General features: G+C 38.5%; 1 protein-coding gene across 3 annotated transcripts; it reads right to left on the reverse strand.

Moving 5' to 3' along the window:
- Positions 1 to 6,884: 6,884 nt before the first annotated feature.
- Positions 6,885 to 152,163, reverse strand: RAPGEF4 (Rap guanine nucleotide exchange factor 4). 3 transcript variants are annotated; one of them, XM_066189926.1, is made up of 32 exons: positions 151,916 to 152,163; positions 140,257 to 140,399; positions 139,091 to 139,179; positions 130,756 to 130,902; positions 84,686 to 84,758; positions 83,557 to 83,621; positions 62,352 to 62,405; positions 61,949 to 62,055; positions 60,213 to 60,334; positions 58,572 to 58,755; positions 53,614 to 53,698; positions 50,075 to 50,135; positions 49,260 to 49,336; positions 48,006 to 48,152; positions 46,579 to 46,694; positions 43,410 to 43,498; positions 41,111 to 41,189; positions 36,515 to 36,665; positions 35,219 to 35,307; positions 34,763 to 34,793; positions 34,445 to 34,523; positions 33,157 to 33,303; positions 31,912 to 32,009; positions 28,795 to 28,920; positions 28,151 to 28,329; positions 21,946 to 22,036; positions 19,659 to 19,709; positions 18,939 to 19,026; positions 18,539 to 18,603; positions 9,724 to 9,778; positions 7,985 to 8,155; positions 6,885 to 7,646 (listed from the first exon to the last, which is right to left on the reverse strand). In XM_066189926.1, exons 1-31 carry the CDS (start codon positions 151,978 to 151,980, stop codon positions 8,028 to 8,030), a joined length of 3,081 nt encoding a protein of 1,026 aa, XP_066046023.1. In that variant the 5' UTR covers positions 151,981 to 152,163; the 3' UTR covers positions 6,885 to 7,646; positions 7,985 to 8,027. The 3 variants fall into 3 exon arrangements, with proteins under 3 accessions (XP_066046023.1, XP_066046022.1, XP_066046024.1); XM_066189925.1 differs by having other exon boundaries at positions 6,885 to 8,155; XM_066189927.1 differs by lacking the exon at positions 62,352 to 62,405 and having other exon boundaries at positions 6,885 to 8,155.
- Positions 152,164 to 224,228: the final 72,065 nt, after the last annotated feature.

Here is a 224,228-nt window from a genome sequence, read left to right on the forward strand (position 1 = left end):
CTAGAGTTAATCTAGCTAGTTTGAGCAATGTTAGCTGTAACTACATGGTGGCATAAGGTTTACGCCATTTGTTCCATCAGATTTGTGATCTGGAAAAGGTGGGAAAATGGCTAACCTGAAAGCCCTCTCTACATTATTTTTGCTTGCTTTCCAGACTGAAATACATGCAGGTATGTCTACACATGCTGCAATCACACACCTCTGCAGTTACACCCCAAAACATAACATAGCAGGATTGGTTTCATGACTGAAAGACAACTTGCATGGTACTGCTAGCCAAAATAAGCTACCTTTTCTCTTTCTAGGTGATAGCAAGTGGGAAATCTAAGGAATTGTCTTTGGATTTGGCTCAGAGGAAATCATGCCATTCCTGGTGTACATGAGGTGGTGAGTGTGCACCCACATACACCAGCCTGATGCTACACGCAGTCCCCTTGCTCACACAGCCAAGACTGTGATTCCTGTTTGCTTCAGCAGCCCAGTCTTTGGTGTCCCGCAGAAAATGGCTTCTTTTTGTCCTTCATGGGCAATGAAGAAAGAGCTTGTACCAACCATCATCCACCTATGAGACCCATATTTGTTGTTGTTTTCTTACCTGTTTTTTTAAAAAAAATTTAAATAAGGATTTTATGAAAGTGCTATATGGTATATTTAACATGAAATTATAAATGTGCTATTAAATATTAATTAATTATAAAATTATTAAGCACAAAATTATTTAACATAGACCAGAATGATTAAATACAGACATGTGGCAGAATATACGTGTGTGCAATGGGTGTGGATCAAATACCTGCTTTGTGCACAATGGTTTTCAGAACTGGCATGTTACAGCTCGTACACTGTCTTTCGATCAGGCATGTGTGCAGCGTAAAAGCACATATAACTTCTAAAAAAAAGTCAATATATTAGTAATGAGATAGCCATGAGATGGCAAAATATTAACAAGAAATCCAATTCTTGATTGTTTTACAAGAATGGTTTTCTTATCTTTTTCTGGCACCACAATTTTTAGCTGATCATTATACTCGGCTGTAATCCACTCACTAGTACTCTGCTCAGCTACCATTTCATTACATACTTTTAATTGTATATTTATAGCTCATATTCCTTCTTATATTAAATTTTCTGGTCCAATGGACTTAATTTGTTGTTCTAATTTTGGCAGATTTTTTCCCTAAAATGTAATACAGCTTAACACTGTTTTCTTTGTTTTAGAGCTGTACTGAATTTTTTGTAGCTGCGCCCATTTGTGTTTTCTAATCCACAGTACTCCAAGCTCCACTGAAGCAACAGTCCCTTCATTTCTTTCTAAATTTTTTCCAAATAGATTTCTCGGTCACAGAGAGTTTGGGGAGAGGCAGGCACGATTCCATCACCTCTGAGGACCACCAAGGGAAGATAACAACACAGAACTTTCAAAAAAATGATTTTAAGCATATAAAATTTTCTTTATTAAAACCAATTATTACCAAACTATTTATGCAATTTACCTTTCTTTTAAAGTAAATGCAGGTACCGGAATCATGAAAATTTTGGCCACCATTGGCAGGGAAGTGGTTTGAATTAAAAACAAAATTTTAACTCCTTTTAATGATGTACCATAGTGTAAGGTAGCTTACATTTTTTGCTACTTGTTTACTCCACTGGACATGAATTAGAAACAAATCTGTCTATTGGAGATCACATCTTTTTTCTCTGTATTTAGAGATTGAATAAGACTAGGAAATGTCCATAATATTAGACTGCCTCAGAAAAGCCATTACTGTAGATAAATCTGTTTAGCTGTATCATCTCAGTCCCTTTTCCTGTGATTCCAAAAAGAGGTAATCAATTCCCCCAAAACACAAGCACACTATTAACAATTTCTAGTTATGACAGGAAGGAAACAAAAATCCCTGCAAAGCTCTTACTAGTTTCTGGCAACAGTGCTAACTGATCAGGAGCACCACAAAGGAGATACATGCCAGACAAGAGGAACAGGAGAAACACTAGGGCAGGAATTACAAATGGAAGGAAATGTTGTATTTCAAACAGATACTAGACAGCAACCTGCCAGTACTGCAGCCCTCAAGGGTCAGTCCTACAGAGAATGAGGACATCTAAAGAAAACCCAAGGCAAAACTGTCTCTCTGTTATCTGAGAACATCCACAATGCTGCCGACAGTAGTCCTGTGCAGAAATAATGTACACCTGTGAAAAAACACAAAGAGTCGGCAAATACAGATAGCAGGTTCACTTGCTGGCTCGGACAGCATCTGAAGAAAGAACTATTTAAAAACACAAGAGGTGGTGTTATAATGAGGAAACCATGGAGAGCAGAAAGCTTATGATTATTGACAGAAGTTGATTAAGAAATGGATTATTGTCTGTTAGGATGTTGGAATATCTACTGTCACCTCTATCCTATGTATCTTTATGTAAATTTTCTTTAATTGAGGTATTCATTTACAGTCATTATTTTCATTGGTAATGTGCTTTATTTGCATTTGAAAGCAAAAAGAGAAAAAAAAATTAAACACAACTGGCTCACCCCTACCATGTGAGAAAGGGTTCGCTTTTTGTCACTCTGACCCAAATGGATTAGGGCCAGGAAATAAAGGTCAAGCTCTTACCAGTACCCCCATGTGTCATGTTTTTATTACATGGAGTTTCCAAGAAAAATATTCCAATTTGCGTCAGTAATTATCCGTTCTTTATGCATTATCGTGTCAGTTTCTGAGTTTATTTTGAATTCAGAAATTACCTTTGAGTGCCAGGCCTATTAAAAAGCAACCCTTTGTGAAATACCCTTCAGCAGTTAGATGTAAGTGATAGATTTTGTAGCTGTACACGCTCCTTTTTCCCTTTAAAGAATCTCCCCTTCTTCAGCAGTCCCCCCATCACTTGAGTCATAAACCACCAAGACCATGGTTGGATTACGCTCCTTTGTGGATTTGCAAGTTGCTGCCTTAGTTAGAAGATGTCTGAGGGCTGTCATTGCTAAAGCAGTGCACAGGGCAGGTGGGGTTGGAGTCAGTCTCTCCATGCTGTTGGACAATGCGAGGTAAAAGCATGTGGTGATGAACCCTGCGTACTCCTTTAACACTGACCACAGTGAGCAGCTTGATGGCAGGTTTTAGCCACCAGCCACGTCAAGAGAGCTCCCTGTCCTGTGGGAATTGGCTTGGGGGTGTGCTGCATCTTTCCAAGAGGCAGAAAGCGGACGGTTCCTTCCAGCCACTGAGGCCAAATGTCATCACCTCACCCCAGGGCTGCCCACCACACAGCAATGGGGAGACATCTGAGGATGCCAGGGGTTCTATGGGCACAGCTGCAGCCCTGGAGGCAGGGCTCCTAAGATAAGCTGCTAAAGAAGTTTCTGGTTTCGCAATTTCAATGATAACTTTTTAATCTGGTCATTATTTTCTTTGATTGCTAATACCTTGACCTCTGGTGACAGCTGCTGCTTATGCCTGCTAAACCTTAATGCAGCCTACAGTAAAGAACATTATGATTATTTGAAAAGGCAGAGTGTAATGCATTTCAGATTAACAGTGAAAGAAAAGCTATTGAAGTTAGAGGTTCACTTTACCATATCACTCTACGCTGCTTTCCTTATTATCAGCACAAAAAATGAAATGAGAATAGCACATCTTTTAATTTCCTTCTACTATTACCTCTTGATTTGCATTCAGAGCTCCCAGAAGAAATACTGCTGAATTCAGAAGTAGTCTATTTAAGCTGCATGGTGTTTAAAAATTGCTGGAAGAGGTTAAGGTGGTCCGTATTATGCAGTTGACCTTACTAAGAAGCTGTGTTAACAATTTAGATTTGTAATTTTGTTAATTTTTTTCCCAAGAAAAATTCATTTTTTTGTACCCCTGAAGGTTAAATCTTTTGATTTCTTTCTAACTTATTTTGTAAGATTTCTAAATTATATTTAGACTTCTTGTACTTGTTGTTTTGCCAGTGTCTCTGAAAGGAAGCATATTTTTGTTTCTGTCTCTCTTTGTACCCGGTCTGAAGAGACTGTGTGCCCTCACACTGTTTTACCTAGGAAGAAAGAACCCAAACCCTCCATCTGCAGAGTCCTGGAAATACATTTGAACTCTTCTATCATATCTTTGTGGCTGACTAGGTTTGAACAAGATGTCCGTGGAAAATACTTTGAATCCTGGCTTTACCAAACAGTTGTAGCTTTCTGGTGTGCAGGATTCAAGCCTCCCTGGATTTAACCTTTGTTTCCTGCCTTTGTCAGCACTGGGCCTGGCCATTAGGAAAAAGAACAAATCCTAACATATCAACAATAGTGAAATGTGCCAGGGTATGGAGAGCTGTACCCTGTGACACTTTAGGCTCTGCCATCCTAAACAGAGTGTTTGTGCTCTCTACTGCTGCCAGAGCAAAAAAAAGGTCAGTGGTGGAACCCTGTAATGCAGAACATTTTCCAAAATGCCCAAGGTGTCACCATCCTGCCTCAGCGGTTCCCAGCATTTATTATGGACACTGCCTCTTGGTCATCTCTCATCTGAAAACAGGACCAGGAGCTCTGGGCCATGAGGCCAAGCAGCAGGGACCAGCCAAATCAGCACTGTGTGGCCTGTGACCCTCAGGCATAATCATAATTCAGAACAGGTTTATATTTGTTCAGCCTGCAGCGTTGCAATGAGGAGGGGGCTGTGCTGCAGCATTTATGCTGTTCATGCCAAGTGGGTGTGATGGAGATGCAAAGCACCTTGGGTCCCACTGGAGGACTGCAGGGGCGGGACAGAGACAGGACAGACAGCTCTGTAGTTTCCTCTGGAAATCCCCCACAAGTAATGGCTGGACACTCTCCTGCAGGGGTAGCTGGCATGGGCCAAACACAGGCCAAGTGCTGCAACTAAAGCAGGATGGACCATGAGCAGAGCTGGGCTGGGGATTGCCCAACTCCCTGAAGCCAGGCCTGCAGACTGGCCTGAGTCAGCAGCAAGGGGGTGTCTTCAGCGAAGCAGGAACAAGTTGTGACTCACAGCTCCAAGCACAGGGTGAAGTCAGGATGGATGTTTTGACATTTCAGTGTTTCTTGAGTTCCTATTCATTCTCCACTCTAGTGCAACAGTCGCTTAGACTTCCTACAGCAAGAGCAATATATTGACAGCTGCCTTCCTGTTGCAAAGTCAACACAGGGAGCAAGGGAAGCCCAGGACAGAGCCTAGAGCCAGAAGGTAGTTTTATTCATCTAATCTCTAGGTATGTAGACCGCGATCAGAACCATAGCAACTATCTGAGCCACTTGAATGAGTTAGATACAGAGATAGCAACACTTGTTATTTATACAGCACCCTTTATTGGAAAATTAAAAAATGTCAGATACCAGTTTCACTGAGTAGGTAAACTGCATTCATTTGTTGATATGGAGGTGCCATAAAACCTCTCTTTGTATCTCTGGGATACAACTACACAATAGAGACTGCTGGCAACAAGTAAGTGTAACAGTTAGAAGTTCTAAAGAAGAAAAGAATAAACCAAGGGGATAAAAACATACTAAAGGGATGAAGAATTGGTTTATACGCAGAGCCAAGCCAAAACTTGGCAGCTTGATAAACCAGCTAACACAGAAAAAAATGAAAGTCCGAACAATAGGAACAAACCTCGAACAAATAAAACCATGAACTCAGAAATTATATCAATTGATTGCAAAGATAAAAGTGCCTGGTGAATTAATTGTGTCCCTGTAGTTTATTCTACTGTATACTTTGCTTCTGGGAAGATTCTGTATCTGAAAAAGCCATATGAAGTATACTCGTAAAACAGCGCAAATGGAAATAAATATTTCTCACTTGAAATAGTAAGACACAAATTCGTCTCTATGTTATTAGCTGGTATTCCTCTGAATCATCTTGAACTTCTAGTCAGACAGCAAAGTTAAAATAAATTACTTCATTATGCTGCAGAATATTTCTTAACTGTGTAATTCTTTCCTTTGCAGAATGCAGGTACCCAGCAGATTGTGGTTCTATGTGTCAGCATTTCCCCAGTGACTCTCTGCCTTTGCAGAATTTATGTTTTGATTAAAATAATGTAATTATTTTTATAGATAAAAAAATCTGTATGTGTATACTGATACCACACAGTTCTGCTCAATGCCAAAAAAAAAAATACTCTGTGTCCAAAGTAAAACGTAGACTATATCAATGAGGTCATCTCTTGAAGCTTAATAATGAGAAAATAGTTGCAACTTCTAATTTCAGGCTTAATCAGTTTTATGACATCCAGCTTCACAGCGCAGAACCAGTGTGAATGCAATAGGAAAGACTTTTGCCATTTGAACATCATCATTCCCTTGGCATGCACTTGGCTGTCATCTGGGCTTGCCCAGCAGCAGTACAGCCACCCCCAAGAGCATTCAGGAGGGGAAAGGGCACATGCCATGCCAGACCACCTCTCCCCTCATGGCTGCAGGCCCTGAGAGACCTCCCAGTGGCCATCAAACCCAGAGGTCTCTCAAGTGCCACGTTAGCCAAGGTCTTGAGTTTGCCAAACTGAGGTAAAATCGTACCCAAGGTAAGATAACTTGTAGTGCTCACATTAGTGACTGAGCAGGACAAATCAGTCAGATAGCTAAAATTAAGGATATATCCCTTCTTTATTTAAACCCTTCCAATTTAAAATGTTTTCTCCTGAGAAACAAATGAGCTAACAAGACCATGGTGTTGCATCACTGCCAGACTGTCATCCCCCGTGGCTGAAACGGATCTGACTGGCTTTAATCTCACCGTCCATCTCCTGGTGCACGAAGGCCAACTGCGGGTTTGAGGCCCAGCAAATGACAAGCCAAGTTTGATATATCAGCCAATTAGCAGCATTGGTATTTATGCAGGAATGAAGCTGAAAGTGCAAATAAGGCCAGCGACTAAACCTTTCCAGCAATTACATTTAATAAGGTACTGCAGGTTATTTACAGAAAAGATAGATCACACAACTTCTACATGTAAATGCTCACAGAGTGTGAAGACAAAGGCTGCACTCTTATAACATGCTAAACAAAATAAATAAACCAGAATTATTTTGGCACAATAACTATTACATAAATAAATATTCTAGAACATAATGAATTGACATTTATTTACAGTCTATTGAAAGTGCAAACAATTGGCTGAAAATTAAGATATTTGTAAATGCGTAAGACCAGAAAATGTGTTAACCAGCCACGATTAATTCTAGCTGAAGTTTAAGATTTTAATGTCCAGGAAAATGTTCTCTTGAAATCCATTTGTGCATATTGTGCTCTTTTTGAACCAGTCCTTCGCTACCTTTAATGCTATTGATTTTGATGACCTTACTTTTTAACTGAATTTTGTAAAAACTTGATTGGTAATTTAAAAAAAAAGAAGTATAATGTAAACACTGATTGATCTATTTATCATTCAAAATATTTTCAGTTCTGTCAGTTTTCTGAAATGGCCACACTGCTTGTAGTAGTAGATAGTATGATTAAGATTAGGAACTTTTCTTAGTATTTGTTGTATTTAAAATGGAAATATTTTCAAGTCTTCTCTGAATGGAACCATACCTTGGATTGCTCTTAAACCTACATTATTTCATCAGATCCTTACATCCATCTTCTGTTGAGGTCAACAGCAGATGAGCAAGATAAACTGGTGATTAGTTTTGGTCCTCACCTGAAGCATAAATCATAAAAAACAGATTCTTAATTAGGGAGAAGAACCCACTACCTACCTTAGAACTGTTCTAAGTTCTTGTGCATTTCCCACTAACTATTCTATTTTATCTTTTGCCCTTTTTTTAATCCATATGAGATATCACTTACTACACTCTAATATGAATTAACAGTTCACAACATGGCCACCCATACACCTACAGTGCATAAATTCTTCCTCAGCCAAAGTTCTCCAGCAGGCTGGTACATTGTGCGTTGCCTAAGACCTTTGAGTATGTTTTTGCTTATTTCTGTAGTGGCAGTGCAGTAGCAGAGAAAGTGAAGTTCTTAACAAGTGACCTTGAGAGGATAAAAGATCATTTCTCATCAATGCTTCAAATGTTTATGCTCGGCGCGGTTCCAGACGGTGAGACATCTGTGATAAAGTTCTCTGGTTGTCAATCACGTTTAACTGCCGCACGTAGCTCCGAACATCCTGATGGTTTTTATTAGTTAGGGCTGCATCAGGATCTGGTGAGAGAGAAATGATGTAGGATTGATACATGTAAATGGACAAATGCCTGAACAAAATGCACAACTGCTTACAAGCTGTCACTGGAAAGACTAGGTCCTGGTGAGTTAAAAAGGAAATATCTAGAAATTTCTCTCTTTTAAACCTTTCCTCTATATCTGACGGTCTTTCTGGTTACTACCCCCACAAATTAACTTTTCTCTTGGACATCCTTGGCTACATTTACTAAAATTGATGGCCCTTGGTTACAGTTTTACACATCACCTTATCAGTCATTAGCTATAAATTATACAGCTAACAAGTACAATTTAATACTGCTCATTTGGTTTTGAACCAGCAACTTTCACAGATTCAAAATTTATTGTGAATTTATGTAATTGATTGAAGACTCTTTTCATGAAATATTCTCATTTCTAGCTCAGTATTAAACATTTGTAACAATGTAGTGCTTGGTGGCTGCCCCATTCAAGCCTCAGAATTTACTACCTGTTTACATTACTTAACATAATCACATTATATCTACTCCAGCAGCACTTATGAAATACTACAGAGTTAAATTCTAAATATCTTCAGCCTCACAGGGAACGGCTTACAGTGTAATGTAATACGTGTTTGGTAACTTAAATTCAACTAAAAAAATTAAACTGAGGCATCTACAATACATTAGACATACACACACACAAAAAGCATGGAATTTAGATTCAGCAGATCTATATACTGACATCTTGTTATATCATGCATAATGGAAATCTGCTTCCAATTCTAAATATGTGGAGGTCTCACCCGTACTTAACACATCAAAATTGAAGACACAAAGCCAGAAAATCCTGGATTGTGGAGGAAAAAAAAAAACTTTCTTAATTTCTACAGTTCTACAAAACCTTCTATAGATCTTCCACAGTTAAGCTTTGATTCATATGGAAAGAAACTATTTTTTAAATAAAATATCATTTTATATTATTTATTCTGTTGTTTGAAAAAGAGGAAGAAGAAGGGTGCTGTGAGTCAAAAGGGATGAAGTGCTGAGGAAATACCCATGTGACTGACACTGACAGTACACCTTGATGGGACGAGATCCACAGAGACGCCTGTTTGACCATACAGCTCTGTCATCTTACATGACCTCAAGCAGGTTCTGGTAATTATACTGACTAACAGGTTTTAAATTCACCACCTTACGCAGTTATGTCATTTATAAAGGTCATGTCTCCAGACTGGTTTCATATTAAAATAGACTTTATCCAAGCAAGTATCTGTGTGCTGCTGCCTGCTAGACTTATTTCAACCACTTCTGAATCCAATGGCTAATTTCAACTGGCTCTAATCTGACAGACAGGTAGAGACCTCACAGATATTTAGCTCTTTCACATGCATGGAAAAGAAATAGAGGAGAAGGCATTTATCAGAGCTTCCTGAAGGATATTTTGCCCTGTGAAACATCACAGGCTCCAAACATGGAAGAATCACTGGAAAGCAGCCTCTTCAGTTCTGGTACACACAGAATTAGTTGTAATTACTGTAGCTACTGACGATAATGCCGATGGTACAGACGTTGTAATACACTTACTGAAAGATTGGCTTCGGCAGAATTTCACTGTCCTGACAGTGTTGGCAATCATGCGCTGGAAGGAAAAGATGGGATGCAATCAGAGAACAAGCACTGTATTTCATCATCATTTAAACGAAGCACCTAACTGTGCCTGAATGTGAAGACACATGCCAATAAAAGCAGTCATATGAATGAAAATATAATTTTTATGCTGATACTTTCATATATAGGGTGTGATTTGCATTTACACAGGCTTTAAATAAGCATGAGTATAATTTACATGCGCTCAGAGAACTCTTTCCCTTGCTTGAATGCTGTAAAAGGCCCTAAGTAAGAATGAAAATCAGCCCTTTCAATGTGCATTGCTTTGATAACAACTTACGATATTAAAGAGTAAAAGGAATACCATGGAGTATATACACGTTAATTTAAAGACCGTCAGCTCCTAACAGCAAGGCCATTTCTAGAATATATTCAGCAATTAAAGAGCTTTCACCTTTTATATAAACTTGAGTTTAAAATGCAATCCTCCTGGAGGATGACAGTGTAAATGAGCACGTGAGGGTGATTCCACTGGCAGAATGCTCAGCTCACAGGCGAGGCCACTGTCAGTACTGTGGCCAGCAGCCAAGTTTCATAAACAGACCTGTTATACAGTGTTACTTTGCACAAGTGTATCTAACTCAACATGAAAAGTGGATTCACTTTTGGTGGACCCTTCTACTGACAATTCAGCAAAAAGAAGCAGAAGTCACTTCAGTCCTTCTTGGCTGTGCTTCCTCTTCAGCGAAAAAGACATCACTTCATTCAATTCAGTTTCAATCAATACACTTGCTGTGATAAATCAGATGTTATTTTATAATAGTTTTTGAGAAAAGGAATTAAGGTAAATCATAAAGCAAAACATTAGTTCTGGACCGTAGATTTTTTAACTGGTTTCTGTGATTAGCACTACAGAATTAATACACCCACAAGTATGGGGCAGATTTAGTTGTTCTACATAACGTCAAATAAACTGAAACTTCAGTAGTTAGCTAGATAGTTTGATTGAATCCCTGCTATAAGGACAACATTTGTTTCAGTTGCTTTCGCTTAGGTTAAGAAAAAGTAGAGGAGAGTAATGCTATTCCCTATCAGACTCTAACATCTGTGTTCCAAAACAGCTACATCTTCTATCACAGCACACTCTCACCAGGCTGCTTCATACATTATGGAAATTTTTTGTGAGATTAACAAGCTAGTTAGTCTATAAGATCTCACAAAATGGAATTACATATCTCTTACTAGTGAACAATAAAGCCTGGGCTATATGCTCCTCTAAATTCATTGTAATCTTAAATGAAATCACAATTATAATCTTAAATGAAAATGTTACAAATGAAATAAGTTTGTGAAATCTGTCATTCCAGAAGTGGGAAGCACCAATGTAAGACATTCCTTACACACACACTGCATAATCTCAGACATTTCCATGTACTGTCAAGCATACAAAAATGGTTTGGTTGGTCGGCGTAAGAAACACTATTGATCATGTACTAAATGTTTGTGGATTACACCTTGTGTATTATCAAATGAAACTAATCTAAAATATGTAAATTCCAAAACACACTTTCCCAAAAGATCCAGGGAATCTGGACATGGATCTGCTTATGTTGTTCCTAAAGTCACATGTATAATTCAAGTAAGAGTAAATTTTATCTTATGGTAATTTTCATACCTCTTTAAGCCATTATTACTATGCAGATTTCCTAAGGCACTTACCTTGCAAACATTCTCACAGGTGCTTAGCATTAAACATGTGAATAAACTCCATTGACTTCAACGGAACCTCTTAAATACTCAAGATAACTGGGCTGAGACGGAACACGCTGCATGTAACAGTGTCGCTTTTTCAGTCTAACCCAATCAAATGTAAATCGAAACAACACAAGCATATAAACATGATTGCTTCACACCTCTATGGCTTCATATCTGGCTCTGTCAAGTGATGCTGCTATTTTGACTTATACCAGTTCAAAAAATACTCATCTACAATAACTTTCAAGAAGAGATCATAAAGTTGAACTGCACCAGGCAACATGATAAAGTTTCAAGACTGTCTAGCTTCAAAGGAAGCTTTGCTAAGGACACTTCATTTTTAGGAAGATAGCTAGTTTTCCTTGATGTGTTTTCTAGATGGATTGTTAAAACACACCCTAATTTTTCATGCCTGTAAGTGTTTAGGTTTGAAGCCTCATCTCATAATACTCTTTGGAGCTATTATTATTTAGCTTCATATGTGAAAACTTAGATTTATCAAAAAAAAATCGTTCTTTGGAATAATTTTACTCTTTTTTCTCTTGTAGGAAATTTGTTCTCAAAAAAAGAACATTCAGAATAAATACCATACTGCAGTACCGTACTGAAAGAAAAATTATGGGTGTGTAGTGAAGGTTTTTAAAAAAGTTTTTGCTATTTTCAAATTTGCCATTATGTCGGCTCTTCTAGGCAAGGAAAATGGAAATGGAAACGGACTTGTCTGACTTCTGGTTAAAGGCTGAACTGCCTGGCTTCCTTCAGTTGGCTGAAAGACTGTGGCCCTAACTTTGTCTGGATTTCAGTTTGCATTTTGTTATCACACAGCTTCAAGAAAACAATGTATATTTTTAGAATTATATCTTCATTTACATATTTCTTCTCTGGGAGGAGAAAGGTGACTGATGGTGGTCTTCACCAACGAGGTCAAAGAGGTGGCAACCTATGTAGCCAATCTTGTGTCTTCTGAAGATTTTGTATAAAAGATGGAGTCAGAAAATTAAACGTAGAACTTTCCTGCTGACCTTCTGGCTGCCTGCCTCATTCTTTCGTGTCCCAATGTGTGACAACGGACTTCATTTTTAGGGATCCCTTTGCCTTTTCCTGAGGATAATGCGATTCAATCTGTGCATTCAGAAGTACTCTGGCAATGATGAAATCCAAACTAATGAGGAAGTGTGTGTTAATGCTGAATAAATGGAGAAACTGTGGCCCAAAGACGGCATCAGAAGCCAGTGGGTAGATTCTGAAGCATTATATTTCTTTGAAGACCTGTTTTTCACATTACTTTTTTTTCCAAGTGCTGTTCTGCTGTCTCAAAATGTCTAAACTCCTAACAGTTCCTCTTTGTAAGGCATGAAGTGAACAGAAAAACAGGTTATGAAACAAAAGTTAAATTTCCCTTCCGGAATCTCACAGATAAGTTAGATTGTTTTCTTTTGATGCAAGAAAACTAGCAACATGTACAGAAAAAAATGTTCAGATGGAAGTTTAATTGCCTGCGCCTTACAGTTTTTCTTCAAATAGAGGATTACCTCTAGTCAATGCCTGCAAAGATTAATCTCTGTTTACTCGCAGTGCTAAGCAAGACCACTATCGAAAAGCCATACAAACCTAAATTTGGATCTTTCTGAAATAGAACCAACTGCATAATATAACAAGTAATGGCTACTACCAGCATGCTGTGTATACACAACAATACCCTTTCAAGTTTTACAGTCTGGAATTGTGGCAGCAGGCCAGCACATTATCTTCTAATCCACTCCAAACCCAGGTTGCTAAATATTATAAATATTCATATATGCCATTGAAAATTACTAAGGGCTTTAGTCACACACTTTTTGCATAATCTTTATGTTCCAAAAATTAAAGAATGCCCCCTTTTTTTGCATATGGATAAGAGTGTGAATTCCCTTTTGTTCATCTCCACAAAACCTGAAAACAAATATGCACAAATTCTCTAATCCTCTTTTCATACCTGAAGGGTGAAGAGGCTTGACAAAAAGAAGCATCAGTGGTCAGCACCATGGCACTATCTTGTGCTGCCATGGCAGGTCAGCACTTTCAGAGCTTTTTCCTGACTTCTGCTCCCTCTACAGGTGTTATTCCTGAGATAATGCTGGGTAATGTCATACAGAGAAGGTGCCACAGAAATTAATCTCTGTTCAGGCTCTCTGATGATTTGAGAAATGGCGCTGATGAAGTTCCCAAATAACTACATCTTCCTTTTGTCTATGAATACAAAATTCTGTACTGGCAGTTAAGAGTGCAATTGTGCAGCTGAGATTTGAAACAAAGGAAATCAGTAAGTGGTCAAGAGTATGAAATACTGCCTGCTCCTAAGGAGAGTCATGCTCAGTACTTTCCTCACTTTCCTCTCTTCTTTCCCTACCAAGACCTAATTCTAGGAAAGCACTTGTAAATTTTTTCTAAATATATCGTTATAAAAACAGTGTCACTTTAATGGTGTACACTGCCATGTGCTGCAGGTTATCCTCTATCTGCTAACTCATACAGAGTTTACAGGAACTATTGCTACTGGTGCTATTTGGGTGCTTGCCTTCACCTGAGAAGAGAATCATTCTAGATCACAAACTAACTGTGTTTGCAGCCTCCTGTCATCTTTGCATTTTCTACGTACTTGCAGCTCTCAAAATGTTCCCCACCTGCCAAACTAAAACTATAGTATTTAAAAAGCTTTACAAGTTTTGCTCCTCTGTAACAAATACATCTTCAGTTATTACACAGATGAGTTTTCTAATGGCACACTTACAGGTGTGCCAACACTTACAGGTACTGCCAACTCACCAGGAGAGGAGAGATGCAGGTGGGTTGGTGTCACGGCATATATGCCAAACTAGAATGTATATCTGAGCAACACCATGGTGGAAACGGCTCGCAACCTCTCCCCATCAGCTTCGTGCAGTGAGGTAAGTAAAAGACCGTCAATACCTCTCTGCAACCATGTTTTGTTTGCCACTGAAGACTACTTGAAGACTTTGTGTACTTATTGACAAATGTATAAAAAGCATTTTCCAGGCTGGATTTTAAGGCTTCATGCAATGGCATGAGTGAAAAGCACAAATACAGTGCAAATACAAAGAATAAGAGCATTGACTATTACTGACATGTTCAGTACTGTTTACCCACATCTTGTGCAAACCAAATGGGTCTGTTTACAAACCTCTCTCTTTACCCATAGCTGTGGCTTTGCCACACGTGGTTACTCTCTTCCCTGGCTAGGTGTCCCTGTCCTCCCACTCCTCCCAGCCTCCTCCAGATAAGGCATCTGTGGGGATCAGGAGACAGTGACGGGGAAGAAAGAGCAGGCAGTCACACAGATAGCAGCAGGTAAAGCTCAGCAATGCTCTGCAGAGTGATGTCCCCTACTACTGCCAATACCACAGTTCAGTCACTCCACCACTGAAAAAATCAATATATAGGAAAGCCTAGCAGGAAAAAAATTGACTGAGTCTTTTTCTTTGTTAGCTTCAGTTGCTAAAAAAGACTAGGCTAATGTGGTTCAACACCATCTGTCTGTTTTTCCCTTCTCTAGATAATTTTGTTCAATTTGAAAAAAGAACCCAGAGTTTTCAAACACAAGAAAGCTCCTACCAATTTTCTGTGAAAACAGATGGCTGTGGACAAGAGAAAGATTGTCTAAGTGCCCTCTTGTCTCCTTCAGGAAAAAGGCTGTAGAGCAAGTTCCTATGTTATGACAAAAGCCTATTCACACAGAATTCCCCAGCCATGAAGAAACAACACATGCCCCAGCCACGAGGAGAGATCTGAGCAGGGCTCAAGCAGACACGAAACACAAATATTTAGGAAATCAGGCCTTGCTGTTTCTGGCACTCAGGGAGCTCCTGGCTCAGACACTGCCTGACAGCTCCTGCATGTTTTAAGATGCACCATTTAATATAAATAATAACAGAAACATCGCAAAACAGAAAAGATTTAAAGGAAGCTGTTTCAGCTGAGGAGATGCCTCAAACTTCTACTTTTGGCTGCCAGTTACAGGAATAAAGTTGTCAGCAGCACATCAGCTGTCGGGATCGGAGCTCTGTGGTGAGAATGCAGACACAATGCCAGAGGCTGTTCTCAGTTTCATCATTGTGCTTACATGAGAGTCGAAGGGACCCACCTCCTCCAATGGCAAGTGGCACCACCAGTGGCAACTACCCAGATATTTTTATTCATAAACTTCAGCAAACATAAAAGGAAACAATCTTCCAAAGAACCAAGACGTTTCAGAAACGTCAGTAAGAGTGGCTCCCAGCAATACTCTAAGGAATCTCCATCTGCTTATGACACAATCATGCAGCAGAACAGACAGAAACAATAAAGGAAGGACACGATTCCTGTGAGAAAATCAGGTTTCTACTTTTCTCCTGAAAGTGGCAGAGTAACATCACAAAAACACCTTGGGTTTATACTTATTTAAAAGAGAGGAGAATTTATCTGAGAGTTATCTGGCTGAGTGGTCTTGTCTTTACAGTTTAATATCTGGCAATTATGTGTGGATACGACAGTTTTAAGTTTAACAAAAGTAGGCGGCAGCGACTGAGGTTTAACAGTAGGCTTTTCTTCTCTGCTTGACCTGATGACACATGCAAAAAGCTAAAAACTGCCAGGTCCACCGTAGTTTTGAATGAATTATGTGGGTGGAATTTGAATACAGGTTGCTCTGAACAGCGATGGGTTGAGAGAGGCAGTAAAAGCACCACAGAAGCATGCAGAAGAGCTAGTGAAGAACAATAAAAATACAAAAGATATATGTGTAGTATGGCCTGGAGAAAAAGCAGAGTGAGCTTTTAGGTGGAGTTCCAACCAAAGAAAGGCTTAGAATACTAAGAAAGGAGAACATTTCCCTTTCTCGTGAGTTGAGGAACATGAGACAGAATACTGATTCCTTAAAAAATATGCAGCATCAAAAATACACTAACTCATCTTCACATTCCTCTCCTAAAGAAAATGATCAAAACTCAGATTACTGATACTACATTCCTGCAGCGTAAAGTATTATTTAAAACTTTTAGGTGCTACTAGTAAACTCCTTTTCTGGGGGTAACATTCTTTTGAAGATAAGACAACGAGCAGACTAGCAGGCAGACCTGCAGCAACCTAGCTATAGATCAGTTCAAGCTGCTGTAAAATTAATTCTTGGCCTTTGGAGTGCCAAAATGTGGTACAGAGTAGTGCAGAACTATTCTTACATGACAAGCCTGTGTTGAATTTCTGTCTGTGTGAGGTGCTTACAGGAGAGCTCCTCCCTCCTGTAATGGCTTTTTCACAAAATCAGGCATAAAGAGCTTGAAGCACAGAGCTCTGAGGCCAGTGGATGTACTGGTTCTTCTGGCTCAGGAGGCCAAGTGAGGTGCAGATGTCGGAGCCAGCCACAGATCCATGGCTTTAGCAATGCAGCTGCCACCCCTTCTCGTTAGGAGGAGTTCCAACCAAGTCTGAGATCCTTTTGTGGTCCCCAAAGTATTTACTACCTATACTGTTATATCTATACCTAATTAGAACAGGCAGTCCAGAAAGAGCCCTTTTCTGCAGGTAGAAGGCTCAAGGCTATTGGAAGGAGATGGCAACACAGTCTGCATAGGCAATTACAGAACATCATTATTGCAAAGTGAGGTCAGGCCCTTACTCAGGCATTAGCACTGCCATTTACTTACAAAATGTCTCATCTTAGTACAGGGATATTTTCACCCGACGACAGAGACTGTCCTGGAGCTACAGATTAAAATCTAAGAGAATTCATTTAAGAGTGACAATCACTTTTCTGTGAAGTTTTTTTTTCTTTTTTTCTTTTTTTTTTTTTCCCTCTGCAGTTATCAGTGCTCAGAGGGTCAGACAAACGCCTCCACAGTGCAGTGGAAAGAACTGGAGTTATGTAACTCCAGTGGAATGGAATGGTTCTGATTATTTACTGTATTACTAAGAACCAGCTCATATAGGTGCCAGAGGAAATATGGCTAACATGGCTACTGAATGGCTGAGAGGAAACAGCCCCAAGTTGTGCCAGAGGAGCTTTACATTGGATGTGAGAAAAAATTTCTTCACTTTAAAGGCGGTCGGGCATTGGAACAGGCTACCCAGGAGAGGGGTGGAATCACCATGCCTGATGTGTTCATAGAGCATGTGGATATGGCACTCAGGGACAAGGTTTACTGGAGAACTCAGTGGTGCTGGGATAACAGCTGGACTCAGGGATCTTGGAGGGCTTTTTCCAATCTTAGTGATTCTGTGATTCTACAATTTATTGCCAGAGCACTAAGTCAGGTTTGCTTTTGCTGTGAAGATGCCATGGCTGGGTTTGGCTAACAAAGGTTCTCAGATATATCATTAACCACATGAATGAGGAACATGGCCTTAGCAACCAAGAAAATGTCTTCTCACTGCTGAGAAACTCAAGTTTCAGTTGAGACTTCTGCAATGGAAAGTTGCCTGCCTGAAGGTTTTGACAAAAGTGTTTGAAATGGTAACAGCTTAGGTGCAGGACTTATATCAAATTTGAGCATACTCTAGCCTTTTATCATTGATTCATTCCCCTTTCCAGTATGAAAGCAATCCAGCCACAGACACCTCTTTTCATCTGTCAAAGGAAAGAAGAAAATAAGATGTTGTGCAAAGTCTTTTCAATGCCTCTTTCATTCTCCAAGGAGCTATGCAGAACTATCCGAGCTTGAGGCAGTTCAGGCCTGTTTGAAGGAACAGCAGTTAAAATCCCAAGTTGGTCCCAAACTGGCTGTTAAAAGTGTCTCCAACAGCTCTGCTTCCGGTCCCTGATGCTCCCTCTCCTAGGAAAACATTTTGGCTGTGCATGGCTCAGTGGGCAGTTTATCCTCCACCTCTGTGAGGTTTTCCAGAAAACCAGAGGCCCCAAGCTCTGTGTACAATGCAGGCTATTTTTGCCAGGTCTTGCTCCTGCCTTTGTTTTCTCCAGCCCTGGATGTCACTGTTGAGAAGTTCACTCTTGAAGGGGTTAATAAGGAGGTCTTTTTAAGTTTTCTTTTATATATGTCATACATACCATTTTTTCGAAGTTTACTAGATTGTCAGTGAATGTCTTGTTTCCCTCATGAGTAAACGTCATGTCTGTATAGAAATAAAAGACACATAAAAGCCCATTTCTGAATCATGGCCATGCAAAACAGCAGAATGTTTTATCTACCCTTACAAAAATCGTAGCAGCTGTAAAAGTGAAACATTTAGGTTTTAATTTGCAGCATTTCTGAAACTAATAAAATTGAGGTATGATATTCAGATGTACAAAAGCAGTTTTTCTTGTCTCTGTGTCGTGCTTTTCATAACAGAAAAAGATCATACCTCACACTGAGATTGATTTTTGCTTTTTCTTGCTGCTACTCTTATCCTTCAAATATCTGACAAATAGCTTTCAAGTTAATAATTCTGGAAACATCCAAGCTTACCTTTTATAAGCAGCGGCATGAAAGGAATTATTGGAGGGTCCAATTTAGCTACAGTTAGTCTGTAGGCCCTATGGTTTCTCGATGGATCCTTAGAAAAAAAGAGAAATCAAATAATTACTAATATGTATTATTATATGTATCAAGACACTATATATGCATTCATTTAGACGTCATGGCATTTATTAAAAACATTCTTTTTTTCCTGTGATTTTAAAAGTGCATCTGCAAATTCAGACACCTTTTATCACTCTCCCAGACTGGTTACATGGTGAGAATGCAGCCACTAAACACAAACATTTTTTCATGCCAAACAGCGAGGTAAGATACGATTACAAAAATATTCTTCATAAAAGAAACCTCACATTTTCCTCCCCCCTTACAGCTGCAGATCCAGTTTTGCATATGTCGTAGCATTAAAATGTATTGCCTGGAAAAATCCAGGTTGAAAAATAGAATTTCCCATATGTACTATTGGAAAACATGTGACAAAGCTTTTCTGAGTTCCCAGATTAACTTTGAGTGGTACATAAGTTCTCTCACAGTAGGTTCCTAAGAGTATAATTTATTAGTCATACATACTTGTTTTAGCAGCTCTAAAATGGGATCATAAACTTCTTAAAGTCAAACAAGGACATATAAAATGTTCTGAATCAAGGAATTCAAATCAGAAACTGAATTATCTCAGATTGTGCATAGAATAAGGGATCTATTGCTATTCACCATTAAGCTTTCAAACTCTGCATAGATCTTCTTGAACTTGCTTGGGAGTTTCTGTTAATAAAAACAAAAATAGCAAACCTTAATTAAATCTGATCAGTGCGGTAATTTTACTGTACATGCTAGTTCCTTCTACAACGCCCTAAGTCAGGAAAGTGCTCTTTTTTTGCCAGATATTTCTAACAATGTGCTAATCTAAAATACAACGTTTCCTAGCAACCAGATTAAAAATAGAGACGGGACCAGCCATGAAACCTGGATCCTGATTTAAACCCCGACTTGAATTTAGTCCTTTGGGATGTTTAGATTCAGATTTTTGTTTGGCTCACATTGCAATCACTGAATTCAGAATGTAAGGGAAAATTCATGTGAATGCTTTCAGGACATTCTTGATTATAGCTTATCTGAAAATATAATTTAAACACAGCTTGTGTAGGGGCAGGGCAGATCAGCTTAATTATTCACACCTATGATGAACTGCCCCTGCAAACATTCATATCCATGCCAGGGCATTTCCAGGAGGTTTTCTTGCTCATGCTGATGCATTTATTGGTAAAATTCTTGACATGCTCAGCAGCAAAGGTCCTCTCTCACTTTCTGGGGTACAAATTAATGAGTATTTTTTCAGTCTACCATACCTACACAAATAAATAATTGTCAGTTGATCGTGCAATGATTGAGATGAGATGGGCTTTACTAAACTCTTTCTTTCCCCCTCACGCATATTATGTTATACAGGTTGAATAACTTTACTGTAAAGACTATAAGGTATGTTATAAATTGGCTTCAGAGATCACTGTAATTTTTCATGTGCGATCAGAATATGTCAGGGGTTTTTTTGTAAGAAATTTCTCTGTGTTTGCTGAATTTTTCAGACTACTACTAGCAGTGGATAACATTAAAAATTAACAGAGACTTTATAGTGTGGAAATGATTTTTTGAAATACCTTTTACATTTAGAGTGTGTACCCTAGCAAGCTATTTACACTGTGCCACAGCAAGGGCCTAATTTTTAATGATGTGTGTCAACAACTGCGTGCCTAGTTTGCATATGCATGCAGATTAGGTATTTGTGAAGTAAGTGGTATAATTGGACATTTGCACCTGCAAATATCTAATTTCTGCATGCAACTAATGTAAATGCATGATAATACAGAAAAAATCAGGTCTTGGTATGGTTGTCTTTAAGTATTTTCTGTATATACCTGGTGAAAAATCAAATTGCGGGTTTCTTGATAAACCAACTGCTCTACAGAACCAGAGTGTGATAACATTTCCTTGATCTCAAGTTAATCCTCCACATGTAAAAATTATCTGTGCCTCCCCCCCCCCCCCCCAGCTCAGAACTGGTGCCTATTTTAGATTGCTGTATATAGTATATTCATTAATTCCTTCTTCTCTAGTCCTGTACTGTCTCAGCTCTCCCAACTCCTCTTAGTAGCTACAAACGAAGGGTCATTATTTTGAGAACCTGACAATCTTTGCCTGTAGCACTGATTGTATATAACACATGTACTTTTGAAAACAGGACTGGTGTACTCCCAGACGTGTTAGTCTGATCTCCTGGTTTAGAGCACATTTTTAAAGGTGTTCAAATTTTGCTCTCAGTTGCATCAATAACCTCAGTCATGCTAATTATTTTAAATTTCTAATCAACAAAATACATGCACATTTGAAGCTGTACTACTTTTGATAACCGGTATGTTCTCAGTGATTACACTGTGCTGGACACTGCACCCTTTTTATACACTCATATACAAAAGAGCAAAACCACAGAAAAGGGTGGAAGCTCTGAGAATGAGGACCAAACTGACAGTAAGCATGGAAATGCATGTCAGAGAGAAAACCAGAACTGGTTAGGACAAACCCACGTTTTAACAGGGCAAGAGAGTACCTGTGGAGATCAGAAAATAATATGCATAAACAGAGGATGAATTTAAGAGAATGATCAGTGGAATGATCTCACTGAAGCACGAGTAAAGTAAAGGCACACAGAGGATGGGCTGATCTAAGAGGTTAGCTGGCTAGCTTGCTCATCCTGTTGGGCACTTCAGCTCAGCAACAGGAGCCGCCGTGGTTACTCGTTAACTCCTGTGAGTATTCAGCACGTCCATGGGCGTAGTATGCTGCCTTACTAGTAAGTACTGTCAGCTTTAGCTAAGGCTTATGGTCAGGAGCTGAATTCGCAGATCTAGCTTTAGCAATAATAAAGGCCTAATTCAGGTTTTTGCTAACTAAAAGCACAAATCCCCATCAAGCTTCCTGGAACAGGATTTTAGCCAAGACTTACCTCCCACGTTAATGAGAGACGGCTCACAGCAACATTACTCAGTCCCATAATAATAGCAAAAAAGGAATTCAGATTTTTGTATTCTTTACAGCTGAAACACAAAGCACCAGGTTTTAAGTTATATATATCAGACAGAGCAGTACTTATGACAACCTTGAGAGCTGAAACCAGGCATTTAGCTTACAAGTGACTGAATTTAGGCAGTTCTGGCAAACATGGCCGCAGACACCTCTTCACCAATGTGTTAGACTCCACCCCACTCTGGAAACTTCTTTCCCTTCCCTCCTAAAATTACTTCCCTTCTTTTACTTCACTGCGTGGCAGCTTCTGCAAGAATGTCTAGTCTTTGAAGCAATTCCCCACCCAGAAACACAGCCCTGAAACTGGGCTCAATTCAGCCCCAAGGGATACCAGAAACAGTGTAAACAACTGTTTATAACCTCATTTGCTGCAGAACTTGCTGACAGCTTCTGAACAGCTAATGAATGCTTGAAGCTCTCCTTAGGCAATCTTCATTGCAGTTTATGGGGCCACTGAGTCTTTTTAAGGGAAGAAGACCAGCAGTCTAGAGATGCCCCATGCCCGTGTCCTCTCCTGCAGTATAAGATTTCTATTACTTAAGAGATTCTGGGACTTCTAATATGTTTCAGGAAAAGAACTGCCATTTGTTACCAGCATCATTAAAGAGGTCCTGGGCAAAAGGAGCTCCAGGTCATACTCCATCTCTAATGCAACGCAGGATTTTGCTATCAGTCAGGAAAAACTGGAACATGTAATTGACTACTATGGAAGATCTGACATGCCATACGAAAGAGTAGATACAATCTGCTGGGCATAGTTGACACAACTGCTCAGCTGGGTCTGCATCCGTGGCTCACTGACTCAACAGGAAGGGAAAAGATAGAACAAAGCCTATCAAAAAACCCTCGCAAAACTGAGTTTCACTGGGTTTTTGCAAATAATCTCTTTTCTCAACTGATGTGCCAATATCCAATTTCAGCACCTCAGTCTCTGTTTCTTCAGCTGTGAGTGGCTTTCCTTAGAGGCTGGTATTAAGTGAGGCTGTTGAAGTTTAACATCTCTGTCAGTGTCATGGACAAAGGATTTGAGTGCACCCTCAGCAGGTCTGCTGATGACACCAAGCTGTGTGAGGCAGTTAACACGCTGGAGAGAAGAGATGCCATCCAGAGAGACTTTGACAGGCTTGAGAGGTGGGAATGTGTGAACCTCATGAAATTCAACAAGGTCCTGCACCTGAGTCAGAGCAACCCCAAGCACCAACATAGGCTGGGTAAAGAATGGATTGAGAGCAGCCCTGGGGAGAAGTACTTGAGGGTGCTGGTGGACAAGAATCTTACATGAGCTGATAATATGTGCTTGCAGCCCCAAAAGCCAACCATGCCCTGGGCTGCATCAAAAGCATCACAGCGAGCAGGTCAAGGGAGGTGACTCCACACCCTGTTCTTGTGAGACCCCAACTGCAGAGCTGTGTGTCCAGCTCTGGGACTCCAACATATGAAGGACGTGGATCTGCTGGAGTGAGTGCAAAGGAGGGCCACAAAGACGATCAGAGAACAGAAGCTCCTCTGAGGTATCCTTAGCTTCAGACAAAATTAGTACAATCATCTCATCCCACTATCTGACTCCATAATTGCCACATCATCCTATTCTCCATCATCCGTCATCCACACCACTGTATTCTTTCTGTACCTCCATTTGACCAGACTTGGATGTATTGAGTGGGTGAGTCCTTTAGATCTTGGTCTCACTTGTGTCTGCATTGTGTGAACACTGAGAATGTGAATAAATGATCTCTCCCATATAGTGGTCTGTTGGGAGATTGCTGCCCATTCAGATCTTCTGGCAGAGCTGCTTGTACAAATTCTCCCAGATCAGATGAGCAACAGTGAGCAAGGCTAGAAAGAATAAACTGAAATGCTAAAGCTACACCAATTTAAATCTACTAGTCCAGGTCAGGGAGTGCCTCATTAGTGGATCTGAGGAGAGATATGAAGAGCAGACAGGATAGGCTGTCAGTGATAACCTCTTCCCTAGGCACAAGTAAATCCATAAAGGGATTTCTGTCCACAGCCCATCACAGGATTAGGAATAAATTATGGCAGGGTAAAATAATTAGTAACACACAGCACACAGTGCTCAAACAAAGTAGGCAGCTTTGTATATAAACAGCTTAATACCTTAAAAGAAACAAAAGTAATTCAACAAGCAGCACATGTTCAGAAGAAGTCTAACTTTATTTTTCTATTTTGCCTATAAAATTAAGAATGTCTTATACTTGCAAAACTCGTAGGTGGCTTTATTGTAGAATTTTTGAAAATCAAGCTTAGAGGAGGTTTTGGAAATAATGCACAAACCTGTGCATTATTGCAACTGTATCTGCAATATTTAATTTGAATCTATCTTCATATTAGAAAGGAAATGTTTTGCTAAATACCCTGTTAAGCAATACAGTTTGACAAAGTCCCAGTTAAAATCTATCTAGATACATGATGTTCTACTTAGATATTCTATAAATTCTACAGGGTCTACAATAAATAGCTCAGGTCCAGAAAAAGGAACCTGTGCCCTGTAAGGCACTAGAAACAGTACTGCATGGCTCTACTGCATATAAACTACATGTAAAATGTCAAAAAGTGGATCCTCTAAAGCACTACAATCCACCCCCTGAGAGCAGAGGTCCCTCTGCCTCACAGAATGGACTGTACCAGAAAAATCTTCCTGTTAGATGAATAGCAAACATGCACGCACACACACACACACTTTGGTCTCCAAAACAAATGTGTACATGGTTAAAATCTCTTGGTACTTACACAAGCATATTCATCTTGACATTTTCTCTATAAACACACACACTTCAGAAATTTCTCACAGGTCCCTTGGGCTTACAACATATGCACATGTATAGAAAGAATGATTTTCAAAAACTGAATGAAAGTGTCTGAGTACAGTGATATACAAGAAGGCTTCTAAATAGCCTGTGGATATATCTGCAAAGAGGAAATACACACAAACTGCATTTGCAGATATACACAAGAGTATGTTCAAGCACATCCCAGAAGGCCTTTCCTATACAATTAATATGGGAAGAACTCACAGTTAGAAATATAGTTCACTTCTTCCCTTTGTTTGAAAGTTTATTCCTACAATAGTTGGAGAAAAGAGATGAACCTGGTAACCCCTACATCCTTTTACAGCAGATGCTAAAGTGACACTGGCTCCTGGAACTGAAAGCACATGTGCACAGCACTTGGAGCCAGCACTTGGCCCTGCGCTTGCCTGCACAGACTGGGAGCACACATCAAGGGTGCATGGGGCGGCAGACACAAAATGATGTGCCTTCTGCAATGATATCTACACCTCAAGCCACAGAACTGAAAAAAGCTTCTCAGTAGCAGTTATCTTTGAAAATGAGTACGTGCAAGGCATCTCGTTACCACCAGTCATGCCTAAGATTAATAGTGCAGCACTGAGCTGTTCTCCCTGAACACTCTTCTAATGAGTCTAGTACTTCTAGGTAGGGTAAAGTTCTCATTAGGTCTCAAGGATCTTCACAGGCAAAACTTCCTCAAAGATATTGCTTCAAGGTCTGGGCTTTTTCTCCTCTCTAACTTCGGTGCACTTTGTGTTTGTTTTAGTGCATGTGTAGCAGCTGTTACCATGGCAGCACTGCACAGAGGGCAGCAGCCTGGCAAAACTTCCCAAGCGCCTTTCCAGAGGCTGGAATTAAACCTGCCTTCTTGGTTTGTACAGAGGAAAATCTTGTGCTTCAGATTTCTCTGCTTTTAGGAGACAAAGAGGACCCAGCAGAGCAGACCGCTTTTAGCTATTTATTTTTAGCATTGTAGTGATACCAGAAACATGGAAGTAAACAAGAGGTTGTCAGGCTGTTGTAAATAGCACAAGATTAAACCCATGACTCCGAGAACTCGCAGGCTGGAGCAGTTTATTAAGGAGATATTTGACTGTAATTTTTAGGATACTTGATTTCAAGTGTTTATGGAAATTACTATTGTGTCTTAATGACAACATTTCAACATTCTCCCATTTCATGCCTGAAATTAGGAAAGACCCCGATGTCTCTGTGGGTGCCACTGCCCTCTCCTGGGCACAACCCGCCAGGCCGGCAGCTGCTTCCCACTCCTGTGCTGTGCAGTGAGATAATGGAATATGTGGTGTATTTTTAGAAACTAAAGAGGTAAATTCTGTCCCCTGTTCTAAATATAAAACTGATCCTGCATGCCCGCCACCAGATTTTTAAAATCTTCAGCTTTGACCAACCGTAATCCAACCGCAGGGCGCAAAGCAGCTCCCAGAAGGAAGCTGGTACTTGCAGAGCAGGGTGTCCTGGAGGAAGGAGCCACACTGATCCCAGGTTTTGATGTGAACACAGACTTCAGCTATGTGCAATTACTAACTGGGAGGAAGGCAGCATGACAGCAGCAAGAGTAATCTCTTCCTTCACACAACTCCATTTAATGATGTAAAAAGTTAAAACCTTGGTTCAACTGCAAGTAACAACATCTCTGTTGGTAGGACTGCCTAAAGGCTTCTAGTTACAATGCCCAGCGCTGTAGACAAACACTACAAACCTCATCAAACTGTTTTTCAGACAGCGATGAATGCAATAAATACACCATGAGCTGGAAAGGGAGGGTGAGTATAACAATGATAAAAATCTGTACCTATGCAGGGCATGCATGTACCCCTGCTCCCTCTGAAGTTAGTCACTGCCCTACTCTTGACTTTAGGGAGTCAAGGCTGACATCTCTGGCATGCAGGTTCCAAACAGTTTAAATTTGGATAGGAGTAAAGGAAGACAGAAAGAATGCCTGCTATCCAACCTCAGACCCAGCAGTTAGCAACAAAAGAGGACACTCGTATTTTGCATTTTAAACCAAAAGTATTTGAAAAAAATCACAGAATCACAGAATCGTTAGGGTTGGAGGGGATCTCTGGAGATCATCCAGTCCTACCCCGCTGCCAAGGCAGGGTCACCTGGACCAGGTGACACAGGAATGTGTCCAGGTGGGTTTTGAGTGTCTCTATGGACAGGGAGACACCGTGAACTCCCTGGGCAGCCTGTTCCAGTGCTCTTCCACACTCAGCACAAATTTATTCCTCATGCTGAGGTGAAAGTCCTTGTGTTTTAGTTTAAGGCCCTTGCTCCTCATCCTGTCACTGGGCACCACTGAAAAGGGTATGGAACTATTCTCTTGGCACCACTCTTCAAGATATTTGAATGTGTATGGATGAGATCTCCTCTCAGTCTACTTTTTTCTAGACTGAACAGGCCCTGCTCTTGCAGGCTCTGCTCCTATGAGATGCTCCGGACCCCATATCACCTCTGTGGACCCCCCACCGGACCCTTTCCAGTAGCTCCTTGTCTCTCTTGTGCTGAGGAGCCCAGAGCTGGGCACAGTATTCCAGATGTGACCTCACCAGGGCTGAATAGAGGGGGAGGAAGACCTCCCTTGACCTGCTGGCCACACTCTTCTCGATACACCCAGGATCCCACTGGCCCCCCAGCTCCCAGGGCCCACTGCCAGCTTATGGTCACCTTGTCATCTACCAACAGTCCTAGTCCTTCTCTGCAGAGATGCTCCTTAGTAGGTCAGCCTCCAGTCTGTGCTGCTACTTGGGTTTGCTCTTCCCCAGGTGCAGGACCCTGCACTTTGTATCATCAGAAAACTTGCTGCAAATCCCAAACAGAATGAAAGTAACATGTGTGTCACCATCTCCATGCTACATCTCTTTACTCTCCCCTCTTGGTTTTCCTACTCGGGGCAATTCTGAGAACTGCTGTCCTGAGCAGCAACAGAAACATTTCTGTTCTCAGGAAAATTAGGCTCAATTTGGTTAATATTTACTAATTCACGTACTAATATTTGCTAATGTATGGAAGGGTAAATGAAAGATTCTCCTAAGGAACTGAAATATAGTTTCTCACAAATGTGATTTGTAAACATGGCCTTAGGAGATCACAGATCAAGGAGCAATGGAGAGCAGCACAGGAAAGAAGAATATATATTAACAAGGTTCTATACAGCCCTATAAGAAAATGGACAGAATTACCAAATACAGAATGTTTTAACCTCTGCTCTCTGTGGCTGTCTGAAAAGAGAAAATAAAAACACATTGACTACACCAAATCCCACTTCCAGCTCCCATATGATTGTATACTTACTGGGCTGCTATCTTAATGTATTTCTTTAACAGTTGAACACGCTTGCTGAGTTGAGAGCAAAGACAAATCTCGGTGACCACCCAGAACTGAATTTCATTGAATCTTCTTAAAAACAAGTCCAGATTTGCCGTGGTCTTTTTAAAATTGTGCCTTCCAAAAGTGTGATAAATCAATTCCAGCTAGGAAAGAGAAAACAGTTTGGAATTTTTTTTTTTTTGAAATTGCATTTCTTGGACAGAGGAAAGAGGCTAAGAATGACCAGGTAAGTATCTAGCCTGAAATGTGCTCTGCAGTTTACATTTATAGCTGCATAGATGACAAGGATTCAGGTTACAAATCCAGAGTACAATAGCTAAGGCATAGTAAAAGCGTAACTATGGATTATATATAAACAGCTTAATACCTTAAAAGAAATAAAAGTAATTCAACAAGCAGCACATGTCCAGAAGAAATCTAGCTTTATTTTTCTATTTTGCCTATAAAATTAAGAATGTCTTATACTTGCAAAACTTGTAGGTGGCTTTATTGTAGAATTTTTGAAAATCAAGCTTAGAGATGGTTTTGGAAATAATGCACAAACCTACACTGTACAATTAAACACTTTCTAATAGGTTCTAACCTGCTGATTAGATAGTTCCTCATACCTCATGCACACAGTTGAAGAGCTCCCAGTCATAAATTGTCATCTGATGTGCTAAGTCTTTGGAACTCATCAGTTCAAATGTTCCTACTGTACCAGTAGATGGTCCTTCTTGTTCTGGCAATGGTGCCTACAAACAGGAAAACATTATAAAAACATTTCAGACATGCTAAATCGTATGACTTTCATTCTGTAATGTTTCTAATTTTTTTGCAGCATGACCACTTTCCTAATAAAGTTTCTGGCAGTAAAACTGAACTTTGCAGTAAAACTGAAATTAGCTTTTAACCACAGACACGTTATTAGGAAATGAGAAGCCCTGTGCAAAATCAGTATCCAGTATGCACAGGATAGTCAGGAAAATCCTGAAAGCCCTTGAGAGACACTGTAAGGAAATAAACCAGACTGTTCTCAGTGTGTTACCTTTAACATTGTTCTAAAACTTGAATCTATAATACACATTGTGCTAACTAAAGCATGTGTGGTTGTTTAGGAGCATAGGTTTCTCAAAAAAACCCTTTTATGTTTCCTTTTTCACATACACAAATAATTAGGCCACCAAGGACAAGCCAAATACTTTTACATATTCCTGATTCTAATGATAAGAATTATTACACCTAGCATGCCTCAGAAATCTCCAGTGATTGCAAGATCTTCTGATCACTAATAAAATAAACCTCATACTTTCTCTTTGACAGTACACAAACTTGATGGACAAATTCTGATTGCAAATTCCTGGGTACCCCAATTAAAATGATGTAAACACACTCTTATGAGAAAGAACCAAGTACAAAGCATTTCTGAAAGGCACTTCCATGCCACCCAATAAATGAGATGCGATCTATGATCTGGCACACAGGTGAAGTATTAAACCGAGATTAAAACATGGCTTGAGATCAAGTCGGATTTGATCCGTCTGTTGCACGCATCAGGGCGAAGCGTTTGAACCAGCCCTGCCAAGATCTGCCAGCCAAGCCGCTTGCACGCTGGAGGGTGGAGCACGGGCAGAGCCGCCCGCGAAGGCGCGGGTCACCGCTCCTGCTCCCAGGAGAGGGCGGCAGAGCTCACACACGGCTCTGCCCGCTCCACCGCCTTTGGTCAACGCGTCATGATGGGGCAGCGCGGAGTCGTCAACAGGCCCCTCTCTCAGTGCAAACTCAGTGGAGTCTGCCAGAGTAACAGAAGATATTTAGATGCTGCGATATGAAAAACGGAGCCTACTAAATGAATCCCTTTTTATAGAAGAGTAACATATTAGCAAGAGAAATATGTCTGACTGGATTAATACATCAAATCACTTTCTCAGGAAGACATAGGGTAGGAGCTTTATTGCTGTATGAATTCTTGCTTTGTACTCTAGGGAAAACTTTCCTTTCAATTACCATCATCATACAAATTAATTAAAAATTACTAAACTAAATCACAAACATTATTGCCTTAAAAGCTTCATCTATAATTTAAAAAAAATAGTAGAAAAGTATTCTCTAAAAAAGTCCAAGGCAGCCATTATCTTACAAAATAATGCAGACTGCTTTGAATTGGGATTTGCACAAACACAAAACTTCTTTAGTTTATGAAAACATATGAAATAAAATTCTAACTTGTGGAAATCTACGGAAAGAGAATTGCCTATAGATTGAAAGACATCTTTTTTCCCCCCATTTGGAAATGAACACAACACAGCTGTTACCATAACAAACACATATTTTCCAAGGCTAGGAAAGAAGCACTTAGATGCAGACTCACAGCATATCTGAAAATTCATCTACCCAGACCAATTTTCACATGGGAATTGCCAAATGTAATGTGGATAAATGTTTATGAACAGGAAGCAGCCAGAAACCGGAATGTGAAAGGATTAAACTGGGAGGCAGGTAAGGTTGTAACATTTTTCAATTTGTTTACACCTCTCTGAAAAAATGCAGCTGATAAGGGGTTGCAAGTTGTTATACAGTGCTGAGGATCATTTTTAAGGTGCTGAATGTACTTCCCTAATTCTTACTAAATTCAGTCTAGGTGATGAAACGTAGCACATTGCAGCCCTGTATCTTAGAGCTCCCCGCATCATTTTCAGTACTTGATGCATGGTAAATAGCACAGGGGAAAGGCACAGAAAGCCATGACAATTTGCTGCCAAAGCCATGTGCACACAGACAATGCAGAGCCATATATAAGTACCCAGCACAGTTGTACTGATGCAACACCCCTGCTTTACAGTAGCATACCCCATGAGGGTATCTACTTGGCAGGATTAATTAACCTTAAGGGAACACCAGAATTTAATAAGCTGAACAAGAGGTATCTCTGCATGGAACTATATATGCTGGATGTGCATTCCCTGGTTACTAAATTGAAAGCAGCAGCAAAGCATAGATTTTACCATATCCATAAAAGAAATCAGGCATACATACTAAGTGGCTTGTTAAAAGCATACAGGAGGCTGAAACAAGGCTAGGAGTAATAGAGTTCATGCTGACATGACTTGGCAATGACATTTGTTTTTAATGAAATAAAAGGAACAAAAAGTACAGTCAAATCAAACTCTATAAAAGCAGACCCCATGGAGATCACTAGAATGACTGTATAAACTGTAAGTACTTATGAGCAATTCTACCTAAGAAAAAAACAGACTTTCTACCAGGAATATTCTCTGTGATTCTTCTTAGAATTATCTCAGATTTTGACACAGTATTTTGTGGGGATGGGAAATAAAAAAAAAAATTAAGAAATTTACTGCTGGAATCAGATCTCCAGAATGCTTTAATTGATTACATCTATCTTAGAAAATATATCTCTATGACTTTGAGGAGATAATTCTGTAATGAAGAATTATTGCATGTCTTGGTGACAATGCTCAGCTCTTCCTAAATGCTCAGTTGTGACAGAGAGACTACTGGGATCAAGTTTTGTTATGTGGATCAGATGGATGCTCTTCTGGTCCACTTTAGGGAATTATGACATTAGCTTGTTTTATTTTCAGGGCTCATCGATTGCAGTGTGACAAGCCCTTTGTTCTGAATGTTCCCACTAATTTTTATCTAAAGTGTGGATAATGCAAAAACGGCCAGGTGTTCAAATAAAGCAAAGGCCTGACATTCCTGAGCACTGCACACACACATACCAAAGAATCGAACTGATCCCTGGGGCAAGCAAACAGCCGGCCATTAACGCTGAGAGTGGTGAACACTGAAACATCGTGAGGTTTGAGCACAACCTTTTCTGTAAAAATGAAAGAAATTATTATTTATTACATAGAGAAAGAATTTACAGCAGGATTGATCCACCAGCTACACAGCTCACCCTCCTGGGAACAAATTTTGCCCAGAAACCCAATGTCCAGGATACAGAATAGAAGACAGCAAGGTCCTCTTTATTAGAGAAATGTGGCAAGTTCAGCCCAAACCAGTCTCCTACAGAACCAAAATCCCAGTCCCAAACTGTACAGACAGGTTAACAAGCCTGTGCTGCTATCACTACAAACTACCTGCAAAAATTAAGCCTATTTAAGGAGTCCATTCATTCATTGCTGAGCTGTAAGCATTTGGAGAGCTGTTCTAAATAGAAATTGCTCTGGAAGGCAATAACTGCTCAAGGAGGTGATAGAAATGCATTACAACATTTCTGAAAGAGCATCACATCACAGGTAAAGAAAAGAAAATGAAGTAACTTACCAAACAGTCTCTTCCAGCATATGTTGGAGGTCAGTTAATCTGACAATAAAGAATTGTTTCAACTGCAAAAAGTAAAACTGCCTGGTGTCAGTTCTCGGGAAGTGAGCCATTTTTGGCAGGCACCACTGTTTGCAAAAATGCCTTCCAACACAGCTCTCATTACCTCTGTGTGTCTCTCCACACAGTCAAAGCACCCGAACAACACCAATTCTCCAGCAGAATTCACCCTCCAGTTACTCCTGCATTTCCACAGCCTAGAGGGGGGCCTGATCCCTGACCCTCTGCAAACACTGGGTCAGTGCATTTGGCACTAAGTTGCTCTGTAGTGGATTGCATGGACAGAGGAGCCAAAATGGTAGTGACCACTGCCAGAATGCTGGCACTGCAGTGTTTTCTGACATTACTGATTCTCAAGTCTGTTGTTAAAAAACTCTTCCAAGTCTGACAGTGAAGGAAAATCAGCACAGCTGTGCTCTGTAACATGCAGACACACAAGCTTCTCCATTGGTCCTGTTTCCCATGTGAGCGGCAGTCTGTGCCTGCAGTAGAGGAAGGACTTGCCTCTCAATTAGGACTTGTGTGAGAGCTGAACATGCACATGGGTATAAAACCTTGACTGAACTAGTCTTTCAATCTCTCCAAAAATTCTGCTTCATCATAACTGAGGAGTGCTTAAGATGATGTAAGTACAGTACCTCCTCCTGAACTCATCTTTACTATGATGAGGCCTTCTCCAGAGCCCAGCTTGTCTGCTACAGCACTGATCACCTCCTTCACAGAAGAAGACACTGGCACACGGATAGTGGTGTAGGTTTGGTCTATGCAGTACACCTTAAACAGAACTAAAGAAAAAAAAATTGCACAGTTCATTCCACCTGTAAAAACCACAGATCTACCACACAAATTGCTTACACTTCAGTAACCACTCCTCACAAATGAAACAAAGCAACAATAAATCACTACATAGTTCCCCATTCCTCAGATGCTCCCTAATTGCTAGTACAGAAATCTCTGATTTCCCAGAGTTTTGGATTTGCAGTGTTCAGTGAGCTGCCTGTCCTACGAATGAGAAAGGTGCAGCCGGATGAAAAGAGTTACTGCCTGTCAGGACACAAGAGGTAGTACTTCCCTGGCAGCAGGAACTGTTTCCCTCTTTATAGGCCTAGAAACACCACTATGGACAACAGAAGCTGCATGACTGGCAGAATGTCTGCTTGTTCACATGTAGCTAGTTTCATCTTTTAACATGGTTCTTGTATTGCCCTGATTTACGCCACCAGCATTCTCAGCTACAAGACCTTGAATTTTGTTACCTTGGTTTTACTGCTGTTCATTAGCAAGAGCTATCCTTAAATATCAAACGTGTTGAAGAAGCAGCTGTTTTAGGTGATGAAGTTCCACAAACAACCTTTAAGAGTACCTTATCAGAAATCTGAAAATTATATTCTGACACACTGCTGTAAATTTTACCTTAATCTCTTCAGAGAATCAAACAACAGCAACAGGGCAAACCAGAGGATTTTGGTTTTGAGGCTGTGGGCCTAAATTCTCGGATTCTACATTCATGGTCCGTGGCACGATTATCTGCTCCACTCCTACCTTGCAAATGAACAGCTGTGCATGTTAGCTCAAACTACATAGGGGAGACAGAGGCTCAAACATGACCTTCAGCTTCCACTCTTTATTGCACTGCCGTTACTAGTGTCTTGGTTCTTCTCTGTTTTGTTCATTCCTTATTTTAAAGGTTTTTACATCTTCCTCTGAGGAAGCAGTGTTTGATAGCAAAAGTAACTAAGGGAAAAGACCAGGAGCACCTCAGATCAACAATGGAGAATAGTGGGCTAGCAAAAGCAAAGAGAGGCTTCAGGCCAGGTTTCAAAATTCTAGATAGGTACTTGCATTTATTTTTAGACCTTTTTTTGAGACAGAAAATTTTATATAGATGTCAGTGGCTCAAGAAAACTTGGCAGAGAAGAAACTCACCTTCATCACTGCCCCTGATAGGCTGGCGTTTCTGTGCTCTATCATCACTTGTGTTGAACAGCTGCAGAAGAACTTTGTGCTGAAAACAAATCATTGAGATTCACATTAATGCAAGAATAAACAACATGTGGTACAGATGAACTACAATACATCTCTTATCAATGGCAGGAAAAAGAGTAGCAATGCAAATTTGACAATGTTAAAAGTTATCTCTCGATGTGGTTTTTTAATATATTGATGATTACTAAAGAGAAGATGCTTATGAAATGGCTGGGCTTAAAATTTTACTTGAGAAAATGGACAAATATATTTTCTTACCTTCTTTTGTGGTGCTTTAGGTTCTTCAGAACTATAAAACGGTAAAGCAGAGAATATATAATTGAATATCATTGGGAAGATTTTGTGTACCAAATCACCTACAGAACATGAGCCACTTGTCAACCTAGCATATCAATATAATGATATTGATATATGAAAAGACTAGATGATATCACAGTTAATCTAGGACCAAGGCAGAAAAAATATTATACAAAGTTCACGGAAGCATGAAATAAGCTTCTGTCAATCTCTCAGTGAGGGTATGGTGTTTGCAAAAGTGATGTGGAAAAGACAGCCATAGAAATTAATTCAAATAAGCCTGCATGCAAACTTTCTATTTCATATAACTGAGTGTCATTCACAAAATGGCTTTTTAATAGATACAACCAATAAATTTTCTTCGTCAATTTACTGAGAAAAAGGGCAGGGGAAGGAAAGAAGCAAAACTATGCTTACATTTGCTTTACAATTTTCTCTAGCTCTGGAAGTTGCTCCTTCAGTGCTGCAATCATTCTAGTATCATCTGATACAGATACATAAAATTCCTGTAAATGATACAGAACAGTCTTTAAATAACTGTAGGGGTAAATGAGCAGTACTCAGGAGAGAGGATTATGAGATGACATCTGATAGCTTAATGATTATAAAGAATGATAATCTGCATAGAGGAACACATGCTGGGCCCAACCCTCTATTACTTCTACTTGTTTATCTCCAGCTGGTTTAAAGCAAGAGTTATACATGCAGAAGGGAAGCCTGATGAGGCTCCTTAGCTCACTCTGTAACCACTGACTGTTTGTGTAAAACCTGCATTTTCACATTGTCAAGGATAAGGACTAAAAAATCCACAAATAATTTAGCATGATACAGTTTTGTATTCATTGCTGTTGTAGTCTTCAGTGCTTCATCTGCTCCTGAGTCACTGACTCTCAGCTACTCCAACCCTCTACAGTATCACCCGTGTTTAAACCCCACTCAAACCTCTTCCTGTTCTATCTACATAAAACCATCCCAAAGCAGGATCTCTGTGCTTGCAGCTAGTGATTGTTCTTTAACTTCTGGATCAATGAAAGACTAGGGCATCTCCAAAGCTTGAAAAGCTTTCCCATGTGGGCTTCTGGGGGGTCTACCATTCTTTAAGCCCCTCTCTATTCCCCTCTGCTAAATCTCAGATTCAGTTTTAAGCTCTTTAGGACAACAACTTTCATTCAGCCAGTAACATATGGGATTCTGTTCCATAAACACAATATATAGTAAGAATGGCAACCACGATCATTTAACATGGCATTGGCAGTGCATTCTTATCTTAGAAATATAAGAATATGGCAGCTACCACAAAGAATTTACAAGGGTTCTGAAGACAAACATCTTAAGTTCCAATAGCTGCAGTACAGCTTTCATTCAAATGGAAAGGACTTTTGGTTCTGTAGAGTGGCAGCCCTCCAGCTCCTTCCTGGCACACCTCAGGCAGGCATGAACAGCCCTCCAGTTCAACTTGTAGAACCCCTGAACCATTCACAAGAAAATACTAGAAAAAGCAAATTCAGCTAATGCTATAATGCAAGCTACCCATGCAGCACTTTGAAAGGGACCCGCAACGCTGTTTTCAGAGGTCCAGAGGCTGGCAATGGTTCAAACACTGTTGTGGTGCCTTCACCGTCTGCAGCCAAACCTGAGCAGTTATAAACTGAAATAAACTTTGCCCTTTGAAATGACCTCTTTCACTCCAGTGATACAATGATTCCTTTATACCTCCAAAAAGGCCATTGCTGCTTCATCTTCTTGCAGTAAATCTCCATATAAAGCGGCCCACTGCAGAACCAGTCGAATGACTCGCCTTTTATTGTTGAGGGCATAATCCATTTTCTCCTGCTCTGTACCCTGAGAAGGCTGGGCATGATAGGTGCCACAGTGTCAAGGAAAACTTTTGGTGATTGAAAATATCCAACAATGTATAAATTCACGAACAACTGACTTCCAAGAAACCACTTTCAGGGTGCTCAAACATAATTTTCCAATATGCACTTCTAAATTCTGACATCCACTAGCATAACAATTTGCAAACTTTTCACGTTCACACCAAAAAGTAAAATGACAGTGAATTTTCTGAAGAGCACAGGGAGGATCACAGTTCCACCACATAGGTGGTTGCTGTAGGGGAACAGAACAGAAATGACACTTGAAGCAACAAAAAGGATTAACCATGGAGACTGAAGAAGGATATTGCGCCTCGTTCCTCTTTGGAAACAGTTGAAGAAAAAGAAAACTGTCACTTTGTGTTTATTAACAATTGCAGTTTTCCATTTGTGAGGACTACCAGAATGAACAACCACTGTTATTTCTTTTGTTTTTACAAGTTATTGTAATTCAAGATGAACCTCAGCCCCATTAAGGGAGGGAGACTTTGACATTTACAGCCTAAACTGACTATAGAAACACAAGGTAAAATAATAAATTCTGTAGTAGCCACATTGTCATAAGGAAATCAGACATTTCCAATGGGTCAAATAAGGTGTATTTAGGACACAATACTTTATGAAAGTTATTTTGTGATGAACAGTAAGAAAAAAGGGGAAACATTTTACTGACCTTTTTAAAGACAAAGTGTCAACATTACAAAAATAGACTAATAGCTAAAAGGCCAAAAGAAACATTTAATGAAAGAAAAAAAAAAAACAAGAAAAAAAGTAAAGGCACATTGGATAATAAATTGAGACAATTTGAGCCTTTAACCTGTGTGAAAATGAAGTATCTCCAGAGGAAACAGGATATGACATTTTGTGTATCTATTTCTCTCTGGAAAAAAGGTTAACAATATATATTTAAACTGTTCCAAATAAACTGACAGCTGAGTGGGAAGTAAGCACAGAATGAGTGCAGTAACATCTTCAACTTTGCTTCCCAGTTATTGGAATCCTGATTCTGGACTGCCGTGAGAAATGCTATTCCAAATGATATAGTAACATGTAACATCAAAATACTGACACTATCCCTCACAGCCATGTCCAGCATCCTTGCATCCTTTCAAGATGCACTTTCAGTTGCTGCACCAAAATACATTAAAATGTTAATTAGAAAATAAAAATATCAATGAGGAATACAAATGATGAAAGATATTTATTCTAAGCTTCTCATTTAGAGAAAAATCTCTACCAATCCTATTAATAAAAGGCAATGGGGAAAAGTACCTGTTAAATCAGACTTCAAAATGATCCTACTGCCCAAAGCCCCTGCAGAGATTTGACATTCTACCAGGGTTACTGGGCTGCTCATTTGACTGACAAACTTTCGGAAATCTGCATTTTCATTTCATTTAGAAAGGTCTAAAATTAGTAGAGAACTGAACATGACAGTATAATTAAGGCAGAAAGTAAGTCAGAAGGTCACAAGAAGTAAATAATTCATTTTAAGTTATGTGCTCCAATGTCTTGGGGAGCAAGTTTAATATTCTACTATGTCATTTTTCTCATGCCATATTTCCTTTCAAACACTATAATTATTTAATGTATTTTTACTTTCTTATTAACTGACTCACCACAGGCATTGGTAATTTTTCTGCATTTTTACTGCTCATTTATACTGATTTCGCTTTTATTAACATTATCACAGGGAAAGTCAATGAAGAGTTCTCACGTTTTTCTGTGATCTTCAGGATGCAGCTTCACTACAGACTGCAATCAGAAATAAACTGTGATGTATACTTGCAACAAGTGTCAGATAACTGCAAAATATTTATGAACACCAATATGGTTGGAGCTCAATACATACATATATTTCTAATTTTCTCTTAGCATGCTATGAAATGGAAGCAATTCTGAAGGGTGTTCTTCCCTGCATAGGAAGACTCAGCTGTATCAGGAGCTGTGTAAGATAATTGCTACAACAGAATGCAAACATTTTTGGTGGCACGACAGTAGAGGAGGTTAGCAAAACACTCGTAGAGAAACATGCTGAAGAACTATCATCTACAGAGAGCAAAAGAGGAGTTTATACTTTTGTAAGTATGTAGAGAGTGGTCCTTTAAAGGTGCACCCCTGCACGCCCCTGCTCACACGCTTGCACTAACCCAAGTGCACTTTTGGAGTTGCTGCTCTATTTCAGGTTTTCTTTCAGGCCTTGTCCTGCCTCCCTCTGACAAGCTGTAGCTCCAAGAATTTGTCCATTTCCATTCTGTGAAGAAGAGGGAAACAGGGGCCTTGGTCCAACACACAGGACTTACATCCTGATCCAGGACAGGGGAGCGTGCCCTTTGCTTCCCTATAAAACACAAGTTTGGGGTTTTTTTTCCATATTTCAGGATCTATATTCTTTAATGACTGAAAAAGACTTGGTGTGCCAAAGGACAGCACAGAAAAAGTGTGGAATCCACAGCAAGCAATAATGCTACTTGGAAAAAATGGTGCACCTGTCCATTCCTTTCAGGATTAAAATAACTTACAAATGACTGCTGTAAAAGAAGTGAAAACCCAAATAATTTATACCCTGTACCATGCTTGAAAGCACTTCAGTGGTCCAACTCTACTCATACTTGTATGCTGCCAGCTAAAATAGTATCCTAAGTGGGTGTAGGAAAATAGACTCGTTTTGATTCAAAATTGGGAGCTGAAGCAAAAAGTCGCTGTCTGAATCACCTTTCTTCTTTTTCTGTTTTAATTTCCTCATTGAGCATAACTAATCTCTCCTTAGTCTCACAGCACCGGCGAACACTTTTGTAGAGTGATTTTGCTCCAAAAAGATGAGCTTTGTTAGGAACCTTTCAACTCTAACAATAAATTTCAATGGTACAATCAACAAAGCACAGTTAGCTTTTCCATATTCAGAATGGACTAAATAAATAATAATTCAGCTCCAGGAAAAGCTAACACTAAAGCAGTAGGATACCAGTTACTTTCACCTCCTCTCTGAAAAGAATTAACATGATGCTTGCCATGACCCACTTAAGACCATGGTCTTAGCATCCTCTCCAGAACAGATTTCATCACAAGTGAGTATTTATCCTTAAGTGTGATTATCCTTAACTTTAATTATCAGAAAAGCTTTTCCCCTATAAAGAATGAGCTACATTTTGCTTTTGGGTCTGATTTTCCCAGTTATTAGATAGAGGTATTCAATTATAATTGAGGATAGAGAACTTGAATCTCAAATGGGCTGACTGAATAATATGAGCTACATGAATCAGGACCAAACCCCCCAAACATTAAAAGTGCTGCCCTTTCTTCCCCTCTCAGTGCTGCCAGCAACAACATTTCATAATATTTTTGATATCCAAAACAATGTGATTTTGGAAAATGTGTTTGTTTCAGGTGTGCGAACAATCTTCAACAGACCAGTTTCATGGGTCCAAAGGTTTTCAAAACAATTACTCTCCTCACTAGTAGTAACACAAATGGATTCTCAAGCTTGCCAGACAAGGACACAATGCTCTATTTTGTGGTTTCAGGAGGTGAGCTTTCCCAGATGTCACTCGCCCCACTGAGCTTGAAGGAAAGCACTTTCACACCATTGCGATTCTAAACAAATAAATAGGGAGCTGAAGTTATTATACCCCTGTCAGAATTCTATAAAACAGAAAACATTATATGTTTATTTAATGTTCCCAGTCACTTGATAGCTTCAAGTCACTGTGCACAAGGAAAACTCTCAATGTCCAACAGATCCCCAAACTAAATAACGTGCCAGTAGTTGACAGATGGACATTTCACAGACTCCTGTGAAACATACAGAGAGTATGAGAATCATCCCCAGCTGTCAATGCTCTCCACTATTAAGATTTCATCTCCTAGTATTCACATCCAATTGAAGTTTCTTGCAGTTTGTTTGCATTAGTACAGATTATTACTATTTTTTCATAACAATTAGGACAGCGCCTAGGAACGACTTACCCATTAGTCTACAAGTCCAGGCAGCCTCTTGCTAGAGGCAGTTTGCAGCTTGCAAGCTATAAAGTGGACCACTGAAATCACCAAGACATAACTATCCCAGTTAAAATGTAGATGCTGTAGCTCAGCAGAACCCTAGGAAGACAGGAAGGATATAGGAAGGGTAACCCAAATGTTTATGTAATTTCACTTATCTGGTGGAGGGACAGTACATTTCTTTCACTTGCAACAGCAATCAGCACAGGAAATACAGAGTTTTCATGGTCTGTACCGTACCTCCTCATGGATGACACACTATCCATTTCAGAGTTGCTGAGCTATGGGCAGCTGCTAGTCAGGCACTGAGAATCTACTCACAAGGCACAGCCTCCATGAACGTGATGCACCTCTTGAGAGAGGGAAGCTTCACTTTCATCATTGATAGGTAATGTGGCTAAACAGACTTAACTTTTCTCTCAAAAAAGGATATTGTGCCATCAAGGCTGGGCAGAGCTGAATATTTGGCATAAAAACACAGTGCATCATAATAAAATCATTTAAAACAGAATCTGTGAAAAAAAAAAAAGAAAGAAAACAGTCAATTAAGCCTCTGCAAGCAGCTTGAGGCTTTCAAGGATAAGTCTTCTTTCACCTGAACTATCTTACTAGCCCTCTGCAGATAATAAAGTGGTCTTTTTGCCCTTTCTTTGTAGGCATTATGTACAAAAAGGGTAATGAACAAATATGAGCTAAAATACTAAGCTTTTAGTCTTGTCTGCATAAATTTATATTGCACTTACATTAACAGGCATTTGCCAGTGTCAAAGAGAGATCCTGCACAGCAAAAAAGTGAAATATTTGGGTATACTTCTCTGGAAGTGTGGAATTCTACTCAAGGAAAATATAGGCCTTTCACACCGGGGCAGTTAAAAAGAGCTGTAACATTTGGCTTTAGGAGTTACAATACTACCAGGCAGCACATTTAGTATATCCTACACAGGAGAAGGCAAATAATTTCATTCTTTGCTGATTTCCTAGCAGTGAGTAGAATGCCTAAAAGAGGTAAATGGACAGTCAAATTTCTGGGTTTATTTTGATTCAAAAGCATCACAGCTGCTACATTTACATTACATTAAAACATTTATGAACCATATGACTGAGATTTTCTCTGGCAAAACCCAGCAAGCTGTATTTTCTGCTAAAATGACCTGTGGTAGAGCTGGTGTAAATCCCAGTTTGCCTTATCTTTGTATCTGTGACAACAAGAAGGAGTTAAAAAGCCTGGCTGCAGAGGCCAGAATGAGTTTGGCAGGCTTTTATTGAATCACTGAGAAACAGTGAACAAAATACCCCAAGGTATAATTTCTACAGTGGAACTTTTGAGATAACAGAAACATCTACAAACATTGCAAGGGATGGCAGAAGAAATATGAAAATAACAGGGCAATGCAATATTGCATCATTGTTTCCACTTGTATAATTCCTCTATGAAAGTATCTCTCAGTTGACAAAACTCACCTCTGGAAGGGCAGCATTTTTTTATTGTAATACCCAGAGCAAACTGGTCTTTAAATACTCTTAAATTAAAGGAATGCATAAATGAAAAATTCAGTTTTCCAGCATTCTGCGATCCTACATCCTAAAAATAACTTTATGAATTGTGGCACATTATATCGTATTGGAATTTAGGTACAATCGTGTCACTAGATGTTTTGGAAAAATGTTTTAAAAAATTTTAAAATAATTTGCTTTTGAAAAACATATAATACATGCATACTGCAGATGGCAAACTTGTGATTATATAGCTGTAAGCCTGAAGAAAAATATTCTGCTTCTAGTGAATTCTAGTAAAGAGGTATCTATGAAAAGGACCCTTTTTTTTCTATCTTTAAAGTAGAGAAAGCATACACTTTAAAAGGATTTCTGTGATTTTTTCAATTATTCCACCATTTATGGACCACTATACAGGCTTCTCCAATACTATGAGGTCAATACAGATTAAATGGATTTAAGAACACTTTTGAATATATACTTAGCAGACATCTATAGTGCAAAAAGAATTTGCAAAAGCAATGTTACATAGTTTAATATATGTCTATGCATTACTTTGTCAGAATTATGAGCATTTTTTGTGTCTGACTCTTTTCAAAAATTAAAATACTTACTAAAATGCACGCCTGCAAGCATCGATATCCCTAGATGTAAATTCTCTGTTCTGTTTACACTAATGAAAAGCAGCCCATTAAGTGCAGATGCAGCAACCTGCATTCTTGGGCCTCTGCCCATGCTGTGTTGAGTTCTCCTTTGAGTAACGATTCTTTTTTCCCTGCCCATGGGAAAGTATCACAAACACAAAATTTAAATTGTGATACTTTAAATGTGATGTGAAGATTTGAGAACATTTATACTAGCACAGTGTAACATCCAGAGGTATCAAGCTATTTCACAGTATTAGAGTAACCTCCAGAAAAAGAAGTACCATTACTAATGGGGCTCTCTGTCCAGGCCTTATGGTTGTACCTAACTGAAGTCATAACTGCTGGCCTGGCACCCTGAAGGATTTTGCTTCAACTACAAATGACCTAAAACTACAAATACAATAGAGTAGGCTTGGAAAAGTGGATTGCTATTAATAATTCTGGATTTCCTTAATTATTCTTGGGGTTGTTTCAGAGCAGTAGACAGTTCTTCTTCTGGGAAAAAATACCACTAGGTGCTTTTCAAAGCATCACATTCCAGTGTTCCCCCAGCAAATCCATCTTATAAAACAGCTTCTGCCATGTTGGTACCTGTTGCTTCATTTAAAGTTGCTTCAAGGCGCATAGTTTCTAGAAAGTGCTCTAAAATTTTCTCTGGGGTTCCTGACATCACAATATACCTGAGGGAAGGAAAGGAGCAGTTAGCATCTCATAGCCAAAAGCGCTAATCAGGAAATAATTGCATGCCAGCAAGAAGATCAGGACTGCTGTGCTGCTGTGTGCCAAACACCTGCTCTGACCAGAATCTCTGTATGCTTAGGACAAAACCACTCCAACCTTTGCTGACTTCCCCCCTGTAAACCTAGGAGCAGTAACTGCTCAGGGATGAGAGACAGCCCCTCTTCACACAAGTACTTCAGTATAACATCACTACAGTTACACCACAATCAGCAGAGCAGCAATGGTCCAAACTCAGAGAAGTACAAGCAGAAATGCTCCTCCACTGAGAAGAAGTATCTCAGTAACAACAGCAACTTGCAGTCATTAAAGGGTCATAACAGGCTCACTATGAGCCTGAAATAAGAACTAGTGTATATCAGTGTCAGAGCAAGGAAACAATTTCCTTCAGCATGACTGACAGAGGTTGGTCTGGGAAGGTGGGGGCAGACAATGAAATAACACACCATATCTTCAAATATGTGCAATGCCTTGCATAGCTGAAGTAAGTGTTTCGAGTCAATAAACTGAGGATTGTACCATTTTCTGGAATTAATTTAGTGAAGTGAGAGAACTAGTGCAACAGCCAGGTTTTTCTGCTTCATGCAAAAACACTGACAAGATTTTAAGTACCAGAAGAATATCATATGATATTGGAAAACTTGTCCTGTCATCTTATTTTTCTCTTTTCTCACGGATCAGATTTTTGTGTATTTCCCTCCATTCTTTCAATCTTTGCATCTTTTTTTCTTTCTTTCTTTTTTTTTTTTTCTTTTTTTTTTTTTTTTTGGGAATTCAACTGATAAAGTATGAAACTTAAAAAAATAAAAGAAAAAAAAAAAAAAAAGAAAGAAAAAAACCCTGAGAAGTGAAGATACTCCGCTCCTGCTGAGAAATAAGTGGTGGAGCTGAGCTCCTGGGAGCTCCTCCTCACTTTGAGCACTGACCGTCACAGTTCTTTTACCTGCCAACCTCTTTGGAAGAACTGTATTGATGTCCCAAGAACACAAACACTTGTTAAGCCAGTGCACATTCTCACAGAGATACTAACCAAGTATCTAAGTGAGTGAAGCAGAGAAATCACAGGTTGCTGTACTCTGAATATGAAAGTGAAAATGAACAGTGAAGTGACTTGCAGGGCTGCTGAATTCATCCTGCATGAGTGTGATCACCCATGAAGAGTTAGATCTTGGGAGTGATAACTTCAGAGCCAGTCCTCCCAAGCGAAACTGGCACTGCTTGAAAGCACAGCTCAGGGAGCTGTGTAGGAGCTCCGTCTCCTCCGTAGAGGAGGCAGTGGAATCTAAACTGTAACCAAAAGGATCTGCTCCCAAAGTGAAGTTTTCCCCAAGGCCAAGATGAGAAAATTAGTTTCTTCCTGAGAAGAGGTGCCTGTTAAGCTTCTCTTTTGGGCAGTCATTTTCAAAAGTACTGAACACTCAACTAACACATCTCATTAACACATTCTGGAAATCAAGAAACATTGATAATTTTGGTTTGGACCCTCAACCATAAATGTAGCCACTTACTCTATTTACTAAGAAAGAAAGCATCATCCTCAAACCCAGTGAACTCACTTGGGAGGCTTTAAACATACAGACACTGCCAACACAGTATTAACAAAGTAATCCAACTCCTGAAAAGCAGAGAGTGAATCTTCAGGGTAACTTTCTCTTTTGAGTAACTTATGTCTATTTGTCATAGTTGTCAGCAAAAGCTCCCTTGCAGGCACATATACAGTACCCAAAACCTAATCAAATGAGTAAAATATTTACATACATGAAATTCTGAGCTTTACCTGAAAATATTCCTGGTATGTAAGACCTAAAATAGAGTCTAACTTAACCCTTTACCATAGGTATCTCTGGCTATTTTTATCAAATTCTGAAAATGATAAATAATACAAGTAATTCTGGTGCAAAGAGTTTGCAAGGAAGGCAGCGTTTCAAAATGTTCAAATGGAACTTTCACTTTTGAAAGCATGAAAAAAGTCTCAGACCCAAGAAAATGGATTTAAATCTATGACCAAGCTGCTCTGCATTGCAGTTGCTGATGCAAATCCACTGGCTACAGTCAAGTTCCCCCTCATTAAGACAAAAAAACCCCCTGTGTAAGAGGACACAGTTACCTAGTACCATAGATTGTTCTTCTAGATGTTTTAATAGATCAAGTGAAAAATGAAATAGAAGTTCCTGAAAAATGTGAAATGTGTATATAAAATGCAAGGAATGGTTTATTCAACCTTCACAAATCCTTATAAATCTTTGGATTGAGTCATGCAGATAAAGTAAGTATATAAAATCCCAGATGAGATAAAAACTGTACCTGAAGTATTGCACAATAGAGAGAAAGTGAGGTTCAGGGTAAAGGATTCAAAACTTGTTAAAATTGTTTGAATGCTTCTGAAGAAAATTGTGTATTCATTTGCAAATGACACATTTGCATAGCCTTTAGAGGTTTTACCAATGTTCAGAATAATAGCCTCACTCTACTCTTAGCACAGTAGTATCCAAACAGAATTGTACTTTTCCCCTTTCAATAAGAAAAGAAAATACACTTAATACTGCTATTACAGTGCTAAACTATTCTGTAAGATAAGCTCTGCAACTTTCATTGCATGAGATGTTTGTTTTGTATATAAATTGTGCATAGCAAACTCTTATTAGCATCTAGAGGTCAAAATACAAAATAAAAATATCTGTATTTAACAATAAAACAATGAATTTTCCTCATGTCTTTTACACAGTAACTCAGATTAACACGGTTTCATCAATCTCCATGCTTAGTCTATTTGGAAGCTATTACTTGAGGTAAGTATTTACACTGAGATCTTCAGGGAATTATTGTGTAAAAACACAGAGCTGGTGTGCTGCTAGAAATGGATATATTATTGAGTATGGGGCATGTCCTGATGACGAAAAAAAGAAAACTTTATAGTCACTGCAGTCTTCCACCAAAAGGGAATATGCTATTGTTTGGATAATAGTACCATTTAAAAAGGTTAGTAATTGTCCGACATTTGCACTACTGAATGAAAACATACTTGTGCTGTGGCTGTGAATTTCCTTGATTAGAAATTCTGTTTCCTGCTGGGATCTTCTCCAACACCAAGACATCTTGGTCGTGTTCTTTGAGTCTTACTGTATTTGCTTCCACATCCTGCAAGACAAGTTACTTTTAATAAATGCGACTGCACCTGATTTGGCTGATAAGTTACTCTACCAAACCGCGTGAGTTTCAAACACAAAAGACTGGTGTTGATTCCTTCCCCCTGTACTTATCCATCTTTATTCTGTTTCCCTCACAGACAGAATCAAGAAGGAAGCACTGGCGCCAAAGCATGAAGCAGAGAATTGTGGGAGAGACTATAGCATGAACTATGTTAAAAATTTCCATTTTATGGAGATGTCAAAACTAAAAGAAGTTTGCTTAAAAAGAGTCTCTCCATAACTTGCCATATGTAATGTAATGTAATCTCTATCCCCACTCATATACAAGCACTATTTTCTACAATCTGACTGTTCCCTAAAAAAAATAATTTAAAATAAAAAGAAAACAGCATTTAGGGATAGCAAGTCTTAGCTCAGTAAACTGTTCGTTTTCTTCTACCAGCTCACTCATAGTAGAAAAAGAAAAAAGTATAATGTGCATTCAAAAAACACAGGTAAAATTAGTAAGACTGTGGACTTGGATCTTCTTGGAAGTATAGACCAAAGTTTGATCGGTTGTAAGTCTCCACAGCCAACCCAACCTTACTGCTGAAGAGATCCTCATTCCCTTTTGTACAGTAACCACAAATAATTTTTCTAGTGGAGTACCCTTTCTGGACTGGTTTTATTGCTGCAATACTGGGCATACATAGGTTCAAATACTGGATGATACTAGTTCTGACTTCCTCTACTATGAATGACCACAAAATAGCCTGAATTTAGAGAACTGCAGTTGCACTTTGGAATACATTTACCCTAAAATGAGTAACTGTAAAATTAGTCTGGGAATATCTTTCTAGAGTTCTCTGACAAAGACATCTGTGTAAAGACATCTGTAACTTATTCCATTTGCCACTTGATTCTGCCTTGAAACCTTGAATTTAATGTATCTGACACTGACCTATGTGGGAAAAGGGATGATCTCTTTTATTTCAATATTTGTATGGAATATCACCAAGAAATCCTGGGCAGCATAAGGAAAAACTGAGCAGGGCAAATGCTAGATTCTGTGATTCTTTGGTCTCACAGAATGTGAGAGACCAAAGATTCCAGTTGGTCGCATTTTCATGTCTGAGCTGGGAACTGAGAGAAGAAAGGTGATGAACGTATTCTCTACCTGACCTTCTAGACTGTCACATCTCTGTGCCACAATCAGGCATACTACAAATGAGGTTATTAATATATTCATAGAAATGACAGCCTCTAGAAAAACTTGCAAGTTCTGATATCACACTGTGAGGGCAGCCTGTCCCACTCTTACCCTAAGGATCCTGTTGAAGTCCTCCTTATCCACTCTCAAGAAGTGGCAGTTGTCTTCCCGCAGAACAATGGATGCTGCTCTGGGAGCATCGTTCACAAGTGCTAACTTGCCAAAATCATCTCCTTCGTGTAGAGTACATACCACACCCTGCACAGAGCAAAACATTTACACGCAGAAACCCATCATTACTCTGGATTCTATTGAAAGTCCTTGTACAAACACTGGACTTCACAATCAAATACCAAAACAAATCTATTTGGCAGGAAATCAACAGCCAAAATAATGACTAGGAAACAATACTTGATAGCTGGTTATTACTATTATGAAAGAGAGGCAAGAACAGAAAAGAATCAGCTTGTTCTCTGAAATTACATTCAGCTTGAAGGATTCTTCTCAGCCTGCTGAAGACAGAAAGTTGTCGACTATTTTGTTTTTTATTTATAGAGGTCTTAAAAAATAAAATCAGGTTTGCAGAAGTAACATAGAACACATCTCCAGATGTTGTACATCAGCAGCGCTCTGTTTCCTCCAAATTGACAACAGAGGATCTGGCCCACCCAGTGATTGTAAAAAACATGACTAAATATGTGTTACTTAGGAGCAGATTTAGCACCAGGGACCCTGTGCTAGATTTTGGTGAAGTGCTTTGTTTACCAATGGAGGATTCTCAGCCACTGAATGTGAAATCAGTAAAGAAGTAGGGTTTTTAAAGACCCAAGGGATCGCTGTGTACCAAGATCCACTTCTTTGCCTTGAAAAATCTCTCTCATAAACAGGAAATTTAATAAAGATGCTTTTTGGTCTGTGGCTTAACTAAAAGGAATAGCTGGCATAAATTTGGAAGAGGTTCATCCAACCCGAGAAGCACCAGTCACAAAGCAGTACTTCTGTCAGACATGCATGAGAACAGTTAGTCATCCAAATGCATGACAGCATGGTGGTAAAGGGATGGGGCAAAACCCACATGAGAGAGATCTGGCAATTCACCAAATTCCAGCAAATTACTTTGTCCTAAAGATACTGATGTAAATCTGATGGATTATATTCAGAAACTGTGTAATATATCCCAAAATTATAGAGCAATCTACTGGAAGTATAATCAGTGAAACCACTGGATCATTTCTTAAAAAAATTACAATCTGTTTGTTTTGTCAGACAAAGCAATTCTGTCCTAAATTAAACTGTATTCCTTTGAAGTTTATTCTTACAATTTCAAGAATAACAACCATATAAAATAGCTTCTGAAAAAAATACCTTGCCATAAATGACTACGTTTACTGATCCCTTTAGGATAATGTACCAAGAAGTACCTTCTTCTCCCTGATTAAATACTACGAGAGAGAAAAGATTTTATGGTTAGAATATAGTTATTCATAATATAAATGGGCCAGATTCTGCACCCAATAAAATTCAAGGTAACTTTACAGTCACGTAAATGTCTACCTTATAAAAGGGCATACTATGATTTTAAAAGCAATTGCCTTCAGAATTTAGAAAAACAATTCTTACCCATATAGTGGTTATTTTCTTACACTGATGTAAAAGTTGCTTTTTTTTTCTATGACAGTTCCAACAGCTACTTTGTCAATACGTCGGGTTATCAATTACTAATTAGCACACAAGTTGGATCCCACTAGTAGCACCATGTTCTAACCTAGTTCTCTAGTGACTGTGAATTTAATATTCATTCGCTAAAACATCTCAGTATAAACATGTCTGAGTAATCTACCATTTTAAATCCTTAATTTTGTGCAAGAAGATTTTTTTAAAATACAGGATTATATTAAAATACATTTTAAATAGAGATTGGTTGAACCAAAAATTCTAGATAAAAACACACCCAAATTGTAGGTGATCCATACACACAACCAAGGATACAGAATTCATTTTGGTATTGTCCCTGCATTTGGCAACAGACTAAGCTAACACTTACTACCTAGGTTTTAAACGTGAAGTGACAATCAAGTTTGAAGAATGCATCCAAGTTTTGCTCTTCCATTTAAACATTAGGAATTTAAATGTTCATAGTACAGGTGAGAAAGAGATCTGACAGGACTCCATTTACTTACAGACTGTTCCTGCTTTGGGATGTGACTCAAAAATGAGGACACCCGCTAATTCCCGTTTTACCTTAAAATAGAGAGAGAAATTATAGTTATTATACGTATCCCATTCCTCCTGGTGATGAGGTCACATAATATAACCCCACTGTACTTTCCTTCCCTGTGCGTCATCGATCAGTCATTGGTCTGCTTCACTTGATCTCCTAATTCCTATTGATTGGCTTTACAGAGCTACATTTCCTGGCTCCAAATGGCTCAGACAAGGGCATCTTTAAGATACGGGTCTTCACTTCTTTCTTTGTGCACACACATGTGAAATGATCATCAACAATTAACAACACAGAAAGTATCAAATGGTAAAAGTTAATCTGTTACAGAAGATAGCTACTGATTGTCAATTACTCCATGGAAGTATTCCTGTTCTCTCCTGAGAAATCCGGTTCAGACTGATGTAAGTCTGTCTGCTTCTGCTGTGTCAAAGCTGTAAGGCACAGCCATCTGGACTTGGTGAGTCCTCTGTCTGCTGACAGCTTCCCAGGCAAAGCATCCAGCTCACTGCCTCTTCCAGGAACTGGAGAACGTGACACTGCCCTTGGTGTCAGCCACCTCCTCGCTGGGTTTGTTTTGCTCTTGGTGTGATTCACTCTGACTGACTGGGCCGTTTTCTCTAGTGAGACACTGCTTACAACTGCTTTTTGCCACTGAAAAAACTGTGTTACTGCCACAAAATAGCAGTAGCGCTGGGAACCCCATATGATCCTGAGCTCTTCTGTGTGCTTTATGTTTCCCTGCATACAACCACAAGTCTACAAGGACTTAAAGGCCAATTTCCAAGCAGCAGGATTCATGTATTCATGAATGTATTCAGCAGGAGAATGTCAGCTGGTGACAAGCCATTTCTTAGAGGTACTACCATGTAACTTAACCATGCCAAATACAGATCAAAAGCTGGCTTCAACACATATTTACTAGTAGTATTTTCACATCACTGTCGTGTTTGTTTAAATTAAAAAAAAATAGGTCACAAAGACTTGTGAAGGAACTCTTAAAATCTGGACACAATCCAGATGAGAATCTGATGGCTGCATCTCTTAAGATAGGTGGAAAAAATTTGGGCACTGATGTACTTAAAGGCACCCACCCAACCTCGGGGCTTAGGCACCAAGTACAAACGTACCACATCAGCCACCTTTCCTAGAACTCTTTCCTGACAATCAGGGAAAAGTACTCCCTTTTTGCAGCCTGGAGAAAAAGAGATTACAAATAGAGGTGGTTGGACAGGTTTTTTTAAGTACAATGAGCAGTGAACACACTCAGAGGCCTGTGATTACTGTAACACTTAGTTCACCAAACTCCTTTATAAATTCTCCTCAAAGGCAATGATACTTTCATAAGGCCAGGAAATAAAACCCCATTAGCACTGTTCTGCACACAGCAGAGAGCATTCCTATCCATTTATGTCCTCAGATGTCTTCTCAGTTGATTCAGTCATTGGCCTTTGCAGTGAATGCACCCACTTGATGAAGCCCAAACTTTGACTTGTTTTTAACACTATATTATATAATTGTTTTTACATTAACTTCACAGGCTTCTCTAGCAGGAATTAGTTCACCATCATGAGACTTGAGCTTTATCCATTTTACTTTCTACTGCTTGTGGCATATCTAGAAAACTTTTTATTAAAATAAATTAAACATTCCATTTCATTTCAAGTTGATTGGTCATTAATCTTCTGGTTCATAGAAGCAATGCTGTCTGTTGTTCCTCTGAAGACTTCCTCTGAGATAGTCATGGTTTCTGTCTTCTGCTTTAGTTCACGATGCACATAATAAGCTGGCATTTCCAGATTCTTACTCAAAACATGGAATCATCTGTGCTTCAAAATGTCAAGTATTTTTTGTAGTTTGTATCACTTGCCATACTTGTTCCATATGGTACTTGCTGTGGTATCTGACCTGAAGTTTGATTTTCTTCTGAGCTCAAAGTATTTTTCAAATACTTTCAAAAAGTTTCAAATTTTTTTGTTCTGGGTTACATCCGCAGTATTGAGAAATCTCTCTGTCCTGGGTAGTTTCTTTTTTTTACTTTTAAAGGGTCATTTCTGGATCTTACAGTAGTCTTTCTTTAATTACTTTTTTCTCTACATTCCACAGATTTTTAAGGCTTTTGGATGTCTGTTCCCATGTTGATGAATACATCTAGTGCAGGTAACTCTGCACGTAGCTTGGTTTGCAAGCTGCAGTTTGTCTGCAGATTGAGCTCTGTGAGGGAGCCCAGAGAGACAAGAGGCCACGGACTCCCAACCCTTTTCACAGCAAATAAGTGGCACCAACCAGGTGAATGGACACTGGGAGACGCAGCAGGAGCACAGGACATGGGAAGAAGAACGAGACTTGCAAACACTTGGACGGTGAGAGGATAAAAGCCCAGGGGTTCCTTTATTGGGGGTCCCTCCTCAGATGCACCAGCTCGAGCTGTTTCTGTGTTACTACACAGGGAAAAAAATTGCTTTAGGGAGCACATCATACAAGGCTCTGCTATGGGAAACCTGGGCCAGAAGCAGTGAGGAAACCTGGTCTGGCTGTGTGAGTGGGGGATGTGCAGGGATCCAGCAGGACCTGCCAGGTCACTGGAGCTGCCCACTGTGAAGGGGCTCCAGCCCTAGTAGTGACAGTATCTGGTGCTAGGAGTGTGACAAATGGCCAAAAAGTGAAGTTTCCTTAACACCAATGAAATTCAGATACCAACTCTGAATGCCTACCTTCTTTGAAAAACACTGTTTAGGTTTTCATATGTTTGCAATGGAGTACTAGGTTTCAGTCATGCAGCTTCATAATTAGCTGCATCTGTCCAAGTTAACTGAGAACGACTGAAAATAACAAGAGATTCTGAAGAAGGTATCATCAAATACGGATCTACTTTCTGACTGGTTGCCTTTTTCTGAAAGCATCTACATCTTATTGCTAACAATTAAAGTGCTATTTAGCTTGTTTCAGTTGTCTACACAGTGTATCAGTGATGGTGAGACATTAAACAGATGCAATCTCCTGTCCATTCCATCCATCCTTGGTTCTCTGTGCTGTTCTTGACCACTTCAGGGAGAATGTGTCTGATGAGCTTTCTTTCACTCAATGACCAAACTCCAATCAGCAAGCACTGCACAGTGCACCTTTTTTCCACAGTGTAATTCCTCCTCCTAACTGGTTCACGCCAAGACTCTTCACAGAAATCAATTCTGCACAATTCAGTAGTTACCAGTACCTTCATTTACACATGGATAGGGACCCAGACAGTGGCACCTGTGCCAAGTGAGGGAGACAGGAGCTGTGCAGAAACACTTGAAGAGAATTACATCTGATATCTAATAGACAACCTACACCTGCACAGTGCTTGGGTGATTCTCACAGACAGAATAAATTCTTTGCGCGGAAAGTATAAATGAAAATGTTACAGGCTCTCCAACTTTAATAAAGTCAGAAGTAAAACCAGAAGTAAAATTTGAGCCTCCCTTTTGGTGATGAGTTATAATTTTAAAAATTACTTACTGTGGTAGAAAGATGAGATAAGGCCTTAATGTGGAGAAGTTCTTCATATATAAATTCTAAGTCATCTACAGTTCTCTGGCCAGGGCTATAGAGAGAAGATAAAAGGGATAACTAGATGCAATAAATGCCCAAAATAAATACTTCACAGAAGGACAGAACAACACAAAATGCTGCTGTACTGCCTAGTGAAGTGTACATCCTCACTAAACAGGGACTGAATGACGTTTCTGGCTGGAAGACTGAAACACACAAAGGATGGAAGCTCTGTGAATGCCACCTGAATGACACTGAGCAGCAGCCATGGCAACCACCTTAGAGAGATCCTGATTAGGCAGCTTTTCTGATTAAATCAAGAGTTCTATATATGTATAAAATGGTCACATAAATCGGAAACGGTACATAAAGATTTGTTCCTTTCAAAACAATTCCTGAGTGTGGGGCATGCACTGTTTTTCATATCTAATTAGTTGTAGCAAACACAGTAGTGGTGGTTTGTAAAGGAGTGTGTGAACTTCTGCTGAACAAGTTTGAGATGAAACAGAGCATCTTGAAGGACAGCTAACCACTGCTCTACAGTTAATGCTCACTGCTGCTGTTTAGCCACAAAGGTAAATAAGAACCACTCGGTAGTTTCAGTTTCTCTCACTGAAAAATACAAGAAGCTGCTGTTACTAAAAAGCACGTATTGATGAAGGAATAATTCTTCTCTAGCACAAGGAGTAGTAAGGAGGCTGGCACTGTGGCTGAAACAATTGCATTTCTGTAACTTACGCAAAATTTTCTGATTGCTAAAGAAGGACACAAATACTGTGGGGACTGCAGTGTGCCAGAGACGCTTTCGAGGATCTAATAAACAGCACACAGGAGGAACTGTGGGAGCTTGTGAGTAACTCTCAACCTTTTTCCCACTCACAAGATTCTCTTCAGTTACAGTATCTAATATAACATTATTTTCTAAAAGAGCAAGTTCTCCTGTGACATAATTTCAGACAGCACACTGGAGTGACATACAGACACACACAGGAAAAAAAATCCTTTAAAGCGTTATTTCAAGCTACTTTTATAGGACTAAGTCCTTCCAAGCAATATGGTTTAGATTTGTGAAAAGGAAATCTCCTTTTCACAAGTAATTAATTCAACAGGCCAAGAACAAAAGAAAAGAGCAACAAAGACACAAGTGAGAGGATAAATTTAAGACGTGAGTAAATGGGATACAGGAAGTCCAGTCTGGGGACAGGAGTTCCAAATGAGAATTACATTTACCATTTACCAGAAATACATCCACCATCACAACAAGCACAGTTCTGAACCCTGCTGTCTGCAATGTGTGGTGTCAAAAAGAATTAACAGCACAGCTCAATCTTTGGACAGCCCTAAAAAAAAACTACAATGAACCTTTCTGATAGAAGTTTTCCTCCTAAAATGTCAGTATTACAGAAGACTAGCACCTAGAGGATCAGGAAAGCCATATGAAGAAATACTATGCTCTATGAGATTTCAACCTAGTCACCTCCTGATTCAACAGTCTGTCTACATCATGTGTGAGGCACAGTACCCAGCTGTGTCACTCTGGAGTTATACTGCATCTTTTTACAAAAGTAGCTGCATGGAGACTTCTTTTGGATGAAAGAAATACTGAAGAAGTCACAGAAAACGTAAGGACAATGGACATCTCTGCTGAGCAAGCTTTATTCTTCTGTCTTTCACTTACCAACGAAATGCATTTATTATTACCCAGATTAAAGACAAATCTGGACTAAAACCAATTTTGGATTAAATTACCCTTTTCTCATACAGAATCAAACAAACTGTTAAGGGAAAACCAGAAATTGGTTTGGTACTGCTATGCCCTCTAGTGACTCAAGATACTGCTTCTGAGTCTGGCTTGAAATTACAAGGCCGACACTCCTAGTGATTTATGCAAGGCAGCTTAATTAAGTACAGCATAAAACTAAGCCAGTACTAGCTAGAAAACAAAAGGGTAAGGATTTTAACAAATAAAAGGGAAGTACAACTTTAATTTTATTACATGCTTGCAAAACCAGCAGGTCTTGGAAAATACAGGTTAACATATTAAGAAATTTCTACATTAAATCAAAACATAAAAGGATGATGCCTTACTATGTCAGATCTCTATCAAGACAAAAGGACACACTCTTCTTTCAGCATGACCATTTGTTTTCTATGTTAGCACACTGGAAGCACTGACAATCTGTAGCAGATATCTGTACCCAGTCTTTACTTCTGCCCCTGCAGATGTCACGTGGAGAGATATTAGGCATCACTGTGTCTTTAAAACCTGCGTGGTGACCCACTGATGTTGATTTGTAGGATCCTGCTGTGTAAAGACCTAGTTTCTGCAGGGGACACATTCTAACAGCAATAGCTGGTTATAGAGCGGATAATAAATGGAATAGGCAGGGAACAAGGGTACACATTAATGGACAGAACTCGGGTGATATTAAGTGATCAATAAAAACTGTTCAGTGCTTGGAGAATTTACCAAGGTCAGAGACACTGAGCTTCTCTGTGACTAGGATGTTGACAATTACATAGTACTTTGCCATTGATAAGCCATGTATGGCCAAGCAGTATCATTGATTATTTTTAATATACGGCTAACCAGAAAACTGGCAGATAAGAAGAACAAGGGAAAAGATCAGAGACCCCATAACATTGTGATTAAGTGTCAAATGCCCTCTACTAAGGAAAAAATGTGCTAAGTGAAGCCACCAAGAACATATAACACAGATTTATTATTTCAGTCACACTGCTAACTTACTTCAGTCTGGGGCATTAAAAAAGAATGTAATCCATAACATCATTGGAGCTAAATACTGTTGTCTGATGAATGTAAGTCTTCCTCTAAAGACTCCTGTTATTATTGTGTTCAGCTTTGTATTACAGCATTCTATTAAATTAGGGTTTACCGTCAGGACATATTTTCACACTGAACGGGGGAAACACTTAAGGAGGAGCTGTATTAATTCTACAGTAATTTTTACAGGGACTTGAGCAAGGTCTGCACCTGTGCTCCAGCCATTATAAGGAGCAGAGAGCTGTGTTTGCTACTTCACAAAAAGCTATTTTCACATGCAGTATATGTGTTTCCAAAGGAAAAAAAAAAATACAATAGCAACAAGAGCCTGCCAAAAATTTCCCTGAGCTCTATTCTGTTTTTTAAACTATAGAACATTCTTTCACAGTTTGACAGTTAAAATGCTGCAGTTAATGTAATAAACAGAGAATTTTTTAAGTTGGCTGTCAAAACAAGTGACACTTTTTGTTAGAGATTTTCAGATTTCGAACAATAGAAAGTACCTTTCAAAGCAACAGCTTCATTATACAATCAAATTCTCAAAGTAATCTTCTCATCAAAGAATATTGTCTTATTTCTTTCAGAGTAATTATCTGGGTTCTGCAACCTCTCTGGAAATGGTTACTGTTATAAAATGCAGCTGTGTTGGTTTGAAAATTGTGGGTCCTGCTCAGGTCAGCTAGAGTCAGCATCTCTTGAAGCCTTGACAATTCCTTTGAACTTTTGGCAGCTTTAACAGTGTCTAGTCAAAACTAGCAGGACTGTGAGGATTCATGGAGATTTTAACAGCAGCTTTTCTGCAGCTCATTTCAGAGAGGATTTTCAACTAACAAAATCATTACGTATGTAAACTGAATATCAGAACAGTATTTAATATGGTCCCTGGCAGTACAAGCTTACTTCAGTGAGCAAAGGGCTGCAACAATAAGCACTTTCAGGGACAGGGAAAGATGTCAGATGAATCTGTCTTGAGAAAACCTCTTTCTCCTCACCATATTCCATGAAAAATCTCCTATTAGCATTCTTTCAGGTGATGCTGTGCAAATGACAACACAGAGAGAAGAGCAGTACTTTCCATAGCATCCTTCCAGCCTTTCAGCTCTCTGTCAGCAGTCCAGATGATAATCAATGTTTATCCTGCTAGTGTAAACTTACACTTAACTGTTCTGGAAGTCGTGACAGAAAGCAAATGTAGTCGGCAGCCAAAACCCATGAAAACTGAAAGAGAAACTGTACTAGAGATGACCTGCTCAGTTGGCCTGAGGCAAAGGAGGGAGTGCAGAGGAGCAGGGTCCCAGCACACACAGCATTGCTCAGTGTCTGACTGCTCTCTGCACAGAGGTGCAAAAGCTCACTTTTGCTCCTCAGTGGAAAAGGCACAGGACACGTCTGGGAGGAAACAAGACCTCAATTCCATGACTCCCTAAGGAGTATAGAATTGCTCTCAGTCTGGCTTGTCCACGTATTTTGTGTTACTGGGAGCGAGTGCTCCTTTGGTTATGTTGACTAGAACTCTAACAAGGAGAAGAAATAGAATGTTTATTTCAAAATTATTGCTGCATGGCCGTGTTTCCTGCTTTTACAAGCACAAGTGTTTGATGGCACTTTTTGAAATTCAATGCTTTTAGCAAGTTTTTGGAAAAGTGCTGTCGAAATGAGCTTATGATCTAAACAAGAATGGAGCTGGGAAAGGATACAGATGGAAACAGAACAGCAAGAAGCACTTGGGTTATGTGACTCAAAAATCTTTTACTCTGAAAAATGTTCTCACAGGGAACAATAGGCAGGGCCCAATCCTGTCCCATAGCAAAGATAAACTTTGCCAATGGCCTCAAAGTAGCAGGATCCAGCCCTGTGTACTTGCCTGTCTTGAATGGCCCCTACAAGTAAATCTTCAGTGAAGGTGAGCTTAAGTTATTCCTTATTCTCAGTGTGCTTAATTAGCAGTAAAATATGTCTGCCGTGACCACTAAACCCTACCTGCTAAATGCTTGCCTTCAACAGCGGGTCAAACAGAGTTTATACTGGTTGCTTTGAAGTCACTATAAAGCTGGCTAAAAAAAGCTCATGATAAATGTAGGTTTTTCTTGTTTCCATGTCACAAGGAAGATCCATAATATTAATTCATTATTCTGCTTACGGTTTCCTGAGAATCATCCTCATATGAGCATCTGGCCCAATCTGAGACAGAAGCAGCATAGTATCCTGCAGCTCCTCATCACACTCCTTCCTCTCTTCCTCAGTTGGCAAAGGGGCATCTTCATGCTCGTCATCCAAAAATCGATAAAATAAATATTTGTCTTGAAAGTGGTGTTCCTGGTCCACTGAAAACAACATAACACATCAAATACTGAATGCTCCTCAACAAAGCAAACCTTGTAGAAATCTGCGTAGTATCGTGTTTATTACAGACAGAGTATTTAAGAAGGGAAAGAAAGCTATAGAAAAACTGTAAGAGCATGAAACTATTTCTCATGTATGTCCAAGTTATGTAGCTTGAAGGGTACACTTGTAAATTGTGTACTACAAATACTTTCCAAAAGGTTTCAATATAAGTCTGTTGGAGGTGTGTATACCTCCATGTGTGTGCACATGTGGCAGTTTTTCTTATTAGTTTTGTTTTCTTATTGTTTCAAACTGTTTCATTTAATCAAACAAACTACACTGGAGAAAAGGGTTACACTATGAATTTCTAAGAGGCATTCTCTAGCACAAACACTTCGCTCTACACATTTAGACAGGCTGAAAAAAGGTAGCAAAAGCAACGAAACTCCTTATGATGTAGCAGAAATGAGTATCATCAAGGTATAATCCCGGAGCAAGTTCATTGACCTGTGTCCTGGTGGAATAACTTAATGGAAGAACTGCCGAGAGAAGACCTCTAAAGTAACGTTACGATATTGCAAAGGACAAACCCTTGGTCTTCCAAGCAAGTCAGAGTGATGCGCTGAGTTAGATACAGTGACGCAGCTTGCAATAGACTGCCCCTGAGAGTTCAAGGGAATGTGTGGCAGGAATTCAAGTTAGAGCCCTTATGGTAAGGGAGAAGTGGAAACAATCTGCCTTCCCAGTATGGAAATTTCTCTCTGGGATATGGGAAGCACAACCGATGATAAATGCAAGCTTACTGTAACACAGCTGCTCTTCTACATTTAATAAAAATGTATGTGCAAAGCTTCAAATATGAAAATCACTGTAGAAACCCACCCTTTTGTGGGCTGAAATATCCTGTTACTAACTAAATCCTGCCAAATGGAAACTGAAATTCAATGTAAAATGCAATCAGAAAGCTAACATAAAATCCCAGATTTCTGCACTGGAGTATCTGGTGTGCTGAATTTGGGAACCCCTCCAAAACCAATGGAAATCATTCCAAAACGATGGAACCGAGCAAACACAGATACTCACATTCACTTCTAAATACTGTAAATCTTTGATGAAGGTTAGCTTTATGTATGGTAATACGTCCCTTGGTTTTGGGCTGAATACTACCCAGTTCTAACAATATAAGAACAAGCCAGTGTAGTCCTAAGTATAATTAGAGTTATCATTATAAATTGTTCATTTATGATGCAATATGCTCTTATTAAGGTAAAAAAGTATACTAGTAGAAAGATTCAAATAATACTGCCTGTGTGTTATACTTATGAATGAACAGGCTGCTCTGTGGCATTTCTTTTGGGCTCATGATCCCTTTCCTTTTCATGAAAAAAAACGACAGAGGTGTTGATGTCACACACTGCCAATATTTTAGTCAAAATACTGATTTTCTTTATCTTACCATGGTTAAGAACACCTTCTTCCAGCAGTACTTGCCACATGCCAACAGCCTGGGTTCGCAAATGGACACAAGGACTTTGTTGCATCATCCAGTCAACTAGTTCGGTCCCCACACAGCATTGCCTGAAGGACAGATAGACAGGAATTTAAAAGGAAGCTAGCCAAGAGAGAAGCTGCACAAAGTGATTGCCAACAGTGATATCTTAAACTCTGTATAGACTTAGTCAAAGCTCCCTGCAGAAAACCCCATGTCACCATCTACATGCATATACTTGAAAGACCAGTGAAGGCATTCAGTTTTGAGAGGATCACCTTAGCCAAACAAGTGTTTTGGAAAATGCAGAGTTCAGAGAATCAACTCGAGCCCGTGACATCTGGTACAAAGCCTGTAGCACCAGTGCGACAACCTCCAACCCAGTTTTCAAAAGAAACCTCTGTATACCATGGGGTACCAAAAGCCTCATGCTTTTCAGAATCTTGCACGAAAAGAGTCATTTAATACAGTAAAAGTTATGCCAATGCAGCCTCCACAGGAAGACTGAGTGCTATGAGGGTGTTCTGCATTTGTAACCAAACTTCTGTCACACTGTATTTGGAGACACTGGTTTTGGTACAGTGCTCCTGAGGCTCTCTCATGCGAGGTCTTGGTCATCTTTCACCTCCTGACTGACCCAGAGGCAGACAACAGCAGGTCTCAAGTTCTGGAGAACACCCAAAGTGGTTAAAAAAGCAAAAAGCCACATGTTCACTTAGTAAAATTCCTTATTGTAACACTCCCTAGCTCAGCAGAACAGCAAGAGTTTTCCCAGTTATGTGTAAGACAAAATGGGGCAGTTGTTTTGACCACCACTGCTCTTCATTTATCATATATTCTCCTTTGTTCTTCTAGAACAATCAGCAAAGTTATATCACAACATATTCTCAAAACAACTCCCAAGTGCCAAACACCTTTGTGTATTAAATACATTTTGGGCTGAAATATGGAAAATCAATGCATTTATTTAAAATGAAGATCAGCAACATATTGATCTACTATTTAGAAAAAGACACACTCAGAGATTTAAAAATAATTTTTACTTAAAAGCACTCTGAATAATGTACTAGGTATTTGATTTAAAGACGCTAAAACAAACTGACTGTTCTTAAGCCAATAGTAGGTAGAATCTGACACCTTGCAGGCTGATTTCTATTCTACAAGTGCCATTGTTATCCCACTTCAGCAAGACTGTGCTGCCACCAGCAGGAAGATAAGAGAGCCTGGCAACACACTGAAAAAAAATTTATAAACAGAGCAGCAAATGTGCATCAGGAATGTTTCTTACCATTCACGTTCTGTGAATTTTCAGAATGCCACAGTGAGCAAGACTGCTGCAGCAATCAGTACAGAAACATAATATATTAATGAACTTTTCTATTATCTCTTACTGATATACAAAGAGAACAGAATCTACATTTTAACTTGGTACTACACAGAATATTCCAGCTAACTATGCTATTAACTTTGGAAGAGTTTTTGTATATGAATGCTCTGTTCACAATCACAGACTCAATTTCCAGTCAAATTACTTCAGAAAGGATTTACCAGGCCCATTAAAGACTGCATAACATCCAGCTCAAATAGCATCACAGAATAATTTCAGACCTCTTGAGACCCGCAAGTATGGTAAGGCATAAATGACAAATCAGAGAATGGCAGGCATAAAAATTCAGAGACCTCTATACAATCAGCTCACACACCTGTAAGTCTTCAGATGGTATTTACGATCTCTTATCATGTGAGGAGCTCTGGACAGAATTGTATTCCGCAAAATCTTTCCAGCTCTAAGGATCTTTTCTGAAGGAACCTTGGCGATCACGGAGAAAAAAAAAGAGACCAAGACACAGATTTTAAACTTTCTGGAATCTCTGTACTGCTTTCTGCAAAATAAAACACAAATGCTCTTTTCCCTGAATTAAAAGTCCACTTGCACAAAGGCTTATTTTTGCAGAGCAATGTAGTATACATTTGGGATTTTAAGTTTCACATACTTCTAACATCTAACAGAAAGCATCACTTCAGCTGATTCCTATCACACTGTTGGAAATAGTTATTTCCATTTGTCTACTGAACTGGCTCTACAGCACACCTATGTTCTATTACCTGTGTAATGGTTTTAGTAGGATGATGTGGGATGTGAGGATCAATAAGAGGTGTCTGAAAAATAAAATGAAATTAAATAATTTTTTAAGATTATCCAGAAAAATAAAATAAAGACTAAAGTAAAAAAACAAACAAAAAAGCTGCAATAACAAAGAATAATGTAGAAGTCCAAGGTCTGCCCAGGAGATACAAATATATCAAAAGCTTCTGAAGACATCCTAAAGGCAAACTTGGTTGTTGAGGCTCAGCAAATTAAAACAGTGACATGACATGTGAAGATGAATAACAAATCTGTGCTAAACTTTGTGAAGTACTAATGAAATAGGCAATGGCCAAACGTCACACCAGATCTGAGCATACACAGGTGCAGTTAGCTCTTCCTCCTGCACAACAGCGTTCCCACACACACCTCTGCTTTGCCATTCACCGCCCCCCTCGCCCCCCCCGAAACTCTCCCCCTTCAGCACCTTTTCCTGTTCAGCTCTTTTCTCCTTTACAACACAGCAGAAGAAACAGGGATGGAGAGAGAGCTCTTCTTCCACTATCTGTGTTTTCTAAATTATCATCAGACTGAGCTGGCAACCCTTTTATAGCCACTCTCTGAAATGCACGGGCATGCAGGCCACTCACAGGGACCCAGGCAAGGACCTTCACAAGGTCCAAGGTGAAGGAAAAAGAAAAGAACAAAGCAAGTGGCTTGGTTCTACAAAGGGAAGAGTGAAAGGGAAGACCATTGGGGCTCTACAGGGGAGAAGGAGAGAAGGGGATGAGAGAAATGGGAAAACAGGCACATAACAAACAGGTGAAAGAGGGAGACAGGGAGCACATGGCACAACACAGACGAAAAAGGAAAGTGGAAGGTTAAAGGACAGTAGAAATGGAGACAAAGGAGAACAAAACCAAACTTCAGCAGACACCTGAGAATGATGGGAAGACCTTTGGCTTTGTTGGTCCTGGTAGTTAACAGCACGGACCAAATTCACTTTGAGTGCGCACTGTCAGGAGACACGGCACAAGGGCTGACTTTGGCTGGCGCTCAGGGCGTGCTGACAGCAGATCAGCCTGAGCAGAGCCCTCCCACAAGGGCAAGACTCTGCAGCTTGGCCCACAGCAGCCACGGCCCCCTCACACCCCTAGGGCAAAGCCAAGACAGCCAGGGCAGGAGTATGGTGAAACATGAACCATGTACTTCTGGGTTGCCAGGTACTGGTTTCCTTTAACTGGGCATCTGCCCATTAGCTCCCACGGGATTTTAATGACATGACAAAGTCCTTGGAGTTATCAAATAGTGCTAAGAGCTCAGAATGCAACAGGAAACTATGGGTCAGCTGGGAAGGGGAAAATGAGGGAAGCATATGACAGAAATCAATAATCTTAACATAGAGGCCTGTATAAAGAAACCAATACAAAGTTTTTTGTTTCTATTTATACCTTACCAGAAGTCTCTGTAAAGGCATATCAATAAAATTAAAATAGGGTTCCTGATTTTTCTCATTTAATAAGTCAACAATTTTTCATAAACTCATTTACGTTCCAAACATTTCTGTCCAGCCAGAAGAGCAGTAGCACATCCTTCTTGGTTTCTGGAACTGTGTGGAATCTGCTCTAGATAGTCTATATTTGCAGTTAACATATGCAAAGAATAGCAAAAATCTTTTCAAATATGTCTCCAATGAAAACGAAACCAATGAATAACCATCTCAAAAAGGTACAATATACTCAATCTAGCTTCCAGATTTTAATTCTAGTTAGGAATATACTTAGAGGAGAGATAAAATGTGTAAGACAAAAAATATAGGAGATTTTCAGAGCAGTAGACAGGTGAAAACAAATGCACATTTTTGTTCTTAGGAGTTTCAATTAAGTTTTAACAAAAATGCATAAACTAACAGATGAAAAATTGAACATCGATGAAGATTTTTCAATAAATCTCCCAACGTAATCAAAACAGAATATAAGACAGCATTTGGAAGAAATCTGATTCAACCCAAAAGTACAGAAAAAAACCAAGCTGAAAGCTAAGACACAGCACAAGAATCTGCAGAAAGCAGCAGGAAGGCTTGTTCACCTACATCCTGACCAATACAGAAAGATCAGCTGCAAAGATAGAACGTAACTTAGGTGAAGGTGATCGTGAAATGATCCAGTGTCAGAACTTTACAGAAGGAAGAAAGAGCATCAAAGCAGACACAATGGACTAGGAAGAAAAGTTTCCATAAAAACAGAATACTGATAGCTATATTCCTGGAGTAGGTCATGGGGGAACAAATGTGAGGTAAAAGGAGTTAATGGGAACTGGCAGCTACTTAAAGAAACAGTATTAATCATACATATAATATACACTAGAATTTAACTAGAAGGTGAAGTAAAGACTCAGCTAAAGAAAGAGCTCTTCACTGACACACAAGAAGGAAATACACAGAAAGGAGAAAGTAGGGGGCCTAGAGAAAGCAAATAAAAATTGAATAACAAAGGACAGAATTAGAAAAGCAAAGGTATTAAATGAGACAGACCTGCCAAGAAATGTCAAGAAGTAAGAAAATATTCCACAAGTACATTAGTAGTAAAACAAAGAAAACAAACAAACAGTGCTGAGCTGCTGTTTAACAGAGGGAAATCTATTTACAGATGATCCAAGAAGGCTTTTGATTTGACTTTTGATTTGTTTTTGACTTTTGATTTCTTTTTAATCAATGTTCATTAGAAAGATCAGTGGCAGAGAGATGGTCAATGTCCTAAGCAGTAGAGTGACAGGAGTAAAATCTCAACCTTGAAAAAAACCCAAAACCATAAACTAGCTGTTTTCAGATTGGCTTTGTAGAATTTGCAGGAAATGCAGGAAACTTGAAGAGGTTGGAGAAACTTAAAGGGGGCTGCATCCATCTCAGAACCATCAACAGCCACTCTTGGGGTCTAAGGAAGGCAGCTGAAGACAGAAATATGGAAAAGGAGAAGTTGAAAAAATACAGATGTCAGCTTAACATCTTCCTAGAAAAAGTCCATTTGTAAGCACCTGGAAAAGAACAGGGAGATGAGTCATATGTGACGTATATTAACCAAGAACAGGTCGTGCCACACTGATCTAATTTCTTTTCACGATCAAGTAGCAACACTGATAGATTAGACAAGAAACCGTAGATTTTCAGCCCTTTAGTAAGGCTTTAGCACTTTCTCATCAGATATTCTCTTCTGCAAAAGGCAGATTAAATTCTTACAAAATAGGTGCAAAGTCAGTTGGAAAAGTGCATTTTGAAAGCAATTACCAGTGAAGCAAAGTCAAACTGGCAGTCATACCAGTGATCTGTTCTAAAAGCAGCGTTCAAGAATATATCACATCTGATAATATTAAATATGAACATGGGATGAAGCAGAATACACCTTTATTGATTCTGTAGGAGACTTCAGGATGGCAGGCATTGCACATACATTGCAGAATAAATTGACAATATGAAACAGCTGTACCACTGGTCTAAAAAATGATGCTTTTATGCAACACAGAGCGATGATGACTTTTCTGAAGCAGGCAGAATCAGCTAAATAAAGACAGGGTAGGGAACAAGTGTCTCAGTGCAGTACCACAGAAAAGGAAAAAAGGTTTAGAATGTTTTAAATATTAAACACAACTGAATAACCAATGCCATACTTGTGTGAAAGCAACAAATACTGTGCTGGAAGGTAGTAATAAATTAGATACATAATGATGTGCTTCTTTAGTCAGCCCAGGTAAGACCTAATGTAAAACACTGTGTCTCATTTGCCCACTTTACTCCAAAAGCATCTAAACCAACTAGACAGAATTTAGAGGAAAGCAACAAGAATAATCAGAAAGCACAGCATAAATAATCAAAGTTGTTGAGCTAAGGGAAAGGCAAATCTTAGCAGAGGTGTGATAAAAAGTCTTCAGATTTAAAAGGCCTTTGAAAAGGAGAAAGAAGTGGCCTAGTCCATCACGCAGAGATCTGGAAATAATTTAAATTGCTGGAAGAAAGATTCAGTTTAGGCATTGCTGAAGCTTTCCTTGCAGTGTGGACAGTGAATACTGGCAGATTACCAGAGAGGTCTGGTTCCTCCATCTTTGGGAGGATACACAAGGAATCTGTCAGGAGTGATACTGCTACAGTGTGCATGGGGCTTGGGGACGGACTCAGTGCTTTTTCAGCCTCACTACATGGTGCTGCGCTATTTTCAGGACACCTTTACAAGCCTAAAACCAGTTCGGCCACAGGGCGGTGCTTTAAGAGGCAATCAGTAGCAGAGCTCCTAGGGCATCGAGCCCCAGACAGTCACTCCTCCTGAGGGACAATGCCATCATCATCTAAAAGACATGCCCAGCGAAGAGGCCCCAAAGTTACAGCCTTTCAAAGCTGCTATAGTGAGCTCTGGCTGCACTAAAGATTAACTGAAATGCAATAAATGGAAACACAGGGCTTGGACTGAGTTCGCTATAGAAAGGCAAGACATATTCCAAAGGCAGAGAAATGTAACATCCGTTAGTTAATAGGAGATATACGGTTCCAGCAACAACTTTCCAGAAAAAAAAAACCCCAAACATTCTGTAAGGGACAGTCACAGCTTGACTAAAGGCCAAGAATTGTTTTGTGAATCTTTACAATCCTGGATCTTCCATTAAGATTTGCTTAGAAAGCACTTTAAAAAAAGAGAAGTAGCTCTCCCTGTAAAACAGCAGAGAGTGAGGAGAGTGTTTAATTGACTTCTTAACATATCCTGGGATCTTTGGAGAATTAATGAGACTAAAGCACATACATGTGGCACTGATGTCCTTGATCCCATTTTTTCAGGACTTCTGAATAAGGGAAAAGTTATCAGGCAAAGAACTCAGATATCAAGTCAATTACAATAGTTTACAAACTATTATTCATCTCCTGGCCACAGGACTGACCAGCGTATCTGCCCTTAGCTTTCCTTCAGTGTGAGATAAAGCAACACAGCAATGCCACACACTCAGTTCGCTATGACCTGCTGATCTTCCCTGTAGGGCAAGAGGTTATATGGGCCTGGAGGGTGGAGAAGGGACAGGTGCTGGTGTTGGTAGGGAAAAGCAGAAAACTATTATGAGAAACTGTGGTAAAAAGGCTTTTAGCATTAACGCTGACCAACTCCCTATCTGTACATTTATGAATTCACATTTGAGCCATTCAAACAAACCCTTCACAAAGCCAATCACAAAACTCCCTATTTAAACTGGGGTGAAGCAGAGAAAGTAATAATTTTAGCCTCCATTCCTTTCAAGATTCAAATATTTATGCATGAGAGCAATACCACAGATTTAAATAGGACTATTCATGTGTATAATTTTATGCACACATTTAATCTGTGGAGAAATAGGCCTTAGATTTCAAACTACAGGGCAAGGCCTGTCTTTATGTTGGTGTTTCTTACATCACTGAGCAATATGCAGACAAATAAATAATAAAATGAACAACAACAATAGTGACCTACCATGAGATCTGTATTTGTCAACTTATTTGAATCTGCTAAATAAAATCCAAGAACATCTCTTAGAAAAATGGATTTTTCTATTCCCCTTGTTAAATAGCTGTAAAGGGATGTTTCTGAGCCTTTACACATGAACGAATGCTTTAGATCTACAGCAATTTGGATCTCTAAAATCAGTGATGACGGGGACTTAATTTACTACTCTCAAATGCAAACGTAGGATATGTGTATTGAAAAGAACTAAGATGAAATAAAGTGGAAGTCAATGAATCACTCTTTTTTTCACTTGACCTCAGTGTAGCTCATCTCTGAACAAAGAACAAGTTTAGGTATTGATTGGAGTTAACCACAGCATGTTACCAGGGTGATCAGATAAACCTGTGCACTACTGTTGATCCCTTTCAACTGATTTTCCACTGGGGAACTGAAAAGAACTGCAAGTGACATCTGTTTTCCTGCAGGCTGGCAGGGGGAGCCAGAACAAACAAAGGACAAAAGCCACACACGTTGAAAGGTGTCAGCAGCAACAGCCACATCACTAAGAGGTCTGTTTGTTTCACATCCTCAGTATTTACCACTATTGGTGATTTATGGTCTAATCCAAATCCCACTGAAATAACTAGGAAGTCCCTAATTGACTCGATGAATTTTGAGCCAGGCCCATGGCATCTGATTCTTCTACATGTATTTCATGGAGCAGAGCATCTGTAGCTCTTACTGGTTCCAAATCACCCCCGATGCCTTCTGATGAGTGACATTTTGACTGCCATTTTTGAATGTCTTTATGTACATCTCCCAGAAGACTTCTAGTGCCCTATTGTGGTACACATGGGAAGAAATAAAACATACAAATAAACCCCATTCCCACAATAATGGCAAAATCATAGCCAGTCAGTAGGATACAGCTGACAACTAGCCAGAGTCCCCACTGCCCTCCCACACAACACCTCCCACTTTTACTCTCATCATTCCTTCTCAAGCTTTTAGTAATGTCATCTATTTTGTGTTGCTTCAGACCAAATGCAGAGATTAGAGTTCCAAAGATGGTATAGAGATGACTCTTTTTCCAATACAGGCCATTATTTCCAGCACTACAGAATAACTATGTAACAGGGATAAAGCTGAGCATACAGCTTTTGGAGTGCATTTTCAGCTGGAAAGCAGTCTTGGATAGAGTATCTTGAAGTTAACTCCATTGGTCCTACTTCCAGCTACAGTGAAAGACTGTCTATGCAGACTGCACCAACCTCTGCTAGGATACTACAGGGGAAACAATACACTTTTATTGAATGCAGATTGCTGAATATGACAGAAACAGCTGACCAAAGATCTCATCCATAAAAAGGTCATTTGGAACACATTTTTGTCAACATCTGAAGGAAAATGTAATCAATATTGTAGGAATTCCCCTGAGATTAGCCCAGCTGGCCAGAGCATGGTGCTAATAACATCAAGGTTGCAGGCCAATCTCCATATGGGCCATTCACTTAGGAGCTGGACTTTATGATCCTTGTGGGTGCCTTCCTACACCGAGTACTCTGTGCTCTGTGACTATATTAACCTACACTGGATCTCTGGAGTAGCCCTATGTAGAATATGCTGATGCAGTGACCAGTGCTTGTCATCAGGAAACAATCTATGACCTCTAACCCCCAAAGGTGCACGGTCCATAAGAAACCTTGGCACACACTCCCTGCCGTGGGGACTTTCGATGGTTGGGACATGGTACCAGGACTGAGCTCTGGGTCTCACCCAGACAGTCACATTTAATCACAGAGCTCATCACAGAATATTCTGAGTTGGACAGAACCCTCAAGGATCATCAAATCCAACTCTTAGATGAATGGCCCATACGGAGAGATTCACCACACCACTTCAGAAGACAAAAAAAGTGGAAATAGAAATGAATCATCACTCCCATCATGCTGTCAACAATTCATTCTCCTCTTCACTCTCCCCACAAATATATGCAGCAGCTGGGAGAACCTGCCTGTGCTCCACAGGACAGCACTGGCAGCCAAAAAGCAAAGTACCTGCTCACATCTCCTAACTGGAAAAGTCCAAAACTGACAATGACTGACCTTGACTGACCTCATACCAGGCCTGTAGGGGACTTGGCGACTGACAAAGGACAAATTACCCAAGAAGATAATTTGTCTTAAAAGGACCAGTCTAGACAGTCTCAAATTGTACTACCAAAGGATATTCAAGCCACCCATGCTCACAGAAGACAACTATTCTAGTTTCTTAACAAACATCTGTAGACAGCAAAATGGGGAGAATGGCAAGGTATGAATGGATGAACACATAGCCAGAGGATGTTTGCAAAATTAGGGAAGAAGATAATCCAATCATAAAAATCTTCTGAGTTTCATAAAGCCATAGCGCCTGTAATCTAAACTCCCATAATCTAACTACAAACTATCTAAACCAAGCAAAATGGCCCAGTAAAAATTGCCAGGACCAGTGGTTAAAGACAGCCCAGGTTTATTCTGGTTTTTTTTGACTGCATGACCTTACACTGATCACCTAATCACAGCGTGTTTCATTTTCCCCTATTGGGAGAGAGGAATACTAATAATTTCTACCTTTGTTAAATGCTTTGAATACTGTCAGCAAATGGGCCACTATCAAAATATTCAGAGTAATGATGACTGGTTTAAAATCTATATTCTTTAAATGTAATACAATGTGAAGACTCTGTTGTATTTTAAAATACATTCTAAAATTGCTTTCTTTAGTAATCTACATTTTTAAACGGCATAAACAGGAAAATGTGTTCTTTAAATTCTCAAATATTCAGTGTAGCAAATTTATTTTAGAAAGTTAAATTGAATTCACATTATTAACACTTCTACAATGTTTCCTTGACAAACTATAAATGTCCCTCCTTTTAACACAAAATGATTCAGTCATTACCAAAAATGACATTTCACTGTGAATGTCAAAGGGAAAAAGAATATTGAAACAGGCCATGACCAGTGCACAAAGCCCCCCAAAACATGGCTAATGATGTCTTATTTTCCCGTCATTTTTCTACCTCCCCACTACAATGAAACAGCTGCTACAACTACACTGCCTGCATTGAATAAAATGTCAGAAAATGCTAACTCTGCTGCGAGCATTCCCAATATTCTGATAGAGGTGTGACTACAGTTATCATAACGAGTTTCAAGCCAGTGTTGTCAGGGTTTCTCTGCTCCTGCATTTCTTTAACCTACAAAAGAATAAAACATTTCTTTTGTCTCTCATGCAAACTACTGTTTTTTAGTATCCATGGCTTTAAAAATATGTTTACATGAAATTACTCACTTCTTTAGAAACAACCTATGATGACAAAGACTTTAAAAGTACAATAAATATTAGGCAGCAAGGTTACCAGTTTTTAAGGCCTGTCTTTCACGTATGCTCTAGGCACAAAGCATCTATTCAAAAGACAAACTGAAGGGATGTTAAAGATTAACGAGCTTCTGGAGGATTTAACTCACTCATTTCTAGATACCTTTTTAACTTTGGCAAGCATCTCCTACCTTCAAGACTCCCAGAAGGTACTCTGTCTAGAAAACAGGATTGGACGGGCTCTCCTAGGTTGCAGTTACATCCAGACACCAGAACTGCCTTCTGAGGATGAGGCAGTGAATTTTTAGGTTAAGTGATTTCATGTCAAACATAAGGGTGCCAAAACCTGGATGGAGTGTGAATTTAGTGTGAAATTGTGAACCTGTTAATATTACTGGTAAAATTCTTGATTTCAGTGTAGTCAAAACACTACCCAAGTGAGCCAAGAGGACCACTGCCTTCTGGGTGGCAGCAGTTCATGTATTGTGTGATCCCCACTAGTCATTGCACCTCTGAGTGTTTCAACCTCTCCATGGTAAAATGGGGACAACAGTGTCTACTCACAACTTCAACAAATGATGAGAATAAGCAACTGAAAACACTGCCGAATGCTGCAACTGGAATCCTGGAAGTCTAGTATCTACAAATTCATGCTGGGAACTTTACAATCATTTTTAACAAACACAGAAAGGAAGAGTCTTCAAAGTGAGACAGGGCTAGAGGACATTGAAGGTAACCCCCTGAATTCCCGGGGGGAGGTAAGGAACAAGGTAAAGCCTCTGGCAAATGGGAAAGAGAAGTTAATTTAAACCTGTTTTATGCTTCTTCTGGTGATTTCATGTTCCTTATTCTCCATGTTCAGGACAGTGCATTGTGTGATAGTATATGAAATGAAATGAAGAAACATTGAAGAAGTCTAGCTTCCCTGTGTACCCCTCTTTCTTCTTGTGGACATCTTTTTCAGAAATAATTTTTTGCTAAAAATGAAACTGAGAAGGAATAATCTAACAATATCCAGTGCAAGACCTTCTGGTGTCCTACTTCTCAGGAGATTTTTATTGATCTATATTGATGTTTTCCATCTACATGGAATATATTTCCTAAAAAGGTAAATGGTTGTTTCTATAGTATATGAAAATAAACAGAGGAAAGAAATCCCAAACTGATGGCTTGATCAGAACACATTTTACAAAAAGCACAAACATTCTTCTTTCAGCCAGGTACTTCTCTACTTCAATGGTTTTTAAGTCTTCTGTCATAAACATAAAAAAAACCTTCAAGCACTGGTTTAATTTACATATTTGTGTGTCAGTGGAAAAGACATGCATTCTGCTTTTGACAAACATCCACAAAACAACCTTCTTATCTTCCTCAAAACTTTTATTTCCCTTGATGTCTACAAAAAGCTTGTCAAAGTGGTGGGTCTTGATGCGCTGAACCATGCTACCTACCCTATCTCATCCAAGTTTCTCAGGCTGTGTAGGATAAGGGCTTTTCTTCTCATTTTATGGTAAAATCCAATTGTGGTCTCACACACTTAACTAGCATGAAATGAAACCATAACTGCTGTATTAAATCAGTTCATTCAGTCTTCTTTAGACAGAGTGTCAGTAATTGTATTGATTAAAAAGATAAAAAGGCATTTGGAATCAAATTATTGATCTGAACAAGACAGATCAATATGCTGTTTTTCACATTAATTCCATAATGCATTGAGAATAATCAGTAAATAAAATACAAACACTGACTTAATGTACATCAGTGTGAACAGTAGATATTCGCCAATTAAATAGTAAAAGAGTAATACTTTTAATTCCTGTCAATTCAATTACAACGAAGTATGATTTTAATTGTAGAACAGTACATATTTCATATTTGCAAATTTGCTTCTTCACTCTTTCTAACTTTCTTCCGAGTTTGCTACTGCCTACTTGCTACTATATAAAACAAGCCTGTTCATTTTTTCTTATTTTGAATTTAGCTCATCTTCCCTGATTAACTAGTGAGGGACTGACATTTCGAAGCATACTCTGAGATGCTTCTGTGGCTAAATGAATCTTTATTGAGAAAAAACCTGGCTCCACAAATGCACAGAGAACACTGCAGTAATTAACCCAAGATGGGTATGGAGAGGCCAAATTAATCTACCCGACATTTTCCCTAGCTAACTATGTCTCTTTACATCCCAATTCACCATAGCATGCTTCTGAAAGAGATGACCTCTTTTTACCTCTCTCAGTGTGTAGCCCAAGCTGTGTAAATTCTGTGATGTCTGGCTTTTAGGGATATCGCAGAAAAAGCCCCATCCCTGTGAAATGGAAGAGCACCTATTGTATGTATTTTGTAATTTATCCCATTTTTCCCATTTCTCTTCAATGCTGGAATTGATTTTCATATTATTGCTAGAAGTATTGTTTTGTCCAGCTGAAATTCTGTCCCTGCCATCTGTCAGCCACTCATCCACTTTCTAAACATAAACTCAAAATCTTATTTGGTTTAATTGACTCTTTATTGACTCCTAGTGGGTTGTGTAAAGGATAACGACTGTTGCACCACATGAAGCAAATCACGGTGTGAAAATGCTGTCCCAGAGAAACTTACTGTAATCCAAATCAGTTTGTCTAGAAATACTGAATACACATACAGTATTCCCAGCTAACCTGTGTTTAAAAAGCTCCAGGATTTCTGTAATAATGTAGGAATCTTCAGCTTCTCCATGACAGTTGAATAGGAGACTGTCTTGGGGAAAAGAAAAAGCATCCTGCCCTGAGAAACTTCTAGTATATTGAAGGCCAATATTACTGCAGATTGTCCAGTGTCTGTACTGCCACAAGGTCGCTTTTCAGGCAGAAATCCAGGTTCTCTACCCCAAAACACACAGCAGAAAAGCACAAACCAAAAAAGACATCATTTAAAGAACACTGACTGGCACACTGAAGTAATTGAAAAGAGTAAGCACCATTCAGGAGTTCTAGCAAGGTAGCCCCTGGCCTCCTCTCCCCCAGTTTGGACCGGGAAGACAGGAGAGCCATCCTATTACACAGGCCCAGGACTGCTGTGGCAGGGACTATATATTTACAGCACAAGGAATGCCAGAAACCTTACTGTCACAGTTTTGTCAACACAGGTTTTCCAACACTGTCCTGGAATGCACAGCAGCTAACACTGACACTGAGCAGAGTCTGAACTGAATCAGGGGAAATGAAAAGGAAGGGGGGTTGTCAGGCTCCTTTACCTTGTGGATGCCTACAGTTTTGTCAGTCAAGGTAAGGAACCTTGTTCAGCCAGTGACAATAGGCATTTCTCAGGTTTGTTTCTCTGTCATTTGGAATAGCCTGAAGACTGCAAGCTGAAAATCTCTAATCTAGACTAGCTCTGAACACATTTAAGACAACCTGAGAGGTGGAAGGGAGAGGGCAACAAATATTTGCCTGTCTCTGTATGTACTACAGAAATAACAGGAATACATTATACAAATCGTATACACAGGAGACTGAAATCACTTTGTAATTTAGCAGTGAAGTGCAAGAGAGCTGCAAGCTGGCCTGACAAAGCAATTCCCTGCCAATTCTCCCTCTGCTTCCTGTGCGGCTGATGGAGGCAGAAATGCCAGCTCTGGGGCAGGAGACAGTGTCAGTCCATAGCTGTCACACCCTGCAGAGCTTTGTGCTGAGGTCAGACGTTTACAGCTGCAGACAGACCGCAGCAGTCTCAAACCCAGGCCCTATCCCTGTAGCTTGTGCTGACCCTGGCCAGGAAGCTCATTTTCACCCAGAACTGAAGAAAGTTAAGCCCAGAAAAAAGGTTTCCGACAGTTCTGCTCCCTTACCACCAGGCAAGCAGGAGCATCAGTGTTACGGAAGAGAGGGCACACACAGGTGAGTGTTGACAGAAGAGACATAGGAGAGGCTACACAGAAGAGGAAAAGCTCAGCAGCCCTGGTGCAGGTCACTGGAAGCTGCTGTGGAAGTGCAGCCATAGAGCCATGGCTCTTCTTGGGCCCAAATGTGCTTTGCTCTGGGAGCTGATGATGCCCCCTTCTTCCAATAGCATGGCCATTCTCTCCTACCTCTGCTTCTGGAGTCACTGCTCAGGAGGCTCCAAGGTGGCTAGGTCAGAAAATACCTTTGGGAGAAAAGTAACCACCTGAGCCATTCTGCAAATGCTACAAGGAAAGAATGGCATGAGAGAAGAGAAGGTGTTTCTTTAGGCTCAGATTCTTAAATTTGATGTCAGTTATATAAAGAGTGAGGATGAACAGAGCAGTACTGGAGGTTTATGAAGACATAATCACAATTCTGCTAAGCTACTAGCTTTTTCTCCATCCACTTCATATTTAAGGTTATTAAACAAACTGGTTATATATGATTTCATTTACTAAGATGTGTGTCTGAGTAATCCTAATTAAAAGCAATGTAACAACCTGTATTGGAAATAAGCTGGGGTTTTTAAAATTTTATTTTGGAGCCTAAATTAAGTATTCTTTTAATTTCTCTACTATTCAACTCAGCTACATGTATTTGTATTTCCTCACTAACTGCTACCTTTGATTTTAAGACAGCTGCATCAGTGATGATAAAGTACACAAAGATCAAGCACATCCACAGTCTTGTGCCAAGCCTTCTTTCAGAAGGAGATTCACAAAAAGAATAAAGAATGAAAGTCATAAATCATAAATACCTCAACAGCACTTTCACCTAAACCATCATGGGTGCTAACAGTCCCAATTACTTTTTCAGCTCTGCCACAGAGACCTGACATTTCTGCCTATGCAATTCTGACTTGGAATGGCTCTCAATGAGCCTCACGAACTGGACACTTGTGGGGCTATTTGTGTGCAGCCAGCACAACAGGCTTCTGCTCCTGACTAGCTAACACAAGAAAAAGAACAAAATCACTGGACAGCTTTTTCCCACTATTTATTAACCTCTCAAATTTTTGTCATCCACACACAAGCAAAAAAAGATGCTGCTAAATGATCAGATCAGACACATTGATTACTTCTTACTGGCTCAGAACTATAATTGACTTTGTGGAATACCAATTTCCAACATGCATTGCGGGACAGGCAGTCAAAATGCTCTGTGAGAGACAATATGAGTGACTAGAAAGAATCTGATTTTAAGATCTCTGATCCAATTTTTCTGCCAAACTTGAGAAAATAATTACAAGATTCAAAAAAATTCCTTTTGCTATTTCAAATGTAAGTGCCAAATGTGTTACTTGTATACGCTTGACTTGTCTGAAGACATGAACCTTGAAAGGGACTATCTTTTTCCTCAGTATAATTACCCACTCTTCCTGCCTTTCAACTGCAAGAGATAAATGGAGCATATGTGCATGTTTTTTATGGGCTGGGACAGAATCTCAAAGGAAACAGTCAAGAAGCAAGAGTCATCAAATGTGATTCCACAATACATATTATCAGACTGCCTTGCCAGCACTGGCAGCACTGGCAGAGAAGGTAGTTGTGTCCTCAGACAAGTGGAACTGAGAGTGATGTGGAAAAATGGTCCCACACATAATTCATAATACTGAGTACTTTACAAATTTTAGTATTTTCTGGGAATTTCTGTTATTTTTTCCATTATTTAGGTTATTTATGTAAACTACAATAGCAACACACATTCAGCTAGGCAAGACAAATCTGAAAGGAAAAATGTCTCTTTAGCCAAACTGTCTTCCCTGTGCTACCCCAAGCACCTCCACAACCCTTTTGTGAGATTAGCCAGATGAGTTAGTACTTGATTACCCTGATGATAATCAAGTATGCACTGAAGAGAATTAAGTTAACTTGACATGTACACTGGTAAATATACAGCAACCTGGACCAAGGATTCTCTTCTTTTTCTCCACAGTGCAATGTTACTTGTTCCTGTATAGTACCAGATCAAATGAGAACCACCCCCCACATCTGCAGGTTTCATACTGGGGCTACTCTGGCTAGGCCATTATTGGTCTGCTCAGTCATATGATTAGGCGCAGCAGAAGAAATTATTTCCAGTAGAAATTGCCATTAGGCCCTCCAGAATTCAGGGTACACAATGAAACCACGGATCATAGATATTTCATAGGTTATCAGGGAGCTGATTCGTGTAAAAGAGGATGGGATGTTGCAAGCTTTCCTTTGAGGTATTGCTATTCAGAGACATTCAGAAGGGAAATCAAGAGCTCTGTATCATCTGCTTGGCTGAAACTGGAGATACCCAACGTTCCCTCGTGGTTCTGCAACAATTTAGTTTATGCAAAGCCTTTTTAGGAAAGTCAGCAGACTTACTAACAATTTTGTTTACATTAAAGAGCTCTGCTGACATAAAAAGACCTTCACATTTTTCAAGATGAAGTTCTATACTAACATATGAAAAATGTATTTTTCACAGACTCCTACTCATCTCACACTCCTGTCTCTGTATCTCCCCTGCCATAAGCTGTCATCATGTGACTCAATGCCAGGGTCTATATGCAGAGCTCTGCACTAGCCAAATTGCTACAGACTGTGATAATAATTGAACCATATGCACTTTCACCTAGAGCAAAATTAAGAACTTGAACAGACCTCTAAGTCAGATTACTTTCATATATGTGAAACTGGTGCCAAAATATCAGAGTAACCCCTAAAATTAATGGGAACAGTTAGGACTGCACAAAGATGTTATTTAGAAATATTTGCATGTAGTGTCATGCAATCACTTCAAAAACAGAAAACAAAAGGGAATTATTTTTTTAATCCTATGCAAATATTGTATAGGAGAACTGGCAGCTGCAGCAACCCAAGAAAAATAGAAATCAATGCACATGTATCACTGGGCAGATACATAAACCCTCCACACAGAAAATAAGTCATCCCCTAACACAGTCTTCATGTGTGTGTTGGAGATGCTACAACTTTCAAACAAACACCTTGTGATTGCACTTTGATAGAGCATTGCCTGCTTTCCTGTTCTCTCTCTTTTTTTTTGGCTCACAATTTCATAAGCATGTGAAACATTTCCCTTAGAATTCTGCTAATGCTCTATCAAAGTTCACATTTGACAAGACACTGAATATTTTAAGAGATAAGCTTTCCTTTTGACAATGGTCATCCAGGAAAAGCAAACTGGAATCAGAAATAGGGAAATCTGAAATAGGGAAATCAGAAGTAAAATGATTCTGTTTATTGCTAGAGTAGCTAATATGGTGAATGAACATGATCATTATTGGCATCATGTGTGGGTTTTTCAAGGCTGAAGCTTGTGAATTGCAATGTCATGTTTACAAACAGTATACCTTCAAACGACCAGAGCCATACTTACGTGCTTGAAAATCGAAATAAGTGAATATTCATTTGCCTGGAAATGCTGAAATTGCAATACTTTGAGGATTAACTCTCAATTATGCCCGTCTCTGTCCACTGTAAGATCTTTACGATATAATTGCATCAAATGCATTTAGAGTTGATAAAAAGGAAAATACTGTTTTCACCATCACCCCAATTATTTAAATACATAAAAATCCTCATGTTACCTACATCTTATTGAAAATTCAGTAAAGAAATCTATATTTTACCACATCAAATTAGCCAGGAAAGAAGATAGATGAAAAGGTGACTTTCACAGAAGTATTGCCACACAATCTACAGAAGTGTTGGCATACAAAATACCTCACAATAGATCACTTCCAATAAGCTTCCAGTCTAGAGGATTTGGAGACATTACATGAAAAATATAAAGGGGATATTTCAACCTGTAAGCTTCACAAACTCAATCCATGTGTTTTTCAAATATTACTTCGTGCACAAGGGGGAGCTCCTGCAACTCCGTATCACAATAAAAACCTGAAGACAATTTAGGGAACATAATGGAAATACAGCATGAAAGATTTCAGAAAAGAATACGTATTCTTCACCCAGTAACAAGAATTACTGCATGAATTTGCACAACTTAATCTGCTTTTGTCTTCTGTGTTCAGCACGGATTCCTCAGTACAATGGAGATGAAAAGCACTTTTCTCCTTACAGGCTGTATCTCCTCCATGAAGGAGGAGCAAACTTCTGTACATTTTAAACAGTCACCGAGGTGAAGCTGTACAAAAAGAAAGGTAGCATGGTCTTTGAGGAAAGACGTTGTTTTAATGTAGTATGTCACAGCAAAAATATATGTGAGCAGGTAATCTAAGTCTGTACCACAACAAACACAAATAAGAGGACTTCATTAACACTGCCCAGTCAGCCCCCATTCTTCAAATACTCTGCTTTTAGGCACTTAATTTTTTAGCCTTCCTTTCAAGTAGAATTTTGTGTGGCATCTTAAGGATGGGGGGGGTTCTTTCAGCAAATTGCAATATGGCGATTCCATGAAGGAAAAGAATATAAAACTTCATCCTGGATCATTAGCAGGGTTAGAATTCTTTTATTATGTACTACTTGAATAAATAACTTACAAACCATAAATTTCTCTTCTTTCTGTGTATCATTTCTATGTTTTCAGGCATCCACAGTTTGCAAAGGAGTTTAAGACACTTGCTGATAGCAGAAAATAGCATTCAGCACCACAGTCCACAAGAGAGTGGAGATTGATGCTCTCAGTGGGGCTGTCCTCTGCCCTTAACCGTATTAATTCCTTCGTCTCCACAACTCATTCCTCCAGTACCCTCTTCTTTCAAACTATCTTATATCTCCAGATCAGATGGACTATTTGTTTTTCTTATTTGGGTACCAGTAAAGGTCTAAAAGAAAAGGGGAGACAACTCAGGCTTTCAGTCAGTGTCTGGCTTTGTAACAGTCAAAATACTGCTCTAGCAACTAAAAGAAGCCCTTGAGAGAAACCCCACACGGTTAAGCATTGAGGCAGGAAAGCCCAAGCAAACCAGCAGCAAAGATGAACAGCGTGGGAATTCTGCACATAAAATGCCCACAGCCTGAGTGCACAAGTTTGCAGTGAAACTGCACCAAGCCTCTGCTGAGCCAGTTTCGACTGACATTTTTCAATGTTTAACAATATGGTTATTTTCTAGGGGCTCACAAATGGTGCTCCTTACTGCACGAACAAGCCCCAAAAGTCAAGCTTCTAGTCCAAAGGACAGGATTCCCTGTGGAAAACTGGAAAAAGCTATTTAGTATGTGCTATGTATTTTCCTCCAGCTCAATGTCAGACAGGTTTGATCCATTTCAATTTAAAAAACAGCCAGGAGCATACTCTCAGCATGGTGAATTCAGCATAAACAGTGAAAAAGTGGCCAAATTGTAAGAAGAGTGTCCTGTAGTGGGAAGCATCATGTAACCCTGCTGCCAGCTCTGCTGGTAATATATGGAACCAGGACCACTAACAATTCTATCTGCATGCTGGAACCCGACCTCCCCTGCGTTCTAAGTACTCTTCTGTATCTTTTCCAAAAATGTATTTGAAATTATTATTGATTTTGTAATTTTGGCTTTAGGGTTACATTCATCTCACATATGCAACTGTACCCCATGGGAGTTTTCACAAACTAGAGTGAGAGAGCCTGGTGTACAGATATTGGCCTGCCCTAGTTAAAAAGACCAACGCTCTGTCATTTTCCCTTATGTAAGACAGCATTAAATTGACTTTGTTTCCATTCCCCAAAACATAACTGGGGACAGTAATATACTCCCTCTCAGTATTTTATGCTCAATTTAACTGCTATATTGCATTAAATGATGTGCAATAATGTAACCCTGAATGCAAATGAATTCACATTTGGTAAAAAGAATCTCTTTGTTGCGTTCTCCTAATAGAAATATTTTTTGTAGATTTTAATGAACTAGAAAAACCAAACATCCCCATATGGTGAGAAAATTCCAAAGCATGTATTAAAAGAAAAATCTTATGCTACTCATCAAAAACTAATAGATGTGACAGGAGAAAAAAATTAAGCTATGAAGATGAAACTCAAATAATTAGCAATTATGGAAAAACATCTATTAGAGTACTTGTAAAAGACTCACCACAGGCTAAAGAAGAAAAACATCCATTTCATATTTCCAGAGTGGAATACATTAAATTTCATCTGAAGCAAATTATTTACAGTTATAAACTTCCCTGGAAAATTAAAACACCACCTACACACCTTGAACTAAAGGCATCATGAACAGAACTACTGAGGATGTTACCTCTTTCTCAGAGATAAGAGTCTAAGAGTGTAATGTCTTCTTACCATTTGAAAGATTTTGAGGAACTTCCTCTGGATCTCAAAAGGTTCCTTACTGGACACTATAAAGGAGTCTGCAGGGCTCTCTGAGCTGTATTTGCTGCCTGCCTCACAGGTATCATTCTGGCCATCTAAAGCAGTCTAAAGATGTCCTGGAAACACTTCTCTTTCCCTGGATGAATGCCCTTCCCTGATGCACTAGCCATTTTGGAAGTCATGCATCATCCTAAAAATAAGCAAAATATGTAAAATCTAGAATTACAGCCCTGTTTTCCAGTGTCTTGATTTTTTGTTTTGAAAAGATGGCGACAACTCCGGGAATTTGGCCCTGGAATTCCAGTAACTCCCTGATGATTCGTCAGACTGCAGGGCATGAAGGGCAACAGACATTTTGTGTAAGCACTGTAACAGTTGCACAGTTTAAAACTGCGGGAATGAGGTTTGCATGCAGTAAACAAAATACTCAGGTGTTTACCTCTGCTACATTTGCCTTTCACTGAATATAATTAAAAAGAGCTGTGGTCATATGGAGAAAACAAAACTAGAATTCATGGACCGTTTAGCCTCTTCTGCCACATTTGCCATGGGACTGTCTGAGCACCTCCAGAGTGAAACAAGGTGACAAGTATTTGTCACATATTTGCTCACTCAGCTTCTCTCTAGAGAAATGTGTACAGTGTGGGAGGGAGAAGGATGTCTGTTTTATACACGGCTTGGAAAGGAAGATAATATGGTTTGCAAAGGACTTGGTTCTTGTAAAAGTCACTGAGCAGTTCGAGCCTGCCCTAGCCAAGTTGTCTCCTACCCAAGAAACTATTTTGTGCAGCAAGAGTCCTGTTGTGCTAGAAAAGCCCAGCTACTGGCAAAGGTATTAATCATTAAATTTTGCTCAGTTGCTAAAACACTTTGTACCTGAGAGTGTTTACCACCCTTAGCTGAGCATCACTCCCCACTACCTTCTATGGGAGATAGATTTTTTTTACCTTTTACCTTTACCTGTTAATTCTATCTGCCTCAGTAAACACAAAAACATTTTTTTGTTTCAATTCTGCCCCTGGTGCTTTCCTTAAGAAATCAAGCAAGACCCCTGACCTGACGTAACTCCAAGTGTACCACTGAAATGTCAACAACCTAAAGAAGCACTTAGACACAATTTATAACTGTTGCGTGAAATTCTTACAGAATCCAAGGTGCTAAGTATCTAAGAACAATTACTCAGTGCATGGAAAAATATTTATGTTCCTACAGGATAAGGTTGTGTCTAGAAGTAGTATAGGTAGTGAATAAGTCTCTAAGAAAAGGAACTGCATACTGTTACACGTATACATTAAATAAAACCTGAATGTGACAATTAAAAAAGGTCAGTACCCTTAAGGAAGCAAGACAGACAGACAGGGAGAAGTGGAAGAGGTTATTTTTGCATTAAGGAAATACACTAAAATATTCCTTGTCTTCATCTGCTGTCAAGAGATGCTTTTTGTGCAACAAAAATACCTTTAACCTTTTAACGACATCACACAAATACATCCAATTATACTTTCATGCCCAGAAAGAAGGCATCCGAGCATCTGTTTGTTACTGTAACTTTTCTACTCCTGCCATACAGAAATCCTAGAAGTTACCAATCTTTACAGCCACACCTGACACTATCTCTTCCCACTATTATTCTATATATATACTCTATCCCACTATTGAAACTGGCACAGAAATATTCATGAGTTCTTTCATGTGGGTCCTCATCCAGGGAGACTGAAGGCACAGAACTATTTTACAAAGGGGAACTGGGATGTAAAGCTGCTCTCTGAACGTAGGAGAAAATTCACCCTGAGTAAAGGGCCAGAACAATGCCTATGCATCAGTTCAGACCCAGGTAAGCCTTGAAATGGGTTTTAATAATGAATTTTATGATCCACTGGTTATCCACTGGTCTTGTCATAGTGCCGCGTTTCCTCCTTATCCTCAGCATTTTCCAACAAAGACCAAGAAACTAGATTGTAACATAAACTTTGGTAGCAGTAAACGTTGAAATAATCCTGAACCAGCTGCTTTCTTCAGTTAAATGATACAAAGTCTAAGGCATTCCTATAATTTGTATACTGTACTCAAATGCATCAACCACATGCTTTGCATTTGCACTCAATTATTTACAACCGAATGCTGAATACTTTTACATTTTTCGTAACCAAATTCCTCCCCCTCCAGGAAAAAAAAAAAAAAAAAAAAAAAGCAAACAAAAAACCGGGCAAAACTGTGTGTGATTTACCTTATTACAATTTTTAGAAACTTGGCAAAGAGCACTGCTTGACATACTGTCTTTATCCGGCATTCCTAAAAAAAAGAATACAGAAAATAAATACATACTGTACATTCTTTGAGTGACAGTGAAAATATTTATCAGTAGAACAGGGAATTTGAGGGTTCAGTACTTTAATATACACATTAATCTGGGATTTTTAAAGAGCAAAATATTTATTCAGAAAAAAGTTTCCTCTAGTGAACACAAAAAAGACAAAAAGCTAACTTGGATCAATATTTTAAACAGCTTTCTAAGCATAGTACTTTTTCAAAACTTAATATCTGAAGCATGTAGACAGGAGTTATTTATACTTTTTCATTTAACATTATCCAGGTCTCAATCAGTACCTGGCAGTCAAATACGACATTGAGTTTGCACTAATCAGCATTGCTATGTATGCTATACTATTATCCTGTAAAGAAAACATGTTGAACACCTAACACAGGAGACAAAACTTGCAGATGCGATTGCTAGCCATGAGATACTGTCCTGCTTGGCATTGAGATAATCCCTGGCAAATAAATAGATGGGCTTTGATTTACATAAGTTATGAATTCCAAAGGCTGCCCTTGGATTCATGCCTACAGCACTATCCCACAGCTTGACAGGTTCTCATGAGGCAGAGACATACCCAAAATTATTTAGCTATGTAACAAAGGTTAGAGAGCAGCATGTCTACTGCAAGCTCAAGCACTAACCTACATTCTCCAGCAAGATGTGTAGCCCACCCCAACTAAAAAAAGTTGATACAGTTTGTTATATTTATTTAACTAGCAGGACTCGTGGCCATGCTCCATGGTTCATGTCACACAAGTAGTAAAATGCTACACAACATCATCCAGTATGTTTTAATCAACAGGCCTTGAGTCATAGGGGAGATTTTTGTACAGCTCTGTGTACACTTGTATATAGCTGGGAAGGCACTTGGGCAAGTTCCAAAGTGTCTTCTACTACATGCAGAATTAATGCAGTTTAATACCAAACTGAATTAAAATTTTAAAGTTCAATACCCAAACCCAGAGAATCTCCATCTTTCCCTTTCCTTGCTTTCCTTGTTGGCTTGCCTACCACCTGATATCTAACTTCTCATACTTACTGTCATTGTTGGAGCCAGTTTCCATAACACCATAAGGAGGAGTGAGAAGTCCAGACATATACTGTCGGTATTTCTGAAAGACAGCAATGGCACATTCAGTCAGGTACAGATGTATAGAGCCATTCAAGGGAAATATGTGTTATTTATATTTGTGTGTCTCCTGCCTTGTGCTTCTCATGCACACATGAGATATGAGACAATCAAACATGTCTTTACTCTTAACACTGCAAGATCTGCTTTCTTGACTGGAGCACACACTGTTTTTATTCCATTCAAAGCTGTGCTAAACCAGTTTCCTCTTTCATCTTCCCCAATGCATGACTTTAAGGGTTCTAATAAATCAATATTTTACTTAGCTGTGTGACTTCCCTTAAAGACTGTTTTAGAGCTCATTCGAAATTACACTGCTCATCTGAATCCAAGCTAGAAAGCTACGTTATTAAAGGAATGGAGATGAGCTAAGGATTTACAACAACACTTTTGGTGTCAGATTTGAAATACAGAGGATGTAGCGTGAAAACTCTAAACATTTAAATCCAAGACAAGAAGTTTGGTATTTAGAAAACACAAGGCCATGAAACACATGTACCAAACACCTCATATTATGTATATCCTCATACAAAAACTGTATTAGCAGATGAAACTTCGTAATAGTAAAAATAACATCCCTTATACCACTATAAACTACGTAAGTGTAACTGATGTCAGCACCTGGTATTTTTTTTCAGTGAATCTTGATGACATGATCAGTAAGGTTCAAAGCTATGTCTAAGGCTTAAGAAACTCACAGAAGCAACAGAAATAACACCAAAGGAAAAAAAAATTGTTCTTTTATCAAATACAAATCATTCAATGAATAAGGAACACATTTTTGTTTCCAATCACACAACGTTACTGTCATGATTAAGGATAAACAATTATAATTCCCTTTTGGAACTGTCAGAAAAGAAGCTTGTGGAATAGGGATTCTGATGTTCAGCGTAAATAAAATTTGTCATACAGTCCTTTGGGTGTGCAGTGAGCTCAATATGATCAACCAGCTGAAATTCATGCAGGTTTCAACTGAACATAATAATTGAGATAGTGCAAGTCTAGTGCAATAGTGCAACTTTAATTTAAAAGTTTTATCTTTTGCTCTTTGGAGTTGTTTGGATGTATTCCCTTTTAAATGTTGCCTGCTGAGTTTCAACAATGCTTGAATTATCCTTCATACATTTATTTTTCTTGGAAATGGAAATGTAAATATGATCAATTCTAGCACTAAAGACTGAATGCCTTGCATTCTAAATAATAACAAAAGCTACAAAGATTACATTAATCTTAATAATCCAATCCTATTTTTAGACAAGCTATTACATCCTAAAGCTTAGTAACATATTATTTAAATCTCACCCATAATCCAGCTGAATACTTGTAGAAGCAAATCTATGCTATATCCCTGGTCAGTCACAGAAAACAAATGCTATTTCATTTGAGGATAAAACTCTCCTATTTTCTTTCTCAAACCATCCCAGTTTCCCGCATCCGGTCCCATGCCTGGAACTCAGTGAGAGGAAGAACATAAGAAATAATTATTTTATCAGTTCAACTACTAAATCACACATATAAACAAAGGGAAAAAGTAATTTTCACCGGCCAAATGAAAAAAAGAAACTGAAAGTGTGTCCAAGGGGTTGAAATAACATTTTATTCAAACAGCAGATAAATGTTTTGTTCCACCTTCTACTGAATTTGGTCTTGAAATGTGATTTTTAGATGGCAAATTGGAATGTTTCATTTGGGAAAAGATAAAAACAAATTGTATAGGATGTTTTTCTCTTCTTCTTCATCATCATTCACCTGATATTTATTTTTTTGTTCTGTTTTTTCCCAAAATAGCATTTTCCCAGAAATACTTTACTAGCCCACATTTAAGCCACTTCTATAAGGAACTGAAACTGTGGAAGGAGTAATTTTTTTTCTTTTATTTCCTATACCATGTCCACAGCCATCAAAAACTGCATGACATTTTTTGGCTGATTAATTCTCTAATATTTTTCCTGATTATTCTTCTCATGAGACAAAACATAGAACACAGCATACAATTTCCAGAAGATGTGAGGGCCCATCTTCAGAAAAAGCCGACAGGTAGAGAAAGCCAGAATTAGATACATAATTTTAGAGGAGGCATGTAATCCCATTCAGGCACACCTCATGCTCAGGACACCAAAGTGCGCCAGGAACAAAAGCACAGACTCCTGGTGGACACTGCAGGGTTTCGGTATCGCTCCCAAGGATATCCACTCTGTCATCTTCTGCATGAAGGTCCCACCCTGCCCTGGGATCAGTCCACTTATGAGTCTGATACAGCAAACCCTGTGAGCAGGGCTGCCTGGCAAGGAGTTCACGCAGCATTACCAGAAGAGGAATTAATTCAAGGCATGCCCTCAGAAAGCTCAGTTGTTCATACTCCTCCAGGGCACCTCTGCATAAATGAAACTTTCTTCTATATCTGGGTATCTCTGGAGGGAGGGCTGATACAACTGCCTACACATAGTCTCTCATGAGGATATCTCAGTGGGTGTGGGAAGACATAAAGGTATAATTTATGCCTAAACTTGTGTCACCTCATCAGCCAAATTAAATGTCAAGAGAAACTTATTTCAAGGAGTCAGGGAAACACTGTTTGCTGGGAAACCTAAGCATGTGAAGACAGACCTAAGTAACTGCATAAAGATTTACCAGTATCAGATGGAATAATAAAGTTCAAGGCATGAGATCACTGAAAGCTGAGATAATGAGACCTATCTTGTTACTGCACTGTCTGTAAATGAAAATAAAATTCAATAAGTTAAATTATATTCATACATGGCATTTAAAATCATCCTGAAGATTAACAGACTAGATATACAAAAGGCTTTTGGAAATGTATTCCACAGGTGGTATGAAGTCTGGAAAGGCTTTCCTTATGAAAGACAGCAACAATTATCAAATCATCATACTCTTGTTTATTACCAGAAGTCTTCAAGTTTTGTAAATCCAACATGACAGCAGTTTTTAAAGCTACATTCAATGACCTATTCACTTTGTCTTCAGACTTCTACCAATTTATAAACTCTGTCATGCAACAGCTTAAATAACAGACAATTCCTACATCTAATCTGACAGCATGAGTAATAAAGACAGTATTTTTTTTCCAGTTGCTGACTGCCTCATACCCATGCAGTGGTGAAAATTAACACATTTTGACCTTTACGGTTACTGCTGTGGCCTAAAGCAAAGAAGTCTGCTGACAAGAAACAGTTGGGGAGAGCAGAAGACGAAGAAACAGAATCACACATTTGCCCCACTGGGAAGGTGCTGTGAGGGAATGAGTTCTAAGGCCACCCCTTTTCAGGTTTTTCAGCACGTTTCTTTGCATGCTCAAATTAAGGCTTTATTTGTAGTTAGCTGCAGTTTGTCTCAGGCTTTCAGGACTACAATAGGTTCTCTTCAACTCTGTGAACAAAATTAGGTATTATAATTAGGCATATTTCTATATGCTAATGTTTAGAAAGGCAACTACTATAATTTTGATGCAAGCTATGAATTCCTGAAAAAGCTTCTAGCATACACAAGATATACAAAATATGTCTTTGGTCTTTGTGGTTAGTCCCTTCTCTTCTGTTGCAGGTAGTGAAGAGCTGTTTACAAACATTCCAGAATAAGCCAGGTACATGTAAAGAGTACAGATGAGCTTATGTCATCCATGTTCGCTGTGTACCAAAACCCCAGCACTCTAACAGGAAAGACACAGGACTGATGAAGGGAAGCCCCCCCTGGGTATAATGATTTGAACACAGGTTCTACACCAAGCACTCCCCCAAGGGCAGCAGTTCTGCAGTTAGCCAAAAGGTCTGTGCAACAAGGACCAGGCAGTGACGGGTTGCAGCACTGGGGACTCAGGCTTCTGATGCTTCCCCACGCCATGGTGAATCTACAGATGTTAGGAATCTGTGGCCAGATACTAGGAATTAAGCGTCTTGTATCATTGGAGACAGTTCTGTAGACCTCAAAAGGTGCTTGGTTCAATACATGATCTTTTTTTTTCCTTCTCATTCTCCCTTATTCACAATCTTAATCACAGTGTCATTTTTCACCATTTCTGCTGCCTCCTTTTCTGCCTACCCCTAACTAGCAACAGAGAAGGTGACAAGGCAAAGCCTGCCTAACTTGCAAACTTGGGAGTAACACAAAAGAATTAATTTTAGGTATAGAAGTCCTAAGCCAAACATCAAGGTGACCCTTCCACATATTTTTCACAACCTTGTGTAATTATTTCATCAGATGCTCTTTTTGTGAGTATTGCCTGAGTTCAGCAATACTCTTGTACTTGATGTCAATGCTTCTGCAATGGTTTCTCTTGGGGCATATATGCTGCAGCTTGACAATGTGAGCCAGCTTCTCTATTTTCTTTTGACAATAAATAATTGATCACTGATGCTCTCAGTACAACTCCGTTCTTCCTCTAAGTTGGCAGTGAACCACCTCCCTCGTGAGCATTACTCACAAGGGCGCGCCACTCCCAGGGTGCACTGTTTCTTCTCTTTTCTCAAGAATAATAAGGAGAGAAGCCCCTGAAAGAAAGAGCCTATGAAGATTTTTGGACCCTCTTTTCACTCATCAAATCAAATGGAGATTGCTGTCTCAAAATCCACACTTTTGCCTTTAGATCTCATACTCTGGTCTTCACTGAACTGACAGGTAAAATCTCAGATCATCTGCCTGCTATCCGTTTGTGTTATCCAACAAAAAGTGCCTAATGTTCTTACAGACTTTCACCAAAAAACCCACCCCAGACTAATTATCACACTGATAGCTGGTTTTTATCCCAGTCTTCTTACTGGGGAAAGGGGAAAACAAACAGCACCCTTGCTTTTCCTCAATAGTATGTGCTGAGACCTCCCCAGAAGACTCGGCCTAATTCTGACTTCAGATACTGTCTTCTTAGTATGTTTACGAATTACCAAGTGTATTTCTTCTAAGCAAGCTCAAGCAGAAGATTTCCAAACATTTCAGGTCAATGTCACTTAATCGGATACCACAAAAAGGACCTAACCCACGACTGTTTAATACCAGATAAAAAAATCATTGTTTGAAGCTGGAGCTTCACTCCAGAACACCAAGTATCCTGCTAAATGTCTGCCTTTATCATTAACGGAATATAAACAGAAAAATAGAAAATAAGCCACGTGAAGATCTCACCACAACTTACCAAACAGAAATAGACTATTTTGTATACGTCAGTCTCTCAAGTCATTAAAATGTGATAGACAAGGTCTGAAACAGCAGAAGTGAAGCACTATTTAGTCATGTTCAGATAAAATAAATACAGGAAATGCCTGTACCAAAATTGCTGAATCCTGATCCCAGAATAGGTACAGTTTATGTAACAGCAGATGATTCTGCATCTTTTCCAATTATTTATGTATTTACCATTTTCAGAATGTCTCTGCATAGCTCTAATCATCTATGCTTTATTTTACTCCATCCCTTTATTTTGGAGGCATATATTTTTCTGTCACATTCCCACCTAAATCAATTTATCATGCTTGAAAAGCTGTGTGTGCAAAATCTGCTTTATCACAGAATCCCCTTGATATTTTGTCAAGAAGAAAAATGTACCCAACTCTCTGAAATCATGCCAAACAGATAGAAAGCCAAAGATAAGACTGCACTGCAAAAACTCACATCCAAGGAAATTAGAGCATGAGCACTGATTAAGTAAATTACACAGCCTATTCTGCTCCATCTAATTTAAATATAGAAATGCCATCATACAGCTCTCCAATTCTGTCTCCTAGAGAAATCCACTCAGGAAAGGCACTTGGGTGGAGACAGGACTTGGCTGGGAGGGGTGGGAAAGATTGTATATACTTAAAAGAGGACAAAAAACCAATTAAGAACAGTCTATCTGATTTATGTGTTTTCTTCTACTTCAATTGTGTAAACACAGAATAATTAATGTATTTACAGGAAAAAATACTTAACTGCCTTTAACATGAAGTTTAAGTTTTTGAAAGTGGCCGAAAAAGAGCTTTATACATTTCCATATTTACTTTTTCACTGTGACATCCTTAAAATCAAATGATTATGTCACCAACAGAGCTTCAAAATCAATATAAGATCATAAAATAAAGCTGTGCTCTCCTTTCTTCCTCTTTCATTATCACATGTAGGAGAGATGCAGCAAATCACACCTAAGCTGGAATTTGCTGAAAAATGCAGTAACAGAAGAGAACCCCATTCCTCTTTAAACTGTTCTGCAACATTAAGAATTGTAAAACTGCATCTTTACTAGCAAAGCCAGCAGATATATCTCAAAAACAAAGAGCAGAACAACTAAGAAAGATGTGCTGTTCTAACATAATCTTTCTTACCACTACAGTGAACTTTTAAACTTATGTTAACTGGACTTATATCAAGCCAAGTCTAGAATCATCTCTTGGGTCATGAACAAGAGGAAGAACAATTTCCTCAAGCTCCAGGTACAAAACACTTCCTTTTACCTTCAGAGAGTCACACCTCTTATTTTGACATATACTATTATGATGAGTAGAGAAGCAAAGATGTGCTCTTTCAGATGAACTCAGTTTGCAAGACAAGTAATAGGATCCTCACAAATACAGGATGAGGCTGGCTTTGTTCAGTTCCTCACCTGGGCAGCTACAGGCTGCCTCCTACATCATTTCTTCTATATTTTGTGCACCTCGGAGTGATCTTCAGGCATTTTTCTGGAGCAGAGCTTCAGCTGAGACAAAAGGTCATACAAGAGAAATATTTGGATTTGGAGAGTGCTTTGACAGAATGGTGAATTCTGTAATTGTGGCAACATAAGCATCTTGTTTCTGATCACACATCTTAGCCCCCAAAGCAAGCAAAAAGCAAGCATTGTGTGCACTTAGTAAGCTGGAAGTCAGCAAGAACCTCTGAACCAAGTTTGTGTTCCACCCTGAGACTGCCCCCTTGAAAATATGGACAGCCTGATACATATGACCAACATCTTTGCATGAATGTCATGAAACAGACTTCATCTGAAGAAACTGATGAGAAACTAGGTGTGTGCTGCCCAGATAGAGGAAAAACTGGAAACCTGCTAGTGCAGGCTGTGCTCTGACAGTGGGCTGACTTCGCACTCCTCTGTAGTAAAATTCTGTAAGGTCACCACAAGGTCTCTGTAGTAGTTAAGTTTTAAAAGTAGGTTTTTAGTGCAACTTAAATGATACATTGGCCTTGTGATGACACAGTGCACAGCACTGGCTTTATTCATGGTTATAAACAGTTTCTTTTCTTCCTTAACATTATATATATATTTTAAAAGGAGATCTGAAACAAAGAAAAGGCTGGTGAGCTGGTTTATAACTCTGCTTGTCATATTTATAACCCCTCAACACAGAAGTATGTTAGTCTAGAAATTTCTTTTCATCTGGAAGGAAACTCTGGGTTAAATATTAATTCCCCTAAAATCAATATAAACCTCTTAAGTAGCTCAGTGGGGTCAATCTAACACTGCTTTTTGCACAGAAACAAGTGCACATCAACCTCCAATACTCATCTAACATCAAAGGCTGCCTTTTCATGCATAATTCTCCAAACTGTTTCTATTCAATTGTGCATAACAGTAACGAGGATATTTAATAAGTCTAAATAAGTAAACTTACAATTTCTCTTATAACATTTATCTTTCTTCAAAGCTTTTTAAATATTATTTTGATTACAGTGTGAGCTTCTTTAAAAAGCAGTTTGTGCAGCTCGCTCAGGAACATTGCAGAGAAATCAAAGCAAGTTCAATACAAAATAAGAGGGGAAAATGTAAAGACAAAGTAAACAATTATATTTCAGGAAGTATGATTGAACACAGTCTATTCCTTCCAGCGGACAGAAAAGCATGTATTCTGACAGAAAATCTCTCACAGACTGACATCACCTAACAGGAACCCAAAATACCTGGGCTTCCAATTCACCCAGCATTCCTTGAAATGGCACCACTGGAGTTACCTCGTCAGCAGAAACATCCCATGGGTCAAAGCTGCTCAAATCTGGAGTCCCTCTCAAGCACACTGTATTATAATAAATGCTGCCCACGGTTACTTCCCCACAGGACTTCACAATAATGCTTCAGCTATTTTGTAACACAGTGTCTAGTTACACGGTTTTTCATCCACATTTACAGTCCAACATCTCATGGCTTCAGTGTCTGAAATTCTCTATAAAAGGCCTCTAAACAGTCTGTTAAGCATTACCTCTTTTTGTACAACAGCAAATTGTACAATCTTGTCTGAAGATTTCAAAATGTATTGGATGGGAACGACTGACTTCTATCCAACCAAAGTGCAGACATTAGTAACAGTGACTCACCTGTGCCATAACATAAGGATTAGGTAAATTGCATTAACAAACTGCAGTGCGTCAGCCTTATTTGGATGGGGCAGTTCTCAAGGTTTTTCCTCCACACTGAACTCAGTGCAAGGGATTTCCTCAAATCATCGACAATTTATTTTGCTGCCAGATCCTCACCAAGACTGAAAGAGCCTGCACACAAATGCTGTTCTGCAGCTCTAACCTGGAATCCTGCCGTGACTGTTGTACAACTCTTTCCTGAGGCAAAAAAGCAAAGTAACAGTACTCACTTCAGCTTAGCTCTAGAAACATTTTCAAACGTCATGACAAGAGGAGACAGTGAGGAATGGAGGTACGCAGGGATGGGAAAGAAGAAAGAAAGTCCCACTGGAAGTTAAATGTTAGAAGAGGAAGAAAAAAAATAACAAGAAATAAGAAGGAAAAGAGTGAAAATGGGGATGGCAGGAGGGGAGTGCAATACATAGCCCAAACAGACTCCTTCAACTCACTGGAGACGTCACAAGCAGTGAAGAGACTACTTCAAGGAAGAGGGCACAGCACAAAAAAAAAGGACAAAAAAAAAAAAAGAGAACACGAAGAGGCTTATGGATAAGTCTAATAAACAAACTCTCTCCCCTCTTTTTGACACTGAAGAAGCAGTTCACAGAGTGACAGAAACAACAAGGTTGGAAAAGACCTTTGAGATCATCAAGTCCAACCAACAACCAACCACTACCTTGTCAACTAGACCATGGTATTAACCACTACACCATGTCTTTTCTCAAACACCTCTAGGGACAGTGACTCCATCACCTCTCTGGGCAGCCTGTTCCGGCACTCAATCACCTTTTTTTTTTTTGTGAAGAATTTCTTCCTAATGTCCAACCTAAACCTCCTCTGGCACAGCTTAAGACTGTGTGTCCCATCTGTTGATGACTTAGAAACAGGTATACAATTCCACGATAGGCAGAAGCTTGGCTCCTTATATTTGGCTGGTGTTGAGATAGTTTAGGTTTAAAGATTATGCAGATTGAGATGAACAGCGCATAAATCAACAAGTCTGTGCCAATTATCACAGCTTATCACAGTCACAGTCACAAGCTTAATCTGTATTTTCCATAGTGAGGCATGCTAAATGTTTGCAATATTTTTCATTATGTGGCTCTGGGAGGTAAATTATAAAGAAAAAATAGAAGAAAACATAATATGTGAGTTTTAAAGGATTAAAACAGTACACACTAGGCAAAGTCCAAACTACTCTGTGATTCTGAACAGTAACTTGGTTAAAGAAATCATGAAACATTCTCACAGATTAATTCAGTTGTGTAAAAAAAGAATCAAAATCCTTTTAGTTACCATTTAAAAACTACTCAAATTGTGATTTTTTTTCCAATTGAGTTGGGCATAAAGTATATAGCCTAGTTTTACTAGCTGACACATCAGTGTGGGGAGGAATTTTGTACTAAAAAGCTTTTGGTTTCTATTTATTTCATTTTCTGAATGGGTGCTTCTTTCACAGTACAATATATGACCATTAAAAAACGGTAAACTTAATTTTCACTCCTCATTATCAGTTTTCATCCTACCTACCTACAATCTGTCATGTTATTCATCATCAAGATCAGAGCAGCATTTGAGATATGCAGTGAGGCACAGTAGTGAAGATGCACTGTAGAATTTGGAGATTTTAAGGCTGAACACATAACCAAAAGAGAAAAATGGAGACACAAAATAATGAAAGGTAAACTACAGGACTAAACTGAATAATAATCTTTCCAGAAAAAGAAAGAGGATGAACAAAGAAGAGCATAACATTATATCAGTCTGTTCCTTTGTCAAATGGAGTCCTAAAATAGGCTTAACTGGGGATCTGGCTTTGTTAAGTTGTACACACAAAATAAAAGGTCAGATCCTGTCTCTTCCTTCTCCCAAACAGAAATGTCTAGAGTGCAGTTAGGGGCAGGATGCAAGCAGGCAAGTGACACAGCACAAAAGATGCAGAATGGCACAATTTAACTAAACCCAAGATGAGAATGTTTCACCAGGATTTTTGCTTCCCATAAAGCAAGTACGATTACATTGGAGCATGAGCTAACTGAGAACAAGAAGTTCACAGCTTTGGCATTCATTGTAGGACAAAATTCCAAAGGCTGAAACAAAAATGCCTTAGGAAACTTTCCCATCTATTAGTTACACTTTTGCACTGAAGCTGTACCACCACAAAGGGACGCAACTAATAAAAAACCAGAGCCAATCCTGTCCCAGACAGAGTTTTAATGAGGCATAACCAGATTCAAAGAAACACAGCTTTTAAGTGTTTTAGGACTACACGAATGACCATTATGATGATGATGCTGCTGATGATGGAAGACTGTAAACAATCAACTGTAAGAGAAAGAGAAAGGGGGTTGTTGAAGATTCACTAAGAGACCTGTAAACTTAGCCACATACTAGAAGTGTAACAACACAGCAGCTCTCCAAAGAAATTTAAGAAGCATGTCCCCCTTCAGAGGGGCAATGAGAAAAGATGATTCTTGCACTAAGTCAACTTCTGTCAAACTGCTAAAAAGATGCTCTGAGTGAAACATCTGTGGAATTTAGGTTGTCATTCTGAAAGATCTGGCTTTTAGAAGTGTATTCCAAAACTTACATTTGATTTTGAAAGGCATCTATTTAATAGACAACTTATTAGGAACTGATAAAATTTTCTGAACTTTTATGTTTCCTTTCCACTGGAGCAAACAGCCATTTCTTTTGGGTTTTCCTCTTGCACATGGCTAAAAATAATTTCATTAGCATATTGAAATCTCAATCTAACCACCAGATGAATAGATTTCATTAAGTCAGGGCATACAGTAGTAGATCATCAATTTTGGAAGGAAAACATCTTTCTAGTCCACTGTTTTCAGTTGTTCACTTCTTACTTGTCTTTGTATTTCCTGCTCATACCTTATGTAATCACATTTCATTTGTTTATTTAAAGGATGAAAAAACAGTATTAAATGCATCAGGCTGTGCTGAGGAGGCCCCACCACCTGCTTCTCAGAGCCCTGGCTGTTCTTGTTCTGAACCAATTGGAAATGATGTACTACAAGGAATAATATTTACACAAAGCAAACAGCAGTGCTAGATAAATACACAATTCTTACATGGAGAGCAAATTAAATTGGTTTTCAGTAAAGGAAGAAAAGTAACAGTGTGTGATATTACTGCACTATGATTTTAAGTGATTTCTGTAGATTATTATAGGAAGACAAATGGGTTGTTTAAGACTTATACTGCAGATTTTGAAAATTCAACACAGGCAATACAGAATTCTTTGCAAAAAGCCTTGCTAGGAGAATGCAGTAAATAATCGTGAGTCCAGCTGTGCGGTGGCAGCTGAGAGAAGAAAAGTATCTTGTCCACTTCTTTTACAGAGAAAAGTTCCTGATGATTTTCCCAATCTTCTCATTAAGAGCATACCCAAACAAACTTTAATTGTTGCTTCTATTATAATTGTGGCTGCCATGCATCAGACCTCCTGTACTCAGTCAGGCATGGGTACAGACTCTGTTCTGCTTCTCTGCTTTCCTAACAAAATGCAAATATTTTGTCTAGCAGGCAATTCCTCCCTTTCCCCCCTTCTTCACAAAGACTCTTCTGATTCCAGTGGAAAAAAAAATAACCAAATTCGAGATAGGGTTCAAATAGGGCCCTAGAAGCTAAACAGAAATTAGTAATAGGAGAGAAGTCCCAAATAAAGGGTCACTACTAAAAGAAAAGAAAAGAGGGCAGCACTCTTGGACATCCCAATTCACTAGGTAACAGCCAGCTGGCTAATCCTCACAGGTATAACTCCAAACAACACATATATTGTCTCTCATCAAACAGATACACCATGGAAGCTATGGTAGAGTTAGCAGGAAAGAGCAAAAATGAAAAGGAAATAAGCTTTTTCACCCCTTTCACTCACAGAAAAACTCTTTGATTGTTTTCATTGTCTGCGATTATATTTACATTCCAAGTTTATTTTGCAATTTCAATTCGTATAATTAACAATTTTTCTAAGTGCTTTCGGACATGTACAGATGTCATAAAGTGTGACTTCTCAGGTTTTTGTGGACGCTGGTATTAAGCTGCTGAGCACCTAAACCAGGCAGCTCTAGCTTGGAACGCACTGTTATCGCCTGCTGTTGCAGGTCAAAAATATACACAAGCATTCTTACGCACTCCTGAAAGAAGAAGAGCAGGTTTATTAAGAAGTAACCTGATATACTTCGTTCTTTTTTTGGCAGCAAGAAGAATGGTTTTTGAAGCAAGTGTATTGCTATACTGGGATGAGATTTTCAGTCCCTCCAGAAGACAAGACGAGATTACTGGCAATAGTAGAGCTAGAAGATGTCTTAATTGGAGGGCTACCTAATTTGCAACATCCTACACTTCAATCTGTTTTTGTAGGGCTCTTTCTCTGTTGTGAAGCAACACAGACAAAGCTTGTTATTGTCACTTTGATCCTGTGTATCCACTCAGCGTTCAAAGAAAATCTTTATATAGAATATACAGTAAAGTAAGTGGCAGCATGAGTCACACTGCAAGAGTCCATGGTTCCTGAATACGAGGCACCAGAGGAATCAACTGACTTGCATATGAGAACAAGGCATTGACCACCAAGCCACAAGTGTAACTATACAACTGCCTTTGAGGAAGGTTTTATTAATAGAGATACATGGAAACACATGGAAAATACAGCAGGAATTTTTTTTCCACTGAATATAACTCTATGAAATAGAAATGACATATTGTCTTGGAAAACACCTAGTGGTGTTTTCTCATGGCAAAATCATAAATCAAAAATTCACATCAGTGGCATCCTGAAAGTTTAGTACACTTGACAGCTATTACAGATCTGACACGATCAGAAAAAGCAGCATGAACAGGTCTGCAGATCTACTGGATGACTGCGCTGCCCAGCAAGTGTCAGCAGTGCAAGCTTCAGATAGAATCCTTCCACAAACAGAAACAGTGAGAAAATCCAGACAAGAAGAAGTGCTACTGCCTGAATACTTGACAGGGAATTATTTGTAAACAATAGCATGGATAAAATCTGGTCTCTTAAAAAAGGAAAATTGCTACAAGTGTTCAAAGGTGTCTTTAAAATAAAGAAGTCAGCAAAAAAGAGCAGGAGTAACCAAGATGCCAAGTATGACCAATGCTGCCAGCACAGACCTGCTGATTTGCTCTGCCTCAAAACAAACTAAGGGTCTGATGCACCAGTGTGTTACTCCAATTTCAGGCCAGTGTGACTTTTTTTCAAGAGGTGTAAAACTCAAATAATGCTCATATATCAGGTTAGCAATAGAGATGTAATTCAGGAGATGTTTTCAGAGAGTATACTAGTAGCAGAAGGATGATGGTGGCCAACAAAGCTGTTTCAAGCTACCAGAAGATGAAAGCTAAAACTGACAAGACTTTGTACTCAACCGACACTCTTTGTTGGAGCAGCAGTCCCAGTAGACAATTTGATTGCCTTTTCTCTAACTTACACAGAGCTGTTTAATCTAGTTCTCCTACTATAGCACTAAACAGTAAAAGGACAGTAACACACATGCATACAAAAAACTCCTAAAGTGGTTCTGTCTATAGTATAAAATGCTACTAAGAGCCTGACCCAAATCAACTCTGAATTTATCAGAAAGTTTTGGAAGTTTCTGAAAGATAAAAGATGTATCCCCTTAAAACTGTAATTCTCAGTGTCACATTTAAGGCTTTGCTTACTAATGAGAATTAGTATGTTTGATGTCTTCCTTTACTGTTCTCCTCTCATGCCTGGCAGCAGAATGGTCAAACCTCTGCAGCTATGGCATCCAGAGGCCAGTATTGTGGTGGCTCCTTGCCACACATCCCAGGCCATACTCTCTTCCTGCATGGACAGGTGGCAGAGTTGAGTCTGCAAACCCTGGAACAGACTGATGGGCAGCATAAGACACTTGGCAAATAAGCAGCACAGTGGCCAAACAACTGCTCCTCAGAACCTGACAGGAAAAACTGTAGGGCAAATAAAAAGAACCTGTAGTCCAGGCATGGCCAAATGGGCACTGGGGCTGTCCACAAGGGGCTCTTCAACTTGATCTCTGTATTTAGTGAATCACCATGCTTGTGAACACAGCCCAGCAGAATGCTACTGAATTAAGTGCTTAGTATTTGTAAAATGCTCAAGATACATCGATTGAGGATCACACACACATAGTATTATTCTGACATTGCATTCCTTCAGGAAAAGACAAATACCACAGTACATAATTAGGCTGGTATCTCTTTAAATCTATATCATTAGAGCTCTCCTGAGATCTCCATCAGCGTACAAAGAACCACTCGTTTGATTATTTTACAATACAAACCCCCCTGCATATATCCACAATGATTATATATTCGGTACAATCCCTTTAATGTCAGTACATCAAATGTGTTTCAGTTGAGATTTTGCATTCATTGTCACATTCTAGTGAGTTTTGTCTTGCCTTCATCTCCTATACTTGATCTCTCTCTTTAAACTTGGCATTTCTAGCAACCTCTCCCAGCTAGGTCTTAAAAGTAGATTCTTTTCTCTGCTCAATAAGCAAGAGAAGAGTATATAATTTCCTGCTTTATGTGCAACATCTGGCACTGTAGAAAGAACCAGTGCAAGTCTACCAAGGCAGCAGAAAAAAAATTGCTGAGAATCCTCCTGTTTGGAAAACAACTCTGCAGCACTGGCTATAACACCTATTACATTTTATATGAAAGGCTAGTAGACTCCTGGCAGAGAATAGCAATGCTGTATAGCAACAGAGGACTGAGAGAGGGCCTTTTGTCAAACATTAATACAAATCTCAATCTGCTTTACCCTACATTAAATAAAAAATATCAATATAAATCTGGCAGGAGTGCACGTTTCCAGAAGTTAATATTTTGGGTGATAGTCTATACAAAGCATCTGCAATAACATAACCTTCCCTATTTGAGCAGCAAGCGAGCTGAAGGTACAACATCTCCCAAAGCACCAGAATGACTTCACCACACTGCATTTAGAGCAATAACTTAAGCATTTCAGAAACTACACAGCAATGACGTTCAGTGAACCCAGGATCATAATTTAAAGATATTTAAGCATTCAGAAACAGTTACCTAAGTGCTGTGCCTCTTAAGAATCCCACTAGAAGCATATGACAACTTGGGGCTACCATGTGAGGTTAAGATCCATCTTTAATAAGACTCCAACTCCAGTAAGGGGCTTATTACATGAAGATGACCTCCTATTTCAACACAGTCTTAAAAAGTAGAACCATGATGGCCAAGTTTACCTTCGCAATGACAGCACATGGCTAGGGCAAGCAAACAGCAGCTGGGACAGTGCCATGAGTGATCTTACATGAGCATTAAAAGCTTCATTTAGTTGTCCAAGGTATTTCACTCAGTTCTCCAAGCAGAAAGCAAACTAGCTGATCATGGGCCCAGTGAGGCAAGAAGAAAACTTGTTACCCTGATTACACACTGGTAGACAGCCCTTCCTCACGGATTGTGAAGAACAAAAGTAAGATCAGAAGGTATTTGTCTTCCAGTGACTTTTAACTGCTTGAACTTTCCTTGTTAATAAAGCAGTGTTGCTTTCCAAACCCTTTTATAAAATTCTAGCTCTCCAGTCATTTGTTAACACTCATCTGTCACATGCTCCTTTAAGATGCAAAGTTTTCAAGAAGAGCCTGGGAAGTATCTGAGATATTGTCAGTGTCTGAAGCCAAAACTAATCAGTCCATGAAGCCTTGATAATTTTCAGGCTGTTTAACAGCCCATGAGCTAAAGCACTGCCTAAATAGGAATCAAATACCTACAAAATTCTGTCCTACATGTTTGTGGAAATAATAGCCAAAATTAACTTGGAATGTTGCCATGCAGTTACATAAGGTCACGGCATGATGCGGTTACTTGTCCGTACTGATATTTATTCAAGTGGAATAAGGTGCTATTCATGAGCTAAAAGCCAACCCAATGTTTTATTCAGAATTAAAATGCTTTTTCCAAAGTGGATGGCATTTCCAAAGTGGTAAGTGCTGGGCCAGTTCTGTTTCATTTAATGTCAGTGGCAGCTTCTGAAACAGCAGCCGTAACTCCAACCATTATGCTGAGCTGTTCAGGGCGACTCCAGGCTGGCTAGCCAGCACTGTCTCCCAAGGACAGGAGTATGGCTAAGGGTGAGCAAGCTGACACAAAAACAGGAACTTGGGTGCAAGGGTAACTAGAGACAGACAAGACTCTGCTGGCTATACGGAAAAACACCAAAGGAGGCCTGGGAGGAATTCTAATTAAAATTGCATTTTAACTAAAAAAATTTCTTGTCCAGCAGCATCACAGGGACTGTATATTCATCACAGGCCTCCATTCTGTCCAAATTAAGCACAACATACCTAGGGTAGTAACCAGTAACACTTTGGTAAGACCAATAATTTAATCTACCATGTGCATTTTTTTAAAAAATCCATTCTTACTGAGCTATTGCTACTGTTCCATAACATTACAATTTACATTACATGGGTACATGATACATTTAGCTGATATTGAGCACCAGTTGTTAATGTTAAAGAGGTATTATTGCATATGCCTCAGTACCAAGCCATCGGACCAACCCTATAAATTTCCAGGAGGACGAGCCCTACAAAGATGATGACAAGCAGCCTAATTGTGTTTGCGGCATTGCTATGCAACAGTAAGGACTGGCCAGATTCAAAACACTTCTGTGACGTGTTTTCCAAAACCTATTTTGAAAATCACTGAAAAACCCAGTCCCAGCCCTTCTGTGTCCTTTTAAGACGTGACCGAAATCCCCAATATTACTAAAACCAAAGCTACTGCTTAAAATCAAGAAGTCCTAAGAGAGCAGAGGAATGAACCCACTGAGACTTTTATGTTAGCTGTAGAAGTCATTGCACCTTCACTTTTTCTAACCTTGAAATTATAAATAGAAGTTGTAACAAAACATTTATTGAAATGTTTTTCCCTCCTAACATAGTAATTCCTACTTCAACAAACATCTCACATGCTAAGCTTTCATTAGGTACAACTCCATCTAATGTACTTTTCAAGGAGCTCAAGTCAGTAATGGATGCAGTTATTCAATACCACCCTCTTGTAACCCTCTTAGACCCTCTTTCCTCTCTCCTGTAGTCAATCTTCATCAGCATCTAATTACCTGTATTCCCAACTTTAGAACTTCCTGGCAGACACGGATGATATTGAGTGGCAACACACGATGTTACTCTGTTTATAGACCTCTTTTCTGAAGAACAAGCACAAATCCCAATTACATCCAAGCCCTTCACACCTTCCCTGCATGCAGCCCATGGCTATTGGCCTTGGTTCCACAGTACAAAGCATTCCACACAACAATGGCCTATGCCCTGCCCGCCACTGGCCCCCACCCCTGTGCCCAACATGTCATCTTCCTGGCCAGGTCTGCAAAGATTGGTAAGGGGGCCCTGCTGTGAACAGGGATCAGTGAACAGATCTGGGTCTTTTAGAAACTGCCACACAGCCAAAAAAGAACAGCCAGAAAGGGACAAGGCAAGTGTTGAGACAAAATTTGTCTCTGTCTTGTAACATGAGAAAATATCTACATTTTCCTGCAGTAAACCAGTTAGACCTTTATAAAAGTAACCAAAACATACCACAAACCTCTAAAAAGCGACACAGCACTTGGTTTTGCTTGCTGCTGTTACATGAAGTTGCTCCTACATCTTAGAAATAAATTTTAGCAGCCTCTCAATGGAAACAAAGATGCATATGTATGTACATACCGCATATACTCTAATCCATACTGCATTTCAGAGTACCTCACTGAACTGATTTAATTAACATCAGCCAGAAAAGAAAAATACAACATGAAGGTGACTCAAGACCTACCTGTACAATCTTTCTTCTCATTAAAAATAATTTTTCCACTGAAAGAAAAGCTCAAATGACAGTTGACTGCTGTCTGCCCTGAATTTCCATGCAATCTCTCATTGTCTCCAACTGTACAAAGATGAATATCCAGATTAATCAATCATTCCCAATTGCCTGTCCTCCAGATCATGGAGCACATTAAAAAAAGAAAAAAAAAAAATTGCTGGCTGCAGTTGCCAACCATAGTCCTCTGCCTGACTACAGGGCTGGGAGAATCTAGGTACAAGAGGTTGCCCAGATATCTCACTTCTGCCAAGTTTCGTAGTTAGGAAGAGAGTCCTTGGGAAACAACAATAGCCCTTCAGCCTTTGCTCTTTCATTTTAGAATATTTTCTGCTGTTCCGTTTCTAATAAAAAGTCAGCACACAACTACTGAGACAATAAAATTAGTCAAAGACCTTCAAAGGAGCCCCACACTGACACAAGAGACACAGTCAGAGGTTGTTTCTGGAACCCTTTTGCAAATTATCTTCATTCCTATGAGCTGTTACATTAGATTACACTACTTACGGAGGCAGAGGTAGCAATATCAAACTCATACACACCAAACGGAACAGCCTCTTCTCTTTACAAAGCACTATCAAGACTTTCAAACTCCAAAGTAAAATTAAACAGATCCAAGCTGTGCTTCTCTCCTTTTCCCGATACCCTATTCCATGGTTTTTTCTCCAGCAGCCTGATACAGCATTAGGTGTTCCTAACAGTGCTACAGTATCTAGGCAACTGTACACTGAGTACCCATTATTTCCCTCTCTGTATGGACTGTCCTAGAGTATCCTGTAGAGCATATAGTAGTATCGAAATATTTTGTTGTCTTTCTGATCCACCAGAGTATAAAAATGGACAGGCATTGGGTCTCAAAATCTTTCTGAGAGCAGATTTTATCAGCAGCCATTCACTGGAATTCAAGAAGAATGCAGCAAGCAAACAGGCAGCAAAAAGTACAGTGCAGCAGCTGCATGGGTCACAGGTACAGCCACCACTGAACAACCATAAATCCAGCTTCCTGGGTTCGATATGCGGTTGCCCAAGTGAGGACCTGGGGTTTTATTCCATGATTCAGAGCATGTCCTCTGATTTACTTCCAGAGAAGAAACTTAAACTGAATCTGTGGATGCATATAGGGATTTAGTCATCTTCAGACTATCTCCAGGAATAGAAGTGGCAATGAATGTATCTAAAAATCATCTAACTCCTTGTCCTCCCTTGCAACTCCCCCCTGAAGCACTAACTGAATAATTTGCCAATTAAAAACTAGACAGTACACAAGTTTGCCAGCCATTCATTTGTAAAAAGACACAGGGCACCCATTTGAATGCTGCAGTCACATTTTAATCAAATATTAATCTTTAGAGGTCTTCAAAGGGAGGAGATATGCTCTCTTTGACAAGCCAATTCTTAAAATAACTTTTTCTGCTTTAGCAGTTAATAGGTCAAACGAGAATGCAGCAGGCAAGTCATGGACTAAACTGCACTTTCAACAAAAAGGACAAGGCGACATCAAGCAAGTGTCAGAAAGCACAAGCTGAGGGGGGTGGGACGGTAAGCAGGACATGCATTAACTTTTAAAGTTTGCCATTGTCCAGTTGTTTTTGGATATTGTGCATGACAGTGCAGGTCATCCACTGGAGCAGGAACCTTCAGACTAGGGCCTGCAATAGCTCAATGCCTCCTTGAAGCCGAAGTTCCATGAGGAAATGTGACTTGATCTAATTTTGGAATCTGGAAAAAAGACAAACATCAGGAAGGAAGTTTAAAAAAAGTTTAAGTCCTTTCAAAGAAAAAGGAAATTCAAACCAGATAAATTCAAATAGCAGTACATCACCATCAAACTGCTGTGACGTCGCTTTGAGACCAGCACATAAGAATTGCTTGTACCTCTCTGAAATATTTGAGACAGGGAGCAGGAAGTCACTACAATGTTTGGATGGGTTTAGCCCAATGGTTTCCAGTTGTCTCTGTATGCACTGGTAGTTCAGACCTTCATTTGTGTACACCACCCAGAGTTCTGCTATGTTAGGTGTTCATAGAGCTCCATACTTTCCATTTCAGACCCTCCTATCTATAGAATAACCTTTGTGACAGAAGGCTGGAATACTCCAGACCCCACAGGCAATTAAATCTAACAGACAGGAGATCTGTCAAGAAAAAAGAATCATAACAGAGGAAACTAATTCCAGGTTTCTGGGATAAAGAGATAAACCCCTAATTCCACATGAATTCTTCAGTACTGTGCATGCACTGTCACTGAGAACAACTCTGTAGGTGTCTGCAGGACTCCTCTGGTCAATAGGTGGTACTAGATACAGCCTCACCCATAACTTCACCTAACAATAGCATCAGAAGATCAATCAGCTCCTGTGATTCACCTGGTAAACACAAGTCTCTGAGGGACTTGTTTCCTGAATCAATTATCATTTAATATGTTCAGTATCTAAAAATTATTGGGTCACAGAAAAATGAAATTAAGACTTTATTAGCCAAGTCCCAGTTGTAGGAGAGAAAATTCTCATTATGCCCAGAAATGGTCTGATTTATATTACAGGGTTTTCTGTATGGGTGATGGATGCATGTTGACCTCATAATGACCCCAGAGGGCAAAGGTTTCCTCCCATTCTTTCTCTGTCTCTCCTGTCCTCTTCCTCTTTCCCCTCCTCTCTCCCTGTCTTCTCTGAAAGCCCTGTAAACTGCATAGAATTTATTTTGAGCCAGTGTAAAGGGGGAAAATCAGCACAGCAAAGAGGGCTACTACCTCCTCCTTCCCTCATCTCTTCTCCTGCACAGTGGCAAGCCAAACTGTAACAGCAAATTCAGAGGAGGGAAAAGGAACAACATAAACCATTTTTAAAACACCCATTCTGAAGTCAGAATTATCAAACATAATTGAACAGAAAAGAATTCCAGCTGGTCTTTTTAAAATGAAAGAATATTGGCTTTAGGCTCTACTCTCACTATGGGTATGAAATAGGCACAAGGGTCAATGAGATTTAACATACAAGTAGAGGGAAAATTCCATATACTGATCTTCTACCATATTGCCATTAGGAACGTCAAGTACAACTTCTACAAATATATTCTATAAACTTCAGACATTTTAGCATACCCAAAGACAGTCCATCCTCTTTTGCTTTAATATGCCCCAACATTCCTGTAATCAATACTGAATTCATAAAGTAAACAAGGTCCAGCTGGGTAAATAATGAGAACAAACACACCTTAGGAAGTGGTTATTTATCCTAAATCAACCCTCAAATAATGTTATACAATGTTTCTTGGAATCGATGTAGAGCTGGAATTTGACATTTCAGCAATACAAATCCATGTCTTCACCACAAGCGCTAATTATAGAGTTCAGCTACTGCTTCTTCTCTTTTTAAAGTAATTTACCAGTGTTCTCATACAGGTTATGAGTGTTGTCAACTCACCTATATTTTCAGCTGAGTAAAGTATCTCACACTTCCCGACTGGGGTGCTGTATGGCCTTTCAGGGAAAGCAGTAGTGAAGCCCATCAGTAGTCATATTTCTGCACTGCCAAAGTTCTGTGCAACCACGGTGCAGTCAGTCTGTTAATTTTCCCTCTGACATGTGCATGTCAGTGCTAAATCTCTGCATCTGTAAAATACTTTAGGATCCCTGACAAAGAAGGACTCTACGTAAAGGTCAGATGAATAACTTTCTTCTTGAGCAAAAACATTTTAAGATAATTTAAACAGACATGCAAGTCTAGCAATCTGGAAATTCTCACAGCTGCTGTTTGCTACCTAAACTCTGTGCTGCTTAGAGTCATGTGTGTTCACATGATCTGCTAAGCTGGGTGCTGGGGGCTGTCTCTTGCTCTTGAACATTTTCCTCCTGCACTTTACAATCAGTCCAGCAAAGCTTTTATTGTGCAGTGCTGAGTACAAGAGCATTTATGTAAAGGGCATATGATGAAAGTTGCTTCTAAATGGTTTATAACTATTCTATCCTTTATTAGCATTTCCTTTGGAATTGAAAGAAACTCATTAAAATTTCAGGACCTTTTTCTTTTCAAAAACAACCCAAAAACTAGACCCTTAGTTTTCGGTCCTTAGAATTTGGACTGCATTTTGCAGTCCACTTATACGGCAACCACAGAGTAAGGGTTCAATTTTCATTTTCTCTAGATATGAAAATAGGTATACTGATTATCTTTAGAGAGTATCTGTATCAATTTTACTTTCCCAGGGTTCAATACACAGAGTGTACCTTACACAGGCTGTAGTGTTTTCAAGAGCTATTTAAAGGCCTCCTGTGAGTAACAAGCAAAGCATGAACTCTCTAGAAAGACATGAAGCTTACAAGCTGAAACTCTGATGAACACTTCGGTGATGAGCATTTAGAAATACAAGTAATCATTAGAAGAATAAGATGACCCATCAAAGTCCACAGGTCAGCCAGCTTTCTGTTTCTGTGTTGTAACAGGAACAGTGGCATCACACAGGTCATTACAGGAGAATTAATGACTAGCTGTAATTAATGGCCCTGGGCTATGCCTGAGGCAATCAACTCCTCCCATCTACTCAGTAATCCCAGGAGATCCTCTAGTCTCCTTTGGAACACTAACATCTAGTTTTTAATAAAATTCTTTCTACACTGAATTTTTATGCTTACATTATTTGGAGGACTTCATGTACACATTTGAATAAAAATACAATCTACTAGGGAGAGGATATTGGAGTGAAAAGCAGGATCAGTACCTTCAAGATTGAGTTCAATGGGAACAAATGTTGATAAAAATAATAAAGAATACAAGTGGGCTTGTATGTCTGATCATTTTCTCTCTATATTTGAAGTGAGAGCTATACTGCATTAACAGCTTTCTGTTAGTGTTGCAGTGTTTCAGTTCCTTCAGCAAGTCTGTTCTTCACCCCTGCTCAACTGTCCTGTTTTGCAACACGTCACTCCACTACCACTGCTATCATCACTGCTGTAAAAAAGTAACAGAACCTCTTGGATAGATGCTAGACACTTTAAAAATTGGTTAGGATGCATGTACAACAAGGATAGTTGCATTTTAGGTACAATTTGGATACAACATGTTAGTCGCCATTGCCATGAAGCTATTAGCACACTACAGATCTTAATGTGAAGTTTAAAAAAAAGGCAGTGATACATCATGTGTTATTTTATTCCCTGCCACAGTCTCTCTTCAATTACGTTTTTTCAACCCACACCCACAAGCTCCCTTTGCAAACATTCACTGACTGCCTCTTGGCAGAGACAGCAAAACATTACAGACTTTGAGCAAAAAAAAGAATTGACTGTTCCTCTCAGGTGAGCTCAGTAAAACTGCAAGGGGCCTTTCAAATCTGGACCCTGGATATTCTCTTCCCTAGAAAAGCCTTGCACTGAAGAATAATCCATTTGACTGAGATACAATCTGGAATATTGCCATGCACTACAGAAGTAATTCTTGACATAACTAGCAACACATGAAACAGAGGTATCTCTGACTGCTGAGCACTATAGCCCAAGTCTCAGCAAGCTCAGCTCTACACTTATATTCAAATACTCTCTAGTAACAGCCTACCAATAAATAAACCATCAGCAATACTCTCATCACATAGTATAAAAAATTTTGCCTTGTGTGTGTTTAAACTTTCAGCTTGTTTGGTTGTCAAACCCTTTTGGTCAAGTTCTCCATCAAATGCATGCAAAGGCTGTCCCACTGAGGTCTGTCTGGTCTGTGCATATAATCTAATTGAAAAGGACCAAGCTCTGACTCCTCTAGCCAAATGATGGAAATTTTCATTATTACATTTAATTTTTGAATGACATTGAAAAATCTAACCAGTGTTTGTGTGTTCCTTTAATGACACAGATCCAGTACCATGGTACAGGCTGTGGCAGTTTATTGATTATATACCAATACAGCAAAAGTAGTAACATGCATGGACCAGACATTTGCTACCGTGTTGTTTCAGAATTGTCCACAGATTACTTTAATATTAAAGTAGGTCTGTGCCACAGTCCTCCTCCACTGTAAAATGGAGCTGGCAATTTATCATTGCTTATCATGGCCCGGGGAAAATTATGCATTTGTGTACAATTATCAGTTTTCCATAGCCTTTCACTATCGGCAGATATTTTTGTAGTGATGGTGATGCTACTGAGATGGTTAACTAACTTCCCCTCAAAAACAGATAAAAACTGAAATGACAGAGTTTCTGGCAAGAGAATTTCTGGCAGATGAAGCAAAGTAGGAAATGCAATTCCTGATATAAAACAGCCCACTCTGTCTCATCTGAGAGAAGGCTTGCTGCCTGGGTGTTTCTCAAATAAAAAACTGCCAGGGTTTAAAACAACTGAAGCTTTCCTGTTTTGAGAATTATGTGCTTTACAGATCATGATAAATCCTGACTATAATATGAAAGATTCAGTCTTTCAAACTGTTCCTTTCCCTCAATGAGGTTACATTTACAGTTCAGTGCGTGGACTTGGATTACAGGGTCCTTTTTCACTTGAAGAGACTGAAAATATTTGTATATATTGCATGAGCAGCATTCAAGCACTGAACAAAAATTATGGGAAATGTCTTCCTGAAGAAATTAGTCAGTCCCTCAAGAATTTTCCTTCTATTATCCCTCACACCTTTCTTTCTGCCTCCTTCCTTCCTCCCACCACTCATCATCTGTCCAAGGAAAATCGTGCCAGGTTATTCAGTGGCCTTGTTGTCATAAGCAGTTGTTATGATACATAGATATGCTGAGAAATGGGGTTTGTGTGGTTTGTGGTGAAGAGTGCAACCTGATTCTCCATCCCTTCTGCTGGAATTACAACTGGAGTCACTGAGGAAACACAAAACTGAGGCAGAAACCTGGACTTAAAAAGATCACTGGTAGCCCAGTACTGTCGACTGGAAACAAGGAACAACTACCCCATACTACTTTCCCTGCTGACGCTGGAAAGCTAATTGGGACACAGCCCAAGTGCAGTAGGAGAAATCACATTATAACTTCTTCCATGGCCTTAATCTCTGTCACTGACGGTAAAGGTGAATTCCACATTTTATTGCTCATTTTTCCTTACAGTGATTGCTCCCTCCATCTTGTAGTTATTTGTTTAGATTTTTTAGTGCATAAAAATTATGGCACTGTCACTATGGGCTCTGAGCCATCTGAGCAATCTTCTTTAAATACACTAACACATCATCCATATGGTTATCCAATATGTAACTATTTACTTTCCAGGATAATCAGAGAGGTAATAAAAACTGTTAAAAGCTTCACAAAACTTCACAAAAGACTGTCACCCTAATTACGAGTCTATGATTTTCAATGAATAGCAGAGTTTTAGGCATGAGTCTGAATGACCCCCTTTTTGAACACACCATTACTACACATCTTCCTTAAAAAAGGCTGAAAGATCAGGTGAATGGTTGTCCTTAGGAGCTACCTGTTTGAGATCACTGTTGTGTGTGCCCCTCTAGTCTCATACCATTCAGTTCACTATGCTCTGGAAGATATCCATTTCATAGACATCATTCAGAAAGGCTGGAAAGACTATCCGAAAACTAGAAGGAAAGACACCAAGGAAACTCCTTTCCAAGTATGATCTTCCTCCGTAGCTTATAATTTTTTAATGGTTTCCAACAGAGGTTCCAAAATTTGGTAGAGGAACCAATCAAGGTATAAATAGTTTTATTTTCATAAAAGCTGTAATTGGTACTATTTCTTTTAGAGTCAATTTAGAGATAATTTTTTTTGCCCCTTTCAGAGATTCCCTGTTTCCCCAGAAGACAATGATACTTGGATGAGATATCACTTTGTTGAGACAGTTACAAACATATTCTCTTCACACCATGTGCTACACTGTCTGAGGTCAAAGCAATTTATCACAATCTTCTAAGCATACTTCTGGCTGTACCTGATGCTGTTGATCCTGGCTACTTTATACACTGTAGCTTGTGAGCTATCATTTTATGCCAGAAGTTTGTTGTGAGTATTCCAGAAACAATTCCGTAGATGGATTAGTGATTGCTGAACTTGTGGAACAAATCAATGAGCTCTCAGGCCTGCATGCATACAGTAAGATGGAAGCTTTTTACACACGCCTTAAAGACCTACAGTTCTTAGGTCTCTTGGGATGCTTGCAAAATGGTGACTCTTTTTATCAGAAGTGACTAAACCCAAAAAAGGACTAGGAGGAGCAGGAGGGTGGAAAGCCATGTCATTCCTTTTCCTGGCCAGCAGATTTCATAAGCTTTGGGATGGGGACACAATATACTCATTGCAGCAATACAGAAGTTCACTCTCTCTCTGCTATTATGGAACTTGAAAGGCCTCTTCTTGGGATAGTGCAGTTTTCTTTTGCCACCAACAGAAATATCAGGGGTCAGACTTTCAATTTCAAGTGGAAGATGTACTGTTTCGTAGACAGAAAACTAGAAGAAATTGTATTTAATCAACACAGTTTGAACCCCCTTGTTTCTCAGGACAGCCTGTTGTGTGTGATGCCACCATAGGACTCATGATGATTTAAGGTTTCAGGCCCTGCCTTGGCAACTTTGGTTGGTAGGAGCTTTTCCACTGAACTCAAATGTAACAAGAATATTTTTATGTTATTTTTCTAAATATCATACGTAGAAGCAAATTCAATATGCTGAAATTGTCATCAGGAGCCCCCTGCAGCTCTGAAAGTGCAGGTATTAGTGTCCATTAGCACATTTTAAAGGACAAGAAACTACTTAGCATAAATTTATTGACTAAAACAGAAGTGAAAATGAAGACCATGTTGGAGTCTAGTGAAAGAGCTTAACAGGTAACAGCGAAAAAGCGTAACAGACTGATTAACACAGACTTTCACTCTGGAGTAGGAGGGTGAGCCTTGTTTTGCCAAATGGAAAGTTCATCAAGACCATATTCAGCCCACAACAGGCTTTTGTCCCTTCAACTAAAAAGGAAACTTCTAAAAAAAAGGCAGTTAGCTAATTTCAGTTCTGTCATAAGCATTACAATTAATTTAGCATCTAATTTAAGTGTGGCTGCATTATGGAAGTTCACAGAAACACACTGAAGCAAATGTTTGTTTTAAGATCATAACATCCACACAACTACAGAGCATCTTAGCAGACACAGGACTTCTAACTCTTCAGAATAATTTCAAGACAAGGAAAACTACTTGTTTCATTATCTTCATAAACCGGAATAATCTGCTGTTCCAATGAACACAGATGACAGGAAAAAAAAGGATGTCTTTATTTCACCAAGAGAAGCCCAGCTCCATTAAGACGAGCCAGACTGATTACATTACTCTGTCACATGTGCAAAGAGAGTATTTCAAAGAACAAAACACAGGAATCTTTACCATGGAGTTTACAGCTTAAGACCATATTGGGTACATAAGAACAGACATAACAAGATCAAAGAATCCACCATTCCTCTTTGCTTCCTGTTGCTGTACAGCTTTCCTCCCTTTTTGTGTTTATTATTTTCTAAGTCAGACTGATAAAGCTATGAGTTCCCAAAGGGACCTCAGCTTCAGGGCCTGTGTGATCATCCCTATGCACATTTGTACAAAAATAAACTCTCTACTTGGTCCATGTTTCATCTGCCAGTTGGCTAGGTTGGTTATTTATTCTGTTAGGAAGAATGAGCACCCTTTTTGTAATACAGTTTTACCTTCCCTCTTCTCTATTTCCATCCATCAATCTTGTAGGAAAGTTGCAACTACTGATAAATAAACCATTTGTTTTGGCTAAGACCTACAAAAAATACCTGTGTTATAAAATCTGAAACTGGCCCATACTCTGGATATTTGAGGTCTGTGAAGGGGATAAGAGCCACACAACTATCCCTACATTTTTCAATCCTCTCAAAAAGAAACCATTTGTAGACACACTCATGCAGGCTACTTCTGTTTTTAAGCCTCCTGCTACTATATTTGGCCACAGTTACGTTGTTATAAAATAAACAGATGTTCTTCTGTATCTTTATATCTACTTTCTCATGGTCCTGTCACTGAAGTGCCTTTCACACCTCCTTTTACCTATTTTATAAATTTGTTTAAAGCCACTCTCCCTAGAAATAAGTAAATAAATATAGAAATATTAGTGGGTTTTTATAAATGCTTCCAAATTTCCCTTGCTATCACACTGCACAGCAAGATCTGCTTTGGGTTTCCCTGCTTTTTTGCCTAAAGCCATGAGAGACAGCCTGAGATTTCACATCAATAGCTTTTACTAAACTTTTTTTTCCCCTCTTTGAACAAAGCATCACCTTAACATCTGAACAGTAAAATTTCATCTTTCCTTTTTATTTTCCCATGCATTATTTAAACATGCTGCTCTGAATTCTACAATTAGGATATTCCTGGGAAGTTACAACCAACAACATCTCTAAAGTCGGATACAGCAGGAAATGTGTGCTCTTCAGGATAGTTTCACACATTTGTTTGCTGTATAGTAGCCTCAATTTAAATCCGATAATCTAATTTAGTAAAAATGAACTGAAATCAGATTCACTGCAAAAACTTTTAAAATTTAATTTTCAGACTAGCAATCAATGCTTATTCAGTTTTCATCTTATCCCTGCCTTCCCTTTTTGCAGATGCTTAAATGACACTAAATTAAACAATTGCACAAATTTTAAAAAATGTAGGAAAATTACCATCTGCACTAAATTCATGAATAAAAAGGTCCTGAGAAATCAGTCTTTATGTGCACTTTTCTTAACAGAAAAAAAAAAACCTATAAAAAGCAAAAATTCTCACAGTAGAAATAATTCATAATTTTTTTTCTGGCATTCTGTCTTTCAGATAATTTTGAAACATAAGATGACAGAATTGCAAAGGGAGATCTCACTATCATCTCACTCAAAACCTTACTCAATTCCAAAAATACGACTTACAGGATTAAATATTAAAACATCTTCAAAGAAAGAACTATGTTGAGACGCAGAGCAATAAGCCCATTACTATTCACAGACATAAACAGCATGGAAGTATTATCTGCTCAGTATTACACTCCATTACATTTTCCTTAAATCCATGCAAATAGAAATATACTCCTGTAAACAACAGGAACTGCAACAGAAGGAAACCAACAAAAAAGAAATCTTAAACTTACATTGATGCGTTATTATAGGTCCTGCACAGCAAGTAGCCCTAGGGATACATTTTAGGTTTTTTATCCATGCTCCGTTCTTGTTGCTGATGTGACCACTTAGGCACATGGTCAAGTTGCAATCAGCTTCTCTCTCAGTGATGTATGAGAGCTGTGCTGATTTATCTCGTCCTTCTGCAGCAGATTAGCACTAATGTTTCTGCTTCTGTATCCTACCTTTCTTCAGCGTAGACTCTGCATTATCATTGGCAATCGGAATTAAAGAGCCAGTGAATGTAGCACAATTTTTTTTTTCTTTCTGAAACCATTGCAAAGCAGGTAGTCTCACACAAACAGAATCTTTAATCCATTGAGCCTCTTTTTTTAACACTTTTGGCAATAACAGTAGTCAGAGATACAGAAGAATGGTTCCAGTAAGTCTGCTATAGTCTTCTGGTGATTTATTCTGTTAAAGGAATATTCTCCCATGCAGATGGCCCTAGGCAAAAGACAGCTGTAAATGCAGCAACATTTCAGCCAAAATCATAGGATTTTCACTTTGTAACACAAAGGTATTGTGTTACACACAGTGAAACCCTAGTTTATCTCCATGTGGACAATCTGAAATTAATTCTTGCAAACAGGGTTTGTAAGAAAAAAAAAAGAAAGTTAAGTGCCTTATACATTAAAGGTACTTTACATATAAATTAAGTTGAAAATTATTTCAGTGCCTTACAGTGTATGCATTCATTACAAATTCTCTCTTTTTGCCTTCAGACTGACATATTTTACACTGCGAGATTGGCAAATTCAACTATTAAAAGTATTACAAAGAACATGACTGAATCTTTTTGTTACTTTTTTCACTTTGCAGTAAACACCTACTACTTCTGCAGTGAAGTACAACTGTTAATTCATGATCATTTCAAGTCAAGACACCATGAGACACAGCTATTTAAATTTTCATTAGGACTTTGAAAAATATTTCAGAAAAAAACGGATGTCTTAGACCATCTAATCTTGAAAATGTGAACACTCTGACAAGTCTGCTCACCATCAAAATGACTCACATCACTGCTGTTCCAAGCTGCTACTCTTTCTGGTCACAGAAGTATTTCTCTCAGTTTTTAAGAGCTAAATGCCATACCTGAATATTGAACAATAAATATGGGTTGCTTGAACACTAGCAATATTTGAACAGCAGAAAAATTCTGTTTGGTGTCTTACCAGAATTCATTTTTTAAAAACATATGGACTGTTTACCCTAACCAGTCTGAATTAACTGAATTAACTGAAACTGAATTAACTCATTACTTTATAAAAAATACTAAAAACAAAGGACTATTTTTGCTCTAATATGAAAGTCTAATGTGGTAACATCCACTTCAAAGTGCTTTCTGGATTACGTACACTGATTTTTACACCTGCCACAGGAGCACACAACCTTGGGGGCAGAATGTAACAAAGACCTAAGCCCAATCATTAGCAGAGAATTTGTTCAAAATTTTAGATGTTGGTGTGGGACTGCATGCGACTACTTCAAGCCTCCCCAGCTTTCCTCCTCTTTTTGTGTGTTATTGATAAGGAATAAAATGTATGACTGAAGAAGGGCATCCACAGAAAGTGATAATCTCCTAAGGAAAGGTATGTGCAAAAAGAGCCTCAAGGCATCCCCAATCCTGAGCTGACAGCCCCTGGCTGTTTCAATGGCAACACTGAGGGGCTGGTGTACCTTCAATCTCATGCCCTTCCGGCCTTTGAAGAGCAATTTGTACATGCTGAGTGTAAGCATCTTCTGGTTTTGAATTTGAGAAGTCTCTCCATGGGAGAGCGGCCTACCACCACACACCCAAAGAACTGAAAGTCTCTGTTTCATTAAAGATGGGGGTTGGTGCTACACTATGAATCCTTCTCAGGACTGCGCTCATCCAAAGAGCCACAATTCTACATTCACTTGTTTTCCCTGGAGATTAAAATTCCCAACTGTCATGTCAGGACACGTTCCTAAAAAAATAGCTCTATTCCACTAGCAGTTCTCCAGTTATGAGTGTTCCTCCCATTCTGTGGAGAAACATGCTACGATACCAAAGCAGAAGGATTCACTGCATCAGAGAGGGCAGAACGATTTTGACCTTCCTGACATGATTCTACCAACAAAACCGTGTGACACAGAAGTTGCAAACAAAAGTGGAAAGTGCTGTCACTTCTGAAGGCAGTATCAGCTGCAAGGACACTTTTTTCACTAAGAACTGAAACAAAATTTTGATCCCATGGTTTCACCTACGTCTTTGCTGTACTATGAAAAATGTATATAGCCAAAATACTAAAATCTTTATATCTGGTGTACAAAAAGCACTGGAGCTGCTACTGCAGATACACATAGAATCACTCAAAAAATCAACTCCACTTCAAACATTACCATTTATATTGTCCTCAAACTCCCATCAGATGTTTGGAACCTCATCACTCTGATGACTAGAAAGAAACTTCTGATGTACACCTACTCAGGCTGCATTAGTACCATCTGCTCCTGAGCAGCACGATCCTTAACAGTTTACATCCCCTGAACGGTGGTCTTCTGCACATACAGGCACCAACCAAACTCCAGATCAGCTTTCACATCAACAAGACTAATCCAGACATATTTTTTTAGCATATAAAACAGTCTGTCTCCCTTACCACTGTAGTCCTTCTCTTCACCTATCCCTGCTTGAGTTAATCTCTTCTAAACCTGGGAGAGCAGAACCACATACTGTGCTCCACTTGGACTGAACACAGGAACTCATTTTGGTAGACCAAAGAAACTGTGGTTTTAATACATGGTGCAATAATAACATGTAAGCTTCCTGCTACCTTACCTTCACAGCTAAAAGCTACATATTTATATGTAATGAAATTCTGACATGTATCAGCATATTGTGATGTGTTAGAATGTATCTTCTCTGCTACACTACATGAGGTCATGAAGCTAGGAATGAACACCAATCAGCACAGGAATGAACATCTGATGGCAAGTGTTTATGAATGTAACTTTACTGCTGGCCCACTTGCTTAACTCCCAGTTTTTTACTGAAACATCATATTGGTTTGATAACGTAATTTCCAGTTTGTGAAAAAAAAGTTGTTTCCATAACTATTCAGCAAGGAGAAGAAAGAATAGCCATTGCATCACTGCTTCCCACTAAAAAGCATCATCTGTTCTTTCTAAGCCCCAGTGGTTTCCTTAAGTGTTACACACAAGCTATGCAAACAACACACTAATACTCCAAACATGCAAATGGATTATATGTATTTCTACAGGAAATTACTCAAGGAAATTGAGAGTGTAAAGTCAAACAAATTATCATCTATAATTGAAAACATGCAAGTAACTTTTAATTAAACATGACTCCTCTACTGAAAAAAAGCACATTAAAGCCCTACTAAAAGGGAAGAGCTAATTAGGAGGGGGAAGTGGGAGGGGAAGGAATGAGCAAAACACTGTTTCGTGAAAAGGGTGTTGTTCATAAAACAAAAATACTTGCAAAGCAGGCTTTCAAATGAATTTCTAACTTACTATTGATTCAAAGCCCACATCAATTTCAAGCAAACATACATGCACATTAAAAAAATCAGACTGTCACAACCACATATAAGAGACCAGAACGCTTATCTATGCAAGTAACTGATTTGTTTAAAATGTCAAATATTAGATTGAGACAAGGAGGAAGACTATTGGAGTTAAAATGATCAACAATACTATTACAGATCGAGACATCTAAAATTTAGTAAAAACTATACACAAAAAGCCCTTAAGCTGATCCCCAGAATTTTTAAGCCACAGCTGGAGGCCCATCACAGAAAGGGCACCTAGCTGTTTGTGCTCAGGTCCCAAGAAAGCTTAGTGAAGGGAAATCTCTTCATCTGAGAACCTTTGTGCTCAAGTAAGTGTTGCATATGATGCATCTAGATGTTAAAGGCTAGTTCAACCATTCAACAATGATCAAATCACTTTCAAAAAACAAATGTATACTGTCTTCCCACTGCATATGGAAAAAGCAAGAGGGTAAAACTAAATGTCTTGATCAAAATTGCAATAGGATGACTCTCATGAGACAGGTGTATATGACTCGTCTTTCTGCAGCTAGAGATCACAATATCTGCATAGCAGAGCTGGCACAACTTTAGGCTTTCCAAAGGGAAGAGCACAAGGATGTATTTATTTGTAGTCTATCTAACCACTGACAACTCATCCCTCCCACTGTCATGACACAGAAAAAACAAAACAAGAAATACACAAGTTTCCAAAGGCCAGCTCAGAGCTTGCCCTACATTTTAACCTCAGTCAGCAAATTATCCCAGGGATAAGGGCATTTCTGCCAGCAAAACCTCTTTTGCATCTACTCATTATATCAGTCCTTCATTAGGCTAAGTCTACTGCACAAAACCCCCGTTCTCCCAATCTAACACTATGACATTTTCCCCACAGCCTGGCCAGCAAAATTTTGAGCATAGACTATGGTTTGACTGTGTAGAAAACCTAACAATGCTTAGCGAAAATAAATCGGCGGCAACACTTTAACCCCAAGTACTCAGTCTACATCTCAAAGCTCACTCTGCAAGAAATAAAGGGACCTATTTTCAGAATTGAAGTTGAGCTGGGATTTGAAATACAGGGATCCATAAAATTCAGGGTAGTCTTCCAGCTGCAAACTGCACAGGCCACAATGTGGGCCATGTAAGCAGCAAGGATGAAGAACAAAACTGAAGTGATTACATGCTGTCCCACAGGCCACAGGCTTACACCAAGTACTTTTTGTATATGAGACCAGATGTAGGTAACACCCTTTATAAAGCAACTCCATGTGGCAGATGTATGTAAATACACCAGACAGAAACAAAAATGAATGTTTTGACATGAATTTCTACTCTAATCTCAAAGCATGTAATCTTTCAACCATACCACAGCAACTGCACAAGTAAATGCCCCAGCCATTACATGCTCAGACTGAAGTGTAGCTCTTCCTTTATAAGACATTATATAAAATGGGTACAGTAATCAACTCTGCTGCTGCATCAGTGTATTCACAAGCATCTGCTTAATTGTCTACACTTTTACTACGTTTCACTCCTTTAGCTCTGCAGAGCAAATGTGCTAAGAAATACTAAGTGACGGCATAGTTCTCACTACCTTCAACAGTCCAAGAATTATTTCCTTACTTCTTCATGATTGCTGGTTATCTAGTAAGATCTAAATGTCACAGATAAACCTATGGAGAAACACCCAATAACCCTTAAGCAGAGATCAACAAAGCTTCCATTAAATGCCAGCAGGAACGAAAGTGACAAATGTAGAAAGAGAAACCATATTAATAAATCTGTGGAAGAGACAGATACCAGAAAATTGAGAAATGACAGCAGAAAGAAAAAAGGCATTTGAAAAATGTTTCATGCTTCCAGAGAGGATACAGGCTTGAAGGGTATTGGCAAAAAGGAAGAAAAGAGAAAATAAGTCTGTACTGAGCTTTTAATCTTTCCTTAATTGTACTGAGAGTCTCCAGCATTATCCCCAGAGAGAATTAAGCATAAAAGACTAAGTTACTCAAACAAGTTCCTTTATAACAAGTCCTTTCAGAACAGCATGACTTCTTTGAAGGACTCAGTTTCTGAAAGATTAGGTCACAAAAAGATCTTATTGCAATGCATATTTTTATTAAGCTAAAACAAAATTGTACCTGATTCCACTAATGTGCACTCAGGAATATGTGGATAGGGTTCTGTGGGAATTAACAGACTAGAGTTTGTTTGTCTATTTTGCTTAATACTTCAAGAAAATTGTTTGCACAGGTAGTCAGAAAAGAGATTTTTCAAAGGTCAAAAGGGTGGTGGTATGCAAAATTAAATAGAAATTACTTGGGAAATGGTCAGAGGTTAAAATGTCAGCAAGTTGAACTATATCAGTAAGCACTAAATGCAGGATAGCAAGGTTTCACTTTAAATGCTTATTATTCATCACCCTCAAACAACTGTTTTATAAGCCTGGTTTAAAGCTATGTACAGCATCTAGACAGAAAAGAGTATTTTATCAGTGTAATTTGAAATTAACAGGTAAAGTTCATTCAGAAGATATAAACTGTTATTTGTGAGTTTCAGCTTTCTTTCAACTTCTTCACTTGGGATTTAACTGAGAAAGTATTTTAAGCAGAGTTCAGAGGAAATACACACTAATGGTTGTATCTAATCAGGCATGGGATAAAGGATAAAGAAACTGAGCCTTAAGCACTACACCAGACTAATGGTATGAATCTACATATTCTGCTAAACCACTGACTTCAACAACAGCCTGTAACAGAACTACTAGATGAAAACTCAAATTTTGTGAACATCCAATTCATGACATGCTTCAAAAATACACAGAACACGTGCCTTTGAAGGCACCACATCTTATGTGGTGTTCTTCAGTATTTGTGGCATAAACAGCTATTCACCAAAGGAAAAATATTTATCCATAAGCAGACTTGCTTCCATAAATCCCCTTGAGATTTAAACATTTCTGAGGGCCAGCAGGCCCTTTCACATTCCTGGTGAACAGATATCTAGGAATTTTGTAGCTCACTGAACTAATGGAATTTGAGCAATACCCACTAACCCTGAGAACTGCAACTGTTGGGTCTTATTGCTCCAATAGGAATGTGGATTGATTCAAGAGCAAGCACATGGACTATTTGGGGTTTTTTAAATTTCTTTCTTTTCTTGATATCTGGGACTGGCCATAATCAGCACAGATGACAGGCCTAGCCCTGAAATTCTCATTCTCTGCCACAGGAGAGATACTCCATGTTTAGGTCCTAGTTTTCTATATCTTCCTTTTTAAATGTACCTCAGGGATGCCTAGAGCTCACAAGGCTTTGATATGATTTCCCTCAGTACAAGTACTGGGCTGACCATTGTGTTAAGCACCTCTGAACTGCTTAGCCACAAAATCATCTTGCTCTCACATTGTATCAGCTGTGTCATTGGGTAGAAACTGCTACAGAAAGGATAAAGCTAAAGAGAATTGAACCCTACTGCCACCAGCCTGGGCTGCATATTATACAAGGAGAAAAAAGCAATTAGTAATTACCTGGGTTGAAATCTCACAATGCTCACTGATTTCATATGATTCACCATAGATGAAAAGTGGGGAGGAACCAGGCTAAGGTTTCTAATAATCATTGAACTCTGATTATGACCAGGAAAAGGTATCTATGAGAACTGTAGTATCTAATGTAAGCAAAGGGCACTCTTCTTTTGAACCCATTTATTAATCCATATGCCTAAACAATTCATAATGTCTGAGGTTTAGCTTCTTTTAAGTTGCTGAATGTCCATTCAAGGGAGTACTTACTAGGAATAGAAGAATTTACATTTCACTAAATAGGATCTGTATGTTTCATTACTCTTGCTATATGAAAGTGAACATTTAAAAAATATTTTTACAAAGTATTTTATAACCACCACAATGTGGGAATAAAAAGGAATAATGCTATGATACAACAGCCTTGCTTTCAGCTTGTGGTAATCTGTTTAAGATCATCCACTGTCACAAAACTCATTGTCAAAGATCTCTAATTTTTTTAATGCTGACAGGTTTAAGCTAATGGATTTTTAAAATGTCAGCATTAAAACATGTTCATTGATCCAAGAAATGGTATCAGATAATTTGCCTCACCTATTATATAGTACAAGCAGGAAGCACCCACTGAAAAGCAGAATGCAAGCACACACTCTCTATACCAAGGCCTTGGAGGAACACACCACTTGTATCAATTGCTGTAAAGCAAGAAAAAACTCAAGCTTCTTAAGGGCTTACTATTTTTCTCAGTAACCTGGGACAAACAGTAATAATAGATAAACCTCTTGTGCAAGGAAGAAAAAGTACAACTCATGTGAAAAGAGACAAAGGACTGAAGTGATAACACCAACCAGAAGATAGAAGGGGTCCACCTCTGAAATAACCCATTCAAATACAACCCCACAGTTAAGGATGGTCTGTGTTAAATCCAGAAGCTGAGAAGTGTAAGCAAAGCCCAATGCAGCTGATCGCTTTGGTATCCACTTCAAGGCAGGAAAGGACACTGCTAACCACAAACAGCTAGAACCAAAGCTCCAGGCAATCTGACACAGAAGTCTGACAAGGCAAATCTAAATTTGCCTTGTAGCATATACACACACAATACATATCAGATACATAGCAGATTATATATGCACACATATCTGAAAAAACAAAATTCTGTTAGGCTTTTTTATCCTCTCTATGACAGAGGAGAATGAGACACATATTTGATAGCAAAAAGTATGTCTGGGAAAAAAGCCAGAATCTATTTTATAAGCTTCAAATGTTATGATTCTTCTGAAAGACATTTTTACTTAATAAAAGTGAACTAATGAAAGACCAGAAGTTTGTTTCCTGAAGTAATATTCATAGCCTCCCAGTTGTGCTTTGCAATATATGTTTTTGCCATTTAGCACATCATGCTTAGAGATACCATATTTAATAATACAATCTGCTGAGGATGAAAAGCATTTTCTTTGCTAATAAAAAAGCTGGTTATAGAAAGTGCAAGTTTGGCAGTAAAGCTTCCAAGAAAAATTGCAGCCTGAAAAACATCTGCAGACTTTAAGTGTATACATTTGAGTTTCTCAGATGTTCTTCTGTAATTTAAATATTTTAAGAATCAATCAAAATACTTTATTTCCCTGGAAATTGGATGAATTCGTATTTTTCAACTTTACCTCCAACCATGATAAAATTTGAGAAAACCAATAAAGGCGTTACTTAACAGTGAGACTGACATGCTTTCTGGATGTTTCGATTCTTTTTTATTCAAGAAACAATCTCAAATAAATCAAGCTTTCTGCAATGTTATTTAAGATCTTTTGAAGTGCTAATGAACACATAAACATTTATATGCCCTGTAAATAGGAATGACAATATATTTTTGCACAGTGTCTGGTATAACAGGTTTCAACAGGGGGTTCGAGCAGATGGTCATTATTACAGTGATGCAGAATAGCACCTAAGAGAAATGACATGGTAGGATGGTTTAAGAGAGGTCACATCCACACAGTCCTATTCCACCTCTGCACGGTGACCAGTGACAGAGCCACAAAACATTGCTTTTGAAATAGATTCAGAATAAATCAGAAGACTGAGATGCAAATCAATTGTAGGGATGACACACCAGGAAAGTTTGTTGCAGAGAGACACAAGGAAGGATCAAGGCCTTTCCAATCAGCTTGTTATTTTTCAATATTTTCAGTTGCTTAAGAGGTGTCTGAAGTGCCAGGGACTGTCACCTTAAACCAAGGATAACAGCAAAGAAAGGGACACTCAGTTAAAACTAACTGGATCTTCTCCAAGAATTCTGCCTCATTGACAATACTGAATATCATAATAATGGCACAGTAAATAATCTGAAACAGAGGAGACAATCATTGATTATGAATTTTTCGGTCACAATGCCATTATTTAGCAAAGGATTGATCACAGCAAGACTCTACCAAAACACTTGTACACTTCCATCAGTACCTATCACACCAGGAGAAATGCCGCATTACTGAAGAATCTTGTTCCTAGAAAAGCTTTTCCACTGCCAATGGTCATGAAAGTTATCTTACGAGATAGACTGTCATAAACAGTGTTCATAAAATCTGCATCTATTCTTAAAATAAGAAGTGATTAATACAACCAAATGAAAGCAGCAGTCACTGTGGTGGTATGCTGATAAACATGGCAAGTTCTGATGCATGTTTGGCTACCAAGGGTTAAATGCTGTGTCATGCTCATTTAAATCTGCTCTACCAGACAAAGCATCCCTCGTCAAAATTAGAAACGTCTGACAAAGCAGAACAAGAGGAAGAAAAACTAAAAGCATATCATGAAAATCATCAAAACCAATGTAACAGCAGTACTAAAGGCCAGAATCTGCTCCCATCTAGCTCCTTGGGTATTAAATTAGTTGTGCTGTATTCACTTGAAATATGTTCAATTCAATACCAGCAAAACCGGGAGCACTATCTGGCACTTTTTCTTGGTATAATAACAATTCTGGAATCTTTCCCTGGTACTCACATGCTTTCCCAGTATTAACACAAGGTATGAAGGTGGGATATTAGCTATTTTCACAGCTTTGCTCAGATCTAGCCAATTCTGTGTCTACTGTCATATTCTAAATATGGGCACAGGGATTTTTTATATTCCTCCTCCTTCCATGTGTTCCTATAGGAAAAAAAAAATCTTGCCTATCATCACTTCATTTTTCAGCGTCTCTCGCACTAGCTCTGTGTCTTTGCATAAAAATTTGTATTTGTCATCAGCTGAGATTTGCAGACACCATAAGCTAACAGATTTCACACACTTGGGCCCTTCTGGTGCCTTAAGTTTCAGCTTTTGTATTTTTCAGATCAGTACTGCTTTCGTGAATTACTCTAAAACTCCACAGACTCTCAGCCACTGTTGCCCCATTTTATTCAGACAAAACTATTTCTCTCCAGGCCTGAAACTCAAAGACACCTCACTTTCTCAGGCACCGAAAAATGTAAAAAATAGTGAAGTAGGGGGCAAACTGGTGGAACGTGACTCCATTACCTGAAGCTGAAATTGGACAATTAACCTCCAATGCGCAAATAGACCAAACTTACATCAGTCCAAAAAACCTGTGATGGTCGTCCATCTTGGGTGTAGTCTCTGCGGGACTCCTGCACTGCCCAAGGTGTACCCTTTGAAGGCCTTTCAGTAAATAGCTACCTTTATCCTTTAACTCTGTCTAGCTTCTGTTCTAGGTAGCCTCTCCAGGCATCACTTCCACGTCTCTCTTCCGTGTTGTATTCTGTATCTGATAACACGGAATAATTCTCCCTTATTCTGACAAGACGGCTATTTGCGTGGTTGGTGAAGACAGTATTCCAGGTACATTGAAAATGCAGGCTACCACAATTGGATCACTTTTACATTTCTCAAATAAAATCCCATTAGAGAGACAAATCATCAAGGAATCATTTGAGCAGTCAACAGAGAGAGTGCCATCAAGCGGGTAAAGACAGCCGAGTGTTCCGTGACCACCTTTTTATACTTTTGTGGGTCTCCAAGCACTTCACTATTTTAAATCACATGATCACCCATCCTGCAAAGCTAAATATTCTGTATTTTATTAACTGTAGTTTTATACCTCTACTATGTTTGCCTATGGGAAATCAGTAAATCAGGGCAGAGACTTCTGCAATTGATTACTGGGCAATAAACGGGCAGAGTGGTACACCATAAATCAAAGTGATAGTTCAGGGGCTGGACATTAATCTGATTTTTTCTTTGATTCCCCCCTTCCAATATTTCATTTCTCAGATCAAATTTAATCTCTCACTCAAATGAACTGGAAAGAATTTCTGGTATGGAATACTCATTGGTAAAAAGGTACATTAGAAAGTACTGACATTTACGTGAGATTCCTAATACTCCTTAAACACACGAAAGTGTTCGGCAGCCAACTAGAGAAAGAAGCAAGAACATCCTCATGTAACAATGCAACGTGTATTTTCTAACAGCCTAAAGCAAGGAAAAGGCTGCCTCTCTGAAATGCTGCCTACTGCACTACACTGCAAAACACCACACGAGATGCAGTAACATCCTTTGAGAAACCACGTACTTACAATATAACCAAATGGATAAAAACAAATTAAAATCCTTCCATATTTATCTTAATTAATGTATTTTTACAGTGCCTTCTTAATTCCTACTGCCATAATCCCAGGACATAAAATGAAGCATAAAATGATATTATACCTTGATATGAGAAGTGTGATTAGATAAGTGTGATTAAAGCGACAAACTGATATTCCATACAAATATACAGAGAGCTGTGCTCCAAATTCTGATTAACTTAAGCCTTATTCAGAAACCCCACAGAACAGTGCTCCAGCATCCCCTTTCATCCATGTACTTCCTACATGGCATTCCAATGAAATAGTGTCTAAAAATTCTGACAGATCTAGTTTTAAACTAGCTCATTAAAACCTAGTGCTCACAGCACTCAGAAAACAGAGTAAGAAAGCTGCCTCCCCCAAAGCTATCATTACAGAGCAGTTCAGACTGCTGAGGGCTACTGAATTAACAGCAGATGGGCAAAAGCAGGAAGCAAGTTACACTATGGTTTATCAGTTTACAAGATGTGTAAGTGCTCCTGACTAGGAATTAAAAAACCCAAAACAATTCCGACCTTACAGGGGCCAAGTCTCCCTCTCTCCAAAGTCACTGCATAACGAAGTAATAGCTGCTCTTCGTTTACTCAAGTGTTTCTCAAGGCATGTTCAGTAACTTCTAACACAGTCTTATTCAACACGAAAGGAAATTGGTTATTTGTATGTTATCCAAGGAAGGCTGAGTAATACACTGTGGTAGGAAAGACCTCTAAAAATAAGTCACATCTGAGCAGATTCACTCCCTTCCTGTCTGGGTTTGAAACAGTTTACAACTGCGTGAAAGGACAAAGCTTGAGGATGAACTATGGAGAACTTCTGTAATGATCATGCTGCTCAAATGCATTCATTTCCCTCCTGTTTAAAAGAATCCAGTTATTCGGGGTGGAGCAAGGTAGTGGCCCAACAGGATGTGCGTGACCAGAGCTCCTCATGCGTTTCTTCTGCTTTCATGTTTATTTTTGGATGTATTTTCCTTTGTGCTTTGAAGTAGTTTTTCTGGGCAAGGTAGCTAGCACCACAATCACTTATACATGCTAAGGAAGGAAAGCAGGCCCTCATCAACACAAATAGTATTTTTTCCTACAGATTCCTAGAGTATCTTGGAAGTCTACAGTATTGTAACAGTACTGAGTTACTTATTTTCATGTTTGTTAGTGCTCTTCAGATACCAAAGCCAGGGACAATCTTTGCACAAAAGGAACATCACCAGTGATTCCCATAACCTGTAAGCTCTTCATCAGGGAACAGTCTTCAGCTGTGTGAGAATTCAATGTGAGATTTCACCATCTTTAATCCGCTGCAACAGCGTTGATAGACAACCAAGGATGACTAAGCAGAGAAGATCAACACATGTTCCCCAACAGGATGCTACTTCAACAGACACAGTCATTAGAGAGAAGACTGGCCCATTTTAACTGGTACTTGATGTTATCAGGACATTTGTTTTGACCAGCATCCCCTGACTGACAGAAATGGAGGTCACAGAAAATCTTTCTGTACTTAAAGGGCTGACTGAATATGGGGCTGCATGTATTACAGAAGGTGTCTTACTGTATTTTTGATAAAGAATATCCTATCTTTTCCTTAAAGCATATTTCAATTGATAAAACTGACAGACTAATACTGATAAAAAAGAAAGAAGTCAGTTTATTACTAGCTATCACTTTCTTTCAGGTTTAGACCCAACTACAATAGTACTTATAGAAATTAATAGCTTTGCTGTATATTGTGCATCAATAAAACACATCTAATCTGGAAATCATTCTACAAATATGATTGCTTCTTAAAGCCATACAGCTAATATAGCATAAGTTACTTATCAACTTAAAAAAAATTCAGAAAAGTCTGCAAATTCACAATATGAAGTTTCAGAGATTCTGAAATTTTTTTCTAAACTTAGAAATAATTAAAATAAATAATCTCTCTCTCAAAATCTAGTTCCAGGATATATTTTAAAATTTTCATAAGCAGCATAATGGATATGCATTTGTCTTTCAAAGAACTGCATAGATTTGAGGTGTAAAAATATGTTTCAAATGTGAACTTCATCAACAGCCTTCAGTATTAAAAAATTTTTAGTGTTAAGAAGGATACTTCATAGCTTTTAGTCCTAGCATTTCAGATTAGTTGCACAGTAAATTGAAGTCTATACAGAATCAATTTCTGTTGGTTCATTTTCTAAGATTACATTCACAATATAAAAATAAGAAAAAATATTTAAAATTGCAGTATTGGATTTTCTTTCCTCTGTAGGCCAAGAATCCTTATTTGGTTAACAGAGTTTTGATTTTTTTCTTTCCCTCAAAACTAGGAAATAAAATAAATTTCCCGAAAAATTAATTTCTTGGGAAAAACAAACAAATGAAAAAATAACATAAATTGTATTTTTGCACTTCTGTTATTAATCACAAAAATTCTACTTACACAAAATCAGTAACTATTTTAAGAATACTAACCCTACAGTTTATTTAGGTTGCTCTTATACTACAGTATTACATTATTTTGGAATTATTCAACATTTTTTTCCTGGATAAACTACTTCTTTCATGACTTAAATTCTCATTATGTGGAGAGTTGGAATTTGCCCACAGTAGATTTTACCTTTTATAATATCTGGACTATAATGAACTTACATTGTTGCCTTTCCCCACGCTACCATATCTATTAAATACCTGTGATCCACTCTTGACTTTGTGTGGGTTTTCATTAAACACAATTAAAATCTGAATGACACAAACCAGTAACAGTCTCCTCATACAGACTTTGTCACAGCTAAGATATATGAACCTTAAGATAAGGCAGAAAGAACAATGCAGCATCCAAAACATTAAAAGTCTCCCTTTAGGAAAGTATTTACTTTTCTTCAGATAACAATAATATTAATAACAATATACTACTGCTGCTATTGCTAGTATATTTTGGGGGAATTTTCTCACATAATTTTCCATCTATTTTAAACATTCTTTGTTTACCACACGTTAGCTGCAGTTCATGCAGACTCTGGAATTAGCAGGTTGCAAGGAAGTAAATATTACCTTGGAAATATGGACAACTTTATTATATCTGAGACCACCAGCAAAACTGTATTTCACTGAATAACTTTCCACTCACTGAGAGCACAGGGATAACCTCTTTGAAAGGAAGCACACAAAAATACATAAGAAGTTCACAGGAAAATGGCACAAAAGGCAAAGAAGCACCACGATCTAAACTGTGGTCTATGACTGACACCTGCAGCATTTGTGATGTGTTCCACTGCCCAATTTCATAAAAGCTGCAACACACAAGGTGTGTGCTAAAGCTGCCTGTGAGCACTCCAGTACTTCTAAAACACACCACCTTCCCCAAAAGCATCTACCATCAAAAAACTCAGCAAAATCATCAAAAGTCCTAGAAACAAAACTGTATTAGTGATTAAAGAGCAAATGATGTTGAAATTTTTGTTTTAAAACAGCTTTAAATATAAGACTGAAATATTTTTAAAAGGGAACCTCCATGCCCCAAAAAATCCTGATAAGAGAACAACAATCTCTGAATGCTTACCAGGAAATTCATACACATGGGAGAAATGACTTCGCTTATGCCAATTAAAAGTGAATTTTAAAAAAAATGTTACCAGAGAAAATACCATTGGATTTACTCCCCCTATTATTATCTACATTATCAAATTTTTGACTACTGGCAAGTGCTGCATACCTTAAAACAGATGAGACCACTGGCATATTTAATCTTTTCATGCCAAGGCCTAAAACTACAATGCAGCTGCTGTAGTGAAAAAAAATTGTGAACTGCAAAAAAATACTGCCATGTCAAATTCTTCAAATTTGCCACAAAACTTCAGAAGCATTTTAATTTAGCTGTAGAACTCGCCAAAAGACAGTACAAATCCTGGCAATGCAATTCAAAGAATGATATCTGATATTGTTAGGGCATTCAGTGGAATGCATGTCTCACACAGTGGTCTTTTATGCCTTGGCCACGCTGCACCACCAACTACGCTCAAGGTAACATATTTGTAGGCAGGTGATGAAAGTGCCGTTTCCTCCATCAGTGTAGATAGTTGTGGATTTGACTTTTTTTTCTGATACTGACTTTAGAACTGCTTCAGGACAATTATTTGGAGTATAATACTGCTCTTTTTGAGGAAAAGAGAGAAAAAAAAATCCATCTGTCTGCAGTTAGAAGCCGAACTAAAATGTAAGAACCACCACCTATTTCTTAAATACAGTTAGTGTCCCTAGACCTGCAACTTTAGGACACTGTCACACCATCTGGAAGCTCTGCACAACACCTACACTTGCACAGTCACCATTTCAAAGAAGCTGGCAGTACAAATTGGCAATAGTGTAGGCCAGGCCAACAGGATGCCTTCCAGTTCCCACAACACTTTTTGAACCAAATGTAATGCTCGCAAAAATGCAAAGTTCAGTAACATTCTGCAGCAACACATTAATGATGTCTTCTCTGCATGGATACCAAAGTACACAGACTACAGAATGAAGAACCTCAGCAGTATGTTCTCCACAAAGGAAAGTTTTAAGGGAATTCACATGTAATCAGTTATTTTTAAGTGATCTTGATCCATCCGTAAATTCTAAACCCCTTACAGCTGGTGATGAGACAGAGGTAAAGGAGAATAATTTAAAATTTCAGAGTATAATAAGAACAGACTCTCCTCATAAATGGAGGCAATAAAAGCAAGGCTAAGAGAGCAACACCTGCAGTACACAAATAAATTCTACCAGAAATTTCACCTACGTTACTTCATTACAAGAGGCCCCCAAGAAAGAAATACAGAAGTATGTAATCATACATAATATGAAGCACTAAAGAGAAGTAAAAAATTACCTTTTTTTCCAAACTAATTCAAAAAGATTATACTCTTCTTATGGTATAAATGTCATCATACTATATTACAAATATTTTCAAGGTCAAGTCATTTTTTTCTGCATTAACTGCAAATAAATCTGAACTTACCTCCCAAAGTGCTTTGAAGTCCTTCTGCTCAATTCGAAGGAGCTCACTATGTTCCCTGGTAACAATGGTCGCATGGCGAGGAGTGTTATCCAGAATGGACTCTCCAAAAGCAGTTCCTATTCCAAGAGTGCATATTGTCACAGCATCCTTTGATTCAAAAAAAAAGGACACATTAAATATTTCAGGATGTTTTGAAAGTCTGTGTCATATTTTCTAATAGCGCTGCCTTGAGATTCTTCAGCAATCTGCTTAAAAAGAAAATTAAGTATCAACAAGAAGAAAATCAATTTGCTGGTAAACAATATGAGAAGCTTTAATGTGGAAGCAAGTGGGACTTCTGTTTTCTATGATCATCAGTCGAATTAGACATTTCTGAATGCAAAACTGAGAACACAAGAATCACTTTCACCTTTATAAAAAACTATAATCTCTTTTCATCTATCTCTAAACACTGCTGTGATGATGAGATCTTCAGAAATCTCAGAGACGATGAGAAGGTAACTAAAATCAGAAATGCAATCTTGGAATATGAACTTCTGTCCTACACAGGCTACCCTCACCAGAAAAAGATATTTACTGGTTATGTTTTCTGTTATGTAAACATAATTTTCAATTATAATATCTTCTTGTATTTCTATTGTATTTCTCAATTGTACAAGCAAAGCACTTGTACAGTGAACCAACTCTTGGCCCTTCTGTTGAAAATGCCAGCAAATCTTCCAATTGGTAATGGATGTTTGCAAATTAACTACCAGACCAAAAGGAAATTATTTTCACAGAAATCAAGGATTTCAAGAAAACTAGTAATATTCAAACAATCTGGAAAAATTGTATCCATGTACAAACCAATAAGAAGGTCCCAAACAAGCAGCAAAGTCCACTTTAAAGGAGTCTACACAAGCACATGCCAGTCTAAATGATGGGTAAATGAATCTCCCTTGGCCAGGAACTCCTCTGTAGTAGTTCCAATTAAAATTATAAGCTATTGCAGAGAAAAAAGTAGCCATTAAACAACTTGCTGAATGAAGATCTTTAGATAAACATTCTATTTTCAGCTCACAAGTTGCTTTGTCCCTCATCACAGGCTTGAAGCTGAACACTCACATATTTTTTCTGAGATGGGCCTTATCTGACTGACTGTTAGGTAATTTAAAATATTAGCAAAAGCTTAAAACATTTAAAATCATCCATAATGTACTTAAAGGAAATCACATATGCACACAGACAATTACACATAAACATATAAAAACACATGCTAACTTTATGTGATATAACATGAGAAGTACACTGTAATTCTAAAATTCAGGATTCATGCAACATCTACAAAAATCAAAGAAGAAATGTTTGTTATCCTTGTGGCTGATGATCCAGAAGAGATGCATGAGTGTGTTTCCGCAGCATTTTCTGTTTTTAGAATTTCACTGCTTTCCTTTCATGCATCTAATAAGTCACAACAGGCAAATGTTATTAAGATAAAGTTAGTAGCTTTGTAATTGCAATACAAAGACAAAAGCCCATAATAGTCCAGTTCCCTGAACCATAGCAAATTGCACTTACACAGAGTTTACCATATAAAAGTCTGTCTTCAGGAAAACAAAATCAATTATGTCTCAGAGAAGATCTAGGAAAAATTTACCAACTGTCAGAAATAGATTTTCAAGGAACGAAAGTAAGAACAGATCTTCTTTAAAAGAAAGAATATTTGGCAATGAACACCTAGGCGCCTAAACAGAAGTCTATACAAACAGATTATAATACCGTTTATACACTGAAACCTGCCTTCCCAAGCTTACATGCCAGAGCTGAAACACTCTATGCACGCTACAGTACTCACAATGGCATCCAAAGGAGCTAAAAAGAAAATGTGCCCACCAGTCATGCAAAATTTGATCTCCAAACACCCAATTCATTATTCTCAATACTATTCAGACAGTTCAGATAAAAGAGCTCTGTTCAGGACAGGACAACCAAACAGCCTGGCATAAAAGAAACTTTTCCTGTAGTTGGATCATAAACATTATTTACATCTAACTTCTTTCTCACTCCCTCCCCTCCCTTCAAAAAATAAAACTCATTTTAAGCATTTCACCTTCTCTGACTGTTTACAACCCTAAAGAATAATCTTTAATCACAAAACAGACATGAAAAAAGGATCAGCGTTGGTTAAGAAATTACTTTATAAGATAACTTTTGATGAGACAGTCGTTAAGCTTAAGAAATAAATTAACCCTGTGGGGTGTTAGGTGAAGGGGCTGGAATGGTCCTATCTACATTCATTAAAGGAAAGTCCAGGCTTCCATCAAGTTCTTTCAGATTTTTTCCCCAGCCGTCACAGTTCTCCACAGAGATGCAGTTTCATAGCTGGGGTGCAGACCTATATGCCTTCTTCCAGGCATCAGAGCCCCATTTTCCCACTACCCCTTGTTTATACATCTCCAGCCTCCTGGGGAATCAGTTCTGTTTCCTATCACACCTGTTAACCTTACACTCAACAATCTCCTGCTGTTTAGTGAAGACTTCAGGAGGATTGCTGGCAGCTCAAAACTCAGTTTGCTGTTCCCCTTTGCAATCCCAGAAGCAGCAGGGGGTTCCAGGGGCCGGTAACCAGCTAACATTCACACAGCTATTTAAAAGGCAGTATTAGAGACTTAGAAAGATGAGATTGCTTCCATTGCTATCTGTCCTCTGTAACACACTATAAAACAGCAGCAGTCAAATCAGAGGCTGTTTGTGCATTCAGTTTCACTGACTCTTACTGCCACATGCGACACATGCAGGGAAAGCATTCTTAATCCTTTCCCTCACCCCCTCATCAATCTAAAACATTATTGGATTTGCAAAACCATTTTATGGACAGAGTGAGAATCAGAAACAAGTCTGTGCTTTATTCCCTTCCCCACCATCTCAAGGATCATCCCGTATCCTCCTCCCTGACTTGTGACCCTTTCTGTTTCTCAACCTGGCAAACAGAATTTTTGTACTGTGTGCAAAAGAAATCATGGTGTCAGAAAGAGAAATGAAGAAAACAGGGAAAAACACTACTAGTGCTAGGCTCAAAGGGATTGGGGATGGTTCTTTGAAATTTTAGTTTGTCCAACATTTTGACTTTAGGAGGGAGCTGATGTTGTTACACTGTTTTTTATTTCATTATTTTCCTATACCTTGAATCTTTATCTCATCTCTACATCTGTGTCTCTCTAGGACATCATACTACCCCCATGTTTAATTGGAGTTTTGCAAAAGCTGGCATTTTGGGAAGTTTGCTTATTATTATTTTGACACAGTTCAGTTTGTCCTCAGCAAAAATATCCTTTTATAACAGAGAAACCAAGGATATACATGGAGGTAAACTATGAAATGATTTTTCTATTCCATTAGCTTCACTCGAGTGTTTCAGCCATTCAGACAAGAAATCTTAATCAAACTATTTCTAACAATAACACAGAAATACCTTCTGAACACACTAAAACTGCAGTTTGCAAACATATGTTAGGCCACCCTCTTTACACGAGACAAGGTTATTTGCTTTAAGGAGGCATTATGCTTCTACAAAAACTGTGAGCAGCTTCTCTTCTAGTACCTAGTTAAAATACGTATGGTTCAGATTAACTGTGCGGTAATACCACATTCATTATTTCCATACTTTTCTATCTGATCTTCTAAAAGCTACCAGCAACTTCTTGCATGTTTTCCTACATCACCTGGCAGAGAGAAGTGAAATGGCTTTTCTATACTAACTTCCAATAAGCTTAGTTCAAAACCAAAATTAGCACAACCACAACACTGTGGATGGAGCTCAGCATGAGCCAATACACTCTGCCTCTCAGCTTAGTACATTAGTTCAGTCAGTCTCTGTGTTACAACGGGTACAGCAGTTCTCATGCTCAAATTAAATAATTTAAAGCTAGCTTAGGCATATTTATACTGCTAACTACAGTACAGACCTATGTCACAACTTCACATAGGTTATCTCCAAAACACCTAATGGCATTTACATGCTAAAAGGACATGATGCAAGGACCTCCCTGTTTAAATCCCTTTCCTTGAGGCCACTTCATCTTATTACATACCTCCTTTGCCCTCAGTTTCAAAGCACTGTGAATTTTTTCCATTTCTTACATGAATATCTGAACCTCTTTCTTCACAGTCATTCTTCTGAGCAACCCCATTAACTTATTTGGCTTTTCATCCCCAGCCCTCCGGATCTTCTTACAGCTGACACTGCTGTACCATTCCAAGTACTCACGGCTCCCCCTTTAAAGATTTTCTAAAAAAGGCTAACTGTTTGCTAAGTCAATGCCCTATGTTCAGTTTGGTCTGTTTTTAAAAACTGACCTGCTGAAAAAACTCCACCACAACATAGGCAAGATAAGCTGGCAATAGGCCCCAGCACACACTATGATTCAGCTGGCAAAATACAGCAAAACTGCAGATAAAATTGCTATTTGGTCTTCGTCTTTCTCCTCTTCATTCCTTCATCCTTTATCAGAAGAATCGTTGGCATAAAAGGCTCTGAATCTAGTTCAGAATATCACAGTGTTGCAGAATCCAACAACAATGTAACACTGATGCTTCTGTCATAATGCATTTATTCCCAGCTTTACTCTGAGACATTGCCAACAGTCATCCTTAGACTGTTCATCTTCAAAACAGAGTTCAAAAATAAAACATACACAAGGCAGTCAGCAGTGTTTTTAAGACAACACCAAATCAGGAATATCTCTAAGAGAAACTTCTATTACTAGAAGTTACTATTCCTAACATTGGGTAGGCAACAGTGCCAAATAAAAATGAAATTCAGAATCTGATCATAACTGAGGGTCAAGACCTCTTTCTGGTATATTCTACAGAGGCTGCATTTTCTCTTTATTTTGAAGGTAACTTAACTATGTTTTTCTGTGGCTTTTAAATACAGTATTTATCAGGGTATTCGTTACAAACAAGTTGAGGCAAAACCAAAGCAGTTCATTACAGTTACCTCTGGAATTCACAGTGAGACGTTTTCACCTTAGAAAAAGTCCTCTTCGGTCTCTTCTTGACTGTTGAATACCCAGAAAAATCCATAAATAGTTTGCACAGACAGCAGACTCCACTCAGGATGTACTGGATAAGTAATCCTGTCAAATCTCTGCGGCCATTCCAATGGCAAATGAAATTACCAGCACATTTACCACCTCGGTGGAACAAAACCAACATTAACAGCGAATTGTTCTCTGGTCAAACTCTTTAAAACAGGGGTGTATTAAACAGTCGAATCCGGTTTTTAAAGTATCCATTCCAGCGCCGAGCACTGCCTGCACAGGGGTTTGCTTTGTGTTCTAACACTGCCCTCTCGTGACACAAGACAGTTTTGCAAGCAGAAAGGATTTTTCCAAAACAGTATGAAAGCAAGGCTTTATGAGATCCTAAGCATTTGTGTCTATCTCTATTAAAGCCCTTAGTAGTTCCTTTAATTATAATATCAAATAATATCTAATATCAATATTTCTGTTTATATGAATTCTCAACCTGGTCCTAATCAGTATCGCTAATGTTTTCTGAGAGAAATCACAGGCATCTACATTAGTAAGCAGCTGTGCAGCAAGATTTTCTGTGAACACCTTAGTAGCTACACTGAAGTCCGGATCCATTAGTACATTAAGATTTCATTTCTAGTGCAAGATATGTTCCTACATGCCTCTGTAGGAACAAAGGCTATTAAGACATTTTTAGTATGGACCAAGTGCACAATAACTTACTGCACTTCTAGTGGGAGGAAGCTACTAATCACCAAAGGTGACTGCACAGAGAGGTCGCACATGGTAGCTGTTACACAATGCATTAATTCCTAGACTTGGGGAAATTTAGGTTTCCCAAGCAGACAAATAAACACCGGGCAAAAGTGGGATTTGTATATTTTTAATCAAGAGAACAGATTTTCCATATTTACGTTAACACTGTAGGCAGCATCATATAATCATAGGATAATTGAAGATGCAAGAGAACTCAGGAGGTCATCTAATACAACCTCCTGTTTATCTGAAGTATTAAACAGTGTACCAATTAATTAGTCATGTCTAAAGACGTTTTAACCAATAGGAACCTAAATGCCAAGTCAGCTTCTCTCCTACTAGGAAAGACGGAGAAACCTTGTACTTTCACATGAATCTGCAAACTTCTAAACTCAGGTAAACACCTCTCTCTCCTGCTCTGCTGGAAGTTTCTCATTAGCATTAGTGCCATTTATGGTATAATAGTAACAGCGGAGCAATCAGTCATTATTACAACTGTGCAAAGGAGCCCTTCTCTCCTGGGTGATGTGACTGGAAAATGCTTCAAGCATCCCTATATCTTAAGCACAGGTCATCCATTCCCAGCTGGGGGCACAATGCTGACACCTGAGTGTGCCAGGGCTGCCCCAACAGCAATACAACTGTATTGCCTCCATCATCTGGGTTTGTAGTGAGCACAGTAGGCAACGAGTGCTAGCAAGTACTTCCAAGTTCAAGAATGACCAGTAGGATGCCAACAAAAAGTACAGACAAGACTGGAACCACATCCAGGAGCTACAGGCAGAAGATGAGAAGGAGACCAAGAATGGACAAGGTGAAACATGGTATAAACACCAAGTTGGAGCAAAACCAGACAAAATGTTGGACTCAAATAGTTTTAGGAGCCCCCAAACATCAAGATTATCCAGACGGGAATGGTAAATGCATGGGTTGCCATCTTTTTGGCAGTGAGGCTGTATTCTATGGCAACTAGGCAGTGGTAAGAATTCAGTTCATTGTTTTTGTGAGAAGGAAATGTGAGGTAAGAAATAACTGCAGAATATAATTTCTAGAACTAGAATTACATGAATTGTAGTTCAACAACAGTAGTTCTCCCTATTAGCAGGAAAATGAAGTTAACCTGAACAAGCAGAAAAAAAATATTTACATTATATTCATTAAGAAACTAGTGTTCCATACTCCATCTAATGGAACAAATCAACACTCCAAAGAGATTCTTAATTTAACACCCAGATTGTGCAGATGTATTAATTTCTGAGTAAAGAGCATTGATTCTTCAGAACAGTGTAGTGCCATCTTTTGGCAAACACCGGAAAATCCTGATTGCTTTAGACCTGCATAGAAAAGGGTCTCATAAGAGCTCAGTACTGTTCCAAATTGTGACAATACCAATGACAGCCAGGCCATGCCAAGAATTGCTCAAATTAAGCTAATTATACTCTCAATCAATCTCTACTTAGTACAGTGAAGAGGTTGCTAAAAATAATATGAAAGAAGTTCCTTTTGCATTTATCGTTCCACTGCAGGAAGTAGAAAGACAAAGTACTCACACACTGCCTTGACTTGCATTCTGACCCAATTTCAATGGGGATGCAATGCTCAACAAAGTGAAAAAAAATCCAATTTCTGCTATGAGCAAAAAACTTTCCTCAATCAGCCAAACTTTGGGCAAAGAATACACCACCACCATCCCCTACACATGCTCCATTCAATCCGGGTGGGGAAAAAGAGTAGTGGTCTCCACCAGGTCCTTGGTAGCTATACTACTCATGCAAAGGCACAAGTCCCTTATCAGAGGTACAACCCCATGCTGAGCTACATCATGGGACAATCACCAATCTCGAACATGGGAGCAGGGAATGGACAGGATGCCATCCCAGAAGACTGAGCTCACAGCAGCAAGTGCATGACTTGTCAGCATGACGTAAGACAATGCGGATGGGAAACTCTTGGAGAAAGATCTCATCCTTTTGGATTTTTATTTACTCTAAATTTTATAAATCTAGGAGCACCAAGGTACTGAGAAACCACTTTAAATTTGGGGAGAATTTTACTTGTTCTTCTATTTCTTAACACTGAATAGATATTACCTTTAGGCTTCCTGTCCAACGTGGTAGCAGTTCCAATAGTGTGCTATTACTACAATACTTCCCCATTTCTGCACTGGAGACTGCATTATGCTGTTATGAGACTGCACCCTTAGCGGGTTCGCTTTGAACTTCCTGAACAAGAACTGAATAAAAATATTTCTACGAAATCAATTAATAACTCTCTGATCTTTAGCACAACTACAATGACACTACTAGAAAAGACAGAGGAGTCTTGTTTTACATTAAAACGTAGACCATTTCCAGAGCATGACATTTCAGTTTCTTGAAATCAATAGCATGATTTGCCTTCCATAGACTAGGGACAACTGAGACTAAAAGAGACTCAGAGAAACATATACATCCTTGTGATATGACAAAATATCTGTAAACAATGTGTCATTATCTACCTCACCATAAATTATATTCTTTCTTTGTAGTACTGACGGGATGGTTGCAATGAGAAATCTATTTTACCTGGTGGTTGCTTGTATCAGACACCTTCACATCCAGTGATCCTGTCAGGACAGCATACCAATTCGTCCCAATATCACCCTGGCGGAATACTGCAAAGATGAAATCTTGTAAATAAGAGCTATCACTTTAAGTTTAGCAACAGTAATTAACATTTTCTCTACATATTACTGCAATACTGCAGTCACTGCTGGCACTACACAATTTGCCATATGAGATTACCAATTTACTATTACAGTAATATTTCCAATTACACTGGAGAGCACATATTTTATTGAACTAGTCAATACACTATGGAAACAATAAAAGCACATAGAACTGCTTCATTTTTGTCCCAGTTTGCTTCTGTTCTACTGTTCTCTTAGTTAATTAACCAACCAAAGAAACAAAACAAACAAGGAAAAAGGTTTTCTGAACAATGTCCCTTTGAAATTCACAATCTCCCAGTGCAGACACAGCTGCCACTGAATTCAGTAAGAGTTCTGGCTGAACAGCAACTGCAAGACCTTGATGTGTGATTTCAGAGTATCAAAATCCCTGCTACTCTAAGCAAACCCCAGCGCTGTATGCCAGATTTACCTGAGGTGTTTCCGAGACTTTATAAATACCACAGGTTTTCATCAGCTATTCCCCTGGTACACATGCCCATCACAGGGCTTCCACTTAATTCCATCTCAGCTTCACAGACCAAGCACAGGTGTCCCCATGCATCTGGCTCTCAGGCTGCCAGAGCCCCAGGCACGGAGCTGTTGCACCCTGCAGCAGTTTGCAGCTCTGCAGGTCTGGCTTGTGCCAGCCAGGGTGCCTGGAAACCGCACGCTATCAGTGATGTGCCTCGTTGACACACCTTTGCCCCTGACAGCACAAAGCACCGGCAAAAGCGATCAATAACACATTTGCAGGGGAAGAATAAGGCTTAAGTCCAATGACTGACTTGTAATCTTTCAACGGAACAGTGGTAGAGTCTTACATCCAACTGTATGCCTTGTTACCATAGATTCACTACACACTGCATTTGTAGGGCAAGCAGCACTTCAGTCCTGCCTTGCCCCGTGACTGTGACCGTAAACCTTCCACTGATTCTGCTCTCATCAGTCTCCTAAAGACAATCTCAGCCTAACCCCCAAGTTTATCTACATAAAATATATAATCATATGAAGCTGTCTTACATGTGATTCCTTTTTCCAGATTTTCATAATATCCACAGAGACATATCTGCTGGAGAAGGTTTGGATGAAATTTCTCAAAAGCTTTCACTTCTTTCAATCGTGTGAATATTATATCTACATCCTCACTAGAACGTTCCAAAGGCCTGTAAGAAAACAAAACACAAAATTCTCAAGGACTTTTATCAGAGAAACATCCCCACCTGCATGTGCTGAACTTACAAATGTTTGCATTAAACATCACAACATAATATAAATGAATTAAAATGCACTTTAAAACTACAAATTGAAATCCTTCCAAGACATCCTAACAACTGCCCTTTATCAACTTGAGCATGATTCTTATCATTTCAACACAGGCAGTGTCCAGAAGCCCCTTTAGCACCAAAGTCTTCATGCAGTGTCACTTTCAAAGTATATATGATGATACAGTCCTTATCCTAAAGAGCTTAGAACGATATATAGTTTTAGGTTTGTAAGAAAACATTATCAAACAGATGTCCAAACACAAAGGAGGTGTGTGGAATCCATGCCCAAAACAGATGTTCTCTATCTGGCTAAATGGAAAGCATTAGATACCAACAGTAACTCCTACATACAAGCTTCTTTTCTGCATTTGACTGACAATAAACTGACTTTCCTCTTCTCACTTGCAAGGAAGAAGGACAGTTTTATTAAGTATATTCCCTCCCATGAAGTTTCTCTCTTAGCATTGGACAAATTAAATATGCAAGCAAGAATTTTAATTTTTCATCATTAACAGTCACAAGTTTTAATTCAAGTGTTTAAAATATTTAAAATCTTTGACAGCAACACCTTTTTAAAAAAATAACATTTCAAGAAAAATAAAACTGCAGCACTCTCTACAGCAATGTAGCATGTATGACCAGCAGTTCAGCAGGTTCAGCATATTTATGAAAATAAAGTTCATTAGCTCTGGAACACACATAAATGTGATTATCAAACTCTATGAATCAGCAGATAAGTCAAACACTAGCTGACAGCATTAGAAAAAAATGTTATAACAGACTAAATGCAAACCACTAAGGACAGAAAGAAACAGAATTTTCCTGGGACATCATGCTGGATCAGATGCAGAAATCATTCATGCATAAAGGCGTAACAGAAAGAGAGACAACTGTTAGTAATCATTAGACCTATCACTCACTCAAATGTTGCTAGTTAATTTTACTGACAAAAACGTCCTCTTCGCCAGTTGATGAGCTTATGATGAACAGAAGTCAGGTAGCAACAAAGACTAAGGTCACAAATATGTATCTTTATTCACGTTACTGTTATACCCACGGTGTAAGCACTCCTTCCAAAAAGATTTTTAAAAGAATCCCCTTTGAAATCAGACTTTAAGGAAACCCAAATCTTTATCCCAATGAAGAAACCCAGATCCTACTTGCATTGAATCTCTGTATCTCATCTTTCTTATTAAATTATGTCTAGGAAGGATTAAATCTCTATCCTCGTTTATACTCCAATTTACCCTTACTAACTACAGATGAGAATAATAATTCTCTGGTGTGTGCAGTTGCTTCTACATCACAGTGACATCCTCTTACCACTTCAAATTACCATCAACTACAATAGCTCTCCTTTGAAATATTTCAAGTGAGATTTTTACCCATTTCTTTTTTTCTTGACTGTGAACTAGCTGACAAGTACTAATAAGCATTAACTCTCTTGTCAAAATCCTTTTAAGAAGATTAGGAGGTGCAGCTTGCAAACAGATTTACAATCTACTTATACAAGATCTCTATCCAAACCACACTAACTCTTGAAACACTAAGTACCAGCAAAACCCTACAAGTCAAAAAAGTGGGATCATTCTCAGAAAATCATCCAGCTCAAGATTTAGCTGTTTGGTTAAGATCATGAACTCTTATTCATAAAAATTAATGAGGATTCAACTTGTTTGACAACAAGATACCTTTGGATTTCTTTCAGAGCTCCTGGGAAATTTCCTCAATGTTAAGGAGTAAGGAATCAACAACAGGTGTCCCAAGCTGAGGTGGCCCTTGTCCGTAGGAGCACATGAAATTTTGCCTATGTAAAATTTCAGACTGCAGATTAACAGTGGTATTAGTAGCACTCAAACTCATTTCTATTTAGTTTCTAAAATCTATAGCAATGAATCTGGTTTCAAAAGCCAAGTATTACTTACTGAGAAAAATGTACCATGGCATCAAATAACTGCTTTTCCACAGGCTTGCAAAACTCAGGCAAAGTTTGACCACTTTCTACAAAGCATCTTTTAATAGAATTATCATAATGGTAACTTGTAATTATTATTAACTTGACATTCTTTATCATTAACTTAACATTAATCTATTTATGATGCCAAACTTTGTTTTCTGTTTCCTAAGTACAAGCTGCCTAACCTGGAACATAAAAAGGAGAGGACAACATAAATTTATTTCTTCATCACAGCTATCTTACTGTAAATTGTTTTTTGTAAAGCATAGTTTGTAATACTTAAACAGCTAATGTTATAATATAGTCCTTAGAACATTAATGATTCAATCTATTAATAGAAAAGTATTACTGATTGCAGATGGAGACTTTTCCAAGCCTAATTTTCACTGTAGTCACGCTTTAAAAAGGCAATGGTATTAATCCACAGAGGAACCATTCCCCAGAACACAGACAGGCTGCAAAGGTCAATCCCAAGGAATATCCCTACACACCCAATATGGCTCCAAAAACCCCTGGAAAGACTTTTCCAGATACCTCACCAGAGTACCTAAAGTCAGTTCTCTGTGATCATCACTGTTCAGCCTCACTGAGTTTAGCCCTCCTCTGCTAAACTATTGCTGGTTCAGATCTAGTTCTCTTCTGTTCTATGTCACATTGATGCTGATGCTACTGAAGTATCCCTTCACTGCTGATGCTGCAGAGTTACAGTCTCATATCCATGAGCAAACAAAGTCAAAAAACACATTTCAGTGAGTCTTCAGTTACCACTGGATTTTCTGCTAAAGCTTCTGTCCTGTACCCATTTCTGAAATCTCAAGACCAATGTACTGAATTAGGACCATAGGTTAATCTAAAAGTGTGAACAAATATACAAATCAAGTAAGATTCTTCAGCTCTCATTTGGTAAATATATAAGCTACAGTAAAAGCATTTCAGGGCAAGACCACCCTCCTTGTAGAAAATCTATGACTCCATCCAAGTGAAGCAACTCCTCCCCAGACTCCCTCACCCAATTTAAAATAAATTTTGAAGTCAAACTGTGCTGACATTTCATTTCACTGTAGCCAAAGCCAAGGGGGCACTTCGAGAGTTGCAAAGCAGGGCTACCCAATAAATTATTAGGGAGGGGTGAAAAGCAGGAGTAATTTATATTCATTACCTTACAAGCCTTTATGCTTTGTTTGACACCCAAAATGCCTTCTTACTTATATTACAAAATTGCCTCTTCAGAATATAATAAGTGATTAGCCGGCAGTAATGTTTTCACACAAGATGTCATCTGCTTCTTCAATACAACACTGCAGCACACATATACAAGTAACAGTATCAATGCTGGTTACACATTTCTATTCAATTACGTCAATAAAGTTTTCTTTAAAGATTATTTTACCCCTCATTTGGATGTGAAGATTTCAGGAGCATATTTTATAGAGATAAAACAATTTTCTTGACATTGTCTGCGTGACTACCTGTAAAAGATGATTATAAAGAAAATCTGCCTGAAGCCTATCCTCATAAGGCTGTTACCATGGGCTGGCAGTGCTGGCAGCCCCGAAAGCCAAGCACATGCTGGGCAGGTCCAAAGGCAGCATGGCCAGCAGGTCCAGGGAGATAATTCTCCCCCTCTACTCTGCTATCATGAGACCACACCTGGAGCACTGCATTGAGCTCTGGAACCCCCAACATAATAAGGATGTGAACCTGCTGGAGCAAGTCCAGAGGAGGGGCATGAAGGTGATGAGAGGCTGGAGCTCCGCTCCTGTGAACACAGGCTGAGAGAGGAGACGGCTCCAAGGAGATTTTAGAGCACCTTCCAGTACCTAATGGGGCCTACAAGAAAGCTGGAGGACAAGTATGTAGTGACAGGTGAAGGGGCAATGGTTTTAAACTGCAAGAGGGTGTGTTGAAATTAGATATTAGGAATAAATTTTAAACTCTGAGGGTGATGAGGCACAGGAACAGTTTGCCCAGAGAGACAATGGATACTCCATCCCTAGCAGTGTTCACTGCCAGGTTGCCTAGGGCCCTGACCAACCTGGTCTAGTGGAAGCTGACCCTGCCCATGGCAAGAAGGGTTGGAATGAGACAACATTTAAGGTCTCTTCCAACCCAAACCATTCTATAATTCTCTTTTGTAATTTTTAAATGCAAACTACTCAAGCTCAAAGTTCAAATACAGACAGAGGATTACTGTTACAATTCTTCACATACACAACTTGGGCAAAGTATTTCTGCCCACATGTAATATATATAGCTTTATAAAAAAACCTATTTTGATGGCTTTAAGATTAAGCATTTGAATGTTTATGCAGGATGTTATGAAAGACTTGTTAATCTAGAAGAAAGGAACAAGTTGGAGTTTTTTGGTTTGCTTTTGTAAACTTAATCCAACTATAACCTATTACTTTCTGTTACCATATGTCCTTTTTTTAGGTTCTATCTCATAATGGGTTTGACATTTGAGAAAGAAAAACCAGACTATATGTGGTTTTACCAAGGGTATTCTTTGCCAAGATGTCTCTAGAATTTTAAACTGTTTCTTTCCATAAAATGTGTTCAAAAACCTGAATCGTGCTCTAACTGAATGAAAGCATTGAATTTCCTTCCCTTGATCTTTTTAACTTTCTAAACCAGCAGTATTTCAATTCAGACAGCAATGAACAGCCCACAAAAGATGAGCAGATGGATCTATTTCTTCCACCGTTGTGACTGTTTGTAGAAAACAGCTAAAACACTAGAACAGAAAAATAAAATGAGTTCATCACTGGGTTAAAACCAAAGCCTCAATGCAAAGATGCAAAGGCAAACTCTATGAGCTGGAAAGTACCAGTAACCACTACTGTGGACCATTTAGTGAATATAACAGTACTTTAAAATATATTCAGCTGTGAAACATGAGCAAGGAGACAGCACCGAGAAATGCCAGGTAAAAACAGATCATTTCTCTATGCTCCCTGTACTTTCTTCTGTCCTTTCCTAACACACAGAAAAACAACGCTGTAGGATGCAGAAAAATACCAGTACCAATAGATCATCTTCCCTCAGTGAGAGCAGGGCAATACTGAAACTCTCTCCTCCAGGCAATGCCGTAAGGCTCTTTGACTTTAATTTCTCGTTGAGAAAGGGAAGTTTAAGAGTGGAATATCAGTGATCTATCAAAGCATTTTAGATCTGTAGTAAGGCACTTAAATGCTAACAATAAATGAAGTTACTTTTAATCTCAAGTAGTTTCCAGCTAAGAGTTTACTTCAATGGCAACAGAAGGTAACTAACTCCCACCAAGAGGCAATTCTCACTTGTTACAGTAATATTACCAATTCTGTTCTCAACACTCACATTTCAGACCCTCTTTCCCTTGTCACGGGAAATGTCTCATCATGAGGCTTTTAAATAATAATCAAATTACTATTCTTTTCTCTTGAATGTCATTTTTTAAGAGACTTTGGGATTCCAGCTCTCATTTCATCTGACAAACAGGAAATAGAATTTTATTTAAACACTGTTCCCGAGGTCTCTTACACACCCAAATCATTCTGGAGTTTAGGGGAAAAAAAATAAACAATACAAGTAAAATTGCTCATGTTTAGTTTTCAATAAATCACTACTGTCACCTACACTCACCTACACAGAATCCTTGTGATAATCTCTCAGGCCCTGCTACACAAGGCACAAGAAATACTGTAGAAAATCCTGATCTACACAGGTACTCAATGACCAGCCAGTTAAATGCAGACTGACTGGCTGCCAGCTGCAGTCAGACAGAATTTTTATAGTTGATTTCTGTCTTCTTTAGTGAGGACCGAAGGAAGGCAAATACAAGGGACTCTCCTTTACCTACCCCATTATCATATTACTCAATTAACTAAGTTTGATCAATACACTGAAAAATTATTGGAGAGTTAAACAGAGCAACCAAGTGTGCTCATTTCTTTACATACCCTGTTGTATAAATTATGTAACCTTCCAAAAGGTCAATTTTTAGATCTGTATACATAGTGGAATGGCAAAAGATGTATTTATTAACTAATTATATTCATAAAGACTTCTCTCCAGTTTAAAATACACTACCTGAAGAATACAGATCTAGTAGGAAATAGACTCTAGTCCACTTTCATTTGCGGTCTAGAAAAGACAGAATAATTCAAGAGAAATTAAAATGCAGAATTATATTCTTTCATTTGTGAGAATCTTTACATATTACGCATGCTTTGTAACCAAGATGTGACTGAATCTTATTGAATTAAACCTCCAAATTTCATAAACTGGAGCTCAAGACAGTTAAAATTCCATTTGACAGAAGTAAATCCAGATGAAATTACATTAACCAGTGCTGTAGCTTCATAATAAACATTAAAAGCACTTTAATATGAGGACAGACTCCGAGATACACTGCAAATGAAATCTGTAATTGAACAATATGCAAGTGATGATATCCCTCGATTCAAAATCTGGCACTATTCACCAATAACACCATGCCAAATGCACCTTTCCTGATTTAGGATCTGCATTGTTACAGCTAGTGAAAATTTAAAATTTACAGCAACAATGAAATAGGTTTTACAGATTTACGTTGGCATACATTTTGACAACTGACGAATTCAAAGATAGAAGGGAAAGTCCGTTCAGGAAACATTCACGGATATTGACAAAGCAGCAGAAATAGTAATTGATCATGCCAAATACAGTGCAGAAAATACAGTACAAAGGAAGTATCATTAGAATAATAAGCTTTGTTAAATGCAACAAATTTTAAGATGCAGACAAAAACAGATGTCATGCTAGATAAGAAAAAATACTTGTATTTGGAAAATATCTGGTGAACACCTGACTTTGAGGGCACAATTTCAATTAGTTGGTTTGTTGGTTTTTCATCCCTTTGCTGGAACATGGAGTTTTGTTATAAAATAAATTTAATCTGCTCAGAGTATAGGATTTTAGAGATCAAATCCTAATAATATGTGAGAAAAAACTCAGGCAACCAGAGTTTAGTTTCCAGTATCATCTGGTGAAAGAGAAAACCTACAGATGCACATGTAGCATACCAATTGTGCAGCCACTACATAAGACTACCAACTAAATTCGAACCCATCATGCCCTAAAAGGCATGTGAACATACTGCCTTGCTCTGGTGGGCTATGACAATGTTTATTCATGCTGGGGTAATCACTTTCTCTTCCTCTTAATACCTGGCCATGGCACAAGTGTGTAACTTACTGCAACCACATGTAACAAATGGAAGCCGACACTGCAAACGTGTAAGCTGGAGAGCAAAGAATAAAACAGCTTGAATTTGTTTAAAACACAACTCCTGATCTCACTAGGATTTAATCTGAATTCACATACTTGATAAAATGCACAAACCTACAAACTTAACAATTATTTTGGTTTCTCTAAGGAAACATGGAAAGGAAAAGGCTTTTTTTATTATTCATCAAAGACTGCACCTTTGCACTGGACTAGAAAATGAGGTGCGTGATGTGGAAAGATAAATTTGTAATTCATCACTCTCACAAGACTGCACCCTCACTTGAGTGCTAGAAAGCACTCAGGCTATGTCCATACAGCTCTGTCTCTGAGTTTCCACATCCGTTTCCACATCCACTGCAGTGCCTTCTGTTTCTATATCCCCACACAGACCTGATCCAAGCATATACCAGCTTAGTCACCCACTATACAGAGAGAAAACACGAAGCACACGCGCCAACCGGAACTGCAGTCCATGTCCATGATTTTGTTCAGATGCAAACTACATGAAAAAGGTGACATTCCTACCGATCTGTTACAAATAAAAAGCAAGGGAGAAATTTATATAGAAGATAGTGTAAGTTTCACCAATTGCACAAAAATATTTTTTAAAATAAAACAGCACCATAATGCAACTGTATTCATAATATTGCCTGATTATAAATCTCTATCCCATTATCTTTGACGTAATTAAAGGTTATAGAGGATGACAAGTATTTTCTCTATTTATTCTGCAATAATTCTTTCAGAATAACAATTCTTTATTCTAGCCTATCTGTATGCTCACAAGGGATCCCCTGTTTACTACTAAGCAAACAAAGACTGCATCTCAAATACATGTTATACTGAACTAAAAAACCAAATCCTGATTCAAATATGTTGCTGTTAAGTTATGTAGCTTCAATCTGAATTTACATTCAAATCTGTGAGAGGAACAGGTCTGAGATACTACCCAGTATGCATTATTTTGGGTTTTTTAAACATAAATGATGCAAGACTAACAAGGATTACATGGTTATAAAGGCTCAGTATGTAAAGTATGTCCTTGAAAAGCCCATCCCTACTTAAATAATTTATAAGTCATTAGGCAAAGATCATAATATTCTTAGCACAACAGGCCAGGGAAGCTACATGCTTTGCCCTGTGATCTGCCCTTCCAGTCTGCTAAAGGTTACTTTTAATTCAGAGAAAAACACACGATGCCACTGTCAGGTATGAGAAATCCTGGCATCTCTAGCAGTTGTGCACACTATACATCCCTAAAAGTTTGCATCTGAATCCAATTAGAACAATTAACTGAATTCATAAATGTGATCAGATTTAGAGAAATAATAGTTATGTAAAAAAACTTTGTCTACCATTCAGTAAAGATACTGTCAGCATGGAAATTTCCTGGTTAGATGGTTTTTGGTGTGAAAGAGCACATGAGACTAGAGAAGACATTCTTCCTAAGTTAACTGTACACACATGCATAAATCAGTGACCCTTTTCTAATTATGTGCAGAGCAGACATGCAGAAAAGTGCTAAGATTAGAGGGATACTTCTGCTCCCTAAGAAATCAGTGGTAAGGGAACTATTATGTAAATGTAAAAGGACTGGTTTCCTTCCTCAAGAGAAAAATTATTTACATCTCTAGGTATAACCAGGATGTACACTTGCTCACTGCTGATCCTCTCTCTCTCTCCTACAAAAATAAATTATTCTTAATAGACCACGGTGTTCTGAAATTTTTGTTACCTTTACACTTGTAACTTTATATATAAATACTGTCCCATGTATTTGATTTTTAAGTGTGGACCTTTGACATTTCTGGCTAGTAACTACGCATGGAAGCTGCACAGACAAAGCACTGGTAGGCCCAGCCCACAGCACCCTACACAGTAATAACAGTTATTACACAGTAATAACATTCCTCCCGTAACATTTTAGCAGTTCTTCATTTTTATATGTGATCTAATTTTAGATGTTGGTAGTCCCACTTTGACAAATGATTTGGGAAAAAAACCTGAAAAACAAATATAAAATACCTAATTTCTATACATGATGTATTTTGCTATTTCTATCTCGATTTTTTTTCCACATAATTATATTGGATAATCCATATCACATTTTAATTGTTTTTGTTGAGGCTCACTTAACATTCTAAAGCATACCAGTTTTAGAACTGTCTTCCTCCTAGAAACATATTAATTGACTTAAACACACTAAAACTCCATTTATTATTTAGTAAAAACACATAGTACTCTATAGAGAATTTACTCATTAAATGATTCCATAGTCACAGAATTCACACCTAGGATAGAAAATGCTGCACAATTTTTAAAAGCCTTAAAATACATAGACATTGATAACAATTCAAATTAGTACACTGATAAGATTATCTATAGAAAATAAATACACTTTACAAATACAAGTAAGCCAATTAAAAACGTTTCATCTACATTTTTAGGTGGGAAAACAGAATAAAATGCGTAAGTGTACTTCCTATGATCACAGAGCAGAGCACAGGAAAAAACCTACGATCTTTCATTTTATGGTTTTGTCCTACATATAGACCCCCTTCTGGAAAAGGGTAAGACATAACTCTTAAGAGCACTTGGAACTGTGCTTTCAACAAATTGGTGCTACTGGCTTTCTCCAAATAGCGAAACAAAAGTTTCACCTTATTAGCCCTAATGAAATTTGTGTTACAGAAAGATTTCTAAATTAAATGCCACACATACGTTTCCTAAATACATCATCTACTCCCCAAGGCTATGTACTTCATTAAGCCCTGAATTTTAGTTTACAATTTGGATCTCACAGTGTATTGCATGTAGGAAAACAGAAACAACAGGATCACCTATCTGAAAGTACTGGGACTCAAACTCTCCTTCACCTCTGTTCAGTGTCAGTTTACAGAGAGGCCTCACTTGGGTTTTTAGACTGCTAGGTTACCATCAACAGTTCCGTTTGAATTTACGAGTGCTTTCAACATTTATATGCATTATTTGATCTCTAAGAGGTTAGTCTTAAGTCACATGTTACAGAGGGGGATCAGTGTCTGTGGCAGGTGTCTAGAGTGTCTACCCCAAAAGTTCCACTAACTTACAGTTTGCTACCTGGACTATTAAGGAAAACCTAATCAGAAGTGCATCCTACAAAACTAGGAGTTACCTGAAAACGGGAGAAACTATGAAAAGGGGAAGGGGTCCCTTCTACGTGCACAAAGGATTCTCTCCACAGCACAGCCCCAAATGGTACCACCTGCCAAAAGCTGTCTCACGATGCTCAGCTAACTGCCATGCACCACATAAGAGAATTCTCTCTGATAGCTGTGTTTTGAGCTGCATTGAGCATCTATGGTCTATATTTTTCTTAACTAAATTCCTAGACCACAGGAGACACAGTGAGCGTTCAGACATTAAATGACTTCTGAACTAATCCAGGAATCAAAGGTATAAATACAGCAAAGGGCGTTCAAACCACCCACTGCGAGAGTGGTTCAAACCACTCGTCACTGCGAGACTTTGGGCTGCAGCACCCGAAAGAAAGAATTCCAAAGAATTTTCAATTTTACTTCTTTTGTAATAATAATTTGCCCGTAATTTTGGCGGCGCACGCATCACCTCTGAGCACACGTCAGCCAGCCGTGCCGCCCACCCAGGCGGTGCCGCCGCCCGCCTGCACCTGACCCGCAACCGGGGGACAACGGCGGGCCCCGGGGCGCCGCAGTGGGGACAAGAGGGACTCGTCCCTTCCCGCCCGCCCGGCGCCGATGCTGGGCGGGGGCTGTGCACCCGCTGCGGGAGGCGGGGGCGGTGTGCCGAGCGGAGGGGAGGCAGCGGCCGGGCGCCGTGAGGGCAGGCGAGGGCGGGCGAGGGCAGAACGCAGCGGGTCTGCCATGGCCGATACGGCGGGTTCCCGGCTGGCAGCCCCAGGCCCCCTCCCCGCCCCGGAGCTCCCCCTCCTCCAACACGTGCAGCATCTTCCCGGCGGGGAGCAGCAATCCCTATGGGGACTGCCTCTCTCCTCCGCTGCCCTGAGTATTTCCAGCCCTCATCCCTGCACGCCGCTCCGGCTTCCCCGAGGCGTTCTGCTTTCCACCTGCACGCTCCTTATGTAAGGCAGGATCTCATGGAGAGCGCGGATGGGGGTGCCAGCGCGCGCACATACATATACATGCACACACACAGCATCCCTCCGCAGCCGCTCCTGGGAAGATGCCGATACCTTTTATCCAGGCACGCGATCCACTCGCCGGAGGACGAGGAATGGGAGGCGTGAGCGGCGACCATGTTGGACCGGGATCAGGTTGTCGCGCACCCGGCTGGCGGCGGCTCCCCCCGCCCGCGCGCCGGTCGCTCCGTCCGTCCCTCCGTCCGTCCGTCCGTCCGTCCGTCCGTCCTCGCTGCCTCCCCGCGCGCGCGGCTCGATGGGCTCGCCCAGGCCCCGCCGCAGCGGCGGAGCGGGTCCGCGCGCCGCCCTCACGCGCCCGCCCGCGCCCGGGCTGCGACCTGCGGCCGCCCAGATCCCCCGGCCCTGCTTCCGCTCCGCCGGCAGGGAGCGGCCCGGGGAGGGCGCGGAAAGAAGTCACTCCCCTTCTAAAAGGTGGTGTCCTCCTCCGGCTATCGTGAGCTCCTCGGTGCCCGCACCTAGACCCGGCTTACTGATCCCTGCCCTTGCTTCACCTTGACTTGGTTTGATTTGGAGGGGCAATAGAAGCATTTCAATTGGAATAAGTAGCTCAGGAGAATTTTATCGGCACTCCAGAGCACTGTGTGCCCGTCCCGTCCCCCCTCGCCCCCAGCAATAAATGCACAGTGGGTGAGTGAAAGGAAGGTGCAGTCCATATTTCAGGATTCTTTCCTGGACACTTCCTCCAGTCTGCTGTCCATCCTGTCATCGCCCACGAAACCGTGTGCTAAAGTCTCTCATTTCTTGTGCGTGAAAAATGAGCTGGGCAGTACAGCCTGTGAAGAGGATTTGGCACTGGAAGGAACCCAACGCACAGCATGAGAAAGGTGAGTCTAGTGTACAGTGAAACACGCCCACACCCTTCTGTTGTGCTAGTGTGGCCTTCAAAGTGCAGGGTTTTTAATGATACTAATGTATACATGATTTTAAAACTGATGAGGAGAGGAAGGAATGCAGAGCAGCAGGTCTCCCTGTTTTGCAAATTCTACATTAAATATTTTCTATGAAATATTTTCTACAAATTGTTTCAGATAGCATCTTCCCAAGTAATTAGTGTATGACCATAAGCTTCCACTAACAGTCAACACAAATTGCCTTCAATACCTTGCAAGAAGGGTAGGAAGCAATACGAATCTCAGCAGGATGTTTGGGGTCACATGTAGGTGATAGCAAAGTAGAACTCAAACTGTGCCTTCCTTCAGGCTCATAAATCCTCTCTTCTCTACAGAAGAAGGAGTCAGATGATTTATTCAAATGGTGATCATCTGCCACTGTCTTTCAGACTTCTCCATGGGCTATCTTCTCTGCCCTCTGTTGTAATTTCTTTGGTCATACCAAGTAATTTCTTAAATACATGTGCTACTTCATATTTCACATCTGCCCTTCAGTTGGTTGCCTTGCTGCCACAGTTTCTTTAGCACTTTTAAAGAAATAACTTTTAACATTGGGATGCTGAACAGTATGATGAAAAATCTAAGGAAATATATCTAGAGATCCTTTTTGCCAAATTGATACAGCTAAGAAACTGGGATGGCAGAGGAGAATGCCACAAAAGGCAATTCTTTCATTTTGCCAAAAAAAAAAAAAAATTAATGTGCATTCCAGTGGAATAGAAGAAGCTGCCATTCAGTGAGATCAAAGCTGCAGCTCTTCCTTTGCTATCGTTCATGGGGAAAAAATATGAGAATTTTTTGCATCTAAGCAATCAATCTACTCGAGGAAAATCAATGCTATTCATTTGTCCAAATGCAAGTGTTCGAGAGCCACAAGAACCAGAGTTTGAAAGGTAAGGGGCTCTAAATTCTCCATCAAATTAATGATTTACAACACAGTACGTACATTACAGATGAATCAATTAAAACTGACTAATTTTGTACTTCCATCACAAATGAGCCGTCAGAGCGGCGCCCCGGCCCGGCCGCCAGAGGGCAGCCGAGCGGCGCCGCCGGCGGGCGCGGGGCCCGGCCGGGAGCGGCCGGAGCGGGCGCGGAAAGTCCTCGGGGTGGTTTCCGCCAGGGCCGCTTCTCGAATCCCGTGTCGGTGCCGTGAACCTCCCCTTGACCGAGAAACGGCCCTGCCCTGGCACAGCCCTCGGTCGTTACCAGTACTTCGGTTTCCAAGGAATGCGATGAGAGTCGGCAGAAAGGGGATGTTGCTCGCGGTCTTGGCTGTGGGCAGATACCACTCAGAGATGGATATCTTTTTGTGGAGTAACCATTAAAAGAGAGTCTAACACTTTGTGGATTGTGTAAGCTAAACATGCCCAGAGTCAGCCACGAACCTTGCCTGCGTCCATACTTCATTCGGAAGGGTCCCAATTAGAGCGCAATTAGAGCAAGACAGCCAAAATTAACTCTGGCATTTGTATTGTGAATAATCATGTCACTTTGTGATTAAGACACCGGTGAAACTTCGCAGAGAAACTTAGAGAGCAAGGAATAAATATTTGAGTAGTTCAGATATCAGGCTGTGTCAACCAAAGTCTTCAAACTGCACAGAAGTGTCAGGAGCTCCTGTCTATTGAAATCAGAAATCTCAGACCCCAGGACAGTCCATGTGCTCTCGAGATGAAAGGTACCAAGTAAGCATTATATATCTCACATGACAAGTCAAATAGAATGCAGATTATCCAGTGACTCTTAAGAATTCAGACCATAACAAGCCTAGGAAACGTAATTTTAGAGTACTGGCCTTATGCTAATGGGGTCAAGTGTCCACTCACTAGCAAGAACATTTACTAGAAGGAAAATGCTAATGCACACTCCTTTAGTTTATACCCTGTACCTCCTCCTGCTGCCTCACAGTGCTCATTCTTCATTACTTTTCTAAGTGATACCCTTATATGAAAAAAAGATGACCAAAAAGATAAATTTGAGATTCAATTTCTCCGTATTGAACAGAAGGCTAATGGGACTTTTTAGAATCTGAGATGTGATTATGCAGCCAAAAAATTAAAACGACAGCTGCTTTCAAAGGAGATTGCTGCTGGGAAATGGAGAATTGCCAGCTGAGGTTTGGGAAGATCAGCTGGCCTTTTAACTTTCCACAGTTTAGGAAGGAGTGACAGGGCCATGCTCTTAAGAAGCCCTTAAACTATAGAAAACAAGAAATTAACCAGCCTTCAAGTTATCCCATGCCTGTAAGAATAAGAGTTCAAAGGCGTAGGGTCCAAACTGCTGTTTGCATTATGGGACATAAAGACAGCGAAATCTTCATGTGAGTTCTTCTGGGATTTGTATGCTGTGAGGATTGCAAAAGATGTGATGATGTACATACTTTAAACCAATGTATGCATTAATAAAACTGTCCTGTAAAGCAACATATGATTCTCCTCTTCCGTGCTAATCAATAAAACCAGTATGCAATAACCTAGCAAGAGAGTTTCACAACAAGTAAGGACTTCGCTTCCTTCCTGCATCATTCTGTGTTCTATCTTTTTCTTGTTCCTGTTCTCCTCATTTACTCTGGATAACTCCCAAGTTAGTTCACAGGGAAGTCTATTGAAATAAATAAACAAGTTCTAACTTAGTCACAAGAGTATTGTGAAGATTAATTAACTAATGAAGTACAGTTCTTTGATGGTGCGATGCTTTAATGCATTTAATAAATGTTAATTTATTATTGCTTAGATTTATGGACACATCAGTGTATTGTGCTAGAACAAAAGTTTGTACGCAGAACCCAGGACAACATAAGGAATCTCAATATGATAAATATCAGGGAAGTACTTTGCAGTTGCCTAAGATCCAAGGCAGGCTGGGACTCAGACTGCACTATGACCCTTTTCAGTAAAATGTTTGGGAGACAGTAGAACTTGGCTCCACACTAGACCCGCACAGCCTGCTCCTTATTCTGGGAGTACAGGGCAGACACATCAGTGCTTCCTGACAGACCCGAATCACACTGATCAGCAGGGGCTGAATCACAGACGTGATGAAGAGGGTCTGGCTTTGTGCCCAGTCGCAGGAATAGGATTCCTGAAGTGCTAGGCTGGCTCTCCACGTACCCACAAGAGCCTGACAGGTCATTTCAGCTCCTCACTGCCTGAAAGCAGCTGTGCTGCCTCTGGGTCTGACCCTACAAGTGTTCATTTAGAACACAAAGCATGCACTTGGAAACTCCAGTGTGCCTTGTCCACACTGCATTGTCAGCTTAAATGTCTCACTTTCTCTGGAACATACTTATTGTGGCTAATGGACTTAATTATTAGATGGTAACAATTCAGTCATTCTTTCACCCAAAGTACAAAAGCAGATGAAAGTTCCTATTGTCTATATGTCTAGTTTCTTATTCCTTTTTTCCTTCTCTGCCAGCTTTGCTGTGTTTCATAGATTTTCATCAAAGGCTGAAAGAAAAGGTGGTTTTGCTTAGCTGTAGAGCCAGATGAGCATATTTTAACAGTTCAGGCCAAGTTTTATCTTCACAACTTTGTGTCAGCTCTCTCTGCTAGATACAGATGGATATGCTGGGCAGGAAGAGCACTAGTCCATGGTCTGCCCCAAAATTTGCTACCGATGCTATTGAAACCATTAGACTATTATTATTTATTATTATGAAATACCTAGTTTTCATCATGTTACTGTATGGAGTCTGAGGGAAAGCCTGTCAATTTCTAGGAGCAAGGTACTCAATTAAATAACCTTATGGTCTCTATGTCCTCACAGATGATACCTCGGCAAAAAAATTTGTAATGTGTATAAGTTGGCCTTCCTTATTTTCATTATGTTGACCTTTTCAGACTAAATTCAAATTAGTTTCAAGTCCAAATCTAATTTCAACATTGCTTGATCACTATAGGAAATTTACTCTTCCTGGTCTGTTCCTCATTTCTCCTAGCAATCAGTTCCAGAAGTCAAATGTATCTATTTTTTTTTTCTCAATTTGTTTTTGTATTGATGCACAGACACTTAAAAACCAAAGTTCTGATGCAACATCAGGACTCTGATGCAATGTTGAGATTCTTATATATATTTCTGCGTGTGTATTATTCATGAGATATGGGGTATAAAATCATTTGACTTCACTCTCTCAGAATTCTTTCGTGATAATTCACAAAACAACCTCTCAGTAGTAGACACTTTTATTTATGTGACTACCACACCTCCCTTTAGAATTTGAGGCTTTCAAGGACAAAAAGAGCATGGTACTTTGATTCCAGGCAAATAAAATTCTTGTCATGTGAGTTAAAGGTGTTTTCAATAGCCTTCCTTCTCTAGCTCCCAATGCCTTAGCTGTTACACTGATTCCTTGCCTGCAAAATTGAGATCTGTAAAACATTTTGCATATCACAAAATAGGCACTCATAAAAGGCTTTGTGAATTAGTCCTATAGAATTGGGATATGTAATTTAATTAGACTTTATATGAAAAAAAAATGACTTGTGATCTGCAGTGACTAAAGAAACAGGTCTTTTAATTATTTTCTGCAATTTTTTTTCAGTAAAGAAGATACACTACTATGAGTGGAATTCAGATCAGATTCAAAAATTATTCTTGTGCAGGTGATAATTTCAGAAATACATGCAGTGAAAGTCCAGGACATTTAATAAGTCTGAGATTTCCTTTTTGCATAGGTGTTGTTCACTACTCTAAGAACAGGACTGTAGTTGGCATCACAGAAGTACTGTAATGAAAGCATCCAGAGCTTTATATTTACTTGTGCAATGCGATATGATCTGCTATAGGTAAAGATCATACATGACACACATTTGCACTTGACAAGACATTTATGTAGTAATTCATTTTGCAAGCTTCATATAGATTCAATGCAGCTATGCTGTTCATCACAATGCAGTAAACAAGTTAATTATTTCTGCAGCGTTTGGTACAAAGGATTCCAGATTTAATTTTTCTAAGAGCCTGTTGGGGGCACCAACACATGCCCATAAAAATCAAATTATGAAATCAGACAAATGAAAAAAGAAAGACAAATTTAGTAATTTATTTCTATGGTATAAATTACACAGTATACCTTAGGTTATATGTAATGCTTATAGTCTTATTTTCACAGCTTTGAAAATACACCTGCAAGGAATTTGCTTGCAGGCTTATACTTGCAAATAATTCACACCAAGAATTACCTGAATAAAGCCGAGGCATCTCTAATAATGTATTCTGGCTGAGAAAAAAAGGGTGAACCATTTGGTAAGTGGGAAAAGAAACTGCCTTTACTGTGGGCTGCATCCTGGCTGGTACAGGCAGGTGGCATTTGTTGTTTTAAAACCAGTGTTGAGTTGTGTAACAGGAAACCCAGCTACAGCAGCCGTATAGTTCAGTAGCATTTGTGAGGTGCTACCTCGTGCATGTAAAAACAACAGGAGAAGAACCTGTATGGATTAAAAATATGCTAATGACACCACAGTAGCATAAGCCAAATAATTCCCTAGTTTGAAGCATGGAGTTTTTTCACACATAAGTTATATTGGTTCTAGAGAAAAGTTACACAAATCTGAAAGCTTTAAGCAGAGACTCAACAAAACATACACTAAATTTTTACCGAAATGCTCGATTTTCTTTAGTGTTCTCTGATTTTCCTGATGAAAGAAAGACTCCACATTTCAGATGCTCCCTTGCCCCCTGAGAGTAGCAACATTCAGCTGCCTAACAGCAGCACATTATCTTGAAGTGCCTATTTTTCTAATGCTTCTTACATAGTGGAAAGATGGAAAGGATAGATAAAACAAAAGCTAAGAAAAAAAGCAAATAAGAGGCCAGCACAAAAAGAGGGTAAGAGTAGAGCAGCACACTGGAAAGAGATTGCTGGTGAGAAGTGCATTGATTCCAAATCTTTACAGGATCTGAATTCCTCAAAGACTGTGGAGGAAAATCTTTTTGAGAAAATTTGATGCAGATAAAGAAATGAAGTTATCACCAGGAAAGTAACAGGAGAGAAAGACCTTTTAGACACTAAGCAGAAGAAAGTGGGCTCCTAGGAGCAGCCAAAGAATGCAGCAGAGAAGTACCTCCTCATCGATGTGATGGCTCATCAGCTACCTCGTACTTGGAAGTGTTCCTGAAAAGAGAAAGAAAAGCGACAATGGCCAGAAGTTTTTATTATCCTCACATAGCCACAACTTGCTTCTGACAAGGCAGGGTTTCGTTCTGTCATTTTGTTATTCAATAATCACAAATTAACATTTTTTTCACATTTTGATTTTTGTGCTCTTTTTCTACTTCTAGTCAATATAACCTGTCACATTATTCAATCACTTTTCTAGTTTGGTTTTTTTTCAAGTTCAAGTGGAGTTCCCTGCACTTCAGTTTGTGCCTGTTGTTGTCTCTTGTTCTGTGTCTGGACGTGCCTGAGAGGAGTCTGGCTTCATCTTTAGCTCTAGCCTCTAAGTCTATCCTACTGGGTTTTACTACATTTTAGACTTTGCACTTTCAATATTGTTCAGATACACATCATATATGACAAAAATACCGGCCAGCTTTCCCTACTGCATATGAATATTTCCTCTTGCAACCTAGTGGGTGTCTCAGAGGGCTGGGATGGAAGAGGATCTCTGGGGATGGTTCACTCCAGGATTCCCTGTGATACTTTTACTTCCCTGCGGGATGGGGATGGGCAGGTTCTCAGTGCAGCCCAGCAATATTGCCCTCAGAAGACCTTCCTGGCATGCTTACAGCCCTCACTGGGTATTCAGAATATCCAACAGCCTTCACATTGTGAAAGTCCCCAGGGATGATAATGTGATACAGCCCCATCACGAGGGCTAAAATTGGTCAACCTATGAGCCATCTACTCATCAAAAAATGTTGTTACTCCCAGATATTTTTTAGAAGCACATGCACCCAGTCTTCTCCTTTTCCTCCTTAGCAGACCTCTGGAAAGAGGAGTTCATAGAAGTACCTATGTTTGCTCTCCTTAGTAGTTTAGTCCCTCAAAACAGCAGCACTTGTAAGCACACCTTTGCCAAAAGTTTTTAAACAACGCATTTAAAAGGTTTGGAGAGTTTTGCTATGTTTATGCTTTTACACAATCTAGGAAGTTTTCTGGGGTGAAATTGATGTAGATTGGGGATACAAATACTACAGGTCTTCTGCATGGTTCCAGGAAAACTCAAAAAAAGCAAAGCAGTGATTCACTTATATTGTTGATCTTTTTCAGCTTTACTTACATAGAAAATTTTAGGTTTTCATTTAAGGTTTTGGGGTTTTGAGTGATGTAGGCTGTATAAGCTCACTTTGTCTGTGACTAACCAATCTCATTTCACTTTGGCAGAGGGTCTGATTTATTCTAGGCTTTCTTCTCCCTGGAAAAGATGATGTTACAGGATACTGCTATTGAGAAGATAGTGCACAAATCCCCTAAAAATGCTTCAGTTAATATTTGCTAGCAGATAAACTAGGGAAATATGCAAATTGTACAAATTTAATTCTTTAAGGCATTTTGAGTTTTGCCTTCAATAACCTGAGAAATATTATGTCATCTTATTATAATCTTGTAAAACATTTAGATATTTGAAACTAACATAGTTCTGGGGAAGAAAACTATGAGGATAGCATGCCACTGTCCAATTACAGCAATATATGTATTGAAGTAAAAATATTTAAACAGATGTTATAAAAGACTCTATTTCCATTGTACAGCATAGGCACATCTGCTGTACTTTAAATACTTCTTATCCATGCCAAAGAAATACTATGAACAGAAAAATGCCTTTTTTGTGCTCTTCCTTTGAGTTTACTCTATGTGAATACGGAAAGAGTCTTTTCAATAGGAAAAAAGGCACTGATTGTAATCGCAACATTTTGTGTTTGCCCTACAGCTGCCATTTGTGACTAGTATGGAAATCAAGTCCTAGCTCTCATTTTCTGGCCTCTTTTAAAAACCTTGAATATTCCTAAAATAGTATTGGGCAGGAAGGAAAGGAGGGACAGCATTGTGCAAGACCAAACTAATATAAAAATGCTGCAGTGCCACACTCACTTCCTTCCAAATAATTTTCAGGCATTAGCCTATCAGTATTCTTTACAAAGGAAATATTTGGTGTCACAGTATTATCACCAGTGATGAAGTGCACCTTTGCTGATGTTTATAATACACATTTGTTTTGGGGATGTGCTTGAGTTTTCATATTGAGGCCTCGAGCACATAAATTCCAGACTTAGACTGTAGTGGAGTGGTGGCTTTAGAGTAGTAACTTTAATTACTTATAAGGTAAGGCTCTTACATTTGCTCACTGGTGAGTCTGGAAGACTTAATACAGCTATATTTAGCAGCGATATTTAGTAAGAAGCATCCACTACTACTGACTGTGTACTTTACCAATGCAATAGTCTCAGAATCACAGAGCATTCCAGCAGGCAGTCTTCCTTCCCTGAGCTGCTTCTGTTACAAACCCATTACATATTCCCAGATGACGCGGGTACCCAGTCTTTTATTTTGACCATCTAAGTTTATCCACGGGGCACTGGAAGAAGAAAACCTTGAAAGCTTCTGTTTTATTCAGATTATTCTGGGAAGCAAGTGCAGTCTGACAGGGGATCCACAACAAGCCAGCAGCTCTGCTTCCATATGGTTCAAAGAGCCCAAGAAAAACCCTAAGGGACACAGAAGTCTTGCCATTAACTTGAGTGAGATTGGAGTAAGGAGTGGAATATAAATGTTACAATATAAATGTTCTGCATAAATGGAAGTTATGCAGAAATGGCTCCGTAGATCTCATCAACCATAAACTTAGGAGACAGAGGCATTACTAGTCACTATCCCACAGGAGGTTATGGAGACAGTGAATAAAATTTTCAATCTGTCACCTTAAAGGCTTCTAGGTACAAAACATACAAACATTTCCTTTGTAGGTACAAAAACCACCAGAATTTTGTTACTATTAACAAGCATTCCAAGAGTAATAATGTGCTTGGTATAAATTACACTGTTGCATGATGCTTTTGCACTTGCAACGGCTAGAACATGAAATCAGATGAACGAATATTATGCTCTAATGTACTTTACATGTTCAATTATTTCAAAAACACAGTTTATGAAAATTACGCTCATTTTCTGGCAGAAGAATATTTGTGCTATAGCAGGCGCCTCAAATATATGACACTATAGAAAAGGAATTAAAAAGTAATGGGTTTGTGCTTCACTAGTCAGCATTTGTGGTGCAAGAAGCTTATGAGATTTCTATTTCTTCTGATAATACTTTCCTTCTGCTTCCTTTAAATTGTTACTGTGCCTTAATTTAGACTTCTGCCTTATGTTCTTGAAACTTTTTGTTTTCCTAATTCTAGTTTTAGCCAAAATCACTGATCTCTTCATGGTGCAAAATGTAGGATTTTTATGTAATCTTAACAAGAGCTTTGTAGATTTCTCAAAAATTAAACAAAAAAAAGGAGCTAGATGTGAATGAATTTGGTTGTGTGACCAAGTGACCATTTGAACAACGTGTAGAAAAATCTTTGTAGATATGGTCTTTGTAGAAAAGATCATTATTATTATTCTCAATGTTTTTGCTGTTTAATATTCCACTGCAAGAAACAGAACTGTTCTCTCTGTTTCTGTCAGTGCAAAGTGAATACCTGCTACCTTCTTCAACATTGCCATAAAAATAATTTGCAAAATGGATTCCATTCCTCAGTGTACATGATCCATGCTTTAATTCTTCTCTCTATGTTTATAATTAATTTTAACTTTCCAGATGGTAGTCAGAGGAATAAATACTTATAAGAGAACTGCACAGTTATCTGTCAAACTGGAAATGAAAAGACCATCGGACTGAGAAATGTGTTGTAAAGCTTAGGTTGAAAATTCCAGAAATCCTCTTCAAAACAAAGTATCTAAAAATAACTTTATTCATTTATGAAACCAGGCTTGTTCAATTCCTGATAAAACAGAAAATCTTCTTAGGCTGGTGAAGTTAGATAAATCTAAATCAGACTTTGTTTGAAAACAGATCCAAATATCAGCTCACAGACTGCTGGACAAGAGCCTGTGGGGGGTAAGTGAGCCTTTGGTTGTCACCAAAAATGTTCCAAATAATTGTCAGGAAAATAAAATAAAACAAAGTAAAATGAAATAAAATTAAATAAAATGAAATAAAATAAAATAAAATAAAATAAAATAAATTTTAAAAAGCCAACCTTCTTTCCTGCCTCCAAAAGCAGGATTAAAAAGTCTTTCAGTAAAAGATTTCATTTTTACAAATGATATGGAAACAAGAAAAAAACCTGGGAAATATAGATGTAGGAAATAAATGCCTGTATGGGGTATTGGAAGTATATTCCTAGATTATTCTAAGCCAAATGCTCTTACTTTACTTATCATTCCAGCTGTTGTCAAAGAGGATATACAAATTATTTTTAAACACAGGCAAAGAGTAATTAACATTGTGCGTTCTTTTCTGAAAGTATTTACACATTTGCAGCATTAGATAATTTGAGAATTCCTTCAGTTTTAGTAGTATAGAGATAGTCAAATGCCTATATACTGAAGTCTTTACGTGAAATGGGGTGTTATTCCTATTTTTAAAATTTCTTTTCAAGTTTCTATTGTTGTATCACTATAAAAGTGGTGATGGTTTAAAAAGTAACAGGAAGTCTCTGACATTATTGTCCACTTTATTAGGGCCAAACGTAAAAGGTACTACAGACAGTAAATCTACTTATCAGTGCTTTGTAAGCATTGTAGGAATTGAATTTATTTCATTTAATAAATAAATAATCTCTCACTGTAGAAAAAGAATGATTTCCAACAATAGCCAAAGGCACCCATCCTGTGAAGAGGGTACACAATGATTAGAGTTTCCCTGGTGGTAGATTCAAAGAAGTCAGCGAGATGCACAAAGTTGGTAACTATCAGACTATGACAAAGTAATTGAACCAGACTTAAACTGCAGAATTATAATGAGTTGTTAGCAGTATTTCCTATGCAACTTACTGGTCCTTTAGTGGTTTTCTTTTTTAAACCAGTTATTCAGGATGTGAAAGAAGCTTTATATTGATATTTCGGTGGGGAAATGTCAGTGAGATTTCAGACATACTCCAGTGTGGGTAAAAACACATGGCTTCAGGAGTACTGACACTTACTTGGAATGAATCAGTTTTTTTAAGGAGGAATCAGTGGTATTTTTCATTGATGTTTTAAAATATATCTGTCATAAGAATTCCTTGCAACAAATACCAACACATGGATCGTAACAAATTTTGCTGTGAAGGATTCTATCAGGCAGTGATTAATATGCTGAATATGCTGTAAGCTGAAGTACGTGTTCATTCTTCTTCTCTGGTTTTAGGAGATTCTGTAGTTGCAGTTTCTGAGCTGTCCCTGGATAAAGTCCTGTGTAAAAAAAATAGAAAAGGAAAAACACTGAATTTATCATGACTAAAAATAACACAAATTTACCACAGAAAACTTAATGAAAGATGATTTATTCTCCAAGAAAGTTAGAGAATGTTGTTATAATTGCTTGTCTCAGACACAAGTTCACCAACTGTATATATTTAAGTAGTTCTCACTGTTTCCATTTGCAGATAAAAAATGTGATCATATGATCCTTTCAAGATAAGCTACCACTAATTTTAAACACTCTGAGTAGTCTGGTTTTACTTTTTGAAATAGTATCTCACAGGATTTCATCGTATTGAATGTAGCTCCTTGAGCTGTGAAATGCTTCCTTCAAATTCCCAACATATTTTAGTCCTAAAAATATGCATGTGTGATATGTCGTTACACCACTCATGTTTATACATTTTTGTGTGTATGTTGTAAATAGATCCATTTGTTCCTTTCACATTTTGTGTTCTTGCAGCTATCTGAACTGTGACGTTGCTTCAGCTCACAATACAACCAAGTCTTTTGTTACTTTTTGACTCCTAACTGCATTTAAATCCAACACATCACTTAAGATTCAACTCTGAGGGTTGTCTTTAACTCTTAAGATTACTTTTTCCCAGAAAAGTTAAGGATAGATTTTTTTTTCAATTTTTACATGAAAATTTTGCAGCTTAAAATGAACAGGATAGCAGTCATTGCCAATAGTTACCTCCAAATATGTCCAGTAAGAAATGGAGGCGTTCTTGCCATTTAAAGTTTCACAGCAGATGGAGTTTGGCTATTCTGAGTTAGGGTCACAAGGTTGCATATTTCCCTCTGCTAAAGCCTTGTAACACTTGGTGAGCATTAGTCAGATACCAGGCTTCCGTATGTTGCCCTTAGCAGTGTGGCTGAAAGGAAAAGTGGCTTTTTTGGTAAACTGGGAGAGCGAGCAGAGATTTGAAATTGGCATAAAGTCAGCATCAGTCTCCTGAGGCCATTCGTGCAGTCTGGCTTCTGCCAACTAGTCTAGCAAATTGTTCATGTTTGCTCTTGAACTTTGTTCTACATATGTCAGGCTAGACTATTAACAGCTGAAGAAATGGACCAACCAGTGAAAACTTTTTGTAAATTAGCTGAGCGTGACTGTGCTGTTCAATGTTGACTTTGCAACTTGGCACTGCTATCCATTGCTCACATTTGAGGAGGTGTATTGGGCATCCACTTAGCAGTGTGTGAGTTTATAAGATTACATTTGAACGCACAGTTGTAGCTGTCAGGAGCAGAAACTAAAATATTTTCAGTGAACACCATTGCCAACTAAACAGAAACGGTAACTAAGCAATGCAGAAACACCACTTAGGTTGTTCATGACTCGAAAGAACGATTTACCAAATGTCTTCCTCCCCCCCAACCCCCAACTAACACATCTGTATTTACTTGGAAGCCTTATTTCACTAATCTGCAACATGTTATATATCAAAATTTAAAAAGCCAATATGAAACTGAATCATCATCACCACAAATATCAGTGGAACAGTTTGATAATGCTGAATCCAGGCACAACCTTTCCAAAAACATCAAATAGTTCCACATGATTATAATGAGATGATAAGGAATGAATTAAAGAAATGTTTTTTTCAATTCCTTTTTTTTTTTTTTAACTGAAACTGACATCTTACTTAGAAGGACCCTACCACAGGCAATGGCAGTGCAAGCACCCCAGTAATACAGACTTGGATATCTGTGCCTAACACCATAAACCATCACTTGAATCAGGTCAGAAAAGCTTTGTCCCGATATAGTAGCACTGGCACTGTGAAGTCCTGTGGTCATGGTCTGTTACTTGAAGGCAGCATGTTATGTAAAATGTTTGTCCTGCTGTTTCTCCAGCCCTGAGGATCCTGTTCCTTCTCCCCTTTCTCTGGGTTTCAGTGGATGAAGGAAGGTAGCAGTGCTACTGTTCAAATCTGTCCTGAGCTAGAAATTTTAGTAGAATATTCGGTATTACACAGGACACAACTTTTCTCAGAGGCAGGATGGTATTTGTCCTGGTTTATACCAATGAGCTGTAGAGGCATTTACTGAGAAGTTGAATTTTCTACACCTCTCAACTCTAAAGAGATCTGGACAGTTGATAATACATGTTCCATGAGAATGCCATGCTAATTATCCTGTGAGTCATTCCACATTGAATTTATAAGGTTTTAGAACCTGCACCAATATTTCAGCTTCTGTCTTCAGATAACTAAGCAAAAAAAGCAGTGAAAAATACTTTACAAGATACTAATCAATAGTGGATTTAAGGAGCATTGTTAAGCTCAGAAATTCACTGAAAAAGATGAGGGCTGCACCTCAAATGACTTCTGAGTTCAGAATTTTAAGCAGAAATAAAGTCATCAACTTTGTGCATTGCTGCCTTGGAATATGTGAAAAGTTCAAGTTAAAAATGTTCAGAATGCCAATATTATGGGAATTCTGCAAGGTTGTACCTGTTACATGTATTTTGTAATAGCACTTTAAATCTAAAAAGACTAGGAGATTCTTAAAACTACAGAAGAAGTGTGTTTTGCTTTTCACAGATGTTACACCAAATTAGCTCTAATGTGGAAAAATGCAAATATCCACTTCTGAAAATGTGCAACGTACAGTTACTGTTTAATTCTTGAGGGACTCCGGTAGACATTTTTCATCTTTATTAAATGGAAACAGATGAGGTTTTCAATTGAAAAAAAATATATGCCTGCCCACATGGCTATATTACACCTTCTTCTTGAAATATGCGGGGGACTTTGGAGGCAAAGACAGTGTTTCTGCCTTCAGCACCTCAATATGTAAGATGAACTCTTTTCTTAGATCGTCAAGGTACAGAGTGATAGATACATTCAAAAAATGTTTAAGTAAATCCTTCATTTGCTGTTATAATTACTTCTTGGAGCAGTTGTGGAGGTTGGATTTTTACAACAATTTTTACCATCGTTTCAGATTAAAAAAAAAAAACGCTAGTATTTAAAAAAAAATTAAAAAATCAGGTTTACCCATGTTTTCATCTTTTGAAACACACATTTAAAAGGCATCATCTTGAGTTTCACTAAAAGAAATATTTTATTTTAAAAAAATTCCATCTTAGCCAACCACAGTAATTGTTTTAAACATTTCTTTAAGAATCTGAACAACAGAATGAGATACGTGAGCTATCTGGCATCCTGTGAGCAGTCTCACCCCTTTAATGCTGACCTAGATGGGTTTTGATGAGTTTACTGAGATCCCCAGTTGTCTACAGTTATTCTGTTTTCTGTTGGAGAATGCGTGTTACTCAGACATAGTAATTAACCTTACACAGGCCCGTGTTGAGTATTAATCACATTTGTATGGGCTACACACATTATATCACATCACTCTGAGATTTCCCACTTACAGGGTTTCTTCTTTATTTGGGAGAGGACAACCCCTTTCTATGGTCTTTTTATTCTTATCATTGTAGCTATCTAAGACAGGTACTTAAGGTGAAGGTTTCTAAAGAGACAACATCTACATTTATGAGTTAACTTCCCCCTAAATGTTATTATAGGCAAAAAGAGCTTCAACAAAAGCAAACTAAATAGGCTGCTTCTTGGCTGAGCTTGTTAAAAGACTTGCCAACAAGACAAGGAACTCTCAGAATTGTAAACAGCGCAAATGAGAAATAAAAGAATTACAAGCCTAGTGTTCTCCTCAGCCTGTCGTCCTCCTCTTTGGTTGCAGTCCAGCAGCTTTTTGGAGGCTTCTTTTAAGGCCAATAAAAGTTCTCTTTCTTCTTCATCAACGAAGAGCCACATTTAGGTTAGAAAAAATCCTATGAGTCAAAATATTCTTTGTGTGCCTGCAACATGTACCAGTGTCATTCAGCAAACTTGAGAAAAGTGGGTATCACTCTTACCAGGCTTGAAAGCAGAAAACACATGTTAGGCCTGGCAGATTTCCTGATACAGCCCAGAAAATGGATACATGATATCCCAACCCCTTTTGAAAGAGTGTGAGGGAGATGTAGGAAAGTATTTTTCAGATTTTGTTGTCTATCAGACCAATCAATAATGAGTTTCAGAAGTTCCTACTGCTTTTCAAAAATCCAATTTTTGAAGTGAAATATCTTCTACATGTTAAGCCCTGAGCAGATTTTTTTTGTTTTATTCTGGAGTTCTTACCATGTGAGACCTGAAAACACATTTACAGCTTGTATATACCTGGCAAGTATAGACTGCAAAATTTTATGTGATCTGAATCCCCATCATCTGGATTTGAGAGCTGTTTGGATCATTTAATGGTGCTTTTTGGCTCTCGGGCTAAGGGGTTTCTGTTCCTGGAAGGTAGAGCTCTGGAGAGAAACACTGCTTGGGTCTCCCCCTGAGACATAGTTACAATGCACACCTTGGGATCATGTTCTGTACCCCAGTAAGCTGTTTATTACCATACAGATCTCAAAGAGTCCTAATCTGAATGGATAAAGGCAGCTCTTCATAGGACTTATCCTATGTTCTTGAAGAATCCTTTAAAATCAACAGCAAATTAAGTGTGATTTTTGTTCTCAGAGGAAATGACAAAATAAAAATGCCTCAGTAGACTACATGCATATTTAAAGACATGTATACTTCTCTGCAAATGTGTGATTGAAGTCCTCCTTGAGTTACAGCACCAGAACAAAGCCCACTACATTTATAACAGCCCACTCAAACAAAGCTGAAGAGAACTCATTTGATCCCAGTTAGCCTTAAAGAATATATTTTTCTCATGGGTTCTGAGTTTCCTTCATTCAGAGTATTTCCTATTTCCCTTGCCCTATAGCCTGTTCCCTGATCGTACATTTCAAATACTGTTGCTACAAGACGTCCAGTCTGAACCAGCCACTTTGCCTATTTTCTGTCTTGCAGGTTGTTGGGTCACCTCTGTTCCTATGAGCATGGCTGAGCCATTCTATCATCTGGGACTTTGTGACCTTGCAAAGTGGGTGAGTATCCTGAAACTGCCCCTGCCCATCCATGTATCTTCCAGCACAACTCTGAAATCCTGTGCATTAGCATAGTTTGCTTATCAGAACAATATTCAGCCCTGAGTACACTTTGATCATGTGAAAGATGCTGTTAAACAGTTTTAGGGGTTTTCTCATGCGTTACTGTTCCTGGAAATGCCTTTAGAGACGGAGGATAGTGGTTGTGCATGTCATAAGGCTTCGGAAATCTTTTGTTTCTCATCTCAGTCCGCTGGCCAAAAACAAATGAGTCACTTCGTTGTAAGTATCCTGTCTCCCATTGCTTTGTTTAGGTTTGCACCTCCTTCTTCCTGGACAGGGAAAAAAAAAAAAAATTAATCACACAAACATGCTGGTACATGTTTGGTACACATGGTGCACAGATTATACAATGAGATATTAAAACACTATTCTCACTCTGCTGTCTTTTACTACCTAAAGTGCTGTGTGCTGGGACTAGTCCTTGGAAGGACTCTTCCCTTGCTGAGTAATTGGGCAGCCCAGGGAAGGGAGAAGAGGGTTCTGAGCAGCACAGGGCTTCCTAAATTGCACTGAGAGCACTTAATATGCTAATTTGAACTTTCTAAAGAGTAAATTCAGTTTGGGAACACAAAAGAAGTATAGTAATTGACATCAGATAAAAATCTGATAAAAGACAGTATCCAGAGAAGGAGACTCTAAGTCTTGTGTCCTTTCCTTATGTGTTCAGCAATTTAGGGTAAGAGAATATTATTTGAAGTGTGTTTCTGTAATGCTTTCCAAAGGAAAATTAGAACTGCGACAGGGTCTCTTCATTTCTTTTGGGCAGGGCATCAAGATGCAAAGCAAAAGGTAAGGTTCCGGGAGCTTAGTGCCAACACCATGGTTTCACAAGTATAAATCAAAATTATGACAGGTATTCCATAATAAGCACCTTTTCATGCTTATGTTCATTAAATAAATATATGAACCAGACACTGTTGAGAAAGGGCAATCCTTGATGCACAATTGTTCATCACTGTAATACATGACAGAATTTAATTGATTTTGGGGTTGAAAATAACCAGAAAAATTTTAGAGTACATTAGTTTTTACTTTTTTTGCTGAGATCAACCAAATGGTGAAGCAGTTAAAAGGCTGTGATCAGAGCAGAATGACAGTTAGTGACTCTTAGTACTCAGATGCGTGTTTTGTGTATAACACTTCTAAAATCTATGATGAAGCTTTTAGTCTGTGCTCTTCTTGCTCTGAAGCAGCACTACTCTCTCCCACACTCTCTCAGGACTGCCTTGCCACCACTGTCTTACAGTGCTCCCCTCCTACAGAGTATCTGGTCAGTGGTAGCAGCAGCTGCAGGAACAGTGCGTTCAGCATGCCAGACTGAAATTCATGTTCCAGGAATGTCTCCTGGGGGCTTGAGCAATTCAGTCAGATTCATAGTTAAAAGCCTTTCACTGTAACACAATTACCCTGCAGTGGAGAAGAGGAATGGTTGGCATTTGTTTGCTACAAATGTGCCTTGCAAAACCCACTATTACGAAATCCTTCCTTGGGTGAAATTTCCACTGACAATATGATGTACCTCTGCTAGAATGATAGAATTCTGTGTTGGGAATATAAGGGGAAAAATAGAATGATCCATAACATTTTATATGGGTTTCAACATCCATTTTCTCAAAAATATTAGGGCTTTTTCTGTCTGGAAAGTAGCAACTGCAGCTGTCCAGCAGGACCCAAACAGTTCCAGAAAGTTGTGGTTTGGTGGCTGTTTAGAAAAGCATTTATTTAACTTTTTTCAGATTCTGGCTGATCCTTGTTATCATAAAAAACAGAGAAAGTCGTTGCAAAGAATATGTCATCTGCCTTAGGCAGGTGGGGCAGTCTTACTGGCAAAGTTACAGATTTAACTGGCCTCTAGCCATTCAATTTGCAATTTCTATCTCATATTCTGCACTTCTGGCTTAGACTGACTCATGGCCTGAAACAAGAGAGGAAACCACCACTGTCTGGCCAAACTGTCTCATCTTGCAATACGAATACTGTGTAGTCCTCTGCCTTGTGATCCCCACCACTGAGTCCTAGTCTTCCAGACACTGGGGAGTAAAAGCAAGGGCATCCAAACTTGGCCCTCTTTAGAGCACCTTTCTGCCTCCTGGTAAGTGAAATCTTGCACTTAGCAAGTGGGGCAGAGAATTGAAGCACACGTGCTCATGAGAATTGTGTGATACAGGGCAAGAAGAGTGAGAGAGAACTGGGATGCTTTACAGATTATTTGTGATGGAGTAAAAGATGATGATGGTAACTAAAGCTTAAGAGGAGGGCTTAGGGACAAGGTAGGGACAGAAGGAAAGGGAAGGGGAAAGGGAAGTGGAAGGGGAAAGGGAAGGAGAAGGAGAAGGAGAAGGAGAAGGAGAAGGAGAAGGAGAAGGAGAAGGAGAAGGAGAAGGAGAAGGAGAAGGAGAAGGAGAAGGAGAAGGAGAAGGAGAAGGAGAAGGAGAAGGAGAAGGAGAAGGGGAAAGAGACAGTGGTGGTGCAAGTAAAAAACCGGAGGGAAGAAACTGTGAGAGGTAATACAGAGAATAGGAGAAAGCTGTCTGGAGACTAGTTCTCAAGGTGCTCAAGGTACAGAAGGCAGTTTCGTATCTCAGGAAACCAAAACTAAAATTTTACCACTTTGTGCATGTATTCTTCAGCCAGCTGTATGAAAATGAAATAATTAGGCTTATTCACAGGTTACCTAGATGATTCTGCCAGATTAGACATAAAGAGAGAGCTTGACAGGTCAAATCTGCACACTCTTTTGTGTTTCAGGGATTCAGTTCTAGTTCTTGGCCTGATATGAACTCCCTCATGATGTAATTTCAGCAGTGTGAAATACAGAGCTCATTAATTCAGCTGAAGCATTATATACTCCATATTACCTGAAGAAGCAATCTCATGACAACATGATTTCCCTCCTTTCCGTGCTTACCTTTTTTTGGAGTCCAGAACCAATATGCTGTGAAAAGTACACCCTGTAAGGATTATACAGACAAGGTGGTCAGTGCACAGAAAAGAGGCATAGATTTTCCAGACAAATCCATAACCTGGAAACAGAACAAAAAGAATCCGATATGATAGCAAGGTTGCTGGTCTGGACAGATGGAGAAGACAGAACATCTAAAAGAGAAGAAAAAAAGACTAAATTTTCATAATAATAAATCTGAGCTGGTAGTCCAGGTAATAGTCACAGACACCAGGCTCTTTTCTTCCAAGCTGATACAGGATAGTATTTGCATAGCTTAAGTTTAGTTAGGTTATTAAAACAAATACCTTTAATTCACAGTGCAAGGACCTGTACTCATTCCAAAGGTCCATGTGAGACTTCAATGATTTGAAATGCACTGGGCAGAGGTGACTTTGGGGAATCTACCTTTATATAAAGCAGAAACAAGAGAAACATAAGAAGTAGGGAAAAAATAGTAGAAAACCATGAAATATAGCCTGAAATAGCTCTAGTAGCATTGTTGTTAGAAAAACCTCCGTACCTTTTGTGCTAAAATCTGGGGATGGTATAGGCAAAAGAATTTGCTTGTTGTTGTTGTTTAGATCCTCCTATATGTACAAAATGAAACCTTCAGACATTCTTCAATGCAGTTCTGTACAGAGATCCTCTGCTCCTATCATGAGCTTCTTTTCCTACAGAAACAGTTTCCAGGATCTCAAACCCAGAGCAACCACTTAGGCCAAGAAGCAATAACAATAATGAATAGCTTTTGTATCCTTCAAAATGAGTCATGTTGCTCAAAAGGTAAGAGGGATTTACTTATAATGGACAGGCAGTGATGATTCAGCAATTATATTTTCAACAGACTGTCAAACAAACTTCAGTGAACTATAAGAATGCATCTGTACTGATCTCATGGAAATATACAAAGGGAGTTGTTTTTACATTATTAGAAGCAAACACATTACTCAGACCCAAAAGTATAAAAGAGAGACTGATGGGCAGCCAAGTCTCTCAGCAGACAAGCCAAATAGATTTCCAAGCCCTCTTGAAGCTGTCTTTGCGTTCCTTCCTCAAAGAACATTTTGAAAAGCAGTTATCCAGATTTCTTTTAAGTAATACACTGCCATCATATAGATCCAGATCACTACTACTAAATGCCAAAACCACAGATACTCCATTCTGTGCTTCCAGAAATACTTGAAAATGCATCAAATGTTAAAAATGTTTGACATTACAAAGTACCACATGATTAGTTCATCTCAAGTGAGTTTTCATCAGTCAGAAAGTTTGCATATAAAGATTATTAGGAAAACCTTTAAGATATTATGTATCTTCCTTTGTAGCACCCAGTGAATGCTAGCCTTTAGAGAGAGAGGGAGAGTTTTGTAATATCTGTACATGTAAGTAAATATCTGCTATGACAATTTTCATCTTTTGCTGGAGTCCAGTTGATTTCAAAAGGCCCACAGAGGTACTAAAGTCTATGTATGTGGGCCAGAAGTTTAGAATTCTCTGTATGGATACAGAGAACTTTTTCCATCTACTTGAGGAAGAGCTGTGTAAGACTTAACTGCCTGTGATGCAGTTCTCTTTGAGACTGAACCAATCTTTTTTGCTATCTCTAGCACATTTTAGTCAGATGAAATAATACATTTAAATGTATTGACAACCTTACAAAATGTCACAGTTTAGTTTTGCATAACTATGACTTTATAAGTTGAAATTCAGTAACAATATTTTTAAGCTAAGAAATACTTTTTCTTCTGAAATATGTGAAGGAAAACTTTAAAGGGCATATAATATAAAAACGTTCTAAGAAACATGGATGGAACCACATCCAAATGACACTTTGTCAAGAATTTCATAGAACCATCCAACTGTGAGGGTTAGATTTCAAAGAAATTAAAATTCAGATTTATTTCTGACTGAACAAAGTATGTAGTGCTCACTTCCTGCTTAAACGGCACTGAGCAGTCTCCCCCAAAACAAATGGAAAATGGAGCCCAGGCACGGTAGCTTTTCTTATCCATAGTATGGAATACAACAAAATCTGTTTGTGTGTGGAGAAGCCTATATGAAAGCATGAAAATATATGTCTGCACACAGTTGTTCTTTACAATAATTATATTTTACAATAACTAAAATACACTTTGTTCTATGCTTTAGCATTCAAGTTCTGTCTGCCAGATCAGAATATTCTGTGTGTTTGCATTGCTTGGAAAATGACAAAAAGAAAAGCAGCTGGAATCTCTGGCGAGTCATGTAGTGCTGCTCACAATAAGCATGTAGAAAGTTAAAATTAGAGTCAGAATTTGGTTTTGACATATTTTAAAAATAACTGACATTCGTCCTGGGAATGTACAACATCTAGCATGCATTAGAAAGATCTTTCTACATCTGAGCACACTGTAGCAAAACAAAAAAGGAATGCTTCCAACAAGCCAAAAAATCAAACCAGCAACATGATCTTGAAATGCATAAATAGGATAATAGCATGCAGGGCACGAGAAATAATCCCTCTGCTCTGCTATGCATTGCTTAGGCCACAGCTAAAGCACCATATCCAATTTTGGGTATTTCAGAATGGTTTCAGTGTTAGAGGACTAGAGGCAACATGGTAACACTCTTAAAGGATATAAAAGGACACTGTAAAGGAATAATATAAGTGTATTCCCTGTCCCTATTTTGCACAGGGCAAGAAGTAATAAACTGGAAAAAATTAAAATTAGATATTGAGAAGTGGGGGGAGAAATCTAACCATGAATGTACTGGAAGACTGGAATACCTTGCCTGAAGAGATTGCAGGTAGTCTATTAGGAAATTTTAGGAAGAAATAAGGTAATGAAGAAATAAAGAATGAAAGAATAAATAAACAATGAATGTAAAAAAATCAAGAATTATAGAATTGTAACTGATCCCATTCCACTGCAGGAGGATGGGTTAGGTGGCTTTTGGAAGTTCCTACCAGATCTACAGATCCAAGATTTGTTGGAAGGGGTGATAGCATGCTAAGACATGAGCCTCCCTCAGAAACTGTGAAATTTCCTGAGTGTACAATGTCTGAATCAACAGGTTCTGGTTCTGTTCACATTTGGTTTCTACTAAGTTTTATTAGCACAATTTCTTACACAGCTGAAGCTTCAGTCTCTGATAACTGCATTTCATTTAATCACTCAAATACAAGGTTTTCAAACGGATCTTTTGAATCTGCCTTGGAAAAGCAATAGGTCACACGACTGAAATTTCTCTCTCAGACTATATTTATATGAAGTAGTTATGTATTATTATAAGAAATAAGTAAAAACCTTTATCATTAAATAAATAACTTGGGAATTTAAAATCAGATCAGTGATTAATTTATGGTTAAATGTTTTATATGTATTATTTCCTACTGATTTCCTAGTGCTTCACTTATTTACAATATGTGCACAGATTGAGGGCCACTAGGAGTTTCATGCTGTCAGCACGACCCATAGCAATTTCCCTTCTCTTTCCCTATTCTTTTTATTTGATCCATTCATCTAGGCTTTTTCCTCACCTCCAATAAGCTTGATTGATAAAGAAATAACAACTAAAAAAATTCAAGAACAGTACTCCCCATCTTGCAAAAATACAATTTTAAGTCAGTGATAATACAGAACTGTTATGACCAGAACATAACAACAATAAAACTGACTATTTCTTAAGCTCAGATTTGCCTTTAAAGTTGTGGAACATTTCCAGTAGTGTGGTTATATAAAAGAAAGCAGGAACTCTAAATACTAACTACACCATTTTAACTTCTCTTCGCTCACAAAACACCACTTAAGAGTATCAAAATATTAATACTGGTCAAATCTTCATTAACATGTGTACTAAAGCTGTGGAAATAACTAGCAAAAGATGTGCTTAAAAATGCTTTATAAGTTTGATTCCAAAACATTATTTTTCTCTACACTTACTGTGATATTCACATATCTGTATGTCATCGGTAGGGACACGAAAGAACTACACTCACTCGGGTTTAGAGGTGAGCAGAGAAAGAGGAAATTTATTTTCATTTGTGATTTAAATAGGATTTGGAGTTTGGTCAAAGATTGGTAGATGAGAGGAACACCTTTCTGACCCTAGTGGTCAGTTCACCAGTCCCTCACAGACTGGAACGAAAACAATCTACTTGTTTATGTTACATTCGTGAGAGACTCCACTAGAAATATGTAAACAGTCATCAGAAGGCTGAAGAGTCAGGGCGACATCTCTACACATCACGATATTCATTATCATTAGCTCCCTTGATAATCAGTGATCTCCAAACACAGCATGAAACATCCTTGTCTAAATACACCATGAGAAATGGCTACGTCTAGCATGTCCTTTAATTATAGCCATACTAAAGGAGCAATTTTACCAAAGAAAAGGTAATTCTTATAATTTCTAATCACATTTTTAAATGCTTTACATATTATTGGTGATTCGGTTCAGATGACACATATTAGCTACAGGAAAGAGGGAAAGGAAGGAAGGAAGGAAGGAAGGAAGGAAGGAAGGAAGGAAGGAAGGAAGGAAGGAAGGAAGGAAGGAAGGAAGGAAGGAAGGAAGGAAGGAAGGAAGGAAGGAAGGAAGGAAGGAAGGAAGGAAGGAAGGAAGGAAGGAAGGAAGGAAGGAAGGAAAAGAGAGAAAGAGAGAGAGAGAGAGAAAAGAAAGAAAGAAAGAAAGAAAGAAAGAAAGAAAGAAAGAAAGAAAGAAAGAAAGAAAGAAAGAAAAGAAAGAAAGAAAGAAAGAAAGAAAGAAAGAAAGAAAGAAAGAAAGAAAGAAAGAAAGAAAGAAAAGAAAGAAAGAAAGACAAGGTGAGACAGTTCCTGTCTGAGGATGACAGCAGTATGATACCCCACACAAGTACCACACTGAACTATTTTGAAAGCCAGGTGTTTTGTGTTGTTCTTTACATGAAGCATCAGTAAAAAAATATTTCTACTCTCGACACAAACTATCCCAATTTCCCCATTAAAACCAGGAACTCACAGTAAGAATCAGCACAGCAGTAAATAAAAACAGTACTACTACATTCCAGTTATATTCATATCTGGTTTGGTGTGCATGTGATGTTGCACATTCAGCTTGATAGTCAGCAGTGAGAATAGGATTTCTGTCTCTCCAGAATTTTGGGGATCTAAAACTTCAGGCTGAGCTTACAGAGTCACATTAACTTTTGTCCAGCAATTAGAATGGGAAAGAATACTGCACAAGCATCATGGCAAAAAAAAAACAAATAAAGGTGCCATTATACGTATATAATGTAATACCATCCAGCATAGGGTTCATGCTGAAAGAGCAATAAATCCAGAGTATTAATCCAGGCTTTGCAATTACCCTGTGTGGACCAGAATAACTTAACTTCTTGAATAGGGGTTAAGAATGGGAAGAATAATAACAGGTCATATTAATTTTTTCTGTATTTTTTTAAACAAATTTCTCAACATTATAAAAAGTTTGCACAAAATTTCCATAAAAATAATGCACTGGTTTATTGCACTGGTTTATTTATCATGTGCAAGCAAGTAGTTATAAATGAATTTATTACAAGTGTCTGAGTGTCATAAAATGGTATTACATTCAGCTAAAAATGAAAATCCAAATGAGTTGCAAATCATATCATTATAGTGATTAAATCCATGGCTTACTTAAGCCTATATTTCAAATTAAATGTTTCTGAATTTATGTGAAAGATTTTGAGCAGACTATTTAACAAGAGCAAGGAAAAGCTTAGCACAAAAAAAAAAAATGCTGCTACAGCAGCCTGTCACCCTTCAGCCAGCAGCTTAATCTTTCTCTAAATTCTATAATGCTTTCTTCCTTCATTCTAGATATACAGTTGTAGCAGCATATTCCCCAGCAACACTGCATCTGTACTTTAAAACATGAGTTCAAATTCAATTTTTCAGAAGCTGAGCCAAATTTGACCTTATTTTCATGTTTATATACCTACCACTGTAACTGAGATAAAGAAAATGAAACAATTTACTCTCAGAAAAGTCTTGCTGTCTTTCTCAACCACAAAAAGCAATGAGGTATTATGCATGAATGTACCAGTTCAACTACCTGTGCCTTTTAGTCCAATTCATCTCTCACCCCTCCCATGCCAGCCACATGGATTGAACAGTCCCTCCAGAGCAGCACATGTTCCTTGGGAATTGCTAGAAGAGCAGGCAATATACCAGTGTTTCATGAAGCCAACACTAGTCTGGGTAATGACCATTTCATCTGCAGTCTGAGATGGCTCATATGTGATGAAGAGAAATACACAATCAGTGCATTTCCTTGTAAGTTATTGAACACAAAGCAATAAGCAATAAGAAATTTACCATAAGGAAGAATCAGTGTCAGTGGTCTCAATGGAAAATTACAAATTAGCATACAAGAATTAGCCTAGTTCTTCTGGAACAGAAACATTACATTTTTCATTCTTAATCAAATGATTGTTTTGTCCAACTCATCATGCAGCTGCTGACAGCAACAAATACTAAGTATTTCAGAAAAAAAATGTAATAAGCCCTATTGAGGACTATAATAAAGTACCCGATTCTAGGTATTTTCTCTTTCTGGTCCAATCAGTTGATATTTACAATGCTATTTATTTTTATCTTGTCCAAAATATTTGTGGCTGTTCTCAATATCCTCTGCTTTGTCCTGATATCTATTGGTTTTGAAGGTGTCTTGTACAAGTGAATGAGTCAATTTATTTATGTGTTGCATCTAAAATATAATTAATCAGCTTCAAAAATAGGTTCTAAATCTGTGGTGCTTCTCTTTCATCTCTGCTTTAAAATTGAATTGGTAGAAGTAGTAATTGAAAGTAGCAAATAATTTTCCTATTTTTTATACCTCTACAATACCTGTTTGCTGATATTTATAAAGCTGCAGTCAGATTTTTCAGCTCCTCTCATTTGGAAATCTAAACATTTTGCTTCACATTTGATCTTTTTTCTTATTTTATCCAGATTTTTGGTAATACTTTCTAAATTTAAAAGTAGTATTTCAGAGGAAAGTAAAATTTGAGGTCTTTGCACATACACAAACAGCTTGTTGGAACGGATTTGCTGAGCAATCCCATTCAGCAGCACAGCATCCAAGCAGTGCTTGGGGTATGTTCACCATCCAGTGAGGATGAACCGTCACAGGGGCCCTTTTAGCTCTTAGTCCAGAGTCTGATTTATGCCAGAAAGTCTGCACACACTGTTTCATTAAGGAGATGAGGTTTTCCTGCTAAGTAACTGGCTGTTCATGACACTATTGTATGATGAGTAAATATTGACATATTGTATGATGATATAATTATATGATGACTAAAGTAGTTTTGTAGGAGCTCATATCCTATTGTAGCTCCACAGTTGCTAGCAGGGAGATCCCAGTGTTACTCCCAGAGTAAGTGGCTGGGCTAAATGTTTTGTAGTGGGTGTGATGCGCATGTTCTCAGAAGCACAGACACTTCTCTGAGCAAAAGGAACATGCCCATACACTTTCTTTTCAGGCAGCTTACCTTCTAATATTCCATCTACCATCAGCAGTCTTGTTTAGACTTGTACAAAGTGTGTGGGGATTTTCATATTGTGTAATCAGCACTTACTATAAGGAGCAGAAGGCAGATGGATTTGAAGTTGGCTGCATGCTACAGAAACCAATATGCCTTAACCATGTTGTTCCAATGGGCTGCCTAGACCTCAACAGCTCTTACTGAAGTTGATTTGAACTGACAGAGCTCATGCTTTTAAATGGGCATTAATAGATTAATGTATCTGTTTGTACTGCAAGCTGAGACAGTACAGGCCCAATTTGCCAGATCAACTCACTGAAACAATAGCTGTTTTCGTATTCTTTATGGTATATCAATACTCCAGTGGCTGCAACACTTCTTGCTCAACTCAGTTTCCAAATTCATTTTTTATGGAGTAATACAGGCCACTTGACCTAAAAAATGTAATAAATATAGTAAGGCTGAGATATGTTGCATATACTAAAAGCCTTGGAAAAGATGCCACACCATTTGGAGAGATTATGCAAATTGTCTTTATGCCTTTCTCCTACCAAATGAAATACTGATATTGATACCTTTTCGGCATGGGCTGCAGCCAATGCCAAAGGACACATGTATGGACAGGAGGGATTCTGTGCTGAGCATTTAAAAGACTTTGCTTTATCTTCCAGAAAACTCTTCAGCAACACACCTGAATCTCAATGAGAGGCTAATAATCTGGAATTTATAAAAAAATCCCCATTTAAATATATACATTTCTTTTGAAATGACATGAAAATGATAATATCAGTATAAGAATATGGTCTCAAGAGTTTTCACAGTCACCTGAAAAGCCTCATACTGGGCAATGGCTTCTACTAAAAATGGAATCCCTTCAACACAGTAGTATAGTTACGATGCGTAAGAAAGATGGAGTGGGAACTTGCAGCCAAGGAAAAAATTATTTTATACATTTTGTAGGCAGTTCAAAGGAACCACATCAGGACTTGTTACACTGTTGTGAGCATATATGCTTCTTGTGTACAAGATACATCTTGTTATTTCTTAACTATCATTAGCTATAAAACTGTTTTTATATTTCTAAGCAGTCACATAGTGCTGAAGACCCTAAAAAAAGACAGAAAGTATCTCGAGTTACATATTCTGTATTTAAATGTAAAAAGAAAAATCAACACTTCCCTAAAAATTCAGCCTTTGGTATATTTCCAAGAAAATTTATTTTTCCAATTTAAAAAATTAAATTTCTCAGAAGAAAATGCTATTTTGACTACAAATGGTGCTCATATGTAAAAAGAATTTTAAGCAGTGAAGATCACCAAAACAGTTTACAGAGTTGTAAACTCTGCTTATATATATCTGCTTTATAATTAATAAATTATTTTTGATAAATATTTTTCATCCTGGGAACATGTCCAGCAAGTCCATGCTACAAAGAGCAGATTATAGCAACCATTCTGGGTTAAAACTAAAAAATGAAACTACAACTGTTTTAATTGTCTTTCTTTTATCTAGTTTAATCTACCTCCAGCCAACTAATTTAAATAACAACAACCAGCTCTTAAATAATCTTCTGATGAAAAGCTAAAATCAGACTTACTGTCAGTGATCACATAAGATTTCCATTTGCATATAAAATAATTCTTATGTATCTGAGTAAATCACTTTGCATTAGTTTGTTTAATAAGTGTTTAATTCATGTCAGTTTTGGGGATATAATTCCCTGGAATAATAATGCTATTGCTGAAATACACACATACACACATACACTCTCAGGTTGTTTGATCTGGGTAAATGCCTGTGAATGGCGAGATATAAATTCTATATAACCACCGATTTCATTTATATGCAAAACAAAATCATGGTTCACAGAATCCTTGAGATTGGAATGGCCTCTGGAGATCATCTAGTCCTTCTCAAAGCATGTTCTAGATGACTCATATCAAAATGCCTCTTACTGATTCACAGTTCTGCAAATTTTTACTTTTCTCACCTGTTGCAACAAAGGCCTTAAATCACTTTTTCAAGCTATATCTGTATACTGAAGATAAGTGCCTTGTAAATCTTTCGCAAAGCAGGCACTTGGTTCATTGGAGCACATCATCTGTTGAAGAAACTAGTCATATTCATTATTCTGAGCTCCTCATAACAAGAGATCTAGCCAGAGTCAACTTTGCTATGACATTATTTGTATCCTTCAGTCTACACAATTCATAATTTCTTATTTATACTTTGATTTTCCTATGCAATCTTTGTATAAAAGCCACATCCTTTCAAAAACAAGATCTATTAACAGCTTAGTGCACTGAAGATACACATGCTAAACAGCAACACTATTGGACGGATACATTACTCTAAGAAAAGCAACAATAAATGTCCTTCACAGGGGACTGTAATATTCTTTATAATACTATAAGAGGCAAATACCAGTCAACAAACTAAGGTTTCAGTTTTCCAGCCTCGGATAATGAATAATGCTTCCTGTTTCGTGGTTGTTATTCTTGAGGTTCCTTCCTCAGAGCTCAACACATTGATGATGGGATACTTTCTCTGCACCAGAATGACAGAAGGGAACATAGTTTTCATCTGTTGTACCACCCAGACTGAGTTTTTTGCAATCACGTGGCAATTACCTTTCATTGATGTGGGATTCCTTAACTGAGCAAGATTAAAAGTGAACTGTCTGTATAACAAAGAATACTGAAGCAGAAAGAGTGGGAGGAACAGCAGCAAAATAGGGAGCATAGAGGAGGAGCAGAGAAATATCAAAAAGGGTTGTGGAGCACATTGTAGAAGAGGGCGAGAGATCATCAAATAGTCCTCTACAAATCTACTATATTAACCAATTTCTAGGACAGAGGGTTAAGTGGTATTTCTAGTTCTATTTTGTTACTCAAAGAAGCTTCCTATATCATTAGCCTTCTTTAACTACAGTATAAAAACATCATTGCCAGGGTTTGTTGTGTTTGTTTTTAGAGAAATAAAGAATGACTGTGAGACATCAATGCACATGACTATTTCTTAAGCAATGCAAACAGCAATATTTCTCAAAATATATGAAAAAGTTTAATGGAAGCATCTAAACCACTAGACTTTGTATCTAGCCTTCTTTGGAAAGAAGGATGAACTGGCTTGGCTTTGCTACTCTGTTAGACATATTTAAAAGAAAGCCAAGAAAAGGAAAGAGTCCGAATAGACGTCATGAAAACTAAGAAGATAAGAAAAGTTGAAGTTCTGAAAAGAACCCTTTCACCGAGCCTCCTAATAAAGACGGTCCATCTCTTCATTACCATGCTACTCATCCACCTCTGTTACTCTGCACAAAAGGGAAAAAAGCAGTCTTTATAGTTGTACATGATTATATTTTCCTTTTGTATTGAGTTCAAAGTCTCTTCTAAAAAAGCAAGAGTAGATTGCTCACAATGTAATGGGCCATTCCCAGGAAATGAAAAAATGGCCTTAACGTTTTATATTAATACAATAGGTTATGTATAAAACAGGTTTTAAAAAGTTAATGCATATTAGCTTAGAACAGCCATATTTTAACACTGTGCGACTGAAAGTTCCAGTAGAGCAGATGAATGAAACTACAGAAGAAAAAAACCCGCTATGACAAAGAGATAAAGGTTTAACTAAAAGGACTCAAATCTATATTTCAGGTGCCTCTTTACCTTCCATCAGGAAACGAGTTATTAGGAGTAATGAAATCAGAGATAGAAAATACAAAAAGTTTTTAGATCTTTCTGTGCGAGGCGGCGACACCAGCCTTTACTTCTTCACTTTATAATGATTCCTTTGAGTTGTGGTTCTGAAAAAGCTGTGAAACATCTTCCTGTTATTTCTTTTTCATCTTTCCAAACACTAGCCAGGAATAACCCCATCCGATTCTTTTCTTGGATTTCTGAAACACATATTGACTGTAATGACTATAAATTGTCTGGTTAACGTGTTGGATTTATAAAAGTGTTAGAGCTCCTCTACGCTGCTATGAGGTGCCTTTGAGAAGGTGCAAGGCACAAGAAGAATCTAACTTTTTCCATGTCTCTTTCTACTTTAGGACACTGCAAATATTAACTTTAGACTTTTTTTTTAAGTTAACTGGATTTTAGGACAGTCCCACCACATCAGTCCCCACCTGATGAGCTGTTGGCTCTCTCTTCACCACAAGTAGCAGTAGACTGCTAGCCAACATCACCTCTGCCAAATACCTCCCCTGTCGTCCTGATGGTCAGTTTCTGGGTGATACTCTCCCTTAATCAGGGCTTTTCAGATTCAGATACAGATTTCTACTAAGCTCAGTTACAATGTGCACAGTAAAAGAAGCAACTGTTTCATAGCTTTGGTCACTCTTACTGTACTGCACCAACTACTCCAAAACCACCACAAACACTGAACCAGTAGTTTCCAGACCACATCATTACACACTGCAAAACACAGGAAACCAAGTAATAAACCTTGCAGTATCTGCATCTTCAGCCCTGATCTTTGGCTGCACACCTAGAACTGTAATTGAATGTCTTAAATGCTGCATGAAATAAACAGTTACATATCCTTTCCATTAACCTATTTAGTCTCCTAAACGATGGGAACAGTATCAAGGTTTTGGGATGAAATGTCTTAAGAAACACTAGAACCACCTCTTCTTACCTCAAAATTTTCTTCAGATCATCTTGATCTGAGCAGAGATATGACTACTAGAATGTAAAAAGAAGCATTTCAGTGTCCAGGGATAAGTTTCTGGTGGAAAATTACAGGCTCTGAGTTTTCTTATCACAAAGATTAGTAGCTGTCATATTAGAAAGTTTTTAAAAAACATTTTTGATCATCTACTACATAAAAGAAAATTTCAAAAACAAGTGTGCTCTTCCAACAGTTCCTCTCATCCCACTCAAAATAAAAGTAAAAAAGTAAAAATCATTTTTAAAAGTGTTGCCAGTAGTCTATTTTCAAGCACTGGCTGACCTTATCTCTATGATGACCATTTCTTTGCTGATGGCACCACTCAAATTATTTAGATGCATAGTACTATTTAGGTTTTCTGACACACTTTGCCTTTGACTGATAATTGCTGATAGAAAAGTGACCTGTATACAGAATTGTGAGCCAAGTTATGAAGCAGGTCTGCCTATGCTAGTGAAAAGTAAAGGATATTAAAAACCTACAGACTTAAGTACAAATTTATCTACTATAGATCTAAAAAATTTAAGAGTAAAAGACTTTCAGATTTTCTCTCTCAACATCAACAATTCTGAGGAGAAATTGTATTTGACCTTCTTCATCTCTATAATAATAGTTTCATTTATGCTATTGTTCTTCCTTGTGGTCCCAGTTAAAATTGAGACCACTTTAGATCTACACCATCTGGCTCTGTATGCACACCATGGAAAGCCAACAACAATCTTGTGCAGTAAAAAGTTTAAAAATCAACAGTACTTGAATACTGAATTTTGGTTCTTCTCAGACGTATATTATCAGATTGTAAACATAGTACCAAAGTGAAAATGGCAGGAGACCTGATCTCTCCTCCACTTTTCTGAGTAGTTTTATGAATCCAATTTTTCTTTGCACAAATGGTGCACATGGAGAGAATCTTTTTATTCCTATGAATGAAAGCATTTGTATGCAAATGAACATTCAAATGCAAATTAATGTATTTGCACAAGAAGCACTTGCCCACCTGCCACACAGCCTTGGCTTTTCGACTTTCAGGGCCTGGGTGCTCCGAAGCAGAGAGTGAATAGGGGAATAAGAATGCCAGCAATATTTCAAAAGGTGAATGGTCAGTCACGGTGAACAGCAAGTAGGAAGGATAAAACAATGGTGAAAAAATTAAGAAAAATGGAAATATACAAAGAAGATTCTTACAACTGTTCACATGAGGCATGTACACAGACCACCACTACCCAGAGCTGAAGCAGTGGCAAACTGGAAGCAAGGAAAGAGGAAGTACTGTAAATGAAATCAAGGCTTTTGACAAATTCCTTTGTTTGTCTTTTTATTTAGCAGCTGTTATATTACAGGCAAGGATAAAATCTTCTCTGAAATAATGGAGTCTTACCACACTGAAACCCTGTTGATGAGATCTGGAGAGATTCTTAAAATACCAGAAAGGAAGTTTTTTGCATTCACATATTGCCATTCTTTTTCCTTATACAAATGATTAGCTCTTAAGCAATAAAAATCTTGTTGTTTTCTAGACTTCCCTGTGGTCTCAGTATCACTGCTACGCTGACAGCATAGGCCATGAATCTGTCTCACCAGGCCAGCTTGGCCTTCTAGTAACGAAAGTTTAAAAGTCAGTATTGAAAAGATCTGAGAGTAGCGCATCATGCAGTTGAGGATCTGCATACTTTAACTCCTTATTAATAGAAGCAGCAAGACTATTCAGATAACTTCTTAACTGTTTCTCATTAGGCCTTGTATGCAGCCAAGGAATTGCAGCATATATCCCAAAAGTCTATCCCAAAATCAAAACAACACCAAAACCCCATTGCCCTGCAATGGTTCTTCAGGAGCTGGCTGTTGACATACGCATGCAGCAGGTGGACATTCAGTGAAGCATATAAATCTTACACAAAAGGCTAAGGGAAAAGGTTTTTGGGGGGCAGAGCAGCCTGCCAAAATATGCCAGCTAGGTAACTGATGCATTGCCCTCCTAGACCTGGCTGAAGATTTTGGGGCCATACAGCCCCCAGAGATTTTTTTTTTCCTTTTTGAATTTAAATGTGTGATTACCCCTTTACTTTCTGTCACCTGTTCTGCTTATGAACTTCTGCAGGGCCCCTCCCTCTGCTCTAATTCCCAACAAGCTGTCATGATACCCTAACCCATGGGGCCACCTCCTCCCCGAGGCATTGAGATGACTCATGTGCATTCATATATGCAGAGTGGCAGCTGGCCCTAAGGCCAACCAGGGGTGTGATCCATCTATCAGTTACTTGATTTTCTTGAAGCTCTGAACCCTGCTGAAATAGACAAATCATGTAGAGCCTCCGTACGAGTAGTATTTTTGTCATTTCCTTGATTGTTTCTGGAAACAATGGTTTCTGGAAAACTACTATTCACAAAAATGTATGGAAAAACTTGGAACACCATTAAAATTTTCAGCATATCAGACTCAAGACAGCCTTACTTCCAGGAACCCCAGCTGCAATTTCAGGGAGTACCCTCAGAAAAAATTAAATATTACTCTCTCTGAAATCATAGTCAGCTAGCTACTACAGAGTAGCCATCCTTACCCACACACTCCTCCTCCTCTTTCTTCACTTTCCACCGGTTTTCCAGTCAATTATGCCTGTCTGATGAATATCACTTAATTTTGTGTTATCAAATTCCCACAAATATAATTTCAACTAGTACAAAGCATAGTCTCACTAAAGGTCGTTTCAGGTTGTTTTTGCAAATCATTGCAAAAGCACACAAGGTCCTCTTGTCCAGTAGTGCTTGGACAAGTGGCAAAAAAGGAAACAATAGGAGCACATTGTAAATTAAAAGCAGGTTGATGCCACAAAGGCAATGAATTCTTTGAACAGAATTTGCCAGTATGTCTTGTTATGGAGTTCGAATGTGAGATTTATACTGAAAGAATAAGAACATCCCATAAAATAGGTATGATTATGAATTTGTAAGGCTTCCTGAATGTTCCTGGAACAGCTCTATAAAGGAAGATGTCCTGATATCTGCAAAAAATTTAAATACTTGTGCTATTTGGAAAATGAGATGTAAAATTAGATTAACATATACAGAAGTCTCAACATTTGCTCTTCAGCTGTTTGCAGATGCAAACTTAAAACCAACCAAAACCAGAAATGCTAATTTATGGCTGAATAAGCTTATTTAATTTCTTCCTAGTATTTCTGTGTGTTCATGTGTATACATCCCAACCTGAAGCACAAGGATTCAGAAGCTAGGACTGGCCCAAGTTGTGTCACACTGAAAATACATACAGGTTTCTGATTAGTTGTCTGATTGAAAAACAAACATTGAACCACATGACATTTCCCTGTCACTGCAGTTTCAAAAATTAATTAAGCCAATTATAAATCTATAAATACCTTAAGAATTTTGTCATATAATTATATGGAACTTCAAAGCTATAATAAAGTGAAAGGTTATCCTGATTCTGTATGACCAGATATTCCACATCAGCCACGTATAGCCACTAAACCCCATTTCAGGACCAGTTTAAACAATAAATTTTATTTTAAATCTAATATATTATATTAGATTTAAACAATAAATTATATTACCTTAAATATTTGGTAACAAGACAGATAAATTCAATGTGCGATATGTTCTGTAACAGCAATTCTTTTTTTTAATGAAACAAAAAAAAAATTTAAGTGTATAATCTTTGTGGGCATTTTATGTGTCCATAGCATGGGTTAGAACAACCATGCTCCCCACTGTAGATGTAGGCAGTGAGGATGAGCTATCCCAATAGATATCCAGGTGAAATTCTTATGGAGTCCTGTATATACACAATGACTTTAGTCCTTTTGCTGTATTTTTCTCAGGAAGAAGCAATTCCTAATAATTTGATCATATTACACAAGCAAGCCTTTCAGAGTGGCATGGAAGAAAGATTTGCTGGTATCACTCTGAATCTTTTTTTTTAATAACAAACATGCACTAAACTTTAAGAGGGACGTGTTTGCAGGACACTATCAGCTTCCCATTGTAGCCATAAGACATTTCCAACATGGAAGAAGAATCATTTCCAAGTAATGTTTGAAATGAGTTCAGGAGCATTTGGTGACTGGGCAGCTTTTGGTACATTCTTGGATTTTAGCCCATTATTTTGAAAACACTCCAACTCACCCCAGGAGTAGGGACTGCTGGGTAGCTGAGTCAAAGTGAGAAGCAAGCTACAATTCAGGAAGGAGGCCCAGGCAGTGAGAGCAGTCCCATTACATTGTATGAACTCATTTCTCACTGAAAATGTCAGTTTGAAGGTTTTCTTTGTGACTGGAACAAATAAAAGCTTTTAGGGCTTTCTGAGAACCCAGACACCACAATATGATCAACAGGGGTAAACAACATGTGATACATTTCTCTCCTCCGTTTCTAGCTCTGAACAGGAAATGAAGGGAAAGAACCTTGGCAGATTTACTGGATGTTTTTGGACTTCTCTTTCCCTGAAATGATCAGTGCAGGATTTTGCTCACTGCCTCTAGAAGTATCTTCAGACAGACTTTCCACCTTCACACACATTGTGAATTTGAACAGTGCCTTAATTAAAAATTTGATTTCTTTCTTCTTTCCCCTGAAACTGATTTCAATCTTGGTGCTGACACAAAGTGAAGCATTAATATATGTCATGAAGCCTGTATAAATCCACAAGATTTTACCATGTCAGCTTTTTTAAAAATCTGGTTTTAAACATCTTATAACCTTAAGTCTTATAACCACAGCATCTGTTAGATGCATTGCATGTTTATTTGCCTGTTGCCTTCTGCTCTAAGCAGGGCTGAGAGTTTACATGTCCTGTTGTTGGGACCGGTGCTTAGGCTGGCATGATCTGAACAGCTTCTGCTCAAATCCCAACTACAACATTTTATTAAACCACACAGTTATCACCCTAATCCCATATTAGGGCCTGAGGAACCTAGCTCTGATAGTAGGGTGCATTTTCAGTTCAAAGCCTGCTGCCAGAAGATTACTAAATCCCCCAGCTGTGACAAAATTCTCCCATCCCAGAGTCAAACCAGTGAGAAAACACACAGGTCCTTCATCCTCCTCTTTAGGATGGAGTAACTTATTCCACATTTTCAGACTGGTAAAATTAAATTTACCTCAAACCTTTAAACACAGCACTGTGAGGTTTTGCATCTTCCTCAGGTGCCTGATTAAAGGTACATGACTTGGGCATTTTACACTCTTTAGGCACTCTCTAAGGAATACAGGAAAGAGAAAACTTTTCACCCTATTTCAAAGTTTCCATATTTTTTATGCCAACCTGTCCATCCAGCTACTAATGCTTTGCCTTTGTGTAAAGGCATTACACAGCACTTCTCACCAGAATTTATGACCCTCAATTTAATTTATATACAACTTAGACACTCAAGACAGTTAAAAGAACAATCCCACCAACAAACAATTATGTTCCTGCACCAAAACAGCACCAAGTACTGCTATAGCATAATAGTAACAAACAAGGTTGCCATCCCATCCCACCAAAAAAAATTGCATATATCAACAGCCTCGCACAAAATGGGAACTAAACTCATGAGTACGTTTCCAAAAATACATGCTTGCAGAGATGAGATAAACAGCAGCATCACAACAGGGAACTAGATGCACTTCCAGAGGTCCAGTATCTCTTATCACACATACCACTGTGCCAACCTGTAAGTTAAGGGCTTGGAGAAAATGTCACTTCTGTTTGCAGGGGAATAAAGCCTGTATATAAAGCACATTAAAAGTAAAATTCTAAGACTGTTGGGAACAGAAGGCAATAAAGCGATACTTATCTTCTTTACAATTCCACAACGTGTTAATGAGCCAAGACAATTCTTGCCACTCATTTTCAAATGTTCATTAATGTTCTGCACTCTGCACCCGATCCTTCAGCTACTTGCAGATTCAAAGACTGCAAGGGAGACAGGGTTACTTGTGACTTAAAGCAAAGAAATAATATAGTGCTTTAATCACAGACCCTCCTAAATGGAAGCCATAAATTAATAACCTATACCTATACCTATACCTATACCTTTTCTGAGAAATGTTACGGTTTTTTGCCAAATTATAGTTTCAGTTCTATGTAGACTGTATGAGTATCTACAGGTGTTTTAATCATCTATTTGTATGTATTTATTGGTAGTTTGATGGAGCATGTTCCAGAGCATTAATAAAAAGTACTGATCTATAGCTCTTAAGTACCTTAGCATTGAGTCCTAAGTACCATTTCAATACGACTTATTAATGATATTTTTTATTTTAGTGGTTTAATGCACTATGGCTATTCTACGCTATATTTAGCTTTCCCACGTGAGGCTCATAAACCAGGGACCAGAGAAAAGAATGGTGATAAACTATGCCACCACAGAAAAATGTAAAAGAATATAAATTGGACATGCATGCCTGTCAAATACTTAGATGCCTCTACTGAGTTTGTTTTGTGGCTGTGCATCTAGAAATATTTGCTCCAATTACACAGCTGGGCAGCTGTATGCATCATATTTTGTTGGTTTGGGAATTGTGTTCTATTTTGGACAAGCCAGACAGGCTTTTTGAATAAGTGGCTTTAGTGTCTTTCTTGGTAGACAGCAATAGTGGCTAAATGATTAAATAAATGCAGGAGATGGCAAAAATAACAAGCCAGCACTAATTATGAAATTTTTGGAGTATCATAGAATAATGATGGCACACAGTTTTTGCAAGAGGAAATTATCCAGTTTTGCTATGCAATTTAGATGCCAAGCGCCAAATTTGCCTGTTTGATTGGGCTGGCTCTTTCCTCAGAGACTAGAAAAAGCTTCCATTAGCTTTCATTGGCCTAAATCAGAAACATCTGTTAAAAGTACAAAACACTCATTGGTTGAGATCAAAAGGCAGAAATCTGCACAAGGGCAGAACCTTTCCCCTAAGGTAGATGACAAGTCAGCCGTAGGCCATCATTACTCTGCATGTCAACCTATCCATGTATGTCATTGAATTCCTAACTCAGCTCAAGCCTGTGTCTTTCTTTGAGCTCTCTTAGTGATATTCTAAAATTAAAATTCAGCATTCTATACATTTCTTTCTTCCTTCAAGCTGGTGTTTTGTTAGTCTTCATAACAGCATACAAATGTATTAGAAGTTTCAGAAAGCTAAGGGAAAAACCCAAACTCTTTCAGTCATTCAGAATAGCTGAAATACAGTGCAAACAAACTTAACATTAATTTTTTCCATCTAATGCTCTTCTCTTTTAGACAGAGATTTGATTTACAGCATTCTGTGAAATCACTTCTAGCTGCTACAGATTTACCAGGTCCACATTATTGCTGTTTTTGAGGAAAAAGCAAGGGCCCATCTACAGGTTTTAGCTATACCCCACTGAAAATAAGCACAAAATAGAGGATTATTCAGCACATAGCTGTGAAGTGTCCATGTTAGGGTATGTTTGGCCGGCCGTGCTAATTGCATCCAAACTCCCATGCTCACGCTCCTACTGGCACTGCTCCATCTCCACATTTACTATAGCTCTGCCTCTTTCCCTCTAATAGCTTCTGGCATGTTCTCCAATCCCACTATTTCTAATACTGGCATCCCCTTGCCAAATTGTGGAGGCAGCTTGGGGAACAGGAAAACCAAAACAAAGCAGCCATCATCTTCAGCTGAAACTCACCCGCATGCGTGGCTGCCTTCCAACATGTCTGCCAATGCCTGGCTGCTGCAGGAGCTACTGCAGAAGTTGGAAATTCGAGCGGAAGGCGCAAAAATACACAAAAGGCACAGAAATTAATGTTACTGGCTTTAAAGGCAACAGCCATCTGTTTTCCTTACTGCCTGGCAGCATCAGGAGCTCCCTGCAGTGCGGATGGAGATTTGGCAGGTTTCCGTAGCCCTGTTGAGCTTTTACTGTCCCTACCAGCATCCCCTGCTGCTTCTCTCCACACCCTCAGACCAATTATACTTAGACTTCTTATTGCAGCAGCAGTGCCCACACAACCTTTTACTTATGGGCACTTTAATCGCCAACACCTATCAAAACCAGCAAAGTTCAACTACTGCTTAAGCATGACATTTCTAAATCTGGTATTAATAAGATTTTTCAGCCATGTTGCATCCAAATCATAGGAAAACCGGCTTTAAAATGTAGCTGAGGCAGAGTTTACACCTGAGAAAAAGAACTTGATTTCGTTTTGTTGATAGCACGATCTTACCTATTTAACCAAGATGTCAAGAAAAAATTGTGTTGTATTTTCCTTCTGTGGCTGCCATTTGAGTTTTTATTTGCATAATGCTGCTTTCCCAGGCAGAAGGTTGCCAGGAAAACAGAGCATGAAACCTGTCACAGAAATGCAACAAAGACAATTTGGAGGCTTTGTTTTCATGTAGATCTAAAATGATTTCAGTGTACTTAATTCCCATAAAAATTAGAATAGAATTTTTCTCAGTGTATAAGGTTATTATTGATATTTTCCTTCATTGTGTGCCAACTTTAAGCAAAAACAGCAAGTAGTAGAAAAAATTTAGCGGGTAAAAGAATGTAAGAATATACATTAGTAAAAAAACCCCAGCTATCCATAACCACAATCTTCCCTTGAAGAGGCAGCTTTTTAGTACAGTTCTTCAGGGCTGTTTCTGTTCTCAGCTATCACAGTTTTAATACAACTTACAATCACTTCCTAGAGACTTAGTTATCCGGATTTTACAAAGCGTTATCTGCTTTAGGAAAACCCAGAGTGATGCATACAGTAATCTGTCATGCAAGAGCAAGAGCAGCTGGTGTAGCTTACATAAAGTGGCAAATAGCCCAATGCAATAAAATGCAAGCATATTCATAGCAAGAGCAACTATTGGCATAAAGCAGATGTCAAAATATATTTCTGTTTGGATCACAAATAAAATTATCTGTTTATCTTCACTCATAATGAAGATAAAACAACAGGATACAATTTCCTTAAATTTGGGGGTGGCAGATTCTCTTCAAAATTTAGATTCTCTCTTTTTTTTTTTTATTTCACATATATTTAGTGCTCCCAGTTAGAAAATATGAATTATCATATAGATCTCAGCAAGTCAAAATCCAATAGGTTAATTTATCTATCACCTTGTCACCTGAATTATGAGTGAATTTGAGTGAAGGGATGTTTGTTTGTTTGTTTGTTTGTTTGTTTGTTTGTTTGTTTGTTTGTTGGTGGGTGGGTTTTCTATTCTGCTCTGGGTTTGTTGTTTTGGGTTTTTTTACATAAAAGCAGAACATGGAATCAGTGAGGGTTATTTTCTGGTTTTGGTTATGTTGTTTTGGGATTTTTAAAGGAAGGAGATTGTCCATTCAAGCATTTAGTACCTGTTTTGTTACAAGAATTCATTATTTTTCTGCTAGTTGTACTGCAACAGCTGTAACCACCAGGTGTACATGGATCACAGATTACTAAATGCTCTGCCCTTGTGTTACCAGAAGCACATTGGAAGAAGGCTGAAATTAGGCTGCATCCCAGTTGCAAACACACAGTAGTTGACAGTACATCCCTTGTGAGAGGGATGAGGGGCAAGACCTGCTTAAGACATCTGAAGCTATTGAAATACAGACTAAAAATAGTAGCAGTGATCTCCACCACATTATGACCCACTCTGTTCATGGACTTTACAGCAATTGAATCACTGACTGCAGAGGGTGCAGTTTGATGCCCTGTTTTCCATATACCTCCATAAGAAGGATGATTTTATGGTGGTAGACTCTAGATGCCACTATAAGAGTTCAGTAGTGCCTCCTGTTATGAAGACATTTACAAATCTCCTCTGAGGTTGTATTTTCTCTCTTTTTTCTCTTGTTAAAGGATTGTTTGCTCAGTTTGGTTCTGCAAGAATATCAGGTTTCCATTTTCTGCTCAAAGCATCTTGTCAGAAATGCTTAGTGTCTCAAAGAATCAGTCCCTTATAGGTCTTTGTTTCCTTGTCATTGAAAGCAACATGAACGGTGAGCACACAAATAGAGTTTTCAGTCAACTCTGTCTATAAGCACTGATCAAATTATTTGCTAAAGTGTGAAATCCCTCCATGGGTCAATATTAACAGTATTGAGATAAAAGGAGGAGTCAGGAAAAGCAAAGTGGTTGCTTCAGTTAAGTTTTTCCATCTTTTTGTGGACAAAATTGTAATGATACTACAACTTAACATCCTGCCTTTTGCACAGTGGTAACAGCAGCAGCATGGCCTAACTATATGTGACAGCCACAATGAGTCATGGTGCAGTATGTTTAATGATCTGTGTTTAATGAGAGCTGAGACACTTCCTGAACACTGTCCATAACTGTCCTTCTCTGAAGCCACAGTCAAACATCTAATGTGAGAAGAAACTATAGAGGAAGTATTTTCTTGCTCCTTCTGCTGTGACTACGAACTCACCCAATGAGAAATGAATGTTGGAATGACCCTGTGAAAAACAGAAAATAAAAGCACAGCAAATGAAGCCACCTTTTTCTTCTGAGTGGATTAACACAGCTTCCTAGTTATGGTAGTTTTAACATTGCTATTAATAAGGCCTTTCTTATTTCTTTTAAGGTCATATACCTTCCATGAATAAATTCCCATTTCAGTGTCACAAGTGAGTAGGATTTGGGATGTAATGCTTACCTCCTGCCATTTACCTTCTCCAAAACTTCCTAGCGAAAAAAAGTTCTAATCCTAAGGTATCTACAAGAACCTATGAGTGAATTGAAACCCACCTCAAAAAGGAGCAAATCAGTCCTACTGTTAGGATCTCCAGAGTGCCACCAAGTTATTGGGAAGTGAACAGAACTTAGAGAAAGAAATTCAATCTGCAGAGAACACGGGGTTTTTTTCATTATCCCACAGGTGTGAGTTCCAACATGTTGGGGCCTCCTCCAGCTGTACATTGAACACCTGCAAAGCACATCAGAGTCCATCAGAGCCCACGGACAGAAAGTCATGCTTTGCACTTTGATTTCTGTGAACAAAAAAAAAGAGGGAACAATTTAGCACGAACATTGTGGTCTAGATCATGCTTTAGAGGCTTAGCCCTTTCTAAGTTGACAGAAAGAATGAGTTGTTCCACTGGTATTTTGGCATTTTAGTGTAAATGCCTCCCGGGGCCTAAAAAGCATTTCCTGGAGCAGCAACTACCTGGTGGGTTCAGCGGGTGCTGCTTGAACTTGGCACGCACTAGCAGAACTAGCACATCATGCTGCAAAGGAACTTGGGACATTTTACCTGTCACCCTCAACAGGCTCAGAGTTTTTCATGTCTCCCTTTCCATGCTTCCCATGACATGGATCCTGTGTAAATTTGACCTTGCTTAGGAAGATTATCCCTCCCAGCAGAGACTCTGGGGCAGAAACATTACTTGAGCGCTCTCTCTATCCTGAAACATTAGAATTACTAATAGAGCTCCCAGCTGCTGTTATAGTTTTCATAATATAAACAGCTGCCTGCAGTGACACAACCAAAGTAATAGACATTTGTCCACTATACAGCTAGAAATTACTTTTCAGCACTCCAGAACCAGGCTAATTACAAACAGGTAAGCTATAGCTAAGAGAAACAGTAATCCTGTTCTGATCTGGCAGCCATGCAGACCTCTGGATGCATATATGTTTTTTAAATGGTCACCTTAACTCTGCATTAAAGTTGGTTTGAAGCCAATAGCTCATTGCCCTAAGAAACTGCATTCCTTATGGGTTAATATTTCACTTGACAGGAATCCTTTCTGGCCAGAGATCAACTATGCAAACAGGTTTGCATCTCATTGTTTCCAGGAACAGGAGTTTCTCAAACCCTTCTCAAACACAGCTGAATCAAAAGATATAGTCCCCATTTCTCTTCCTTCTGTTTAAAACTGTAACTTCAGGTCTTCTCTGTTCTCTGAGAATAGCATGCTTCTTTATATTAGTTATATATTATTTAAGTTGGATACCATAAAAACGTGGTTTTGGAGCTCACACAAAAAAAGCCACTAGAATTATTTAGCCTCAAAAGGACATTCAGTACAAAGCATCCCCCTCTTTTCCATTTGGGATTATCTGGGCTCACATGTCAGGAAATGTGTCTTCCTACATCTACTATCATTATTTCCTCTGAGTAACATACAGGACAAAGATGACATGCGACAGAGGTATCACATTACCTAATCTTCTATTCCTGTCCTACGACAGGTCAGTCACTAACAAAGAGCTCGACCTTACTGTTAAAAGCTGGTATGTCAGTCATTGCTCCTTATGCCTTACATATGGTGGGCAATGGAACTGTTTGGATTTTATGCTCCTACTTTCATGTTTTAATTTTGTCTACTGTCTCCCTGATTCTTTAGCCTTCTGATGATGTTTACATATTTCTCTGGAGTCTCTCACTAATGTAACATAAACAAGTAGATTATTTTCATACCAGTCTGTGATGGACTAGTGAACTGACCACTGGGGTCAGAAAGGTGTTCCTCTCATCTACCAATCCTTGATCAAACTCCAAATCCTATTTAAATCCCAAATGATAATAAACTTTCTTTTTCTCTGCTCACCTCTGAACCTGAGTGAGTGTAGTTCTTTCGTGTCCCTACCGGTGACAGTCTACTTCAGGGAAGTGCACTGGAAATTTGTGAATTAAGCTGGAAACAGCAAGACCAGAGGAAAAAAAACCCCAGCTGAGTCAGAAAAGCTAGTAGGTGATTTGGGTAAGGAAGATGTCTAAGAAAAATGAATCAATAATAGGGAAATTATAAACACTATACTGACAATGGAGTTTGCTTTTAATAATTTCATAATATGCTTCTTTTTGAGTGCTTTGAGCCTCCCAATGATGCCTTAAGTTTTAGCTTTCATATTTTCCAGATCCTGTACTGCATTAGTATATAACTCTGAAGTTTATATAAGGTGTTAGCAAGTTCTCTTCACTGTTCAGTCAGACAAAACAATCCTTTTCCAGCCTGAGAACCAAGAACACTGTTGCAGCTTGGGGCCTATACTATAAAAAGTGTAAACAACGTGGAATTGAGAAGAGCAGACTGGGAGGATGGGACTTCATAACCTGAAGCTGTAGTTGGACAATTAACCCCAATATGTAAATGGACCAAAATTTATAGAAGTGTGAAAAGTTATGACTCAGAGTCCATCTTGAGTGCATCTTGGGTCCATCTTAGGTAGAGCCACGGCCAGGCTCTTGTACTGTGCAAGGTGTATCCTTTAAAGGCCTTTTAATAAATGCCTACTTTATTCCTCTAACACTGTCTAGGCTCTGTTCCAGGTAGCCTTACAAGGCATCACCAACAGCAAATTTTTACTGGAAAATGTGTGTGGTAAAGACAAAACTGCTTCAACATCTTTCTGAGCAAAATATACTTCACTTACAAAAATCTCAGTCGAACTCTTTATGCAATACTGAGTTACTGTTGCTCTTCAGCTTCCAAAACATGCATCAGCCATTACATAGCAGCAACTTCACTCAAAAGGTAGAACAAAACAGAATCACTTACAAACACATTGATCATAAATACTACTGATATGCAATGATAGAAAACTTTTCACGTATTAACTATTTATAGGACTAATCTCAGAATGCCTCATCAAAGCACATCTGATTACCTGTCTTCTGCAATAAATCAGGGATGGAATTAAGAAAGGAGCCCTGAATCCTTACCCTCATAAATACAGGCAGGAGCTCCCCATTCCCACTCCATCAGTGAAATCAAGTTCCACCTTCTACCCACCTCAAAGGCAAGCAGGTGATAACTCAGAGCATATTGCTTAGGTCCTCCTCTACCCCAGTTTCCTGAGGAAGCCACAGCCTTCCATAGTAGGATATGCATCAATCTCATTACAAAAAACAGTCCCTCAGCCCCATAGCAAGGGGATGTTGGTTATGTTACAGGAATTTGAAAGTATTCTGGGTCACTCAACAAGACTGTTAGCATGTCCTATGCTGTGCTTGGACCCATCACATGACACAGAATGTCTGAAATTTCATCAAATTCCAGGTATGTCTCATCTCATGATGAGAAACTATGTCCCATGATCCTCACATGCCTTTGTAGGAACTTCTGTGGCTTCTTCTACCTGAAATGTTTGCCATCATTAAGGCAGTAGGGACAAATTTCCTCATCTAGTCTCAATGTCAAGAAATAGAGGACTAGAATGGTTTAATTCCTGCTTCAGTTTCAACAGTTGTGCTTGCATCAGAGTGCACCTTTCCTGAAATATCCATTCCTGATTTGATAATTTCTAAAAATAGATCATCACTGGAAATACTGGTAGCCACAGCCTTTGGTTACACAGCTCATTAATCACTATAGCCATTAAAAACTTACCTTTAATTTCTGCTCTAGCTAAATTTCTTATTTTGTCCTGAAGCAGTTAGCTGAATATCCATTTTCTAAAATTTATGTATCTTTCTTAATTTTTAAAATAAACTGTAATCACACTAGCTTTGTTTTAAGAGCTAAACAAAGTGAACTTCATTAAAGCTTTGCTGCTGTTTTTCAGCCCTTAAGTCACTCTTGTAGTTTTTTCTTGAGAAGTACGCAAGTACTTCTTACCTCTACAACCTCCAGTATGGCAAGTTTCTAGGTCTTTGATTGCAAAGTGAATGAAGGAAGAGTATTGGAGAAATCCTGAGCATCTGGAAAAGCCTGATAATGACGGACAGCAGGCATATTGCTGCTGCTAGGGCTCAGAGCAGCATGGAGGAGAGGTAAGAGGGGAAAGCCATTCTATCCCTTAATCTTTTTTTCCCTTTCCAGTATCTCTATGCTCTGCTTATTATGACATGCTAGAATTATCATTGGAGCTGTTGTAGTCCATATGATGTTTGTCCTTTTGTTATTCTATTTTGTAATTCAAGTTGCCTTAAGTCAAAAACTCTAGTGAAAATCTATGCTTGTAACATTGATATTATGACAGATGTTTGTAACCTTATCTAAAAACATTGTGGTAATTTGACAAAACCTGAAAAGGAAGGGTTGAAGCGAGTTTTTTTTCTCAAATAGAAAATTCTTTTCATTTTGAAGCACACACTAATTAGTTCTGTTTATTGTCTTTCTGTCTCTTCTACTCTTCCACCAGATCTGTTCTACCTTTCCATCTGAACTCACTAATTTAAAGTGTATGCATGGATGTAAATAAGGTGTCAATGTTATCAGTCTTCATTCTGCAATACCAGAATGAATGAGCTTAAATTTCAGAAGCTGTTATTTCCCCCATTACAAGATTCTTGCAGATTAATTCTTCATATTATTACTTGCTTTTTCTCTCAATAAACATCATCTCAACATAAAGTTTGGTATCCTAGAACATAAAAAAAAGAAAAAAAAGAAAAAAAAAAGGAAAAACTGTACAAACCCCCTAAACGATTCTGTAGTTGCCAACTTCCCCATTATCACACAGGACCAGAGTACAAGGAAGCTGAGATGAATCTCTAGATCAATGCCTGCACTATTCCAGCCAAGCCCTCTAGGTTAAGGTATTTTCTTACCAGGGGTAGAGCAATCCTGGCTGACTGTTTCCATGGATTGCAGAGCTTCAGGGTGAAAAAAACCCACGGGATGTCTCACTTGCCAAACTGAAAGTGCTTTTGCAACTGTGTAGCCTTCCTGTAGCATAAGGTGTTAGAATTAGACATAAATGTTATAATAACATTTATTTTTTCACTCTGAAGATATTGATAAGCTAGAACTGTTAATTTTGAGAAGGTCTGCTTAAGGAATTCGGTTTAACCTAACGTGTTCAAAACCAAGTTTTGAATTCTGTCAAGATTTACTTCATCATGTGGACCTGTATAACACATGGAAGCAAGGAAAAAAAACTAGTTAAAGATTTCGGGAGAAACAAATCAGCAAAATCAGAATATATCACCCATAAATTCTGTATAATTTTTTTAATATATGAAACACTGAAATTGAAAACTTCATTGACAGTGATTACTGTAGTATGTAGCTTCCAGAATAATGGGCTGAACAATTTCCCCCCTTGTTTATTTGATAAGAATACTCTTTTTTTTTTTTCCCTAGCAACGCAGGTGTTGAGTTAACCTTTTAACTCCTGCAGAGGACATGAGAGCAGTACAGTAATGGATTTGGTGGCTGGACATCATTCAGCCATTGCTATATGTCATTCTTCAGTTATTGCAATGTAGTGATAGAAAATCCATTTAAGTTAAGAGATATTGTTGAAGACAAAGGTCTCAAAGGGAGATAATTTACAATCCAGCACTTCATTTGTTCCTTCAAATTATGAAGGGAGAAAAAATCCTCGCAATTATCCTACTTTCTTGAGTAACAAGGAAAAAGTGCTAACAGACCTCAGCCTGTGTGGGGAAGTCCTGCCTGTGTGTGTAAGTTCAAGTTTTATGACATGTTTCAAAGTCAGATGAAACAACTTACTTAAATTGATTTAAATCTATTTGGAATCAAGACTGAACCCAAAAGAGTTCTAAGTAATGAGGATAACATTAGCTGCTACCTCTTTTTCTGTCAATAAACATCATGACCAGTAGTGTCTTGTGAAAAGTGTTCAGTCTCTTAAACAATCACAACACATTTATTCAAAACAAGACTAAATGAGGGATAGGCCTTGTACTAGAGAGGAAAGCTTAGGCAAAGGTGCATTTTCTGTTCTATATGAAATATATTCCTGTGACAATTAGTGCCCAAAGTGAGTGTAGTCGTAATAATATTTAAGATAAAAGTCCTTCTAGCTGAAAACAAATGCAAATGAGCAGAGAGAAAACGTTTGTAATGTGAGCACTGGGGTGTTTAGGTGTTTATGCTGTACCTCACACATACCAAACAAGCAAGTCTACCCACTTTTGGTTGGCTGTTTACCCTTATGCAGTATGTATTCTCCAACTGTCCTAACATGTATTGGCATGTCTAACCCCTGTGTGAGAGACAAAGAAGATTCTTTGCTTCACTCCATGTGTACCATACATTAGACCGACGCAAAGCAATAAATGAGACTTCTGATTTGGTTATGCCCTCCTGACCTGATAGTGCTTCTGCTCCTTTTCTACTTGTTTTACAGAAAAAAAAATCAAAAAGAAATCAGAGAAAGCAACAATGAATGGGGATCTGTAACTACAGAGCTTCCCGGTTTTGTTTAGCTTGAAACAAAGGAGGGGGGGTTTTGTCTTTACTAATTAAGAGAGTACAGAACAAAGGACTACACAAATAAGATAGAAAGAACAGTACTCATTTTTCACCTGGCCTGACTTTCCAGAGCTGAAAGAACCTTTCTTTTTTAAACTGCTGGTCATGTGGAAAAGAAAATTTTAGCTACAGTTGTTCAGTTTCATAGTGGCCAGTGTGAAACATCTGCTGCACAGGTGATTGAAACATTCACAACTGGGATAAAATTAAATTTGTTCAAAAAATATAACGCTACAGGGTGCTTTCTCACTTGAGGAACAGGAGTCAGATAAAACTCACTGTTCACACGGTAACTCAAAAGCAGCAATAATTCACCTTTACAATCCTGATATACTTCTCTAATGGTCACTTCTAAAATATATTTCCCCTTTGGATTGATTCATTTGACCATTCTACAAAGCCTATTGACTTGGGACAGTGGGTGACTCCACAGGGATGCACCGCACAGCCAATTAACCACACATGTCTGAGCCAGGCTTGGCACATGGAGGTGCACCTGGGATGGAAACACACAATTACAAGAACTCAGGAATTACTGAAAAGAGGTGAAAACAGAGGTGGAACTGAAACAAGTTTTTTGAAAATTGTTTTTGTGGATAGAAGGGCAAACATTAAAAAAGCAAGATTTTGTAGATTTTCAGGGAGGAGGAAAGTAAATGAAAGGGTTAAAAACTGAAATTAAAATTGGGTTTTTTTACAAATAAAAATTTATTAGTTTTATTAAGTTGCAAAGGAGCTAGTTTTAAAGTTGTATATATGTAAAAAGGAGTTAGTGGAAAATGTTTACTGTCTGAGTCAAATTTTGCTCAGTGACAGAGAAATGTATGAAGTCAGATTAACTTCATAAAATACACTATTTATGAATCAAATTTAATTTGTTGTTTGTTTACTCGATTTTTTATGGAAACAAATACAAATAAGCTGTCCTGGTTTATTAACATAATTTGAAAAACTAGTTAAAGCCTTTAATGAATATTTTAGAAGGTTGAAAAGCCAACCCAAAACTTTAAATATAGATTAACTCAGGTTAGAGGGAGATGTTGTTACAGTATCAGGAATTCAGCAGGAGGAATAAAAATAATTTTTGTAGAGCAATGAAGAGAATTTTAGCTGCATAAATGCTGTTGTTTATTTCCTTCTTTGAAAAGGAGAGAGAAACCTCCTGAGGAGCAAAAAAACAACCCCAAGCCCTGAAACCATAGTTTGTATTATATACAGTCAAAAACGCCAGGACAGCTCAGCACAGCTGGGGTCTGTGCAGAGGAGTCAGTCCTGTCTGACCTGTTTTGTGCAGCTTCTAGTCGAGACCGATGAGGTGCAAATCATCTGTCCTTCAGAAGTGTGCACCAGTGCTCTGTCTCCGCTATTACACACTGACTAGAATATTAGGGGTGGAGGTGGTTTTTTTCCACGTAAGTGTCATGTTAATCATGGAAGAGGTGCCAACTCACCAAACCTTCATCATTCAAAAGAGTTATTATTTTAGGGAAGAGATGGCAGGTTTCATCTTTGTCCAGGAAGAGGCCTCTCCAGAGCCACAGGACCTCATTGCAGGAGTCGTGCTGATGGGCTATAGTCTCATTAATCTCCCTGTAAAGGCACTTCAATCCAGGTGCATTTCTGGAAAATGTCCTATCAGTAAGCAACAATACCTTTCTACCACCTCTTCTGGTGGCAGAGAGGACCAAGAGACAGTGAAAAAGTCGAATCATCGGGCAGGACTGTGTAGGGAATGAGAATGGGCAGGTGCAAATGCTGGTCACTCAGGAAACAGTACTGGGATAGGCGAGTATGTTTCTGCTGCAAAATTTAAATTTAACCAAGATCAGAATATCCTACTGATATCTGGAAAGGCATACCTGCTACAGTATTTAAAAAAGTATTAAACAAGAACTTTAAAAACAAGATCCTTCACATGGATAGGGCTCTTCTAGCCCTAACAAATGCCCATGGGTGGCATAGCAAGTGTTTTGATTGGTATTATTATTATTATTATTATTATTATTATTATTATTATTATACTCATGACTGGAAATATCTATTCTACAAAAATGATTTGCCGGAGCAAACTTTAATTTTGTTTTCTTTCGCCTATTTCAGATGTTCTACTTACATGAGGAAGGTGCCATTAAATTCAAACCAATACCATAAGGTTAAGAGATAGGTGTTTGAGAACTAATGCTTTTATCTTGTTAAACTGTGCTCTGAGATTAATGTTTAACATCTTATAGTTCTACGATGTATGTTTGATTATGACTCAATAATGACATTTGAACTATCCATACAGTGCAAACTTGAAGTCCACTGTAAAAGAGAAGTAAAATATAATGAAAATAGAAACAAACAAACAAAAAGCAACTCAGAGTGTCTTAGAGGTTCCCTTTTCATATTGTAATGTGCAGCAATACAGAGAATGGCACGGCAAGAAGACCAGTGGGTATTTTGGTTAGTTCCTGGTACAGCTAAGGAAACCACAAAACCACATCAATCTCTAGTTTTCTCAACCAGTTGCAACATAAAACATTCCTGATACTGTTTCTAGAACTGCAAACCACAAGAATAAAGAAAGCTTAGCTTATTTTCAGCAATCAAATTAGAGTGCTTTCAGAACTTCATTGACATTTGAAGTAAAGGTCTCAGTGCAGCTCTTGGGTGTGACATGAAGCAAGCCACGCAAGCACTGGTACCGTGTGTGCCTCAGGAACTGTGAAAATTTAATTTGGACTATTTTCTAAAATTGCTTCTGACTCCTGCAAGAATCAACCTATCTCCTTGCCATATTTATGTCGTGCTACAAAGGGCAAAGATGGTTATCAGTGCATTTAAATAATCAAGTTTTATTTTCCTGTATCAACTGCTTCACCAAATAGACAGTGAGTAATACAAATTGGGGGGAAAATTGTTCTCTATTCTTGGCAGTTCTTAAGTGACTGTGTATAGCAGGACTGATGACTACGGATCTGGGGATAATGTTGTTTTCTTTGCTTAAAAGGTGTGCCATTACCTTATGCCTGTGTTACTTACCCAGTGGCATGCAGCAGATACAGCCAAGCATGCATCAATCCCACTGGTTTGGAATGCTGCAGAGATAAGGAGCCCGTATCTCAACCAATCACCTGAAAGGTCTCAAACTCAGTGGTTATGTCCAGCCAAGCCTCTGAATGACAGTGCTGACCCAGAAGGCATCCTGAGAGTTTTCTCAGCATTGTTCACAAAGCCATCTCAAAGCAGCTATGCAAGATGTTCCAGGGTTCTTTAGGATCCCTAGAGCAGGACAGATGTGCTCCACATGTCCCAATCATTGGAGGACTATGGACTGAAAGCAAGGCTGACCCATTTAGTAAGTTTGCCCCTCCCCAGTATTGATGACATAGAGAATCCCTCCACGTTCAGCTATTCTGGATATGGAAACTGCCTAACAGCTGCAGCACAATCAGAACTCCAGGAACACAGAAAATATTTTCTGCATCTAGAAAAGTCTGAAACTTGAAGCATAATTAAATCTTTCTGTAAATGGAAAGCCAAACAAGGGCATTTTTCTTTGATGCAGGTCATAATCAAATAGCTTTTAGTTGTTAGAATAGCAGTACTTTAAATCAATCACTGCAGTCTTTAAACTGAAAGTAACCTAGAAACAACTCTGTGTTTGACATCTGTAACAAAATGAATGCCTGGTTAGCATTCTTCCTGCCACAGATTCCATTGGTTCTTCTTTTTCCATCTGGCTATAAAAGCAAAGTAATGTAGAAGTTAGCTCATTGCATAGAAACAGCAGTCTGTGGACCCAGTATATGTCAGGAACTGAATTTTTTCTCCATTTATGAATCTTTTAGTAACATAATGAGCACATCAAATATATGTTCCAGATAACTGTATTACAACCAGTATTTTTTGTGGATTCATGATCTGGTAAAGAGGAATATGAGGAAAGTCACCATTATTTAGGATAGCCAAATCCAGGATGACATCAAAAAATATCAGAAAGATTTAATAATGGAAGACGACCAACTCTGAAATAGCTAGGGCCTTCAATTTTTCCTGTGCATCAATAGGTAAATGATAGAGCACAAAAAATTACTTATTAGGTTTGTGTGTTTACTTAGTAAGGGACTGAAATGGTGGCAATCTGAAGAATGTCTATGACCTGTTTAAAAATGTAGTCTGCGCTAGTCCTCCTTTTGGGTGTGATTCCTAGGGAAACAGACAGACCTCATACGGCAGTCCTGCTACCCTGTCACACTCACCTCTTAAACTGTTTCATCTTCATTACTCATCTATGAGAAACATTTTTCGAACTCTTCTATTAATCATCAATAGAGTAAATAAGAGCTTGATTTCTTCATTGCTCAAGAAATAAAACATTTAAATCATTATGTTATATAACAAATTATCAAAGCATGTTAATTCATCTTCTCATTCCTTACAGAAGCATTTAGCTCATCTTCTATTGGCAGAACAACATCTTTCAAAGAACAAAGATAATTTTGGAAGACTAAAGCTTTCCTAGTCTAAGTGTCTAACTATAAAATATAATTGAGTACAATACGATAAGCCAAAAACTGAAAGAAAATCACATATCCATTTTCTGAGCAATTTCCTGGGAGCCCTCTTTATAATATGTTCTAATTGAGCATTGAAGTCTACCATATAGATTTTAATCTGTGAAATTGTTTTGGTCCAGTACCATCATACTTCTAACATTAATGGATAAGTCCTTAACTATCAACTTTACTGTAAGTATGTTATTTAAAGTTAAATACAAAAAACATGAAGAAGAAAACTTAAATTCCTCACATGTATTTAAAAATCTACTTCTTAAAATATTGACCTTCACAAATCTGAAATTAGGTTTACTTCCAAGGACTTTACATTTTGATTTTGAAGACCTTATGCAGTATTTTTATGAACTAAAATAAACCGATTTGATGTCATGGATGTAGTTTTCTGAGGAGTTTTTGCTTTGCTTTTTTTTTTGTTTTAATCAAGCAGAATTGACAATTTCATAAGCATATGAGCCTATTTCTGAGCTTTCCTCTGAGAAACAGTTCTGGAACTCTGTGACAAGGAGTGCTATTCAAGAAACACGTGATAGGCATTTAGATTTTTCAAATGTGCAGCATGGGAGATGAACCAAGGCACAGCAACGGCAATGCTTCCCAGGCCTTTTCATTTGAAGACTTCCAGTGCCTGTTGTGGCAAATGTCAGTTTGGCAATTTTCCGCTTCTGGAATAACTGCCTCATCTTTCTTCATTCCTTCCCTTTATTTCTGCTGTAAGCCTAGCTCTGAAGTGCCTCAGATTTATTTTCTTTACCTTGTTGCTTATGCTATTTATATTCATAAATTTCTGACGCATTTTTTTAAATGAGAAAAATATGCCTTAGGAAATGAAGACCTTTATTTTAGCATGCCTTTGCTTTAATCTGCTTGATATTAGACTTCTAGATACCTTTTCTATGATGAGAAGATGCTCAACTGCAAATTTACCAATACCTTTGTCCCTCGCCATGGTGAAGCACCTGCCGGCAGAGGCGCCCTGGGCTGTCACACCTGGCTCTTGGCGTGGCTGAAATCTGTGTGCTTCCATTGCTCTCAGAGGACTCCTGCAGCTTTATCTGCTACTTCTTTGTACAAAGGGAACCACTGAGGGTAACTGACCCATGGTTACAGGGTGTACATACTCTCCCTAGGATACCAGCAAGCATGGGTTTTTCAGATATCTGCCTCTTTACAAACTCTTCTTTCCATTTCCTTCCTCAAGGACATGATAGCAGCAATATTTGTGCAGATGCCAGAAAATTTAGCTGGTGCAGCCAGCATGCAGACTTCTGTGATGAAATAACTGAAAACATATTCTAAATTTCCACATTCCAATTTTGTTGCCACTCATGAGCACTTTTTTTAGTTTGAGCTCTTCCTGCATGTGCCTCTCTTGCCTAAGTAGAGCCTTTTTTTGACATCTACAATTAATGCTGTTCTTCTCTCTTATATAAATTACTGATGTCCCACCATTTACCTCCCATAATCTCTAATTGTGTTTGAAAGCTGACTCTCAATATCTTCATCAGGTGCTCCTTTGTCTTCTGAGTCCACTTGCAACAATTAGTTTCTCTGACACAGCTATTTATTTAGCATATCCATTTTAGTGCTCAAATAAATCTATTGACATGTTAATAAGTCTCATTCCTTCTACCACCCAACTCAGACAGGCACTGTATCGTTTTTAATGCCAATGTGTGTCTCAAAGGAATGAACCCATTGACTTAAGATAATACAGAATTAAAGTACTAACTTGGTTACTCTTCACATTCTCTAAAAAGAATGCAGACATCTATCCTTTCTGCTCAGTTTCCTTGCATCCCATCAGCGTTATTCAGCATCTCAGAGCTGTTTGGAAAAGAGATTGTGCCTGTTCCCTTCTACCCAGATATTTAATTGAATTCAAAACGAAATAAAGATATTTAATTGAATTCAACCTCCCTCATCAAATATCAGCTATACTAAAAAATTTTTATGGCTGTGCATTGCATAATTCTTGCAAGCTTCCTGTACAGCTCAACAGAGTTATCATATGGCCATGGAATAAGTTGGAATTATATTTCTTATTTCCTGGGCCAATTTCTTGCACTATCTGGGAGAGTTTATAATCTGAATTTATGCTAGAACCAATTTTAACACTCAGGATATTTGCCAGGACAAGATCAGATTTTGACTCATTCTTCTATGTTTTGTGCTTTTTTTATTCTTCATTTTCAAAACTTTGTGACATAGTCAGACGTAAGTTATAAAATTCAATTTCTAGCTAATGTGTTTGGAAAATTCTATTCAAAGCAAAGTTAGTTCTTAAAAAATTGGGCATGCATACTTTTATTCTATGTGCTTTGAATACCCACATTGTTAACCACAAAAGCCTGACTAAACATATGTTAAATTGTAGACAACTTAAATATCTTTTAGTAACTAATACAAATATTTGATTTTCTCTACACTATCAGCAGCATGCTATAAAAAGTTGCTTTGGTTTGGGGTGTGTGGATTTTATACAACCCCCCTCCTTTTCTGTAAGCTATTCATGACTTACAAGTGGAAAAAATCCACACAAATGATGGCTTTTCCCACAACACTTAGAAAATTTTTTTTTTTACCTATATATATAAGCACATCTATTGTGCAACTTAATGCTTTGATTAATAACATCAATTTTACTTTCTCAAGTGGGATTACTTGACTTGAGTCTCTAAGGGTGTAAGTCTTTGTGAGAACCATTCTGGACATTTTGGTCAACAAATCCAGCTTCCTAGATTCAGGAATTATGATTTCAGGAATTATGATGCTCTTGAAAACCCTTCCTTCCCAAGGTACTCACTAGGCCTTTCTATAAACTAAGTCCATTAACCTTTTATTTGAAGGCTTGTTTGTCATTTAATAAGGAAATAGACTTTTAAATAAGATTTCTGAACATGGTTAATTTTCCTTTATCAGTAAGGAGCAAATGTAGGAATTAGAATTAACTTGGTTGTAAGATTTCATGTTGTTCTTTAACCAGCCTTTTCAAAGCAGAAGCTACTACTGGCAATGTGATTAATGGAATCTATGGAATACCTCCCCTTCACTCCCCAATTTCCAATAATTGTGTAGATTTTTTGTTCCAAAACAAAAAAGAGCTGCAGTAATTCACAGTCTTGTTCATTTCCACACACAGAGAAGCCAGAAAACAGTTAAATAAAACCTTCCTAAATTGGACCAATATTATTCCCACTTACACCCTAAAAATCAACATGAATGAAGCAGGAAGCAGAAAATAAGCTACCAACGGTAATAATTCTGAGTAATCTGTTTGCTTTAGTTTTCTATATCCACCCATTTTCCTTGTTTTCCATTTGCTTCCACTTTGTATCCCATTTATGGCATGAGCACATACAAGTCTACCCATGACATCCAGGCTTCACAGCATGACTGATCTTTGTAGTGCTTGTCATGCAAAACAGCACAAAACATCTACAACAGGCCCTCAGTTGCACCTGCAATTCACTTTTAACCCATGATGTATCTTGCTATGTCAGTGAGCACTAGTGAAATGATATTTTTCCACGGGAGGGGGTACTTTGCAAAGACAGCGGGGAAGAAAGATGAGTGATATTTTTCAAAAGATAAACATAGATCTTCCAAATAATAAAAGAATGATGTTATCCAAGATGAAATCATCTTACAGGGCTCTGTTTAGTGAAATAGCTCTTTCTGGAGTATTTTGTGGAATTTATTATTTTACTACTATGATACTTAGGTTAGGGAGCAAAATCACAATTCTTCTTTCTTAGAAATGAAAAACCAAATAGCAACCATTTCAATGAAATTATTCAATGTTCAAAATGCTCAATCTAGCTATTTGAAGAGCCCCAGGGACTCTGCACCTTGGGGAGTGGTACAGCCAGGCACCCAGGCTTGAGTGGGAATCTGTGATTCTTGTCTGCACCACTGGGCAAAGTGGAAGAGAGTAGCAACATGTGCTGAAAATGGAAATAGTTTCCCTAGAAAAGCAGGGTCCTTGTTCAGGCTGGTCAAATATTTGCTATCAAAGCTGTTTTTCAATGGCAGGTTACTCTCATTAACTGGTTGGTTGTTTTGGGTTGTTTTTTTTTTTTCCCTTAAATTTGTCTTATGCTTGGAAAACTGAACTTTCTTTATTTACAGAAAAAAAAACAAACACAAAAAACCAAACAACCAAACGAAAACAAATTTACAAACATAGGAGGTTTGAAGTTGTCTGACAGAAGTAAAAACTGAAAATAGTCCAAAATTTTTGCTGTGAAAATAAAGGCCTTTTCTGTTCATGTCCATTTCTTGCCTCTTGACCACTCCATGGCCAGTTTTAGAGTTAATAACAAATAACAAATAGAAAACTTTGTTTAAAAATTAGTTCTTGTTGAAAATTCGTCTGTCTACAGGCAGAGACTATCTAATAAATACTTTCCTTCTATTTTTTTTTATTATTTTAACAATTGGCAGTGAAGTTCTCATTTATTGAGCTAATATTGAACAAATATGTTTTATTAATTGAAAACAGATCGTGAGCTTTATCTCTTTAGCATAAGAGTGTATAGATATGCTTCCTGGAAAATTAATCAGTTATATTATGGAGACCAGAATCCAGTCAATCAGAGTCTTCAGTGAAAGAATATCATTTTAGGGGAGGTCTAGCACCCTAGGAATGATAATAGATAGCAAATATCTGAAAGCCACAGGCTGGGAGAATGACCATTGCTGCAGCTTTCTGAAAACACAGAATGGGGAAAATTGCATTTGTCGAAGCTGTCGAAGAGGATTTGACAGTGCTTGGAAAGTGAGACAATCAGACCTGATCAGTGAGTTTTAGCAATGAGTTTAGAGCATCTTAGTCTTGTTTGTAAAAAGAGTGTACTGCAGCAGCACTGGCTTTGCTTCACGGCCTAGGTAAATCAGACACATGAATGCCTTGCATGACAGGAATGCAACAAAACAGCCAAAGAAGACCACCTGTTTTTCAGCTTGGGTATATATTTTACAGAAAAGAAATATTTATTCAACATTTGAGAAAAGAACAGAGCAAAACTTAAAGGAGAGATTAAGTACATAGTTGTAGAGGGAGATTGAGTATTTGGGTTGTTCCAGTACCAAAGAAGTAAAAAATCTAGAAAGGGTGTGTTTTGGAGTTTTGTTGTTTTTTTCCCCAAGGTAAATGTCCCGTGTATGTCAATGAGACTTTTGGGGTAAAAATATTTCAAGATTTAGCCCATGTTACATTTTAAAACTGTAATTATGCAAATGGTTCTGTCATAGCAATCGTGTGTTTAATGTAGCGTAATTTGGGAAGGAAGGACTTCCCAAAGGAAGGGAAGGAGTAATCTCTATTTGTAAACAAATATATGAAGCAAATTGATTTAGTATAGAAATATTTATAGAAATATTTATCATATTTGATTGATAGAAAGTGAGGGTATTTCTACATACTGCATCTATGTGAATGTTTTCAACATCTGACATAAGATAAAATGTTCCAATAGCTACTGCCCTTAGTAATCCCACAGTTAATGCTTTTAAATATTGCCAGTAACTACAATTAACTTAAAATGAAAGAAGTGTTTATGTACAGGTATGCATACATGTATATATAAATTAGTTTTGAAACATTTATTTCAAGACTTGCAGTAAAATATTTTAAGGTACCACAGTATGAATTAGAACTTGTTTTTAATGTAGATATTTCAATGTGATGTAATTAAACCAATCCCTGCTTTTTAAACTCATGTTCTGTAAAAAAAAAAAAAGTTTTTCTCTTCCTGAAAATCATTATACACTTTTATTGTGAGGCATCAAAGTGTATTCTATCTTGAAAAACATTTATAAAGAGTAAGAAATATGATCAGCAAAAATAAATCATCAGACTAAAATATAATAGTGAAAATATTCTGTGTTATGTGTGAAATAAGTAGCTATGCTAGTACATACTAACATAATGTGAGTTTAGTCAGGCCTCCCTTTAACCAGTTTGAAAATACTTATCAGTATATGTAAGTATATGTAATGTCCATATGCAAATTCTCGTGTTATAAAGGTTCAATTCTCCATTCTGTAATTGGCTCTGGCTGCCAAGCAATATGCTAACAATGAATTTCATCTGCTTGTATAGCACATCTGTTAGTAGTGGATGACAGTCAATTGGCAGAACGGATATTCCAAGCACTGGCACAAAATCAACTCCTTTTTCCCCCTTGATTTCATTAATTTCCTGCTGGTTGAACATCCCAGCCTCCCAAAAATGGTATCAGTTCATACTGGCCTTCACAACAGAGTGACATTACTGTATTTTAAGAGGATGAATGTATTTTAAAGTGAACTAATAGGATTTGTTTGAAAAGGAATGAACAGAATACTTATTATAGTCTGGAAATTTTCAGGTCTTTAAATGAGGAATAATTGCTAAAGTATAACACACTCAGTTCAAATGCAAGACCTGCATAAAGGAAAAAAATTTCAGGGACAGGGTGGAGAGGTCAATGTTTATTTCCACCCCAGAGAAAATACATGAAAAGCATATGGAAAATAAGGAGGCTTCACTAAAGGCAAGTCATGACTGACTAATTTGGTGACCTTCTATGACAGATTTACAGCACTGGTGGATGAGAGAAGAAAGACTGACACCATCTGCCTATCAAAAAGCACTTGACACTCTGCTGCACAACCTCCTTGTCTCTAAACTGCAGAGGTGTGGATTTGATGAATGGAGCACTCAGTGGGTAAGGAATTGGGTAGATGGTCACACTCAAACAGTATTGATCAGTGGCTTGATGTCCAAGTGGAGTCAGTGACTACTGGCATTCTTTAGGGGTTGATATTGGGACAGAATTTTAACATTTAAGAAAGTACAGACTAAAAAAATCCCGAGGACCTAACTCATATCTATGCAAATATCTAGCAATATTTCAATTTTCTTTCCTTTATGAAGACAAGCTTGGACGCAGCTTTTTCAACAGTCAGGTAAAAACTTACTATGTTTTGCTGGGTTTTTTATTTAAGAGAATATGTTTCATATGAGGGATGTCAAACTAAATGCAGTTGTATAGCAAAAATATGGAAGTAAATAAAGCCTAGGTTTTCTTTGAGATAGGCAGATCACATAACTATCAACAAAGATTGTGAAGTGTTCACTTCAAAAAACTTCATAAGAAATTGAACACATGCTATATCTAGTGTCATTCATTATTTCTCCAGGTTTAACTGGTTTAAAAATATGTTATACAAAGAACAATGCAAAGAAACCCCAATCAAACAAAAAAACCCAAACAAACAAGAAACAAAAGCTAGTGCTCTTTTTTCTTTTAAAAAATGTCACAAGAAATGGTTTTACTTCAAAAAGTTTTTTATTTCTATGTATAACAAGGTGTTAACCACCTTCTTGCTCTCCAAGCTGGGATAAAGAAACCCTCACTCAGTATATTTCTTCTTCTGCAACACATGCAGGTAAACAATTGATTCTGGCATGGAAGTTCATTGGAAGGTAAGTGAAAATAGAAGTTTGCGATCAACATTTGGTTTGTTTCTGCTAACATCAAACTAAACAAGTTTGCAAGTTTTGTCTTTGTTGAATCTGTATGCCCTGAAACACTGGAGCTACAGATGGAGGGGTCACACTGGCATCTTCATAAAACACCACTAAGTGATCCCTTCCCTTGCCCATCATCTGTCTGAGAGTGTGGCCTTATATGCAAGGCCTTAGACAATGTCAAACAGAGACAATGTCAAACAGAATATTAAAATCTCATATTTTCTTTTGACATGTGTCTTCAGATTACAGGCATTTTCCCATGTTTGTTCCAGTGCTTTAAATGAAATTATCTCATGCCATATAAATATGCTGACTTTGGTGTAAATTCAGATATTCATAGGAAAATATTTCAAGATAAGCTTGAAATGGCTTCTAAATACTTCCATAATAATCTTATGATAGAATAATATCTGTATTATCTGTAATAGTAAATCTACTACTAATAGATCATAGAACCTGTACTATGCTGGGGAAGTATGACTTGGCCTGACTTACCCTCATTTTTGAGCATGTTCTAATACCATTTGAGCTGAACTGAGCTGCAGACACACTAACCCAAACAGGTTTAATAGATGGTACAATGATGACCTCACACTGTGGTCTAGACAGGCTAACAAAATGACTGCATAACAGAAAGAAGCCTCCAGAGCAGGATAAAATACAGTCTTTTTGATGAACAGTGAACTTTGGGGTATATAATAAATTTATACATTAAATTTAAGTATGTTTTATAGAATAATAGTTTTTATTGAGATATGATAAGACCACATTGATGGCTGCACCTGTTGGATAAACCAGATTTTCAGATTTACTATCTACACAAACTCTAGATCTCCTCCACGGTCCGTAAGTCCAGCAAAGACAAGCTAGATATACCTACTGGCTTTAAATCCACTTCAAGTGCTTTCCTTTGAAAGGATATTTTCCAAAACTGTTTGTTCCCTAAGCAGCAAAATCATGGACGGAAATGACTGGCATGAAACATGGTGATTTTTTTCTTTTGATGATAAATTTTTTCTTTAAAACTTTTATTTTAACAGTTAATCATAAAAAAATTCATCTAATTCTGAATTCAAAGTTTCTTATTTTGTACCTTTAATTCAAATAATTTTGAAGTAAGAAGAAAAGTATTTTTGATTGTTTTCTGATGCCCAGCTCGGGGCTTGAGAAGCAACCCACAGAGAGCTACGATTACTGGGCAGATTACAGGGTGCAGAAAATGTAGAAAAGGCCATGGCTGTGATTGATTACAGGGTTTTTTTTTTTACATGAACTTCATCATGACAAATGGATGAATATGTATTTTTGCACTAATTTGAAGGAGCTTCAAGTCACAGTATTTTATTTTAAAGAGAAGATGTCTCAAAGAATTCCTCTTTTTTTATGTGTATGTATTTAAGCACAAAAGAAACTTTGTGAACAAGCAGAATAACAACTTTTTATGACTACAAGCTTTTATTAGCTAGGAGTAAGCTAAGGAGAGTGATGAACAAGCTACGTAGCTGTCACCTAGAGACATCTAATAAAATCGTCAAATACAACCACAATGGCATTCGAGTTTAAAAAGAACACTTTACCATTGCACTCCTATCCTGTACTTTTTCTAAATTTCCACATACCCAGAAAGGATCAAATTTCACAGTAGTAGTGTCTGTGAGTGTGGTTCATGTCAGCAGAGCTGTGCTCATTCCCATCACCTGAAATGGGTGTGAAGGAAACTCCACCAAGCATAACCAGCTCAACACTTTTGTCTCAGTTTGTGGAAGTGAACTAAGACCTTGTGGCATATAGAGGAGCAGTACTACATAGTGAGGCCAAATATGCAGAATCTGATTCCAGTAGAGTTAACCTGATCATATTTTGAACATCTGTGAAGTCTAATGTGAATTGAATGTTAAGTAAATCAACTTATTTTATTAGTAGAGCATGGCATATTGCCATTTATTTCAACTCAACTTCTTTTCCACATCACATGCCTTTTGTGTATTTCATACATGCCCGAAAGATACTATTTCTGGAATAATTTCCAAGGGTTTTTCTATGTTTATGGAACTGATTCTAGTATTTTTCCAGAAAATCTGTGTAGTTAGACCATGTGTGCAAAGCTTTCACAGCAGAGAAAAAAAGATCAAATCAATGAGAGTGAAACAACTCAGAGATGATCCTGCTCAAGTTTAAAATTCCTACTTTAGCCTGTACTGGGGAGTCTTTTGGGTTGGAAAACAGATGCTGAAAAATAACAGTAAAAGTCAAATAAAGCACAAATAGACAAGTTATTGAGCATTTGTTACTGCAGAGCTGAATGTTGCCTAGTTTTCATCTCAGAAGTAATTTTGGGAAGAAACTTAGGAGCTAGGGAGCAAGAAGTATTTCCTGACTATTACTGATGTTAAAAAATGGGCAGCTACTTAAAATTGCTCAGTGACTTGGAATGTCAGCCCAAGCACTGGGGAATGACTTTGTGGAAAGGTCCACAGCCAAAATCATCCAGTGCACATTCATGCTTCCAAAACAGATCTTCCAAAGGCACACTAGGTTATTGTGTGACCTGCAAATAGGACACATTAGCACATACAAGGACTTGGGTTTTTGCTGGCAGTCTAAGTCTCCTTAGACCTAAGTATTCCAAAGTCTCATTAGGACACCAGTCTTTGGAAGGATTAAAAACACAGCATAATTTACACTTACCAGCACACTTTGCCACAGGGCTTTGATCTCCACCTAGAGCTATAGGGACAATAAATGTATCAGAGCTAAATTGTGCCTCAAGGCTAATGCTCTTGATTCTGCTGTCCTTCCTGTAACGTCTTGTGATGTTTTTCTGTAGTCATCTACTCATCCCATAAGACATCCATGTGAGCAGCTCTGTGTTTGGTTTTTTTTTTAATGTTTAAATCCGGTTGCTGTAATCAGCTTTTTTGTAACCTAAACTGCAAGTTGTTGTGACCATACTAAAGTACAGCTTTTCAGGCTCAGCCTGTAACTCTGCTATTAGAGGTTTAAACCCCAGTGTAGAGAAAGTCTACAATGAAAGTGAAGCTCTCTTTCATTTCCTGTGATTCAGCATAGCTGTACTTGTGAATTACCCAGTTTTGTTTCCCATGCTGTGACATTTGAGACCTGCCCTTCAAGCGCCAGCGGAAGGCTATGGACTTGCCAGCTCGACATTGTAGATGGTATCACAGCCATGGGAAACCTCTGCCTTAGTGCTGGCTTGGAGGCAAAGACACACCAAGTGAGTATGCGGAGTGGCTTTTAAGGACTCTGCTCATGAACCTCATAAAAAGCACGTTAATTTCAGAGGGAACATGATTGTATAATTATCTCAGTGCACTTTAGATTAATTGACAAAGGCATTCTTCTTTTCTAAAGTCTTAATGAAAACATTAAGGCTCATGATGTAAGGAGGTACTAAATGCAGACACAGAATCTTTTGAAAGCAATAACTTGATTTCTGACCACTAGTTGTACTATATTACTACTTAACTGAAGACACAGAAATAAGTGTTTTGTCCCTTAAATGAGTACATCCTCAGTGACTTTTGCTGTAAGAATAACACTAAGAATGATATAGGAATGATCTTTTTAACAGTTTATTTCTAAAGGATGTTTAGTTGAAGGTCCCTCAGTTTAGTAGTTATCTCTCAATGGTGTTTCCTGCATTAAAAGTCACTGTGAATAGCCTTTCATTCTTCCATTCCAAAAAAAAAAATAAGAAATACAAAACAAGCTGATGCTTTGCAGTCAGAAAACCTAGGAACCAAATTCTGAAATGACTCTAGCTGTGACACCTAGGAAATCAGCCAGTCTGCTTCCAACCCCTGTGAAAAAAGACACTTCAGCCTACCAATAAAAGAATACTTTGTTTATCTTCCCAGAGAGTACTGATATGCATCTTGAAAATGTCTAATTGCATCGATATTCTGTCGAAGTGAATCCCTTAGTAGTAGTTATTGAAACAGTGACAACCCACCAGTTGTTAACGATGTTTTAAAAACTGTTTTAGAAGTGACAAGGCAAATGTCTGATAGCAATTTTTTAATTAAGATCAGATTTTTGAACTGGTGGTTGTCCAGTCTTTTTCCATTGCAGATGCAGTTAAAGGCTTCTATGCATCAGGTACTATTCCTTTAGTCATCTTAGAAGAGCATGAAGCTTGGTGATTGTTTCCGATAGATCGTTTGTTTGCTTGGATTGGGGGAATTCAAGTTTCTTTTTCCCACTTGCTTTAGGCTTTACGGCAGGAAAGACTTCAGTCATAAGTTTGCTATCTCTTGGAACATCTGGACAATGTATTATTGAATTCAAAACCTAAATTAAAAATGGGGGGGGGGGGGGGGTGACATTCAGTTTAAATGAAATGCAAATTTTTGTTTTTAAAAGAAAAATAAAATCAGTTCCTGTTAATGCAAAATATTTTCTTTAGTCTAAATGTTTTACTTTATACATATTTTGTCCTGTAAAATGTTTTTAAATGAGAAATTTATTTTCAAATAAAACCTGAATGTTTTGATTTTGAAATATCAAAATAAGCTCTAAATTTTACTAAAAATTATTTTCTCCCTTGTAGTGTAATTTATACCCTATATCTAAATTCCATGTCCTATTTTATCTCATTCTTTTGTTTTCACTTTATTTGATATGATTATCATTCAGGCTTACCTATACAAAAACAACTGAATTTTTGGAGCTCAATTTTTTTTATGTAATTTTTTTAACTTTTAATGTTTTATTACTTTTTTTCTATGTATATTCTAAATCTAGATGGTGTCATCATTTGGACTGACAGAATTTCAAAATACCGCCTCATTTATTTGCAAGTGTTTTTAATTGAAGGAAAGAGCTCACCTATAGGTAAGATCATGCTCCTTTTTGCTTTTTCAAATACAACTAATACTTCAGTATGAAAGATACACAGTTAGAATGGTTCTGATTTGCTTTTAAACTGCATTGGTTTAGTTTTAAATCTTTTAGATGGCAGTCTAAAATCTAGGCTCTGTGTATTTGTCTCTTTGCTAATTTATAGCTATGATTTAAAAAATACTAGGGAAGCTGAGTATTAAAACCAAGATACCTTATTTGGACTTAGTTTCAAAAGATTTAAGGTCGTGTTTTATCTGAAAAATACTTTAGGTATGTTATGCATACATAGAGAGGTACAACAAACACTTGGGGTTCTGTATAAAACTGCTTGGTCAGACAGAAACTAGAAACTAGAGTATCAGACTGAAACATTGTGCTGTGAACTCTAGTATTAAAGTAGCCAGTTACCCTCCCAATGTGTGTCTCTTGGCTGACTGACTTTGGCTTTAAAAAAGATGCAACTTCAAAATAAGACTTTTCTTGTGACTAATACATTTGTCAGGTTTCAGTCTTGTGTGGCTTATACAGGATTATCTGGAGGCTTATAAGGGGTGATCTCTTGCTATAACCTTTCCTTTGATTGATCTTGCAAGGTCTTTCTTTCTCCTCTCTCCCTCCGGCTCCCTATTTTTAAGAAACTGGTAGGAACACAACTATTGTTGAGAACTCTCAGCCTGTGTCAAATCTGGTTGAACCAGTTGGCCCGTTTTCAAAAGTCCTTGAAGAGTAGGAAACACTCAGATGCAGAGACTGTACAATAGCATGTTTCTTGCACTGGAAATCAGTTAAATCAAAAATAACCACAAACTTTCTTTCTTAAAATCCTGTAAATCCTGTAAAAGCTGTGCCAACAGTACTGCAATTATGAAGCTGAAAAATGCACTCACAGACTTTTGTTTTCCAACAGCTTTCAGTGGGATGCTGTTATGGAGACTCCTACCTCCTTGTCAGGCCGACATCTTTTCTTTGTGCTTGAGAAACCCATCATTTCAGACAATTCTACAGTCTGCTCCTTTCTTTCCTCCCTTGTTTTTTTTCACTCATGAATTTGACAATGTAGCAAGTCAGTCTGATGGTTTGGACACCTCAGGAATGGGGCTTGTGAGGTGAGGAAACTCTCAAGTATCTTCTGTTCAGCCTTCCTGGCAATAAGCAACTGTCTTTCTTTTTTTAAAAGCAACTTTGAAATTTAACTGCCAATATTTTACTTTGAGGGTCAGGAGATTCTTGAGACTTAAGGAATTCTTCTGCTTTTATCTTCAACATGTCTTGAAGCAGTAACATAAGGAGTTTTCTTCAGTTTGCAAAGACCATTAGTAACGTGCTGGCAGGCCAGCTGTGCTTAAAGCAGGTTTCAGTGATGTTCCACCAACCTTCATTTAACATTCATGGTTCTGTGGCCAGAAGATGTGGTCAGAGTATTCATTCAGAGCATTTCTGGGGAACAGCACCCTGGGTGGGCTGTAGAAGGATGAACTAATAATTAAATTCACCTTTCTGCAGAGGGGACCTATGAGAGAGGGAACAAGCAGCAAAGAAAATACTGATTTATTAAATTTAACCCAGCAAGGTAGACACTGATGTATAATTCACCGGAACAGCCCCTCCCTGGAGCCTTACATGACAGATATGTTAGGGAATGAGAGAGGGCAGCCCTTCTTTGCTGGAGCTGTTCCTAAAATTCCATTTCATATCCTACACTTAAATTTTGCTGTGGCATAAATATTACTGCAATGACAGAGAACCAGGTAAGCTGAAGACTTGGGTCTTGAGAATTGATACCTTGTTAATAACAGTGCTCACTATGAAAGTTATTTGCATTAAAATAAATCTTACTAATGTTTGTACTGATAGCAATTTTTTTTTTGCTAGATCAAAGTGCTAGTTATAGGATATGTATTAGATATTTATAGATATTAGCTATTTGGCCTATAAAAGACTGCATCCACTAGTAAGAACAGCTCTATTCAGAGAGCTTTTTTTATGTAACTTGGCTCAGATGACCACAGAACGAGAGAATGGGAGTCTCAGGGATTGCAGTAGCAGGAGAAACCAAAAATAAAGCTACAGGATTAGCTGTTAGTGGTTTCAGCTTGAACCACTGTGTTTTACCTGGTGCTTCTTGAATGTGCTGGAGAGAGGTTGAGGAAAGAGAATCAAAACCTGGAGTAGGCACTAACTTACCCAAACCACTGTGCCTTCAAGTTTAGAAATGAAAATAAATATTAAACATGTATGTCATCATACACAATGGCAAAGACACAAGGATGTCTCAGATGTTCTCCATGGCACTGCTGGCATGCAGTAGTAATTGCCACATTACCCAGCACAATTTGAATGAAACTGAGTCAAATTTAATTAGCTCCTCTCTTTAGAGCATTTCTTCACCCACAACATTGGTAGTCTTTAGATCCTGCTGTACAACTGTAATGCTGCACACAAGATGCAAGCTGTTAGAAGAATCCTGTTCTGAAATCTACCCAAGTTTGCCATCGCGTACTGTAACTCTTAGAGTAGCGGTGGTCTGTTTTTTGTTCATCACTTTCTTCTAGGGTATCTTTGCATCCTTTTTTCACATGGTACTGGATGCATCCTGGCTGGTCCAGTTCTGAAGCCTGGGAAATGTCTTTCCTGGATTTGACCATATTTAGACGCTGACCTTTTTTCCTGCAGATTTTTGTTCCATATCTGTCTGCAGTCATTGCCACATTGCCTTTACCAAAGAAGTTGTCTCTCTTCATCTGCTCTGAAACTTTTTGTTCCTCCTTCTTCATTGATCAAACACTATTGACCATTGTGAGTTGATGAAAGTATGCTAATGGGGTGATGAGACCAGTTTCAAACTTGTTTGGCATGGAACATATGCTTAGCAGTTTCTAATGCTCACCTTGAATGAACAGCAGCAATGGAACACCAGTATCAATAAATGCTAATCCAGACCACGATATACGTGCCCCATTTTAGCTACATTCAGCTACATTAATCATACAAGTATAAAAGGATGGCTGTCCTTACAAGCTGAAAGCACATAAACCATTAAAGAAATTACAGTTTCTCTAGTCTCGTGTACTTCCATATTTATTGGAGTTTCTTATGGGATAATTTCATACCAACAGCAGAACATCTCCCCCATCTAGACCTCCTGAGAGTCTTTTTCATTGTGCAGTTCTAGTTTAGACAGTTTCGATACACTCACAGGGAGTGTCTGTTGTTCTTCTGTCAACATTGCCCCCAAACCATAAGCACAGCCATGTGTGTACCATAGAAGAGGTATTTTAAAACAGTTAAACCAAGATGAGTAGTCACAGGGTCATTTTTCTGTTCAAAAGATCTTTAGCACTCTGTGATGATCACTGAAACAGATTCCATTTGTACATCTGAAATAAACACTGTACTTTGGTGGTGGTTTTAACAACTGGGTTTATAGACGTTCCCTCAATTTAATTGTTTTTCTTGATTTTTTTTTTCTTCTTTGTCTGTCTTCATTAGATTCACAAATTCATATACAGCCACACTTTTTTCCCCAAGAAGATTTTATGCTGTCAAGGTCCCCCTTGAAACTCCTATTTTTTTTTCCTAAGCTTAGGTAATAAAATGTAGATGCTTCTTGCTCAGGGCATGCCATTTGCTTATTCACTGTTGTTTCATCATCTTTCAAGGAAAGCACCACAGACTGAATGTGTAAGATACTCTCCCCAGGTTTTATTATTCACTATGATGAAATCATAAACTGCGTCACCTTCCCAGACTTCTTGCTCAAAATCCAGAGGTTTTTATCTTGAATCCTTCCCATCTTTTAAATAATTGTTTCCCTAAACAAATCTATTATTTCTTTCACATTCACATTGCATTCATCTTGCACTGCAATTCAGAGTCTTTCTCACTAGAAAACCCAGAAAACTGATTTAGAGAAATATTGTCCTTCCAAGGCAGAACAGCTAGGGAAAATAACCTGTATGTTTTCCTAATCAAGATGGGAAATCGTAAAGAAATAAGGGTCCTTTGATGCAATTAAATCTGCTTTCAGGATCTCTAATTACAATTCCTGCTTTCTCATTTATGGGAGAGTTCAAAACAGAAGAGTATCTTCCTGCTCCAGCCTCTTTAAGCCAACACCCAGTACAAAGGCCACTGGCTTTCCTGAGCGTGGTTTAGAGCTACTTTTGGCTTTGCTGTTTGGCCCTTGGGCTTGGGTTGTTCCTCAATTCTTGCCTTTTACTTCTTTGAACATCTCCATATACTACCAGGTTCTCTAAGCAGAATGCAGAATGTTCCCTGCCCACAGTGCTTAAACTGCTAAGCAACCTTGTACACACCTTCAGTTTGTGAAAAAAAAACATTTGCTTAGTAGCTTCTTGTAGACTGTTTATTGAAAGATGGTGGTTAAGCCTTGCAATTTCAACCCAGCCTACAAATGCTCTATGAAGGAACACCTCCGCAGCACGCAGGAGATCACCTCTAGGTGTTCTTAATAAGGCCTACATATTCAAAATATGAAACATTTGTTGCTCTTCCAGTGAAACTATCTGTATTAAGATTTTATTCAAAATGGTGTTACCAAGTGCATGTAAGACTGCTAATAGCAGATCTTGGTGAAATTCCACTGCCCCATAATGTTGGAAAACACAGAAGAAGGTCTGAACAATGTTGCCTCTGTTTTAGAAAGACTGATGTATCAATAACAAGATTTTATTGTAAAATCATGATTAAGGCTAATTTGAAACGGCATCACAGATTTCAGATCAAGTTGTGAAATAACATAGATGTTAGATCAAGCTTGTGACTCCAAGTTAAGCCAGAGTCAATTGGGATGTCTGGGAGAATGTATAAATTTCATCATAGACTTGAGTAATAAACCAGTGACGCTATTTTTTTCAAGGAGTTAAGTATTTAGACTTCCAAATAACTCTTACACAATTTGGTGCCATGTGCCAACAACAGCTTCCAGGTAATTGGTAACCACCAGTACTCTTCTGTGCTCTTCTAATAATTTTGTGTGCGCTTTACATATGGAAGGAACTGCAATCAAAATTAAACAGTCATCCAAATCCTGTCTTTGACTGAAAATTAGGTTGAAGCCAGTGCTTTTATTTGGACCAACAAACGAGAGAACTGAATGTATGGAATACTGCTTGCAAAACTGCGGTTATTACTGCCTAGGGCTATCGATGACGAGCATGATTTTCCCCGTCTTGGGGAGCTGCAGAGACTTCCACCCCGGGTAGCGTGCGAGGAAACCCAGCGGGCTCAGCCCCTGGTCCTGCGGGGTCACGTCAGGGTGCCCAGGAACGCGCACGGCGCCGCGGGCAGCAAGTGCGGAGGGTGCCGGGTGCCGCCGCGACTGTGGCTCCTCCTGTGCTCTGATACCTGCTCGGGAAAGGCTAAAAACAACTTGATTTTTGAAAGGAAGAGGGGGAAAAAAAGGAATGTTTGGCACTGTCGTTACTTCCAGCTGTCCGAACCTCGGTCGTGGCAGCTGTCGCCACTTTTCCTTCCCCGGAACCGCGCTTCTCTGCGGTGAAGCCGGGGCTGGCGCTCCCCGCGCCGCGCTGGCCGCCCGGGCTTTGAAAGTAGCGCGCAGCATCACAGCAGCTCGGCGCTCGCGTTTCTCCAGCGTCCCTCGCCCCACCGTCTCCAGCCCCCCCGGCGGAGGGACCAGAGAACGCTCCGCGCCCACCGACGCTGCCCCGCGCCCGCTCGCCTCGCCGACATGGTATCACCCGAAACCCGTGTCCCGCTATGGCGTGGTATATCCCGGCGCGGGAGGCGCTTCCCTCGGGCCGGTCGCGCCCGCCGCCCCCAGCCCCTCTCTTCCGTGGCGCTGAGACAGAGGAGCAGGGGCGCGCCCGCCGCTCTCTCTCTTTGTGTGCG

This window comes from Chamaea fasciata, unplaced genomic scaffold (assembly GCF_029207755.1).
Source record: "Chamaea fasciata isolate MVZ Bird 193981 ecotype frontalis unplaced genomic scaffold, bChaFas1.0.hap1 SCAF_8, whole genome shotgun sequence".
In the NCBI taxonomy this organism is placed as follows: domain Eukaryota; kingdom Metazoa; phylum Chordata; class Aves; order Passeriformes; family Sylviidae; genus Chamaea; species Chamaea fasciata.

Bases quoted from the DNA above. Each gene is read 5' to 3' on its own strand.
- RAPGEF4 (XM_066189926.1), bottom strand. From the start codon at position 151,980: ATGGTCGCCGCTCACGCCTCCCATTCCTCGTCCTCCGGCGAGTGGATC. The intron at 62,056-62,351 runs GTAATAGAACAT...GTGATCGCCAAG, and splicing joins CTACTAAAACCATTACACAG to GTTCCTTCAGAAAAGATCCT. The intron at 28,330-28,794 runs GTATGAGGAACT...TCTCTTTCCTAG, and splicing joins TCTTCAACTGTGTGCATGAG to CTGGAATTGATTTATCACAC.